Source organism: Heterodontus francisci, chromosome 26 (genome assembly GCF_036365525.1).
Source record: "Heterodontus francisci isolate sHetFra1 chromosome 26, sHetFra1.hap1, whole genome shotgun sequence".
In the NCBI taxonomy this organism is placed as follows: Eukaryota; Metazoa; Chordata; class Chondrichthyes; order Heterodontiformes; family Heterodontidae; genus Heterodontus; species Heterodontus francisci.
Window position 1 is genome coordinate 25760089 of NC_090396.1, and position 288358 is coordinate 26048446.

Genomic DNA, 288358 nt, shown 5'->3' on the forward strand with positions numbered 1-288358 from the left:
TATTTTACCTGTGGCAAGCGGGTGTGCTGGAGATGTGAAAGGCTGCCCAACGATAGCTGCTGGCCTTATCGCGCCCCGGGGTGGGGGGCCATGGCAGTCGGGCACAGGGTGCCCGATTGAGGGCCACCCCCGCCTCCCAACCCACTCCTGAGACCGAAGATGCCCCCTTTTCCCCCCCCCAAACGATCACTCCAGCCTCACCAGAGAAGGACCAAGCTCCCTAGTGAGCCATGCCCAACTTACCTTCCCTCATGGATCCGTCGGGTCGACTGGGCTGCAGTCCCAGCAGTGGCTACCGCTCTCAGTGGCGCTGCTGGCAAGAGCTGCTGGCCCGCTGATTGGCCAGCAGCTCACTGAGGCGGGACCTCCTCCCTCAAGTGGGTGGAAGTCCTGCCTCGGGACAATTAAAGCCTGGGGACCCATAAAATGCAGGACAGATCCCCAGGCTAGGCGGAAGCCGGTTCACCACCGACTTTTACGTTGGTGGCGAATTCCCGTCTGCCCAAGGTAAAATCCAGCCCACCAGGTGTGCCTTAATGTTCAAATAGAGAATGAGACATGAACTGGGGAATTACAGACAGATTTCTCTAAAGTGTGTGGAAAATAAACAGCACAAACACCATACAATGGATCTGTGTTTATATGATGAGTTGTCAATCTTGGACACTCCATTGGGATAGGTGTTGAGTAGAGTCTTAATGCTTCCTTAGAGCAAGAGAGCTGAGATCAAAGATCATTCACTTAATGGTCAGTGACAAAAGAAATAAGGCAGAGGCTTGTGGATGCTAGGTCACACCAGCCTGTTTTAGATGAGGAAAGGTTGGGGTGTGGGTGAAAGAATAGGTTAACAAAAAAATGACTCACCAAAACTAAAGGAATCTCCCAAAGCATAAAACATGATAGCCCAGAGATTTTATTATTTCATTATTTTAATGCTATTACAATACTCATAAGATTAATTAGATGTGCTGATAGTCGAGTCAGAAAATACACATTCTCATAAACATTGGGCCTAATCCTTGCAAGTTATCCAAAATAAACTCAATAATAAATTTGGGAGTTGCCATGGAAACTATTAACTACCTAATTGCTATCTCAAATTCCATGAAGATTGCTTTGATAAAAGACAATTGTGTGAAGGTTTGATTGACAAAAATAATTATAAATCATTGTAGTCACAGATGGAGTTCAGCTGCTAATTACACACATGCATGTTCAGTAATGCCTGGCCTAGGAGCATTAATTTTGGTGTCAGAGAAAAATACACATTAAAAAATTATAATATCCCCATTTTCACAGGAAATTACATTTCTGGTGTGATGGAGAATCTGACCCAGATGTGTTACATATTTTAATGAGTATTAGCTTTGCATTGATACAAAATGCACCATAACTTGTGCATGGATCAAATATAGATAGGCAGTTGTAAGATCACCTCAAGGACAAAGCAGCCATTCCCTGACATTCAACCCACAATGGACTTTTGATCACCAGATGTTGAAGGTGGGGGAGCTTGCATTCCAGGTTGACTGCTAAGATGGCTGAATACACAAACGGACATGGTCAAACCAGCTAGTCACATGACTAACCTACTTGGCAACCTGGGCTTTTCTGAATTGTACAAACAGTTTGATCTCAGAGTGTCTGTTTGCTCCTGGACTGAGAAGATCTCTCCTGTCTGCTCCCGTCTCTTTCTCACAAGCCTCTGAATCCACTGAAGACACGCGAACCCCAAGAGAGAAAAGTCTCTTACAGCGAACAAGGTTTAAGAAGAATACTGGGCTCCAACGAAAAGCAAGATCTAATAAAATCAAGGGCTCGACAGTGAACTCGAAGAACAATAACAAAAAGTCTTCAGATATTGCCTGAAACCTTTCCACTTTATATTTCTCCTGCTGTTTTCTGTCTCTATTTGCATGTGTGTATCGCGTATGCATGCTAGCGTGGGGCGCGGTGTGTATCCATAGGTGTTAACCAAATTAGAGATTAAGTTTAAGTTTAATAAATTTCAACTTTTCTTCTTTAAACCTAAAAAGACCTGTTTGTGCTGGTTTCTTTGCCTTATAGTTGGAAAGTGGTGAACACAGCTTCACCAAGGGGGAGCTAAAACACGGTGCATTTACAATTAAACCCTGTTACAGTAAGACCAGGTGAAGGCTGAAAGGGAACCCTAGACCTCTTTCTCACCTGGTCGTAACAGTACTTATTAAAAAAACACTTTTTAATGACACCTAGTCTGTTATGATCCAAATACTGACCATTATGGTTCAAAGCTACAGTATCCATTGCTCCAGTACGAACCACCTGGTAACATTTACTTCTTTCAATTGTCATCTATGACGGAGGTATTGAAACTTATACAGAAGAGGTTAATTTTGTTGATGCCTGATCTTTGAGTGGGTCAGTGCAGGATAGGACACAGACAGCGAAGTTGCAATGATCTGAAGTTTACAGAAGATGGACAATGGAAGACCAGCCAGGAGAGCATTGCGATAGTTGAATCCGAATGGTGGCAAATGTTACGCTTGAGGTTATCAGCAACAGATGAGCTGAGGTAGGGGCAAAGGTTGCTGATGTTATGGGTGTGGAAGTAGGAAGTATTGGAGAGGATATAGGGTTGGAATCTTACCTCTGGGTGGAATATGAAGCCAATGTTGCGAACAGCTTTGTTCAACTCAAACCAATGGTGACAAGTGTACAGAGAGCGTGGTGAGAGTGAAACAAAATGATAACTTGGCAGCATTTAGTGGAGAGGATTACTGCCTATCAGCTGTTGAACAAGCAACATTGAAGTAATGTATGGATTGAGCGAGATGGTAGAGAGGTGGGCTTGGTATTGTCAGCGTACATATGGAAGCTGACCCAATGTCTAGGAATCATGTCGCCCAGGGACATCATGTCGATGAGGAACAGGAAGGGGCCAAGGATAGACCTTTGAGGGAATTCAAAGATAAAATTGCAGGGCAAATAGAAACGCAACTGCTGGAGATGCTCTGGCTAAAATTGAGCAGTTGAGTAGAACCAGGTAAAAGTAATTCTTCTGAGCTGGTCAGCAGAGGATGGTGTGGCAAATGTGTCAAAAGCTGCAAAGTGCTTGAGTAGGATGAGGATCTATAATGCATCATATCACTATCATAGAGATGACATTGCCACTCTGGTTTGGACCATTTATGTGGATTAGAAAGATTCAAACAGGGAGTTATGGGAAAGACGGGCATGGATTTGGGAGGTGACAACACATTTGAGGACTTTGAAGAGGAAAGGGAGATTGGGAGGTAATTTACAAAGACAGAAAGGCCATGCATGAATTCTTTGAGGATAATGGCAGTTTTAAAAGGGAGGGGCACAGTACCTGAGGAGAGGTAACAATTAACAATGTCAGCTAACAATTGGGGCTAGGATGGGAAGCTTAGTCATCAGCTGTATCATGTGAATGTGGGAAAGGAAGCAGGAAATATGTCAAGTGGACAAGATGTTTGGAGTAGGTATGAGGGGATATAGGAGAAAAACTAAAATAACCTGAGAAGTTTGCCTTGGTGGGAAAGGTGGTAGGAAGCAGCAGAGGCAGCTGAATGAACTGTCACGACATTGGTAGCTGAGGTCCATGAGTTCTGTGCACTTGTACTTAGAGATGAGGGTGGAAAGGGGAAGGACTTAAGGAGACCAGTGGTAATACAGAAAATGAGCCAGGACGCGATCTTTCATCTACTGGTGATGGTTTTGGTAGAGGAGATTGAGGACTGATTGTGCTTGATGTGGTCCAGCTTAAAGGCCTCCTCAGGTCAGAAAAAAAAACCCGGCCCGAACCCGACAGAACCACATCGGACCCGAGCCCGACCCGGCCCAAGTCCCTCCAATTTTTTCCAGGCCCGACCTGATCCGAGCCCAACCTGAGCCCAACCCGACCACTGGAATGTTCACTATACCTACCTTGCGATTCCGAATCTGCAGGAAGCTGCAGCTTGAGCACCATGATGTCATAGAGACGCTCATTCGCTCACTGCGCAAGCTCAGAGTTTCGCTCCTTGACGTCTCGGACTCCCAGCTCAGGCAGGCTTTTCAACCTTTGACACTTACCAGCAGAGCAAAATGTAATACTTACTGTGTGTGTCCGACCCGGACCTGGCTGGACCCGACCCAAGCCCGAAAGCTGGACCCGGAAGAAGTACCCGACCCGACCCGAACCCAACACATGTTGTCGGGTCCCATCGGGTTCGTGTTGGGTAGCAGACCTTTAGTCCAGCTAGTACTGGTGCTGGTTGGCTAAATGTTGCATAGTATGTTACATAAACTCAAGTTTATGGATTTGAGGGATCAACAATGGGAGCATACAAGGGGAAACAACTAGGATGAAAGGGATTAAAGGTTTTGTTAGGTACAAGGTCATCAGAGGTGGAGGTGAGAAAGTGGTTCAGCAAATCACCTGCAGAAGCAAATGGAAAGCCAAAGACTGGTCATTTGATAGATTGAAAGCACAATTGTAAATGACTCGAGGAAGTTTTTTTTCCCAAAAGAAATGGGGTTGAAAGGGGATATGGGGGACATGGGTGATGATAGACATGAGGAATTGGTCCAAGATGGTCTTGTCAATGATCAATAGCATTGGAGTAGTGATTGCAAGACAGAGGGATGGCTGTAATTTTGGGTAAAAAAAATTATATGGAGGAAGAAGTTTGGGGAGGACAAGAGTAGTAAATTCAGGGGAGAAGGCAAGAGTAGTCAACATGGCGATCAAAATCACTGGGGTGAGGAGTTGTTCAGTGCAGAGTGTGAGGGAGGATATCGTAGGGAGAAACTCAGGGTGGGGCTTGGGGGGTGTCAGTAGACAATGAGGGTTTGAAAACAGATGAGAGTGAAGGAACAAGGTGAGATGCTCAAAGGAAGAACAGGTGACTGAGGATAAAGGGAGAGGCCAAGGTGTGATTTGATAATGAGAGCCATGCCACCCCTGTACCAGCTTGGCCAAGGGTACAGCTAGGCAGGAAAGCTTCAGTAAAGGGCAAAATGTTGCCAATCGTGAGCCAAGCTTCAGTCAAAGCTACAATATCAATATAATCAATCACAATAAGGTTGTACAAGGCAAGGGCCTTATTCATATTCTGGAACTGACATTCTGGAGAGAAATATGAGATGGTGATTGATCCTTTGGCAGAGGCCAGGGGAGTAATGGTAAATGGGGTGAGTGGGATGGGAAGCAGGTTGATGAAGTTAGTCTCCTCCAGCGGGCACACTGGGTGCATAGATCAGGAAGGGAGGATGAGTCAATTGGGGTTACTGTTTGTAAAAAGGCCACGACAGGCCATTGGGAGAATGCAGTGGACAGTTGTAACTTATTCTAGGGGGATGCAAACCTGGAATGGTAGCAGGAAAAGGAAGGCAGAGGAGTGGAGATGAGTTGGGTAATGATTTGAGGAGAGGCAAATTACCCAAGATGAGAGAAATAAAAGATGGCATGGCTGGGTGTTAGGAAGGGGAGGAGACAGGAAAGAAGGAGACAAGAGAGAAAATGAAGGGAGATAGAAGTAAGGAGCTTGAGTTAGGAGCAGCAACCTAAATGCCCATGTGATTGGGCACACAGGGAAGTCTGGTTGTGTAGGCCTGGAAGAGATTAAAGAGACATGTCCTGGTTGCTGTATAGGCAACTGCTAAAGAAGATGATCCACCACTTGAGTGCACATCTGAGAACAAATGTAAGAAACAATGTGCAAAATACTTCATTCTCTGCTCTCCTGCCTAGACCTCAGAGGAAATCATTAATGACAGAATAACTATACAGCTGAAACTATGAAGGTAGAAGATGGCAGATGGTGATCCAAATAAAGACATGGTGGCAATGCAATGCTAAACTTGGGTTTTGAGATGCTGCGGATGTTAGGAGAAATGGAAGACCCAGGGAAGTTCCATATATTTGAATGAGCATAGGATTATACCATAACAAGGTATTTTTTTTTGGTGCAGCAGCTTTGACAGAAGCGGAGGTGCGGGAGCGAACTTGCAGCTGGGAGGTCAGTTTCAGTGTAAGTTAAAGTTAATTCCCTTTTGTTTTCGGAGGACCAGGGGACTGCTGGGTAAGTAAAAACTATATATTTGGGCGGTGGCTGACTGTATCTGCGGGAAGTGCACCCAACTCCAGCTCCTCGAGAACCGCGTTGGGGAACTGGAGCTGGATGAACTTCGGATCATTTGGGAGGCGGAGTGGGTTATTGAGAGGAGTTATGGGGAGGTAGTCACACCTCAGGTAAAAGAAGTAGGTAGATGGGTTACCGTCAGGGGAAGGAGAGGGAACCAGCAGGCAGTGCAGGGATCCCCTGTGGCCGTTTCCCTCAACAACAGGTATACCGTTTTGGATACTGTTGCGGGGGACTACTTACCAGGGGTAAGCAATGGGGTACAGGTCTCTGGCACAGAGTCTGTCCCTGTTGCTCAGAAGGGAAGGGGGAAGAGGAGCAGAGCATTAGTCATTGGGGACTCCATAGTTAGGGGAACAGATAGGAGGTTCTGTGGGAACGAGAGAGACTCACGGTTGGTGTGTTGCCTCCCAGGTGCCAGGGTTCGTGATGTCTCGGATCGTGTTTTTGGGATCCTTAAGTAGGAGGGGGAGCAGCCCCAAGTCGTGGTCCACATAGGCACCAACGACATAGGTAGAAAGAGAGATGGGGATTTAAGGCAGAAATTCAGGGAGCTAGGGTGGAAGCTTAGAGCGAGAACAAACAGAGTTGTTATCTCTGGGTTGTTGCCCGTGCCACGTGATAGCGAAGCGAGGAATAGGGAGAGAGAGGAGTTGAACACGTGGCTGCAGGGATGGTGTAGGAGGGAGGGTTTTGGTTTCCTGGATAATTGGGGCTCTTTCTGGGGTAGGTGGGACCTCTACAAACAGGATGGTCTTCACCTGAACCAGAGGGGTACCAGTATCCTGGGGGGAAGATTTGCTAGTGCTCTTCGGGGGGGTTTAAACTAATTCAGCAGGGGAATGGGAACCTAAATTGTAGTTCCAGTGTACAGGGTGTTGAGAGTAGTGAGGTCAGGGATAAGGTTACAAGGACGCAAGAGGGCACTGGCAAGCAAGAACTTGGTTTAAAGTGTGTCTACTTCAACGCCAGGAGCATCCGGAATAAGGTGGGTGAGCTTGCAGCATGGGTTGGTACCTGGGATCTCGATGTAGTGGCCATTTCAGAGACATGGGTAGAGCAGGGGCAGGAATGGATGTTGCAGGTTCCGGGATTTAGATGTTTCAGTAAGAACAGAGAAGATGGTAAAAGAGGGGGGGGGGGTGTGGCATTGTTATTCAAGGAGAGTATTACGGCGGCAGAAAGGACGTTTGAGGACTCGTCTACTGAGGTAGTATGGGCCGAGGTTAGAAACAGAAGAGGAGAGGTCACCCTGTTGGGAGTTTTCTATAGACCTCCGAATAGTTCCAGAGATGTAGAGGAAAGTATAGCGAAGATGATTCTCGACAGGAGCGAGAGTAACAGGGTAGTTGTTATGGGGGACTTTAACTTTCCAAATATTGACTGGAAATACTATAGTTCGAGTACTTTAGATGGGTCAGTTTTTGTCCAGTGTGTGCAGGAGGGTTTTCTGACACAGTATGTAGACAGGCCAACCAGGGGCGATGCCACATTGGATTTGGTACTGGGTAATGAACCCGGCCAGGTGTTACATTTAGATGTAGGTGAGCACTTTGGTGATAGTGATCACAATTCGGTTAGGTTTACCTTAGCGATGGGCAGGGACAGGGATATACCGCAGGGCAAGAATTATAGCCGGGGGAAAGGAAATTATGATGCGATTAGGCAAGATTTAGGATGCGTAGGATGGGGAAGGAAACTGCAGGGGATGGGCAAAATCGAAATGTGGAGCTTATTCAAGGAGCAGCTACTGCGTGTCCTTGATAAGTATGTACCTGTCAGGCAGGGAGGAAGTTGTCGAGCGAGGGAGCCGTGGTTTACTAAAGAAGTTGAAGCGCTTGTCAAGAGGAAGAAGAAGGCTTATGTTAGGATGAGACGTGAAGGCTCAGTTAGGGCGCTTGAGAGTTACATGCTAGCCAGGAAAGATCTAAAGGGAGAGCTAAGAAGAGCAAGGAGAGGACACGAGAAGTCATTGGCGGATAGGATCAAGGAAAACCCTAAGGCTTTCTATAGGTATATCAGGAATAAAAGAATGACTAGAGTTAGATTAGGGCCAATCAAGGATAGTAGTGGGAAGTTGTGTGTGGAATCAGAGGAGATAGGGGAAGCGTTAAATGAATGTTTTTCGTCAGTATTTACAGTAGAGAAAGAAAATGTTGTCGAGGAGAATACTGAGATTCAGACTACTAGGCTAGATGGGATTGAGGTTCACAAGGAGGAGGTGTTAGCAATTTTTGGAAAGTGTGAAAATAGATAAGTCCCCTGGGCCAGATGGGATTTATCCTAGGATTCTCTGGGAAGCCAGGGAGGAGATTGCAGAGCCTTTGTCCTTGATCTTTATGTCGTCATTGTCGACAGGAATAGTGCCGGAAGACTGGAGGATAGCAAATGTTGTCCCCTTGTTCAAGAAGGGGAGTAGAGACAGCCCTGGTAATTCTAGACCTGTGAGCCTTACTTGGGTTGTGGTTAAAATGTTGGAAAAGGTTATAAGAGATAGGATTTATAATCATCTTGAAAAGAATAAGTTCATTAGCGATAGTCAGCACGGTTTTGTGAAGGGTAGGTCGTGCCTCACAAACCTTATTGAGTTTTTCGAGAAGGTGACCAAACAGGTGGATGAGGGTAAAGCAGTGGCTGTGGTGTATATGGATTTCAGTAAGGCGTTTGATAAGGTTCCCCACGGTAGTCTATTGCAGAAAATACGGAAGTATGGGGTTGAAGGTGATTTAGAGCTTTGGATCAGAAATTGGCTAGCTGAAAGAAGACAGAGGGTGGTGGTTGATGGCAAATGTTCATCCTGGAGTTTAGTTACTAGTGGTGTACCACAGGGATCTGTTTTGGGGCCACTGCTGTTTGTCATTTTTATAAATGACCTGGATGAGGGTGTAGAAGGGTGGGTTAGTACATTTGCGGATGACACGAAGGTCGGTGGAGTTGTGGATAGTGCCGAAGGATGTTGTAGGGTACAGAGGGACATAGATAGGCTGCAGAGCTGGGCTGAGAGATGGCAAATGGAGTTTAATGCGGAAAAGTGTGAGGTGATTCACTTTGGAAGGAGTAACAGGAATGCAGAGTACTGGGCTAATGGGAAGATTCTTGGTAGTGTAGATGAGCAGAGAGATCTTGGTGTCCAGGTACATAAATCCCTGAAAGTTGCTACCCAGGTTAATAGGGCTGTTAAGAAGGCATATGGTGTGTTAGCTTTTATTAGTAGGGGGATAGAGTTTCGGAGCCACGAGGTCATGCTGCAGCTGTACAAAACTCTGGTGAGGCCGCACCTGGAGTATTGCGTGCAGTTCTGGTCACCGCATTATCGGAAGGATGTGGAAGCTTTGGAAAGGGTGCAGAGGAGATTTACTCGGATGTTGCCTGGTATGGAGGGAAGGTCTTACGAGGAAAGGCTGAGGGACTTGAGGTTGTTTTCGTTGGAGAGAAGGAGGAGGAGAGGTGACTTAATAGAGACATATAAGATAATCAGAGGGTTAGATAGGGTGGATAGTGAGAGTCTTTTTCCTCGGATGATGATGGCAAACACGAGGGGACATAGCTTTAAGTTGAGGGGTGATAGATATAGGACAGATGTTAGAGGTAGTTTCTTTACTCAGAGAGTAGTAGGGGCGTGGAACGCCCTGCCTGCAACAGTAGTAGACTCGCCAACTTTAAGGGCATTTAAGTGGTCATTGGATAGACATATGGATGAAAATGGAATAGTGTAGGTCAGATGGTTTCACAGATCGGCGCAACATCGAGGGCCGAAGGGCCTGTACTGCGCTGTAATGTTCTATGTTCTAAAAAAAAAAGGGTGCAGAGAGGAAGATGAGCATGCCAGACATCAATAGACTTTGCCACAATGAATTACACTTTGAGCTTTTCTTTTTCAAGGTGAAATCAATGGTTAATCAACTTTTGTATATTAAAAGGTGAAAACGGAATATTTTAATCACAGTCTGTGGGATTACCCATTAGCCCCCCAAAAGGAGATTTAATTCATGTCAATAATCGTTTTCATCCTGTTCACTAAAGAGAGTATGGGATGAATCAATAGCCTAGGTTGTCCCTGATGCAAGGTTTTATTACAATCTGTGCTAAGGCCTTCCCTAAACCTGTATTTTTAAAACTGCTGGAGACTGTCGAATTCAGCCTCACTTACTGACACAGTCACACTGTTGCCCTTTTCAATTCCATGAACATTGTGTTACTACCGAGGTTGAAGGAGTGCACGGTCTTTCTCTAGTCCCACTACTCCACTGGTCTCAATGTATATTTAAATGTTTTACCCTGTTACCGATAAGGCTAATTATATACTTTATCTATATTAGTTTCAGAATTTAAAAAAGTTCGTCAACCAGGTTTCTTGAATAAACAACAGAATTATTGAGTTATTACAATACAAGTGTTATTCAATGGAGATGCAAAGCTTATTAACACAGTTTGAAACATAAAAGTATCAATATATACCCTTCTAAAATAACCACACACACACACACACACACACACACACACACACACACACACACACACACACACACACACACACACACACACACACACAACTTTTAAAACAATACTTCGTTCAAGTTATTGTCAGTTGTTGAAGAAAAAAGGATAAGATATGGAATGTTCCAGATGGTCTTTGGTCTGACATCTAGGTACATGTAGACAGCTGTCATGGGGATCTTTCTGGAGCAGTTCTGTTCAGGAGATGTAGCGGAGTAGTCTTGCAGGCTTTTCGGGAGAATTATTGCACCAGTGGTTTCAGCTATCACACTGGATTCTCAGAAGATTTTCCAAAACAGGTGGAAAAGAATGAGTTGGGAGGCTTCTCTCTTAGCAGGCTACACAGTCCAAGCCAAATCAAAAAGCCAAACCTCCTGATAACCATAAACCAAGACATGTGGCTTCTCTGTAAACTACTCCAATAGCCAGCAAGGGTCCTTATGTTTATTTTCGCACTTAAATGTTGTTTAAACAAAAAATCCCAAGTGTCCTTCCAATAACCCTTTTAAAAAAAAAAATCCAGGCATCTCCTCGGTCTTTCAAATGAACCAATTTTCACAATCTTTTTAAACATGAGTCCTCAAAAAATAATAATAATGGAAGCAACTTCATGACATGCCCACCCTTGGAGGAATGAAATGCCATTTTTGAATGCATTTCATGATAAAGAGTGGACAAAAAACAAAATAGAAAAAATTAAAACACATTTACACACTCGGTGCTGAATTTTATTTGGGCGCCGTGCTGTGCAGAGGCACCCTTTCAACTCAACGGGGTGCCTGCATTTAATCGCAGGGCCTCATTTCAATTTGATGCCGTGTGCCGCCACCCCCCCCCCCCCCACCCCGTTCCCCCCCACCCTCCGATATTACGTGGGCTGAGGCGGGACATTCGGCGCAGTGAGAGTTTTTGACGGTTGTGCAGCAGGTGCTGGGCCCTATTTTAAGTGTCCCAGCACCTGCTTCCTGACAGCTGTCAAAGAAATACTAACCTGACTACTGAAGAGTGGGGCTGCTGTCAATCTGGCAGCAAAGCAGAAAGTGCTGGGGTCACTCAGCAGGTCAGGCAGCATCTGTGGAGAGAGAAGCAGAGTTAACTTCGCCAAGCTCATAGACCTGAAAGTTAACTCTGCTTCTCTCTTCACAGATGCTGCCTGACCTGCTGAGTGACCCCAGCACTTTCCGCTTTGCTGGCACATACTTACCCTGCTGTGTCCCAGTGTCCTGTGAAGTTGCGATCCTCTTCTTCCAATCAAGTGCAACATTCCTTCTTGTAGGCGTGCCGCACCTGGGTGAATAATCGTACATTTGCACATTCCAGGACGTGAGACTTAATTAGACCATAAAAGGTATTACAGAGGTTTGCAGAGGACACACTGACACAAATGGGAATGCACAGGTGTCACAGCAATGTAAATACATCTTTCACTAAATGTTCCTCACCAACATGTGTGTCCTTTTCTCTGTGTGAATGATGTGTGCCAGCATGTAGCACCAATGTCACATTCCTTTGCACTGTTGGTCCTTCAGGAGAGCCATGCATGCAATAACATCATTGCCATGTCATCATTACTCATGAGCGTCTCCACGGATGCAGTGACATGGACATTGGTTCAGTCAGCTGCTGCCTCTAGTGGTTTACACAGGGATGCTGCAGATATGGACTGGTGCACAGCAGGTGAGCAAGGGTGATGTGTGGCTTGCAGAGCTCATGTCAGTTCCTATGGTGCAGACAGCCTTTGTCTGATAGGCCACTTCCGTACATCCTTAGCTCACTGCTAGCCCTGCGTGCAGAGCCTGGGTGCCATCTGCCCTGCCATGCATCTTTCATGTTGTAGGTCGTCAGCGTCCTCATAGACAGCGGAGGAATCCTGTTGACGTCTCTCCTCATCATGCCAGGCCTGGCCCCTATTGGATACGTAGTTGTGCAGAGCAGCAAAGAAAGGAGCTGGCCTTTTCGGCCCGCAGTACAGGGCATCACCCTATCCATGCAGGCATCTTTCAGCATGCCAATCTCCTGCTCAATGGTGGCTCATGTAGCTCAGTGGCTGGTGTTGTATCTCTCCGCTGCAGCAGTGGTGGAGTCTCTCACTGGTGTCGGGAGCCACGTCTGCAAAGGATAGCCCTTATCTCCAAGAAGCCACCCCTCCATCTGAGCCAGTTCAGTGAACAGCAGTGGCAGCCAGGACTGGCGCAAGACCCGGGTGTCATGGCAGCTTCCTGAGAAGTGGTCACACATTCACAGCAAGCATCTGCGGTGTTCATATACCAACTTCACCTAGATTGAGAAGGCTCCTTTAATGGTGACGTCTGCAGGTGGTAGCCTGGCAGGAGACCTGATAGTCACATACGTGCAGTCTATGAACATTACAACCTATGGATCTCTGGCAATGGTGCCAGAACCAATGGCCCTCTGGGCCTGGCTGTGAGAGTCTGTCCTGAAGCGGACATCCTCGCTGGCCCTCCGGTGCAGGGTATTTGTGACCTCCCTGATGCAGTGCTGCACTGCTGACTGTGTGAACCGACAAGGGTCTCTGGTGGGCCCGTAAAAAGGTGCAGAGGTGTTAGGTTTGAGACCGTTGTCACTATGTGGAACAGAGGCATGGGATGTCCACTGGAGCCCATGGGCTGCAGATCATCTTTGAGCAGGGCACAGAGACGTGTCAGCACCCTCTTATACATGTGCAATCGTCTCTGACACTGGTGCTATCTCATCCAGTGGCATGTCATGTGGGGTCTGTAGATGCAGGGGCAATCATAATGTCAAGCTCCCCTTGTGGGCTTCTGCTCATGACCGGGGGCCTCTAAATGAATCACACCTACCTGTTGATTTTGCCTCTGGTGCATACCAATTCTCACGAGCAGAGGATCACACAATGTAGGATGAACCATACCTATTTCCATGTGATAAATAAAGTTGACCCATGCATGTATTCGAAGGTTCCTATCAGGGCATGGATTGGTGTTGACTGGTACATCAGCTGCTTTTCTGGATCAACTATGTGGCATGCCATGACATTGCCCAGCTTGGCCAACACTCAGTGGCACAGTATGACCACATCAAGATCCTACCAGCTGAATTGATTGCCCCCACCATCCATACAATCTTAATGCTACTGCCCTTTCTGGCACCCTCCCCACCCACAGGGTGCCTGGAGTGCCATTGCCCCCTCACAAACATGAACAAACACAGAGCGTACACTGTTAACGGAGGGATGGTACACAGTACCTCCCTTCATGCCAGCAGAGCTTTCCTTCCAGTAATCCCAGACCCCTTCCCTTTAAGAATGCAGAGTTAGACCCCTGAATAACAGAACTTACCTTCGCTGGCAACAACCTCTGCCTCTGAGGACCTGCCGGCTTTTCAAATCGTGAACAGGACGGCACATGACACCCATTCAGCGAAAAATCAGGAATTGTCAGTGGAGGGGCAGCGGGCTGCATAATCAGCAAAGGTAAGTACCGTTTACCATATGTTAATTGTGGTGCCTCCACCGTGCGGCGGGGGGGTGGGGGGGGGGGGGGCCGCACTGAGATCCCGCCGCCACCAGTAATATGCGGCAGGCCCTTCTCGACGTCGCGGTTTGAGACAGGCCTCTGCCCGCAGCATTTTACCGGCCCCCGTGCATCAAGGGGCCGGTAAAATTCAGCCCTCATTTTTATTCACTCTTTACCTGTAACTAATACAGTTATGTCCTGTACAATCTTTGTGCTCAGATAACTCAAAGCAAAATTAAATTCTAGACAGAGCATCAGCAATTATATTGTTTTTCCCCACAATGTGGATAATCTTTAAGTGATAGGGCTACAATAGTAAACTCCATTGAAATAATCTGGCATTCTGGTTTTTCAATTTTTCCATAAAGGAGAGCAGGTTATGGTCAGTATATACCAGTATCTCCCTGTAGCCGATATGGCAGACATATACCTCAAAATGTTTAAGAGCTAGTAGTAAGCAGGGTTTCTTTTTGCATTGTAGAATATCTCTTTTGGTGTCGATTTTAACTTTTTGGAAAAGCATCCCACTGGCCTTTCTGTGCCCAATTCATCATCTTGTAACAGGACTGCACCTATCCCCAAGTCAGTAGCATCAACAGTAGCACCTTTAAGGGTGTAGTGAAATTTGGGGCAGCCAACACTGGTTCATTAATCAAAATGGCTTTCAGCCTCTCAAAAGATGCTTGGCACTCCTCTGACCACACTACCTTGGCTTTCTTTTGCAGCAAATCCATCAGTGGAGCAGCTATAGTGCTGAAATTTGGTACAAACTTGTGGTAGAAACCACACATCCCCAAAAACCTCATGATTTCTTGTTTAGTCTTGGGGCAAGGAACTCCACCAATGCTTGTACTTTTGCTGTTCTTGGCAACACTTGTCCTTGCCCTAATATATGCCCTGGGTAGGGTACCAACGCTTTTGCAAATTCACTTTTGGCAAGGTTTATCATCACATCATCCAACTGTAATTTTATAAACAGAGCTTCTCGTTGTTCTAAATAGTCCTTCCAAGTGTCACCGTATACCAGCACATCAAGGTAAATCACACATTTGGAACACTGGCTACCACTTGGTTAAGTAGTCTCTGAAAAGTTGCTGGGACATATTTTAGCCCGAATGGCATCACTCGGCATTGAAAAAGACCATCTGGTATGACAAAGGCCAATATTTATTTAGCTCAGTGTGTTAAAGAAATCTGCCAGTATTCCTTTAACAAATCTATTTTGGTAAGAAATGTGGCACTGCCAACTCTGTCAATACAATCTTCCAAACGAGGAATTGAGTAGGAGTCTGTCTTTGTTATTGCGTTAACCTTTCTATAGTCTATGCAAAATCTAGTTTAACATTCAGGCTTAGTTGCGAACACAACAGGGGAACTCTAGCTGCTTTGACTGTGTTCAATTAGGTGGTTTTCCAACAAGTATTGGATTTCAGATTTCACCTGGGCCTGTTTGTCTAGACATAAGCAATAAGGATGCTATTTTATAGGAAAGCATTCTCCTACATCCACATCATGTATGGTTAAGATTGTACATCCTAGTTTGTCCCTACAGACTCCTTTTAAATACTTGTTAGGTCTCCTCATTGATCTGCATCTAAATATGAAAACATAATGTCTAATCTCCCTAACAATTCAATGTTAGCTAACTGGATAGTAGGAGGTTCAATTTGGGAATTGTCTAGGCCTTCTTCTGCATCATCCTCACTATCTCTTTCATTCTTCACTGTCCCTACTACCTTGCATACCTGTGCTTGCTTATCCTCCTCCCGGCTGTGATTTTGTTTCAACATATTGATGTGACACAGCTGATTCCTTTTCTGACTATCTGGGGTGTCAATCAAATAATTTACTTTACCAATCCTTTTGACTACTCTATATGGACCACTGAACCGTGCTTTCAGCGGTTCACCCTGTAAAGACAATAATACTAACACATCATCCCCTGGTTGAAATGCTCGGGTCTTGGCAAGCTTATCTGCCCATTTCTTCATGGTTGTTTAGGAAGCTTTAAGGTGTTCCTGTGCCATATTGCAGGCTCTCATGAGCTGCTCCTGGAACACGGATACATAATCAAATATGGAAGATTCATCCCCCTGTTCTAAAAACCGTTCTTTGATTAGTTTCAGAGGACCTCTTACCGCATGTTCATAAACTAATTCAAAAGGACTAAAACCGGTGGACTCATTAGGTGAATCCATGGTGGCAAACAAAAGAAATTCCAGCCCTTTATCCCAACCATGGGGATATTCATGACATTATGCCCTGATCACTGTTTTGAGGGTCTGATGATACTGTTCTAAAGACCCTTGTGTCTCTGGGTGGTATGCTGAAGACTTTAACTGTGTTACACCCAGAATACTCATAACTTCTGATTGGATCTCAATTGGTAATCCACATCTAGTGAAGAATTGGGTTAACTTCTCTACCACTACCTTAGCAGAAATTGATTTCAAAGGAATGGCCTCTGGGAACCGAGTAGCCATATCCATAATAGTGAGTATATATTGGTGTCCCACTTTAGTTTTTGGTAAACATCCTACTAAATGGTTCTCCAAAAACTGGTATGGGAATTAGAGGTGCCGGTTTTATTTCAGGTTACGGCTTTCCTACTGCACCACCTCCTTGTGAAGACTGGCCAGTACAAATGTCGACTTATATGTGCTTGGTCTTCCAGATCCCTACATGTCCCGCTGTTGAAGTGTATTCCCAGGGCAGAGGCACCTGCAATAAATACTATGTGAATAATCAATAACATATAATTCTAGCTAGCAATGAAATGTTTGCAAGGCATCATGGGACTCAGCTAACTTGACCACATTCCTTACAAGGGATGATTCACATAAATTCAGCAGACTCTAATTAAGTGGCCTCTAGCCAATGCCCTTATGAAATGTCGACAAAGATGGAATGCTGACAAAGTCACCCGCCTGTAACAAGGTTAAGATAAGATGTTATGTATACATAATGCCCAAGGATGGTGAAGCAGGGGATCTGGCAGACATCATGCACGCATGAGTAACCCCTAGCTGTCCAAGAGCATGAGCTGACCACGCAGTCCCCCAATGTCTGGTAACCCATTTCATTGGTTCTACTAATCAATGTATATAATTTATAATCACTATGATTGGACCGTGTCCAGCCGGGATGGGCTGAGTAACTGTTTGAAACTGTATAAGTATTGATGATTTTCCTTTATTCGGCGGAGAGGAATCTGGATTGTCCAGTGACCTGCTCCCCGCCGGTGTAACCCAATAAACTGTTTGATGTTTGGAGCAGACCTGAGTGTCAAGTGATTCTTTCAGATTCATTCCCACTAACAATTGGTGTAGTCGGCAGGATCAAGTGTAAGTCAGCTCTTCTGTAACCCCGATATCCCAATCACCCAGCCTGAGCCTGAATTAAGAGGACTTAGTCCCACGTGACGGCCAGGATCAAGTGGGCGAAGGGAACTAAGGGGCCAAGGGGGAGTTGGCTGGAGCCTGATTCCAAACTTGAGACGAACAGGATTCGGCGGTCGTTTGATACCATCAGAAGTAACGGGTGAGTATATTTACTCATAATAAGTACTGCTAAAAGCTTATCCTGGGACCGGCCAACGAATTTCAAACCTGTGAACAGGGTCTGACCAATAGTCAAATGGTGGTAGGTAGTTCGTTAAGATACGTAGAGCGCTATCAGGAATTGCTTAAAGTGTTTAAGAATTAAATCATAAGCTTGTTGTACGAAATACAGACAGACTTGTGACCCGACAGTTAGCCAGGAGACGGTCTACTACAAGTTGCGCTAGATCGAAAGTGGACCTCTGAGAGTAGATTTCTAACGGTTCTAATCCTATCCAAAAATGGCCAGTGAAAAGATAGAGCTTGAGTGGGGACCAGAGGGTTCCCTTACGTGTTATTTGGCAGTTCAGAACAAGAAACTTATCGATAAGATGATTAAATCTAATTGGAATCCCCACGACCCTGCCGCAAAACAAAGGGAGTGGTGACAAAAAGAAGAAAAGCATTCACTAAGTTTATGGCAGAGTGACATAAAACATGTTTTAGAGTAAAAACGAGTTAGTGTGTCTTTGATTCGAATGTGTGAATGTTGGAAGCGTCCACGAATGAATTGAATGTCTGGGATGTACAGCTTGTGTTCTGTACAACTGACTGTTGTTAACTCTTTGTTGCCTGGCTTTAATGTTGAAAGTATGAGTCTATTAAGTTGTTTGGAATTGAATGAGTGTGAAAAGTGATTGTTGAGTGTGTTCATTTCAATTTAAGATTGTGCACCCAGGAATGGGATATAAACTTGAATTATATTTTAAGTTAAAGTTTTATTTTTTAAAGTTGGTTTTGCAACTGTGAAAAAGCCATGAACAATTTTCTAAGAGATAAGCTTCAGCCTTGAAGGTCTGAACATATCTGGCAGAAATCCAATTTGAAGTTTAAAACACTGCTTTAATTGGAAACTCTACTATCGCTTTATTTTGCAGTCGAAACTTGAAGACATGTTTTACTGACTGTTTTTAAGTAGCAAATATCAAAAAATTGGATATTGTTTTCAGGGAGAGGAGGATAAGCAAAGGAGATATGAGAAAGATTAAAGTTTGTGTAAGGAGCTGGTGTTAAGTCTTTTGTTGTAAGAATGTTAAATAACTTTTTCTTTAGTTTTTGGTTTTATTACAGTCATTTGAAAAGGCACCCGAAGAAGAAAAATGACGTAATCTACCTATCTTTTTTTAAAAAAAGCACGTGCTATTCTGTTCTGTGTGTAGTTAATAAGTATTATAAGTTAATAAGTCTGAATTAAATTAATACTGTTAAGGTTAACTAACCTGTTAAGTTGAGGAAAACTTTTACATTGACGTGAACCGGAATTTGGAATCATCTTGGTCGTATAAAATCCTTGGACTAGAAATCTCTTACAAAAGATGCTAAAAGTTTGGAAACAATTGGAGTTTAATATAAAATGCTGTCTTTCCTGATGGAGATGGTTTCCTTTGGAGTTGATAATGTTACTAAAGATTTTGTCGTTTTAAAATCCTAAGGATACCAAAAAAATGTTTAAAATGGAGTTTAGTTCTTTTTGATAAGGAAAAAAGAGGGTTACGTAATGCGACGCAGCTGAGAATGCTTTGCTCCGCCCCCTTGGAGACAAGCAAAGAAATTAACCTTGCTGCAGCTATCTTTATCAATGAGACAAAGTGTTTGAGAAGGAGAGATAGTTGCAAGCACTTCTGTCTTTATTGTAAAAAAAAAATGCAATATCACCAAGTCTGGGCATAAGAAATTGGAATCGATAAACAAAATTAAATTGATTATGAGTGGTTATTTAAAGCATTCAAAGGGAAATTTACTGTTTGAATTTGGAATAATCTGAGATGTCGAAAATCCAGTTTAATTTGGCACGTTATTCAAGGAATTAAAATGTCATCTAAGGTTAAAAAAAAACCACAAACAATATACAGTAATGCCTGGAATCAAATGGAAATGTTTGATTTCTGTTTTAAGGAATTATGAATATTAATTGTAAAGGTTCTCCAGGGCTCAAAATAAAATAGAATTATAATTAATGGGAATTGGCAATCAGATCTGGCTGATGCAAGAGCTAATAAAGGAATTCTGGGGATAAACAATTGTGAAATTAGAATTCAAACAGCTAAATTAATATAGTGTAAAATTTCCAAGAAGCCTAGAATTTTCCAGTGAAAGTCAAGAAAGTGTAGATAAGACTGGCAATTGATAGTTTTCTCTTGGAGATATGAGTTTTTAAGAGAGCTACATTTGAAAGTCTGACCATTTTTGATCTTTTGATAAGATCACCTGAGAGTTCAGAATGTTTGGCATGATCTTGTGATACCAATGTAAGTGTGCAGATGTGATTTGTTACATGTAGAGCAACTGAACTAATGACAGGAAGGGTGATGAGACTGCCAAGGTATGTCATAGCAGGTAGTGAGGAAGTAGGACCCGCGAGAGAAAGGGTTAAAAGATTTGTGAAGGAGCTGTGCAGACAACTGCATGAGCTGAGGCAGGAGATTCTATAGAAACAGACATAAAAGAGGAACAGACAAAGGTGCTTGTTGTGGGAGACAAAATAATGGTAATTGGAAGGGCCGATGGAAACACTGGTCCCAACTGAAGGTATATAAAGACAACAGCAAATGACAGATTCTGAAATAAACAACACCTGGTACGCAAAGAGATACCGGGAATGGAAGAAAACACGTTAGAGAATGGAATGTTCGGGGGACTGGGAGTGGTGATGATATTAACCGGAGTCTGGGTGGTATTCAAATGGATCACTACTCAGGCACGAGCGCAGCGTGCTCAGATGCAAATCCGACGGCAGTACAGACACGGACTTGACGAAATAGAAATGGTACGATTATAAAAGACACAGCTATTAGCCCATAAACAATAGAACGATTTTGGCCCACACAGGTGAGGAAATGAGTAGACCAGGAACTAACACAATCTTTTAAATACGAGCCTTAAAAAATATTAATAATGGAAGCACCTTCATGACAATTTTAATAGAAAATCATTATCATCTTTCAAGGCAAATAATAGTGCACAACTTCACGATGCTGTAATTTTGCTCAGTATTAAATATAGTGTAAAGCAATGTTTCTTGATATGACTTTTGGAGTGGGATATTGTCATTCTGTCAGAGTTTATACACACACACATGCTTTCATGCTAATTACTTACCATTACAGTAACTGATGTATTTGAGTGTATCACAAGGTTCATCATTGATCCTGTCACGAGTACAAGGTTATTGCTGAATTTAAGATTCCCACAGACCATTATAAGTTTGCATTGAAACATCAATTATCACCAGCAGGATCCCTGTTTACAAGTGTTAATTGAAAGTTACCTTCATTGACCTCATGATGATTTTTCTTTATTTGGATTATTTTAAAAATTATTTTGATGCTTTGGGTATGCTGTGGCAAGAAGCTGATTTAGAATATGCAATATTCTCAGATAATGATTTTATAGAGACTAAACATGGCGAGATTCAATGGTTTCTGAAAATTGTGGAGATGTTGAGCTTATAAAGCTCAGTGAAACCACTGTCCCAATGATTCAGTGGTGATATATTTTTCCATAACCCAATGTAAGTAGTTGCTGTCTCACCTCTGAAGGTTCAAGTCATGTTACAAACCTGCGTATGTATCTAAGCTGATGCTTAATTACATTACTGAGGAATTCTGCATTGTCAGAGGTGCCGGAGTAAGGGGGAGACATTAAACTGAGGCCTTATTTTCATACTTGGGTAAGTGTGAAATATTCAATATTCAAGTAAGAGCAGGAATTTTTCAGGATGACTAGGCCAACATTTCTCTCAACCAACAGCACTAAAAAATAGATGATTTGTCCATTCATTTATTTGCTTTTATGGACCCTGTCTGCATGTGAATTGGCTGCTGCATTTACTTATATGACAACCTTAACTGCACTTCAAAAGCAATCCATTCACTGCAAAGTGTTTTGAGATGTCCCAAGAATATTATCAGGTCCTATGTAAATGCAAATTCATTCAGTCATAATGCCATCCGACCTGACTGCGTTTCATATTTACTATACATTTCGTGACTTTAGTGCTTATGTTTGAATGAATTGTGGATGATGTCATGATTTGCTCTGGAATGAAATAGATTATAGTGAGGGAGAGTTGTGCTGCGTTAATCCCACTCTTTTGTCCAGGCACATCTGAATCCAGTGGCACGACAAAGTCGAGAGCGCTGGAGATGATTCTGGATACAGTGGATGACCGTGGTACCTTGAGTGCATGACCACACTCTCAGCGCACAACACTTTGCTTAATCAGAATTTTGGCTGTTGAATTTGTATTGAACTCTTACACCACTCTGCCAAGTAAGACTTCGCAAATACACCTCACCACTGGGGAGACACATCAGCTACCCTCACCTGGTTTTACCCGCAGGTTTGCCGGGGTGCAGCTGCTGTCACATGCAAGCAATTACTTGGAGCCACAGATGAGAGCTGGGTGCCAGTGAGGACCAACAAAAGGTGCGGCACGTTCCCCTCTTTTCAGAGGTACTACCACTACCAGACACACCCCATACACCGGATGCAACAACAACTTGTATTTATAAAGCACCTTTAGTGCAATAAAACATCCCAAGGCACTTCACCAACCATTATAAAACAAAGTGTGACACCGAGCAACAAAAGGAGATATGAGGTAGATTTTGAGGAGTGTCTTAAGGAGGAAAGTGAAGTGGAGAGGCAGAGAGCTGTAGGGAGGGTATTCCAGAGCTTGGGACCAAGGCAACTGAAGGCGCAGCCACCAATGGTGGAGCGATTAAAATTAGGGATGCACAAGAAGCCATAATTAGAGGAGTGCAGATACCTTGGAGGGCTGTGGAGCTGGAGGAGATCACAGAGATAAGGAGGGGTGAAGGCCATGGAGGGATTTGAAAACAAGGTTGAGAATTTTAAAATCAAGACGTTGCTTTACCAGGAGCCGATGTAGGTCGGCAAGCACAGGGGTGATAGGAGAATAGGAGTGGGTGCGAGTTACGACACAGGCAACAGAGCTTTGGATGACCTCAGGTTTACGGAGAATGTGGGAGACCAGCCGGGAGTGCATTGGAATAGTCAAGTCTAGAGGTAACAAAGGCATAAATGAGGCTTTCAGCAGCAGATGAGCTGAGAGAGGCGAAGTCGGGTGATGTTACGGAGGTTGAAATAGGCAGTCTTTGTGATGGCACGAATATGAGGTCGGAAGCTCATCTCAGGATCAAATGTGACACCAAGGTTGTGAACAGACTGGCTTAATCTTGCCAAGGAAAGAGGTGAAGTCAGTGGCTAGGGAACAGAGTTTGGAGTGGGGACCAAAAACAATGGCTTCAGTCTTCCTACTATTTAATTGGAGGAAATTTCTGTTCATCCAGTACTGGATGTCGAATAAGCAGTCTGATGTCTGATAATTTAGCAACAAGAGAATTGGTGGTAAGGCAGAGCTGAATATCATCAGCATGCATGTGAAAACTGTACTATAAGGACCTGAAAGGGTTAATGTTGGAGACAGTGAGAGCAACACCTCCCACTGTAGTGATGATGATGTAACAGTCACATGGTAATGGGCTTTGGAAGAGGAGAGTAACAGAACAAAGGATGAGAGCGAGAGAGGCTTGAGGAGAGTGTAAACAGAGATGTGTAAATAGTAATTTATCCAGACTCAGACTTATCAAGAATGTCCTAACTATGCTACTACTACAACAGCAACACAACAAAAACAAATGCTGTTTTTTCAGATGATGTGGTTAGGGGGCAAAATGTAGATGAGAAATAGGAGGGGGCCAAGTATAGATCCTTTGGGGACACCAGAGGTAACTGTGCGGGAGCAGAAAGAGAAGCCATCGCAGGTAATTCTCTGGCTACAATTTGATAGATAAGAATGGAACCAGGTGAGAGCAGTCCTACCCAGCTGGATGATAGTGGAGAAGCATTGGAGGAGGATGGTTTCGTCAACTGTGTCAAAGGCTGCAGACAGGTTGAGAAGGACAAGGAGGGAAAGTTTACCTTTGTTACAGTCACATGGGATATCATTTGAGACTTTGAAAAGAGCTATTTTGGTACTGTGGCAGGGGCAGAAATCTGATTGGAGGGATTCAAACATAGAGTTGTGGAGTAGATGGGAATGGATTTGGAAGGTGACGACATGTTCAAGGACTTCGGAGAGGAAAGGGAGTTTGGCAATGAGATGCTAGTTTGCAAGGACAATGGGGTCAAGGGTTGTTTTTTTTTTGAGGAGAGGGGTGACGATGGCAGACTTAAAGTAAAGCGGGACAACACCTGAAGAGAGAGAACCATTTACAATATCATGGGGACCAGGAGGGGAAATTGGGTGATCAGTTTAATGGGAATTGATTGTGGGAACAGGAGGTGGGTCTCATGAACAAGATGAGCTCAGAGACGGTGTGATGGGAGATAGGAGAGAAACTAGAGAAAGATACTGGTCCAGGGCTAGAGCAGGGGGAAGCATTATAGGAGGTTTGGCCAGGTGGGCTAGTGGAAGGGAGGGACGCGAAAGAGATAGCTGATTGGATGATCGCGATCTTAGTGACAAAGAAGTCAATGAGCTCCTTGCACTTATTGTTGAAGGTGAGGGTGGAGGGGACAGAGGAGAGGGGTTTAAGAAGATGGTTTGCAGTAGAGAAAAGAAGCTGAGATTATCTTTTCATCCCATGATGGCCCCAGAATAGTGAGCATTTTAGCAGACGAGAGCAGGACCCGATTGTGTTTTAAGTGTTCCAGTCATATTTGGCAGTGGATGGCCAACCCGAATGGTGGGGCAAAGGCTAGATAGTTGAGATTTTGAAAGTGTAGTTGTAAGTGAATAGAGGGATGGTTTTTTTCCAGATGAAATGTACAAGGCAGGAGGCACAATATTCACTGACAAACTCACCAAACAATTCCAGATAATGTGGAACTCGAAGGCATTCCTCAGGAATTTAGAGATGTATTAATTGTCCACCTTTACCAAAGGAAGGGAAATCGTCCAGCTTGTGACTGCCATCAAGGGATCTCCCTACTGTGCATTGCTGGGAAAATACTTACAAGAGTCCTGCTAAACCGCTTGACACTGCATCTCAAACATAACCTTCTACCAGAGAGTCAATGCTGCTGCTGAAAAGGTCGTGGTACAGTTGATGTGGTGTTTGCTGTACATCAGCTCCAGGAGAAATGCCAAAAGCAGCATTGCAACTTGTACTCACCATTTATTGATGCGAGTAAGGCCTTTGGCAGGGCCTATGGAAGATCATGGCAAAATTTGTCTGTCTAGAAAGATTTATCATGATAGCACAGCGATTCCACGATGACATTCTTGTTTGTGTACTGGATGGTAGAGAGACTACTGACTCCTTCCCTGTCACAAATGGGGTGAAGCAGGGTTGTGTGTTGGCTCCTGCCCTGTTCTGCATGATATTCTCTGTCATGCTTTCTGAAGCATTCTGTGTTAGTGAAAATGATATCCACATTAGATAGCACACAGACAGCAAAGTCTTCAATTTGAGGAGACTACAAGTCAAAACCAAAGTACATGAAGCTATGGTTCATGACTTTCTTTTTGCTGATGAGTATGTCCTCAATGCTTGTTCAGAAGAAGAAATGTAACATAGCATGGACCACTTCACATCTGCATGTGATAACTTGGAGGTCAGCACTAAAAAAACTGAAGTCATGCACCACCCTGCCTCACAAAATCAGTAAGTGAAGCCAACTATTATAGTCAAAGGTCAAAAGCTTGAAGCAGATTATTTCATCTTGATGTTGTTTCTGGTTCCCAGATATTGGAAAGAATCGCACTTTAATCTTGGAAAAGGCTGGAGTCAGTCTTGTTTATTACAGCACCATGTTTTGTACTGAAAAACCTGATTCCACTGATTCTTGTGTTACACATAACATGACTCCCCAGTGCAACTGTGAAAGAGGCCCCTCACTGGAACACTTATACATAACAACTAGTTCCTAGCTAATTAGTTCCTAACACTTTACAGATAGTATAACAATATATACATATATAACATCCCTCTTTCTCCTTTTTAGAGTCTTTTATAGAGTGTATTTTTTTTTAAAGTATTATTCACGGTATCACTGGGGTAGTAAGATGTTGTGCCTCCACCTTGTAGATTTGGCATTTATTGCTCTCAGTGCTGAGTTGGCATGCTGTACAGGTGTCACTTGCTGGTAATGTTGTTAATTGTCTCGCTGGATAGTAATGTTTCCGGTGTTGTTGATGGTCTTTTCTGTTGTTCCAGCTCAGGTGTAGGTCGAATATGGATTCTGTTCCTTCTCATTTGGTTACCGGTTTCGGTCTCAATGATATATCACCTTGGAGTCTCAGCTTCATTAACAACTTTTGCTGGGCTCCAGGTTTTCATGATTGGATCCTGTACGTATACAGATGTTCCTTTCAACAGCTCGGGTAGGGATTTAGCATATTTGTTGAAGTGTTGCTCTCCTCTTACCTGTGCTTCAGTGAGTTGTTGTCTCACTTCCTCCTGGTCACTTGACGGATGTATTTTGCTTGGCACAGTTGTCTTATATCTTCTTCCATTTAACAGCTTTGCAGGTGATTTCATGTCAGCCTTGAGAGGTATGGATTGGAGTGACAATAAGGCCAGGTTTGGGTCTTCCTTCATCTCTTGGCATTTCACAAGTGCTCTTTTGACTGTTTGAATGTATCTTTCTATAAATCTGTGTCCCTGTGGACAGTGTGGTGATGAGGTGATGTTGAATCCATACTGGTTAGTGAATTCCTTTAATTCTCTGGATGTAAATTGGTTGCCATTGTCACATATTAATCTTTCAGGAATCCCTTGCTCAGTGAACAGAACTCGTACTGCTGAGATTATTGTTGTGGCTCTCAAGTCTTTCATCTTCTGGATAAAAGGGAATTTTGAGTAGTAGTCTGCGACTATGAGATACCATTCTTGATTATGTGTGAATAAATTGATTCCTACAGTATGCCATGGTCTGGGGGATACTTCAGTAGCTGTCATCTCCTCTTCCTGTTGTGAATTTCTGTACTTCTGGCATACATTGCATGTAGACACCATATTTTCAATATCTTTGTATATGCCTATCAGGTACGCAGCTGATTTGGCTCTGAGCTTACACTTCTCTATTCCCATATGGCCTTCGCGTATCTTTTGGAGAAGTTCTTCCTGCATTGTTTTGGGTATGATTATCCTGTATCCAGCTAGTAGAACACCATCTTCGAGGGAGATGTCATCTCTGATAGACCAGTACTGCCGTATTGCTGGCTGTGCGTGCTGTATCCTATCAGGCCATCTCTGGATCACTTGCTGAGAAAGCATCTGTAACTCATCACCTTTGCTGGTCTCATCTCTAATTTGACTTTGTTTCGGTGGTGTTACGTTCACTAGGTGATGAATCTTTATGCCTAGATCTTCTATCTCATGTTTCTCCTGTGGTGACAACTGAGATAGGATGTCTGCCAGCACCATTTCCCTTTCTGGCTTATATTTCTGAGTGAAATCATAACTCTGAAGCCTCATGAGTAACCTCTGCATCCTTGTTGGTGCTTTACATAGATTCTTCTTGTAGATCTGCTCCAGTGGACAATGATCACTCTCCACTGTGAACTTCCTCCCATAGAGATATGTGTGGAACTTCTCACATCCATACACAACTGCCAAAAGCTCTCTCTCTGTGTTGGCATATCTTGACTCGGCTGATGTCAGAGCTTTGGACGCAAATGCTATTGGCTTTCCCTCTTGTACCAGGGCTGCTCCCAGTCCTTTTGTGGAAGCATCTACTTGTAGAGTGACAGGTTTCTTTCTGTTGTAGTACGACAGACTTGTCTCCTTGCATACTACCTTTTTGATTTGGTTGATACTCCTGTCATGTGACTCTGATCACTGGTACTCTACATCATCTTTCATCAGCTCCCGTAGGTTTGCGTTTGTGTTCCGACATGTGCGGAATAAAGGAGCTCATGTATTGTATCAAACCAAGAAAACTTCTCAACTCTCTCTTATCTCTTGGGGGCCTCCATCCCTGAGATGGCTGAGATTCTTTCAGGGCTCTGCTTAACTCCGTCAGGTGTGTACACCATTCCGAAGATCTGACATTCTGTCACTTTCGCGATGCATTTGTCTGCGTTTAGCTTAATCCCAGCTTTCCTGGTTCTCTCCATGGCTTCATGTAGATGGTTGTCATGATCTTTTCCACCTACACATATATCTGGACATCATCAGCTATGCCGACTGCTCCTTTGCATCCCCTCTATGTTTCGTCTACTTTCTTTGGAACACATTCTGGCTCACTTTGAGGCCAAAGGGTAGACGCAGGAATTTGTACCGTCCAAAGGATGTGTTGAATGTTGTCAACAGTGAAGATTCTGAATCTAGCTTCACATTCCAGTAGCCATTTCTGGCATCAAGCTTGCTGAAAATGTTTGCCCCTGCCAGTGCTGGTGTGATTTCTTCCAGTGTTGGAATAGGGTAGTGATCCCTCTTTATTGCTTGGTTAAGATCTTTGGGATCTAGGCAAATTCTTAGCAGTCCATTTGGGTTCCTTCTCACCACAATGGAATTTACCAAAATGTAGGCTCTGTGACTCTGGTAATCACCTTCTTTTCCATTTCTCGGAGCTCTCTTTCAAGCTTTCCTTTTAGTTCTGCTGGTACTTTAGGTGGGGATGAATCAATGGTTTCATCGCTGGGTCAATAGTGATGTGATACTCAAAATCTTCAAACCGTCTCATCAAAACACTCTGAGTACATTTGTACCAGATCTTTTCTGCTTCTTATCGGAGGGCGCTTTTCAACGGGTGTATTATCTTCAACCCTCAGTGTCACCTCCTTCACCTCAGTTTACTGAGATAATCTGCAGCTCTTCACAACTGCTCAAACCCAGGATAGCTGGACCATGAGTTTGTGATGTAGAGTATACAGTTAACATCTTTTCGTTTGTGCGTCCCTCTGATTTGGGTTGTTCTTAGCTGTCGAATCTCAGTTCCCCCGCATGCTGTTAACATGATGTTGTTTGGTTTCCGAGCACCTTCCCTTGCATAACCATTTTTTCCCCAATTTTCAGGAAAGATCTGCTGGTATATTCTGAGCTGGATGATGTTACTCTGCGTTGCAGTATCAATCTTCACCTTTAGATTTATTGTTGTGGGATATTTCTCCGCCTCTTCCTGATCTGAAAGGTTGTGTGAATTTCTTTTCTCTGGGAACTGTCACATCCAGACATTTTGTGCAATTCTATGGTTCCTAAGTATATCATGTTCTCAAACCCATCGCCATCTTCCAGGGTATGGATGTTTTGATTTCTTTCACTATTGCTTCGCCCTGTTACTCTGGCTCTGATGACTCGTCTACCACCTTCTTGCCTTGTTCTGCACATTTTTTCCCAGTGATTAGTCTTTCCACAAGCTCTGCAGATTGATCCTTATGCGGGACATTTTCTTCTATCTGTCAATTCATATGGTCGTCCACAGCTCCTGCAGGTCTTTCTCTATGTTTTGGTTTACATTCTTTAGTTGTTGTTTCACTGCATCAACTTTGCTGCCTGTCTCTTGGCTTAACTGAAGGCTAGCCATTTGGGAGGTCAGAATCTTCATCTATCTCCTTGTGGCTTCATGTGCTCTGGCAATGTCTACAGCCTGCGATATTGTGAGCTTGTCCTGCCCCTTTAGAGTTTTCTGTACTTCAGGATGTGCTGATGATGCCATAGAGGCATTTGAGAAGTTTAAACAAAAGTGCAATTTGGCATCCACAACCCTCTGGGGTACAGAATTCCAAAGATTCACAGCCCTTTGTGTGAAGAAATTTCTCCTAATCTCAGTGCTAAATGATCAGCCCCTTATCCTGAGACTGTGCCTCCGTGTTCTAGATTCCACAGCCAGGGGAATCAAACTCTCAGTGTCTACCCTGTCAAGCCCCTTCAGAATCTTGTATGTTTCAATGAGATCACCTCTCATTCTTCTAAACCCCTGATAATATAGGCCCAATTTACTCAGCTTCTCATTAGATTACAACCCTCTCATCCCAGGGACCAATTTGGTGAACCTTCGCTGCACCACTTCCAATACAAGTATATCCTTTCTTAAATATGGAAGCCAAAACTGTGCACAGTACTCCAGTTGTGGTCTCACCAAAGCCCTTTACAAGTGTAGCAAGACCTATTTATTCTTGTACTCCAATTCCCTTGCAATAAAGGCAGACATGCCATTTGTCCTCCTACTTGTTTGCTGTACCTGCATGCTAACTTTCTGTGTTCCATGTACAAGTACACCCAAGTCCCTCTGAACATCAACATTTACAAGTTTCAGGCCTGTTTAAAAAAAATTCTGCTTTTCTATTTTTACTACTGTTATAAGAGTCCATTTTTTGTTAGAAGTTGGAATTTATATTCGTAAAAACTAAAAAAAAATTCATGCACATTGTAACATCTGGAGATAGCTGAACTTTATGGATGCATTTTTTTAAAAAAAAAGGTAAACAAGAGGTTCCTGGTTTTGACCAGTAAACAAATACTGGAAACCAGGTGATTTGAATGAAACCAGCAGGGGGTGTTGACCTAAGAGCTACCCTTTGTTGTGACAAGAGAGAATTTATGATTTAGCATGAGATTTGCTTGGAAAAGTAGTTTCATTTCGAACTTTAAAAACCAGTGTGTTTGGATTAAAGCAGGCAATTGGAATTTGAGATGGACATGCCAGGAGTTGAGAAGAAAAACCAGAAAGCTATTATTATCTCTCTTTAAAGAATCCCTGTTCTGGAAAAGCAAAAGCTTATCTGAAGTGATACTATTGCCTCCTGTAATTTTGAAGATATCCTGAATGCTTGCAGAAACCTTGCATCTTTTAAAAAAAGGACTTCTGCATCGAATATGTGTGAGAACTGACACCTGTTGCTGCCCACCCTATGTGAAGCCTTCTATAATTGAATTTATTTGAACGCCTACTCAAACAGACTGTTCAACAACCTCGCCTGGAAAACTTCCTAGTGGTAGCCAACTATTCAACTGTTGGACACCTCACTAAACCAAAGAACTTCCTTCCAGATCATTGCAGTCTAGGTTTTTTTTATTCCTTTTATTAATTTGAAACAGCTGTAAACAAAAATCCCTTTTTTCCCAGTTAACCAGTCTTTGAATGTATGTGCGTGTGTGTGAGAGGGCTAGGGTATTGTTACGACCAGGTGAGAAAGGTGTCTAAGGGTCCCTTTCAGCCTTCATCTGTTCTTAATGCAACAGGAATTAATTCTAAACACACCGTGTTTTGAGCTCCCCCTTGGTGAATCCTTGTTCCCCGCTTTCCAATTATAAGGCAAAGAAATGAGCACAAACGGGCTTTCTTATGTTTAAAGGAGAAAAGTGAAATTTATTAAAACTTAAACTTATACTCTAATTCGGTTAACGCTGCGCACCATGCTAACACACATATGCAATATGCACATGCAAATAGAGACAGAAAAGAGCAGAAGAAAAATAAAGTGGAGAGGGTTTTTTGTTACAGTGCTTTGAGCGCTCTGTAATCCTTGCTTGTAGGTAGACCTTGCATTTTGTTGGGGCCCAGTATTCTTAAACCTTATTCACTGTAGGAGACTTTTCTCTCTTGGAGTTCCTGTGTCTTCAATGGAATTTCAGTTCCATGAGAAAGAGATGCAAGCAGACAGGAGAGGCTATGGCGAGCCAGCCATGAGAGGTCTTTTCAGTCCAGGAGCAAACAGCTTTCTGCCAGTTCAAAACTCTGTGGCAAGCTCAAATTTAAAAAAAACTCAGGTGGCCCAGCAGGTTAGTCATGTGACTAGCTGGTGTGACCATGTCCATTTGTGTATTTGGCCATCTTAGCAGTTAACCTGGAACGTGAGCTCCTCCACCCTCAATGTCTGGTAATCAAAAATTATTGTGGATTAAATTGGAGCAGGGAGGAGCCCCTTTGTCCTTTTCAAGTACTGTCTTTTAATATGCTAAATGTCTCTCCAGCCAAGGACCATTGTGGGTTTTTAACCAGTTCTTTCCTCACTCCACTAACAGTTTAAAATTAATGTTCACGAGGCGAAATTAATATTCCTCATTCTTGGCCGGTGGGGCCTGTATGACAATATATATAAAAATACAAGGTTTTACTGTTTTGATTCGTGTATATATTTACTTCATAATTGGTTAAGACTTGGTTTTATAATAAACGGATAATTTTGTTGTTTATTAAAGAAATCTGGTTTGTGTGCTTTATTCTGTGGACAAATAAAGTATCCAATTGACTCTTTCGGTAAGTGGGGAAATTTATTGATATGTTTTGACCTGTGGAGAAGTGGGACTGAATTAACAGTGCACTCCTCCCACCTCAGTTGTAACGCTATCAGCGTGATAATCTCATACATATCTGGTTTCTGACACCATAATGACCTCTCAAAGTGAACTTAATAAAGACTCACCTCACAGTATTCCGCCTGTCGCCTCCTTCCGATTGCACTCCTGTGCCTAGTTCCCAGGTTCACCACGTGCTCTGCCACATCTGAGATGCTGACCAAACCCAGCCTGTGCCTACACTGGCTGCCCATTGAGGGAGAAAGGATAAAAGTTGCAACTGACAAGGCAACAACGAAAGCATGAGCCATTTAAAACAATAATTTTGACCTCCATTTATTCACACCTTGGTGCAACCAATGACAAGACCATAGTTAATACACCTGTGAAAACCAAAGTGCATCTAGGTGCTTTTTTTAAATACACTTTCATGTACTTCTACATAGTGCGACCCCTGCGCTGGCAGCTGAGGTGGAGGCAGGCTGTTGATTGGACTGTCCCTTGGCCTGGGATGATTTTGGTGGGCATCCTCTCGCTGCTTGATGCCTGGAGGGCCCTGGCTACCTGAGGGGCTCCTGCACAGGTTCAGGACCCTCCTCAATTATCATGCCTATGGGACTGGGGTCACTGGCGTAGCACCCTGAGGGGAGCCCTCAGATCTGGAGGGCAACGTCTCCTCCTTCCAGGGGGATGGGCACCAGCATATAGAAGTAGAAAAAGAGGAATAAGATGCATAATATGAGTGTGTTGGACAGTACTAGAGAAGGGAGTGGTTCCATATTAGATTGGAGCAGACCCAGAAGGACTAAGAGGGATGTAAAGAGAGGATTACAATGTATGTATGTAAACGCACAAAATGTAATGAATAAGGTTGGTGAGCTACAAGCACAAATAGCACTAAGGGAATATGATGTAGTGGCAATAACAGAAATGTGGCTTAAAAATGTTGAGGACTGGACGCTTAATATACAAGGATATAAAGTGTTCAGAAAAGATAGAGAAGGAAGAAGGGGAGGTGGGGTGGCAGTCCTGATTCAGGGAAGACATTGTAGTGTTGGAAAGAGAGAATGTCCTCGACGGGACAAAAACAGAATCCATTTGGATACAGTTGAGAAGCAAAAAGAGTATGATCACGCTACTGGGGGTATGCTATCAACCTCCAAATAGTGAGAGAGATGGTGGAGCAAATCTGCAGGGAAATCACAGGGATGTGCAAGAACTATAGAGCAGTGATATGGGGGACTTTAATTACTGAAACATCGATTGGCATAATGTTAAAGTAAAAGGGTAAGGAGAAGGAGGAATTTCTGAAATATGTTTCAAAAGGAGAACTTCCTTGATCAGTATGTTCCCAGCCCAACTGGAAAGCAGATATTGCTGGATCTGGTGCTAGGAAATGAGGTGGACCAAGTGTCTGTGGGGGAGCACTTAGGTAAGAGTAATTATCGTATCATAAGGTTTAGATGAATGTAGAAAAGCAAGGAACAATACAAGGGAGAACATCTAGATCGGAAGAGGGCTAATTTCGAAGTGATGAGAAGGAATCTAGCCAAAGTAAAATAGAACCAAAGACTGATAGGAAAAATGGTAACAGAACAATGGGTTTTCTTTAAGGAAGAGTCAATTCAGGTACAGGCTAGGTACATTCCAACAAGGGAGAAACATAGGGGAACAAAAAACAGGGCTCCTTGGATGACGATGGAGATAGGGACTATGATGAAACAAAAAAAGAGTGTGTATAATGCATGTCAGGTGAATTCTTCAAGTGAGAACCAGATCAAATACAATAAGTTGAGAGGGGAGGTGAAGAGGAAAGTAAGACTGGCAAAGAGTGAACATGAGAACAGAATGACAGTCAACATAAAAGGGAACCCAAAAATCTTCTACTGGCATGTAAATAGTAAGTGGGTAGTAAGTGGCGGAGTGGGGCCTATTCGTGACAAATATCTGCTTAGAGGCCCAGGGCAAGGCTAGAATACTTAATGAGTACTTTGCATCGGTGTTTACTAAGGAAGCAAAATCTGACAAAGTATCGATAGAAGCGGAGAGAGTAGAAGCAATGGATAGGGTAAAAATTGAGATGGAGGAGGAATGGGAAAGGCTGGCTATGTTTAGGGTCGATAAGTCACTTGGTCCAGATGGCTTGAAATCCAGATTGCTAAAGGAAACGGGGGTGGAGATAACAGAAGGGCTTGCCATAATCTTCCAATCTAGATACTGTGGAGCTGCTACAGGATTGGAGCGTGGCAAATGTGACACTCTTATTCAAGAAAGGGTGTAAGGACAGTCTTAGCAACTACAGGTTGCTGTAGTAGTTAGTTTAACATCAGCGGTGGGTAAGGTTTTAAAAATAATAATCGGGGGAAAAAATCAGTAGGAACGTGGAGAGGTTTGAGTTAATTAAGGATAGCCATCACAGATTTGTGAAAAGCAGATTACACTTGACTAATCTAATTTAATTTTTGCTGAAGTAACAGAGGAGGTTGATGAAAGGAATGCAGTGGATGTTGTCTATATGGATTTTCAGAAAGTGTTTGATAAAGTACCACATAAAAGGCTGGTTAACTAAATTGAGGCTCATGGAATAGGAGGGTCAGTGTCCAACTGGATATAAAATTGGCTTAAGCTCAGAAAACAGCAAGTCCTAGTAAAAGGTTGTTTATCAGACTGGAGAATGGTGGACAGTGGTGTTCCCCAAGGTTCAGTACTGGGACCATTTTTTTTTTTGCTATACATAAATGACTTGGATCTTGAAATGCAGAGTAGAATCTCAAAATTTGCCAATGATACCAAACTTGGAGGACTGGCAAACAGTGAGGATGATACAAATTGCCAGCAAGAGGATATAGATAGGCGAGCAGAATGGGCAGACAGGTGGCAGGTGGAATTTAATACAGACAAGTGTGAGGTGACGCATTTTGGCAGAAGTAATAGGGTGATGCAATATAGACTTAATGGTGCAGTTCTAAAGAATGTACATGAACAGAGGGACCTGGGGGTGCATGTGCATCGATCTTTGAAAGTGGTAGGACATATTGAGAGAGTGGTCAGCAAAGCATATGTGATCTTAGGCTTCATAAGTAGAGGAAATGAGTACAAAAGCAGGGAAGTTATGCTGATCCTTTATAAAGCTCTTACAGACCCCAACTACAGTATTGCGTCCAGTTCTGGTCACCACACTCTTTAGGAAGGATGTGAGGGTCCTTGAGAGGGTGCAGAGGAGATTTACCAGAATGGTTCCAGGGATAGGGAATCTTAGTTACAAAGTTAGGTCAGAGAAGCTGGGGTTGTTCTCCTTGGAGCAAAGGAGATTGAGGGGAGATTTGATAGAGCTGTGTAAGATTATGACAGGCTTAGGCAAGGTAGACAAGGAAAAACTGTTCCCATTAACCGATGGTACAAGGACTAGGGAATGTAGGGGGAATGCGAGGAAGAACTTTTTTATGCAGTGAATGGTAATGACCTGGAACTTGCTGCCCATGAGGGTAGTGGAAGCGGAAACTATCAATGATTTCAAAAGGAAATTGGATGGGCACTTGAAAAAAGTAAGCTTTACAGCTACAGGAATCGAGCTGGGGAGTGGGACTAACTGGATTGCTTCCTGGAAAGCCGGCATGGATGCAATGGGTTGAATGGCCTCCTTGTCTGTAATTAATGACTCTATAACTCTCAAGGCTCACTTGCGCCTCCCTGCTAAACTGAGACGGACGAGGACCTGGCGGACACTCCAGGTGCCTCATCCCTCTCTCACTTTGCCACTCCTGCGTTGAGCTCATAGCCAAGCCGATGGTGTACAGGTCTGATTATGTCTGTGGGATCTGGCTCTCTGTGAATCTCGCCAGCCTCTCAATGGCGTAAGTTATGCACACATACGCCTGAGACATGGCAGCACTCATGGCATGGATGGACTCTGCCATCATCTACTCATGACCGCACTTGTGGCAGCTCCACCAGATGTTCCCTTACCTCTCCCCACAACTCCGGCATGTTCTGTGCTGTTGACACCAGAAGCTTGCCATCATCCTGGGGACAACATGGGTCTGGCCATCCATAGTCTTCTGACTGTTAAAGGCCTCATCTGTCACAGTCTCTGTCAGCTGCTCGGGCGTGTGTGTGGTGCTCTCACCAGTTTGTGGCCCTGAATTTAAGCCCGAGCGCATACCTACTGATGTCTGAGTATCTGTGCTGGTGGTGGGTGCAGGGGAATGATGTGACGGTGCATCCTCTGACTGTTTCTCCTACTCATCAGAGGTCGACAGCAGGTCCCCTGTCCCAGCATCTGAGCTTGTCTCTGAATTGCCACGACCTCCATGAGAGAACACAAACATTTGTGGGTTAGGTTGTTCAGATCTCCTCATGCCAACCATACATGATGGGGATCTCCAGAGGTGTGGTGGAGGAAACATGAATACAATGTCTCCTCACTGTCTCATATGGGCACTCCAGTCTAACCGTCTGCAACTACTCAATCGCCCTGGGTCCGCATTAGCTCCCGAGCCTCCTCCTCTGCTGGCATCCGGGCACAAACATCAGGTAATACTGCCAGTCCTCAATGATTCCCTGGTGTTATGGTCCATTTCTCCTGCAAGCAGGAAGAGGGATCCAGTCAGACCTCGCATTAAATACAACAGGACTCTTATGCTAGAGTCAGCCCCTCGTCCCCTGATGGAGGCTCCATAATGGCTCCTCCTCACGTCCGCAGTCAGGGGACGCAGTGGGAGTGAGCTCTGAAAGAATACGGCCTGTCACTGAATGCAGCCATGCAACTGAAAGGATGTGCTGATGCCTCACCCCCTTACCACATCCTGGTCAGTCACTTCCTGCCCATGTAGCGCTCCATTCCGTGTAACCACATGCAAGCCCCAAAAAGGAAATGGGTATGCAGGACTCACCTTGGTGGAGTGAAGGAGATCACTGACCCTCTTATGGCACTGAACCCAGTTCCGGGGTTGACCCCACAGCTGCTGCCCACCTTTGCGATCTCCATCCAGGATTGCTTGGCCAGGCGGGAGGCTCTCTTCTTACCATCCCTTGGGAAGTGAGCCTCCAGTCTTTCCCTTTGTAGCTGAGAGGAAAATCTCCAGGGAGGCCTTGCTAAACCATGGTGTCTTGCCTCAGACATGGTGCCAGTCGGTTCCCGGTCTGTCCGTTGGATTCTCAGTCCTCGTGCAGGAAGGTCCAGCAGCAGGAGCAGCAGTAGCATTGGGAGGGGAGTGGGGTCCTGCAGTAACAGCAGCAGTGGGGGATGGGGGAGGGTTCCTGCAGTAACAGCAGCAGTGGGGGATGGGGGAGGGTTCCTGCAGTAACAGCAGCAGTGGGGGATGTGGCGGGGGGTCCAGCAGCACTCCAGAGCCATTCTAGCGCTTTTAAAGATGGCGCCAGCACCTACATTTTCTTCAGCTGACACTGCCGTCAACACCTCCTAGCTCACCCCCACCCTCTATAGGGCGGGCCCGGCACTTCAGTTATGGTAATTGGTCAGTGCCACCACTGGGAACCGCAACACGCTGACAAAATGCACCCCAATGTGTGCACATGACAAGGTTTGGAATTCATGAATAATTTATCACCTTTAAATCATTGATATTCAATCCAGAAGTTGAACTCCCTTCTTCTGATTCAATAAAATGCAATGGAATAGTCGCAACAAAATTAATTAATTTAAATGTTAGTTCCTCACGAAAGACATGGCATGGTTAAGAAGTTTGATTTGTAAATAACAAGATTCATTATTACTTAATAGATCGTGCCGGTTTACCGTTGCTAAAGAGGAATGGATGGTATATATTTAACAAGGCCCCTTAGTTTCAGCAAATGAGGGTGGATTTCACATATAGCAGGGCATGTACCAAAGGCTTTAATATACGCAAGGAATCAATGATGCTCTCCCCAATGATTATCTACCTCCTTGTACTCACAGATGCCAAGCTGGGTGAGACTCCACAGCAGTTTCACCACAAGATCTTCACTGGGCAGGATTTTATCGGGGCCTCGACGTCTGGATCCGTGGTGGTGGGGCCATGAAGATTACTCGGGCTGAGGCCCTCCACTGACCTCGATGCCAGCAGGGCCCATCCCGAGATCTTGACAGTGGTAGCGAGGCCTCGTGACATTTCCCCCTGCTGCTCGGCAATGGGAATGTATTTTAAATATTCAGATTAATTTACTTACCTGAATTAATGACTTTCCTGTCACCTCCTGAAGTGCCGCCTCGATCTTCATCCCGGTGGCTGGCACGGCCGCGCCTTCGAATCCCCGTCCGGGGAAATGAGGCACAACACCTGTGGGGAGGGGGGAGGAGGGAATTTTATCAGTGTGGGAGTGGGGGAGCGGGGTCAAACACTTGATTGGTGAAGGGGGTGATGGAGAGGGGTAAAGGTAAAAGGTTCTGAACTTTGTGGAGGGGTTGCGGGAAGGTCATATATTCAAGCTAAGTATTTTGGGGCGGAAGGGCAGGAATGGCCTAATGCTATTCGGGGGGGGGGTGGTGGGAGAGGGGTTGGCAGATTTTTTAAATTATTTTTAATAATTTTAAATTCACTGTTCCTTTAAAAATTTAAATTGTTATTTAGGGCTCTAAGCCCTTTAAAAATGGCACTGGTGCCTGCGTAGTGGCGCCAGACGCCATTGCCGGGGACAGGTTGCCCGCCCCCTCCACATCATCGGGGGGGCAGTCTGTCCCGGTCATGATAATGAGGCACCGCATATAAGATAGCGGCGCTCCGTAGAGTGAAAGCCACACGAAAGCCACATAAAATCCAGCCCACTATATCCCACCAGCTGACCAAATTTGCTATGGCTGGTTGAAAAGAAGCTGAAGGTTCATTAGCATTTTAGTTGCTGGTGGATGGCTTTGTGTGGTTACATGAGTGTAATAAATGTGGGCTGCGTAACAAAAGCATAGGTGGCAGTGCCCGAGAGGTTTGCTCACATTACTGTGTTCATAGTTTCTTCGGTCATTGAGTGCATCATTTCAGATCAATGTGGTGATTGTAGGCCTTGATATTGGTCCATGTAGTGTGCTTTTTTTCAGATGTTGCATGGCTTACTAAGGCCCCAAAATGGTGGCGGGAAGCATGCACACACGTCTGGTTTTGCCTGCCATATTGGATAAGGGGTGAGGCCCTTTGTGTGTGCAAATATGTGGCATTACACCTGCTTGAGGTTTCTGCTGCAACATAGGTTTGCCCTGAAGCAGCCATCATGGACTGCACTAGGGGAAACAAGTCCTACAAAATATCTACCAACCAATAGGTTAAGTAGCTTACCTGAATATGGAGCTGGATAGAGCAGGATTGCTTCTCCTGACCCCACATTAATTGAACCACTCCCGCCACAACCCCAGATTGTTGAATCTGAGCTTCCCGAATGCCAGTCTGGAGCTTTGACCCAATGTGACCCGCATACCCACTTACCTGAGGGCCCTGCCACGCGAGCAGGAGCCCAATTTTTTCTTCTCACTTCCTCCAATATTCACTGGTATGATACTGTGCTGCAATAACTTTATAACAATAAAGTCCAAAACCGCAATATCTGGGGAAATGTGGACCTCACCATTTTAAGCTGGGTATTTGCCCAGCGCCTACATCCCCCCACCCCTGAATGCCCAAAAATGGGCACTTCCAAATTTTTAGGCAATTGAATTATACAGCACAGAGGTAGCCTTTTGACCCATTGGGCTGAATTTTATAAGCCAGCCACCGAAATCGGCGGTGGGCAAAAAGAATGGTGGCCTGCACCCAAACAGCCCCTGCGATTCCAAACACAGTGACTCATTTAAATAGCCGGGGTGTGCTGCACCCACCCCCCACCCTGATCACATGGAGGGGGCAGGCTGTGCGTCCCCGGCAATGACGTCAGCTGTCTGTGAGCAGGCACTGACGCCCTTTTTAAAGGGCTGTCAGCCCTACAGGGAAATTTAAATTTTTAAAGGTGAAGTGATTGTAAATAAATAAATACATTTATTTTGCTGCTCTCCCACCCCCCCAGTAACAACTAAAATTAATTAGTTGCCATTCCTGCCCCGAAAAACACTTACCTTTACAATCTGACCTTCCTGCCCACAAACTGCACAAACTTTAAATTCCAAGCCTTCCCACCATCCTGTACACACATGACATTAATTTGACCCCATCATGCCCACCCCCGCACTGAGAAACCTACCTCCTCCCCCCTCCCCACCAGTGTTGTGCCTTGTTTCCCCAGACGGGGATCGAAGGTGCGAGAGTGCCGGCCACTGGGCCGAAGATCTCAGCGGGACATCAGGAGGTGAGGTAAGTTTATTTAAATTAATTATTTTAATTCATTTAAATATTCAAAGTATGGTTCCGTTGCCCAGCGGCAGGGAGGCTGGCACGGTGCCCCACTGCCACCAGGAGGATTGGCCTGGGCCCTGCCAGCATTGAGGTCCATGGCGGGCCTCATCTGGGGCCATCTTCAGGCCTCCCCCCCCACCCCACTCCATGGATCCCAATGTCACGAGCTCCTTAAAATCCAGCCCATTGGGTCAGCTCTTTGAATGAACTATCCAGTTAGTTCCACTCCTCTGCTCTTTCCCCACAGCCCTGCAAATCTTTCCTTTTCAAGTATTTATCCAATTTCCTTTCGATAGCTTCCAACACCCTCTCAGACATTACATTCCAGCTCTTAACATTTCTCCCGATCTCCTTTGGTTCTTTTGCAAATGATCTTAAATTTGTGTCCTCTGACCCTCCTACCAGTGGAAACAGCATCTGCTTATTTACTCTATTAAAACTCCTCATAATTTGAACACCTCAACAGAATCATAGATTGAGAGAATGAAAAATGTTTATTTCAGTACTTGTTTTAAGTTATATGCGTCCTTCCTGTTTATGCATTATATATGGCTCATTCCTTTAGAGTGAAGTGATGCAAAAGTTTGGCAGTAACCTATTTAGTTCCTATTGGAGAGTGAACACTTTCTTTCCAGCGTAGAAAGCTGGCATTATTTTGTAATTCTATTGGTTTCAGCCAGACCCTGTGTAAAACACTGCAATATAGCTCAAGGTAAATTGGTAGCATATAATTTTATTAATGGAGGCAGCTTCAGTTCCTCTTGGAAAATTGGATTAATTTATCTTTTTAAAAACATCACTTCCACAATTTCTAAGTCACAATGACTATTGAGGTACCATCTTTTGTGTAACAAGATTTTCAATTGTGTCCAAACCTTAAGAAAAATCAAGACTACTGAATTCCTCACAGTAAGTGTTCTTATAACTTTTGTCCATTAAGCCTTCTAGATAATTTACAAAGGACAAAGTCACGACTTCATTCTCATCAGGGCCATGACTGGAAATTAAAACCATGTCATAGCAAATCTCAGTTATCCAGTTAATTGGCAGTGGAATAAAAACAAGAAGTGCTGGAAAATACTCAGCAAGTCTGGCAGCATCTGTGGAGAGAGAAGCAAAGTTAACGTTTCAGGTCAATTACCTTAAACGTTAACTTTGCTTCTCTCTCCACAGATGCGGCCGGACTTGCTGAGTAGTTTCCAGCACTTTTTGTTTTTTGTTTCAGATTTCCAGCATCTGCAGTATTTTGCATTTAATTGGCAGTGGAGTTCTCTGTAACTCTGAACTGATCATAACTGAGGTGGATTTGTTCTTGGAAATACATGTAGGATTTGAGGTACTGTGATTTCATTATAGTGAAAAACATATTTCTGCTGAATTAGGGTCGTCATATGTTTTGGGCTAGTTGTGCTATAGATTTTGTATTACATTCTTAAAAAGTCATACTTCTAAAATCTTGGAGCATCGAAGGGGGCCCATCACATCTGTGCCAGCTCTTTGAAAGAACTATCCAATTAGTCCTACTCCTCCGCTTTTTCCCCATGGGGGTACTGTAACATAATAGTGATGTTACTGAAGTAGCAATTTGCACGCCTGGACTAATGATCTGGCAGCATGAGTTCAAATCCCATCATAGCAGCTAGAGAATTTCAATTTAGTTAATTAAATAAATCTGGAATTTAAAAAAACTGGTACCAGTAATGGCGTTTGTGACAAACGTATCTTATTCATAAAGTCCTTTAGGGAAGGAAATCTGCCATCCTTACCTGGTCTGGCCTATAAATGACTCCAGATCCACAGCAATATGATTGACTCTTAATTGCCCTCTGAAATAGCCTAGCGAGCCATTTAGTTGCATTAGGATGGGCCAGTGAATAGGAGAATGAATAGGAAAAAAAGCCCTGCTCATTGTTAATTTTCTTTTTCAAGTATGTATCCAATTCAGCAGCATTTTGGTGCTAATGGCCAGATCTCTGCCTATTTACTTCTTCTGATCAGAGAGCAGTGAAGAACTGCCATTATTACTCAGTGCTCATGGCTTGCATTCCATGTAATAGCCATTGTAGTCCTCTCTCAGTACTATACATTGTCAGGGGGTACCTTCCTATAAAGTAGACGCCAAACCAATGGTTCTATCTGCTGGTTTTAATGGTTCAGATGGATGTTAAAATAAAGGACCCTGTAACACTGTCGTATGATCACTTTAAGAGTGATGTCCCTTTAAGAACACCATATGCTAATGAGCTAAGTACCAGGATGTTGTCATGTGACTAGAAGCCATGGTCACTCTGCGCTGTAACACCCTGGACAAAGGTTCTGTACATAGTTTGCTCTGTATTGTGTGTATTAGTTCAGCTGTTAATAAACCTTCTAGAGATCTTCATGGAACTGGAATCCACATACCTCATTGTATTGCTTAAGATAGTACAAAAAAACTCATGACAACACGATTAATAGAAAAGCAGGGAGTCCTTTCATTGTCTCGGCCAACATACCACCCTTAGCTAACATTCCTCCCTCAACCATCACCACTGACATGAACTTAATTCTGTTGGATGTTGTTGGTATAAAGTAACTGTTTTTGTTAACTCTCTAAATAAAGTGAGCGCAGCTCAAACAATAATACATTGTATAAAACATGTTCTGAAGAAATAAGGTATTATATCAATGCAAGTATTTTTAAATCTATGACTAGATGTTACCATTTGCAGTATTGTCCTAAGTAACAGATCAACCAATTTAAATGATTCTCTTCTTTCAACGTCTTCTTGTTTTTTGGCAGGACTTTTCTTCCTTTTTTTCCACCATTTTGATGTCTACATGCATTGTGAATGATTTCTGGTAGAGAAAGAAAATTGACCCTTGACCTCTGCTGATCCCATTCTTTAGCAATGACAGGGAAGTTAGTTTAACATCAATGGTGGGTAAGGTTTTAGAAATAATAATCAGGGGAAAAAAATCAACAGGCACTTGGAGAGGTTTGAGTTAAATAAGGAAAGCCAGCATGGATTAGTAAAAGGCAGATCATGCTTGACTAATCTAATTGAATATTTTGATGATGAAGGGAATGCAGTGGATGTTGTCTGTATGGATTTTAAGAAAGCATTTGATAAAGTAATACAAAAAACTAGTTAACAAAATTGAAGCTCATGGAGTAGAAGGGTCAGTGTCCAATTGGATAAAAAATTGGCTTAAGGACAGAAAACAGTGAGTCGTGGTAAACGGTTGTTTTTCAGACTGGAGAATGGTAGACAGTGGTGTTCCCCAAGGCTCAGTGCTAGGATCACTGCTTTTTTTTCTTGCTATATATAAATGACTTGGATCTTGGAATAATGAGTAGAATTTCATACTTTGCTGATAATACCAAACTTGGAGGAATGGCAAACAATGAGGATGATACGAACCACCTGCAAGAGGATATAGATCGGCTAACAGAATGGGCAGACAGTGATAGATGGAATTTAATACCAACAAGTGTGAGGTAATGCATTTTGGCAGAAGGAATAGGGTGAGGCAATATAGACTTAATGATACAGTTCTAAAGAGAGTACAGGAACAGAGGGACCTGGGGGTGCACCAAGTAGTAATGACCTGGGACTTGCTGTCCACAAGGGTGATTTGTCCACAAAGTTGAGACAATCAATGATTTCAAAAGGGAAATTGGATGAACACTTGAAGGAAATAAACTTGCAGGGCTGGGAGATTGAGCAGGGGAGTAGGACTGACTGGATTACTCCACAGAGAACTGGTATAACACAATGGGCTGAATGGCCTCCTTCTGTGATGTAAATGACTATGACTGTATGACTCTCTGACTTGGCCACCACTGTTCCCTAGGTGATTCATCTTCCCCTGCTTACCCCTCTCTCTAGGAAAGCACCTGGCTTATACGTGATGGCATGGCTGAGACTGGGAACTTAGTGTGCGAGGAATTGTGGATGTGAATCCTTAATCCACCATCCTAAGTCATGGTGCATTGGGCATTGAATAAAAGGAAAGTCGATGCAAAAGAAAAATACATTGAGGATGCAAATGTGTTGTACGCTGAACAGAGAGTTGCAGCTTCAGTATTGATGATAAAGATTATCAGATTAGCTATGATTCAGCAGGACAGAGGGTCTCAGATCACTTGTATGAAATCAAATAATGCTGAAACCTCTGGTTATATATGCAAAATTTGCTGTAAACATAGTACACAGAACAAGGAGGTCTGACTGGATGGAAACATTAAAATTTTGCTTCTGTACGGAATGAAACAACATATTACAGGCAACAGTGTATTCATAGCAATGTGTTTCTGCACCATGGTTCAGTTACCTTCACAACATTCAGCACAAGAGGGTGGGGTGAGAGAGGTAAAGAAGAGTCTGAGAGGTCAAAGGTTAAACAAAGTACATTTTCCACAGATAGACTAAACCAACCAAAAGTCACTGGCATCACCTATCAGGCTATAAGTTTCATCAAAGACATCTCTTTTCTCCAAAACTTGCTGCTCTGTTTACAATAGTTGTAGTGTCCTGATGGGGTGCATCAGTTTGCCTCAACTGGCTACGCATTTGCCTCGGAGTGAGAAGGTTGTGGGTTCCAGTATTACTCTAGGACTTGGGCATTCTAATATTGAGGAAATTCAGTAATAATACAGCTGGTTCACCTCAAAAAAGTTGTATGTTTATTCTGGTAGTTCAGGTGAATATTAGCAATCCCGTTATTTGTTGTTTTGGCCAACATTCTTCCCTTAACCAATGCCACCAAAAATAAATTAATTAGTCATTCATTACATTTCATCTAACTTTGACTGCCCCAATCTCCCCAGAAATGATCTTCAGCAAAGTTGATCTATGTATGTTGACTATCATGTATATCTGAATAATAGACACTAAAGTTAGTAATGTATTGTATAAGAAGAGCTTTTGAGTCATTTCCTGTCCAGAACATGCAACTTCATTATAACTGACCTGAAATGTTAACTCTGCTTCTCTCTCCACAGATGCTGCCAGACCTGCTGAGTATTTCCAGCATTTCTTGTTTTTATTTCATTATAACTGCCCATTTTACCATCTACTTCCACCAATTGGAATGGTAACAAGAGCTGCCCTCCGCTTTTCAAGCATTTCATATACTTTGATTTGGCCTCTAAATCTCCCGCCATGATGTTAAACCTCTTATATGTCTTAGCTGATGCATATAAGGACATAGCCAAAACTTTAGCAGCATCTCCAGAGGCCACCTTAAACTAAGCCTGGAGGTGCCAAACATAGACATATTCCTTGATCCCTACATCCATTGCATTGTCTAGACAGTTTTCTTGAACCTTTATAAAATGGCTTGCCTCTCCTATGCCATGGTTGAAACCCTAATCTTTGCCTCTGTCATCTTGGGGTTTGGTTTTCTCTATTGCTCTTCCAGAAAACCTCCATGCTCCACCCTTCACATAACTATCACTCTGAGAACACCATGGGGCATGACCTGATCCACTTAAAGTTTCACAATCCCATTACACTCATCCTTGACCAGTTCCATTGGCTCCCTGCAGCCTAGTAGGGTATGCCTGCCTTGGTTTCCAAATCCTTTCAAGACATTGGGCTGAAATTTATACTTCCACCGTCACGGAGCCACCGCGATATTGAACATGACAGCTCATTTAAATAGCTGGGGCAGACTGCCCCCCAATGGCGTGGAGAGGGCAGGCGGACTGTCCCCGGCTATGGTGTCAGCTGCCTTTGCGCAGGTGCTGACAACATTTTCAAAGGGCTTTGAGCCCGAACTTTGAATTTAAATATTTAAAGGTAAGTTAAATGTAAAACTTTAAATCCATTTAAATTGCCTTTTTCCCACCTCCTCAATTACTATGAAATTCATTACTTGCCCTCTCCCCCCAAAACACTTCCCCTGCCTACCTGATCGTCCACCCCCGCCCCCCACAAAGTTCATAAACTGTGCACTGTAACCCTTCCAACCATCCCCTACACCAGTCAGATGAGTTTGACCTTGCTCCCTCCCCTTCTGCACTGGAAAACTTACCTGCTCCCCCCCTCTCCACCAGTGTTCCACCTCGGATCCCTGGATGGGGGTCTGACGACATGGGAATGCCGGCCACCGGCACCAATATCGCTCCGGGACAGATGGCAAGACTGCGACGGTCATTAATTCAGGTATTTAAATTAACTTACATATTGAAATTGGGCTTCCGTCGCTGAGTGGCAGGGGGCTGCCATGAGACCTTGCCACCGCCAGCAATATTGGACCGGGCTTTCCTGGCGGACATATTCCGGCTGCCCTCTGCCACGACCCCCGATTTTGGGGGCTCCGTAAAATTCAGCCTATTGATTTATCCAATCCGCTATCCCTACATCCCTGAAAACATCTTCCAAACCTCCACCAACAGTTTACTTCATCTTGCCCTCTTCCTTTGATTTTGAAATCAGTAGTTGCTGCTTCAGTATTGCCTTCTTGTCTTTTGGACTCCATCCTCAATTCCCTCTGTGGTGCCAGCTCCTTCCCTATTTTTATAGAATTAGAATTAGAACATTACAGCGCAGTACAGGCCCTTCGGCCCTCAATGTTGCGCCGACCTGTGAAACCATCTGATCTACACTATTCCATTTTCATCCATATGTCTATCCAATGACCACTTAAATGCTCTTAAAGTTGGCGAATCTACTACTGCTGCAGGCAGGGCATTCCACGCCCTTACTACTCTCTGAGTAAAGAAACTACCTCTCACATCTGTCCTATATCTATCACCCCTCAACTTGAAGCTATGTCCCCTCGTGTTTGCCATCACCATCCGAGGAAAAAGACGCTCACTATCCACCCTATCTAACCCTCTGATTATCTTATATGTCTCTATTAAGTCACCTCTCCTCCTCCTTCTCTCCAACGAAAACAACCTCAAGTCCCTCAGCCTTTCCTCGTAAGACCTTCCCTCCATACCAGGCAACATCCTAGTAAATCTCCTCTGCACCCTTTCCATAGCTTCCACATCCTTCCTATAATGCGGTGACCAGAACTGCACGCAATACTCCGGGTGCGGTCTCACCAGAGTTTTGTACAGCTGCAGCATGACCTCGTGGCTCCGAAACTCGATCCCCCTACTAATAAAAGCTAACACACCATATGCCTTCTTAACAGCCCTATTAACCTGGGTAGCAACCTTCAGGGATTTATGCACCTGGACACCAAGATCTCTCTACATCTACACTACCAAGAATCTTCCCATTAGCCCAGTACTCTGCATTCCTGTTACTCCTTCCAAAGTGAATCACCTCACTCTTTTCCGCATTAAACTCCATTTGCCATCTCTCAGCCCAGCTCTGCAGCCTATCTATGTCCCTCTGTACCCTACAACATCCTTTGGCACTATCCACAACTCCACCGACCTTAGTGTCATCTGCAAATGTACTAACCCATCCTTCTACACCCTCTTCCAGGTCATTTATAAAAATGACAAACAGCAGTGGCCCCAAAACAGATCCTTGCGGTACACCACTAGTAACTAAACTCCAGGATGAACATTTGCCATCAACCACTACCCTCTGTCTTCTTTCAGCTAGCCAATTTCTGATCCAAAGCTCTAAATCACCTTCAACCCCATACTTCCATATTTTCTGCAATAGCCTACCGTGGGGAACCTTATCAAACGCCTTACTGAAATCCATATACACCACATCCACTGCTTTACCCTCATCCACCTGTTTGGTCACCTTCACCTTTTGAAGAGGCTCCTAAAAATCTTGCAGTTTGGCCTGCCTCCACCTGACATCTTTAGCTTTCAATCCCTCTTGGCATCCATTGTTTTTCATCACCCCTGAGACTTTTTCCTGCACGCAAAGGACATTCGACAAATAGAAGTTGTAATGAGCAACAGAACCCAAACGAACAGTAGCATCCAATTCATTGGCAGAGTAGAGCAGCAGCCATGGCCTTCACCTCTGTGCTAGGGAGGGGGTGGAATTACCTCGGGTTCTGGTCTGTTAACTGGAAAAGACAGACGTGGGCATCAGATGAGAACAGGATTGAGCTTTGTGGCGATGTTATCCAAAGTGGAAAGCCTGCTGTGTGTCAACATGCATCACAGAGATTATAAAATGACTGCTTGGTATTGGTGGCAGCTGGTAGCCTTGCCTCAGCAAGATTGGGAGAAAGTGGGTATGGGGAGGGTTTTGTGAATACGAATAAGTCCAAAAAGCAGTGAAACAAAAGAAAGCCTCCTGACTGGGAATTCATTACAAAAGGAGGTAATAATACAAAAAAACTGCTGGGCAGCTATAAGGTGTAAACTTACAAATAATAATTATAATTTATCACAGTAAGTAACCATGCGGCCTTCATCTGAGTGTAGATCAATTCTAAATCAATTTCGGGCTGCTGTATAATTCTTTGGATGAACAATAACGCATTACAACTTCAATGAATGTGGAAATCTCACAGATCTTGCTAACTAAAGTCCATAAATTATTTGATGAAAAAGTTGCCTTCACTATCAAGAAACAGAGACCTGATTTATGAAAATATATGAAAAATTGATTTTATTTTTAATGTTTCTCTCAATTCAAGTTAAGGCGACAAAAGTCAATGTCCACAATGAACCATACGGATTGGGTCTCTCCCAGGTTCCATTCATGGTTGATGCGGATTAGCAATGCGGACATTACAAATAGCCTCAGTGTCCCTGATTTATGAAAGGGAAAATAATCTGCTCAGCTTCCTGCTCTGTTGTGAACCCAACGCCCCCTCCCCCGCCACCCCAGCTACTGGAAAATATATGGTTGAAGACATAATTTGTCCCCGGCTGTAAGTCTCCCCTGTGCTTTAATATCTAACAGCACTCCATTCAGCCTCGCAACCAAAAGAACTTGCATTTATACACTGCCTTTCACACCCTCCAAAAGTGCTTTATCTCAAATGAATTGCTGTCACTGTTACTTTGTCAGCAAACATTGCAGCCAGTTTGCAGACAGCAAGGAATCTTGAACAGCAAATTAGACGAATGACTGAATAATGTGTTTTCATGTTACTGGATGAGGGCAGAATGTTGGTCAGGACAGTGTGAGAAATGCATTTCTCTTTTTGAACAGTGTTATGAGCGCAGCACTTTGTAACATGATTATGTTTTAAAAATTGTGATTTGTAAATGTTTAAGATGAAATTCGGAAGGTCAGATGACCTCACATCCACTTTACTAAAGGAAAAGACAGAAATCTTGGTTACCAGGACAACAGAGAACATATAAAAGACTTTATTTTAAAAAAAACAGAGACTGCAGTGGCGAGACCTGAAGAACAATGGGTTTTGCCTTCCCAGACTTTCAAGTCGTAAACAAGCAGTCAGTAATTCTGAAGATGCAAATGTGCTAGGCAGCTGTTAACACCCAGGAAAAAGGTGGGTCTGTGAAACCAGACTTCAGGACTTTGTACATTGAAACAGGACAATAAGCTATTGACTTTTGAGTCCAAATAAATTTAACAGATTTTCTGAAGACAGACTAGCTGTAAGAAGGTTGCAGCCTCAATGCAGGTGGAAAGGAAGAAAACCTTGTTGATAGCCTCGAAAGGTAGAGAGGAAACACCTGCTCTTGGAATTCTGAGACAGCAAAAGGCTGCGAAGACTTGAACTTGTTTTGAAAGTTGAGGTTTGCGGAGAAGAAGGAGGCCAACAGGATCACCGGGAATCGCATAATTCATGGACATCCAGGTTGGAAGTGCTCGGAGAAGTGAGCAAAGAGGACATTGATTTTGAAAAGGTTTGCGAGATCCAACCCTTTGCAACTTTGAGGAGTTTGTGACTTTTAACCACAAAAGATTTCACCATCAAAGAGGACTGTGTAACATATACGTGTGGAGTGAGGTTTCCAAGTATTTTAATAAGTAAAGAAAATACCTTTCTTTGTAATTTGCAGTATCAGCTAAACTCAGGAATACTACTTCGAACTGAACAGGCAGACTAAACTCAGCAATAGTATTTTGACCTGAACAGGCAGTCTGAACTCAGTAATAATGCTTTGACCTCAACAGGCAGACTAAACTCTGTAATACTACTTCTAACTGAACAGGTAGACTAACCTCAGTAATAATGCTTTGCCCTGAACAGGCAGACAAAACTCAATAATACTATTTCGAACTGAACCGGCAGACTAGACTCAGTAATAGTACTATGACCTAAACAGGCAGACTAAACTCAGTAATAGTACTCCAATCTGAACAGGCATACAAGACTCAGTAATAGTGCTTCAATCTGAACAGGTAGATTAAATTCAGTCATAGTACTCCAACCTGAACAGGCAGAGTAAACTCAGTAATAGTACTCCAACCTGAACAGGCAGACTAAACTCAGTAATAGTACTATGACATGAATAGGCAGACTAAACTCAGTAACAGTACTATGACAAGAACAGGCAGACCAAACTCAGTAATAGTACTATGACATGAACAGGCAGACTAAACTCAGTAATAGTACTATGACATGAACAGGCAGACTAAACTCAGTAATAGTGCTACGCCATGAACAGGCAGACTAAGCTCAGGAATAATACTTCGACCTCAACAGGCAGACTAAACTCAGTAATAGTACTCCAATCTGAACAGGTGGACTAAACACAGTAATAGTACTACGAAATGAACAGGCAGACTAAACTCAGTAATAGTACTCCAACATGAACAGGCAGACTAAACTCAGTAATAGTACTATGACATCAACAGGCACCCGAAACACAGTAACAATGCTTTGACCTGAACAGGCAGACTAAACGCAGTAATAGTACTACAACCTGAACAGGCAGACTAAACTCAGTAATAGTACTACGACATGAACAGCCAGACTAAACTCAGTAATAGTACTACGACCTGAACAGGCAGACTAAACTCAGCAATAATGCTTTGACCTGAACAGGCAGACTGAACTCAGTAATACTACTTCTAACTGAACAAGCAGACTAAACTCAGTAATACTACTTCTAACTGAATAGGCAGACTAAACTCAGTGATAGTACTTTGATCTGAACAGGCAGACTAAACTCAGTAATACTACTTCAAACTGAGCAGGCAGACTAGACTCAGTAATAGTACTTTGACCTTAACAGGCAGACTAGACTCAGTAATAGTACTTTGACCTGAACAGGCAGACTGAACTCAGTAATACTACTTCTAACTGAACAAGCAGACTAAACTCAGTAATACTACTTCTAACTGAGCAGGCAGACTAGACTCAGTAATAGTACTTTGACCTTAAGAGGCAGACTAAACTCAGTAAGAGTACTTTGACCTGAACAGGCAGTCTAAACTCAGTAATAATACTTTGACCTGAACAGGCAGACTGAACTCAGTAATACTACTTCTAACTGAACAAGCAGACTAAACTCAGTAATAATGCTTTGACCTGAACAGGCAGACTAAACTCAGTAATACTATTTCGAACTAAACAGGCAGACTAGACTCAGTAATAGTACTTTGACCTGAACAGGAAGGCTAGACTCAGGAATAGTACTCCAATCTGTACGGGCATACTAGACTCTGTAATAGTGCTCCAATCTGAACAGGTAGATTAAATTCAGTCATAGTACTCCAACCTGAACAGGCAGAGTAAACTCAGTAATAGTTCTCCAATCTGAAAAGGCAGACAAAGCTCTGTAATAGTACTCCAACCTAAACAGGCAGACAGAGCTCAGTAATCGTACTCCAATCTGAACTGGTAGGCTGAACTCAGTAATATTACGGCAACATTAACAGGCGGACAAAGCTCAGTAATAATACTCGATTCTAAATAGGCAGACTAAACTCAGTAATACTACTTCGAACTGAACAGGCAGACTAAACTCAGTAATAGTATTTTGACCTGAACAGGCAGTCTGAACTCAGTAATAATGCTTTGACCTCAACAGGCAGACTAAACTCTGTAATACTACTTCTAACTGAACAGGCAGACTAACCTCAGTAATAATGCTTTTACCTGAACAGGCAGACTAAACTCAATAATACTATTTCGAACTGAACAGGCAGACTAAACTCAGTAATAGTACTATGACCTGAACAGGCAGACTAAACTCAGTAATAGTACTCCAATCTGAACAGGCATACAAGACTCAGTAATAGTGTTTCAATCTGAACAGGTAGATTAAATTCAGTCATAGTACTCCAACCTGAACAGGCAGAGTAAACTCAGTAATAGTACTCCAACTTGAACAGGCAGAGTAAACTCAGTAATAGTACTCCAACCTGAACAGGCAGACTAAACTCAGTAACAGTACTATGACATGAATAGGCAGACTAAACTCAGTAACAGTACTATGACAAGAACAGGCAGACCAAACTCAGTAACAGTACTATGACATGAACAGGCAGACTAAACTCAGTAATAGTACTATGACATGAACAGGCAGACTAAACTCAGTAATAGTGCTACGCCATGAACAGGCAGACTAAACTCAGGAATAATACTTCGACCTCAACAGGCAGACTAAACTCAGTAATAGTACTCCAATCTGAACAGGTGGACTAAACACAGTAATAGTACTACGAAATGAACAGGCAGACTAAACTCAGTAATAGTACTCCAACATGAACAGGCAGACTAAACTCAGTAATAGTACTATGACATCAACAGGCACCCTAAACACAGTATTAATGCTTTGACCTGAACAGGCAGACTAAACTCAGTAATAGTACTACGACATGAACAGGCAGACTAAACTCAGTAATAGTACTACGACCTGAACAGGCAGACTAAACTCAGCAATAATGCTTTGACCTGAACAGGCAGACTATACTCTGTAATACTACTTCTAACTGAATAGGCAGACTAAACGCAGTGATAGTACTTTGATCTGAACAGGCAGACTAAACTCAGTAATACTACTTCTAACTGAGCAGGCAGACTAGACTCAGTTATAGTACTTTGACCTTAACAGGCAGACTAGACTCAGTAATAGTACTTTGACCTGAACAGGCAGACTGAACTCAGTAATACTACTTCTAACTGAACAAGCAGACTAAACTCAGTAATAATGCTTTGACCTGAACAGGCAGACTAAACTCAGTAATACTATTTCGAACTAAACAGGCAGACTAGACTCAGTAATAGTACTTTGACCTGACCAGGAAGGCTAGACTCAGGAATAGTACTCCAATCTGTACGGGCATACGAGACTCTGTAATAGTGCTCCAATCTGAACAGGTAGATTAAATTCAGTCATAGTACTCCAACCTGAACAGGCAGAGTAAACTCAGTAATAGTACTCCAATCTGAACAGGCTGACTAAACTCTGTAATAGTTCTCCAATCTGAACAGGCAGACAAAGCTCTGTAATAGTACTCCAACCTAAACAGGCAGACAGAGCTCAGTAATCGTACTCCAATCTGAACTGGTAGGCTGAACTCAGTAATATTACGGCAACGTTAACAGGCGGACAAAGCTCAGTAATAATACTCGATTCTAAATAGGCAGACTAAACTCAGTAATAGTACTCCATCCTAAACAGGCAGACAAAGCTCAGTAATCGTACTCCAACCTGAACAGGCAGACTAAACTCAGTAATAGTACTATGACATGAATAGGCAGACTAAACTCAGTAACAGTACTATGACAAGAACAGGCAGACCAAACTCAGTAATAGTACTATGACATGAACAGGCAGACTAAACCCAGTAATAGTACTATGACATGAACAGGCAGACTAAACTCAGTAATAGTGCTACGCCATGAACAGGCAGACTAAACTCAGGAATAATACTTCGACCTCAACAGGCAGACTAAACTCAGTAATAGTACTCCAATCTGAACAGGTGGACTAAACACAGTAATAGTACTATGAAATGAACAGGCAGACTAAACTCAGTAATAGTACTTTGATCTGAACAGGCAGACTGAACTCAGTAATACTACTTCTAACTGAACAAGCAGACTAAACTCAGTAATACTACTTCTAACTGAGCAGGCAGACTAGACTCAGTAATAGTACTTTGACCTTAAGAGGCAGACTAAACTCAGTAAGAGTACTTTGACCTGAACAGGCAGTCTAAACTCAGTAATAATACTTTGACCTGAACAGGCAGACTGAACTCAGTAATACTACTTCTAACTGAACAAGCAGACTAAACTCAGTAATAATGCTTTGACCTGAACAGGCAGACTAAACTCAGTAATACTATTTCGAACTAAACAGGCAGACTAGACTCAGTAATAGTACTTTGACCTGAACAGGAAGGCTAGACTCAGGAATAGTACTCCAATCTGTACGGGCATACTAGACTCTGTAATAGTGCTCCAATCTGAACAGGTAGATTAAATTCAGTCATAGTACTCCAACCTGAACAGGCAGAGTAAACTCAGTAATAGTTCTCCAATCTGAAAAGGCAGACAAAGCTCTGTAATAGTACTCCAACCTAAACAGGCAGACAGAGCTCAGTAATCGTACTCCAATCTGAACTGGTAGGCTGAACTCAGTAATATTACGGCAACATTAACAGGCGGACAAAGCTCAGTAATAATACTCGATTCTAAATAGGCAGACTAAACTCAGTAATACTACTTCGAACTGAACAGGCAGACTAAACTCAGTAATAGTATTTTGACCTGAACAGGCAGTCTGAACTCAGTAATAATGCTTTGACCTCAACAGGCAGACTAAACTCTGTAATACTACTTCTAACTGAACAGGCAGACTAACCTCAGTAATAATGCTTTTACCTGAACAGGCAGACTAAACTCAATAATACTATTTCGAACTGAACAGGCAGACTAAACTCAGTAATAGTACTATGACCTGAACAGGCAGACTAAACTCAGTAATAGTACTCCAATCTGAACAGGCATACAAGACTCAGTAATAGTGTTTCAATCTGAACAGGTAGATTAAATTCAGTCATAGTACTCCAACCTGAACAGGCAGAGTAAACTCAGTAATAGTACTCCAACTTGAACAGGCAGAGTAAACTCAGTAATAGTACTCCAACCTGAACAGGCAGACTAAACTCAGTAACAGTACTATGACATGAATAGGCAGACTAAACTCAGTAACAGTACTATGACAAGAACAGGCAGACCAAACTCAGTAACAGTACTATGACATGAACAGGCAGACTAAACTCAGTAATAGTACTATGACATGAACAGGCAGACTAAACTCAGTAATAGTGCTACGCCATGAACAGGCAGACTAAACTCAGGAATAATACTTCGACCTCAACAGGCAGACTAAACTCAGTAATAGTACTCCAATCTGAACAGGTGGACTAAACACAGTAATAGTACTACGAAATGAACAGGCAGACTAAACTCAGTAATAGTACTCCAACATGAACAGGCAGACTAAACTCAGTAATAGTACTATGACATCAACAGGCACCCTAAACACAGTATTAATGCTTTGACCTGAACAGGCAGACTAAACTCAGTAATAGTACTACGACATGAACAGGCAGACTAAACTCAGTAATAGTACTACGACCTGAACAGGCAGACTAAACTCAGCAATAATGCTTTGACCTGAACAGGCAGACTATACTCTGTAATACTACTTCTAACTGAATAGGCAGACTAAACGCAGTGATAGTACTTTGATCTGAACAGGCAGACTAGACTCAGTAATAGTACTTTGACCTGAACAGGCAGACTGAACTCAGTAATACTACTTCTAACTGAACAAGCAGACTAAACTCAGTAATAATGCTTTGACCTGAACAGGCAGACTAAACTCAGTAATACTATTTCGAACTAAACAGGCAGACTAGACTCAGTAATAGTACTTTGACCTGAACAGGAAGGCTAGACTCAGGAATAGTACTCCAATCTGTACGGGCATACGAGACTCTGTAATAGTGCTCCAATCTGAACAGGTAGATTAAATTCAGTCATAGTACTCCAACCTGAACAGGCAGAGTAAACTCAGTAATAGTACTCCAATCTGAACAGGCTGACTAAACTCTGTAATAGTTCTCCAATCTGAACAGGCAGACAAAGCTCTGTAATAGTACTCCAACCTAAACAGGCAGACAGAGCTCAGTAATCGTACTCCAATCTGAACTGGTAGGCTGAACTCAGTAATATTACGGCAACGTTAACAGGCGGACAAAGCTCAGTAATAATACTCGATTCTAAATAGGCAGACTAAACTCAGTAATAGTACTCCATCCTAAACAGGCAGACAAAGCTCAGTAATCGTACTCCAACCTGAACAGGCAGACTAAACTCAGTAATAGTACTATGACATGAATAGGCAGACTAAACTCAGTAACAGTACTATGACAAGAACAGGCAGACCAAACTCAGTAATAGTACTATGACATGAACAGGCAGACTAAACCCAGTAATAGTACTATGACATGAACAGGCAGACTAAACTCAGTAATAGTGCTACGCCATGAACAGGCAGACTAAACTCAGGAATAATACTTCGACCTCAACAGGCAGACTAAACTCAGTAATAGTACTCCAATCTGAACAGGTGGACTAAACACAGTAATAGTACTATGAAATGAACAGGCAGACTAAACTCAGTAATAGTACTTTGATCTGAACAGGCAGACTAAACTCAGTAATACTACTTCTAACTGAGCAGGCAGACTAGACTCAGTAATAGTACTTTGACCTTAACAGGCAGACTAAACTCAGTAAGAGTACTTTGACCTGAACAGGCAGTCTAAACTCAGTAATAATACTTTGACCTGAACAGGCAGACTGAACTCAGTAATACTACTTCTAACTGAACAAGCAGACTAAACTCAGTAATAATGCTTTGACCTGAACAGGCAGACTAAACTCAGTAATACTATTTCGAACTAAACAGGCAGACTAGACTCAGTGATAGTACTTTGACCTGAACAGGAAGGCTAAACTCAGTAATAGTACTCCATCCTAAACAGGCAGACAAAGCTCAGTAATCGTACTCCAATCTGAACAGTTAGATTAAACTCAGTAATAGTCCTCCAATCTGAACAGACAGACTAAACTCAGTAATAGTACTCCAATCTGAACAGGCAGACTAAACTCTGTAATAGTACTCCAATCTGAACAGGTAGACTAAACTCAGTAATATTACTGCAACATTAACAGGCGGACAAAGCTCAGTAATAGTACTCCAACCTGAACAGTTAGACTAAACTGAGTAATCGTACTCCAATCTGAACAGGCAGACAAACTCTGTAATAGTTATCCAATCTGAACAGGCAGACTAAACTCAGTAAGAATACTCCAATCTGAACAGGCAGACTAAAGTCTGTAATAGTTCTGCAATCTGAACAGGTAGACAAAGCTCTGTAATAGTTCTCCAATCTGAACAGGCAGTCTAAACTCAGTAATAATGCTTTGACCTGAACAGACAGACTAAACTCAGTAATACTACTTCTAACTGAACAGGCAGACTAGACTCAATAATAGTACTCCAATCTGAACAGGCAGATTAAACTCAGTCAGAGTACTTCGGCCTGAACAGGCAGACTAGACTCAGTAATAGTGCTCCAATCTGAACAGGTAGATTAACCTCAGTCATAGTACTCCAATCTGAATAGGCAGACTAAACTCAGTCATAGTACTCCAACCTAAACAGGCAGACAAAGCTCAGTAATCGTACTGCAATCTGAACAGACAGACTAAACTCAGTAATAGTACTACGGCATGAACAGGCAGACTGAACTCAGTAAAAGTACTACGGCATGAACAGGCAGACTAAACTCAGTAATAATACGTCGACCTGAACATGCAGACTAAACTCAGTAATAGTACTATGACCTGAACAGGCAGACTAAACTCAGTAATAGTACTATGACATGAACAGGCAGACTAAACACAGTAATAATACTCCAATCTGAACAGGCAGACTAAACTCAGTAATAATACTCCAATCTGAACAAGCAGACTAAACTCAGTTATAGTACTCCAATCTGAACAGGCAGACAAAGCTCTGGAATAGTTCTCCAATCTGAATAGTCAGACTGAACTCGATAATAGTACTCCAATCTAAACAGGCAGACAAAGCTCTGTAATAGTTCTCCAATCTGAACAGGTAGACTAAACTCTGTAAAAGTTCTCCAATCTGAACAGGCAGACAAAGCACTGTAATAGTTCTCCCATCTGAACAGGCAGACAAAACTCAGTAATACTACTTCTAACTGAACAGGCAGACTAGACTCAGTAATAGTGCTCCAATCTGAACAGGTAGATTAAACTCAGTCATAGTACTGCAATCTGAACTGGCAGACAAAGCTCAGTAATAGTGCTCCAATCTGAATAGGTAGATTAAACTCAGTAATAGTACTCCAACCTAAACAGGCAGACAAAGCTCAGTAATCGTACTGCAATCTGAACAGACAGACTAAACTCAGTCATAGTACTCCAATCTGAACAGGTGGATTAAACTCAGTAATAGTACTCCAATCTGAACAGGTAGATTAAACTCAGTAATAGTACTCCAATCTGAATAGGCAGACTAAACTCAGTCATAGTACTCCAACCTAAACAGGCAGACAAAGCTCAGTAATCGTACTGCAATCTGAACAGACAGACTAAACTCAGTAATAGTACTACGGCATGAACAGGCAGACTGAACTCAGTAAAAGTACTACGGCATGAACAGGCAGACTAAACTCAGTAATAATACGTCGACCTGAACATGCAGACTAAACTCAGGAATAATACTTCAACTTGAACAGGCAGACTAAACTCAGGAATAATACTTCGAACTGAACAGGCAGACTAAACTCAGCAATAGTACTATGACCTGAACAGGCAGACTAAACTCAGTAATAGTACTATGACATGAACAGGCAGACTAAACTCAGTAATAGTACTCCAATCTGAACAGGCAGACTAAACTCAGTAATAATACTCCAATCTGAACAAGCAGACTAAACTCAGTTATAGTACTCCAATCTGAACAGGCAGACAAAGCTCTGTAATAGTTCTCCAATCTGAATAGTCAGACTGAACTCGATAATAGTACTCCAATCTAAACAGGCAGACAAAGCTCTGTAATAGTTCTCCAATCTGAACAGGTAGACTAAACTCTGTAAAAGTTCTCCAATCTGAACAGGCAGACAAAGCACTGTAATAGTTCTCCCATCTGAACAGGCAGACAAAACTCAGTAATACTACTTCTAACTGAACAGGCAGACTAGACTCAGTAATAGTGCTCCAATCTGAACAGGTAGATTAAACTCAGTCATAGTACTGCAATCTGAACTGGCAGACAAAGCTCAGTAATAGTGCTCCAATCTGAATAGGTAGATTAAACTCAGTAATAGTACTCCAACCTAAACAGGCAGACAAAGCTCAGTAATCGTACTCCAATCTGAACAGACAGACTAAACTCAGTAATAGAACTACGGCATGAGCAGGCAGTCTAAACTCAGTAATAGTACTACGGCAGGAACAGGCAGACTAAACTCAGTAATAATACTTCAACCTGAACAGGCAGACTAAACTCAGGAATAATACTTCAACCTGAACAGGCAGACTAAACTCAGGAACAATACTTCGACCTGAACAGGCAGACTAAACTCAGGAACAATACTTCGACATGAACAGGCAGACTAAACTCAGTAACAGTGCTACGACCGGAACAGGCAGATTAAACACGGTAATAATGCTTTGACCTGAACAGGCAGACTATATTCAGTATTACTACTTCGAACTGAACAGGCAGACTAAACTCAGTAATAATGCTTTGACTTGAACAGGCAGACTACACACAGTAATACTACATCTAACTGAACAGGCAGACTAAACTCAGTAATAGTACTATGACATGAACGGGCAGACTAAACTCAGTAATAGTACTCCAATCTGAACAGGCAGTCTAAAATCAGTAATAATGCTTTGACCTGAACAGGCAGACTAAATTCAGTAATAATGCTTTGACCTGAACAGGCCGACTAAACTCAGTAATAGTACTCCAATCTGAACAGGCATACTAGACTCAGTAATAGTGCTTCAATCTGAATAGGCAGATTAAACTCAGTCAGAGTACTTCGACCTGAACAGGCAGACTAGACTCAGTAATAGTACTCCAATCTGAACAGGTAGATTAAACTCAGTCATAGAACTCCAATCTGAACAGACAGACTAAACTCAGTAATAGTACTCCAATCTGAACAGGCAGACTAAACTCTGTAATAGTACTCCAATCTGAACAGGTAGACTAAACTCAGTAATATTACTGCAACATTAACAGGCGGACAAAGCTCAGTAATAGTACTCCAACCTGAACAGTTAGACTAAACTGAGTAATCGTACTCCAATCTGAACAGGCAGACAAACTCTGTAATAGTTATCCAATCTGAACAGGCAGACTAAACTCAGTAAGAATACTCCAATCTGAACAGGCAGACTAAAGTCTGTAATAGTTCTGCAATCTGAACAGGTAGACAAAGCTCTGTAATAGTTCTCCAATCTGAACAGGCAGTCTAAACTCAGTAATAATGCTTTGACCTGAACAGACAGACTAAACTCAGTAATACTACTTCTAACTGAACAGGCAGACTAGACTCAATAATAGTACTCCAATCTGAACAGGCAGATTAAACTCAGTCAGAGTACTTCGGCCTGAACAGGCAGACTAGACTCAGTAATAGTGCTCCAATCTGAACAGGTAGATTAACCTCAGTCATAGTACTCCAATCTGAATAGGCAGACTAAACTCAGTCATAGTACTCCAACCTAAACAGGCAGACAAAGCTCAGTAATCGTACTGCAATCTGAACAGACAGACTAAACTCAGTAATAGTACTACGGCATGAACAGGCAGACTGAACTCAGTAAAAGTACTACGGCATGAACAGGCAGACTAAACTCAGTAATAATACGTCGACCTGAACATGCAGACTAAACTCAGTAATAGTACTATGACCTGAACAGGCAGACTAAACTCAGTAATAGTACTATGACATGAACAGGCAGACTAAACACAGTAATAATACTCCAATCTGAACAGGCAGACTAAACTCAGTAATAATACTCCAATCTGAACAAGCAGACTAAACTCAGTTATAGTACTCCAATCTGAACAGGCAGACAAAGCTCTGGAATAGTTCTCCAATCTGAATAGTCAGACTGAACTCGATAATAGTACTCCAATCTAAACAGGCAGACAAAGCTCTGTAATAGTTCTCCAATCTGAACAGGTAGACTAAACTCTGTAAAAGTTCTCCAATCTGAACAGGCAGACAAAGCACTGTAATAGTTCTCCCATCTGAACAGGCAGACAAAACTCAGTAATACTACTTCTAACTGAACAGGCAGACTAGACTCAGTAATAGTGCTCCAATCTGAACAGGTAGATTAAACTCAGTCATAGTACTGCAATCTGAACTGGCAGACAAAGCTCAGTAATAGTGCTCCAATCTGAATAGGTAGATTAAACTCAGTAATAGTACTCCAACCTAAACAGGCAGACAAAGCTCAGTAATCGTACTGCAATCTGAACAGACAGACTAAACTCAGTCATAGTACTCCAATCTGAACAGGTGGATTTAACTCAGTAATAGTACTCCAATCTGAACAGGTAGATTAAACTCAGTAATAGTACTCCAATCTGAATAGGCAGACTAAACTCAGTCATAGTACTCCAACCTAAACAGGCAGACAAAGCTCAGTAATCGTACTGCAATCTGAACAGACAGACTAAACTCAGTAATAGTACTACGGCATGAACAGGCAGACTGAACTCAGTAAAAGTACTACGGCATGAACAGGCAGACTAAACTCAGTAATAATACGTCGACCTGAACATGCAGACTAAACTCAGGAATAATACTTCAACTTGAACAGGCAGACTAAACTCAGGAATAATACTTCGAACTGAACAGGCAGACTAAACTCAGCAATAGTACTATGACCTGAACAGGCAGACTAAACTCAGTAATAGTACTATGACATGAACAGGCAGACTAAACTCAGTAATAGTACTCCAATCTGAACAGGCAGACTAAACTCAGTAATAATACTCCAATCTGAACAAGCAGACTAAACTCAGTTATAGTACTCCAATCTGAACAGGCAGACAAAGCTCTGTAATAGTTCTCCAATCTGAATAGTCAGACTGAACTCGATAATAGTACTCCAATCTAAACAGGCAGACAAAGCTCTGTAATAGTTCTCCAATCTGAACAGGTAGACTAAACTCTGTAAAAGTTCTCCAATCTGAACAGGCAGACAAAGCACTGTAATAGTTCTCCCATCTGAACAGGCAGACAAAACTCAGTAATACTACTTCTAACTGAACAGGCAGACTAGACTCAGTAATAGTGCTCCAATCTGAACAGGTAGATTAAACTCAGTCATAGTACTGCAATCTGAACTGGCAGACAAAGCTCAGTAATAGTGCTCCAATCTGAATAGGTAGATTAAACTCAGTAATAGTACTCCAACCTAAACAGGCAGACAAAGCTCAGTAATCGTACTCCAATCTGAACAGACAGACTAAACTCAGTAATAGAACTACGGCATGAGCAGGCAGTCTAAACTCAGTAATAGTACTACGGCAGGAACAGGCAGACTAAACTCAGTAATAATACTTCAACCTGAACAGGCAGACTAAACTCAGGAATAATACTTCAACCTGAACAGGCAGACTAAACTCAGGAACAATACTTCGACCTGAACAGGCAGACTAAACTCAGGAACAATACTTCGACATGAACAGGCAGACTAAACTCAGTAACAGTGCTACGACCGGAACAGGCAGATTAAACACGGTAATAATGCTTTGACCTGAACAGGCAGACTATATTCAGTATTACTACTTCGAACTGAACAGGCAGACTAAACTCAGTAATAATGCTTTGACTTGAACAGGCAGACTACACACAGTAATACTACATCTAACTGAACAGGCAGACTAAACTCAGTAATAGTACTATGACATGAACGGGCAGACTAAACTCAGTAATAGTACTCCAATCTGAACAGGCAGTCTAAAATCAGTAATAATGCTTTGACCTGAACAGGCAGACTAAATTCAGTAATAATGCTTTGACCTGAACAGGCCGACTAAACTCAGTAATAGTACTCCAATCTGAACAGGCATACTAGACTCAGTAATAGTGCTTCAATCTGAATAGGCAGATTAAACTCAGTCAGAGTACTTCGACCTGAACAGGCAGACTAGACTCAGTAATAGTACTCCAATCTGAACAGGTAGATTAAACTCAGTCATAGAACTCCAATCTGAACAGGCAGACTAAACTCAGTCACAGTACTCCCATCTGAACTGGCAGACAAAGCTCAGTAATAGTGCTTCAATCTGAACAAGTAGATTAAACTCAGTAATAGTAATCCAATCTGACTAGGCAGACTAAACACAGTAATACTACTACGACATGAACTGGCAGACTAAACTCAGTCATAGTACTCCAACATGAACAGGCAAACTAAACTCAGTAATAGTACTACGACATGAACAGGCAGACTAAAATCAGTAATAGTACTACGACATGAACAGGCAGACTAAACACAGTAATAATACTTTGACCTGAACAGGCAGACTAAACTCAGTAATAGTACCATGACATGAACAGGCAGACTAAACTCAGTAACAGTACTACGACCTGAAAAGGCAGACTAAACTCAGTAATAATGCTTTGACCTGAACAGGCAGACTATACTCAGTAATACTACTTCGAACTGAACAGGCAGACTAAACTCAGGAATAATACTTCGACCTGAACAGGCAGACTAAACTCAGGAATAATGCTTTGACCTGAACAGGCAGACTAAACTCAGTAATACTACTTCGAACTGAACAGGCAGACTAAACTCAGTAATAATGCTTTGACCTAAACAGGCAGACTAAACTCAGTAATAGTATTCCAATCTGAAGAGGCATACTAGACTCAGTAATAGTGCTCCAATCAGAACAGGTTGATTAAAGTCATAGATAGTACTTCAATGTGAATAGGCAGACTAAACTCAGTCATAGTACTCCAATCTGAATAGTCAGACTAAACTCTGTAATAGTACTCCAATCTAAACAGGCAGACAAAGCTCTGTAATAGTTCTCCAATCTGAACACGTAGACTAAACTGTAATAGTTCTCCAATCTGCACAGGCAGACAAAGCACTGTAATAGTTCTCCAATCTGAACAGGCAGACTAAACTCAGTAATACTATTTCGAACTGAACAGGCAGACTAGACTCAGTAATAGTACTTTGACCTGAACAGGCAGACTAAACTCAGTAATAGTACTCCAATCTGAACAGGCATACTAGACTCAGTAATAGTGCTCCAATCTGTACAGGTAGATTAAATTCAGTCATAGTACTCCAACCTGAACAGGCAGAGTAAACTCAGTAATAGTACTCCAACCTGAACAGGCAGACTAAGCTCAGTAATAGTACTCCAACCTGAACAGGCAGACTAAACTCAGTCAGAGTACTTCGACCTGAACAGGCAGACTAAACTCAGTAATAGTACTACGACCTGAAAGGGCAGACTAAACTCAGTAATAATGCTTTGACCTGAACAGGCAGACTATACTCAGTAATACTACTTCGAAGTGAACAGGCAGACTAAACTCAGGAATAATACTTCGACCTGAGCAGGCATACTAAACTCAGGAATAATGCTTTGACCTGAACAGGCAGACTAAACTCAGTAATAGTACTTCGAACTAAACATGCAGACTAGACTCAGTAATAGTACTTTGACCTGAATAGGCAGACTAAACTCAGTAATACTACTTCTAACTGAACAGGCAGACTAAACTCAGTAATAATGCTTTGACCTAAACAGGCAGACTAAACTCAGTAATAGTACTTAAAATCTGAACAGACAGACTAAACTCAGTAATAGAACTACGGAATGAACAGGCAGTCTAAACTCAGTAATAGTACTACGGCAGGAACAGGCAGACTAAACTCAGTAATAATACTTCGACCTGAACAGGCAGACTAAACTCAGGAATAATACTTCGACCTGAACAGGCAGACTAAACTCAGGAACAATACTTCGACATGAACAGGCAGACTAAACTCAGTAACAGTGCTACGACCGGAACAGGCAGACTAAACACGGTAATAATGCTTTGACCTGAACAGGCAGACTATATTCAGTATTACTACTTCGAACTGAACAGGCAGACTAAACTCAGTAATAATGCTTTGACTTGAACAGGCAGACTACACACAGTAATACTACATCTAACTGAACAGGCAGACTAAACTCAGTAATACTATTTCGAACTGAACAGGCAGACTAGACTCAGTAATAGTACTTTGACCTGAACAGGCAGACTAAACTCAGTAATAGTACTCCAATCTGAACAGGCATACTAGACTCAGTAATAGTGCTCCAATCTGTACAGGTAGATTAAATTCAGTCATAGTACTCCAACCTGAACAGGCAGAGTAAACTCAGTAATAGTACTCCAACCTGAACAGGCAGACTAAGCTCAGTAATAGTACTCCAACCTGAACAGGCAGACTAAACTCAGTCAGAGTACTTCGACCTGAACTGGCAGACTAAACTCAGTAATAGTACTACGACCTGAAAGGGCAGACTAAACTCAGTAATAATGCTTTGACCTGAACAGGCAGACTATACTCAGTAATACTACTTCGAAGTGAACAGGCAGACTAAACTCAGGAATAATACTTCGACCTGAGCAGGCATACTAAACTCAGGAATAATGCTTTGACCTGAACAGGCAGACTAAACTCAGTAATAGTACTTCGAACTGAACAGGCAGACTAGACTCAGTAATAGTACTTTGACCTGAATAGGCAGACTAAACTCAGTAATACTACTTCTAACTGAACAGGCAGACTAAACTCAGTAATAATGCTTTGACCTAAACAGGCAGACTAAACTCAGTAATAGTACTCCAATCTGAACAGACAGACTAAACTCAGTAATAGAACTACGGAATGAACAGGCAGTCTAAACTCAGTAATAGTACTACGGCAGGAACAGGCAGACTAAACTCAGTAATAATACTTCGACCTGAACAGGCAGACTAAACTCAGGAATAATACTTCAACCTGAACAGGCAGACTAAACTCAGGAACAATACTTCGACCTGAACAGGCAGACTAAACTCAGGAACAATACTTCGACATGAACAGGCAGACTAAACTCAGTAACAGTGCTACGACCGGAACAGGCAGACTAAACACGGTAATAATGCTTTGACCTGAACAGGCAGACTATATTCAGTATTACTACTTCGAACTGAACAGGCAGACTAAACTCAGTAATAATTCTTTGACCTGAACAGGCAGACTACACACAGTAATACTACATCTAACTGAACAGGCAGACTAAACTCAGTAATAGTACTATGACATGAACAGGCAGACTAAACTCAGTAATAGTACTCCAATCTGAACAGGCAGTCTAAAATCAGTAATAATGCTTTGACCTGAACAGGCAGACTAAATTCAGTAATAATGCTTTGACCTGAACAGGCCGACTAAACTCAGTAATAGTACTCCAATCTGAACAGGCATACTAGACTCAGTAATAGTGCTTCAATCTGAATAGGCAGAATAAACTCAGTCATAGTACTCCAATGTGAACAGGCAGACAAAGCTCAGTAATAGTACTCCAATCTGAACAGGCAGACTAAACTCTGTAATAGTACTCCAATCTGAACAGGCAGACTAAACTCAGTAATAGTATTCCAATCTGAACAGGCAGATTAAACTCAGTAATAGTACTCCAATCTGAACAAGCAGACAAAGCTCAGTAATAGTACTCCAATCTGAACAGGCAGACAAAGCTCAGTAATAGTGCTCCAATCTGAACAGGCAGACTAAACTCAGTAATAGTATTCCAATATAAAAGCAAAATACTGCGGATGCTGGAAATCTGAAACAAAAACAAGAAATGCTGGATTCACTCAGCAGGTCTGGCAGCATCTGTGGAAAGAGAAGCAGAGTTAACGTTTCGGGTCAGTGACCCTTCTTCGGAACTGACAAATATTAGAAAAGTCACAGATTATAAACAAGTGAGGTGGGGGTTGGGCAAGAGATAACAAAGGAGAAGGTGCAGATTGGACCAGGCCACATAGCTGACCAAAAGGTCACGGAGCAAAGGCAAACAATATGTTAATGGTGTGTTGAAAGACAAAGCATTAGTACAGATTAGGTGTGAATATACTGAATATTGAACATCAGCAAGTGCAAACCTGAAGAAAAACAACCTGAAAAAAACAGTGGGTAAGCAAACTGAACAAACTAAGATGAAATGAAATAAATGCAAAAAAAGATTGTAAAAAATGTAAAAAGGAATGCAAAAAAAAAGGAAGAAAAAATAACTAAAAATGACTAAAAATGAAAGTAAAGTGGGGGGCTGTCATGCTCTGAAATTATTGAACTCAATGTTCAGTCCGGCAGGCTGTAGTGTGCCTAATCGGTAGATGAGATGCTGTTCCGCGAGCTTGCGTTGATGTTCACTGGAACACTGCAGAGATGTGAGCATGAGAGCAGGGGGGAGTGTTGAAATGGCAAGCAACCGGAAGCTCAGGGTCCTGCTTGCGGACTGAGCGGAGATGTTCCGCAAAGCGGTCACCCAGTCTGCGCTTGGTCTCCCCAATGTAGAGGAGACCACACTGTGAGCAGCGAATACAGTATACTACATTGAAAGAAGTACAAGTAAATCGCTGCTTCACCTGAAAGGAGTGTTTGGGGCCTGGGATAGTGAGGAGAGAGGAGGTAAATGGGCAGGTACTACACCTCCTGCGATTGCAAGGGAAGGTGCCCTGGGACGGGGACGAGGTGGTGGGGGTAATGGAGGAGTGGACCAGGGTGTCGCGGAGGGAACGATCCCTTCGGAATGCTGACAGGGGAAGGGAGGGGAAGATGCGACTGGTAGTGGCATCACGCTGGAGGTGGCGAAAATGGCAGAGGATGATCCTTTGGATATGGAGGCTGGTGGGATGAAAAGTGAGGACAAGGGGAACCCTGTCACGGTTCTGGGAGGGAGGGGAAGGGGTGAGGGTAGAGGTGCGGGGAATGGGTCGGACACGGTTGAGGGCCCTGTCAACCACAGTGGGGGGAAATCCTCGGTTGAGGAAAAAGGAGGTCATATCAAAAGCACCGTCATGGAAGGTGGCATCATCAGAGCAGATGCGTCGGAGACGGAGAAACTGGGAGAATGGAATGGAGTCCTTACAGGAGGTAGGGTGTGAAGAAGTGTAGTCGAGGTAGCTGTGGGAGTCAGTGGGCTTATAATGGATATTGGTAGACAACCTATCCCCAGAGATGGAGACAGAGAAGTCGAGGAAGGGAAGGGAAGTGTCAGAGATAGTATTCCAATCTGTACAGGCAGACTAAACTCAGTAATAGTACTCCAATCTGAACAGGCAGACAAAGCTCAGTAATAGTACTCCAATCTGAACAGGCAGACAAAGCTCTGTGATAGTACTCCAATCTGAACAGGCAGTCTAAACTCTGTAATAGTACTCCAATCTGAACAGGTAGACTAAACTCAGTAGTATTACTGCAACATTAACAGGTGGACAAAGCTCAGTAATAGTATTCCAATCTGAATAGTTAGATTAAACTCAGTAATCATACTCCAATCTGAGCAGGCAGACTAAACTCTGTAATAGTACTCCAATCTGAACAGGCGGACAAAGCTCAGTAATGGTATTCCAATCTGAACAGGTAGATTAAACTCAGTAACAATACTTTGACCTGAACATGCAGACTAAACTCAGTAATAATACTTTGATCTGAACAGGCAGACTAAACTCAGTAATAATACTTTGACCTGAACAGGCAGACTAAACTCTGTAATAGTACTCCAATCTGAACAGGCAGACTAAACTCTGTAATAGTACTCCAATCTGAACATGTCGACTAAACTCAGTAATATTACTGCAACATTAAAAGGTGGGCAAAGCTCAGTAAAGGTATTCCAATCTGAACAGGTAGATTAATCTTAGTAATAGTCTTCCAATCTGAACAGGCAGACTAAACTCAGTAATAGTATTCCAATCTGAACAGGCAGACAAAGCTCTGTAATAGTACTCCAATCTGAACAGGTAGACTAAACTCAGTAATATTACTGCAACATTAACAGGCGGACAAAGCTCAGTAATAGTACTCCAATCTGAACAGCTAGACTAAACTGAGTAATCGTACTCCAATATGAACGGGCAGACAAAGCTCTGTAATAGTTATCCAATCTGAACAGGCAGACTAAACTCTGTAATAGTACTCCAATCTGAACAGGCGGACAAAGCTCAGTAATGGTATTCCACTCTGAACAGGTCGATTAAATTCAGTAATAATACTTGGACCTGAACAGGCAGACTAAACTCAATAATAATACTTTGACCTGAACAGGCAGACTAAACTAAGTAATAATACTTTGACCTGAACAGGCAGACTAAACTCAGTTATAGTACTCCAATCTGAACAGGTAGACTAAACTCAGTCATAATACTTTGACCTGAACATGCAGGCTAAGCTCAGTTATAGTGATCTGAACAGGTGGACAAAGCTCAGTAATAGTATTCCAATCTGAACAGGTAGATTAAACTCAGTAACAATACTTTGACCTGAACATGCAGACTAAACTCAGTAATAATACTTTGATCTGAACAGGCAGACCATACTCAGTAATAATACTTTGACCTGAACAGGCAGACTAAACTCTGAAATAGTACTCCAATCTGAACAGGCGGACAAAGCTCAGTAATGGTATTGAAACCTGAACAGGCAGCCTAAACTCAATAATAGTACTCCAATCTGAACAGGTAGATTAAACTCAGTCATAGTACTCCAATCTGAATAGGCAGACTAAACTCAGTCATAATACTCCCATCTGAACAGGTAGATTAAACTCAGTCAGAGTACTTCGACATGAACAGGCAGACTAGACTCATTAATAGTGCTCCAATCTGAACAGGTAGATTAAACTCAGTCATAGTACTCCAATCTGAACTGGCAGACAAAGCTCAGTAATAGTGCTCCAATCTGAACAGGTAGATTAAACTCAGTAATAGTACTCCAATCTGAATAGGCAGAGTAAACTCAGTAATAATACTCCAATCTGAACAGGCAGACAAAGCTCAGTAATAGTACTCCAATCTGAACAGGCGGACAAAGCTCTGTAATAGTTCTCCAATCTGAACAGGCAACCTAAACTCTGTAATAGTACTCCAATCTGAACAGGTAGACTAAACTCAGTAATAGTACTCCAATCTGAACAGGCAGACAAAGCTCTGTAATAGTACTCCAATCTGAACAGGCAGACTAAACTCTGTAATAGTACTCCATTCTGAACAGGCGGACAAAGCTCAGTAATGGTATTCCACTCTGAACAGGTCGATTAAATTCAGTAATAATACTTTGACCTGAACAGGCAAACTAAACTCAATGATAATACTTTGACCTGAACAGGCAGACTAAACTCAGTAATAATACTTTGACCTGAACAGGCAGACTAAACTCAGTTATAGTACTCCAAACTGAACAGGTGGACAAAGCTCAGTAATGGTATTCCAATCTGAACAGGTAGATTAAACTCAGTAATAGTATTCCGATCTGAACAGGCAGACAAAGCTCTGTAATAGTACTCCAATCTGAACAGACAGACAAAGCTCTGTAATCGTACTCCAATCTGAACAGGCAGACTAAACTCTGTAATAGTACTCCAATCTGAACAGGTAGACTAAACTCAGTAATATTACTGCAACATTAACAGGCGGACAAAGCTCAGTAATAGTACTCCAATCTGAACAGTTAGACTAAACTGAGTAATTGTACTCCAATCTGAACAAGCGGACAAAGCTCAGTAATGGTATTCCAATCTGAACAGGTAGACTAAATTCAGTAATAATACTTTGACCTGAACAGGCAGACTAAACTCAATAATAATCCTTTGACCTGAACAGGCAGACTAAACTCAGTATTAATACTTTGACCTGAACAGGCAGACTAACCTCAGTTATAGTACTCCAATCTGAACAGGTGGACAAAGCTCAATAATGGTATTCCAATCTGAACAGGCAGACTAAACTCAGTAATAATTCTTTGACCTGAACAGGCAGTTTAAACACAGTTATAGTACTCCAATCTGAACAGGCAGACGAAACTCAGTAATAATACTCCAATCTGAACAGGCAGACTAAACTCTGTAATAGTACTCCAATCTGAACAGGCAGACAAAGCTCAGTAATGGTATTCCAATCTGAACAGGTAGACTAAACTCAGTAATGGTATTCCAATCTGAACAGGCAGACAAAGCTCAGTAATGGTATTCCAATCTGAACAGGCAGACTAAACTCTATAATAGTACTCCAATCTGAACAGGTAGACTAAACTCAGTAATATTACTGCAACATTAACAAGCGGACAAAGCTCAGTAATAGTACTCCAATCTGAACAGTTAGACTAAACTGAGTAATCGTACTCCAATCTGAACAGGCAGACAAAGCTCTGTAATAGTTCTCCAATCTGAATAGGCAGACTAAACTCTGTAATAGTACTCCAATCTGAACAGGCGGACCAAGCTCAGTAATGGTATTCCAATCTGAACAGGTAGATTAACTCAGCAATAATACTTTGACCTGAACAGGCAGACTAAACTCAATAATAATACTTTGACCTGAACAGGCAGACTAAACTCAGTCATAATACTTTGACCAGAACAGGCAGACTAAACTCAGTTATAGTACTCCAATCTGAACAGGTGGACAAAGCTCAGTAATGGTATTCCAATCTGAACAGGTAGACTAAACTCAGTAATGGTATTCCAATCTGAACAGGCAGACAAAGCTCAGTAATAATACTTTGACCTGAACAGGCAGACTTAACTCAGTAATAATACTTTGACCTGAACAGGCAGACTAAATTCAGTAATAATACTTTGACCTGAACAGGCAGGCTAAGCCCAGTTATAGTACTCCAATGTGAACAGGCGGGCTAAACTCAGTTATAGTACTCCAACCTGAGCAGGCAGACTAAACTCAGTAATAGTACTCCAACCTGAACAGGCGGGCTAAACTCAGTAATAGTACTCCAACCTGAACAGGCAGACAAAGCTCTAAAAAAGTACTTCAACCTGAACAGATTGACTAAACTCAGTAATAGTACTTTGACCTGAACTGGCAAGTTAGGAAGTTATGAGTTCAATGCAGGGCTTGAGCATGAAACCTTAATGCAGCACTCTCTCATTACTGCACTATTCCGAGGTGGTATCTTTCAGATGAAATGGTAGGATTGCGCAGTGGCATGGGGCAGTTGTTAGGATAGCAAGGTTCAAAAGCTGAGTGTCCTACAGTAGAAATCTGTGCTCTTGCCATTGTCTCCATCCTGAAACACTCTTTCCTACTTATGCATTAAAGTCAAAATCATGTCTATGAATTTCTCCATGGACTTGCATCACCCTATCTCTGTAAACTTGAGCTACATCTACATCTCTTCACAAGTTCTTAGTCTCTTTTACTCTGGCCTTCTGTGTTCCCCTCACTTTCTCCCTCTAGAACCATCAGCTACCATGGTCCTGCTCTTTGAAACTACATCCCTAAACCTTATCACCTGTTTCTCCGCCTCGAAAGTCATTCAAAACTCATCACTTCAACCAAGCTTTCACTTACATCTCCTAAACTTAACAGTAGTGATGGATTGGACAAGTGCTGAGAAATCTTTTCTAATGTGAGCTTATAGGTGTATATGACTAAAATCCCTCAAGTTTTTGTGTTAAATTCACTGCAACACAGACAAAGCTTTTTTAGATAATTGAGCTGGAATTTTACCTGTTCAAAATGGACAGCAATGGAAGCGGGGAGATGTAAAATAGCGTGCAATGACGTTGGTCATGACACCAGAACACGATTTTACCAACAGCGGAGAGCAAGCAGAGTGAGGACTCCACTCACAATCTGCAAATGAGCAATTAAAGGCCAATTAAGATAGTTAAGGGGGCAGTTGACATGTATTTTATGTGGCCCTTAGAATTTTACAAGTCACATTTGGACCACATGAGGGGGTCAGAGCCTTGGCAGCATTTAAAGGGCGGCAAGGATGCAGCAGCTGAGGGGCCTGTTGCACTAGACAGACATTCACTGAGGCCTTTTGATTTACTAGCAGAGAAGGAGAAGGGCAAATATTTGAATTGGCCTGAGGCCCCCTTGTGCAGTTAGTCCTCCTGGCAGGAAACTCATTGGAGAGGGGCCTATTACAGAGGGAAGGCCTTTCTGCAATGGGAAGGGTGACCCCCTTAAAGCAGCATTGCCCAGATGGCATGGGGATCATGCATTCTGGAGAAGGTTCCTCCAGTGAGGAGGACAACCTAAGAGGGAGGGAGGGGTGTTCTTCAGTGAATGATGAGGGTTCAATGAAGATGAGGGCTTCTATAAGACTCCAGGCTTCCTCCTTGAGACATAAAGGCATCGGGTGCTGAAAGCTGTAGCGAGTCTTTCAGCAAGAACACATTCAACTTAAAGGGAACCAACATTTAAAGATCACATGGCTGTACTGTGAAGACAGTTTGTAAATTGACAATTGTTGGAAAATGGCCAGGTTTCTCATCACAGGATCCATGAGACTTTGGAACTCAACTTTTGAAAAAAAAGCTGGGAATTGAAATGAAACACAGACACAATCGAGTGACTTTATGAATATACTAGTCAAGAGCTAGCTTATACAATCAGACAACACAATGGTATGTGTCTGTCCAGTTTTAAGTGACTTAGATCAACCATTGAACTCCTATAGCCAAACTGTAAATAGCACTTACAAGCTAGTGAGCTGTGGATTCCCGTATGTCTGGGTGGACACCCACATCCCTTGGATATGCCAAACCCAAAAACTGTTTCGTTTGGGTGAAACTCTGATCAGCTAGAATCTTGCCCATCAAAACACTTTCATATGTTAATGGACTATTCATGAACCCAGGATGTGGAATTGTTGCAAGATTTAACAAGTTACAATCAAAAGCAGGAGGGGTTTGTGTCAATCATTGTCACGGGTGTTATTTTTGTACTACAAAAAACGTGTGTTCAGGGATAAAAGCAGCGGCATGCAAGGATAAGCGTAGACGGAATTGATCACCCGCACCGGTAGGAACGTACTCCTCTGAGTGATCGACAGGGTAAGTGCAGTTTGAAAGTTAAGGGGCAGTGATTGAGAGTATTGATTTAACTTGAAAGCAACAGGGTACTGATGTTCATAAGTTATTGCTAGTATAATGAACTGTTAAAAGAATACTAAGTGGACTAAGTTGTGATCCTTGACCATTTTTCCACCCGACTGGATTCAGGTCGGACTTTAGAGTTATGATTATAAGAGGGGAGGTGGAGTTCTCCTACCTGCACAGCCCTTTGAGCATGCTGCCAGCACCTTCTTTTGGGTCATGGGATGTCACAGCCACCAGCTTACCTTCCACCCCTGGTTGTGGATTCGTCGGCAACCCTGCCTGCTGACCGTGAATTGGCTCCCACGACGGGAGCAAAGGTCAGAGCGAGAATGGCCTTCACCACCCACTTCCACCGCTGCCTCCACTATCCTGCACTCATGGTTAAATTCCGGCCTTGTGGCTGAATTTTCCTGACTTAGTTTTTTTCGGATGCCAGAATCATTTTCGGGTCACAACCCTGATCATTTGAGTAACGGGCCTTCCAGTTGCTCTTTGCCAGGACATACCAAGTAAGATCTGGCAAACAGAGTATAATGCGGGAAAATGTGAAGTTGTCCACTTGGACAGGAAGAATAAAAAAGAAGCATATTATCTAAATGGTGAGAGATTGCAGAGCTCTGAGATGCAGAGGGATCTGGATGTCCTAGTGTGTGAATCACAAAAGGTTAGTATATAGGTACAGCACGTAATTAGGAAAGATAATAGAATGTTATTATTTATTGTGAGGGGAATTGAATACAAAAGTAAGGATGTTATGCTTCAGTTATACAGGGAATTGGTGAGACCATGTCTGGAATACTGTGCACAGTATTGGTCTCCTTATTGAAGGAAGGATGTAAATGCATTGGAAGCAGTTCAGAGAAGGTTTACTAGACTAATACATGGAATGGGCTGATTGTATTATGAAGAAAGGTTGGACAGGCGAGGCTCGTATCCACTGGAGTTTAGAACAGTAAGAGTGACTTGAAGACATCCTGAAGGGTCTTGACAAGGAGGATTTGGAAAGGATGTTTCCTCTTGTGGGAGAATCCAGAATTAGGGGTTACTGTTTAAAAATAAGGGGTCGCCTATTTAAGACAGAGAAGAGGAGAAATTTTTTCTCTCAGAGGGTCGTGAGTCTTTGGCACTCTCTTCCTCGAAAGGCGGTGGAGAGTCTTTGAATATTTTTAAAGCAGTGGTAGGTAGATTCTTGATAAGCAAGGGGGTGAAAGGTTATTGGGGGTAGGTGGGAATGTGGAGTTGAGGTTATAATCAGATCAGCCATGATCTTGTTGAATGGTGGAGCAGGATCGAGGGGCTGAGTGGCCTACTCTTGCTCCTAACTCGTTTGTTCGTATGTTTGCATGTAAAAGCGCACCTCCAGGCTTTCAGACCAATTAGAGAGGGTGGGTGGGATTTTTTTTTTTATTCATTCATGGGATGTGGGCGTCACTGGCCAGGCCAGCATTTACTGCCCTTCCCTAATTGCCCTTGAGAAGGTGGTGTTGAGCTGCCTTCTTGAACCACTGCAGTCCATTTGGGGTAGGTATACCCACAGTGCTGTTAGGAAGGGAGTTCCAGGATTTTGACTCAGCGACAGTGAAGGAACGGTGATATAGTTCCAAGTCAGGATGGTGTGTGACTTGGAGGCGAACTTGCAGGTGGTGGTGTTCCCATGTATTTGCTGCCCTTGCCCTCCTAGTTGGTAGAGGTCGCAGGTTTGGAAGGTGCTGTCTAAGGAGCCTTGGTGCATTGCTGCAGTGCATCTTGTAGATGGTACACACTGCTGCCACTGTGCATCGGTGGTGGAGGGAGTGAATGTTTGTAGATGGAGTGGCAATCAAGAGGGCTGCTTTGTCCTGGATGGTGTCGAGCTTCTCGAGTGTTGTTGGAGCTGCACCCATCCAGGCAAGTGGAGAGCATTCCATCACACTCCTGACTTGTGCCTTGTAGATGGTGGACAGGCTTTGGGCAGTCAGGAGGTGAGTTACTCGCCTCAGGATTCCTAGCCTTTGACCTGCTCTTGTAGCCACGGTATTTATATGGCTACTCCAGTTCAGTTTTCTGGTCAATGGTAGCCCCTAGGATGTTGATAGTGGAGGATTCAGTGATGGTAATGCCGTTGAATGTCAAGGGGATATGGTTAGATTCTCTCTTGTTGGAGATGGTCATTGCCTGGCACTTGTGTGGCGCGAATGTTACTTGCCACTCATCAGCCCAAGCCTGGATATTGTCCAGGTCTTGCTGCATTTCTACACGGACTGCTTCAGTATCTAAGGAGTCACGAATGGTGCTGAACATTGTGCAATCATCAGCGAACATCCCCACTTCTGACCTTATGATTGAAGGAAGGTCATTGATGAAGCAGCTGAAGATGGTTGGGCCTAGGACACTATCCTGCAGCGATATCCTAGAGCACAGATGATTGACCTCCAACAACCACAACAATATTCCTTTGCGCTAGGTATCACTCCAGCCAGCGGAGGGCTTTCCCCCTGATTCCCATTGACCTCAGTTTTGCTCGGGCTCCTTGATGCCATACTCGGTCAAATGCTGCCTTGATGTCAAGGGCAGTCACTCTCACCTCACCTCTTGAGTTCAGCTCTTTTGTCCATGTTTGAACCAAGGCTGTGATGAGGTCAGGAGCTGAGTGGCCCTGGCGGAACCCAAACTGCGCCTCACTGAGCAGGTTATTGCTCAGCAAGTGCCGCTTGATGGCACTGTTGATGACACCTTCCATCACTTTACTGTTGATTGAGAGTTGGCTGATGGGGCGCTAATTGGCCAGGTTGGACTTGTCCTGCTTTTTGTGTACGGGACATACCTGGGCAATTTTCCACATTGCAGGGTAGATACCAGTGTTGTCGCTGTACTGGAACAGCTTGGCTAGGGGCGCGGCAAGTTCTAGAGCACAGGTCTTCAGTACTATTGCCGGAATATTGTCAGGACCCATAGCCTTTGCAGTATCCAGTGACTTCAGTTGTTTCTTGATATCACACGGAGTGAATCGAATTGGCTGAAGTCTGGCATCTGTGATGCTGGGGACTTCAGGAGGAGGCCGAGATGGATCATCAACTCGGCACTTTTGGCTGAAGATTGTTGCAAATGCTTCAGCCTTATCTTTCGCACTGATGTGCTGGGCTCCCCCATCATTAAGGATGGGGATATTTGTGGGGCCACCTCCTCCAGTTATTTGTTTTATTGTCCACCACCATTCACGGCTGGATGTGGCAGGACTACACAGCTTAGATCTGATCCGTTGGTTATGGGATTGCTTAGCTCTGTCTATGGCATGCTGCTTATGCAGTTTGGCACGCAGATAGTCCTGTCTTGTAGCTTCACCAGGTTGATACCTCATTTTGTGGTATGCCTGGTGCTGCTCCTGGCATTCCCTCCTGCACTCTTCATTGAACCAGGGTTGGTCTCCTGGCTTGATGGTAATGGTTGAGTGGGGGATATGCCGGGCCATGAGGTTACAGATTGTGGTTGAGTACAATTCTGCTCCTGCTGATGGCCCACAGCGCCTCATGGATGCCCAGTTTTGCATTGCTAGATCTGTTCGAAATCTATCCCATTTAGCACGGTGATAGTGCCACACAACACGATGGACGGTATCCTCAATGTGAAGGCGGGACTTCGTCTCCACAAGGACTGTGCAGTTGTCACTCCTACCAATACAGTCATGGACAGAAGCATCTGTGGCAGGCAGATTGGTGAGGATGAGGTCAAGTATGTTTTTCCCCCGTTTTGGTTCCCCCACCACCTGCCGCAGACCCAGTCTAGCAGCTATGTCCTTTAGGACTCGGCCAGCTCGGTCAGTAGTGGTGCTACTGAGCCACTCTTGGTGATGCATATTGAAGTCCCCCACCCAGAGTACATTTTGTGCCCTTGCTACCCTCAGTGCTTCCTCCATTTGGTGTTCAACATGGAGGAGCATTGAGTCATCAGCTGAGGGAGGGCGGTAGGTGGTAATCAGTAGGAGGTTACCTTGCCCATGTTTGACCTGATGCCATGATACTTCATGGGGTCCGGTGTCGATGTTGAGGACTCCCAGGGCAACTCCATCCCGACTGTATACCACTGTGCCACCACCTCTGCTGGGTCTGTCCTGCCGGTGGGACAGGACATACCCAGTGATAGTGATTGCAGTGTCTGGGATATTGTCTGTAAGGTATGATTCCGTGAGTATGACTATGTCTGGCTGTTGCTTGACTAGTCTGTGGGACAGCTCTCCCAACTTTGGCACAAGCCCCCAGATGTTAGTAAGGAGGACTTTGCAGGGTCGACAGGGCTGGGTTTGCCGTTGTCGTTTCCGGTGCCTAGGTCGATGCCGGGTGGTCCGTCCGGTTTCATTCCTTTTTGTTGACTTCGTAGCAGTTAGGTACAACTGAGTGGCTTGCTAGGCCATTTCAGAGGGCATGTAAGAGTTAACCACATTGCTGTGGGTCTGGAGTCACATGTCGGCTAGACCAGGTAAAGACAGCAGATTTCCTTCCCTAAAGGACATTAGTGAACCAGATGGGTTTTTACAACAATTGACAATGGTTTCATGGCCATCATTAGACTAGTTTTTAATTCCAGATTTATTAATTAAATGCAAATTCCACCTTCTGCTGTGGTGGGATTCGAACCCATGTCCCCAGAGAAATACCCTGGGTCTCTGGGTTACTCGTCCAGTGATAATACCATTAAGCCATCGCCTACCCCGATGTGGCTATTTTGTCAGAGCAAGGATTTCTAATTAAAGGGACCATGGTATGTGTCAGCAAGCTCACCAGGAATTGGATTTTGAGGCTGCAACACCCACAGGAATGGAGATGAGACCTGGGAAGGCTGTTCCCTGGTCACCCACTCATACCTGGAGGCCCATCTGAGGGAGCTGAGGGGCTGCAGTGAGGTGAACTCTCCTAAGGGCAGGAGGCAGAGGGCACCTTCTTCAACCAAGCAGACATGGTTGGAACTGGCCGAGGAAGTAAGCAGCAGCAGTGTGTCCGCTCTAATCTAGACTCAGTGGACAAGGAGGATCCAGGACCTCAGGTGGACATGACAGGTGAGTGGCATGACACTGTCAGGTGCCAATCCCACACTCCGACTTGCCCAGCATTCTCCAGTGCAGCACGTCTCAGGTCAAGACACCTTACAGCTCTATTCATTCTTCTCTCAGCCGGCATCTCACACGCCCATCTGAGTAATCAACACTCACAATGACTCTCAGCCTACTGCCCTCCAGCACTCATGCCTCACAGTCACCATACACAAAAGCCGTCCTTCAACTCTGAACACCAGCTATTCCTAACACTCCCACCTCCTGCTTTCTCTCCTTGCAGGAGAAGAAATCTCACAAGTTGACAAGAGTCAGAGACATAGGGTTGTGGGAGGCCACGGAGGGGGCAGGAATGGGCCTCCAGAGCATGGCACCATGTCAGCCACTGGCAATGCCACCTGGTCTACTAGGAAGATGGTCTTGCACCATGAGGATGCAGATGTCAGCGACAACCTTTTCTGACAGACTGAGCCTCATGTGGCACTGGTCCTCACACATGTCAGAATAGCTGCTCCTCTGCAGGTAGACCCTCTGATGGGGGTCTGGCCTCCTGACACCTGTATCTCGGTAGCCGTCCACTCTGCTCTGTGGCAGGGCATGTGGCTGCAGAAAAGTCAGCGGGTGCTGCTGTTGCCGTTGTTCGAGCTGTAGCTGGAGCATGCTGCAGTGGAAAGCCCCATGCCCTGGATCCCCAGCAGAGGGGATTGGTGGAGCTGCATACGCTGCTGCTGTGCTGCTGTGAAGGCTGGCAGCAGCACAATGCAGCTGAGGATGGGTGAAGTGCTGGTCAGGTAAAGTGCTGCAGCTGGCACTCATCTGTCAAGCAATGATAGTCCTCTCTGACAGAAGGAGCTGTGCCAATACAAAGAGAAAATGTTGGAAACGTTCAACAGGTCTGGCAGCATCTGTGGAGAGAGAAACAGAGTTAACGTTTCAGATCAGTGACCTTCCAGCACAAGGCTCTCACCCTCTCCTCACACAGTGTGAGACTGCAGCACTGTTGGGAAAGATGATTCCAATGGGAAAATCCCTCTGTGAAATCTACTGGGAAAATCCCTCTTAATTGCCTCCTTAATGACTTCAATTGCCTTTCTGCCTCAGCCATGGAGTTCCTGACTTCTCCAACAACCCACGCCTGGGAAAAGCGGCCGGAGGCGGGAGCACACTTGCAAGTCGTCGCGACACATTTTTTCTAACTTTTGCACCCCCTCGCCGGCCCAACCCCTCCACCCCCGCTTCAAACCTGCCTGCAAGAGCGTGGGAAAATTCCTCCCTTGATTTGCGCTTATTTGACCTGAAGAGTATGAAGTGAGGTTGCAGGGTGGGGCTGGGGGTGGGGGTGGAAGTGTGGGGCAGTGTTAGAAAAGGAAGGCTGACAAGCTGAAGCTTACAGGAATTTCACAGTCAACATGCAAGTAACAAACCAAATTGTTTGATTCTCAAATGCATTGGTTTAATTGAAGCAAATCGAAAGTACACGTTGGTGAACAAATGCTGTATGATTTGCTCACAGCAGCTCAGTGAGCTATTAACTATATCCTGTTAATCACTCTGTTTGTACTTTTACCAAAGCTCTGAGTTTTATGTTTCTTCTGTATGTTTTAATTGCAACTATTCATGAAACCATGTTCGGACGTGAGCATGTTAATATTTTCTGTGATATTCAATGACACGCTTTACAGCCTTTTAATGGGCAAATGTCTTTCACATCCATTTGGAATGTTCCTCTTTGATAAACAGTTGTAGTGTGACAAGCACTGTTCCCACGTACAAGGTAAAATGCTTTACCAATTCAGGGCTTGTTACTCATCCACTAAAGTGTTGCGACAAGTAAAATTTGAGTGTTGATGCTGAGTAATTTTTCACATTCCAGCTAACATGGGTTTTAGAGGATACTTGTGCATCACACACAATGATTCTCGGGGTTTACGCACATGTGAATATTAACGTCCAGCTTGTGCAATTTCACACATTCATTTCCTCTCAATTGAAAAAAGAGAAAGAATTTACTTTCACGACCTCAGGCCATCTCAAAGCGATTTACAGTCAATGAAATACTCTTGAAGCGTCGTCACTATAGTAATGTAGGAAACTGGACAGCCAATTTTCACACAGCAAGATTCCACAAGTATCAATGAGGTAATGACCTTTTATTTGTGATTTGGTTGAGGCATAAATATTGGACAAGACACTGGTGAGTACTTCCCTGCTCTTCTTCAAATAATATGATGTGGTCTTCACCTGTGAGGGTAGGTAGGGTCTCCATTCGCCATCTCATCTGAAGGACAACACCTCAACAATGCAGCCCTCCCTCAATGTCACACTAGAGCATCAGCCTGGATTTTGTGTTTAACCCTTTGAAGTGGGGCTTGAACAAACAACTTTATGCCTCAGAGGCAAGAGGACTACCAACTGAGCCACAGCTAAAAGTGCATGTGTGAAGATGTCACGCCCATGAAATCTGCTGTTGAAGTTGGGGTGTGAATTGGCATTCCCCATGGAAGAGGGAATTTCCAGTCAGAGGTCTTATTCTCCTTGTGTGGCAGAAATGCTGGAGAGAATCTAATGAGGCTGAGATAGGTAGAATGAACAGGAGAAACAAAGAAAAGGAGTCTTAGGAGGGGTGTAGGTCAAAGAAGCAAACAAAGAGAAGGCTTTTGATAATCTATGAAGGTTGGCAGCAAGGTTTTAAAGCAAGGAGATTTTCAGGGAGTTGCAACAGGCAGACATTTTGGACAAAATGTTAATTGAATGGACGCATTAACAGAAGGGTGTGGGGTTTGAGGTGGGGGGAGGGGAAACAATTGCAGGTTGGGAACCCATTTGAAATGGATTCTGGCTTTGCCCTGGCCATTTAACTCAGCTATAGCATTTGCATCCTGCTTCAAGGTTTCCTGACCAATCAGAGAGGGTGGGCAGATCACACGCTGGATGTGTCAAAGGAAGGATTTCTAGCTAAAGGGGAACTCCAGTTAGGGGTCAGAGTGGTTGAACTGTAAGTGGATTCCTGAGGCTTCACCAACTACAGGAATGGAGAGGAGACCTGGGAAGGCTGACCCCCTCTGTTCTCAGACTCTTACTTGGAGGTCCTGCTGCAAGATCTGAGGTACTGAAATAAGGTGATGATTGCTCAGGACAGGAGAAAGAGGCCAGTCTCTCAAACCAAGTAGGCGTGGATGGAAGTGACCAAGCAAGTGAGCAGCAGGAGTTTGGTTCCTCGAACCTAGAGACAGTGCATCGAGAGGTTCAAAGACCTTTTGAAGGCAGGAAAGGTGAGTGGCAGAACACTTTCAGGTACCAAGCCTACACTCTGACTTCCACAACTTTCTCCTGTACAGTACTCTTCAGAGTAACACACCTTACAGCTCCACTTGTTCCTCTCCCTTCAGGCATCTTCTCACGTTCCCAGCCAACACTCACATTCACCCTCATCCTTCTACCATCTAACACCCATGCCTCACAGTCACCTTCCACAAATGTTGTCTTTCACTCTTCTCCACACAATCCATTTCACGCACTCCCATCTCTCTGATTTTTCTCCTTGCAGGAGAGGAGAGCGCAGAACTCCAGGAAGAGGCAAAGAACCAGGAGTGGCTCTCCAGGGAGAGCTGCCCCTGTCAGCCACTGGTAATGCATGCCCACCAGGTCAATTGGGAAGGACGCCTTCTTCCAGGGGCTTGCAGTTATCAGCAACAACCTGCCATGAAAACCTGCGTCTCCTGAGGCACTGTCAAGAGAGCTGGAGCTATGTTCGGGTCTCGCCTTCTTCAAGCTGGAGCTCTGTGTCCAACCATCTGCCATGTGAAGTGACATGTGGCTGCAGAGAAGGCAACTGTTGCTGCTGTTAGTGTGGCCCCTGATGCTGTTGGTGCTGGTGTGACTGCCCCTCTTGTTCCTCATTAGAGGTCCATGCTATAGCTGTATAAGTTGCTGCCATGCTGCAGTGAAGGTTGACAGCAGGGTATTCCGATGAAGGTAAGTAAAGCCTAAGGTTGGTGAGATGACTTTCAAAAACTTGGAAGTCACCTGTGAAGCTAGGAAATCAGGGCCCCAGATCAAGTGCTGTGAGCACAAGCCTTTCCCATAGGCAGTGCTGTGGCTATGCAGTTTCACTATTTAAACAATTTCCAGGCTGACAGTGTTATGAAAGTGCATCTATTTTTTTGTATTATTTGAGGACTTGCGGTTGAGATTTGTGGAGATGAATTCATTTGGGACTGAAGTGATTCCATAGATGCTGGACTTTGTTGTTTTTTGAAAAAAAGGACAGTGGAAGGACTTGAACTTTCTGTTTGAAAGTAATATTTACTGGATGTGACATGTCTTCAGCTAAGTATGGGAGTTATTTACAGAGTAGTGACATGTCAAGATTTAATGTTGTCAAGGGTTGGTTTCATTTTGGGATATTGTTTTGAGTCAGTTGGGGTCAGCCTGCTAAGAGAGAAACACCCAACTCATCTTATCTCCATCTCTCTAAGAAACCCAGCGAATCCAGTGTGTGATAGCTGAAACCGCTGATGCTGCATTTCTCCTGGAAAGCCTGCCAGATTAATTCTCGATGTTGCCTGAAAAGAACTGCTCCAGAAAGATCCCAGTGACAGCCGTCTATGTGTATTTGGGACGCCAGAATAAAGGGACAGCTGCTATCATTCCATATCTTCTTTTCTTTCAATGATTAACAAGTATTTGGCCAAAGCATTTTTTTGACTTTTTTTTTGTAAGATGATCTCTGCAGAGAAAACTTTTTTCTCTCTCTGGTGTGTGTGCGTGTGGCTAATTTTAAAAAGAAACTTTCATATATCAATGTGTGTATCAATGCTTTGCATCTTTACTGAATAAGTCTTGTTTTATAATAAATTAATAATTTTGTTGTTTATTAAAGAAGCCTTGTTGGTGGATTTGATTCTGAAATAAAAATAGAATGTATAATTGGCTGTATCAGTAACTGGGTAAACATTTAAATATATGTTGTGACTTGTGGAGAAGTAGAACTAGAGAAAGACAGTGCACGCCTCCCACCTCGCTTGTAACAACAGGTTCAATGAACAATGGCATCCTGTTGTGCGCTCACCTAGTTGAACCTAGCAAATATCACAAGCTTGGAAAACTTGTGCTCTGGCTGTAAAAGCCAAAATTCTGGGTTAATAGCAGAACTAATTGCCTCATTGAATATTTTAATTATGTTCCCCACAGATCCACTGGCGTTTTCCACTCGCTTCCAATCACATTCTAGTGAATTCTGGAAGTGAGCAGGATCATGTTGGGTTCCTGATCTGATGTTACTCTTTGGGGATTTAACTCCAACTCCACCTGCACACAAACCTGCAACCACCCCTGGCAGTTAAAATTCTGTCCAGAGTGATGGAAGGGGCAGCCACCGGTGGTAGAGTGAAGAGAGTGGGGAACCAGCAGCAATACATGTTTCAGGGAGTGGACGGTGCATGTGAGAAAGAATGGTTGGAGAAGATCACTCACAGAAAGGCCTGAGGCTGTGGAGGGATTTTAAAATGGCCCACGGGGCTTGGAGAGGATGGGGTTGCTGGAAGATTAAGACTTCATATGGAAGACTACAAGGTGAAAGGGATTTTGAATGGGATGCTGAGGTTCTGCATGCCCAGGTTTAACTTAAGAGGGCACCAAAGAAGCTGTTAGGTGCCAAAGATGGCAGCTTTGTCCACTATCTCCACTATACTATCTATGGTAATGAAAGTGACCATAGCCTGCTACCTTTTTGTTGCAGCATTATTGTGGGCAACAGAAGGAGCCCCATTTGGGATCAGCTAGATTGCAATGTTCATCAAACAAGTGATTGCATGTCTGGTTTCAGCATGTCGCGTGCTCTATTCATTCAGCACAGTACAGCAAGAACAAATTAAGAGACAAACATATCAGGCTGAATTTTACGCCACCCCAGCAGGTCGGATGGTGGCATGGGGGTGGCGTAAAATTGAACAAGAGGCTCCAGGAGGCCTACCCACCCCACTCCGGCCTCCGGGCAACTTTACGGCGGTAGGGCGGGGGGGGGGGGAGGGAGGCGGGGAGAATGGCTCACCTGCCTGCGGCCAATCAAGGCCCGTAAATGGCCACTTAACAGCCACTTAAGGGCCCTCTCCCGCCTCCATGGGTATTTTACCTGTGGCAAGCGGGCGTGCTGGGGACGTGAAAGGAACCCAAGATGCCCTCCCTCCTCCCAAACGACTACCCTTGCCTCACCGCCACAACTGATCACCCCCCGCGAGGCAAGCCCAACTTACCTGGAGTCCTGGCTCCATGGCCTTGGCTTGGCTGCAGTCCCAGCAGTGGCCACCGCTCCCAGTGGCGCTATTGGGACTAAGAGCTGCTGGCCACTGATTGGTCGGCAGCTCATTGAGGCAGGACCTCCTCCCTTAAGCGGGTGGAAGTCCCACCTCAGGAGAATTAAAGCCCAGGGACCCGTAAAATGCAGGTCGGATCCCCGGGCCAGGCGGAAGCAGGTTCACCACCGACATAAAAGTCAGTGGCAAAGTCCCATCCACCTACAGTAAAATCCAGCCCATCATTTCTAAAATTAAAGTTTATCTGGGTTAGCGGGCAGCATCAACTTGATGACAGTTTTATTCAAGCACAGACATGATGGGCTGAATGGCCTCTTTCTGTGGTTTTTTTTGCTAAGAATGTAGTGCCCCACAATGTCCAATTAGTCTGTGACCAGAATTCAATTCATATATGCCTCATATAAGACTCCAATTTTATCCTTAATTTATGCCCAAAGTCTTCAAACAGGAAGGATGGTTGCAAATTTGATTCCTTAAAATTGATGGATACAAACTGGAAATGGGGGTTACCATTGATCAGAAACTGAACTGGACCAGCTATATAAGTACCAGCCGGTCAGATGCTGGGAATTCTGTCGCAAGTAACTCACCTCCTGTCTCCCCAAGCCTGGCTGCCATCGACAAGGCACAAGTCAAGAGTGTGATGGAATACTCTCCATTTGTCCAGTTGGGTGCAGCTCCAATAACACTCAAGAAAGTCAACACCATCCAGGACAAAGTGGCATACTTAATTGGCATGCGATCCACCATCTCCAACATTCACTCCCTCCACCACTGACATACAGTGGCAGCAGTGTGTACCATCTACAAGATGCACTGCAGCAACTCACCAAGGTTCCTTGGACAGCACCTTCCAAACCCACGACTTCTGACATCTAGAAGGACAAGGGCAGCAGAAACATGAGAACACCACCACCTCTCCAAACCACACACCAACCTGACCTAGAAACCTATAAAATTCTAACAGGACTTGACAGGGTAGATGCAGGAAGGATGTTCCCAATGGTGGTCTAAGGATATGGGGTAAACCTTTCAGGACTGAGATGAGGAGAAATTTCTTCACCTAGAGAGTGGTGAGCTTGTGGAATTCACTACCACAGAAAGCAGTTGAGGCCAAAACATTGTATGTTTTCAAGAAGGAGTTAGATATAGCTCTTGGGGTGAAAGGGATCAAAGGATATGGGGGAATTTTAACACTGTTCCTTCACTGTTGCTATGTCAAAATCCTGGCACTCCCTTCCTAACAGCACTGTGAGTGTACCTACCTCACATGGTTTGCAGCAGTTCAAGAATGTGGTTCACCACCACCTTCTCAAGGGCAATTAGTGATGGGCAACAAATGCTGGCCTCACCAGCGGCACCCGCATCCCATCAAAGAATATTTTTTTAAAATGCCATGGATCTGTGTTTTGAGAGACGTATTTTTGATATTATCTCTAACTTTTTGGGAGAAAAGAGATTAGGCAGTCAGAAGACCTGAGTGACTCTATTTGCAGGGAGTGTGGAAGTTCCACCTTTGGTGAATGTGGAGCAACATAGCACACAGACCCTGGATTAGTTGGGTTGGGGAGAACAGTGAAACAGTTGGTGAGTACATTGGTGGCACCAAAGAAATTATCATAACATTGCGACTTAGGCACATTCTTCTCGACCGTGCATTACGAGACAAATTTGTGTGTGGATTAGTGGGCGAAAGAATCCAATTGAAGCTACTAAAATGCAGAAAAATCTTACAGTAGAGCTAACATGTAAGATTGCTCTTTCTATGGAGATGGTATCAAAGAATGCTCTGGAAATTCGTCCTATAGATTATGCAGGGGAATGTATTGACAGACGGACACCTCCCACTGAGATGCAGCCCTGCCTCAAGTGGTGTTTCTGACTCACTAACCCCATTTTTACAGCTTGGTGGTCACTCCCTCTCCACCAAACGCAGCCTCTCGCTCTGACAAAAGCTAGCCCCAAAAGGTAAGAAGAGCACTCATCTTGGCAGACCACATCAGGTCATTGACCCTTTTCCGGCACTGAATCCAAGTCCTGGGGGTAACTCCACGGCTGCTATCCCCGTCACTATTTCCATCAAGGCTTGCTTGGTCATGGACACTGGTCTCCTCCTCCTGAGGAAGATGATCTCCTGCCTTTCCCTTGCAGCCTGGAGGAGAGTCTGGAGGAAGGCATTACTGAACCATGGCACCACCGGGAGTCTTCCGTCTGCCATTCTTCCTGCAGGCTTCCAATCAGATCCTTGGCAGTACTGTATGTTGGGGCTCTGGAACACCTGACACCAGTCAGGCAGGGGCTCTGGATCACTGGGCAATATTGAGTGCAGGGCTGACAGCCCTTTAAATATGGCGGCTTGAGTTTCTGCAGCGTCACCTGACACCACCTTCACTGCTGCCGCTGCCACTTCTGTCCTCTCCCTGGACGGCCCCTGTGCCTTACGACTCTTAATTGGCTGGCCGCTGCTGAATTGCGTTCGACCAGCGGCTCATTGCCCCAATGGATGCCGCACCAGTTTCCAGACCTGACATCAGAACCTGCAGCCTACAAATAAAATTCAGCCCAGTATCTTTATATTTCTAATTCTATTATCTGTTACAACAATTGATATAACTGCCGATGTTTCATTTCAGCTGTTTACAATGGAGATCTTTGTGGTCCAGGTTATACAATTCCTGGTAGCTTTCAAATAACTATATTTTCTGAGCATCAATTAACATTTTTTAGTATTAACTTCTATTCAGCAAGCTGCTACATCTTGACAACTCTTCGAATATTATCCCATTGATTTCAGAATGTTATTTCCCACATATCTTAACACAATCTACAAATGTAAATTTTCTACATACAATGCCATCATAAAATTATTTATATATGATATGAATGGAAGTGGTGAAGGAGCAATTCCTGACAGAAGTTCATCATTAGAATTACCAGCATGAATAACCAGCAATAAAAACAGAAAATGACGGAAATACTCAGCAGATCTGGCAGCATCTACAGAGAGAGATAGAGGGATGTATTTGTCGAGGAGGCGGGACTCTCAGCACAGGGCTGAAATGGTGAGGGGGAGCCTCACCTTGGCCTTTTTGTGCACCAGCACCCCCCCAGCATCCCCTCACCCCCCGCCCCCAGAGCAAACCATTGTTTTCTCGGCTAGGGATTCCCTGTCCCTTTAAAGACAGGGATTCTCCTCCAGGAGCTGCTGGTCAATCACGAGGCCAGCAGCTCAGCGGTATTGGCAGCGCCACTGGGAACGATGGTCACTGCCGGTACTGCAGAGGCCTTGGATCTAGTCCACGCCGGAAGCCCGCACCTCGGGTAGGTGAGTTGGGATCAACAGGCCCAGTCTGGAAGGCCCCGGCAAGGGGTGGGTCATAAAGCCCAGAGGGAGGTGAGTACTGGGAGGTACATTAATTCCTGGCTGGGGCCATCCATGGGTCACAGATTGCCCATGGAGGAGGGAGCCCCCTCCCAAACCCGCAAGGAGTGTGCCTCATTTTACAAGGTGCCCTTCCCACGTGGTGGAGGCACCCCACTCCCCACCGCTGGTTAGATCACAGCAGCGGTTGGAAAAGGTCCTTAAGTAACTGTCAATTGGCCACTCAAGGACCTCAATTGGCTTCTGGGCAGGAAGGCCGTCGTCGACCTATCCTGCCGCCAGCAAGATCACTTGGTGGCAGGAAGTGACAGGCCCTCTGCCCCCTGCCACCTATCACAATTCTATGGGCCCCTCCTGCCTCTGACCTCACCTCAGGGGGGCCCATAAAATCCAGCTAGAGTTAATGTTGCAGGTCGATAACCTTTCATCAGAATTGTTTTTGCTTTTGTGTTAATAACCAGCACTTGCATTTTGTCCTCAATTATATCTGACTAACTAATTTACAGTGACCTTCAATTTCATCACAAGTCTTTCATGTGGGATCATCGTAAATAGAGTCACTGAAAGGGACCATTCGGCCCATTGAGTCCATTTGAAATCATTTTCAAAGCTCTGAAATTTCCTTTTGAAATCATTCATCATCTACTTCCACCACCCTCGTAGCCAGAGAGTTCCAGGTCATTAGCACTTTCTACGTTGTTACGACCAAGGTGGAAGTAATGCACTGTCAATTGAGTCCCATTACTCCACAGGTCACAGCATATTATTACATTTCCCATCTACCGGAAAATCAGCCAAATCAATCACTAGTAACCTCCAGAATAAAACACACCAAACCAGGTATCTTTAAACAACAACAAATTAACTATTGATTCATAAACTAAGTCTTAAACTACACTGAGATAAATCTATGTCTGAAAATACTTTATAACTTCTTATTCCCCCTAACCCTCATGCACATACGGATAAATTCAAAGCCAACAGTTAACCTTTTTTTTAAATGATGTTTTAAATTAGAGCTGTTTCTTAGGAATAATAAAATAATTGGATTGTAAGTCCTGGTTGGCCACTTTCCTGGATCAGTGAGATGTCCCGGAATCAAATAGTCAGATGGCACTCGAAGTCTCCAGGCAAGTATGATGAACAGTTTGTAATGGATAGGCGTTCACGGCACTTTGGCTGCAGTAGGCATCACGCAGGTCTTTCAACAAGGAGTGTAGCAGCAGGTTTATATAGATTTTGTATTAGCAGTCTATCAGTAGAAACTTTACTGAGAATTCCAGAACTCCCAGAAACACAAAAGGCAACAAAAAGTCACTCCTCAGGTGGAGACCTCTTAGAGACTGGAAGTAAAAAAGAATTTGCTACCTCCAAGAATTCAAAGATTCCTTTCCAGTGGTCTTTTACTCTTTGACTGAAACACAGCCTGTAGGCCAATGTAGATTTTCTGCTGAGAGAGAGAGAAATCCTTCTTTCAAGGAGAGCAAGCTTTGCTGCTCTGCCAGATCAAACAGTTTCTAGCCAGTCTTTACACACAGTCAAACTGATACAATATGGCATGTGACCCCTCTCCCTTTTGCTTTTGCTTAGGAAACAGGTTTGCAGCTCGCACACACTGTCTTCGGAGAGACAAACAACTCTCAGTCTTATAGGCACACAGACCCCCTTTAGTTTTTAAACAACAAAAAAAAAACACTTCCATGACAGCATAAAAATGTTTTTCTTCACAAACCCCTTCAGTTCCGAAGAAGGGTCACTGACCCGAAACATTAACTCTGCTTCTCTTTCCACAGGTGCTGCCAGACCTGCTGAGTGGTTCCAGCATTTCTTGTTTTTATTTCATTTACTATGACTCATTGTTTTACGTCCTTAAGCCAATTTTTTATCCAAGCTGACACTGACCCTTCTATTCCATGAGCCTCAATTTTGTTAACCAGCCTTTTATGTGCTACTTTGTATGCCCAGAAATAGGATACCCATATATTAGCGTCATCCTCCAACTCTTGTTACTGCTTCAGATAATTCCAATCTGCGTGGTTTGCACGTCCTTTGTAATGTCATGCAAAGTGACTTTATAGCTGCAATGTCGAATTGCAGAATAGTGATTTTTATCTTGTTGCATTTAAAACCCAATAACGAGGATGTTACGATCCTGTCGGGGACCGTTAACTTTTAAAAAGAGAAAATCGAATTTTATTACTGAACGAATTACGCACAAAATTTCATGCTTTAAACAAAAAACTTTACTGCACAAGAGACAAACAAAGCAAAATACTACTAATTTAACACTACAACCTGAGACATTTATATTATAAATTTAAAATCTTAAGAGAACATGAAGACGTATACTTTAAACCCTAAATCCTAAATGAACACTCCTATTTGACTGTTACTTGGACCCCAAGAATTCCCGCTATACGTTACAAGATCTTGGCAGATTGATCACTTCTTCTGGGACCAATCCAAAGTGTACTGCAGCTCTTAAGAATTCACTTCAATTTCCTTAGTTTCTCAGCTGTCTTCTGAGGTATGAGATCACATCCCAAATCTGAATTTCCCAACTTGAGCATGGGCCTCCCTCAAAACAGAAACACCCCTGGTTCCTGATGGCCTCTCCGCTCCTGACTTCCAAAAGCCAGCTGCTTGCCTGCAGGCAGCAGTTTGTCCAAAAGCCAACTGACTGACTGTGTCAGCAAGCACATGGATCAAAAACCCAGCAGATACCGCCGCATCATCCATCTCCATAGCACGGTGGTACACGTGGTATGTCCCAGATAGCAGTTTAAACTAATTATTTCCAACTCCAAATCTTCTCTTTGTTCTGGGAAATCATATGAATAAATTAAACCCTTGACAGAGGTAGCTGGAAACACATTGGGTTGGATTTTACAGCCCCCTCCCCCCTGCCAACGTCAGGGGTCGTGGCGGAGGGAGCGGAAAATGCCTCTGGAAGAGGCCTGCCACAGGCCAAGACGCCAGGAAGGCCTGGTCCAATATTGCAGGTGACAGCGAGGCCTTGTGGTGGCCCCTCACCACCACTTAACGACAGAAGGCAAATCTAAATATTTAAATTAATGTATTAAGTACTTAACCGCTCCCGCCATCCAATTCGCTCCAATATTAATATAACGGGTCAGCTCTCCCCATCGTCCTGTTGCTGAATTATACATAATGAGACTTCGATTTACAGTGGGGACACTCGGTCAGCAGGGGTGGAATATAATGTCCAACTACAGTCTTCAAGGCTGCAGCTGTTAATTAGAGGGGCTCCTTCCTTTTTTGCAAAGCACAAATTTGGAAATGGTTGGTCATGGGCATAGGCGCAATGTCAATCACTAACATAACATTCTGGGTACTGTCTGTGTGGAGTTTGCAAGTTCTCCCTGTGACCGCGTGGGTTTTCGTCGGGTGCTCCGGTTTCCTCCCACAGCCAAAGACTTGTAGGTTGATAGGTAAATTGGCCATTGTAAATTGCCCCTAGTATAGGTAGGTGGTAGGGGAATTGAGGGAAGGTGGGGATGCGAGAGGGTAATGGGATTAATGTAGGATAAGTATAAATGGGTGGTTGATGGTTGGCACAGACTCGGTGGGCCGAAGGGCCTGTTTCAGTGCTGTATCTCTAAATAAAAATAAAATAAATAACACACAACACAGTATCATAGCAAGATATATATTGGCAAATCACAATGAGTCATAGATTCACAGTGTAATTTGTGGCCCAGAAGGAGGCCATTCGTCCCCTCGAGTTCATGTCAGCTCTCCGTGGAACAATCCAGTCAGTCCCACTCCCCTGCTAGATCCCCGTAGCCTTCAAGTGCCCATCCAACTTCCTCTTGATTTTCGCCACTTCCACCACCCTCATGGGCAACGAGTTCCAGGTCACTTGCTGCGTAAAAATGTTCTTCCTCACATTCCTCCACATCTCTTGCCCAAACCCTTAGTCTTGTACTGTCAGTTAATCAGAAAAGTTCTTCCTTGTCTAACTTATCTAAGCCTGTCATAATCTTGTATACCTCTGTCAAATCTCTTCTCAATCTCCATTGATCCAGAGAGAACAACCCCAGCTTTTCCAACCTAACCTTGTAACTAAATTCCTTCATCCCTGGAGCCATTCTGGTAAATCTCCTCTGTTAACATCCTTCCTAAAGTGTGGTCAACAGAACTGGACGCAATGCTCCATTTGAGGCCTAACCAGAGATTTATAAAAGTTCAGCATAACTTCCCTGCTTTAACTTCCTCTATTTATGAAGCCCAAGATATCATATGCTTTGTTAACCACACTCTCAATGTCCTGCCACCTTCAAAGATTAATGCACATGTACCCCAGGTCCCTCTGTTCCTGTACATTCTTTAGAACTGTGCCATTACGTCTATAGTGCCTCACCCTATTCCTACTGCCAAAATGCATCACATCATACTTGTCTGCATTAAATTCCATCAGCCACTTGTCTGCCCATTCTCCTAGCCTATCTGTGTCCTGTTGCAGGTGGTTCATATCATCCTCACCATTTGGCACACCTCCAATTTTGTTATCATGGCAAATTTTGAAATTCTACTCTGTATTCCATGATCCAAGTCATTTATATATAGCAAAAAAAAGCAGGACTCCCAGCACTGACCCTTGGGATCACCACTGTCTACAATCCTCCAGTCTGAAAACCAACCATTTACCATGACTCCCTATTTTCTTAAGTCCATTTTTAAAATCAAATTTTATCCCTCCTATTCCATGAGCCTCAATTTTGTTAAACAGTCTTTTATGTGGTACTTTATCAAATGCTTTCTTAAAATCCATATAAACAACATTTCCTTCATCAGCCTTCTCTGTTACTTCATCAAAAATTTCAACTAGTTTAGTCAAGCCTTTTACAAATCTGTGCTGGCTGTCCTGAATTAACTCAAACCTCTCCAAGTGTCTATTGATATTTTCCCCTGATTATTGTTTCTAACACCTTACTCACCACAGATGTTAAAGTAATTGGTCTATAGTTGCTAAGACTGTCCTCACACCCTTTCTTGAATAAGGGTATCAGATTTGTCACACTCCAATCCTCCCCCATATCTAGGAAAGTTTGGAAGATTACGGCAAGTCCTTCTGCTGCACCCCCTCTTCCTTTAGCAATCTGGGACGCAAGCCCTCCGGACCAGGTGATTTATCCACCCTAAGCAAAGCCAGCCTTTCCAGTACCTCCTCCCTTTCAGTTGTTACGGCAATGTGATGAGGGGTGTGGGCGGTCCCCACTATTCAACTCCCACCTGACCACAGCAAGTGTTTTTGTTAATAGGGTTTTAACCCCTTTGTGTTTTATTTATCAAATATACAGACAGCAACAGGTTTTCTTGTAGATTTAAAACAGAAGATTATTTATTGAGCAATATGCCTTATCCTGGAATTGTCACAACTGCACCCACTCATACATTCACTCGTGTACACACACACACACATGCATAAGAGACAAAGAGGAAAATAGGTAAGCAGTTGGAAGTGAGGTAGGGTTTCGGGGTTTATGGTAAACCTGTTGAATCTTCTCAGAGGTCAATTTCTCTTTAAAGTTGCAGGCCTGGGGAGTTTGTAGATCTCTCTGTTAGTTGAAATTTCAGTCTGAAGGCAAGGGATCACTTCCAGTTCCCTACTGTACAAGCTGAAGTGTAGAATTCACAGCAGGGCACCATCCTTTTGGCTTGCTGGATTTAATTCCAGCTCCCAGCTGGACAGGCTTTGATGATGTTTTGCCCTGGGTCTCTCTCTCTCTGTCTCTCCAGAGGTTTCTCACATCTCACCTCTGGTGGAAGACAGATCTTCTTCCCTGTGGTGACCAACAATGGCCTAGGATGTGGCTACTTCACACCTTCTTTGTTTCAGAAGAATGCATTCGATTCAAAAATGTCTCTTGATGGGTTCAGGGTGGGTATAATTGACACCTCTTAGCTTTGGAATGTATCCTTCAGTCCTTGCCAGACAGCACGATAGTTTGAATATACACGTCAGATTTTCTGACCTTCGGTGGCCATATTGAAATACATTGTTCACTTTTTTTTAAAAAGAAAAGTCCATTTTTATAACTCTTCAGGTTGAGTTCTTATATTTTCAATCACGGTACTTTATGTGAGCATAACACAATTTTTACTCTATCCATTGCTTCTACTCTCTTTGCTTCTACTGATATTTTGTTAGATTCCTCATCCTTAGTAAACACCGATACAAAGTACTCATTAAGTATTCTAGCTTTGCCCTGTGCCTCTAAGCCCTTTTTGTCCCTAATAGGCCCCATTCTACCTCTTACTACCCACTGACTATTTGGGTTCCCTTTGATGTTGACTGACATTCTATTCTCATATTCTCTCTTTGCCAGCCTTATTTTCCTCTTCATATCCTCTCTCAACTTATTGTATTAGGCCTGGTTCTCACTTGAAGAATTTACCTGATGTGCATAATACACCCTCTTTTTTTTTGTTACATCATAATCTCTATCTCCCTCATCATCCAAGGAGCCCTGTTTTTGGTTCCCCTACTATTCACCCTTGTTGGAATGTACCTAGCCTGTACCTGAAGCATCTTTTCCTTAAAAATAACCCATTGTTTCTTTAACAATTTTCCTGTCATTTGTTGCAAGGAGTGTATTTGTTGATGTTGTTAAAACACTTGTTCTCCCTGTGTTTCTTCAGGTGCTGTTGAGAAACCACAAGCTGCAGGCCCAAGGATGCTGAGCCGAGCACTTCACTGTACACTGTGGAACAATCTGGAACAATCACTAACACAGGAACATTGTCCCTGAAAATGGCAGATTTACAATGCTATCACAGTGGGCGAAGGTGGATTTTGGAACAGCAAATTGATATTGATTGAAGAGAGCTTCACACTGCAAGTTCAGCAATTGGCGAAGCAAAGTGAGAACTAAAGCATGAGCCTTGCATGAAGGCAAAGACAACAGAACAAGGCGGGCTGGTGAGGGAGGAGGTAACTGCCATCTTTGAAGTCAGAGTATGATGGAAGGCAAAAGGCAAGGAGAGAAAAAAATACAAACTTGCAGAAATGTGCAAACTACTTTTGAATGGATCCTTCTCGTTATCATGGCTCAGACATTTTGTGTGATTACAAGCTAATTAACTTTCTACATTTGTATTCTGTTAGATTCATAAACCGAGTTCTTTTTCAAAGTATATGTTCTGCAGTGTGCTTTGATCCTTTCTTCAGCTGCCTTGAAGAGCCCATCAATATCTTCTTCAGTGATAATTCTGTTGCTGCTTTGCATTGTACATAGCTGAATCACGGTATCTGTTGCCAGCAGCCAATTACAATTTTAGTGCTACACAAGCTGTATTTCTATTCTATTCACTGTTTAATGTTGCACATTTCATTTCAAGGTTCTTTAGTTTCCATTTCACGTCTTTGGAAAACATCCATATTTCAAAGATTACACTTCATACATTATTTTGACAGCACATCATTTCCATTTTGTTATCAAATGGCATTCATTTTCTTTTCCAATGGATTTCTTTTGTTTCCACTCTTGATGCTGACGGGACATGGTCACTTCACCTAACCTCCTCAAACCATGAGAATTCCCAAAGATAGTGACTGTGAGAAGGAGAGGTCATTCCTGAAATGCTGCAGTTCACTTTTCCTCCTATTGTTTCTTCATGGTTCTCCATGGAGACATGCAGACGCTAGGATCTGGGACAACCCTGACTTCTGAGTTTCTTTGGCTGCCCCTCCATTCCACTTGAATGCTTAATCGGCAAAGTGAAAAGGAAAGTGTGGCAGTAAGTTGAGAATGTCCCTTCTGCTTCTTTTGCATTCTTATGGTAGGGGGACATCATCTGCATGCAAAGCCCTGGAAATTCCAAGTCACTAGTAGGGGCAGACACCCGATGTAAGAAGTCACCCTCTCTTCCCCACCCCCATTTCCTCTTTGCTGTATCTGGGATCTGTGTGCTCCCCAGATCCAAAAAAGTGGAAGCGCAGCCCTGTTTACTCCTTACTGGGGTAAAGTCCCACCAGTGTAAGGCACCTTCCAATTCCCCACCCAATTTGTCATTATTCAAGTGTGAGCATTGGCAGTGAGTATTGGAGGGCCGTTTGATTATTGGTGCTATCGTTGATTCTGTCCTCATCCTGCATTCACCAATTACCCTAATTCCTGATGCATACATTGAATGATTCTTCACCCTTCCAATTAACAAGTGCTAATCAGATAACAGATTAATTCATTCCCTTTTCTGAAAGCATGAGTGACTGGTGTTTATTAGTAATGATAATACTTTATTTATCCAGATCACGTTGCCGTACTCTAATATAATGCATTTATTTTCTGCCGAAAATAACTGCTTCTGCAGCTGGTTCATTCTTTTAGTCATTTGGTACATTTTTTCATTCATTCCAATTTAATCATATCTCCAATTCTTCCACGACAATAACTTTCAAATTGGACAATTCATTTGATTATTTTCAATTCAGTAATTCAATGACGTATCTAGACCTGATAGCACTGTCTGTTCTGTTTTTCTCCTGCGAGGTTGTCAGCCGTAGCTCAGTGGTAGCACTCTCGCCTCTGAGTCAGAAGGTTGTGGGAGGTGCTGTCTTTCAGATGAGCTATTAAACCGAGGCTCCGTCTGTCCTCACAGGTGGATGTGAAAGATCCTATGGCACACTTTCAAAGAAGAGCATGGGAGTTCTCCCTGGAACCCTGGACAATATTTATCACTTAACACCAACATTAAAACAGATTATCCAGTCGTTATCTCATTATTGTTTGTGGGATCTTGCTGTGTGAAAATTGGCAGTCATGTTTCCTACATTATAACAGTGACTTCACCTCAAAAAGTACATCATTGGCCCGAAAGTGCTTTGGGACATCCTGAGGTCATGAAAGGCCCTACATAAATGTAAGTTCTTTCTTTCTAAAATCTTTTCTCGATGAGAATAATATTTTTGACTGAATTTCAAAAATTATCTAAGTGTTACACATACAGTGCTGATTACTGCATCCATCTGCATAAACATTTTTATTTGCATTTGTTTATTGTCAATTGCTATTTAGCCCATTGAGCCCATTCAATACGATCATGGCTGTTCAGCCACTTCAATGCCAAATTCCTACACTATCCCCATATTAGAATTAGAATTAGAATATTACAGCGCAGTACAGGCCCTTCGGCCCTCGATGTTGCGCCGATCATCTGACCTACACTATTCCATTTACATCCATATGTCTATCCAATGACCACTTAAATGCCCTTAAAGTTGGCGAGTCTACTACTGTTGCAGGCAGGGCGTTCCACGCCCCTACTACTCTCTGCGTAAAGAAACTACCTCCGACATCTGTCCTATATCTTTCACCCCTCAACTTAAAGCTATGTCCCCATGTCATTGCTATTTAGAAATCTATCAATCTCTGCTTTAAACATACTCAATGACTGAGCTTCCACAGCCCTCTGGGGTGGAAAATTCCAAAGATTCACAACCCTCTGTGTAAAGAAATTTCTCCTCATCTCAGTCCTAAGTGGTTTTCCCCTTATTTTGAAATTGTGTCCCCTGGTTCTAGACTCCTCAAGCAGGGGAAACATCTTACCTGCGTCTACCCTGTCTATCCCTTTAAGTATTTTGTAGGTTTCAATGATATCACCTCTCATTCTTCGAAACTCTATAGAATGCAGGCTCAGTTTTCCCAATCTCTTCATAGGACAGTTCCGCCATCCCGGGAAGAAGTTTGGTGAACCTTTGTTGCACTCCCTCTATGGCAATAATATCCTTTCTAATGTAAGGGGACCAGAACAGCACACAGTAGTCCAGGCGCGGTCACACCAAGGTTCAATAACATTGAAGCAAGACTTTGCTACTCCTCTACTCAAATCCTCTTGTGATAAAGGCTAACATACCACTAGCCTTCCTAATTGCTTGCTGTACCAGCATGTTAGCTTTCAATTTGACAAGGACATCCTTTGTACATCTACACTTTCTAATCTCTTTCCATTTAAGAAATATTCTGCACATCTATTCCTCCTACCAAAGTGGATAATCTCACATTTTTCCACATTATATTCCATCTGCCATGTTCTTGCCCACTCACTTAGCCTGTCCAAAGCCCTTGAAGCTGCTTTGCATCTCATAGAGTCATAGAATCATAGAGTTATACAGCACAGAAATAGGCTCTTCGGCCCATCGTTTCTGAGCTGGCCATCAAGCACCTATCTATTCTAATCCCATTTTCCAGCGCTTGGCCCGTAGTCTTGTATGCTATGGCATTTCAAGTGCTCATCTAAATGCTTCTTAAATGTTGTGAGGGTTCCTGCCTCTACCACCTCTTCAGGCTGTGAGTTCCAGATTCCAACCACTTTCTGGGTGAAAAAATGTTTCCTCAAATCCCCTCTAAACCTCCTGCCCCTTACCTTAAATCTATGCCCCCTGTTATTGACCCCTCTGCTCAGGTAAAAAGCTTCTTCCTATCTAACCTATCAATGCCTCACATAATTTTGTATATCTCAATCATGTCCCCCCTCAGCCTTCTCTGCTCTAAGGAAACCAGCCCTAGCCTTTTCCGTCTCTCTTCATAGCTGAAATGCTCCAGCCCAGGCGACACCCTGTTGAATCTCCGTTGCACCCTCTCCAGTGCAATCACATCCTTCCTATAGTGTGGTGCCCAACTGTACCATCATAACCTCCCTGCTCTTATATTCTATGCCTTGATTAATAAAGGCAAGTATCCCATATGCCTTCCTAACCACCTTATCTACCTGTGCTGCTGCCTTCAGTGATCTATGGACAAGTACACCAAGATCCCTCTGACCTGCTGTACTTCCTAGGGTACTACCATCCATTGTATATTCCCTTCCCTTGCCTAGTCCTCCCAAAATGCATCACCTCACACTTCTCAGGATTAAATTCCATCTTCCTCACAACACACTTTCCCACCTTGTTTTGTGTCATCTGCAAACTTGGAAATATTACATTTGATCCCCACATCCAAATCATTGATATATATTGCGAACAGCTGGAGCCCAAGTACTGATCCTTGCAGTACCCCACTAGTCACAGCCTGGCAATGTTAGTAATATCCTCAAAAAACCCCAACAGGTTATGAAACATGATTTCCCATTCATAAATGCATGTTGACTATGCTAATCAGATCATTATTATCCACATGTCCATTTATTATATCCTTTAAAATAGATTCTAGCATTTTCCCTATGACTGATGTAAGGCTACCAGGTCTATATTTCCAAGTTTTCTCTCTCCCTCCCTTCTTAGATAATGGGGTGACACTTGTTACCTTCCAATCTGCAGGAACCGTTCCAGAATCAATAGAATTGTGGAAGATGATCACCAATGCATCCACTATCTCCATAGCTACTTCTTTCAACACTCTGGGATGTAGAATATCAGGTCCTGGGGACTTACCAATCTTCAGCCCCATTAATTTCTCCATTACAACCTTCTTATTAATACTGATTTCCTTCAATTCGTCATTCTCCCTAGTCCCTTGGGTCCCTAATTCTGGGAGATTTCTTGTACCTTCCTGATTGAAGACAGACACAAAGTAATCATTTAGCTTCTCTGCCATTTCTCTATTCCCCATTATAAATTCTCCTGACCCTGCCTGTAATGGACCCATAGTTCTCTTAGCCAAACGTTTCCTTCTTACGTACCTGTAGAAGCTTTTAGAGTCTGTTTTTATGTTTTTTGCTAGTTTACATTCATATCGTTACGACGGAAGCTGGAGTAATGCACTCTCAATTCAGTCCCATTACTCCACAGGTCACAGCATATTATTAAAGTTTCCCACCTACCGAAAATTAACCAAATTTAACAATTGATTAACCCCCAGAATAAAACACACCAAACCAGGTATCTTTAAACAACAACAAATTAACTATTTATTAATAAACTAAATCTTAAACAATACTGAGATAAATATATGTCAGAAAAAGACTTTATAACTTCTTATTCCTCCTAATCTTCATGCATACACACATGCATTCAAAAACCAATGGTTAACAGGTTCAAAAATTATGTTTTAAATTACAGCTTTTTCTTAGAAATAGTGAAACAACTGGGTTGTAAGTCTTGGTAGGTTACATTCCTGGTTTGATGAGGTGTACCAGAGTCAGATAGTCAGATGCCACTCAAAGCCTCCAGGTAAGTTTGATGACCAGTCTGTAATGGATAGGCATTCACAATACTTCGGCTGCAGTAGGCGTCAGATCTTTCAACAAGGAGTATAACAACAGATCTATTTAGATTTTGAATTAGCAGTCTATCAGTAGAAACTTTACTGAGTTTCCAGAACTCCCAGAAACACGAAAGGCAACGGAAAGTCACTCCTGAGTTAGAGACTTCTTAGAGATGGGAGTAAAAAGGAATTTTCTACCTCCAGTAATGCAAAGATTCCTTCCCAGGGGTCTTTTCCTCTTTAGGCAAAACACAGCCTGTAGGTCAATGTAGATTTTCTGCTGAGAGAGACAAATTCTTCCTTCAAAGGGAACACGCTTCGTCAGTCTGTAGTTCAAACTGGTTCTATCCAGACTTTACACACAGTCAAACTGATACAATACAGCATGTGATCTTTCTCTCTTGCTATTGCTCAGGAAACAGGCTTGCAGCTGACTCACACTGTCTTCAGAGAGACAAACAACTCTCAGTCTTAAAAGCACACAGACACCCCTTTTAGTTTTTAAACAGAGAGAGACAAAAAACACTTCCATGACAATATTCTATTCTCCCTTTCTTTATCAGTTTCTTGGTCCTCCTTTGCTGTATTCTAAAATCCTCCCAATCCTCAGGTTTACTACTATTTGCGGCACAGTGGTGCAGTGGTTAGCACCGTAGCCTCACAGCTCCAGCGACCCGGGTTCAATTCTGGGTACTGCCTGTGTGGAGTTTGCAAGTTCTCCCTGTGTCTGCGTGGGTTTTCGCTGGGTACTCCGGTTTCCTCCCACATGCCAAAGACTTTCAGGTTGATAGGTAAATTGGCCATTATAAATTGCTTCTAGTATAGGTAGGTGGCAGGAGAATATAGGGACAGGTGGGGATGTGGTAGGAATATGGGATTAGTGTAGGATTAGTATAAATGGGTGGTTTATGGTCGGCACAGACTCGGTGGGCCAAAGGGCCTGTATCTCTAAATAAAATAAATATTTCTGGCAACTTTATAGGCCTTTTTAAAAATCTTATACAATCCTTAACTTCCTTTGTTATCTATGGTTGACTGTCTTTACTTTTGGGGGTTTTGTGCCTTGAAGGAATGTATAGTTGCTTGTCAACCATGTAATAATTCTTTAATGACTATCCATTGCCTATGTAGTATCATATCTTTTTAATGTATTTTCCCAATCCACATCAGCCAATTTGTCCCTCCTACCTTCATAATTTCCTCTGTTCAAATTTAACACCCTGGCTTCAGATTGAACTACCTCACTTTCAAACATAATGTAAAATTCTAACATATTATGGTCACTCATCCCTCAAGGTTCTTTTACAACAAGATTATTAATTAACCCTTTCTCATTACATAATACTATATCTAAAACAGCCTGAATTAGTGCTCATTAGGTTTACCCAGTCTATATACAGTTTGAAGGCACCTATCATTGCTGTATTACCCATGCTACATGCTTCTCTAATCTCCTGATAAATACCATGCCTCACACTACCATTACTGTTAGGTAGCCTATAAACAACTCCTACCAATATTTTGCCCCTTGCTGTTTCTTAGCTCCACTCAAAGAGATTCCACATTTTGTTCTTCTGGTCTGAGATGCTCCCTTACTAATGTACTGATCTCATCCCTTATTATCAGTGCAACACCACCTCCTTTTCCTTTTTGCCTGTCCTTCCTAAATGTTGAATATCCTTGAATATTCAATTCCCAATCTTGGTCACCCTGTAGCTACATTTCCATAATGACAATTAGATCATACCCATTTACCTCTTTTTGTCCTCTTAAATCATCTACCTTGTTGGGAATGTTACATGCATTCAGGTAGAGTGCCCTTATCCTTGTGTTCTTGAGATTATTCTGCATTCTAAGCCTAGTTGATGTTCACCTTTGTTTCTCCTGCCTTCTAATGTTGCTTGCTACTTTTCTACCTCCTGTTACCAGCTTTACTCCCCTCCAATTTGAGCTACCCCTCAGGTTCCCATCCCCCTGACAAGTTAGTTTAAACCCTCCCCAACAACACTAGCAAATCTCCCTGCAAGGATGTTAGTTCCAGTCCTGTTAAGGTGTAGCCCATCCATCTTGTATAGGTACCACCTGCCCCAGAACTGGTCCCAATGCCTTGGAAATCTGATGCCCTCCCTCCTACACCAATTCTCCAGCCACGTGTTCAATCGATCAATCTGCCTATTCCTATGCTCACTAGCATGTGGCACTGGGAGTAATCCTGAGATTATTGCTCGAGGTCCTGCTTTTTCTGTGACATCCTTGACCCTGGCACCAGGGAGGCAACACACCATCCTGGAGTCACGTTTACTGCCACAGAAAAGCCTGTCTGATCCCCTGACTATCAACTCCCCTATCACTATTGCTCTTCCACTCTTCTTCCTCCCCTCCTGTGCAGCTGAGTCACCCATGGTGCCACGGACTTTGGTCTGGCTGCAGTCCCCCGAGGAACCATCGCTCTCACCAGTATCCAAAATGGAAAACCGATTAGCAAGCAAGATAGACTCAGGGGACTCCTGCACTGCCTGGCTGGTTCTCAGACCACCTGGCGGTCACCCATTCCTTCTCTGCCTGCATGCTCCTAACCTGTGGTGTGACCGCCTCCTGAAACATGCTATCCACGTAGTCCTTTTCCTCGCGGATACACAACAGTGACTCCAGCCATCGCTCGAGTTCTGAAACTTGGAGCTCAAGTTTTCTGCAGCCGGTGACACTTCCTGCAGATGTGTTCGTCTAGACACATGGTGCGTGCATGACTTCCCACATATCACAGGATGTACATTCCACTTGGTCAAACTGACCTGCCATACTGTAACTTTAAAAACTATTTATTACAATTAGAATAAGTATAATAACTTACCAATTACTCACCATCAGCTTCTTTGCCTGAACCGCAGGAAGAGTCAGCTACTGGAGGCTGAAAAAAGGCAGAAAAAGAAAGGAGCACCTCCCTCACTGAATTCCCTCACTCACCAAACTCCCACTTTACACTCTGTGCACTCAAAGCAGAACTCATTGCACTCAAAGTCACAGTGAGGAAACCCTGCTTTTATACTTTTTGAAAAATAACTGATTCAAGCTTCTGGAAACCTGAATACCAACATTAAACCTACATTAAACTTTTAATGAAAAAATGGAGCTGGGATCCTACAGTTAACTTTGAAAAAGCTGGAAGACAACGTGATCACCAGAATTTGCATCTGAAATACCACACATTCCAGGACATTGAATTGGAGACACATTTCTAACAAGAATTCAGTCCAGGACAATGCTTTGGCTAACTGAGTAGATTATCCAGATCACCCTCGTTAGCGGGACATTCAAAGCCAACTTGAGGCATTCGTGAGTGGAGACGTACCTCCAGGGGATAAGCACTGGCAATACCACCTGAGAGAGGTTTGAGTTTTAAACTTTGGACCTCTTTAAAAACAAAGGGGATTGAGGGAACCATGTGACAGTCTCCCCAGGTTGTGTAAAACAGGGAGTTTTGTTACACATGGCAGACAAGCTCCTGAGACTTTGAAGCAGACAGGCTTCATGTGCTAACCAGGAAGAACCCCAGTAAGGCTGTGTGCATCTCTCTTTCTCCAGATAACATCGCAAGTTTGAAAACCATCTGCAACTGGGGACCATCCAAGCCTACAGATTGTTACAGTCAAGGACTCCAGAAAGCCATCTACAATTCTGCCTCCAAGAAAACCCTGAACCAGGTAGGCCAGGCACAAAGTGGACTTCTACCAGCCAAAGACTTCAAGAGCACAACTTCAGCCAGAAGACAACGGAATTACTTGACCCCCACAGACTATACATTAATTTTTACTTGGTCTGGACTTTAATCGAAACGGAACTATTTTTTAACTCTCTACTCTATTTGCATGTATGATTCTCGTGTGTGTGTGAGTGAAAGTATAGGGTAATTTTATTATTTTATCTAGATAGGGTTTAGATTTTTGTTAAGTACAATAAACTCATCTCTTTCTTGTTTAAACTCGAGAAAACACATTCGATTGGTTCTTTTATGATCACAACAAAGGAAAAAGGTAAAATATTCACTGAGGTGGTAAACACATCCACTGTTTATTAAAAAGAATAAAACCTGTTGTGGTCAAACAAGAGGAAATGCAAGAGGGCAGCCTTGCAACCCCTCCTCACCTGATCATAACCTAACTATCATACCCTACATCTCCATTAAGGGATATCTCCATGTCAACAGTAGGATTCTCATTGGCATTGTGAAATTCTGTTCATTTCCTTGGATTATCCTGCCTTTCTTTCCGTAGCCTTCATTTTAGTTTTTGGTCTCTCATTTCCCATAGCTTGAATCTTCCCTTACTCCTTCTTCCTCTGTAATGTATTCCAAGAATTGGAGTCTTTCATTTATTCATTCACTCCATGACATGACCCCACCTCCATGCGCTTTTCCGGAGGCGGGATCACAACAGCAATGGCTAACTGCCCAGCAGCAGCAGATAGCCAATTAGCACACTTAATGGGGCAATTAGCCCCTATTGTGGAATGGGATTGCCATTTTTCGATGTGGCGCAGGCCTCTTGCTGTGTCAGGAGCCCAGAAATTGAGCAGAGGTTGCTTCACAGTGGGAGGTCTGGGCCGTGAACTGCACAAGCCATTTTATTAAGTTGCCGGCATTAAATCACAGTGCTCAGGTCTCCCCAAGCAGAAGGCATGTCATTGCCGCCACCTCATGGAGACTAATGTCGCCGTTGCTGCAATGGCAGCCACTGCACTCCTACCGAAGGCAACTATATGGCACCGCTGCCATTCCTGCGGCTGGCTCCTGAGCATCGCCCAAACTGCGAGGGTGGCTGGATAACCCTACCACAGGCCATGTTGAATCGCCTGCCCAACGTTAGAACCCAGCCACCGTCCCTAATAGGATTGGGCTCTCAGAGTCTTAATTGGCTGACTGTGGCGAAATCACACCCAACGTCCCGCCACAGCCATTTCCAGGTTCCTGATCTTGAATTCATCATGACATCGTGATCGTGGCCCACCCGGGAAAATTCAGCCCCATGTTTCTGCGACAGTAGTGCATGCCTCTTGATTACTAATCCAGTAACATCACTAGTATGCTACCATACCCCTGTAATTTATAAACAGCTACTGGCTGGACCATGGTTTAGAAAATTCTCTATTTTTTTTACAAGAAATACCTATATCGTTTTAAATCTTGTGCGATTTTATGATTCCCCACAATATAGGGTAGAGTTTCCATTTTGGGTGCCATCTGCAGAACAAGTGCAAATTGCACCCAAAATTGTGCCCCTTTTGAGAGGTGCTTTTTTCTTGAGTTTCCACTCAAACATATTTGCATATCGCAAAACACTAAATCTGCCCTGTACGAGCAATTGATCAGCATTATAAAATGTAAATATCTTTTTTAAATAATTAACTACAATAACTATTCCTTGATATATCTAAGAGTGGTAACTTCATGCAGTTTGATTAATACAGCTGAAAATGGGTTTATCATAAAAATAAGGATTTTAATCAATAAGTGTCAACCACCACCTATGAGTAACCCAATTTTAAATCAGTGAAAAGGAATTTGAAGAAATTTACAGAACTATTTCCTATTTATATTGGGGTCCAAGAGACAGTTTCTTCATAAATTCTAAACCTTTTAAAATGTGCCTGTTAGTGTTCTTGTACTCACTCCATGACAATATGAAAGGCACAATTCAGCATAATGGCGCCTCACCAGACCCCTTTCCAATCCTGAGTGGCGTGAAACAGGGCTGTGTTCTCGCACCTACACTGTTTGGGATCTTCTTCTCCCTGCTGCTCTCACATGCATTCAAGTCCTCAGAAGAAGGAATTGTCCTCCACAGAAGATCAGGTGGCAGGTTGTTCAACCTTGCCTGTATAAAAGCGAAGACCAAAGTACGGAAAGTCCTCATCAGGGAACTTCTCTTTGCTGACGATGCTGCATTAACATCACACACTGAAGAGTGTCTGAAGAGACTCATCGATAGGTTTGCGGTTGCCTGCAATGAATTTGGCCTAACCATCAGCATCAATAAAATGAACATCATGGGACAGGACGTCAGAAATGCCCCATCTATCAATATCGGCGACCACACTCTGGAAGTGGTTCAAGAGTTCACCAACCTAGGCTCAACTATCACCAGCAACCAGTCTCTTGATGCAGAAATCAACAAGCGCATGGGAAAGGCTTCCTCTGCTATGTCCAGACTGGCCAAGAGAGTGTGGGAAAATGGCGCACTGACACAGAATACAAAAGTCCAAGTGTATCAAGTCTGTGTCCTCAGTACCTTGCTCTACGGCAGCGAGGCCTGGACAACGTACATCAGCCAACAGCGACGTCTCAATTCATTCCATCTTCGCTGCCTCCAGAGAATCCTTGGCATCAGGTGGCAGGACCGTATCTCCAACACAGAAGTCCTCGAGGCGGACAACATCCCCAGCATATACACCTTACTAAGCCAGCGAACCCTGAGATGGCTTGGCCATGTGAGCCGCATGGAAGATGGCAGGATCCCCAAGGACACATTGTACAGCGAGCTCGTCACTGGTACCAGACCCACCGGCCGTCCATGTCTCCGCTTTAAAGACGTCTGCAAACGCAACATGAAGTCCTGTGACATTGATCACAAGTCGTGGGAGTCAGTTGCCAGCGTTCGCCAGAGCTGGCGGGCAACCATAAAGGCGGGGCTAAAGCGTGGCGAGTCGAAGAGACTTTGCAGTTGGCAGGAAAAAAGACAGAAGCGCAAGGAGAGGGCCAACTGTGTAACAGCCCCGACAACCGATTTTATCTGCAGCACCTGTGGAAGAGCCTGTCACTCTAGAATTGGCCTTTATAGCCACTCCAGGCGCTGCTTCACAAACCACTGACCACCTCCAGGCGCTTACCCATTGTCTCTCGAGACAAGGAGGCCAAAGAAGAAGAAAGAAGACCCAATAGTACCAACTTAATTTTCAGAGCCTTCTCAAGGTGCGCAAATGAGCACAATTAGCAGATATTTCCAATGGTAATTAATTTGACCTCGCAGCTTGTCCAGTGTTGTGGGTGGAGCTTGCTTCGAGAGTGATGTTTTTAAAATTAGCACAAAAGATCACGGAAACTCGAATGGCACTTAACATTCCACAATGTTTCTGTACCGGTTACAATGATTTCAGGCAAATTGGTCCAAAACAAAAACACCGCAACCTGTCAGAAACTCCAAGCTTTTAAACTTTTTGACAGAAGTGAAATGCTGAATTTGAAATTGCTTGTTTATTTTGTTAGGGAATGTGTCTTTTACTTATGCTCACCTGGGAGAGAATCCAAAAGTGGTAAACAAAGGGTCAATTTCAAGGAGGCAAATCTTAGAAGGACTGCACCATCATTCAAGTATGGAGGAACTGTCAGGACCGGAAGTAACTCATTTAGATATGGGGCAGGAATGGAGGCAGGTGGGTGATGAAAAAACTAGTATTGGTTTGCTGGCATGCCAGTTTCCCATCACCATTCCCAGCACCCGCGAGTTTCACTAGAATAGGGGGAGGGCAGCCATGAGAACCTGTCTGATCTGATGTTAAGTGTAGTTAAGATAGTTAAAGAGCTTGTTGAGGGCAATGTTTAGATTTGGTGGGGGTGCACAGGGTGCGCGCTGAGTCAGGGGCAGAGCAGGTGAATGGAGGTGGACACACAACGGGGAGCCAGTCAAGGCTGCTCCAACAAATTAGGTGACCACATGCAAGGGACAATGGCTCAGAGGGAGACTTGACCATTGGCACACAGGTATCATCAGGTCAGCGCAGTTTGTGGGGAGAGTGGTGATAAATGCTTGCTCAGTGCTGGTACCCTCCTGGCATTGCAGGGTCATAAGAGGAGGGGTCAAGGCTTGCAGACACAATTGAGAGGCCACCTGAGCACAAGGAAAGCAGCAGCTGGTAATGGCAGCACGACTGACAGATTTTGGGGCCTGTGGTCATGAGGAGCAATATCCTCCACAGGAAGGGTGGAGCCCCAGGCATCAGGAGGGCAAAGAAGGATGAAGAAAAGGCAAGGGAGGCCACATTTTCGGCATAGGATCTACTGCCGAAGACGGAGCTACCTTGAGGTGTTGGAGGACCAGTGTTGCAGGAGACTACAACTCTCCAGGCAAATGGTCACAGAGATCTGTGCCCTCTTGGCGGAAGACCTCACATCTCGTTGGGTGGTGCCCTTTAATACACTCCTGCAAGGGTCTTGCTTATTGTGGTGGCCTGCTACACTCTCCATAGCATAGCCCTCCAGAGGGGAGTGAACCTTGAAGAGGATGAGGCGCTGGATGGAGGCAGCTCAATGGAGGAAAAGAAGAAGGAGAAAGAGGTAGTGATGAAGGAAGAAGATGCAGAACACCGAGGTGCCCTGTCTGCAGAGGGAGGTGGCCAGGCCTGGCGCAGGGCTCGACGGTCTCACCAGGATGCTATTAACAGCAGGGATCACCTGATTCAGGCTTGTTTCGACTGAGGCCCTCTGACCCAGGAGGAACGGCATGGTCTGGAACTCACTTTGAGCTGCCTGTGAGAACAGTTTCATTGAAGACGCAGCATGAAACAGATCAACTCTTACTGCCAATGAAGCTTACACGTCTGCCCAGAGGTATCACTGTCACCTTTCATGGACCCTTGCTCCCTTTCATCATTTCATCCCTCTTTTCTTGTCCCATCATTAATGAAAGAATGCTTACATATCTGGCTTCATGTGTTAATATTTACATGGTGCTCGAAAAGACAAAAATGCCTAGTTACGGGTGAAAGGAACTCCGGTGACCCACTCAGTGCTCTGCCCAATATGGTGACCTCCGCTCTCGATCATTTCTGCGTGGTGCTGGCCTTGTGGCCTCGATGAGGTGGAGGCAGCCTGCTCACTTGTCTCTGCCTGCGGCTGGGATGCACGTGATGGTCATCCTCATTTTGCAGGTGCCCGAGGGAGGTACATCAAGAGGCTGCAGCACCTGCGTCAATGCAGGGGCAGCCTCAGTCACTGGGCCCTGCTGCACAGATGGTCCCTCAGTCAGATGGGCCAAGGAGGCCGATGATGATAGTGGTGACCTGGATGGCTGGAAGGGAGCACCAGTTTGGGTGCAACTGGCAGCCCCTCCAAAACTTTCAGCGGCATCAGTGTCACTGCCCCGTCAAGGCTACATAGAGTGGCGGACATTCTGTGAACATCAGTGAGCAGTTCCTGCATGTACTCAGAGTGCTGCCACATATGGCTCTCCATGAAGTTTGCCACTCTCTCAGTGGAGGAGCTCATGTACTCAAAGCCCTGAGTCATGGTGGCTCACGTGTGCTGGATAGACTTCTCCATTCTCAGACCACGACCTCCCCCCACCACCACCCCCCGCCCACTGCCTCAGAGAACTCGGACATGTGGAAACATATCTGTTCTTGCTGATCTAGGTAGAGCCTCCTTTCCTGTGACTCCCAAGGACCTGCATCTGTGCCAACTGAGCAGGGCTGTGGCCACTCCCACCTCTGAGGGAGACTGCCTACAGCTGCCTGACCCTCTGTCACCTCCCCCTGCACACTCCTTATGTGCTCATCATCCAATGCCACCCTTTCTATGTATGCGGGAGAACCCGCCCAGGTGCCTGTATCTGTGCGAGTGGAAGGTGCGACGGTGCTTGCTCTGAGCTCTGCTCTGGCAGTGCTTGGCCTGGTGATGGTGCAGGAATTGGTCTTTGCACTTCCGCGTCAGAATCTGCAGGAGACACAAGAAGAGATCATGAGAATTAGCCTTAGAGAGCAGAAGCCTCTGCAGTGCTGAAGTTTCCCAATGAAGCTCAGTCTTCAGCATGCGGTCGGACAAGCTGGAGTGCAATGCACCCCCTTAATGTACGCATTCAAGTTTCTATTGACCCGCTTCACCAGAGATGCCCATCTTGCCTTCGCTGGCTTACTCATGGTCAACAACCCCAGCAATCTCCATGGCTCCCTCATCCATGGTGATGATGATGTGTAAGAAGGGAACCCCTCTCCTGTCTGGATACTTTTGCAGGCATTATAACCCTGTTTCTCCTACAAGGCTCATTTTTATAAGAAGCTACATACATCAGTGCCGTCATCTCCTCAGCTGCCTTAGAGCTCTGAGTCTTGCTGAGGGGTCAGTAAGTATCCTGTGCTCACATTCCTCCCAGGTTCAGGAGCAGCATGCGCCATCAGGCTCCTTAGCTGGTGTGTCTCCTGGAGTTTGAATACCAGAAGCCTAGCCTGGTAGTCTCGTATGCTACTCAGCTTGACAGAGTGAATAAGGTAATTGAACCTCTTCCTATACTGGCCCCTGTTCCCCTGGACCACACTCTGCCTACTCACATCTTTGTCACCTCGATCCAGGCCTGCGTAGTCTGGGAGGGTGGCCTGCTCCCGCTACCCTCTGGAAAGAGAATCTCTCCCCTCTTCCTCATTGCCTCCAGGAGGACCTCCTGGTCAGCATCTGCAAAGTGAGGGGCAGCCCTGCCCTGGGTTCCAGCCCTCTAACTCTCCTGCTCCATCAGTAACAGTATCATAGAAAATGATTCAGTAAAATGGCAGCCACAGTATTGGCTGCCATGGTGGGTTTAAGTTGGGCCCTCTCACTCTCTCTATCCCACTTCAGTTCCCACCCTTGCAACCCCTAATTGGCCGACCAACCTGCCCTCAAGCCAATTAACAGTCCATTCCCATGAAAATCAGGGCCTGTGACTGCTTCCCTCCAAGGACGGAATCGGGACCCGGAAATAGTCCAGATGTCACTAGTTCGGCCTCAGCTGGAGTATTGCGTCCAGTTCTGGGCGCCACACTTGAGGAAAGGCATGAGGGCATTGGAAACAGTACAGAAAAGATTCACGAGAATGGTTCCAGGGATGAGGAATTTCAGTTGTGAAGATAGATTGGAGAAGTTAGGACTGTTTTCCTTGTAGAAGAGAATGCTACGAGGTGATTTGGTAGAGGTATTCAAAATCATGAGGGGTCTGGACAAAGTAGACAGAGAGAAACTGTTCCCACTTGTAAAAGGATCAAGAACGAGAGGGCACAGATTTAAAGTGTTTGGTAAGAGAAGCAAAAGTGACATGAGGAAAATCTTTTTCACTCAGAGAGTGGGTAAGGTCTGGAACGCACTGCCTGAGAATGTGGTGGAGACAGGTTCAATTGAAGCATTCAAAAGGGAATTAAAGTGTGATGTGAAAAGGAAGAATGTGCAGGGTTATGGGGAGAAGGCAGGGGAATGGAACTGAGGGAGTTTCCTTTCAGAGAGCCAGTGCAGATACAATGGGCGGAATGTAACGATTCTGTGATATGTCAGTTCCCGCTCGCAGAAGGAAAATCCTGTGCATCGTGCGTAAGCAGGAGGACTTGAGTATAGAAACATTGATGAAGAATTATTCTTCACATTAGTTCAATAATTTCTTAAGTTTTCAGTTACTGACTTTCAGGATTTAATCCACCCTCTAGTCCAATGGATTATCTTGCTCATTCGATGTTTTGCAGATTGTTCACTATTTGGAAAATGTATTATAATTCTCATTGTGAAAAATTATACTTTGTATATCTAAGCAGTGTTGGGGAGATTTTCTGCTTGAGCTCAATGGATCATCTGGGCGGAGCGAATGTTGAAAAATTGGGCAGGTTACAGAATGTCCCTGATTTCCCTCCATTAAATTAAAGGCATAGACCCAGGAATATATCCCCATGTGTTGATTTGAATGTGTCTTCTCCTCAATTAGAAAACCAGACAAAGTTTACCCCTCTGTGGGTTCACTCGACCTTGCCTCTGCAACTTGCTCCAGTTCCAACAAGCACCATGTGCTTTTCCAAGTCCAGATGCTTGGCATTCTCCACTCTCCTTTTCCCCTCTATTTACTGCTATCAGTTCTCTGCACTCTGAAATTCTATTTCCAAACACCTCTGCCTTGCTCTAACTCTCCCTGTGTTCAAAAGCCTCTTCAAAACCTACCTTTTTGAACTTTCTGCCACATTTTCCTTTTTCTGTTTGGGTTCCACTCTGCCTTTTTGTGAAATACTTTGGGGCAATCAGGTACATTAAGGCCAAAATATAAAATGTAAGTTGTCATAGAAAAGAAACGAAGCATGTTAATACTTTGTTTCAAGCTAACTCCAGGTGAATTGAAGTGATGTCCAATAGCTCACTTGTAAGTTGCCTGTTTGAGAACATGCCCAGCCTTCACTTATTGCTTCCCTGGTAACCACAGGGACTGCAGCCATTCAAGAAGGCAGCTCACCACCACCTTCTCGAGGGTAATTTGGGATGGGCAATAAATGCTGCCTTTGCTAGCGACACCCACATTCCTTGAACAGATATTTAAAAAAACAAAATTAAAGTCAGGAATCATAAGAATAAATCCAAATCTCATTGCCCCAATCTGGAACAGCAATCTCCTTTATTTTGCTTCATTTCTTCATATTATTTTCCTTTTATTTTTATATTTCCTTTCAGTTTTCTTTTTCATACTTCTTTTCTTTGCTTTGCAATCTTTCTTTATATCCCTCCCCGCTTTCCCAATGTGGTTTGTTTATCCCAGCACGCAGAGCAAATTTAATGGTGTTAACTGAAGTTAAGCACTTTAATCATGCAGCAATCTTATTAAGAATAATAAGAGGTTGGTTCTCAGAAAAATGTTATTACTAATGCCAATAATTTGAATTTTAAATATGCAACATTATTAGTCAGTACATGCAAAACTGTGAACTGAACTAAAACTATACAGCTGCCTTTGGGAGGTAAAAGTAGGCTATCTAGATCAATCCAGTTCATTGCAGGGAAAGAGGCGATTGTATTTTGTAACTTGATGAATAAATTATGTCTGTTCACAAACCAGAAGCCCATATGTTGTGTATTTTTATGGTCAGGAACTATTGACCCAGGTGAGGTCAGTGGACTTTTTGATCGTCGAGCTGTGATAATTGCAATGGAATGTTTTCACAATTCTGTTGCATACAATCTTACAAAAATGAAGGATGGGAAAAGACGCGTCCTGTTATGCAACTTGAACATACTGCGACCCCCACCAACACCCCCACCCTTGCTCAAATAAAACAAGCATACAATCTCCTGGGGCAGACAAAGAAAGGGAGAAAAAATCCAAGGCAAATTTAAGGAAACCCCTATTGGAAATTCCTCTCCGTCCCCTGACAGCCAGGAAGTAAGTTCCAGGAGATCACAGTTACCTGGGGACATGCCCGCCCAGTATCTATCTACTTTCTTGGCATTGTTCTGTCGATCACACTCAGGGCTTCATCCAACACCCTTTTGAATGTTTGCAGTGAGCCTGCACTCACTGCAGGAGCTGGAAATGTCAACAACTCCAAGAAATATCTTCAGACTGCTAACCTTGTTCTATGTTTTTGTAACATATATTCTTGTCCCCAGCCCTTCCTTAGCGATTTAACTCAAACAGCATTTCCACATGGACTCAATCTAATCCTTTCATCATTTTAATGACCTCTGTCATATCTCCTCAAAGTCTATGGTCTTCTAGAGTAAAAGGTCCCAGCACTCTAAGCTTATTGCAATATCTTTAAACTAGGAATGAATCTAGTGGGCCTTCTCTGCATGTTCTATATCATTCACCAGGTGAAGGGATCCAGACAGTACACACAAGGTCTGGCATAAAGGCAGTTTGGCAGTTGTGCTCTGTATTTAATCATTCTGGCAATACATCCTAACACTGTGTTTTCTTTTGTAATAGCCTGGTAACTTCAGAGATTCATGTACTTGATCGCTTAGGTAGAGCTCTTGCCCAATAGCCTTAAGTTCACAACTATGCATGGTGTAGACAACCTTGGCATTGGCCCCACCAACATGCATAACTGTACATTTATCTGTAGTAAACGACATCTGCCTGGTGCAAACCCAACTCCAATTGTATTCACATCTGCCTATAATCTATCTTTCTCATCAAAGATCCTAACTCTTGCAGCAAAATCTTTGTATCGTCCATAAACATGAGGGCAGCTTCACAACTTCTTCTTCCAGATAAAAGCTAAATACTACAGATGCTGGAAATCTGAAATAAAAACAAAAAGTGCTGGAAATACTCAGCAGGTCTGGCAGCATCTGTGGAGAGAGAAACAGAGTTAACATTCCAGGTCAGTGACCTTTAGTCGTTTTGTAGTACAGAACTTGAGTATTACTGAAAATAGAGACATGTTGTCGAAGCTTTTCGTCTTGTACTCATCAGAACAATTGCAAGAATAACCAATGTAAGGGAAAACTGTGATGGAATATAGGTATAATAGGCTTAATTAGGTAGAATTTAGAAATAGTTAAAATATTATACCTTTTAGAATTAAAGATTGAATAAATAGTCAGGTTTGCAAGACTCACTGACATTTCTCTTTAAGAAGGTAGCGTTAAAAAAATTCAAGGTCCCTGTTATAAACCAGAAACAAGTTGGGAAATCCATTTGTGTCTCTGTTGTCAGGGGCTTGGAAGATAAACACACACATTGAAATACCCTGTATGACATCAATAAGAGGTAGCAATAAACATAATTGGATTGTGGGGTTGTTGATGCAGACAAGTTGGCTCCGGAGGTTGCTTTGGGGTGCCATGGAAAGCGCAATTATAGCTAATAAAACAATAAATGGAATGGACTTACAGGAACAAGAAGTGAAGTAAACACAATTATAAGCATTTTGACCAGATAAATGCTCACAACTTCAAGAGCAAGAGAATTTCAGTAAAACACTAAGTGGAGATGGTAGTTAAAGATATGAATTTTAAAAGCAGGATAAACACACAGAGGAAGGTAACATTTATAATCTAAAAGTCAGATGACACTTCAGAAACAATATAAACATGAAAGGTTCTGAAGCAAAAGATTAGAAGTGTTGAATCCTCAACAATGCTTCTCAACTATGCAGAATTTAAGGTAAAAAGTTTACCTTAAATTTTGATGGATATTCTAAGATATTTTTGTTGTAACATTAGCAAGGTTAAACTTTTGGATTCTATATTAGAAATAAGATTATGTGTTACATCCTTTAGTAATATTTGATATTGTGATATACTTATCCACTTAGAAGTGTATTGCATGTTAAATTCTTTAATACATCTATACAAGTTAATAAAAGTTAATAAGTTGATAGGTAAATTGGCCGTTGTAAAAAAAAAATGCCCCTAGTGTAGGTAGGTGGTAGGAGAATTGAGGGAAGGTGGGGATGTGAGAAGGGAAAAATGGGATTAATGTAGGATTAGTATTAATGGGTAGTTGATGGTCGGCGCGGACTCAGTGGGCCGATGGGCCTGTTTCAGTGCTGTATCTCTCTAGGACTCGATGACTCTAAATTGTTTCATGTAGCATTCTGTATACAATTACAACGAACCCCCTCTCTGCGTCTCTTTAAATGGAGAGATACGTATTGAAGAGAGTTCCCAGACCCTTATAATATCTGGGATATTTATGACTTAGCCATAATTATTAAAAATAGGCTATCCAAAAGACGGTAAAATTCTCTGTTGGCTTTCTTTCTTTGAAGAAAAGCTAGTACAATTCTTTGGACCCGAATAAGTGTCTATGAGAATTTGTCTGGTTTGAACTTTATCAAAGGAGATTCACAGGGATGTACTCCTGATTTGATTTAGTCCCTATAAGGGGTTAAAGTCATAAATCACTTCAAAACATAACTTATACTGCATGAGAAGAGAGTGCTGATTGGTTGGCAAGTGAATTCTGATTGGTAGAGGCATTGCCATGGTGAATGCATCAGTTTATGGTGACTGACAGTTAACTGCCAAGCTTTGTTTAAAATTTAAGCCAGGCAGCTTGACTCTGATTGGTCAAGGCATTGCCCCGAGGAATGAACCAGCAAATGGCTGTCACTTATTTTGTTCAGCTGAAACAGGCGCAATGTTTGTACATATTCTTTCTGTCTGCAAAGAACAGGACCCTGTGTATTAATATATGTAGCTTCCAGTACGTGCAAATGCGCCACACTGCCAGCCCTACTGACAATCTTAAATTGGTTGTCAGCATAATTCTTAGCACACTGTGGATTATTTAGCAAATGTTGTCCAATTGCAGAATCACATCTAATGTTGAACACTGTGTTTTGAGTTTTTCAAGAACTGGCTGGTTGGGTACGGCCCGTACCTTGCCCGTTGCGAACAGCAGAAGGGGCATGTTGTTTGATACGATCCGCCAGTCTTTGGGACATAGGGCCAATATACCTAGCATCTCACTGGTATTGAAATTCATATATCGAGCTTGCGTTGATGTTCACTGAAACATTGCAGCAAGCCCAGGACAGAAATATGGGCATGAGATTCTTCATCCAGATCACTGGTTAAGATGATGAAGAATAACATTCCCTCTAATTTTTTTTTTTGGAGTGCGTGGGCAATTTATATGTGTGGCCCCTTTAATTTTTTTGCATAGCTGCACACACACGGTAATTTAAAGGGGCTGACTTGTGCGTGGCCTACACAGGGATTTTCAGGCTTAGAGGGTACATTGGTGAAAAGTAACGTTTAGAAAAACAGCTCAAATGTTATGTAGCCTTTTATTTTCAGTAAATACATAGCATGTATAAAAGATAGAGAAACGATAGATTCTGCAAATATTAAAAATTGGTCTCTTTCTGAATCTCCGTGTTGTATTAATATCCATTCAGATCCTTCTTTCTGTATAACTCAGCTATGCTGTAAATACACCAAATGTAGTATTGTTGTGGCTTCATTGCATTCAGTATAACGGTATATTAAGTTTTAGTACTTTTCAGCCAGCTTTAAGGAAATGCAAAGTACTTTTGCCCCAAATGAATTGTAAAATTGTAAAATCAGGACTTGAATTAAAGTTTTGCAAAAATAATGCAAGGATTGCTCAATTTTTCCAAGACTCTGTCTGACTATAAAATGGAAAAAAAGGTAAAAAGTTAATTGGAATATTCTTCTATTTTACTACACTTTCATGGAATATGTTGTAGTGGATTGTTAATTTGAAATTTTTACCTGACATTGAACTGTTGCATAAACAATGAGAAAGCACAACCCTTGCACCTCCTTAACATAAATTGAACATTTATCAATCGCTGACAGGCTATTGGTGAGGAAAAACTGTTTCTGCTAACAATATTTATTAGTATCTTTTGACCCTTTGCTTGCTCACACAGACTGGGTAATGAGAATCTCCATGGAGTGGCAATATTTTCCCATTGGGCCATAATTTGCTGCAGCAAAGTATCTAACTGTCGTGGGATGACCTTAAGACCAGATCACCTTAAGAAGCTGTAAGTGAAGGTCACTGGAGGAACTGATGTCACATCACACATAACCAGCGAGTTGTGTGCGTAGCCCGACAGAGTGCATTTAGATGTGGCTCGGTGCAGTAACTGTTTGTATATATATGCTCCAGTTTAAAGTATTATAAAAACCCAAGTTTTCTTTGGCTATTACTTGTAGTATTGTGAGTCTTACAATAGTTCACATATCAAAGGAACAAGTTATATTACACCAGCAGCATCTGCCATTAGCTAGACTTGCCACTGCACATCTAGGTTCAAAATGTTTTGCGTGGCAAGTTGCTGACAATGAGCTGACAGCATTGAAGTGAGGGAAACTGGAGATCTGGGATCTGAGGGAACAGGGCAAGCAGCTGTGTAATTCCTTAACCAATTTAATTAAAGGACTGTGAAATCAACAGTGCAAGCACTGAGAAGAAAGTGTTGATTAGAGTGGGTGAATTTAATGTTAAATCAGGCACACAAAGAAAAATAGAGGGAAAGAAAAATTGGATTGAGAGAAAAAAGCAGCTGAATGGAAAAGTAAAACATTTTTAAATTTTGCATTTGATAGTTTTATAATTTCCAACAGTGATTAAAACCTGAATAAATAAAACTCCACATGTGTAATAATTAATTTTCAGTGCCAGAGAGGTTGATTGAAGTAATTAAGACTTATTAGATCATTAAAAGGGCACTTGGACTGAAATGAACAATACTTATCTTTCTGTGGCGAGTTTAGTTTGCAACTCCCACATAAATACAACAACTTCACACCTTTCAATGCATTTCAATGGTGACTCCAATAATGAGATGCCATTTTCACCAAGGTAATGGTGGAGTATTGCAGCTTGGCGAGCAAGTCTCAGATATTTGAATTTAATTGCACATTTGCCCCTCGCCTGGCATTGCTGTACCATATACCCATAAATAACAGTGAATGCTGTTAGTCTCACCATTATTTTGAGAGGAAAATCTGGGCCTCTGTTTTCAGTTCAAATGCTAGCATATGCACTATTTCTGAAATAAACTGTATTACTTCTTATTCTTTGGCCTCCTTGTCTCGAGAGACAATGGGTAAGCGCATAAAGGTGATCAGTGGTTTGTGGAGCAGCACCTGGAGTGGCGGTAAAAGCCAATTCTAGAGTGACAGACTCTTCTACAGGCGCTGCAGATAAATTAGGTTATTGGGGCTGTTACACAGTTGGCTCTCTCCTTGCACTTCTGTCTTTTTCCTGCCGATCCCTAGGTCTCTTCGACTCGCCACTCTTTAGCCCCGCCTTTATGGCTGTCCGCCAGCTCTGGCGATCACTGGCAACTGACTCCCATGACTTATGATCAATGTCACAGGACATCATGTCGCGTTTGCAGATGTCTTTAAAGCGGAGACATGGACGGCCGGTGGGTCTGATACCAGTGACGAGTTCGCTGTACAATGTGTTCTTGGGGATCATGCCATCTTCCATGCGGCTCACATGGCCAAGCCATCTCAGGCGCCGCTGGCTCAGTTGGGTGTATAAGCTGGGGATGTTGGCTGCCTCGAGGACTTCTGCATTGGAGATACGGTCCTGCCACCTGATGCCAAGGATTCTCTGGAGGCAGCGAAGATGGATTGAATTGAGACGTCGCTCTTGGCTGACCTACGTTGTCCAGGCCTCGCTGCCGTAGAGCAAGGTACTGAGGTCGCAGGCTTGATACACTCGGATTTTTGTGTTCCGCGTCAGTGTGCCATTTTCCCACACCCTCTTGGCCAGTCTGAACATAGCAGTGGACGCCTTTCTCATGCGCTTGTTGATTTCTGCATCGGGAGACAGGTTACTGGTGATAGTTGAGCCTAGGTAGGTGAACTCTTGAACCACTTCCAGAGCATGGTCATCGACATTGATGGATGGAGCATTTCTGACGACCTGTCCCATGATGTTCGTTTTCTTGAGGCTGATGGTTAGGCCAAATTCGTTGCAGGCAGCCGCAAACCTGTCGATGAGATTCTGCAGACACTCTTCTGTGTGGGATGTTCCTGCAGCATCGTCGGCAAAGAGGAGTTCCCTGATGAGGACCTTCCGTACTTTGGTCTTCGCTCTAAGACGGGCAAGGTTGAACAACCTGCCATCTGATCTTGTGTGGAGGAAAATTCCTTCTTCTGAAGACTTGAACGCATGTGAGAGCAACAGGGAGAAGAAGGTCCCAAACAGCGTAGGTGTGAGAACACAGCCCTGTTTCACGCCACTCAGGATAGGAAAGTGGTCTGATGAGGCGCCACTATGCTGAATTGTGCCTTTCATATTGTCATGGAATGAGGTGATGATACTTAGTAGCTTTGGTGGACATCCGATCTTTGCTAGCAGTTTGAAGAGACCACGTCTGCTGACGAGGTCAAAGGCTTTGGTGAGATCTATGAAAGCAACGTAGAGGGGCATCTGTTGATCGCGGCATTTCTCCTGTAGCTGGCGAAGGGAGAACAGCATGTCAATGGTGGTTCTCTCTGCTCGAAAGCCGCACAGTGCCTCAGGGTAGACATGCTCACCCAGTTTCTGGAGCCTGTTTAAAACGACTCGAGTGAAGAATTTCCCCACTATGCTGAGCAGGGTGATTCCACGATAGTTGTTGCAGTCACTGTGGTCACCCTTGTTCTTACAGCCTTGTATGCTATGGCATTTCAAGTGCTCATCTAAATACTTCGTAAATGTTGTGAGGGTTCCCGCCTCTACCACCTTTCAAGCAGTGTTCTAGATTCTAACCACCCTCTGGGTGAAAACATTTTTCCTCAAATCTCCTCTAAACTTTCTGCCCCTTACCTTAAATCTATGCCCCCTGGTTATTGACCAGCTCCGCTAAGGGAAAAAGTTTCTTCCTATCTACCCTATCTATGCCCCTCATAATTTTGTATACCTCAATCAGGTCCCCCCCTCAACCTTCTCTGCTCTAAGGAAAACAACCCTCGCCTATCCAGTCTCTCTTCATAGCTGAAATGCTCCAGCCCAGGTAACATCCTGGTGAACCTCCTCTGCACCCTCTGCACTGCAATCACATCCTTCCTATATTGTGGCGACCAGAACTGTACACAGTACTCCAGCTATGGCCTAACTGGCATTTTATACAGCTCCATCATAACCTCCCTGCTGTTATATTCGAGGCTGTGTTTGCTGACAATGCAGCCACTAGGTGGCGTTGCACTGGCACATGCACAAATGCAGCCTGTTCAACTAAAATGTCACAGTCAGCGACGTTCAGGCAGCTGCCAGGACTAAAGATGACAAATAATCACAATGTAAACACATGGCAGCACACAATGGCCGGAGAAATCGGCTGGCTGGGGAATGGGCGGAGAGATTGGCTGGCTGGGGAATGGCAGGAGAGAGCGGGTGGGCAGACTGGCCGGAGAGAGCGGAAGATCTGGGGTGGGGGGGAAATTCTCCCCCCACACCCCGCTCTCTCCCCGCTTCTCCCCTACTCCCCGCTTCTCCCCCACACCCCGCTCTCTCCCCGCTTCTCCCCTACTCCCCGCTTCTCCTCCGGCTTCCCCGCTTGCTCTCTCTCTCCCGTGTTATGTGATGACGTCATTCGCGCATGTGCCAACCAGTCCTGGTAATGCGGAACGCAGCTCACGCGTAGATAGCAGGAGCCCATTTGCGCATGTGCGCAGGTTGGCGCATTCGGATGATGTTCCCACCGGCTGCGTTGTCAAGAATCACTTTGTATATTCTATGCCTCGGCAAATAAAGGCAAGTATCCCTTCCTAAGCACCTTACCTACCTGTGCTGCTGCCTTCCGTGATCTATGGACAAGCACACCAAGGTCCCTATGAGCCTCTGTACTTTCTAGGGTCCTACCATCCATTGTATATTTCCTTGCCTTGTTAGTCCTCCCAAAATGCATCACCTCACACTTCTCAGGATTAAACTCCATTTGCCACTGCTCTGCCCATTTTACCAGCCCATTTATATCATCCTGTAATCTAATGTTGGCATTTATTGCAAGGGAATTGGAGCACAGGAATAAGGAATTATTGCTACAATTATACAGGGTTTTGGTGAGACCATATCTGGATTACTGTGTGCTGTTTTGGTCTCCATATTTAAGAAAGGATATAAAAGCAAAATAATGCAGATGCTGGAAATCTGAAATAAAAACAAGAAATGCTGGAGATACTCAGCAGGTCTGGCAGCATCTGTGGAGAGAGAAGCAGAGTTAATGTTTCAGGTCAGTGACCTTGCATTGGAGACAGTGCAGCAAAGGGTCACTAGATTGATCCCTGGGATGAAGGGGTTGTCCTATGATGAGAGACTAAGTAAATTGGACTTGTATTCTCTGGAGGTTAGAAGAATGAGAGGTGATCTAATTGAAACAGATAAGGTTCTAAAGGGGCTGGATAGGGTAGACACAGAGATTATTTCCGCTGGTCAAGGAATCTAGAACACGGGGTCACAGTCTCAGGATAACGGGGTCAATCATTTAGGACTGAGATGAGGAGAAATTACCACTCAAAGGGTTGTGAACCTTTGGAAATTCTCTATCCCAGAGGATTGTGGATGCTCCATCATTGCATACATTTAAGGCTGGGCTAGATAGATTTTTGGTATCTCAGGGAATCAAGGGATATGACGAGTGAGCAGGAAAGGGGAGTTGAATCCTAAGATCAGCCATGATCATTTTGAATGGCGAGGCAAGCTTGATGGGCTATATAGTCTACTCCTGCTCCTATTTCTTGTGTTCGTATGATCTACAAGAGGCTAAAAGAGCAGGTCGGAGGCTGGGAATTCTGCTGCAAGTAACTCACCTCCTAACCCCCAAAGCCTATCCACCATCCATAAGGCACAAGTCAGGAGTTTGATGGAATACTTTCCATTTGCCTGGATAAGTGCAGCTCTAACAAGAAGCTCAGCACTATCCAGGACGAAGCAGCCCACTTGATTGGCACCCCATCTACAAACATTCACTCTCTCCACCACTGACGCACAATGGCAGCAGTGTGTACCAACTACAAGATGTACTGCAACAACTCACAAAGGCTCCTTCAACAGCACCTTCCAAACTCACAATCCTACCACCTAGAAGGACAGGTCAGCAGATGCCTAGAAACACCACCACCTGCAAGTTCCCCTCCAAGCTATACACCATCTGGACTTGGAACTGTATCGCCATTCCTTCACGGTTGCTGGGTCAAAATCCTGAAACTTCCTCCCTAACGGTACTGTGGGTGTACTTACACCAAATGGACTGCAGAGGTTCCAGAAGGCAGCTCACCACCACCTTCTCAAGGGAAATTAGGGACATGCAACAAATGCTGGCATAGCCAGTGATGGCCACATCCCATGAAAAAATAAAAAAAGTTGGTGAATGCATCTTCACATGACATCTCGTACCTACCTTACCACCAACCTCTCAAAATGTGCACCACAACCCCATCACTTACCCTTCAATAGTTCCTAGTATTCAGGATTCATGTCTAAAGTTCACATGCTGCAACTCAACCTCACACACCTTCCACTGATCCCAATCCCACACCCACCTCTCGCTGCCTCCACATACCTTCAGCTTTCTGTTATGGCAGGAACACCAGCAAACACAGTGCTGAACAATCACTGACATTCTGCCTTCTCACTTGCAGGACAAGTTGCCACAAAATACAAAGCAGAAGCATAGATCTGATGGGGGCCAGACATGCATTCATTCACTAAGCCCGACGGAGGGTCACAGAGTCATACAGCACCGAAACAGGCCCTTCGGCCCACCGAGTCTGTGCCGACCATCAACCACCCATTTATACTAATCCTACATTAATCCCATTTTCCCTCTCACATCCTCACCCCTCAATTCTCCTACCACCTATCTACACCAGGGGCAATTTTTACAATGGCCAATTTACCTATCAACCCACAAGTCTTTGGCATGTGGGAGGAAACCAGAGCACCCGGAGGAAACCCACACGGTCACAGGGAGAACTTGCAAACTCCGCACAGGCAGTACCCAGAACCGAACCCGCGTCACTGGAGCTGTGAGGCTGCGGTGCTAACCACTGCGCCACTGTGGCATTAAAAGGAGAGTGGCAGCATGGATAATGAGAACAACAGTAGTGGGTCATAGGAGTCCTTTTAAGTGTAGGGAATTAAACTGCATGGTTAACTGTGAAGAGGACAGTAAACGACTTCAGGAGTATAGATGGTATGTAGGCTGGTACATAGATGTCAGGTGAAAATTAATGTTGAGAAATATGAGGGGATACATTTTGGGAGGAAGAATATGGAGAAGAAATATAATAAAACTTCAAAAGGAGTAGAGATGCTCAGAAGTTCAGATACACATCTTTAAAAGTGGGTGATGATAAAGCTGTAAAAGAAAATCAAAAAATGCTTTATTAAGAGGGACATAGAGTATGGAAACAAAGAAACCATGCTAAGTCTATGCATATCATTGGTTAGGCCATAGTTAGAATATTGCTCCCAGTTTTGGGTGCCTTCCTTGAGGTAATGATAATAGGGATGAATTATGAGAAAGTCTAGAGAAACTATAAAGATAAGGTGAGAGCTGATAGATATTCAACTTTATGAGGGGTTTGGTAAAGGTAAACGAGGAAAAGTATTTCCACTGGTCAGTCAGTGATTAGGGAGCATAAACTTATCTTGACAATTTATTTTCATTACATATAGGGTTGTTAGGCCAATGAATGCCTTGCCAGAAACAATGATGGAAGTAGAATCCATATTCAGAAGAAATTTTTTTGAAGAGTATGGGACAAAGGCAGAGGATATGGAATAAATGCATAGCTCCTTCAGAGAGAAACATGAACATGAACATGAAGCTACAGTTTCAAAGTAATCACAAGGACAGCCAATGTCAGCAATGGAATTTTGTGTAGGTACACCAGGTGATGCCTTTTTAATTGGACTGAAGGGACATTGCTCGAAATTGCAGAAGATTCTTTATCCTGCATCTAATCTTTCCTCTACGTTACCTGTGTTTGATATATATTGGGTCAAAATAGGTGAAAAAAAGAATGCAAATTAAAATACTTAAAACTGAATAAAGGAACGTGATATATCATGATTGCTTCATGTGTAGGCATCTCAAAGTCCAGCTTGTATCAGTTCAAATTTTAATGACACTCAATTGTTATAATAGCCCTCAATGAAGAAGCAGGATTAATGCTTAATGGTTATAAAAGATAATAGTTTTTGAAACCAAACACGCTATTCCTTTTTTGTTGTCCAACATTAAATATATTTGATTCCCAAAAATATGTTAAATAATCCCACTGTAACATCCTAAGTCTTGACATACTTTTGTAGGATGAAAAACAGCAAAACAAACACAATCCAAACACAGAAATTGAACATATTGTCCTATTTTCTCCTCCATATTATACAGAAATCTGATCTACAATTGTGTATCCTCCCAGTATGTGGACGTGCTGCTCAAATAATATAACGTTCCACTTCCCTTCCTTTAGATTTACAGAAATCTCATCTAAGTTGAGTTGGTAAATTAGTTCTTAGCTGAAATTAGGATTTAACATAATTCTTTCCTAATTACAATGGAGATAGAGGAATTACAGTGATTGAAAAACACAGTAAATGATAGAAAAGCAGATTGGTAATACTATGGAAAATTTAACTAGCTTCTCAGCTAACAGGTGCTATATCTGACTTGCAATCTATGCAAAAACTCAGTAATTAAGCAACTTTATGAGGTCTCTCCAAGCAAGGAATTAAGCCACTCATAACAATCAACAAGTCCTCACACTGCCAAATTACTACAACATTTATATAAATTTCAAAACCCATCAACTGATTTTACATTTCCCTATTTATAAATCTCAAGAGCCTGATAAAATCACTTTCCTTGGCATTACTTCACACTACAGAACTAATTGCCTGTGCAAGCCGGTCTCCCCTGAAATATGACATTAAACAGTAATTCAATACAGAAGAATGTTTGGTATGGTGCTCTGAATCATAGGGCCAGTTGTATTGGAGTCCATAGCATCTGAAATCACGAGACCATTCACAATGATGATTCCTGCCTTATGTTCCTTCTCAACTCCCACCTCACCCTCATCCTGCTATCTGGCATGATAAGCAAACTGAAGATGGTGTGACCAGGGACTTTTTGTCTTAAACCCCACAAGCACCGTCACTGCACCCCCGCCCACCACACCCCGCAACACCACCCCTCACCCCTCCCCTGTCTCACCCCAACCCTCCTCTTCTGATTTTATGCTTTCAGATACCCAACAAATGCCACTTGGCCAGCCACAGCACACCCAGGGGGAAGAGAGAGAGCAGCCTCACACCAGTGATGAGGAGCACTGTCACTTGAACTGACACTAGCAGCCACTAACTCAGATACTGGTACTGCACATACCTTAGGGCCGAGTATAGAGTTGGGATCAGCACATGTTGGGCATGAGTGGGCTACAGCAGAGTACACGGGGATAGGACTGTTCATGTCCCAGCTCCCTGGAGAGCGAGGTCACAGATGAGTTTGACTACAGGGGACTTAGATGCGAACTTCGATGGCGGCAGGCTACAGGGGAATGCTTATGAGCATGCACACCGAGATGCTTGGTGCATTGGCAAACCATCCACACAGCCGTGTGTCACTGTCAAGGAGCATGGAGGAGTCCAGTTCCAGCGTGGCACAGGGCATTGTGCAGAGCTTGGAGCCCATCCTTTCCAGTGTGGAAGTAGTGGCCACTCCCATTACTAGCACTAGCAGACCAAAACGTGATGGGGCATCTGGTGACCGCTGTCTGGTACGCACCCATAATATTCTAACATGGCTCCAGAGGAAGGTCGAGGAGGTCACCAAAGTTATAGGAGCAAAGGAAGGTTTTGAGGAGACCTTCAAAAACAGTGAGAGATGTAACAAGGTGAGGGGCCATGATGGTTTTGTGAGAGAAGGAAAGCACAGGAGTACAGAGTTGGAAGAACAAAAATCGTGAGGTGGGAAGTTGCAGAGGGAGGGTGGAACAAGTTCATGGAAAGATTTCCAAACAAGGACATTGATTTTGAAGTCAGTCCACTGACGGATGGAGAGCTAATGGAGGCTGGTGAGGGCAGGAGTGAGCAGTAAGTATGGGACTTTAGGTGAGGAGGTAGGCAGCAGAGTCAGGGCTGAGCAGGAGTTTGAGATTTTGGAACACTTGATCCTGGATTTGGTCAAGTTGAGCAAATTACATGCCCAGGTACCCCCATAACTTGTGATGCATGAATAGATTGAGGAGTTGAAGGATCCAGTCTGTGGGTCCTATCCTTCAATACTCCAGCCAACCGAAAATTCTGACGTCCGATGGACAGACTGAAACTGTTGGGCTCAAAGGATGAAAACTGGGGGCAGTGCAGCCTGTTGACACCCCGAAGAACTATACCAGGGCGTTGGAGTTATACCCTGCACAGTGATCTCATCTAACACTTGTTAAATGGAAGGTAATGAGTGAAGTTCAAACACTTTCTCCATAAAGAGTGAAGATGCTTGGGAAGAAAAGTGACTGGCCAGTAAATGTAGAAAGGCATGAACTGGGGCAGAGGGTGAGCTGCAAGGAAAGAGAGAGGAATAACATTTTTTCATCACATTTAACACTTTTCTTAAGTACAGATCTGCTTGTACCAAATGTACCTTTCTTATTTAAAACAGAATTATGAATACACAATGTGGGTGAAATGGTTAATAAGAACTGTTATAATTGAGGGGCATATACAAATGTAATTTCATGGTACCATGTACAGAGCCACCTGCAAGAATCTAATATGGCGGAGCTCATACTGAACTCTGCTCAGGTTCCTGGACCTTTGATTATCCTCAATTTACTAAGCAATCAATTATTTACATTACAATAAAGACTGTAATCATAGTTCAGCTTTCCTATTCCAAAGACTAGCAAAATATATAGTACAGTTAAAAGTTCTGAATTTCTGGAAATCAAATCCCTATGTGTAATCATTGAACCTCTCCTGTACAATTACACTCCTGACTTTAATCAGAAAGCTGACAAACGCTGCATCTAAAGAGAACTCAAGTTTGTTCTGCACTTCCATCTTAGATTGACCTCTGCCTGGTGGCTATAAAGATGATAATGGGGTGTGAGGGTATCAATAAAGACAGTTAAAAGGAGACATTATTTGCAAATAAATTGGTTTTGACGTCAAGGTATAAAAACACCAAATCATTGGTTGTGGGCATGTTAACAACTCAACGGCAAGACTAGTGGAATATGATTAATGTTGAGCAGCAGCTCTCTTGGCTGTTCAATTGATAATTAAACTAAATTATTGAATTGACATATATAGACCAGGAAGTCACTGGTGGTAGGAGCACTTAAGAAAGAACTTCCATTTATGTAACACCTTTCACAACCTCAGGACATCCCAATGTGTTTTACAGCCAAGGAAGTACTTTTGAAGTGTTCCAATGTTAGAAATGAGGAGACAATTTGTGCACACAGCAAATTCCCAAAAACAGCAATAAGATAAATAACCAGATAATCTGTCTTTTTTAGTGATGTTGTTTGAGGCATAAATAGTGTCCGGAACATCGTGGAGAACTCCCTTTCTCTTCTTCAAATAGTGCCATGGGATCTCTTACATCCACCTGAGTGGGTTAATGTCTCATCTGAAAGACTGCACCTCCAGCAGTCAGCACTCCATCAGTACTGCATTGGAGTGTTAGCCTAGATTTTATGATCAAGTTCCTGGAGTGGGTCTATGAATCCACAACCTTCTAACCTGGAGGTGAGACCATTCCCAGTGAGCCACGGCTGACATCTCTACTATCAGCTTCCGCACTCCTGGTCCAGTGAGTCCAGTGAATCAGTCAGTCAGGAGAATTATTTCTGTTCATTTTCCAGTGAGTCCTGCTGGAAAATGAACAGGTGTGGATGCTGGCTGAGGATAGCACCAGGGTCAACATGGCTGACAGGAATGATCTGGGCTCTCATATGTACAAATTTAAGAAGCTACGAGAATTTAACCAACAGTTTCCAAAAATCTGACACTTCCCCAATGAAGTTATCACGGTCTTAAAAATAGCCTTGAATGTAGGCCTTATGATGTGTAAAACAATGAGTTAGACTGAAAGCAGGACATGAGCCTTGTCATAACTTAAGCTATCTCCAACATTCTATCAGTTGTGTTGCAGCAGAGAACTTAAAAGTGCAGTTTTTAAATCAGAGGTAGATTTAGAAATTCATGAAGGAGGATGAGAATACTAAAGACATGGGAATTTTTTCTAGAAAAGCTTGGGGACATGCTATATTCCCTTGCAGGAGTGTTGCTTTCTGACAACTCATTCCCTGTCATTCCGTAGCCTACTGTAATTCTGCCTTTCAAACCAATAAATAGTTTCTCCTGGAAGGGTTACAGATATTATAAATTTGAAGATAAAAGTACTTGAACAGACATCAACTTTACCTTGTAAAGTGCCTTTCATTGGTAATGTAACCCCAGATATATCTTTTTGTGCACTGAATCCGTTTACAATTGTTACAGCCAGGTGAGAAAGAGGTCTAGGGGCCTCTTTCAGCCTTCACCTGGTCTTATAGTAACAGGATTTAATTTTTAACACATTGTGTTTTGAACTTCCTGTTGGTGAATCCTTGTTCACCACTTTCCAATTGTAAGGTAAGGAAATGAGCACAACCAGCTTTTCTTCCGTTTAAAGAAGAAAAGTGAAATTTATTAAGCCTTAAACTTAAACTCTAATTTGGTTAATGCCTACGGATATATGCTGTGCCCCACACTAACATGCATACGTGATACGCACATGCAAACAGGGACAGAAAAGAGCAGAAGAAAAATAAAGCAGAGAGGTTTGAGGCAATATCAGAAGATTTTCTTGTTTATTGTGCATCGCGCTCACTGTAGTCCTTTTGTAAGTAGTCTTGCTTTTCGTTGGAGCCCAGTATTCTGCTTAAACCTTGTTCACTGTAGGAGACTTTTCTCTCTTGGGTTTCTTCTGTCTTCAATGGGTCTTCAATGGGTCTTCAGTTCCGTGAGAAAGAGATGGGAGCAGACAGGAGAGAGGTATTCTCAGTCCAGGAGTAAACAGCTTTCTGAGTTTTAAAACACTCTGTGGCAAGTTCAAATTCAAACAGCCAGTTAGTCATGTGGCAAACTGGTCTGACCAGATCTTCTGTGTATTGGAAAAGCAGGGGCTGGGTCTTTTGTTCCAACAGTGTCTGCCAGTATGCAAAAATCGACTTTCCGGCAAGGGGCCTGGCAATTCTTTGTGACAGGCCCTCTTTACTTCCCAGCAAAATTTTAAAGTTTTTAATGTACATGTGACGAAATAATGTGTGCCTCATTCTTGGCAGGCGGGGGCCTACATGACACCTCCACACCCAGGGGCAAGAAAGGGATTTGAAAAAACATGCGCATTTCATTACAAGGTTCGAGAGAAGTAGAAGATACAGAAAGAAAAACCATGCATTTCTCTCATTCATTTCCATTCATTCATCAATCATAAACCTTATTAAAATGGTCTTTTCTGGGTGCCAGTGCTGCTTTAGTTTCCCCCCTTTTTTTAAAGGAGAGTTAGTAGTGGGCAAGTCTAACCTGAATTCTCTCTGTGTCATACAAAGGGGATGGATGGTTCCCTTTTCCTCTGACTGTGGGGGGAGGATTCTTTGTTAATCTCCCCTTTGTTCTCTCGGACCATTCTACCTGCAGGTATTTGTGCAGACTTGACTGCACTTTCCAGTGGAACTTTGTCTAGGTGAGGCATCACTCTCACGGTTTCTGTGCCCCCTAGAGGTTTCCTTTTGGCTCTGCAGGCTCCTGTAATTGCTGTTAGCAGATAGGGTGGCGTGATTTTAGAGTCTGCATTTGTATAGGAGGATGTGGGGACCACTTTTTCACATTTCTCAGGGTTGGGTGACCAGACAATAATGGTTTTCATCCGGGATTCCTCCCCGGCTTCCTTTAACCTGCCCCCTTGGTCACTTTTTCCCCTTCTCTTTCTAAACCTTTGCCAGCCGTGTGCCTGCCTGTCCCCTTTGTTCTCGGCGGGGGTCCCTTCCACTTCACCAGTCCTCTGCTAAAGGGACCTCCTAACACCGGTACAGGACTTAGGGGTGCAGGTTTCACTGTAGGTTGGGGTTTCCCCTCAACCTGGCAGATGTGACAACTCCTGCAGTACTCCACCACATCTTTGTGGAGTTTTGGCCAGTCAAATTGCTGTCTTCTGCAGGCTTTCATCTTTCGTATACCGGCATGTACAGCCACTGAAGTCTTGTGGGCCCTTCTCAATATTTCTCCCCAATACCTCTGCAGCACCACTAACTAGTGAACTACTGTCCACCCCTTGCCCTGTGAGGAGAACTCCAGTTCCTCATCAGTACCATTCTTTAAATAGTAGCAATCAGGGACTCCCTCTGCTTCACTCTCAGACTGGGCAGCCTGTGCTAACTCTTACAATACTGGGTCGGCTTGCTGAGCCTCAGCCAGGGAAAATCCATTTAATTAATTCCCTGGGTCTCCTAACTTTCCAAAGAAAGTCTTGGACAGGCAGACCTCATGTTCATTTGCCTGCAGTTCCAATGCAGCCTCCTCTGGGGGAGCTGGTTCAATCATGGCCTGATCCACTACACATTCAGGGACTCTGCAGGGGACCATCTCCTGCCACTGCCCTGTCTGTCTGACCTCCTGCAGTCTTTCTTTCACTACTGGGGGGGCTACCACCTTCACCCCTGCCAGATCATTACCTAGGAGCAAGTCAACCCAGTCCACAGGCAAACTAGGGACATTCCCTACGGTCACTGGTCCCGAAACTAGATCGCATTCCAGGTGCATCCGGTGTACAGGTACAGGCATACACTGCCCTCCAATACCATTCACCACCATTTTGGTGTTCACTGCACTCTCTGGGGGAAAAGTCAGGCCTTTTCCCAGTAAAAGGCCCCTATGTCTCTAAGAATCACTATGGTTTTGCTTGCCCCACTCGAGGGGTATGGGGTTTTTACCCTTCAAACACCAAACCCTGATAACCTTCAGGAATCCTATTAACGTTTGCCGCACTGACCGTAGTAAGCTTCCTGGGTTGCACTCTTGCTGCAGCTGAAGCCACAGATTGCTGTAGGCTTTCCATCAGGATCCCATCTCCACTGAGTGAGTGTTTTTCCTTTAGTTTCCAGCAGTCAGCTTTTAAATGCCCTGCTTTATTGCAATGGAAGCATACAGGTCTCCAGGTCTCAGTCTTGCACGCAGCGCATTCCTTTTTGGTTGGAGGAGGGCTCCCTGTATCTCCTGCTTTCCTTTCTCTTCCAGGACTGCCTGGTCGGAGATCACCTTACCAACGTTTGTCCTTTTTGGATTTGTGGGAGTGATTAGAAAAGGTTCTCCCCAGCAAAACCAATTTACAAATTAAAGCAAACTCATCGGCCAAAACGGCCGCTTGCCGAGCTCCCTGAACCCGCTGCTCCTCTACATAGGTCTTTATTGAAAGTGGGAGAGAGGTTTTAAATTTCTCTAACAGAATTACTTTTCTGAGAGTCTCATAGCTAACCTATATTTTAAGAGCACTCAGTCACTGCTCAAAAGCCAGCTGCTTACTTCTTTCTAACTCCAGATAAGTTTGATTAGCTTGCTTTTTGAGGGTTCTAAACCTCCGGCAGTAGGCTTCGGGTACTAATTCATATGCCCCGAGGATAGCATTTTTGGTCAGTTTATAATTTGAAGAACTTTCATCTGGCAACAAGGAATAAACCTCATGGGCTTTTCCAGTTAGTTTGCTTTGCAATAAGAGACCGTGTCTCAGCTTCCTTGCCAGTTTCTCAAAAGACACAAAAAATGCTTTCACATCATCCTCATTGAATTTTGGAATTAATTGAGCAAGTTTTAGCAATTTTGCACCCAGCCCTGAATTCTGCACCTCCATATTGACCATGCTTTCACTGGGGCTACTCTGTTGCCATCTAGTTAATTCAAGCCACTTCAACTCTCTCTCTTCAGATTCTTTCTGGAATATTCTTTCTCTCTCTCTCTCATGCCTCCCTCTTTCTTTATCCTGTCTTTCATTTTCTTCACATTCCGTCTGGAAGGCTCTCTCTTTCTCCCTCTCCTGCCTCTCTCTCTCTCTTTCTCTTTCCCTGTCTTCTAATTCATGTTTCCTTTGTCCCAAATGAATCTTTGCTAGCAGTACCCTCTCTGGGTCTGCTTCTAACCCTGCTTCGGCTTCAGATTCAAGAGAAAAATGGTTGGCCACTAGCCTTAGGAGTTCAGACTTCCTAGCCTTGCCACGTACAGTGATCCCACACTGCTCAGCCATTTTTCCCAACTCCTCCATAGACAGTGCTTTTAACTTATCCCAAGTTACTTCACCCTGGTTTGGAGAGCTACTCACTTCCGTTGCAGACGGAAGATGTTAGTATTCAATCACACATAACCACAAGAAAACCTGTATTAATCTTGCTCTTTTTTTGATTGGGAACAATTTGGCTTCTCACTTCCAATTTCTCTCGTTCGTCTGTGAGTAAAATCCCAGAAGAGCCCCCAAATTTTTGTTACTACCAGGTGAGAAAGAGGTGTAGGGGTCTCTTTCAGCTTTCACCTGGTCTTATTGTAACAGGGTTTAATTTTTAACACACTGTGTTTTGAGCTCCCCCTTGCTGAATCCTTGTTCACCACTTTCCAATTATAAGGTAAGGAAATGAGCACAACCAGCTTTTCTTCTGTTTAAAGAAGAAAAGTGAAATTTAATAAACCTTAAACTTAAACTCTAATTCAGTTAACGCCTATGGATACACACCGCGCCCCACGCTATCATGCATACGTGATATGCCCATGCAAATAGAGACAGTAAAGAGCAGAAGAAAAATAAAGGAGAGGTTGGAGGCAATATCAGAAGAGTTTCTTGTTTACTGTGCTTCGAGCTCACTGTAGTAGTTTTGTAAGTAGTCTTGCTTTTCATTGGGGCCAGTATTCTTCTTAAACCTTGTTCATTGTAGGAGACTTTTCTAGGAGACTTTTCTTTCTTGGGGTTCGTGTGTCTTCAATGGGTCTTCAGTTCCGCGAGAAAGAGATGGGAGCAGACAGGAGAGAGGTGTTCTCAGTCCAGGAGCAAACAGCTTTCTGAGTTTTAAAACACTCTGTGGCAAGTTCAAATTCAAACAGCCAGTTAGTCATGTGACTAAACTGGTCTGACCAGGTCTTCTGTTTTTTGGAGAAGCAGGGACTGGGTCCTTTTTTGCAATACTGTCGGCCAGTATGCAAAAGTCGTCTTTCCGGTGAGGAGCCTGGCATTTCCTTGTGTTAGGCCCTCTTTTCTTCCCAGCAAAATTTTTAAAGTTTTTAATGTTCATGTGGTGAAATAATAGAGTCATAAAGTTATACAGCACAAAAACAGGTCCTTGGGCCCATCACGTCCATGCTGGCCATCAAGCACCTATCTATTCTAATCCCATTTTCCAGCACTTGGCCCATAGCCTTGTATGCTATGGCGTTTCAAGTGCTCATCTAAATACTTCTTAAATGTGTGTCTCATTCTTGGCAGGTGGGGGCCTGCATGACACCATAGACAATTACATAAATCCAACAGGCAACTACACCAATCCCAACACAGACATGCAATAATCCCAATTGACAGCGCACTCTACATTCTCAAAACTGGCTCATTATCCCCAGAAGCATCAAGGGATTACTTAGACTGAGGATATGCTGACTTTCCTATTTTAAATTAATTTATATTTTTCAGTAGCTGCAGGAAGGATAAGGGCCAGCAATCAAAACAAACCACGGAGCCAAATCTTGATGCAAGTCACACCCAGAACATGAACCCATCTTTACATGTGTTAGATGCTGATTAGTCCACTGCACTTTTCAAACATGTCCTGTCCATAGTATCTATAAACACAAGGTTAGAGATTACTGCTGGCAATAAAAGATAAACATTTAATGTGTTCATATGACATTCTGCTGCCTGTGTTTTTTTTAATGGAGGTATTAACTGACAAACAGGCCACAATGCCAGTGGTGGTGTGATTCTTCTTGTGAAAAACTAACAAGTTGCCACCTGGCTTGTCACCTGAGGGTTGGGATGTAGAGGATACATACCTGAAGAATGCCCACCTGGGTTCAGGTATCTGGGGAAGCCCTCCATTGAATTAGTGAGGGCAAAGCAGAAGGGAAGGAAATTGGGGGAGAAGAAAGAAAGAAGCGATGAGCTTTCTATTTTGGAAGATTTATTCTGCCTCTTGGCTTTTGTACTATGTAAATCATGTCAGCGATTGTTGGAAACATTCGGTCTCTTTCTTCTTAGTTGCAAGTGCTATTTCAGTGCCTAAGGGAGCTTGGCTGCTAAATTGAATTTTAATGCAAGATTTGTAGAGGCTGGAGACATTGAGCAGGCCAGATTACACCAATGGAACATCAAACTCAACAACCAGGATATATGACCCCCACTAGCTTTATGTGATGAGGAATAAATATGCAGGGAAATATTTCAGTGTTCACAGACTGAGACAGTGCCTGTTGGCTCAAGCTACTACGTCAGAATAAAATATTTAAAAACAGCCACCAGCACTTTTTTACCTGTTCTGTTTCAGTTAAAAAAGGTCTATCTATCTATCTAAACATATATAAAATATGGTCTTTTCCGTGTGAAGTATCATTATCCTATTTCTGTGGGATCTGTGACCACATGTTTTCATATCTTTGTGCTGCAGATGTTTTAGAAACCAGACAATGCTTTTCATCTACTAAAATGCTGCATTTGAGCCTGAAAGCTCTAAGGTACAATTATCATTACAGTCTCCACCAGTGCTCACTTGCCCATAGTGTGAGAGGGCAAATCAGGTGCCATCCCTCCCATTCACGGCAGTTGTCAGCACTAATTTTTGATCTTTTTTAATTCTCTTATCGCGTAAAGCCAGTGGAGGTCATGGCTCCTAAGTACCCTGCTTTGCCACCCTGCTGCTGTCAGCTGGCCAGTTCAGTATCACCAGCATCCACAAGCTGTGCACTGAAATCTTCGCTTTAGCAGCCAAGCTTTCTTTGGTACAATAAGCTGGTCACAGAAGCATTCAGTTTCAGCTGTCACTCTGTATCAGCTGTCTGTTTTGCTCCACTACCCTCGAGTTGTTTGCTTGCTATTGTTATTTGTTGAATCTGAGAGTTTCTATTTTATTCCAAAAGTTACTTTCCTCCCTTCTCCCATTTTTGTGTTTTCGTCATTTCTGGCTGAGCATTGGAAATGGAATTGTGCTTTTTAAAAAATCTAATTTTCCACATCTAGAAGTCACTGAGAAGGCTGGCATTTTATTGTTCATCCCTAGTTGCCCTTGAGAAGGTGGTGGTGAGCCTTCTTCTTGAGCCACTGCAGTCCATGTGGTGAAGGTACTCTCACAATGCTGTAGGGTAGAGAGTTTCTGAATTTTGACCCAGTGACCATGAAGGAACATGTCCAATCCTTCAGCAATGCTGCTTTGCTGTCTGATAACAAAAGATGCCAGATATGGAGAAGGTGATTCTTTCCTCCCTCCATGTCCCTTTTCTCCCTCTCCGATTAGAAATGTTTATCTTCCAAATGGTCAGTTGTGATCACTAACTCAACTCTGGTGTCCACTTTTCTACTAGCTCTCGATGAAGGGACATTTGGGTAAAAATTAGATAAGGCCCATTCGTGGGCACTGGGAGTGTAACGCGCGATGACCCCGTGCCCGATCGAGGTGATACAGACAGCACGCAAACTTTGTGCCGCCTGCTCATCTCCATGATTGTGGCATGCAGCCAAATGCTACATGCGCTGTTAAATGGCTGCATGCTGAGAAGTGGCCCAGCTTTCCATGAGGCTATCACCAATTAAAGCTGGCCTGCACTTCTTAAAGGCTGATGGTATCTCTAAAGGGGGAGATGCATTCTGGCTGCAGAAGGACTGGAAGTGGCTGGGAGAGACTTTGGGCTGGATTTTTTCTCAGCACCGGAAGTCCTGGCAGTGGGCCAGAAGGCAGGGGGTGACAATGCCTCGGTCCTCTGTCGGACACCTGGCTGAATTCCACGATGGTCAGCCAATTAAATGCCCACCACTGGGGATGCTGTCTCTTTAAAGGGACAAACTCCCACCTCCAGAGCTGCCAGCCAATCGGAGGCCTACAGCTATGCAGTACCAGCAGTGGCCACCCAGAATGGTGGCCACTGCCGATACTGCAGGAGGCCTACAGTAGTGAACATGTAGGAGACCCCGGGATCCAGGTAAGTGGGGTTGGGATCGCCATGGCCCGGTGAGGGGGGGCAGGCAGACGGGTTGGTGAGGTGGGTAGGGGGGGGTGGATTCTTTCTGCAGTGGCAGCCATCGCCACCGGGGCCTTTTGTGGGCCATGGATTGCCCCCAGAGGAGGGATCCCACCCCTTGAACCCACGAGGAGGATGTCAGTTCTCACCTGCGGTCTTTCCATGTGGCGGCCAGCCCCTCCGACTTTAATTTAGCAGAGGTGGAAAGCTGCCCTTAAGTGGCCACTTAAGTGGTTGAATTGGCCTTAGATGGGAGGGCCATCTTCCGACATCCCTGCCACAGACAAGATGGCATGGGGGCAGAGTGCCTGACACCATCTCATGCCAGTTTGTGTGCCTCTGTTACCCATCTCCATGGGCAAAATGAAATCCAGCCCTTTGTGAGCAGGAAGAAGGCTGAGAAATTGAGCAGCAGGCTAGAGAGAGGGCTCCTATGTTTTCAGATGCAACTCTGGAGGCCTTAAAAAGCAAAAAGATTGGAGCATGAGTAGGTCATTCGGCCCTTCAAGCCTGCTCCGCCATTCCAAAAAGAACATGGCTGATCATCTAATTCAGTACCCTGTTCCTGCTTTCTCCCCATATCCCTTGATCCCTTTAGCCCTAAGAACTATATCTAACTCTTTCTTGAATATATTTAATGATTTGGCCTCAATTGCTTTCTGTGGTAGAGAATTCCACAGGTTCACCACTCTCTGGGTGAAGAAATCCCTCCTCATCTCAGCCCTAAATGGCTTACCCCTTATCCTTAGACTGTGACCCCTGGTTCTGGATTCCCCTGCCATCGGGAACATCCTCCCTGCATCTAGCTTGTCTAGTCCTGTTAATATTTTATAGATTTATATGACATCCCCTCTCATTCTTCTAAACTCTAGTGAATATAGGCTTAGTGAACCCAATCTCTCCTCATATGTCAATCCTGCCATCCCAGGAATCAGCCAAGTAAATCTTCTTTGCACTCCCTCCATGGCAAGAACATCCTTCTTCAGATAAGGAGACCAAAACTGCACACAATACTCCTGATGTGGTCTGACCAAAGCCCTGTATAACTGCAGTAAGACATCCTTGCTCCAGGCTGAAAGCATCGTGACTGCTGGCGACATAGTGGACGTGACTAACATGATAGTCTGTAGGTGGTAACACATCAACTGCACGTTCAGGGAGTGGAACCCTTTGCGGTTCAAGTACATCTTTCCAGTGAGATGTGGCACCCAAAGACCCAAGTGCATGCAGTCGATGGCTTCCTGTACCATTGGGAAGCACACTATCCTGGCAAAGCCACGTGCCCGCTCCTCCTGCTTAGAGAGAAAGCAATTAAGTCCCCTCCCCTTGTGTATAGGGCCTCAGTGGCCTCTCAGACGCAGTGATGCACAGCAAACTAGGACATGTTGGTTATGTTGCTAACTCCAGCCTGGAAGGATCCACTATCAGAGAAGTTTAGGGTGACAGTGACCTTGACAGACACCATCGCCCTGCTCTGCAGATCCAGTGGAGGAGGCGGCAAAGTTCAGTGATCACTTCCTTGGTGAAGTGTAGTCACCACAGACACTGTTCCTGGCTGAGTTGGTGGTCGGAGAAGTGCTGCAGGAATGGCCCCTCCTCTCTTTGTGAACAGCTTCTCCTCTCTACTACCTCTGAAGCATTTCCCTGTCATGCTGCAGCCCAAAAGGAACTGCAACTATGAATGGTGCAAATGTTCTGCTCAGAGGCCTTTAGATCCACACCGCTCCCTGCTGACTGAAAGAACTTCTGTCAACTCTTTAAACAAAGGAGTGCACAGTACTTCCACTAACTCGAGAGCAACAAAAGATAGTCAAAAGCACCTCACCTGAAAGTTAAGTGGTGATGCCTTTAAATAGCACTGGTGGTGGATGAGGGGTGGGTGAGGGGGTGGGGGGTGGTGTGGTCCCTTATCCAGCTGGATGCATGTGCAGCTGTGCATGTTTACAGCAGAGCATTAACAGGACCTACGAGTTCCAAAATGGCAGGTCGGGTACCAAATTAGTGTTAGATGCTGGCTGATGTCACAATCTGCCCACTCTGCAGGTTTCTAATACATGCAGGGGATGCCCGCGCTACTGCCCTTCCAAGCATGGCAATTGGCCTGGGCCGCACCGGACGTTGTCTGGTGAGGACCCCCTGCCATTTATTTTCATCCGCCAGCTCCCATTGTGTTGCAAACAGCGGCACTTACAGAGCCGAATTTTGCGGCATTTATGTTTAATGCAGTGGTGTGGGGTATGGTGGATGAATGGTCCTGTGATGATGTGAGCTCACGCAAGGAAGCTTCTGGTCTCAGTTGTGGCATGTTCCTGACCAAGAAAGGAGGAAACATCAGATGGTAAGTCAATTCAGGAGCTCCTCTGCATGAGAATGGCAGTGATCTGTAAGAATAGATTGTTAAAGCTCAGTCAGCAAGAAAAATATGCAATTTAGAGAGAGATCAAAGAGGATGCGATTGTGACCAAAAAGAAAGAAATTTCACACTAAGTTGACATACATTGTAATAAAAAAAAAATTTGAGGGAATTTGCAGCATGGCAAATCTGATTTTGAATACAAAGAAACATAATAAAAATCATTGGCTTTTGGTTGCGACGTTAGGTGAATATAAAAGATCCCATGGCACCATTCATAGAACTCCAGGGAGTTCTCCCCAGTGGCCCAGCCAATATTTATCACGGAACCGATATCACTGAAATAAATAATCTGCTCATTATTTCTTTGCTGTTTGTGGAATCACGCTGTTCGCAAGACAATAGCGAAGCACCCAGTGCACGGTCTTGCCTGCCTTGCTATGGGTGTGGAAGTTTTGTGTTATTGTTACGCAGTCCTGGGGGTGACATGTTGGCAGTCAGTGCCAGTGCTGCCACCCTCCAAGAGGCATGAATGATAATTCCACGTGACTTGGTGACACCCACACACAGAAGGATTTGCACTTCCTTCAGTGCCCTCCAGAAAGGTTTGGAGGTCGACATGAATTAACTTGTGTGTTCTTCTCTGGCTTAGTGCCAGGTCCTGCTGCCCGCTTGAGTGTTCATCATTCTGTACAGGTACAATCAGAAATATCGCTAAAGCAAGGCAGTGAAGTTATTAGAGAGTGAAGTGAAAGAACCAAGCTCTGTTCCTTCCTTACCTTCCATTCTCTTAGTCTGCTGCTGGCTGAACTGTCTTTCTAAAGTCTGCACTGGTACTTCAGCTATTTACACCATGTTTGGACACTATTGTGTATACAAATAAGCACAAATAATATACAAATAATTGACTTATTTTCAAGATGGCTCCTGGGCTGGAAGCTCCCTAGGAAGCTCCCTTGCTGTTCAACTCTATCCATGGCCATCTGCTCCCATCCCTAACGTTTTCTCCCCCAATCTGCCCTCTTAAACTGTTTAAATTCCCCTGGCTCTTTAAATCAGTTCATTTTAGCCCTATCTAAAAGTTAACAGTTAGTTTAGTTTATGTTACCTGGGCCCACTGCCCTCCCCCAGCCACACCTGCTCTTTGTTTTCTCAATGAAATTGATCCGGATGAAACTGACAAGCACAGCTGCCGATACTTTAATCTCCGATCCTGCTGTCTTCACAGTCCAGAGTGTCTGCAGCCACGGCATGCGGTAAGTCCATTGAGGTGAAGAAGGAGCTGCGGGACCCGAGAGAAGTCCTGTGAAAAGGTGCCCCGAACACCCAAAAAATCCACGAACGGCGCCCCCCCGGCCGCAACTTCAAAGCGCCCGCGGGAGATGGCTCGGAGAGCGTCTGCAGCGCACTGTCGGCAATGCTGCATGCCTTTATTTAAACCACTGCAAAAAAAAAACCCTTAGCAAATGTAATCACCTCTAAGTCTGCCAAATGATGCTTCACCTCCCGAAGGACGTGGATGAGCTTTCCGGACGTCGATGGTGGGCACTGAGGAAATGGCTTATTACCTGCACCAGATTCCACCCCCCCCTCCCCCCCCCCTTTTACCCCCCTTCCACCCCCCCCACCCCCGTCCCCTTCCCTGCTCCACCCTCTCAGCTCACCCCCTCACAACCCCGTCCCAGCCCGCCCCCCCCCTCGCACCATCTTCACCCCGCACCCCCTTCCCCTGCACCCCCCCCCACCCCCTCCCTCTACCCCTCCCCCTTGCATCCCCTCCTCCCACCGGCACCATCCTACACCTGTGTAGGGGCCCCAACAACCCCACTGCCTTGTGGGCGTCTCGGGAGAGTCCAAGGCTAAGGGAGTAAACCCTAACAGAAAATCCGGAGCGGAACCCCGTAGGCGGTCATGTGTCACCTTTGGCATGTTTCCGGCAGTTCCTGCAGCCATACTGGTGCCAAACGTCGTGTCCTGCACTCCTTTGGACCCCACCAGAAAGGCCGAGAGGGGGGTTTTGACGACTGGGCAACTCTCAACCTCCATAAATTTGCCCAGGCATGCGCCATGGAGAGGTCACTCCATAGTTGCCTCACAGCGACTGAAACAACACGGAAGGCAGCAGTTACGGGTTATAAGTCCAGATAAATTGGCGTAGAAACTGGGCGCCACGGGTTGCCTTTGTCGGTGGGAGAGGTCATTGCACCTCACTGGACAGCTACCGCCCGCCTCAAACCGGGCAGCCCCCGGTCAATAAGGTTCTGTCCCGCCACAGTCTGCCTGCTTCAATGGGTGCTTGGAGCTCAGGGTCATTGCCCGAAAGGTGGACTGATACACCGCACCAAACAACATGAAAAAAGGAAAGAAGGTACCAGCCCTTCGCTTTGCAAGCTGGAACGTCAGAACTATGTGTCCTGGCCTGTCGGAAGACCTTACACAAATCAACGATTCTCGGAAGACCGCCATCATTAACAACGAGCTCAGTAGACTCAATGTGGACATTGCAGCACTTCAGGAGACTCGCCTCCCCGCGAGTGGCTCTCTAGCAGAGCAAGACTACACCTTCTTCTGGCAGGGCAGGGATCCTGAAGAACCAAGACAGCATGGAGTGGGCTTCGCCATCAGAAACTCCTTGCTCAGCATGATAGAGCCTCCCTCAAATGGCTCGGAACGCATACTGTCCATCCGACTGCTCACCACCTCTGGTCCAGTACACCTACTCAGCATCTATGCTCCAACACTCTGTTCCGCACCTGAAGCTAAAGACCAGTTCTATGAACAACTCCATAACATCATTAGCAGCATCCCCAACACCGAACACCTATTCCTGCTGGGGGACTTTAATGTCAGGGTTGGGGCCGACCATGACTCATGGCCCTCCTGCCTTGGGCGCTATGGCGTTGGAAGGATGAATGAGAACGGGCAGAGACTGCTTGAGTTGTGTACCTATCATAACCTCTGCATCACCAACTCGTTCTTTCACACTAAACCCTGTCACCAGGTTTCATGGAGGCACCCAAGATCACGTCGTTGGCACCAGCTAGACCTCATTGTCACAAGGCGAGCCGCCTTAAACAGTGTTCAAATCACACGCAGCTTCCACAGTGCGGACTGCGACACCGACCACTCCCTGGTGTGCAGCAAGGTTAGACTCAGACCAAAGAAGTTGCATCATTCCAAGCAGAAGGGCCACCCGCGCATCAACACGAGCAGAATTTCTCACCCACAGCTGTTACAAAAATTTCTAAATTCACTTGTAACAGCCCTTCAAAACACTCCCACAGGGGATGCTGAGACCAAGTGGGCCCACATCAGAGACGCCATCTATGAGTCAGCTTTGACCACCTACGGCAAAAGTGCAAAGAGAAATGCAGACTGGTTTCAATCTCATAATGAAGAGCTGGAACCTGTCATAGCCGCTAAGCGCATTGCACTTTTGAACTACAAGAAAGCCCCCAGCGATTTAACATCCGCAGCACTTAAAGCAGCCAGAAGTACTGCACAAAGAACAGCTAGGCGTTGCGCAAACGACTACTGGCAACACCTATGCAGTCATATTCAGCTGGCCTCAGACACCGGAAACATCAGAGGAATGTATGATGGCATGAAGAGAGCTCTTGGGCCAACCATCAAGAAGATCACCCCCCTCAAATCTAAATCGGGGGACATAATCACTGACAAACGCAAACAGATGGACCGCTGGGTTGAGCACTACCTAGAACTGTACTCCAGGGAGAATGCTGTCACTGAGACTGCCCTCAATGCAGCCCAGCCTCTACCAGTCATGGATGAGCTGGACATACAGCCAACCAAATCGGAACTCAGTGATGCCATTGATTCCCTAGCCAGCGGAAAAGCCCCTGGGAAGGACAGCATTACCCCTGAAATAATCAAGAGTGCCAAGCCTGCTATACTCTCAGCACTACATGAACTGCTATGCCTGTGCTGGGACGAGGGAGCAGTACCCCAGGACATGCGCGATGCCAACATCATCACCCTCTATAAAAACAAAGGTGACCGCGGTGACTGCAACAACTACCGTGGAATCTCCCTGCTCAGCATAGTGGGGAAAGTCTTTGCTCGAGTCGCTCTGAACAGGCTCCAGAAGCTGGCCGAGCGCGTCTACCCTGAGGCACAGTGTGGCTTTCGTGCAGAGAGATCGACTATTGACATGCTGTTCTCCCTTCGTCAGATACAGGAGAAATGCCGTGAACAACAGATGCCCCTCTACATTGCTTTCATTGATCTCACCAAAGCCTTTGACCTCGTCAGCAGACGTGGTCTCTTCAGACTACTAGAAAAGATCGGATGTCCACCAAAGCTACTAAGTATCATCACCTCATTCCATGACAATATGAAAGGCACAATTCAACATGGTGGCTCCTCATCAGAGCCCTTTCCTATCCTGAGTGGTGTGAAACAGGGCTGTGTTCTCGCACCCACACTTTTTGGGATTTTCTTCTCCCTGCTGCTTTCACATGCGTTCAAATCCTCTGAAGAAGGAATTTTCCTCCACACAAGATCAGGGGGCAGGTTGTTCAACCTTGCCCGTCTAAGAGCGAAGTCCAAAGTACGGAAAGTCCTCATCAGAGAACTCCTCTTTGCTGACGATGCTGCTTTAACATCTCACACTGAAGAATGCCTGCAGAGTCTCATCGACAGGTTTGCGTCTGCCTGCAATGAATTTGGCCTAACCATCAGCCTCAAGAAAACGAACATCATGGGGCAGGATGTCAGAAATGCTCCATCCATCAATATTGGCGACCACGCTCTGGAAGTGGTTCAAGAGTTCACCTACCTAGGCTCAACTATCACCAGTAACCTGTCTCTAGATGCAGAAATCAACAAGCGCATGGGTAAGGCTTCCACTGCTATGTTCAGACTGGCCAAGAGAGTGTGGGAAAATGGCGCACTGACACGGAACACAAAAGTCCGAGTGTATCAGGCCTGTGTCCTCAGTACCTTGCTCTACGGCAGCGAGGCCTGGACAACGTATGCCAGCCAAGAGCGACGTCTCAATTCATTCCATCTTCGCTGCCTTCGGAGAATACTTGGCATCAGGTGGCAGGACTATATCTCCAACACAGAAGTCCTTGAAGCGGCCAACATCCCCAGCTTATACACACTACTGAGTCAGCGGCGCTTGAGATGGCTTGGCCATGTGAGCCGCATGGAAGATGGCAGGATCCCCAAAGACACATTGTACAGCGAGCTCGCCACTGGTATCAGACCCACCGGCCGTCCATGTCTCCGTTATAAAGACGTCTGCAAACGCGACATGAAATCGTGTGACATTGATCACAAGTCGTGGGAGTCAGTTGCCAGCATTCGCCAGAGCTGGCGGGCAGCCATAAAGACAGGGCTAAATTGTGGCGAGTCGAAGAGACTTAGTAGTTGGCAGGAAAAAAGACAGAGGCGCAAGGGGAGAGCCAACTGTGCAACAGCCCCAACAAACAAATTTCTCTGCAGCACCTGTGGAAGAGCCTGTCACTCCAGAATTGGCCTTTATAGCCACTCCAGGCGCTGCTTCACAAACCACTGACCACCTCCAGGCGCGTATCCATTGTCTCTCGAGATAAGGAGGCCCAAAAGAAAAAAAAGAAAGAAATAAGCAGACCCAAGAAACATATGTGTATCTCCCTCTAGAGGCCACCAGTAGATACAACACCTTATTTAAGGGTGCAACTCCAGCCTGAATTATTGAGCAAATTCTCGGTCAATATTCTGATTTGTACAGCTTTAACATAACCTCTTTGATTTTGCACTCTATACCTCTATTTATAAAACCTTTTTGAAGCATCACTAATTTGTCCTCCCACATATAAAGGTCTGATTATCTGAACCCCTAAGTCCCTGTGCTCCTTTTGAACCTTTACCACTTTCTCTCTCGTTTCTCTCTCTCTCTTTCTCTATTCTTCAAAAATGTAACCCCTCACTTTTGGCTGCAGTAAATTTCATCTGATATTGTCACAGAATTGTTTTTTTTCCCTCTGATTAAAACAGTGCGCCTTCAAGACTCTGTTTAAAAACAGTGTGCCTTTAAAACTAAGAGACACAGTGTGCCAGCTGCACCTGCTTCCCAGGCCACAGTAGGAGTGGGAGGTCACATGGTGTGCTCTAACTTTTGATTGTGTGTAAAAACTGGCTAACATCAGTTTGAACTGGGAGACCGGCGACACGTGATTGCCTTGAAGGAAGAGAATTCTCTCAGCAGAAATTCTACAATGAGCTACAGACTATGTTAATTACCTAAGGGAAAAAAAACCCTTGGAAGACAATATTTGTATTGCTGGAGGTAGCAAAATTTCTTTTTCTTTACTTCCAATTGTCATTCGGTTGACGCCTACAGATACATGGCATGCCCGTGCTAGCATGCATATGCGATACACACATGCAAATAGAGACAGAAAAAAGCAGAAGAAGATAATTAAGTCAAAAAGTTTGAGGCAATATCTGAAGAGTTTTTGTTGCGGTTCTTTGAGCTCACTGTAGAGTCCTTGATTATAGGTAGATCTTGCTTTTCATTGGGGCCCAGTATTCTTCTTAAACCTTAAAGTTTTGAGAAACTGGCAAAGCAGCTAAAATGGCCAGCTGAGACCTGGTCTCTTTTAATACAAAGCAAGTTAACTGGAAAAGCCCATGAGATCTATTCCCTGTTGCCAGATGAGAGTTCATCAAATTACGAACTGACGAAAAGTGCTATCGTCGGGGCATATGAATTAGTACCTGAAACCTATCGCCAAAAGTTTAGAACCCTCAAGAAGCAAGCTAATCAAACTTATTTGGAATTTGAAAGAAGTAAGCAGCTGACTTTTGACCAGTGGCTGAGGGCTCTTAAAGTACGGCTCAGCGATGAGAATCTGAGAGAGTAATTCTGCGAGTCAAAGAGACTTAGTAGTTGGCAGGAAAAAAGACAGAGGCGCAAGGGGAGAGCCAACTGTGTAACAGCCCCGACAAACAAATTTCTCTGCAGCACCTGTGGAAGAGCCTGTCACTCTAGAATTGGCCTTTATAGCCAATCCAGGCGCTGCTTCACAAACCACTGACCACCTCCAGGCACGTATCCATTGTCTCTCAAGATAAGGAGGCCAAAGAGAATTCTGTTAGAGGAATTTAAACATTCTCTCCCACTCTCCATAAAGACCCATGTAGAGGAGCAGCAGGTCCAGAGAGCCTGGCAAGCGGCCGTTCTGGCCAATGAGTTTGCTTTAATTTATAAGTCAGTTTCCCAGGGGAGAACGTTCCCTAGTCACCCCCACAAATCTGAAAAGGACAAAGGATGGGAAGATGATTTCCACCCAGGCAGTCCTGGGAGAGAAAGGAAAGCAGGAGACACAGGGAGCCCTCCTCCAACCAAACAGGAAGGTGCTGTGAGCAAGACTGAGACCCGTAGACCTGTGTACTTCCATTGTAATAAAGTAAGGCATTTAAAAGCTGACTGCTGGAAACTAAAGGGAATACCTGTAGGATTAATCAGGACACACCTGCTCAGTGAAGAAGGAAACCTGATGGAAAGCACAGCAGAACAAGCTGTGGCTTTAACTGCAGTAAGAGTGAGACCCAGGAAGCTTGCGGCTACAAGTGCAGGAAAATGTAATAGGATTCCTGATGGTTATCAAGGTTTTGTGTTTGAAGGGAAAGTAACCCCATACCCCTCGAGTGGGGCAAGCAAACCCATAGTAATTCTCAGGGACACAAGGGCCACTAGATCCCTTTTACTGGGAAAAGGGCTGACCTTTCCACCAGAGAGTGCAGTGAACATCAGAATGGTGGTGAATGGTATTGGAGGGCAGTATATGCCTGTACCTATACACTGGGTGCACCTGGAGTGCGCTCTAGTTTTGGGACCGGTGACCGTAGGGATTGTCCCTGGTTTGCCTGTGGATGGGGTTGACCTGCTCCGAGGTAATGATCTGGCAGGGGTGAAGGTGGTAGCCTCCCTCCAGTAGTGAAAAAAAGACCACATGAGGTCAGAGAGACAGGGCAGTGGCAGGAGGTGGACCCCTGCAGTTTTCCTGAATGTGTAATGGATCAGGCCATGATCAAAGCAGCTCCCCCAGAGGAGACTGCATTGGCACTGCAGGGAGCTGACCATGAGGTCTGCCTGTCCAAGACTTTCTTTGGAAAGTTAGGAGACCCAGGGAATGAATTAAATGGATTTTCCCTAGCTGAGGCTCAGCGAGCTGTCCCAGTATTGCAAGAGTTAGCACAGGCTGCCCCGTCTGAAAGTAAAGCACAGGGCGTTCCTGATTGCTACTATTAATGGGCGTTCAAAGCCTATGTATCTGCGTGAATGGAGTTCTCCTCACAGAGCAAGGAGTGGACAGTAGTTCACCATTTGTGGTGCCGGAGAGAAATATTAAGAAGGGCCCACGAGACTACAGTGGCTGTACATGCCAGTATATGAAAGACCAAAGCCCACATAAGACAGCAGTTTAACTGGCCAAAACTCCGCAAAGATGTGGTGGAGAACTGCAGGAGTTGCCACATGTGCCAGGTTGAGGGGCTACCCCAACCTACAGTGAAACCTGCACCTTAAGTCCCATACCCGGTGTTAGGAGAACCCTGCAGCAGAGAACTGGTGAACTGTAAGGGACCCCCACTGAGAACAGAAGGGGACAGGCAGGCACAACACTGGCAAAAGTTTAGAAAGAGAAGGGGAAAAAGTGACCAAGAGGGCAGGTTAAAGGAAGTCCGGGAGGAATCCTGGATGAAAACCCATATTGTCCGGCTAGCCAACCCCAAAAACATGAAAAGTTAGACCCCACATCCTCCTACGTAAGTGCAGACACTAGAAACACCCCACCAGAGTTGCTAACAGCATTTACAGGAACCTGCAGAGACAAAGGAAGAGCTCTAGGGGGCAGAGAAACCATGAGGGTGATGCCTCACCTAGTCGAAGTTCCACAGGGGAGTGCAATAGAGTGTGCACAATTACTTGCAGACAGGAGTGTCCACTGGGACAAAGGGGATCTTAGCAAAGAACCCTCCCAACAGTCATAAAAAAGCAAACCATCCATCCTCTGAAGTCAAAAGCACTGATTCAGCAAAGCACTGAAAGAGAGTTCAGGATAGACCCGCCCACTACTGACTCTCCTGAAAAAAAATTACCTCAGCAGGTAATTACCCGATGCAGCCATGGAAATGGGCAAATGGAAGAGAAACTTCCCCAAAAAAGGCCACATGTTTGCTGGGATGCCAAAATAGTGGTGATTTTAATAAGTTTTAGGGTGTGTGAATGAATGAGAGAAATGCATGTTTTTTTTTCCATATCTTATATTTTCTCATGACCCTTTTAATGAAATGCACTTTTCTCAAATTGCATTTAATTCCACTGGGTGCGGAGGTGTCATGCAGACCCCCACCATGCAGATATGAGGCATATTAATTTCACCACATGGACATTAAATTTCAAACTGTTGTTGAAGTGAAAAAAGGACTTGCTTTCAAAAAAATTGCCAGATCTTGGCTGGAAAGACATTTGCATATTAACAGATAGCGTTTGGAAGGACAAAGCAGCCATTCCTTGACACAATCAACCCACAATGGATTAATGGGCTGGAAAGAAATTTGCATATTAACAGACAGTGCTTGGAAAGGACAAAGGACCATTCCCTGACACATTCAACCCACAGTGGACCTTTGATCACCAGATGTTGAAGGTGGGGGAGCTCACATTCCAGGTTGACTGCTAAGATGGCCGAATACACAAACGGGCATGGTCAAACCAGCTAGTCATATGACTAACCTGCTGGGCAACCTGAGTTTTTTGAATTTGTACAAACAGTTTGGGCAGAAAGCAGAATGCTCCTGGACTGAGAAGATCTCTCCAGGCTGGCTCACCACAGCCTCTTCTGTCTGCCTGCTCCCATCTCTTTCTCACGGAACTCCAAATCCACTGAAAGATTACCAATTTTAGAATCCAAACATAGACCTGTTTATACTCCGTGTTAAACGAACTGCGTGACGCCTGCTGAAACCAAAGTACTTTGAACGCCTATCAAGTAAAGACTGTTCATCAAATTCGCCTGGAGACTTCAAGTAGCATCTCATTATTCTACACTAGGATACCTCACCCATTGGGAACATAACCCACAAAGACTTACAACCCAGTTATTTATTTATTCTTAAGAAACAGCTAATTTTTAAAACACAATTTTTAAAGCTGGTTAATTGTTAGTTTTTGAATGTATGTGTGTGAATGGGCGAGTTAGGATAAATAAGAAGTTATGAGGTCTTTAGACATAAATTTATCTTAATAGTGTTTAAGATTTAGTTTATTAATAAATAGTTTAATTTGTTGTTGTTTAAAGATACCTGGTTTGGTCTGTTTTATTCTGGGGGTTTTAATTTGGCTAATTTCTGGTAGGTGGGAAAACTTTAATAATATGCTTCGATCTGTAGAGTTTTGGGACCGATTTGACAGTGCATTACTCCCGCCTCAGTCGTAACAGCATCTATCTGCCCAAAGTGCCTATGTCCTCCTGAAGTCACTTACAATCCTCTATGCAATTGTCCACACTCCTGATTTTGACTTCATCTGCAAATTTTGATATTGCAACCCAAGTCCAGTAAAGTTATATTTATGTTAGTGGAGGACTTCATCTCCATTCAGAATAACAGCTGACAGAGTAATGTTGTGCATATGTTAGGCATTTGTCTATTCGCAGCAAAAGTCATTAACAGGTCCAATTGCAATATCAAACACAACATAGAATGTGATACTTTTCATACAATGATGAAACACCACCGTCCTCTGACCTATATCTGTCAGATACAACTGCTATAATGTTGAGTTAATAAGAAGTGGCAGCTGTGACTCAGTGGCTGCACTCTTGCCTCTGAGTTACAAGGTTGTGGGTATATATCCCACTCCAGACACTTGAGCACAAAATCTAGGCAGAAACTCCAGTATAGTACATTGGGAGTGCTGCACTATTGGAGATGCTGCCTTTCAGATAAGTTGTTAAACTAAGGCCCTGTCTGATCTCTCAGATGGTTGTAAAAAACCCAAGACATTATTTCAAACAAGAGTTGGGGAGTTCTCCCAGTCAATACTTATCACTCAACTAATGCCACTAACACAGACTATCTGGTCATTATCGCATTGCTATTTGTGGGAGCTTGCTGTGTGCAAATTGGCTGCTCTATTTCCTACATAACAGCAGTGACTACACTTCAAAAATGCTTAATTGGCTGTAAATGCTTTATGACTTCCTGATGTCATGAAAAGCACAACACAAATGAAAACTTTACTTTTATTTCTCGAATGTCATACTTGTATCAGATGAACATTTCTGCTGTGATTCACAATAAATCTCAGCTCATATAGGGAGTCTCCTGTGTCTGTACTGAGGGGGAGGCTGGTAAAGCATTAATTTGTAATGTCTTATACAGCTTTAAAAATACTTAAGTATATGTTTGAAGACATAAAGACTGAGAACTAAGATGAGAGAACTGGAACGGTTAAATTCAATAAGGCCAAGAGGGTTGGTCATTAATTCTCACAGGGATATAATCCCTCAACCTGTTGTGTCTGGTGATGTCCTAAATACGTAGAGATTCCTACATCCACTATTTCTAGTGAAAATTTAAAATATACTTGTTCATCTTACAAAATATTACTAATATATTGATAATATAGTCATTTTTTAACCTCATGATTAGGTCTCCATTGAAGTGCATTATTCCCAAAACACTGAATGGCTATTATCAAGAACCAATGTTTTATGAGTGGATACTCAAATCTGGAAAATTTAACTGCTTGGTTAAAACAATGCAATTCCAGTTAAGAGCTTGGGAAAATGTCTTTCCATGTTGTTATTGCAGGATGGTTTTTATTTAAAATGTTGTGGCTCTCAGTTAAAGCATTGTGAAGGAGAAGTGCATTAATATCTGGATTCAGTCCAACTCACTCAGTGACTTTGATCTTCTCTCTTCATCTTACAAAACCATAGCTGGGAACAGCAGTCACTCTTCTGCAAAGTGGTAAAGCCCCTGATTTGGTCAGGAGTCCACTAATTTTATGAAAAGTGTTACCCTATTTTTTGTTGGGTTGAAACGGAGCAACTGTTTCCACTGGCAGAAGGTTGACGACCAGTGAACCCAGATTTAAGATAATTGGCAAAAGGACCAGAGAGGACATGAGGGGAATTATTTTTATGCGGCAAGTTGTTAAGATTGGGACTGGACGACTTGAAAGGGTGGTGGAAAAAAGATTCAATAGTAACATTAAAAAGTGAATTTGATATATACTTGCAAAGGAAAAATTGCAGGGCTGTGGGGAAAGAGCAGGGAAGTGGGACTGATTGGGTAGCTCACTCTAAGACATAATACAGCCACGATGGACAGAATGGCTGCCTCCTGTACTGTATGGTTGCATGATATTATGATTATGTATCATCAGGCATCAGAGGATCGCACCTACCAGAGACTGTCTACACAGGGAAACCAAATTATTGTAAGATAATGACTTCAAAATGTTGACAAAAATGCTGGGCTTTGAATTCCTCTTCAGTCTTAGAATTAGTTCACCTGAGCTGAAATTGGTTCATTTAATAGATGAATCATTTGAACCACAATCAATGCTTTTTTTTAAGAATTGAAGCTGCAACATTGCATAAATCATAACTGGGAGATTTTCAGTTGCGAGCCCCATGCCTACAATTGAGATCATCTGTTCAGCTTCTTCTGCTCCATCTTCCACTTGCACTCTCACCCTGAACCCATGTCTTTCTCCATTTTCTCTCCTATCTCTCCTCATGCCCTCTCTCAGCTCATCTTGTCCATGAGACCAATTGCCTGCTTCCTTGGCCCCCATTCCCACTCAATTGCTCACCACCCAACTTCCCCTCTGGTGCACATGCTAGCTGGCATTGTAAGTGGTTCCCTCTCTTCAGCTACTGCTATTCTTGCTTAAAATCTCAATCCCTCTTTGCTTGCAAACAACTGCCTCATATCCAGTCTCCTTTTCATCTCAAGTCTTTGAATGTGTTGTTGCTTCTCAAATCCATTCCCAGCTATCCTGCAACTCCAGGTTAAAGGTTTCCTTCAGGTGTCCACCTCAGTTACAGCACTGAAATACCCTAACCAAAGTTACAAATGACACCCTCTGTGACAGTGACCATGGGGCATGAAGCCTCCTTGTACTCCTTAACCTTCCTGCACCCTTTGATACAATCAACCACTTGATCTTCCACGAGGATTATTCCTCCATTTCCAGCTCAGTAGGATTACCCCCATTTGATTCCCCATTTGCCCATCCAAACATAGGCAAAGCATCTCCAGCAATGGCTTGTCTTGCACCACACATTCTACCCTCCAGAGTCTCCTGAGGATGTGTCCTTGATATTCACCTTTTCTCCACCTATATGTTGTTCTTGGTGTCATCATTGTAAACATGGGGTCAGCTTGACAACATTCAGCTCTATCTCCCCACCATGTCTCTCAAACCAGCCATTTTCTCAGTGTTGCCAGACTGTTTGTCCAATATCCAGTTCTGGATGAGTTGCAATTTCCTCCAGTTAAACATTGGGAAGTTCGAAGTCAACATCTGAGGCACCTGCCACAAACTGCATACCAAAGCCACTGATTCAATTGTCCTCCCTGGCCATTGTCTCAGACTAAACCAGACTGTTTGCAAACCCAGCATCCTACACAACCCCATAAGCACCCTATTACAAACAGCATCCACTTCTACCTCCACATCGTTGCCCACCTCTGCCTTGTCTCAGCTCATCTGCTGCTGAAACCTTTATCCACATCTTTGTCACCTCCCAAACTCAAATATTCCAATGCCCACCTAGCCAAACTCCCATTCTCCACCTTTCATAAACTTCAACATATTCTCAACTCCCGCCTCACTCACTCATCCTTTCCTTTCTGATCTTCAGTGGCTCCAGGTTCCTCAATACCTCAAATTTAAGATTCTCATTCTTGTGGTTAAAACCTTTCATAGTCTTGTCTCTCCCTATTTCCAATTGTAAGATGATTAGGTTGCTAAAAGTTACTAACCAGCATACCAATTGTTAAAATCCAGCTATTATAAACTAACAACTAACTAATTATCATAAATTAACATTTAGCTTTATTAGAACCCTTCTTTGTAGCATGGTTAAAGTGGAAAAACTTCGGAAATATGGACAAGATGTCAAGGCAGTGGGATTCTGGGAGATGATGTCAAATTTTTTAAACGCTAACTTGCAGCAAAAGGGTGAGACCTTGAGAGCAGACAGTGAAAACAGCTTCTGCGTAGATTTGCCTTGTAATAAGATAAGGAACCTCGAAATGTAAAAGCATTGAGATAAAGTAGTCAACACAAAGGGTACTACTTGCGCAAATCCAAAAGGTTAGCAACCATCACAAAACGATCCTTGGTTGGTTAAGAAAGGCATCCTTTAATACAAGACAACTCACTAATTGGGAGCGGGGAGGGTTAACTGGAAAGCTGTCAGGATAAAAAAAGGCTTGTCTCTGACACTGTACGGCAGAGAATTTTGAACAAGAGACAAGAGAGAGAGAGACCAAAAACTTGAAGGCCAAAAGCTGCAAGAGAAGGAGTTGTGCGCTTTGCTGTCCAGTCTCTAATATGGGTAGTATCTGTGTTAGACTGTTGCTTACTGCCTGAGTTTTTGCCTGATAATCTGAAAACTTAACAAATTTATCCTTAGCTTTATCTCAATAAAGTTGATTCATAATCTGCCAAGTCTGTTGCCACTTTAGAAGGGGGTATAAAACACCCCTATCTTATCAAATCTTACACAATCTACTCCAGACCTAAAATCCAGCCCCACTGAACTCTGTTCCTCTGATCCTGGCCCCTTTGTGTATCCCCCTTTCCCTTCACTTCACCATTGACAGCCGTGCATTCAGTCATCTAGGCACCAAGCTCTGAAATTTGCCCCCTCTCCCCAATCCCCTATGCCTCTCCATCCCCCTCTCCTCCTATAAAAATCCTCCTTAAAACTCAACTTTTTCTCTCAGTTTTTGGACATTCCTTCCAAATATCTCCTTTGTCGTCTTGCTGTCCATTTTTGCCTGATTACAGCTCTGTGAAGCACCTTGGGATGGTTTTCTATGTTAAAGGTGCTATATAAATGTAACTTTTCCAACACTGTAAAAGCATGTGCAGGAGTAAAAGTGCAAGTGGCATCCATCACATTCACATATTCCTCTTTTTATTATGTTTTCAATGCATGGCCATAGAATTTTAGACATGTTTTGTATTACTGATTCCTCAATGAAAAAGGAGAGAAAGTAGGTGACAATTGTTGATTTTTTACATAGGAACAGAAGTAGACCCTTCCAAGTCCGCCATTTCAATTATATCAGAGCTGATCTGTATCTTAACTCCATCTCCCCACCTTGGTTCCATAACCTTTAATTCCTTGGTAAATAAAAATCAATTAGTTTTGACATTTTCAATTGACCTCCAGCCTCACCAGCTTTTTGCGGGAGAGAGTTCCAGATTTCCACTACTCTTGGTGTGAAGAAGTGTTTCCTGACATCATCCCTGAACAGCCTTCTCTAATATTAAGGTCACGCACTCTTGTTCAGGACTTCCAAACCAGAGGAAATAGTTACTCTCTATCTACCCTATTAAATCCTTTAATCATCTTAAACACCTCAATTAGATCACCCTTTAATCTTCTATACTCAAGGGAATACAAGCTTAATCTATGCAACCTATCCTCATAATATAACCCTTTCAACCATGGTATCATTCTGGTGAATCTGCATTACACCCTCTCCAAGGTCATTATATCCTTCCTGTGGTGCCGTACACAGAGCTGAACTCAGTGTAGGAGTCTAACTGGAGTTTTATATAACTGTAACATAACTTACACCGATTTTGTATTCCAGTCTTACTGTACCTGTCCACTAGCTTTCAGTGATTCCTGTTCTTGGATACTTAAATCTCGCTGTTCCTCCAAAGTTCCTGGCTTCTTGCTATTTAGAAAATATTCTGCTTTGCCTTTCTTAGGTTCAAAATGGATGTCTTTACATTTACTCATATTGAATTGCATCTGCCACAGTTTTGCCCACTCACTTAATCTATCAATTCCCCTTTACAACCTTCTGCTCCTATCTACACTATTAACTATGCATTGTCAAGAAATGCTGAGGCCCTAATACAAATCCCTGGTGGACACCACTAGTCACATCCTTCCAAAAGGAGTATATACCCATTATACTTACTCTCTAGCTCCCACCTCCTACCCAATTCCCTACTCGTGTCAATAGGTTACCTCCAATTCCATGTGCTCTTATTGTTGCTCTTATATGGAACTTTCTGGAAGTCCAAAGAAATAACATTCATAGTCTCTCCATTCTCTACCACATTAGTTACCTCCTCAAAAATTTCAACTAGGTTCATTAGACATCACTTACCCTTTACAAACTCATGCTGGATCTCTGCTCAGTGCATGTTTGTTCAATTTCTCAGTCATTCTGTCCCAAATAATAGATTCTAGTAACTTCCCCACAATGGCTGTTGGATTAATAGTCTTATAATTTCTTTTGCCTCTCATCCTTCTTAATATACTCACTTTCCTAGTCATGACCATCTCTCCTGGGGAGAGAAAGAGCAGAGGAACTACCCTCGGGCAGACCACCACGACAGCATGGCACCCTTCTTAAATAGCGGAGTGACATTGTCAATTTCCAATCGAGGGGCCAATTCCTGAATTGAGGGAGCTTTGGAAGATTGTTAAAGAAGATTACACTTTCCTCACCCACTTTTTTAACCCTTTGTAGAACCCTTCCAATTTTTGAAGTCAATGGAATAGAAATCCAGCAGGTTTTATTATGGACTACTATCGAATGGTGAAGTTCTCTCACAGAGTTGACCAGAATGGGTGGAGTGAGAAGCAGAAACATGATATGCGTACAGTCTGTTTTGTTCATGTTTCGGCAGAATAACATGCACAGCTTCTCTTTACTTAATTTGTATAGTGCCTGATTTGGAATGCTGAAAGCGAACATTCGATGTAAGAAGTGGGTGATTATCAAAAGGGCATTTGACTTCCCTATCTCTGTAACATCCTCCGGTCCTACAACCCTCCAAGGTTTCTGAGCTCCTTCAATTCTGTCTTCTTACACATCCCTGATTGTCATTGCCTCACCACTGCTGGCCATGCCTTCAGCTGCCTAGGCCTTAAGCACAGGAATTTCCTCCATGAACGTCTACAGCTCTTTAACTCCCTATTCTCCTTAAAACCCATCTCTTTGACCAAGCTTTGCTCCCCTGTCCTAGTATTGCCTGTGTGCCTTATAGTCAAATTTTGTTTGATAATGCTCCTGTGAAGTGCCTAGGGACATTTTACTATGTAAAAGGCGCTATGTAAATGCAAGTTTTTTTGGAGTTCCCAGGTGTTTGGAGACTGCTGAGCATGTGATGCTATTCTGTGTTAGACACAGATCCAGGAAAAAATATGATATAACTGACCATTATGACCATTCTTTAAAAATACATGTATTATTCTAAGATGTGTAGCACTTTATAAAACATGCTGGCCGGAATTTTATGGCCCCCCCCCCCACCCAACCCCACATGAGCAGGCTGGTGGCGGTGAAGAAGGAGGGCTCAAAATTGAGTGGGAGGTGAGGGGTTCCGTTCCAGACACCTTCCCGCCCCCGCTATTACAGAGGGCGGCAGTGAGAAATGGCCCGCCCACCCCAGGTCAAGTGGGCTTTTCAGTGGCCAATTAACTGCCACTTAAGGGCCTCCTCCCACTGCCACTGGTATTTTACCAGCAGTGCCAGGCAGTAAAGACCCCCAGAACGCCACCTGGTAAAACCTGGTGGCCTTCTTGTGGGCTGGGGGGTCCCTGATGATCAGGCACCCTGTGCCGCATAGCTCCACTTCACAACACTTCCTTTCCCCACCCCCCCAATGCAACCAACCCCCCTTGCCTCACCAGGGCCCAGCCGATTGTCCGCGGCGAGGGCCTAAAAACATACCTTGGTTCCGGAGCCATTGTCCCTCATGCTTCTGTCACTGGGTGCAGTCCCGGCAGTGACCACCGTTCCCAGTGGCGCTGCTGGCACTAACAGCTCCTGGCCCGCTGATTGGTCGACAGTTCCAAAAGAGCGTGAGCTTCTGCCTCAAGGAAGTGGAAGTCGTCCCCAAGGCCAATTAAGGGCCAGAGGAGCAGAAAATCCCTGCATGGCTCCCCAGGCCTGGCAGAGGCGGGCTCACCACTGACTTTTCAGCCGGTACGCGGGCCCTCCCACCCAATGTAAAATGCCGGCCGCTGTTTCAGGCTTGCATGATAAATTAGATCAGGGAAACAGTGCGAGATTTGAAAAATGGAGGAGATTCAATTATATGTATTTCTTGGCAATGAAATAAAATGGAAAACTGTTTCATGTAACATGCCTCTTACCAATGAAAAATGGCTATACATTTACTGTACGACAGCTGGCAACTCCAAATAATGAAAAGAACATTTTAATGGATTGTCTAACTATTAGCAAGTCTCTCTCTTTCCTGAACAAAACCATTCATTCCCACGTTCAACACAAAGCTACTGACTGACCCAGAGCTAAGTTGGATTGAAGTGCGATTACTTCGGAGAGGTTATGCTCTTTCTGATAGCAATGAAATTCCCAAGGGATGGACAACATTCTTATATTTTAAGGGTCGAAGGAAGCACGGCCTGGGTATATCTCCAGGCAGTAGATGTGTAAAGACGTAGCACAACTGAATTCTTTTTAGCTCTTCTTGCTTTCTTGCCTCCTCCTGAGAGTTTTTGCCTCCCTCCCGAGTGAATGTTGGCAGGCTATTCAGCAGTGAGAGGTATCACAGCTGAGTCTGATCCTGTCCTTACCCAATTCCGTACATGCTGGATGAAAGTCAGGAGCTGAAACACTCTCCAATTTGTGAAAAGAAAATCCTTCACTAAGCCAGGTACACTGAGGTGAACTCTAGCAATCCGTTGGTGCTCTCAGTTGAGATTAGCTAATTTAATTGGACCAAGGATGTTCCTGCTCCTTGTGTTTCAAATACTTAATACCTTAACTGGGAAACTCAACACATTTCCTCAAACATGTTATTCAGGTTCCTATGGTGCTTAAAATGGAGCCAGCTGTTGGATACTAATTTGTGTTTAAATTGGCAATTTGCTTTTGGTTCTTTGTATATTGGTACAATGAGATGAAAGCTGTGAAGCACAGCTTTGCCAATTCTGGATGGCACCTGTCTGCCAACAGTCTTGCAGGAGATTACACTTGTGAAGAAGCTGAATAAAGAATCATTCTCATCTCATGCCAGGCTATCAACCCACTTTGGTGAGTCACACCCACCAGTTAGAACATTAGAACATTACAGCGCAGTACAGGCCCTTCGGCCCTCGATGTTGCGCCGACCTGTGAAACCATCTGACCTACACTATTCCATTTTCATCCATATGTCTATCCAATGACCACTTAAATGCCCTTAAAGTTGGCGAGTCTACTACTGTTGCAGGCAGGGTGTTCCACGCCCCGACTACTCTCTGAGTAAAGAAGCTACCTCTAACATCTGTCCTATATCTATCACCCCTCAACTTAAAGCTATGTCCCCTCGTGTTTGCCATCACCATCCGAGGAAAAAGACTCTCACTATCCACCCTATCCAACCCTCTGATTATCTTATATGTCTCTATTAAGTCACCTCTCCTCCTCCTTCTCTCCAACGAAAACAACCTCAAGTCCCTCAGCCTTTCCTCGTAAGACCTTCCCTCCATACCAGGCAACATCCTAGTAAATCTCCTCTGCACCCTTTCCAAAGCTTCCACATCCTTCCTATAATGCGGTGACCACAACTGCACGCAATACTCCAGGTGCGGCCTCGCCAGAGTTCTGTACAGCTGCAGCATGACCTCGTGGCTCCGAAACTCGATCCCCCTACTAATAAAAGCTAACACACCATATACCTTCTTAACAGCCCTATTAACCTGGGTAGCAACTTTCAGGGATTTATGTACCTGGACACCAAGATCTCTCTGCTCATCTACACTACCAAGAATCTTCCCATTAGCCCAGTACTCTGCATTCCTGTTACTCCTTCCAAAGTGAATCACCTCACACTTTTCCGCATTAAACTCCATTTGCCATCTCTCAGCCCAGCTCTGCAGCCTATCTATGTCCCTCTGTATCCACAACTCCACCGACCTTCGTGTCATCCGCAAATTTATTAACCCACCCTTCTACACCCTCTTCCAGGTCATTTATAAAAATGACAAACAGCAGTGGCCCCAAAACAGATCCTTGCGGTACACCACTAGTAACTAAACTCCAGGATGAACATTTGCCATCAACCACCACCCTCTGTCTTCTTTCAGCTAGCCAATTTCTGATCCAAAGCTCTAAATCACCTTCAACCCCATACTTCCGTATTTTCTGCAATAGCCTACCGTGGGGAACCTTATCAAACGCCTTACTGAAATCCATATACACCACATCCACTGCTTTACCCTCATCCACCTGTTTGGTCACCTTCTCGAAAAACTCAATCAGGTTTGTGAGGCACGACCTCCCCTTCACAAAACCGTGCTGACTATCGCTAATGAACTTATTCCTTTCAAGATGATTATAAATCCTATCTCTTATAACCTTTTCCAACATTTTACCCACAACTGAAGTAAGGCTCACAGGTCTATAATTACCAGGGCTGTCTCTTGTCCTCGTTATGTCCTCTTGTCCTAGATTCCCCATCATCAGGAAAATTTTTCTCTTATCTCTATCAATTCCTTTCAAAATCCTAAAATATCAAACAAATCACGACTTAACTATTTGTATTCCAGGGAACAGAAACAGTTTATGTAATGTTTTGAGAGTGGCCATAAATAGACTGTAAAATTTGGTGAGAGTGGGAGTTCTCTGGTAACTAGTGGGTGAGTAGTCTCTAACTGAAATTTAGTTTAACTTTTTGAATTCAAAAACTTGAAATCAAACTGCAAGGTTGTCAACACTGAACAGAGAATGCTTGTCAGTGCCAATTAACAATTAACAATAAATCAGGTGGATGCGATTGCCGCAATAGGAGCCAATGACTGTGAGCACTGGGTGTGGCTTGAAAAGATGTAAACAATACCTGCAAATGTATAGAGAGGTTATAAATGGAGGGCATTATAAACAGAATGTAAAGGTTGGAGATGTGATAAGGGTGGACATTTGTTGCAGAGAGGGAAGGAGGTGCTTCCTTTTTGCCCCCAATTCTTGTAGTGGTTCATATTCCAGGTACATATTGAATTGAATCTACCTATTGCTTAACTTTGATCAAGTAATTTGTTTAAAAAAAAACTAAAAACATAAACTGAGTTGATGAAAGATAAACTTTAATTAAACAAATAAAACAAGGTTAGATAGGTATGGTAGTGCAGGTGGTGTACTGTAACTGCAGCATATGGGTATTTGTGGAGACCATTGCAATCCTGGATAACCATATCTGTGGGAAGTGTCTGCATCTTGAGCTTCAGCTCAAAGTTATTGAATTGAAGTCTGAGATGCAGATGTTGTAGGGTATCAGGGAATGGGAGAGTTACCTAGATACTTTGATCCAGAAGCCAGTCATACTTAAGTTAGGTAGTGGTATAGGTCTGGTTAGTGATCATGGACAGGAGGGTGTGACTGAGATTCAGACAGATAAGAGGATCTCAGGTGCAGTTCTAGAAGAGCCTCGGTCTTTGTCCTGATGCAACAGGTGTGAGGTTGTTAAGGCCTGTGTGGATGAGGGCAAGGTCTGGAGAGTTGATGAGCAAGCTAACCATGGCACTGTGGTATAGGAGGCTGTTGAAGTAGTGGAAGCAAAAGAAATGTGGTCGTGGAAGTGAACAGCATAGTTAGGGTTCTAGATACTGTTCTCTGCAACTGTTACTGGGAGTTCTGAAAGTTGTGATGCCTCCTGGTGTCAGGATTAAGGACATCTCATGGCTGGAGAACAACTTGAAATTGGGGAAGGAGCATCAAGTTGTTGTGGACCATGTAGAAACCAAGGACATAGGGAAAACAAGGAATGATCTGCTGAGGGAGTTTGAGGAGCTAGGATCCAAATTAATAGGTGGACCCTGAGAGGTAATAACCTCTGGAATACAACCTGAGCTGTATGCAAGTTTGTTAGGGTCAAACAAATCAGAGGGTTGAATGTTTGGCTCAGAGTAGTGAAACAGCTTCAATTCATGGGTCACTGGTACCCGTACTGGTGAAAGAGGAAGCTGCACCAGTGGGACATGCTCCACTTAAACTAGGCTACAAGCAATGTCCTGCCAAATTGAATAACTGGGGTTGTAGATACTCCAAGAAAAAAGGAGTGAGGAAGGTTCAGGTGAGGGGAAATTTATAAATCTCAAGAGAAAAATCAAGGCCATGCAGCAGTGTAGTGACTTAAGTAAAGATAAGTAGAGTGTAACAGGAAGGGGCAAAGAGTTTAATAGTACTAGGGCATCAGTGAATAAGGTCAATCAGGGAAAAATTATAAAGCTAAAATTAAAGGCACTTTATCTGAATGCACGAAGCATTTATAACAAAATAGGCAAATTAATAGCTCAGTTAGAGAGAAACTGGTTTGATTGTAGTTGCACAGTGACCAAAATTAGGACTTAAATATTCCAGGAATCTTGATGTTTTGAAAAAGCAGACAAATGGAAAAGGTGGGGGAGTAGCCCTCATAAAGGATGATATAAAGACAGTAGTGAGGAAGGATCTTGGTCGTAACAGCAGAAAGTAGAATCAGCATAGGTGGAGATAAGAAATAAAAGCATTGAACATAATCGGAGCTGGAATAGGCCATTTGGCCTTTCGAGCCTGCTCTGCCATTCAACAAGATCGTTGGTGATCTATCACAATTCCACCTGCCTGCACTATCCTTGTATCTCTTAATTCCCTTGGTACCCAAAAAATCTATCAACCTCTGTCTTAAATATACTCAATGACTGAGCATCACAGCTCTCTGGGGTAGAGAATTCCAAAGATTCACAACCCTTTTCAATGAAGAAATTTCTCCTCAATTCATGCCTAAATGTCAACCCCTTATCTGTGATCCCATGTTCTAGATTTCCCCAAGTAGGGGAAATGTTTTTCTCAGTATCTACCTTGTCAAGACCCTTAAGAATTTTATGTTTTAATTATTCTCCTAAATTCCAGGGACTATCGGCTGCTTAGTTTGGTTAACACAAAGACAGAATGTTGAATCATGTGTTAACATGTCCTTCTCACTGTAAGTTTCCATCTTTATTCTGTCTATGTGGGTGTGTGGCCCTAGCCACTAGAGGGAGCTAATATACATAGACACATTAAGTCACACACAGGGTCCTAAAGGTACAGAATAGCAAACAAGTACCATAAGATCTCCCTTATTTTCTTTCTTAATTACTTGTCCAAAGGAATAAAAATTGTATAGTGATCCCGATCACACCACAATAACACAACAAATGTATGTTTTTTTTCAACTAAGTCCTTAAGTGTTTATAGTGTTCATTTCAGTTCCATGAGTCAATAAAGTTGCGTCTTTGTGCATCAATAACTCTGTATCCAGTGTTTTCTTTAGCGATTGACTAACGTGCTCTGAAACCTGAATAGACTATTTCCAAAAAAAAACTTCAGCTTTATAAAAGAATTCCCTCTACTCTAGGAGGCACGCTCAGCTCACTTGCTGACAAACTGCTCATACTTGCCTGGCATCTTGATATTCTGGCTTGATCTAGTAGACCTAGTGGACCAGCTCTGCTGTATCACCTACGAGGAGGGTGTGACTGTTGATTTCTCTGTTCTAGGTCACGCAGATGCAGATGTTCCTTCATGTTTCTGAAGCTGGTGTTTGTCAGTCTCAGTTTTGACTAGTGTGCTAGCAGTTGCTGCTGTACAGGAAGGGTTTTCCTTACTCTCTCCACTCTGAGCCACATCAGATCTGCTTCTAGCTGACTCACTGGCTCAGGTTGATCTGGAGGTTGGATCATTTCAACCGTCAGTTTCAGTAATTTACGATTTCTCCTATAGACTTGTCCTGTCTCTGTCTGAACTAGGTAAGATCTGGGTTCTACTTTGTCTTTACACCAGCCTAGCCTCCATTACAGGCCTTGCCTAGCTGGATTCTGACTGACTGTCCACTTTCCAGCACTGGAAGGAGAGGGATGGGGGCTGCACGTTTGTCATACTGCTTCTTTGCTTATTATTTTCTGTGTTCAATATTCTCAGCTACCCCTTCTGCTAAGTGTGGTTTCAGTAGTCCCTCAGATGCAGGTCGCAGTGTGCTGGCGTGACGAGTCATCAATCTCTATGCTGTGCTGCTTCCACTCTGATAGGGGGTGTTGTGCCAATCCCAGACTGCTAGGTAGATGTCTTGCCCTTTTGAAGTCTTGTGAGTATTCTTTCTAATCTTCACTGCTGATTCAGCCTTCCCATGGCTCTGGCTGTGTAGTGGAAATATTGTGATATGCTCAAACTCCCAGTTTCTGCAAATTCTCTATACTCTATAGCTGCAAATTGGGGCCCATTGTCAGTTATCACCTTTAACTGACCTACCATATCTTGCAAACAAGATCTATGTATAGTTGACTGCAGCTGCAGCTGTGCCTATCCACCTCCCAGTAATCACTGTAGTTATATACTGTAATTAGATGATCCTCACTCTAGTAGCTAAAAAGATCTTGTGATGCAACAGGGATGTGATGGTATGTCATCTGACATTGTTGGCCCTTTCTGCTGCTTTGCTTGAAATGCATTGCACATGTTACATTGTATCACTTTGTCTTTCAGTTGTGCCACCATTCCTGGCAGAAAAGAATATTTCTGGTTCGTATGACACAAGTGTCTGCTCCAAGGTTACTATTGTGGATTCTGTCCAACATTAGTGGCAGCATTTTTTTTGGCACAATAACTTTCATGCCTTTGTAGAGAGTTTCATTCTGCATTGTTATTTCCTCTCTGAAATTGAAGTACTCTCAAACTAAGACTGGCACTTCTTCTCTGTCATCTGGCCATCCATTCATCACCATGGACGTTTGTAGCGTCTGATCCCTCAAAGATTCTTTCTGGAGCTGGATGGATGTCCTGTCTCTCAGTCTCTGTGTAGTCTCTCGATTTCATCATAGATTGGATCAGCCTTTCTGTTATGGGGTTCATGTATGTAGTCTCTATTCAACCAGCAAGCTATGTACATCTCCTTCCCATGACAGTACTTGACATCTAGCGGGTAGTTCTGTAATCTCAGCATCATTCTTTGAAGCCTCTTTGGTGCACTGTGAATGGCTTTGCTGAAGATTGGAACTAGTGGTTTGTGATCAGTGTGCATCATGTCCTTCCTCCCTTGTATGTACTGATTAAACCTCTCACAGCTGAAGACTTTGCCAAACATTCCTTCTCTATTTGAGCGGTATTGCATTCTGTTTTGATGAGGCAAAGGTAACTGGTTGGCCATTCTGAAGAAGGGTAGCTCCAAGTCCTTTCTCTAATGCATCACATTGGATCGTGACCTCTGTACAAACTGTAGTACTTCAACGCTGGAGCTTGTTTGAGCTCATGTTTGAGTGTGATGTTCTAGCCACTCAAAGTGAACATCTTTGACAATCAATCTTAATGGCTCTGCAACATGAGACAATCTGGGTAGGAACTTTGCTAGATATGTAACACACCCTAGAAGATGCCGGACTGCTGCCTTTTCTTTAGATGATGGAATCTCCATGATGGCCTTTATTTTGTCTGGATCTGTGCATGGGCCATCCTGTCAATAGGTGTCCCATATAAGGCACTGATGAGAGACAAGAGTCAAAGCTTCTTCCTGTTCAACTTCAAATTGCTCTCTTGCTCTCTGCAGGAACTTGGTTAAGTTCCTGTCATGGTCTCTTACTGCTTCCTGTTGGGTGTCACCACTGCTGAATGCCAGAAAGTCATCAGCTATGGCATCTACACCATCTAAGCCTTCAATAATTTTATGCTGGTGTCATTGTTGTTGACATCTCAAGCGGCGTACATGTCCATCTGTAGCAGCAGTAGGGTGTAACAAACATTGTGAGAAGACTGCTCTCCTCATCTAGTTTGAATTGCCAAAACCCATCTTGAGCATCAGGAACTGAGAAGACACAAGCTTTAGGTAGCCACGGTAAGATGTCATCCACAGTATGAATAGGGTAGTGTGGGCATTTCAGAGCTTCATGCAAGTTCCTGAGGTCAACGCAGATTTGAAATTTGTTAGGCTTCTTTAGAATGACTGCACTGCTAACCCATTCTGTTGGTTGAGTAACTTTGACAAGGATTCCCTACTCCTTTGAGTTCAGAGTTTCTATTTCAGTTCCTGCTTCAAGGGAATAGCTACTTTACGAGCTGCATGCTTCATTGGAGGTATTGTGACATCTACGTTGCGATGATGCTTTCCTGGAAGGCAGCCCAAACCCTCAAACATTGGCATGCTCGTTTACTTCATTTGTAGTCTTTCTACTCCCATCTGGTTAACTTTGGTCAAGATCTGTGGGGTGTTTATTGTAATCAATCCATTTGGAGTTATGTTCTGCCTGGCAGAAGAGTTGCACATCCACTACCTTGAAAGTGAACTTGTGCACACAACCCTCATGTTGGCAGGAAAGATCATGCTCTCCTCTTGCAGGAATACTGGTTCCATCATAAAATCTAATCTTTGTCTTGATAGGTCTAAGCGTTGGGTGTCTTGTCTTGTCAATCTCACACAACTGCCTGAATGAAATGACATTACATGCTGCTCCTGTATCAACTTGACACTCGATCACTTGATTGCCGCAAAATTATGGTACGATCAATTTCTTTCCTTTATCATGAATGCGGAGAGCTCGGACTTCCTCCATAGTATATATCTCATCCTCTGAGTCTGGCATGTCATTATCATCCTGTACTTGCTGTTGTGCAAGAGTTTTCCTTTTGCAGGCAGCCTGGAAATGGGTTTGCCTTGTCACATTTCCAGCAGACCCTTCCATATGCTGGACATTTTTCTCATCTTTTTCCATGACTTCCTCCACAGTAAGGACACATGTTAGAAAACTTATGGCTTTTTTATGTGGGCCTTTGGCTGTGTGATGTCTTTTGCTGAAATTTCTTCTTGCTTTGAGGAGCCTGCTGACCTCATCTTGGGTTTGGAAGGTAACCTGACATCTTGCGTTCCAGCAACTTTGAGTTGCTGATGAGCAGCCCCACTAATTTCAGGGACTGCAATTGCTGCTTGAGATCACACACTGTATCCTGCTCTCTAAACAATCAGGCTTGAGCCTGTTTAGTTCGACAGCCTAGCACCAGCCTAACTCTCAACATCTCATCAAGTAGAGTACCAAAGTTGCGGGGCTCAGCTCTCTCAACTGGACTACAAACTGGTCAACACTCTCATTTGGCAGCTGGCTGGCACTATGAAAAATACATCTGCCATACAAAACTTTCCTTGCAGGTGCAAAATGTTTAGAAAGTTTGTCAATTATCTTTCTTGGTTCTTTTGCATCGTCCTCAGTCAAGTGTGCTCAACCTCTTCTTTGCACTCCTGACCCATTACAGCTGTCAGGGTAGCTATCTGGTCTGTCTTTGTCTTTCTATCCAGTTCTGTAGCTACTAAATAATCTTGCTAGGATTCTTTAAAAACTTTCCAGTTTGCTTCTAAATTCCCCTTGCAGCATATCGGCTGCGGTGCCTAAATCCGGCAATATGCCATTTCATAGTCACCACTCTGAAGAACTTCATGTAAAGAAAAAAAGAGGCAAATTTCTCAGGCTGGTAAACCTCTGCTCCCAATATGTCAGCAACATCCTAAACTTTCATATTTTAAAACTGCAGGAGTGGCCTCAGCAATGCCTTGTATGATTATAGTAAGATTTCTTTACTCTTATATTTCAATGCCTTTGGAACAAAAGCTAACATACTTTTTGCCTTCTGAATTCCTTGCTGTACGTGTATCCTGTAACTTTCTGTGATTCATGTACAAGGACATCCAGGTCCCACTGCATGTAAATGTTTCCCAGTCTCTCGCCATTCAAAAAATATTCTGCCTTTTTTTCTTTTTCTTACCAAAGTACACATCACCACATTGCATTCCATCTGCAAAAGGGCCATAAATCACTGGTAGGAGTAGTTTATAGCCCCCTAACAGTAGTTACACTGTTAGATCGCATATTAAACAAGAAATAAGAGGAATGTGTAACAAAGGCAATGCAATAGTTGTGGGGGACTTTAATCAATTTGGCAAAAGTTCCTCCTCCTCAAGTCCCCAGCATCACAGATGCCAGTCTTCAGCCAATTCAATTCGCTCTGCGTGATATCAAGAAACAACTTTTTTTTAATATTCTTTCATGGATGTGGGCGTCGCAGGCCAGGCCAGCATTTATTGCCCATCCCTAATTGCCCTTGAACTGAGTGGCTTGCTAGGCCATTTCAAGGGCATGTAAGAGTCAACCACATTGCTGTGGATCTGGAGTCACATGTAGGCCAGACCAGGTAAGGACAGCAGATTTCCTTCCCTAAAGGACATTAGTGAACCAGATGGTTTTTTACAACAATCGACAATGGTTTCATGGCTATCATTAGACTAGCTTGAAATTACAACTGAAGGCACTGGATACTGCAAAGATTATGGGCCCTGACAACATTCCAGCAATAGTACCGAAGACCTGTGCTCCAGAACTAGCCACGCCCTTAGCCAAACTGTTCCAGTACAGCTACAACACTGGCATCTACCTGGCAGTGTGAAAAATTGCCCAGGTATGTCCTGTAAACAAAAAACAGAACAAATCCAACGGGGCCAATTACCACCCAATCATCAGTAAAGTGATGGAAGGTGTCGTCGACAGTGCTATCAAGTGGCACTGGCTTAGCAATAACCTGCTCAGTGATGCTCAGTTTGGGTTCTGCTAGGGCCACTCAGCTCCTGACCTCATTACAGCCATGGTCCAAACATGGACAAAAGAGCTGAATTCAAGAGGTGAGGTGAGAGTGACTGCCCTTGACATCAAGGCAGCATTTGACTGAAATAAAAGCAAGAAATGCTGAAAAAACTCAGCAGGTCTGGCAGCATCTGTGGAGAGAGAAGCAGAGTTAACGTTTCAGGCCAGTGATCCTTCTTCTTGTTGGAGACAAGCATCTCTCCACAGATGCTGCCAGAGCTGCTGAGTGTTTCCAGCATTTCTTGTTTTTATTTCAGATTTCCAACATCCGCAGTATTTTGCTTTTAATTTAGCATTTGACTGAGTATGGCAACAAGGAGTCTGAGCAAAACGGAGTCAATGGGAATAGGGGGAAACTCTCCATTGGTTGGAGTCATACCTGTCACAAAGGAAGATTGTTGTGGTTGTTGGAGGTCAATCATCTCAGCTGCAGGACATCACTGCAGGAGTTCCTCAGGGTAGTGTCCTAGGCCCAACCATCTTCAGCTGCTTCATCAATGACCTTCCTTCAATCATGTCAGAAGTGGGGATGTTTGCTGATGATTGCACAATGTTCAGCACCATTCATGACTCCTCAGATACTAAAGCAAGACCTGCACAATATCCAGGCTTGGGCTGATAAGTGGCAAGTAACATTCGCACCACACAAGTGCCAGGCAATGACCATCTCCAACAAGAGAGAATCTAACCATCTCCCCTTGACATTCAACAGCATTACCATCGCTGAATCCCCCATTATCGATATCTTGGGGGTTACTATTGACCAGAAACTGAACTGGAGTAGCCATATAAATACAGTGGCTGCAAGAGCAGGTCAGAGGCTGGGAATTCTGTGGTGAGTAACTCACCTCCTGACTCCCCAAAGCCTGTCCACTATCTACAAGGCACAAGTCAGGAGTGTGATGGAATACTCTCCACTTGCCCGGATGGCTGCAGCTCCAACAACACTCAAGAAGCTCGACACCATCAGGACAAAGCAGCCCGCTTGATTGGCATCCCATCCACAAACATTCACCCCCGTCACCTCCAACACACAGTATCAGCAGTGTGCACCATCTACAAGATGCACTGCAGCAATGCACCAACGCTTCTTACAAACCCATGATCTCTACCAACTAGAAGGACAAGGGCAGCAGTTGCATGGGTCACCACCACCTCCAAGTTCCCGTCCAAGCCACACACCATCCTGACTTGGAACTATGTTGCCATTCCTTCACTGTCACTGGGTCAAAATCCTGGAACTCCCTTCCTAACAGCACTGTGGGTGTACCTACCCCACATAGACTGCAGCGGTTCAAAAAGGTAGCTCACCGCCATCTTCTCAAGGAAAATTAGGGATTAAATGCAGTCCTTGTTAGTGACGCCCACATCCTACGAACAAATAAACAAAAAGGTTTGGAAGGTAAGTCCATGCAATGCATTCAAGACAGTTTCCCAGAACAATACACCATGGAATCAATCAGGGAACAGGCTATTTTAGATCTTGTCTTGTGTAATGAAACAGGGTTAATGAGTAATCCAATATTAAAGGAATCCTCTTGGGAAGAGTGATCATAATATGATAGAATTTCACATTGACTTCAAGAGTGACATACATAAGTCTGAAATTAGAATATCAAACTTAAAGCCAACTACATAGGTATGACTGGCAAGTTGGCTAAGGTAGATAAGGACTTTAGATTAAAAGGTATGATCGTAGATAAACAATGACAAGTATTTAAATACCTCTGGTTATAACAGTCCATTAGCTTTTTTGATTGTTTTGTATCTGACAACTACATTTTAGTGATTTGTGTAGCTGGAACCCTAAATCTCTCTGAATTTCCCTGTTCCAACTTTTTACTATTTAAATAATACTTGGATTTATCCTTATTTGGTGCAGAATGGATGACCTCACAATGTACGTGCATTGAAACCCATCTTCCAAAGTTTCACCCATTCACTTAATCTATCAATGTCTCTTTGTAATTTTTAGCTCTGCCTACAGTACTTAGCTTTGCCTACACTACTTACTATTGCACCAATCCTTCTATCCTTGGGTAGACTTGGAGATATGGCTTTCTATTTTGTTTTCCATGTCATTATTAAATATAGTGAATAATTGAGGCCCTAGCACATATTTTTGTTGGATATCACTATTCACTTCCTTTAAATTCGAGTATATACTTATTTTCTTTACTGCGCAACTAATCTCTTAACCAGGTCAATAATTTGCCTTCAATTCCATGGACTTTAATTTTAGTTAGCAGTCTCTTTTATGTGAAATCTTATCAAATGCCTTCTGGAAGTCCATATAAACTACATTCATAGACATTCCCCTTTCTAGTACTTTCGTTAATTCTTCACAAAATTCAATTCGGTCCATTAGACACGACCTATCCTTTACAAATCCATGTTCACTCTAATCAGCTTAAATGTTTCAAAGTGCTCAGTTATTCTGTCCTTTATTATAGATTCCAATAACTTCTCCACAATAGATATGAAATTAACAGGTCTATAATTTATTTCTTTATCTTACCTTTCCTAAATAATGCAGCTACATTTGCAATTTTCCAATCTAAAGGAAAAATTCCTGAATTGAGAGAGCTTCGGAAGATTGTGGCTAAGGCATCTGCTGTTTCGCCACTTCGTTTCCATTCCAGAGTTTTAAAGGAACTATCGGGTCTTGGAGATTTGCCAGTCTTTAGTGCCATTATATTTTCTAATACTGTTTTCTTGCTTGCTTTAATTTTAGTGTGTTCCAGTCCTTCATCCATTATTAATTTTCTTAGAATTTCAGGTTATAATATCCTCTTCCTCTACTGAGAAGGCTGACACAAAGCAATTATTCAACAAGTCTGCCATTTCCTTATTTTTATTTCCAATATTAACACTATTTGTTTTTAAAGGGATTACTTTACCCTTGGCTATCCTTTTTTTTCTAAAATAATTGTAAAAACTTTGTGTTGATCTTGATATCCCTCGCAAGTTTCTTTTTGTATGTCCTTTTTGCAGCTCCTACTCTCTTTTTTGTTTTCCTTTGCTGTTCTTTCTATCTCTCCCAATCCCCTGGATTTACACGATTCTTTGCACGTTTACCTCTCACTACTTTTGTCAAGCATGGCTGTTTTATTTGGTCAGTAGCGCTCTTTTTCCCTCGAGGTTTATGTAGGTCTTATATTAAGCTAAATCATTTTTGGAACACCTCTCACTGTTCATCTTTAGTTTTACCTGATCACCCTTTTGACCAGTTTGCTGTTGTCAGTCTTTGTTTCATCTTGTTAAAGTTAGCCTTACCAAAACTTAGAGTCATAGTAACTGTGTAAAGTTTCTCCTTTTCAAGCAAAATATTGAATTCAATTATATTATTGGCATTGTTAAATAAATGTCCCTTACTGTTAGATTATTAATTCAGTCTTGCTCATTTATGCGTTACTAAATCTCATATGGCCTTCCCATTTGGTGACTGGTCGATGTACCTGACTCACAGTGGTTAGGGATGGAAGTTCCGACCTCTTCCCCAAACTATCAGGCATTGATAGCCTGTAATCCCTCATCACTTGACTGTCAACAATGTTCTGAGGGATCAGGAAAAAATCTGAAAAGAGATTTAAAATTCATTGAACTTTCTCTTGCATGTCAGCAAACTGGAAGTTTGTGAAGAAACTGTGAAGTTTCTCAATCAATGCCAAATCCAGGATTCAGGTGCAGGTATCAGTTAGGATTGACTAGGATTAATTTGTTATATCACAAAAAGGCACTTGAATACTGTTCTCAGATGAATTAATAATTTGGCTTGATCAGAACCAACTATATATATTTTTGAGATGGCAGTGATGCAAGGGTTCAGCATGCATTAGCTGTTTAAAATTCCTCTCATACGGATTTTTTGATGAATAATAAGTGCTCTGTAATAAATTTAAAAATATCATTTGTTCTTAATCCCTGAAATCCCTCCAACCTTCCAAAAACCACTTTACCTTACTGCATCACTTCCAAAGTCTCCTTTTAAACCTACCTGTTCAGTTGCATATTAAGTCATCTCCCCTAATTTCCCTCAGGTCTACCACTGAACTGCAGAGCACCGTGTGACATTTCTGTCCATTAAAATTATATGCATATAAGTTGTCCTTGCTGTAGGAATATCGAGGCAAATTGTGTGAACAGTGTGGAGGGAGTTTGCTTCTCTGTCTTGTTCATTTCTTAATTGATCTCTGGATGTGTGATAGTGACATCTGGGTGGTCAAAAGTGGAAAAGCTTTTTTTTTCAAAGCCTTTGCTTTGGTGAATGCAATTACCCAATACCCCACCAAAAAACTGTTTTAACTCTTAGCCTGAGAGCAGTTTCAGGGAAACTCCTGTCTCCCTGGGGCGACCAGTTATATATGTTTCTAATTAATACTGTATGATGCTGAAGAACAAACTCTAATATTACAGTACAAAATCTACTTCAAATAAGGAATAGTCTAAAGGACAAATTGACAAAAGTTAATTGATCTCATGGTGCAAATAGTCAAAAATGTTCTTCCTATAATTGACTCTACTCTCTAATACTTGTCTTCTACTCTATCTTTCCATTTGCCTTCCTACCTCCCTATAGCCCTTACAAAATGTCTCTGATTATTATATCTGTATCTCTGTGTCACGTTATCTTTCTTCCTCCAGCTATGTTTCTGTAAATCTTTTGTCCCTTCTGTATGTCTCTTTTTTTGTTCTATATGCCTCTGATGCACTTTTTCGCTTTTCATACTTACGAGGATGTACTGGGTTTTTGTTGACTCCCAAAACAAAACTGAGCAGCTGTGCATTGTGCAAGGTAGGCATGTTATGGAGGAGAAGGGAGTTGTTGAATTTTGCAAGAAAAGCCTAAGGCTATTCAAGTGGAAATCCTCAAAAGACAGCTGCTCTCTAAAGACGTTTTGTCATCTATTGAGCTTTAGTATCCAGAAAAAAAGTTGTTCTTTTAACCATCAGTTTTGATTGACAAATTCATGAATCCTTCCTTTTGAATACAGTCAGCTAGAGTACAGTGACAAAAGCATGTAATAAATAAACCAAGAGAAACTTGGAATAAATCAGAAGTATAAACCAGAACTTCTGAGAAGTATTGAAAGACACAAATGAAATTATCAGAGCCTTTTTTTTATTCATTCATGGGATGTGGGCATTGCTGGCCAGGCCAGCATTTATTGCCCATCCCTAATTGCCCTTGAGAAGGTGGTGGTGAGCTGCCTTCTTGAACCGCTGCAGTCCTTGGGGCGAAGGTACACCAAAAATGCTCTTAGGAAGGGAGTTTCAGGATTTTGACCCAGCAATAGTAAAGGAATGGCATTATAGTTCCAGGTCAGGATGGTGTGTGGCTTGGAGGGGAACTTGCAGGCGGTGGTGTTCCCATGCATCTGCTGCCCTTATCTTCAGAGGTAGAGTCGCGCGTTTGGAAGGTGCTATTTAAGGTGCTGCCTGAGTTGCTGCAGTGAATCTTGTAGATGGTACATACTGCTGCCACTGTGCATCAGTGGTGAAGGGAGTGAGTGTTTAAGGTGATGGATGGAGTGCCAATCAAGTGGGTTGCTTTGTCCAGGATGGTGCCGAGATTCTTGAGTGTTGTTGGAGCTGCACCCATCCAGGCAAATGGAGACTAATCCATCACACTTTTGACTTGTGCCTTGTAGATGGTGGACAGGCTTTGGTGAGTCAGGAGGTGAGTTACTCACTGCAGAATCCCCAGCCTCTGACCTGCAATTGTAGCCATGGTATTTACGTGCCCAGTCCATTTCAGTTTCTGGTCAATAGTCACCCCCAGGATGTTGATAGCGGGGGATTCAGCAATTGTAATGCCATTGAATGTCAAGGGGAGATGGTTAGATTCTCTCTTGTTTGAGATGATAATTGCCTGGCATTTCTGTGGCATGAATGTTACTTGCTACTTATCAGCCCAAGCCTGGATGTTGTCCAGGTCTTGCTGCATCTAGACACGGGCTGCTTCAGATCTGAGGTGTTGCAAATGGTGCTGAACATTGTGCAATCATCAGCGAATATCCCCACTTCTGATCTGATGATGGAGGGAAGGTCATTGATGAAGCAGCTGAAGATGATTGGGCCTAGGACACTACCCTGAGGAACTCCTATCGTGATGTCCTGGGACTGAGATGATTGACCACCAACAACCACAACCATCTTCCTTTGTGCTAGGTACGACTTCAACCAGCGAAGAGTTTGCCTCCTGATTCCCATTGACTTCTCTTTTGCTAGGGCTCCTTGATGCCATACTCAGTCAAATGCTGCCTTTGATGTCAAGGGCAGTCAATCTCTCCTCACCTCTTGAGTTCAGTTCCTTTGTCCATGTTTGGACCAAGGCTGTAATCAGGTCAGGAGCTGCGTGACCTTGGCAGAACCCAAACTGAGCGTCAGTGAGCAAGCTTTTGCTGAGCAAGTGCCACTTGATAGCACTGTTGACAATCCCTTCAATCACTTTGATGATTGGGAATAAACTGATAGGGCAGTAATTGGCCAGGTTGGATTTGTCCTGCTTTTCCTGCAGAGGACATACCTGAGCGATATTCCACATTGCAGGCTAAATGCCAGTGTTGAGCTATACTCGAACAGCTTTGCTAGGAGCGCAGCTAATTCTGGAGCACCTGTTCTCTATCCTATTGCCAGAATGTTGTCGTGATCCATTGCCTATGTGGTATCCAGTGCCTTCTGCCATTTCTTGATATCACATGGAGTGAATTGGACTGGCTGAAAACTGGCATCTGTGATGCTGGGGACCTCAGGAGGATGGATCATCCACTCGGCACTTCTGGCTGAGGATGGATGTAAATGCTTCAGCCTTGTTTTTGCACTGATGTGCTGGGCTCCCCCATCGGAGAGGATGGGGATGTTATGCAGCCTCCCCCTCCCATCAGTTGTTTATTTGTCCACCACCCCACATGACTAGATGTGGCAGGACTGCAGAGCTTAGATCTGATCTATTGGTTGTGGGATCACTTAGCCCTGTCTATTGCATGCTGCTTCTGCTGTTTGGCATGCAAGTAGTCCTGTGTTGTAGCTTTAGCAGGCTGATACCTCATTTTTAGGTATGCATGGTGTTGCACCTGGCATGCCCTCCTGCATTCTACATTGAACCAGGGTTGGGCCCCCGGCTTGATGGTAATGGAAGAGTGGAGAATATGCTGGGGCCATGAGGTTACAGATTGTGGTTGAATACAATTCTGCTGCTCCTGATGGCTCACAGCGCTTCATGGATGCCCAGTTTTGAGTTGCTGGATCTGTTTGAAAACAATCCCATTTAGCATGGTGGTGGTGCCACACAACACGATGGTGGGTACTCTCAGTGTGAAGGTGTGACTTCGTCTCGACAAGGACAATGCGATGGTCACTCTTACCAATACTGTCATGGACAGATGCATCTGCGACAGGTAGATTGGTGAGGATGAGGTCAAGTAAATTTTTCCCTCTTGTTGGTTCCCTCACCACCTGCCACAGGCCCAGTCTACCTGCTATGTACTTTAGGACTCTGCCGGCTCAGTCAGTAGTGGTGCTACTGAAGTACTCTTGGTGATGGACATTGAAGTCCCTCACCTAGAGTACATTTTGTGCCCTTGCTACCCTCAGTGCTTCTTCCAATTGGTGTTCAACGTGAAGAAGCACTGATTCATGAACTGAGGGTAGGGGGCGGGGTGAGAGCAGTAGGTGGTAATCAGCAGGTTTCCTTGCCTATGTTTGACCTGATGCCATGAGATTTCATGGAGTCCAGAGTCAATGTTAAGGACTCCCAGGGCAACTCCCTCCTGACTGTATACCACTTTGCGGCCACCTCTGGTGGGTCTGTCCTGCTGGTGGGACAGGACATAACCAGAGATGGTGATGATGGTGTCTGGGACATTGTCTGCAAGCTATGGTTCCATGTGTATGACTATGACAGGCTGTTGCTTAACTAATCTTTGGGACTGTTCTCCCAATTTTGGCACAAGCCCCCAGATATTAGTAAGGAGGACTTTGCAGGGTCAACAGGGCTGGGTTTGCCGTTATCAGTTCCAGTGCCTAGGTCGATGCCAGGTGGTCCTTCCAGTTTCATTCCTTTTCTTAGACTTTGTATTGGTTTGATACAACTGAATCTCAGAGGGCATTTAAGAGTCAACCACATTGCTGTGGTCTGGAGTCACATGTAGGCCAGACCAGGTAAGGACTGCAAATTTCCTTCCCTAAAGGGCATTAGTGAACCAGATGGGTTTTTACAACGATCGACAATGGTTTCATGATCATCACTAGACTAGCTTTTTAATTTTTAAAAAATGCATTAATTGAATTCAAATTCCACCAAATGCCATGGTAGGATTTTAACACATGTCCCCAGAGGATTAGCCTGGGGCTCTGAATTACTAGCCTAGTAACATTACCACTACGCCACTGCCTCTGGAGAGGTCAGCAAGGAAAAACAAGAGAGGGGTGGCAGTATGATGTGATCAAGGATGATATTACAGTTCTAGAGAGGGGCAATATACCAGAGGGCTCGATGAATGAATCAATTTGGTTAGAGTTAAGGAACAGAAAAGAAGTTGTTATATTGGTGGGTGTTTACTGTAGAACCCTAATTGGTGAGATTGAGATTGTGGAGCAAACTTCAGAGAAATGTAAAGCAAATAAAGCAGTGAAAGTATGGGGCTTCAGTTACCCTAATATAGACTGAGGAAAAAAAAGCAGTGGAAAGGGTAAAGTAGGAAAGTATTCCTAAAATGTGTACTGGAAAACATTCTTAATCAGTATCTTTCTAACCTAATGAGAAAGGAAGTACTGCTGTATTTAGTTCTAGGGAATGAATTAGGGTAAGTGTTGTGTGTTATATAGGGAGAAAATCTGGGTAATAGTGATTATAATATAACTATATTTAACATCGTTTTGGGAAGTGATGAAGAAAAAGCAACAGTGAAAATACACAGATGGAATCTGATATGAGAAGGGATCTAGCACAGAGGAACTGGAACCAATGTTTGGCCACGAAAACAGTAAATGAACAGTAAAATAAAAGCAAAATACTGCAGATGTTGGAAATCTGAAATAAAAACAGAAAGTGCTGGAAATATTCAGCAGGTCAGGCAGCATCTGGGAGAGAGAAGCAGAGTTAATGTTTCAGGTCTGTTACCTTTCATCAGAACTGCCAGAACTGCCAATTGTGTGTGGCAATAGTTCAGGTATAAATAGTCTTTTAAAATTTACACAGTAAATTTACCTCATAACAGACTTATTTGGAAAATAGAAGCACCTGGTATTAAAGTGATGGTGTTAACTTGAGCATGTAATTGTCTAAGGGATAAGAGATAGACAACAGAAATGAGCAGATGATTGTCTGACTGGAGAGAAGTATACAGTGGGGTCCCACAAGTGTCGCTAGTAGGACCAATGCTTAAATTTCTGATGACCTGGACTTGGGTCTAGGGAGTACAATTTCAAGGTTTGCAGATCATACAAAGAATGACAATGTAATAAATAGTAAGCAGGTTGGTAGCAGACAGATTGGTAAAATGGGCAGACGCATGGCAGATGCAATTTAATATGGATAAGTGTGAGTGATGCACTTTGAGATGAACAATATGGAGAGGTAGTATAATCCAAATGGTACTGTTTTGAGGGGGAACAGAAGGACCTGGAGGTGCATATTTATATATCTTTGAAGGTGGCAGTGTGAGCTGATAAGGTGGTTAAGAAAGCCTCAATTTAAAAATTCTTATCCTTGTTTTCAATTCCCTCCCTGGCCTCGCCCCTCCCTACCTCGGTGGCCTCCAGTCGTACAACCCTCCAAGATCTCTGCACTCCTCCAGTTTTGATCTCTTGTGCATTCCCCCAATTCAGTGGTTTTCAAACTCTTTTGGTTGAAGGGCCCCTTTTTCAAATGGCTTAATAATCATGGATTCTTCCACCCCCTTCATCTAAATTATAGTACTGTACAATACTCATAATATTAAAGCGTTGCATGTAAAGAGTGTTTTCATAATGCTTTTAAGAAAACAGGTATTTGTTTACAGATATATGTAAGATGGTTGTGCCTGCTTCTCCCTGAAGAGTCTGTTTATTCTTGGTATGATGTTTAACAATGACACTCGTAATCATTCTTCATTTCCAGATGAGAACTGAACTTTGTCTTCATTGCTGCCATAGCAGAAAATGATGTTTTACAAATCTATGTTGTTGGGAAAGGTAGCAACACTTGCGTTTCTTCCTTTACCAATTTTCGATACTCCACAGCTACAGATAGCCAAAACTGTGAAAGTGTATGTTCCTGAAACTTAATTCTCAGTGAGCAGTCATAGGACAGTTCCTCCAGCTCCACATAAGCTACAAGATGACATAGCATATGTTAAAAATGGATCCCGGACCAAATCATACTGATCTGTGTTTAATAGTTTCAAATTAAACACTGAAGTATTCTGCCAAAGTTTCAAGATGAGCAATGACCCTTTCTTTCACACACTCAACTATCATTGTGATTATATCCAGAAACTCAGTCAATAATGGGGACATTTCTGAAACTCCATTGATCAGCCTTCTTTTCCAAATCTCAGTTTTCCTCCTAAATGTTGCAATCTTATCACTCACTTTCAGTATGGTTGTATTGCCCCCTTACATTGATAGATGCAGAGTATTTAACAGGTTAAAAATGTCTGCAAGGTACACAAGTTTCCTTGTCCATAATTGGTCAGAAACAGAACAGATAGAAAAGCCAGCAGCTCTTTACAAAGCTCAAAGACTCTGCCATAGATAATCCTGTACTTCAGTGTGAAACAATATTTTTTCATGTCCTGCGCTCATCTGAACACTGTTTTCAAACAGATGTGACTTCACAAGACTTACTGCTACATTATTTATGTATTTAACCCCTTATAGGGACTAAATCAAATCAAGCGTACATCCTTATAAGTCTCTTTTTAATTAAGTTCAGACGAGACAGATTCTTACAGATACTTGTTTGGGTCTGAAGAGCTGAACTAGTCTTTCCTCAAAGAAAGAAAACTAACTGAGAATATTACTATCTTTCAGATAGCCTATTTTAAAAATTATTATAGTTAAGTCATAAATATCCCAGATATTATAAGGATCTGGGAAACTCTTTTCAATAAATATCTCCCCACTTAAGGAGACACAGAGAGGGGGTTCTTGTAGCTGTATAGAATGCCACTTGAGATGATTTATTAACTTTTATATATTTATTAAAAAATGAACATGAAATACAGTTTAACCTTGACAATGTTACAGAAAAATATCTTAGGATATCCATCAAAATTTAAAATAAACTTTTACCTTAAATTCCCCAAATAAGCCTCCCTGCTCAACAAGACAAAACACTCTGAGTTAAGAGCAGAATTTTCTTGTTATGCATTCAGCCATAGATTGAGAAGCATTGGTGAGGAATTCAATACTTCTGTTTTTTTTTATTTAAAACTCTCATGTTTATACTGTTTCTAATCTTTCATCTCATCTTTTAGAATGTAGGTGTTACCTTTCTGTGTGTGTTTTTCCTGCTTTTGAGATCCATATATGGTAATATCATTAGTTACCATCCCCACTTAACGTATTTGCTGGAAATTCCCTTCTCTTGAAGTTGTGAGCTTTTATCTGGTCAAAATGTTTGTGATTAGATTTACTTGACATCTGTTTTTGTAAGTAGCATTTCATGTTGTAATTTGGCATCTGTAATTGTCTTTTTATGGTACCTTGTCCTATCCTTTTGAGTCAGGCTGTCTTTATCACTAACACTATCAACTAATTAAGTTTATAGTTATCAGTACTGACCTCACATAGGATGTTTCAGTGTGTCATCTTCTAATTCCATTGTAGCAGAGACCTTGGAATGGGTTTTTTTTTAACTCTATCCTAAAAGAGGAATTTCAGTGAGTCTTGAAAATGAACCGTTTCTTCAATCTTTAATTCTAAAAGGTATAATGCATTAATTATATCTAATTTCTACCTAATTAAACCTATTATACCCATGTTTCATTACACACTTAAATCAACAGGTAACTTAGCATCCATTCATTTTGAAGGAAGGGCTTGGTATGCAGCATACAATATGTCATGGTTACCTATGGGTTTACAGTTCTTATTCTTGCTACCTCTTCAATTGCTTGTTATAGCAGAAGCACTGTTTGTAAACAGCTCTTGCACTTTTGTGATTCTGTTTCCAGGAAAGTATCCAATAACCTGAATAACTCCTCAATCGTTCATTCTGGTAATGCCTGACAAAAAGGAAAATCTACTAAAATATCCCTCAGCCAAACATAAGCTAATAATTGTGCTGCACTACCAACATCAGTTGTCTCATTAAGCTAAATTGCAAACTACTCACATTGACAAAGTCTTCCTGTCAATTGGCATTTTATAGCTCTTGAAAGTTCCTCGATTCTTTGATGAACTGGTATGGCTTTGTAATTTTGTGCTGTTCTTCACTCACCATCACTTTGTACAATTCTACAGTAGCTCGACAAATCAACTCCTCTCTGGTGGTATGGACCTTTTTGCTGGGGGTCCTCCCATGCCCTAGGAGTGATGGATTTTGGGGTTCAACACTTACTTGCTTGCTATAAGGATGGACAGTCTGAATGTAGCAGCGATCCACAAGAAAGCGATACTTGTACATTGTCTCGGAGCAGAAGGCCAGCAAATATTCGAGCAGCTCACAGAAAATACGTCTACATTTTCTATGGCAGTAAGTGGTCTCAAAAAATACTTCATGCTAAAGAAAAGTGTGATGATCGAATGATATACATTCCTCCAGAGATCACAGGGACATGGTGAGCCCATTAAACAATACGTGGCAGCATTGCAGCAATTGGCTTCTGCATGTAAATTTGGCACACTAACCAATATATTTTTTGTAAAAAACTTGGAATCTGTATTTTTTTTTAAATTGAAGAGGCTGACCTTTTGGGTGTTTTTTTTTAAAGGAAATTCAACAAAAGCTGAACTTGTAAACAAGGACTGGCAAGCGTGTGATTTCAAGAAAACCACAGTGAGGGTGACGGGGGAGTTGACCTAAAAGCTACGCTTTGTGTGATGAGAGAATTTATGACTTAGTATTTGACTTGTTTCTGGGAAATTTTAGTTTCATTTTTGGACTTTAAAAGAGCCAGTGGGTTTGGACAAAAGCAAGCAATTGGAATTTGAGATGGACCTGCCAGGAGATCAGAAGAAAACCAGACAAGTATTACCTCTCTGTAAAGAATCTTTGCTCTTGAAAAGGAAGATCTTATGTGAAGTGATACTGTTGCCTTCAGCATGTTTGAAGAAACCCTGAATATTTACAGAAAACTTGCATCTTTATAAAAAAGGACTTTTGCATTGAATGTGAGAACTGACCCCTGATGGAAGACCTATGTGAAGCCTTTTACAGTTGAATTTCATTGAATGCCTACCCAACACAGACTGTTCATCAACCTCGCCTGGAAAGGCTCTGAATGGCATCCAACTATTTGACTTTGGGACACCTCGCCAAAACAAAGAATTTCCTTCCAGATCTTTACAGTCTGTCATTTTTTAAAAAACTTCCTTTTATTCACTTGAAACAGCTGTAAACAAAAATCCTTTTTTTCTCGGTTAACTGGTTTTCGGATGTAAGTGTGTGTGCATGAGGGTTAGGGAAAAAATAAGGTGCTTTAATATCTCAATTCATGTATATTTACTTCATTATTGGTTAAGACTAGGTTTTATAATAAATGGATAATTTTGTTCTTTATTAAAGAAACCTGGTTGGTGTGTTTTATTCTGGGGACAAATAGAGTATCTAATTGGCTGTTTTGGTAAGTGGGAAAATTTATTGATCTGCTGTGACCTGTGGAGATGTGGGACTGAATTAACAGTGCACTCCTCTCGCCTTGGTTGTAACACCAATGAACTAATTTGTGACTAATTATTTGAAAAAACTTCAATTCTACGAATTAGGGAAGATCTCCTCATGGAGGATGATTATTTAACCTTGGGAAAAGCCATAACCTGGACAGTCCAGATTGAATCTGCCATGTTAGATTCAAAAAGGTTACACACATATGCACCTTTCGACTCAGGGGCTGGAATTTTATGCCCCCCCCCCACTCCAAAGAGCGGGATGGTGGCAGGGGATGGTGTATAATGGAGTGGGAGGCTCATGGGGCCCTTCCCAACCCGCTCCTGCCTCTGCCGCCATTTTACACGGGGCAGCGGCAGCGAAAAATGGCCCGCCCGCCCCAGGCCAATCAAGGCCCTTATGTGGCCAGTAAAGTGAAAATCTGCCTGTTAAAAGGAGATGGCTTTCTAATGGCCTGTGTGGGGCCCTCCTGATCAGGCACCCTTGCCCGATGGAGGGCCACCCATGATGCTCCAACCACTCCCAATGCCCAACACGACCCTGTCGCCCCAATCAACCATCCCCTGACTCACCAGGGCCCAACTGATCATCCCCAGTGAAGCCCTAAAAACTTACCCTTTTCCGGGGGCTGTCCTTCCTCTCCTTCTTGAAGCTGGGTGTAGCCCCAGCAGTGGCCACCACTTCCAGTGGCGATGCTGGGACCAAGAGCTGCCAGCCCACTGATTGGCCGGCAGCTCCATTAGGCAGGACATCCTAATAGAGATATTCAAAATTATGAGGAATTTTTATATAGCAAGTAAGTAGAAACTATTTCCTCTCGCAAGTGGGTCATAGATTTAAAATAATTGGCAAAAGAACTAGAGGGGAAAAGTGAAATATTTTTACACAGTGGGCTGATAAGATCTGGAATGCACTATCTGAAAAGGTGCTGGTATCAGATTCGATGGGAACTTTCAAAAGGCAATTTGATATCAACTTGAAAAGGACTAATTTGCAAGGTTATGGGTAAAAAGCTAGTATGTGGGACTAACTTGGACAGCTCTTTTTAAAGAGCCAGCATGGGTGTGACAGGCTGAGTGGCCTCATTCTGTGCTGTAAGTTTCTATGATCCTAGCTGCTCTTTCAAAACCCCTAACTATTTCAAACCATTTTCTTAAACCTCCCTTAAGCTGCTTTAGATTCAAAATGGAATCGACAAAATTGTTTGTAGATTTGTTCCTAGATAAGTTAGCACTGTAGTGCAGAGTTAAGATCCAAATGGGCAGTATATTTAAAGTCCATAGTGGATGAGAAAGATTCTCTGAGAAGTCAGGCCATTCAGTCTTGTCAGTGTTATTTGCTTAATATTGCCATGATGACCGTATTGTTAACATGTTAACAGTAATTGCTACCCAATATGACACAGATCAAGAAAAAGACAACTTGAGTCATCCTGTGTAACCTGTTACTTGCTAACCCTGACACATTTTTTCCCTGCTTCTTTTCTCAGGAAAGTGAGGACTCGCATTGGGACATAATCCCAAAGGTGCCGAGTGCATTCTGGTAACTAAGGGCACATTTGAGGGATAGAGGAGTGCACAGTTTCATAGGATGGCTAAAGTTGTACTATTCTTAATCAACATTATGTTAGGTAGTAATTATTGTTAATAGATGTACAGTTGTGTTGACATTATTAAGCAATTAATACTCCAACCCGCTCTCCCCAGCAATCTTACTTGCCTTAATTGAGACACGGTAGTGTCACCCATCCTGGCAGGTGGGGGCCTAATTGAAATTGAATAATAGTGGGTGTTATATATGTATATATTGTTATACAATCTATAAAGTGTAAGGAACTAATTAGCTAGGAGCTAGTTGTTATGTGTAAGTGTTTCAGTGGGGGGCCTTATTCACGGCTGCACTGGAGAGTCATGTTATATGTAACACAAGAACCAGTTCAATCAGGTTCTACAGCACAAAGCATGGTGCTATAATAAACAAGACTGACTCCAGCCTTTTCTAAGTTTAAAGTGTAATTCTTTCCAACATCTTGGAACCAGAAACAACATAAAGATGAAACAGTGAGCCTATGTTGTCATTGGCGGCTCAACAGATGCAGGAAGCCCGTGCACAGGACCACCTACAACAGCCAAGCTATGACAGGAGTGGCCAGAAAGGCCAAGGTAAGCCAGGTGCTGCCAAGAGGCCTTGGCACCTCTTCGGCTCTGGTCTTGCCTTTCTCTACCTTTGCAGCACCAGCATCAGCTGCTAAAGCCCTTGCCTGGTACTAATGTTATGCTAGGGACATTCCCTTCTGTTCCAGCTTCCTTGAGCTCCCAAAACAATTTTTACTCCTGCCAGTCAGGCCAGGTATTGCTCCCCCTGATTTGGGGCAGGAGACTCTCCTGTATTTATTGAAACAAGGTCTTGCAGTAAAAAATGGTCCCCGGGCCTCATGTTGAGCTTCCTGCAGGGTTTCTCTCCTACTTTGCAACTCTGTCCACCTTCAGGAGTCTGTCCAACCTCCATGCTCAGTGTACTTGGCAGGATGACAAGACTTCACAGCTACCAGAAGATGAGTCAGGAGGTGAAATACATCCTCCAGAAATAAATTACCCTGAGCCTAGAGGTCAGACAGATTCCTGATTTAATAGTTTATCCTTATTCTACTGATGGTCCATTGCAGAGTTAGCAAGACACTGCAAAGACCATTATTGCCAATGTTCAGTCATTTAATTTAATAGTGCAGCCTATATGTGCATTTTTTTTATTGCAAAACTGTAGAAATATTTTTGAAATGTTTTATAGTTATCAGGTCTAGTGTAATGAGATTAGAAAAGAATGAGTCTTTGTGTGAATTGAACTGTTTGTTTCTATTGTCAACTCTGTCTGGATTCCTTTTGGGGGTTTAAGATTAACAAGTATTTAGTGGTTTACAGTGACATGCCGACTCTTGCAAATTTATCATGAGAGATGCGACTTCTTGATAAAATTATGCCTTTCTCGTGGTCTCTCAAGAGGGCTCCAAAATCTTGGGATTTTTCACAATGTTGGGGGAAGAACAAGGATAAGAACATACGAACTAGGAGCCGGAGTAGGCCATTTGACCCTTTGAACCTGCTCTGCCATTTAACAAGATCATGGCTGATCTTTTACCTCAACTTCACCTACCCGTACTATCCCCAAATTCCTTATCCCCTAGTACCCAAAAATCTATCGCCCTGTCTTGAATACTCAATGACTGAGCATCCTCAGCCCGCTGGGGTGCAGAATTACAAAGATTCACAGCATTTTGTGTGAAAAAATTTCTCCTCATCTCAGTCCTAAATGGCCGACCCCATATTCTGAGACTGAGACACAGTATTCTCGATTCACCATCCGGGGAAAAGATTTTCCTCAGCATTTACCATGTCAAGCCCCTTAAGAAATTTATATGTTTCATATAAGAAAGTGAACATGCTAAATTGCTAAAGGAGCAATTTACCGAGTGCCACTCCCTCACCTTCTCCCCATAGCTCTGCCCATTCTTCCTTTTCAGATAACAATCCAATTCCCTCCTGAATGCCTTGATTAAACCTGCCTTCGCCACACTCTCAGGCAGTGCATCCAGATCGTAACCACTTGCTGCGTGAACACGTTTTTCCTCATGTCGCCATTGCTTCTTTTGACAAGCACCTTAAACCTGTGCCCTCTGGTTCTCAATCCTTCCACCAATGTGAACAGTGGGCTGAAATTTATACCAGCGGCGGACGTATGTGTGGCAGCTCATTTGAACAGCCGGGGCGGACCGCCCACCCCGATGACGTGGAGGGGCCAGGCTGTCAGTCTCCGGCAATGGCGTCAGCAGCCTTTGCGCAGACGCTCATGCCATTATTAAAGGGCTTTGAGCTCAACATTTCAATTTAAAGATTTAAAGCATTGCTGTAAAGTTGATTTGAAAAAATTAAATAAATTTATCTTGCCCCTCTCCCAACCCCCCAATAACCGTAGAATTAATTACCTGCCCTCCCCCCACAAAAAATATTTACCTTGTGCACATGACCTTCCCCCACAAAGTTCATGCACTTTACATTCTAACCCTTCCCACCATCCCCTACACCAATGACATGACTCTAACACCGCTCCCCCCCTATCCCACCGCACTGAAAAACTTACCTGCTCCCCCCCCCACTCCCCACCAGTTTTCTTCCTCGGATCCCCGGATGGCGATCCGAAGGCACAGGAGTGCTGGCCACCGGCACGAATATCGCACCGGGATGGACAGCAGGAGCATGAAAGTACTTAATTCGTTCATTTGCATTAATCTTCATATTTAAATTTGGCTCCCATCGCCGAGCGACAGGGGGCCGCCACGAGGCCTTGCCACCGGCACTATCTGGCTGGGCCTTCCTGGCGTCGAGACCCGCGGCAGGCCTCTGGCAGAGGCATTTTCCGGCCCCCCCACCTGCCATGACCCCCGACGTCTGGGGGTGGGGGTCTGTAAAATTCGCCCCAGTTTTTCCCTATCTACTCAGTCCAGCCCCCTTTATGATTTTTAATACCTTTATCAAATCTCTTCTCAACCTTCTCTTCTCCAGAGGAAACAGTGCCACCTTCTCCAAACTATCTACATAACTGAATTTCCTCATCCCTGGAACTATTCTTGTGAATGCTCCAGTTGAGGCCAAGCCAATGTTTTATACAAGTTTAACATAATTTCCTTGGTTTTGTACTCTATGCCCCTATTAATAAAGCCAAGGAGAATGTATGCTTTATTAACTGCTCTCTCAATCTTTCTTCCCATCTTCAATGATTTATGGACATATACACAAGGTCCCTCTGCTCCTGAACCCACTTTAGAATTGTATTCTTTATTTTATATTGCCTCTCCACATTCTTCCCACCAAAATTAATCACTTCACACTTATCTGTATTAAATTTCATCTGCCACTTGTCTGCCCATTACACTAACCTATCTATGTCCTTTTGAAAGTTAATACTATCCTCACAGTTCACAATGCTTCCAAGTTTCCTAGGTTCCGCAAATTTTGAGATTGTGCCCTGTATACCAGAGTCGAGGTAATTAATATATATCAGGAAAAGTAAGAGTCCTCTCTGGGAAACTCCATTATAAGCTTTCCTCCAGTCCAAAAAATATCCATTAACCACTACTTTCTGTTTCCTGTCCTTCAGCCAGTTCCGTATCCATGTCGCTACTGTCCCTTTTATTCCATAAGCTATAACTTTGCTCACAAGTCAGCTGTGTGGCACTTCATCAAATGCCTTTGTCCAATGAGCTACAGCGAGGAAATGGAGTTGCTGCTCCTGAATTGCAGCCCAGTGATCTCTACCTAGGAAGAGCATACAGGAATGAATTTGTTTGTATGCACATGTGTGTGAGTTTGTGTGAGTATGGCTATTGGGTGAAACAAAATTGTGCTCATCTCTGATATCTTTCATGGATGAATAGCTGACTGAAGGGCTACTTGGTTGAGATACCAGTTGAACTGCTACCCTAGCAAGAGGCAGTGTCTAAAATTGGAGGCAGATGGGAGGGGTGGGAGGGTGATGGGAAATGGGGAATTGGAAAAACACTTGAAGGAAAATTTACAAGGCTATGGAAAAAAAGAAGGGGCATGCAACTAATTGGATAGTTCTAACAAAAAGCTGGCACAGGAACAATAGACCGAATGTCCGCCTCCTGTGCTGCATCATTCTATTTTGATAAAAGTGTGGATCCTTCTTCAACACATGCTGTTTTGTAAATATTTTTGTTAAGCATTTCCACATGCAGTAATATAGTTTTTGTAAAGAGCTATGTCCTTAGAGATTAAGCCACTAATGAGGTTTATAAACCAACTATCAATCTATATTGGTTTGTAAAACATAGGAACTCATGATTTTTTCTATCAAATCTCTTGAATTTTTTTAATTGCCACTTAAGGGCCTCCTCCCTCTGCCACTGGTAAAGGGCACTTCAGCACCTGAGGAGCCCACCCAGTAATACTTGCCGACCTCCTTGCGGGTTGGGGGGCCCTCCTGATCGGACACCTTGTGCCCATTTAGGGGATTCCCCCCCCCAGCAACACAGGCCTCCCCGCTAAAACTGTCCCCCTTGCCCTGCACTCCGAACTCACCACCTCGCGGGGGCCTAGCTGATTGTCCCTGGCGAGGCCCGACCCCCACTCACTTTTACCGGGGTCTCCTGCATTGTAGCTGGTCCTGGCTGGGTGCAGTTTCAGCAGTGGCCACCGCTCCTGAGTGAGGAACTGCTGGCCCTCTGGTTGGTCGGCAGCTCTTGGAGGTAGAACTTCCTGCCTCAGATGGGCGGAAGTCGCGACCGAGGCCAATTAAGGGCCTGGGTCACGCAAAATTGCTGCTGGCTTCCTGGCCTGGCGGAGACGGGCCCAACCCCAATTTATAAGGCGGGAGGGCGGGGTCACAACTGCAACGTAAAATTCCAGCGTTTGTCTCATGATTTATGAGATGGTGGGTCGACAGTCCTGTTTACACCAGCACTAACATATACAAACAATCAAAAATAGTTCCTTTTGCACAAAACCATTATTAGGAGGACTGAAGGTTTGTTGCTAAGAAAGAGGAATTATGGGCAGTCTGCCCTCTCAGGTGGAGGTTAAAGATCCCACAGCACTATTTAAAAAAGAACAGGGGAGTTCTTGCACTCTCCTGGCCAACATTTAACCCCAACAGCAACGAAAGCCGATGATCTAGTCTTTTATTTCATTGCTTGTGCACAAATTGTCAGCTGTGTTTCCTATATTACAACAATGACTACATTTTAAAAGTACTTCATTGGCATTTTGGGATGTTCGAAGATTGTGAAAGGTGCTCAATAAACCCAAGTCTTTTTTTTTAGTCGCACCATTAACACCTCTGCTTGACTCTTGAGCAGCTGTTGCCTTTTTTAAGCAGTCAACTGGTTCAGTTTTAAATTCTGCAGATACAAGAGTGTGAGAGGGACTCATTGAGCAAGCCCTTTGCACCTAATGTGGAAGGACTGACAAGATTGCTCGGTGCTGATTAGTGGTGTTGCCAGCAGCTGCTTAATGCTGCTTTTTATTAATTATTCTGTCAGACAGTTACAGCTACAGAAAAACTATCAGCAAAAGCATTTCTGTACTCATCTAGATGAAATGTCAGCATCCGGCAACAGGGTACTTTCAATTTTGAGTATCCAATACCAGCAGCGAGCTCTCCCATGTCCCCTATAGGCTCAACAATGTGCTTCAGCCCAAAACAGTAGCCCCCTATTGCCACAGTGTGACATTCTCCATTCCCCACACTAGCCATCCTGTGAGAGTTTGGAGCCAGATAACCAACAAACAGGTAAATTCTGCACTCCCAGCCAGGAAGTAGACTGAAAGGAAACGTGAGACTGAAAGGAAACGTGTCATAGAGAGGGCATTGTGACCCTGATTCTGCAGCCTGCACTCCCTGTTAGAGTGGCTGTCCACTGGGAGCATAGGAGCATTCTATATTGCTTAATTAAGGACTGTTTTTTGAAATGAGTCCATGATCGCTAGTAACTGGGCTGAGTCAACTAACCAAATTGAATTCCATAGAGAACTCCAAGAGCCAGCACAGAGTGGAAGTTTCCATCCTAGTCATCTAGGCTACTGATTTTTTTGAAAAGGACAGGCAGGCTACCTCTGCACCTGTATTGCTCTCCTCACCCTCTTCCCACCCCACCTCCCAACCCCTCAGATTTCCTTTAAATTTTTGTCTCAACCCTGAGCTGAATTTTCCCAGTCCTGGGTAGATGGTTTTGGAGGTGGGATCGGAAACAAAATTAGAAAATCTTGCGTCAGGGCACCTCACTGACACAATCGCGCCTCCAAGCATTCTTGCCAGAAGTGGGGTCTATCTGGCACTAGCTAACAGCCTGGGAGCAGTGGGTAGCTAACCAAGCTCAATTAAATCCCCACTAGAGGCCCAATTGGTGATGATACTGGGATCTTCTCAATGGCGGACAGGCCCCCCCCCGCTGATGCTGAAGACCAGCTGTTGCCTGGAGGCAGCCTCCCGGCCAGTCCAGGAGGGCCTGCGAGGCTTTCTTTAAATCCCACTCCCTCCCAGAGCCACGTGTGACAGAAGACCACAGCTGGATCCTGTGGAGAGGTTTCCCCTCCACAATGTTGACCTGGCAGTTGTGGCAACACTTATTTTTACATTTTTATAATTCTTCAGAGGGCACCTCCATCTTGAGGCTTCCTCATGTTCTCCTACCTGTCCCAGTAGGGCTGTTGACTGAACATCACTGTAGGCCTTACCAATGGGCCTGCTGGTTCCCTGGTCCACCCACCATCCTTAATTGGATGGGGCTGCTAGAGGCGGCTTCTTAATTGGCCGTTTCTGGAAAGATCGCAACCAACATCTACCCCCACCCTCCCGGCCATTTCTGGGGCCCCAACCCAGAATTGAGCCCAATGTCGGAGTCCGGACAATCTTGGCAAAACGAATAGAAATAATGATCGTGTGGTGATTAGCTATGATTTAGTGTTGAAGTAATGTCACTATATCCTATTACCCTATGAACTGCTGTAAGTTGAAAAAAATTAAATGAAATCATAGGGGAATGGGGGCGCAAAGAAAGCTCGTGGTCTGTTTGTAAAACAATTGGAAGTAATGTGTCAGCTGTGCAATCAGTGGGAGGAGCAGGCTTGATGGGCTAGGATTCATTTCAAATCCGATCCATTCTTTTTGCAGTTATTCTTCCCCCTGTTTTTCACCCTTTATCCTGCTCCTCTGCAAAAGAGAATTACCTGGCTTCTATTACTCATTCCATGGGGCATTTACCAATTGAGTCACATGGAATAAATCCCAGATCTGACTCAGTAGAAAATTTCTGCTGTGGATGAAATTGTTATCGTTAATTGCTACATCTCTGTTTGGCAAACGTTATCAGCAATATTACTTCTCTTCATAATAGAAAGACACATCACCAGGAAAAGCACATATAATTAGGTACATGGCATAAATGTACACTATACACCAAAGCTGTCATAAGTAATTGCAGTGTGGGTTATAAATAACAGTCTGATACATTTAAATTTGTTGGGCATGAAATTGGGTTCTGTAGTGCCCGTGTTTAAAGTACATTGCCTCGTAATGCCCAAAAATGGGGTCTGAGATGCATGAGCACCCTTCCAATAGGAAGTGCACAGGATGCCATTTTGGTAAAGAGTTGGCACGTGGGCTCCTAATGAGCGCTGGCAGTATACAGAGCAGCAAGATTATGATGTTAAACAATGTACAAAGCTGATTTGATGCTAGCACTGCCATTTCCAAACCCCATGGTCCATGGCTACACCCGGACTTGACCTCGCAGAGCAGAACACGGGCTAAACAAAATGAAGGACCCTACACCAGTGCTACTTAAAGGAATCATACATGGCTTCAGATTAGTTGCTGGATTAGTTCTTTGGCTGCAGGTGCAATTGCAAGTATTTCTGGAGCTTTCCTATCCTTGACTAAAGTTTGAATGGTCCATAGGGAGTGATCTGGCTGGTACTGATTTTTTTTTTGTTGGTTTAGAAGCTTGTGCTGAAACAAGTTGCTTCCAGATATGGCTGTCCTGGTAAGGCTTCCTCAAGAAATTGAACATGACTGGAAAATGAAGAGAGGCCACATGGAGCAGGACAAGCTGCTGGAAGAGGAGGATGGAGAGAAGTGCATTTGGGAAGAGGCCATTTCTGCCGAGGGTACATGGGGAGCAATTCTCAACTTCATCAAGCACCGATACATGATTTGACTTCGCTTCACGAAAGAAATCATGGTTGAAACCTGCTAAATTGCTGTTCCACACTGCAACCTCAAAGTAGAGTAAGGACAGCATTGCATGTGGCTGTCATGATGACCATGGCTCTTAACTTTCATGTATCTGGCTCCTTCCAGGCTGCTGCTGGAGATGCAAGCAATGTCTGGCAGTTTGCAGTACAGTGTTGCATCAGGAAGGTCACTGAGACTCTCTACTCACAGAGATACAGCTTCATCTTATTCCCTCTCACCAGAGACAAGCAGGTGGAGCAAACATGAGGGTTTGTAACAAATGGAGGTGAACCCATGATGCAGGGTACCATTGACAGCACATACATTGCCTTGCCTGCATCTCAAGTGAACTCGACCATTTTTCAGAACCAAAAGGAGCAGCTCATCATGCAGGTGAATGTCCATTATTCTGGTCGTAGTCACAATTCCTTCACTCTGTGGCAGTCCTCTGTGTCGCTTGTATTTGATCCACCACAGCAAGTCACAGGCTGGCTCCTGGGCAACAAGGATTATCCACTCATGGCATGACTCATGACTCAGGCTAGAATCCAGAAAAGCATGTACAGCAGGCCTACAATGAGAGCCATGTTGCCACAAGGAACAATATAGAGCACACCATTGTTATTCTCAAGCAATGTGTTTGCTGCATGGACAACTCTAGAGGGGCCCTGCAGTAGTCAGCTGAGTGGCTATCAAGGTTTGTAGTAGAATGCTGCATAACTTTACTATTATAAAGGAATGTCCCTTGCCATTACCTAGCAGAACTAGTATGTGACCCACCCTCTAGTGAGTTGGCACCGGCACTATTCTTTCCCCCGCCCTAGTTCCTGCACACTTGGGCCAGTGTCTCACCAAATGCAGATCCCTCCTTATCCTAAACTCCAATATATGTTCAATTTCAATCTCTGAGCAGCTGGCTGTGTGTAAAATTGAGTGATGGTGTCTCTTGATCTTCACTGTCTTCTTCCTCCACTGATGGAGAAGATTCCAGTTCTTATCTGAACTGAAAAAGGTAAAAGGGAAAAGGGCTGGGCTGTAGTGAGGGAGAGGAGAATGTAAGAGCTGCCTGCTTACACCATCTGCAACTTGTGAGTCAGAAGAGATTGTGGATGAGGGAGAAGTGGCATGAGAGGAGGAGGATTAGGTATGCAAATACCCTCCATCAATCCCTCCAACCTTGCCAGTGGCCATAACCTCAGCAATGCCCCCTCCAATAATGACCTTCACTGTCTTCTCCATGGGGATTAAGACATGCAGGTGTGTGCTTGTCCTCCGGCTCTTCTCTATTGTCTGCTGTTATGTGACAGCTTCTCCCACAGGAGAGAGGGAGGTGTGTCGGTGAGTGTCCTGCAGTATGTTTGGGTGATGTGGTGGACCTGATTAAATAGCTGCCAGTGTGTGAAAGCTGTGTGCTGTGGGTGTGAGGCTTGCAACAGTGCTAAGTGTGTGAGGGTGAGGTAAATTGTGTGAACTTTAGGGTTGAGTACTGATTGCAGGTAGGTGGGTGCTGGGGATATAGTGAATTGAGCAGTGGATGATGCTAGTGGTGCAGTTAGTGGGATATGCCTTTTGAAGATAAAGTTACTTAACTTGACAACTTGTATCATATTGTTGAACCTTTGCCTGAACTACATCCATGTTCTTGGAACTACCTTCCTGGCATTGACCTTCACCACTATTTGTTCCAACTGCTTCCTGAGCATCGCTCTGGAGGGCCTCCTGCCCGCCACCCCCTCTGCCGCACCCCCACCCCCCCACGCCAATGGGGATACAGCATGTCTCTCCATCTTTCCACTTCTTCCCCCAAGGCCTCTAGTGCATTATCTGAAACCCTTGGTGCTTGCTTTCTCACATGTTCAGCATTGCTCAAAGTATCACGGCCTCAATTGACTGGTTGCATGCCAATGTAATAAAGGGATGTATGTTAATTGCATACCATGATCGCCATGCCTGTTTTTGGGGTTCTCCAATTTAATACTGGTATGTTTTGATGAGTGGATTTTACTTTAGGATGTTGTTCCATTTATTAAATGATGGAAATTTATGTTTCCAGTGCTATCACAATAAAAGAAGCCTCATTAAAAAAGACCAAATTCTTTCAACACGAAGATAGATGCAAACATCGATAGACACAAGATCGCATTTCTATCACCAAGCCACCTGCTGCCCAGCCATCACACTGATAGCTTCATAGCATAAGCACATTCTTCATCATCATCATTACATTGCACCCTGTCAAGGATATTGATACCTGATCAATAAGCACATACTCTATACAGCATACATTTACTATCGCTGAAACAAGCTGAAATTTCTTTCCCTGTTCTCTAACTATTTAACCATATGAATTATTGAATAACCAAGCATCTCATCTCAAAAACTAATACAACATCACTCTTCTTCAGCTAAATGAGTAACATCCATTTTCTTGGGACTTTCTTGAAGGTTATAAAGATGGAGTTATTGATCTTATTCCACAAAGAGCAGAAACTAGGTCTCAGAATTACTATTGCAGAATTTAAAATAAAACAAAAAGTAGATGAAATAGTCAGTTGCTTCGCATCCGATGAAATAAGTAAACACTTTGGTGGGATTTAGGAAACTGCCTGGAGAAGAAATTTGATTGGATTAAAAAATCCCCAAAAGACATGTGTTTATATAGCGCCTTTCACAAATTCAGAACATTGTGATGTTCTCAGGACTGAACTAATTTTAGTAAGAGATATGAGACAGAGACAGCATGCTGTTGAAACAATGGATTCTTCTTTATTCTCTTTTTACTTTTACTTTCCCTTTGCTGGCTCATGTGTGCATGGTAGCCTGAAGTGAACAAAATGTACAATACAAATCTCAAAACACTACATACATCTCAAAGTGCTTTACAACTATTGAAGTATTATGAAGTGTAGTCACTGCTGTAATGTAGGAAACACAACAGCCAAGTCGCATACAGTAAACTCCCACAAACAGCGATGTGAATCTCACCAGATAATCTGTTTTAATGATTTTGGCTGAGGGCTAAGTATCAGCCAGGATGTCAGGGACAATTTCATTGCCCTTCTTTGATCTTTTGACGGCCTCAGTTTAATGTCTCATCTGAAAGATGGCACATTCAACAGTACATCTCTCCCTCAACTCTGCACTGGAATGTCAACCTGGATTGCATACTCAATTCTGTAGAGTAGGATTTGACCCAACAACCCTCTGACTCAAGAGAAAGAATGCTACCCATTGAGCCACAAGTGTCACAGGAAGCATAGCTAACCTATCTCCAGCCCTGTGGGTGCTGCAGTTTGCTAGGAGCAGGAGATTACCCTTTAGATATTCCCAGCAAATCCTGATGGATTTCTTTGCCAGATCCACTGTAGTGTAGTTGGGATAATAAGACAAAGAACTGCAGATTACAAATTCTCACTCAGTGTATTCTTCAGTACAAATTCAGCTGACAGGATAGAGTAGTGTAATGTTTTTGATGTACCGTAACTTCAGCACTAGAGCCTGGATGCAACCCAGATTCGTTTTCCCTCAGCACGTCAGTTAATTTAACCAACAGAGTTAATACCTCTTAATGCAACATTCTAGCAGAACTAAATCTTCTCCATTTAGCAGAACATTCATATTAGGTAAAGCATTGACTTAAGTGTAGAGGAAAGCAGTTATCGCAGGAAAAGGGAATCAAGAAATGTTCACCCATCAACTCAGATTTCCCCATAATGCCAAAATAGGAACATTGATAGGCAAGAGAAGACCAGCTGATCCATCGAGCTTTCCCTGCACAACAATGGCTGAAGCATTGTGACTAAACACTTTGCCCCCTCCCTGCATTCCCAGCTATAAAATGGATACCTTAAACCATGGCTTCCAATTCCCCACTTTGCAAAGCTATCAGATTTCTTTCTTTTCAGGCTGAGGATATCTCAGAGATGGGCAATACACTATTCTGTGTTATTTCCGTATTTTTTGATGCTCCAAATTACAAAGAAAGGTATTTTCTTTACTTATTAAAACACTTGAAAATCTCACACCACGCTTACCCGTTGCATTGTCCTCTTTGATGGCGAAATCTTGTTGCTGTACATCGGTAAAAATGATTTTCTGCAATGGTAGTACAGTGTTCCTTTGGGTAACTCAAATGGGCATTCACAAATGGAAATGGGGATGGAGAATCCCAAGCATAGAAAGTTTGAAAATCACTGATGAAGATTGGAGGAATAGTTAATATCCCTCCTACTGCTCCATTACTTTACATCTAGTGTCATGCTTTTAATACATCAAAGTTTTCTCAGTGACCTGAATGCATATTCCAGGAGAACAGTTTAGTGAAGTACTGAGGGAGTGTTGCACTGTCGGAGGTGCTGTCTTTCAGATGAAACATTAAAACAAGGACCTCGTCTGCCCTCTCAGATGGATGTAAATTATACCACTATTTCAAAGAAAAGCAGAGGAGCTCTCCTCAGTGTCCTGATCAATATTTATCCCTCAACCAACATCACTGAAAACAGATTTTCTGATCATTATCATAATGTTATTTTCTGTGTGCCATGTTTCCTTACATTACAACAGTGAGTACCCTTCAAATTGACAATTGCTGGGTACAATGACTGCACTGTAAGAGGTAAAGTCAAACTCTTTGTAGCTTCTTTTTGTGTTATGACCTCAGTGAGACTGTTAATGTTAAAATATGAGATATGGACCCCCCACCCCCAGACCAATTTAAAGAATTACACAAGATTTCACATTTTCAGACTTTTAGTATAACAACTAAACCAAAAGAAATCCCTATTAACTAAATAGTACTTTGAAAATAGCTGATGCCCCAAATTACAAAGAAAGGTATTTCTTATTGAAACACTTGCAAATTTCACACCATGCGTATACGTTGCACAGTCCTCTTTAATGGCGAAATCGTTGTGGTTATAAGTCCAAACTCCTCCCAGTTACAATGGGTTGGATCTTCCAGACTTTTCTCAAAGTCAATGTCCTCTTTGCTTACTTCTCCGAGAAGTTTTGACGTGGACGGCCATGAATAAGTTGATGTCTGGTGATCCAGTTTGTCTTTTACTTCTCTGCAAACTTTTACTTTCGAAAGAGGTCAAGTCTTTGCAGCGTTTCATTGTATCAGTTTTTCTGAGAGCAGGGGTTCCCTCTCTCTGTCCCTTGAGGCCACAACTACTGGTTGTTTTCCTCTTTTAAAGCCCGCTCTGAGGCTCCAACTGCTGGTTTGTTTTCTTAAAACCTGCCTGCCTTCAGAAAATGTGTTAAATGTATCTTAAATCAAATGTCAATAGCTCATTGTCCTTTTCCAACATAAGAAGTCCACAAGTCTGGTTTCAGCAGTGCCACCCAGGCTTTCCATTGTTTCCAGGTGTTCGCAGCTACCATGCTCATTTGCATTCTCAGAATCACTGACTCCTGGTTTACGATCCGAAAGTCTGGGAGGGTGAAACCCATTTTTCTTCAGGCGCTATATCGCTGCAGTCTCTGATTTTTCAAACAAAAAGTCTTTGATCTGTGTTCTGTGTTGCCCTGATAACAGAGATTTTTGTCTTGTCGTTAAGCAGAGTTGATGTGAGGGCACCTGACTTCTCTGAGTCCATCTTAAACTTTTAAAAATCAGTTTTCAAAACATAACCATGTCACAAAGTCCAGTATTCATAACACTTGTGAAATAAACCTTTGTTTGAAAGTTAAGGTTAGGCTTGGCCTGGACATGTGGTAGTCGCATCTGGCAGAGGCACATGCACATATCAAGATTTGAAAAGGGCATCAAAGGTAAATCAGAGCAGGAGAAACAGAGGGCATAACTCATGCCCAAAAAAATTCCAAGAAGCTTTGTTACTCCTAGTATTGTGCTTATGGTCTCTGTGGGGAGAAAGTAGTCAGATGACTCCACATCTTAGATTTTGTCCTTTTACAGAAAGTGCTTGCACTAGGAAATTCATGTCCTTGGTTGCAGCATCACCTATGAAGATAAGAATAGTTTGGAACACTTGGACTCAAACTCGACTTACAAACGTAAGTGATTTTCATCTCAAGTACAGTTAAATATAGGTTTAATTGACCATTGCTATTTTAAGCCTGAAAAACTATTATTGAAGTGAGTCATTCTGTCAGTTGTGAATGACAATAAAGTTACAGATTGACATAGTGCAGTTCCACACCCACAATTCCTCCCGCTGGAAGAGTCCAATCTCAGATGGACTTTGGGTAGGAAGGGCAAATCAACCTGGACCAGACTGTGAAGCTCTTAGAGAATACAAAAATGAGGGGAAATGAATTGAAAATTGTGATAACTAAAATAAAGGCTACGTTTGATAAATTTTAATGTAATCTTGCTATCTCAACTTGAACATGAGTGTTATTGTTTACTTGTCTCGAAACAGTTTGATTTATGGTGTCAGCTGAAGCCCCTTTTTGCTGTGGAGTGACATCAATCTGGACCTAATCCAAACATTGTGACTTGTGCAAATGAGTGATATTGATGAAGGCGTTTGATGATCAGGGTATTGCAAGATGCTTGTTTTTCATATTAAAACAGAGGCAATTGTTAGCTTTTCTCAAATGGGTTTTGACTGTAACTTCACCAAGCAAGAGTGCTTAGTGTTAATAAGGATAATGGGCATTCGTCTTGACAGCTTTGACATACAGCCAATGTGGGTTGGCATAAATATGCATTGAGGCATCTGTGGGTGACCTGGTATAATTTCTGTTTAAATGTTGCTGAAGACATCCATCCATCTAGAAAGGCATTTATGAGCAACCTCTTAGTAATCTAGTATTGAATCAGTGCCTTTGGTTGTTTGTAGCATGCCAACTATTGCAGCTTACTAATGCAGTGAAATGTTTATTACAAATGGCTCATGGAAACCACAGAATGCATACAGATTATAGGAGGGTGAAGTTTTGTGTTCTTCATTGGAAATATCTTAGATTATGTGAGGTCCTACCCAACAAAAATCATGTCCTGTTACCTTCCAGGTTCATTTCACTGCTCAATGAAGGCACCTCCAGCATGGAAGGAATTGGCTGCGGTCAGTATTGCTGATTAAAATGCCATCAGTGAATTTAAAGCAATCTTGGCATTCAGATAATGTGTAAGCATCAAAGCTAACTGGCCACAAAACTGATGGTGTTGAGAAAAATGGCAATGTGATCTATTTCCTTTTTAGTTCAGCAATTAGATGTGGTGGCTTTAATTTGGGCATTGGAAGACTGTGCCCAAGATACATAGATTATAACATCCAGGCCAAATACTGTTGATCATTGTCTGTGGCCAATGTGCTCCATCATGGCCCCACTGCCAATGTTTGGGAGTTTACTTTGATTCTGGCATCATTTCACCTCAAATAAGCAGCTTATTTTGCAATCTTCTTGGACCTAATATAACTGGTCTTTATTGTTACCTTCACTACTGTCAGTTGGAGGACATATAATGACTGACAGATGCCTATGATACTGTCAAAAACTCACCATGAAAAGCAGAACAACCTTCAGTCATTGGATGTTCACTGGCTCATGCCACTTTTTATGATCCCTGTGGAGATCATAAGGCAAAAGAATCCAATTCACTGACAGACCCCAATTTAGGACGCAAGAAAAACCCAAACGGACAAGATTTCACTTTTATAAATTTTACTTTAACATTCTAACCAAAACCAACAAAACTTAAACATGAACTAACAGTTAAATCATGGTGGATATATATATAGATTAAAGATTACATGTTAATTATCAGATGCAACAAAGATAGTTCTCACAATTCTTCTGGATAGTCCTCTCAGCAAAGGTAGCACCAATTACAGCCTCAAGGACCTTTGAGTCTTTGAACTTTTCAAGTAGATCTCCAAATCCCATCTTCCAAGATGCAAACGCCGATTTCCATTTGATAGCAGGTCCTTTACAATTTGAATCCCACCGAAAAGGTCTCTGCCAAAACTGCGCAGCTTTCCAGAACGTCCATGGTATCTCACAACAGTCCGGATGGCGTAGCTCCACCAGTATTGATTAAGTAACTCTTTAAGTCACCGAAAACAGCTGTAGCAATTTGTATTCACTGAGGGCCAGCTCCCAGAATCAAGTCTTTGTTTTTAAAAGCAAAAGCTCCCAGTTTGTTTCTTTAAAACAACAGTTGGCTGTTTTTGCTTCCAGTTTTGAAATGTGAGCCTTGAATAGCCCTGGTCACACCTCACTAACATAACTTTGTAACCTGCGTTTTAAGCTGGTTAGGGCTAGTTTTGTCTTCCAAGAACTTTGGAGCTTTCAGTTGCTCTTTCCAGTAAATGACTGTCTCAGAAAAAATACAAGCTTTGAATCCCAAAGTCAGAGCACCTCGCAGTACATTCAACAAGTCATCTGTTCAGATAATCGTCAGCAGACGCTCCTCCACAGGTCTCGCACCATGGACTTCATCACACACCTTACTGGAATTAAGTTGGGGGTGCTGGGAAGCTCATCATCTAAGAATCTAACCTCCCACAGAACAAATGTCAATCCACTGCAAAGGGAAATAATGATTGCGTCACCTAGCAGAATATTAAAGATTGCTTAGTATTGTACAACAAATCAGATGATCCCAGTTATATCAACTGTTTATCAATATACCAGAGAGATCAGACAAGCCTAAAGTATTCATGAATACTTGCTTTTGGAGCTTAACTATGCTAAACTATTTAACCAACCTTACCTAACTGGCAATGGATTTTTGATGACACAAACTCTCAAATATGTAGTTCTGTAAAACATTGTGGCTTGTTATATGATATGCACACATGAGAGTTGTACCTTTTATAAAACGCTTTATTATATAAATATATACATTGTTAGAGTGTCAACTTGGCTCAGATAATAGCACTCTCACCTTCCACTGCAAAAGTTAATGTAATTAAATTTAACAGTTTCAAAGTTGAGATGGTCTCAGGTGTCAAATGGCAGGGCTCGTGTCTCTAAGTTGGAAGGTTATGGGTTTAAGTCTCACTCCAGGGAGTACATAATGTAGTCTACATGCCAGTACTGAAGGAGTGCTGCACTGTCATAGATGCTGTTCTCAAGATAAAACATTAGACTGAGACTACATCTGCCAATTCACAATGACAAAAAAAAATCGTTGAAGAACAGGGAGTTCTTTTGGCCAGCATTACTCCCTCAATCAAAAACAAATTGACTACTCATTTGGAATTTGTGGGGAAATGGTGTTGGGTTTTCTGACTAGCAACAATTAGACTTCACAGCAACTAATTGAATGTCAAGTGCTCTGTGATGTTCTCAAAAATGTGTTAAAGCACTATAAACGCAAGTTAATTTTAAAAAGTTCTTCTCTGTAAAACACACTGTAATTAATTACATAACAGCCTACATAGCATAAACAACAAAGAAACAGACTTTTCAGCTCAAATGGTCTGTACCGGCATTTGTGCTCTGCACGAACTTTCTCCCACCTATTTCGTCTAGATACTTCATCTATCAACATAACCCCTATAACTTTCTCCATGTGTTATCTAGCGTTCCCTTAAATGCATCTATGTAATCACCACAGTTACTCTTTCTTGTCGCAAGTTCCACATTCTAACCACTTTATTGGTAATTAGGTTTTTTTCTGAATTCCTTATTGGATTTATTAGTGACTATTTTACATGTATGACCTGTAGTTTTGGATACCCGCAAAAACGGAAACATTGGGGGGAATTTTATGCTCTCCCCCATGGTGACTTTACAGGCAGGGAGAGCATATAATTGGGCGGGATGATGTGGGCGGTGACCCCGCCACCTTCTCATCTCCACCCAAATTAAGTCTGGGGCATGAACGGCCTTCCCACTCCACTGCCAATTGAGGCCGTTAAATGGGCAATTAATGCCCAATTAAGGGCCTTATCCCACCTCCACTGGTATTAGCCTAGTGGCGGGCAGGCCTGTCATCGCACAGGGAGCACGCCCATCAAACCCGTGCGGGTTGCTTGCTGGCTCCAGAGAGGGGTCTTTTGTTCAAAAGCACTTAGTGCCTAATCGAGGGACCCAGCATCGGGAAGGGGGTAGCCTGTTGAGAGCCACCCTCCTGCCCTTGCTGCTGACCCCCCTATGCCCCCATGACCTCCATCCCATGAAACCCCTCTCCCCAACTTAAGTGTAACCTGGGTCCCTTAGCGACCATGGCTGTTGTTGGGTGTATTACTGGCAGCAGCCACTGCCTCCACTGTGGCGCTGCTCAGTAAAAGAGCTGCCAGCCAGAAGGTGGGTCTTCTGTCGTCAGGGTCCTTGACCTGTGTAGGCCCACTGCTTTCCGCTTAAGTGCCTAATTGACACTTTATTTGGTGGGCCTTTTCCAAAGGAGGTGACTCGGTTTCCTCGCTGGTGCTTTAGCCGGTGGTCGAGACCCCCCTCACCTAGATAAAATCCAGGCCACTCTCTCCATGTTTACCTTATCAAACCTCTTCATAATTTTAAATACCTCTATCAGGTCAGCCCTTAGCCTTCTAGAGAAAAGAACCCCAACCTATTCAGTCTTTCCTGCTAGTTATAATCTCACAATTCTGGTATCATCTAAAGAAAAAGATTATATCTGCATACAAAAGTCTATATTTTGTAATGTGAAGAAAGCAGCATATTGGTTACAGAGCTATATTCTGCTGTGTTAGAGAGTCTGGAGCCATGCCAATGAAACAAGACAGCTGGTCACAGCAAGAGTTAGCAGGGCTACCAAAATCAGCCTAATGTGTGAAAGACAGACTTATTATAGAACAAAAGATAAAACGAGGGTAACAGCAACAAATAAGGAAGGACTTAAAATCAACATTTAGGAATAGAATGATACAGAAGATTTCCTCTAAACAGATGGAAAATCTTCAGTGGGATACAATTAGCAACAGGTTGGAGACTGAATAATTTCAAGGATAGTTGCAACAAATCGTTAAATGTTTTTTTTATAGAGAGATGCAGCACTGAAACAGGCCCTTCGGCCCACTGCGTCTGTGCCGACCAACAACCACCCATTTCTACTAATCCTACATTAATCCCATATTTCCTACCACATCCCCACCATTCTCCTACCACCTACCTACACTAGGGGCAATTTACAATGGCCAATTTACCTATCAACCTGCAAGTCTTTGGCTGTGGGAGGATTGTGAACAAGTGTTTTGCCCCTGTCACCTCAATGCAATTTTAATGTAGCTTCATCTCCCCTTAGGTACTTTTTCTAGCAGTGAGTTTTACTTTAAAAGCCAAGTGCTTGGCTCTTCTGAAGTGGAGTTTTAACACCATACATCAGGAGTTAAATTGGATAACCTACGAAAACGGGCGCAGGGGTCACGGTATATGATCAGCCCATGCCCGTTTATTGAAACAAAGGCATTTTTCTTATCTTTTTGACCAATTTGATTTTCTCCACCATCTGAATACAATTTTGTATGGGAGTAATACTGAATGTCTTTATGGACAAATAGTAAAATGCAATAAGGTAAAGCTAGCCCATTATCCACTGTTGTTGTTACAGAAGTTACCAGTTACTGCTGAGAATTTTTCAAAAATTTCAAGACTTTTTAGCTCTGTGACCTTTCATCTGTTAACTGTTTCTCTCTCCACGGATGCCGCCAGACCTGCTGAATATTTCCAGCACTTTCTGTTTACATTTCAGATTTCCAGCATCCGCCGTATTCTGCTCTTGTAACTAGGTAGCCTTGGCCATAGGACTGACACTGATTTTGAACAAATTGATATAAGCAGGATGAAAGGTTATTGATAATTATCTCAATTCATTGTAACACATGCTATTTTCCTTCTATTTCTCTATTCATGTGTTGAAGATGCTGACACTTGTCTCAGAAAACTTAGACAATAAGTGCTCACAAACTATTTTGGGGGCTACAACCACAGAAATTGGTGCATATTTCCCAGCAGAAGTCACTGAGACACTCAGGCATTAGGGATTCTGGCTGACATTTTCCCTCTATTCACAGGAGTACTGAGCCCAATCATAGTCAGATCAGATCAATTAACACTGCATAGACTGTGAATACGGCCTGGAGCCGTCGAATCTGTATGCCTCTGCTTGACAAGACTGTGAACACCTTTAGGGAACACACCTTATACTTCAAATGGGAACTAATATGTCAGGACCAATAATAACAATGGTCTTCCAGACACAGAGGGTGGAATCATCTCACCTGCCAGAACAGTGGGACCATTTTCAGGTCGGGAAGCTGACTCCCAGATTTGCGCACCGAGCATTTGCTCTTTCTCAGAGCAAACTCATTATCATCCTGCCTCTGGGTTCCCTGGCCAATTAGGCAGGACGGCCGAGATGATGTGTCCATTCTTTCAAAGGAAAGATTTCTCACTAAAGGGACCATGGCATGGGTTACAAGAGTTCACCAGCACTTGGATCTTTGAGGCTGCAACAAGCACAGGAATGGAGAGGAGACCTGGGAAGGCTGCTCGTTGGGTCTGTCATTCTTACTGGAGGTCCTGCTGAGGAAGCTGAGGACAGGAGGAAGAGAACAACCTCTCTAACCAAGCAGGTGTGGATGGAAGTGGCTGAGGAAGTCAGCAGTAGCAGTGTGGTCCCTCTAACCTCGAGACAGTGCACCAAAAGGATCCAGGAGCTCGTGAGGGCGTGTCCGATGGCATAACACTTTCAGGTGCTAATCCCCACACTTTGACTTGCGTGAGACCGCACGCCTCAGGTCAACACACCTTGCAGTTCCACTCATTCCTCTCTCTGCAGGCACTTCACCTCCCCATTTGAAGTGTCAACACTCACACTCGCCTTCATCCTATTGTCCTCTCTCACCTCACAGTCACCCTCCACAAATGGTGTCCTTCCCTTCTCTCCACACAAGCCATTTCGAACATTCATACCTCTCTGCTTTCGCTCCTTGCAGGAGAACAGAGCACGCTACTTGGTGACAGGCAGAAACCTAGGGGGTATGGTGGCCCTCCAGCAATAGGCACCTTGTCAGGCATTGACAATGCATGCCCGCCTGGTCCACTGGGAAAGAGGTCTTGTTCCAGGATGCTGCTGATTTCAGCAGTGACCTGCCATGACAGCCTCAACCTCTTGAGGCACTAGTGCTTTGACATGTTGAGAGAGCTGATTCTCCGCCTTTAGACACAGTGTTAGGTGTCTCTCCTCCTTCTAGCTGAGATCTCAATGTCCATCCCATTTGCCCTGGGGACGGGCATGTGTCTGAGGAGAAGGCAGCTGATGCTGCTGCTGGTGTTTCTTCTACTACTGCTGGTGCTGTTGGTGGTGGTGCGGCCTCTGCTCTTGTACTTCAACAGAGATGGAAGGTGGGGCTGCATAAGCTGTTCCCATGCCATGGTGAAGGCTGGTAGCTAAGAGTTACGCTGACAACCAATTTAAGATTGTTAGTAGGGCACGCAGTGTGGTGAATTTGCACATATTGGAAGCTACATATATTAATACATAGGGCCATGTTTTTTGCAGACTGAAAGAATATATACAGACATTGCGCCTATTTCAGCTGAACAAAATAAGTGACAGCCATTTGCTGGTTCACTCCACAGGACAATGCCTTGACCAACCAGAGTTAAGCTGCCTGCTTTAAATTTCAAACAAAGCTTGGCAGTTAACTGTCAGTCAATGTAAACTGGTGCATTCTCCATGGCAATGCCTCTACCAATCAGAGTTCACTTGCCAACCAATCAGCACTCTCTTCTCATACAGTATAAGCTGTTGTTTTCCTTTACATTGGTTATTGCGGATTGTCCTGATGAGTACAAGACGAAAAGCTTCAACAATATGTCTCTATTTTCAGCAATACTCAATTTCTGTACTACTTAATTACTTCTATCTTCAACCCTATCAGAAGCCTTGTCTTTTCTCCATCCCCATGGACCCCATCACCACGACCAACCGCCACCCACCGCCAACCTTTCCCTGCCTCTGAACTTGCTTAAAACTTGTTAATTTCTATTTCCAGTTCTGACAAAAGGTGTAAAAGAAGGAATTCATGGTTTAAAAAGGCTCTTAATTGCCTTCTTGACAAAAGGTCATTGACTTGAAACATTAATTCTGTCTCTCCCTCCAGATTTGCTGCCAGGCTTGCTGAGTATTTCCAGCATTTTTCTTTCATTCCAGATTACCACTACCAATTTTTTTTTAAATTGACTGATTACACTTCTAAATAGCATAGCTCTAGTGTTATGATTATGCTGTCCTGTTCTGGATTCCCCACCAGAGAAAATAGCTTCTGTCTACCCTATTGAACCCCATAACCATTTTAAATATCTTAATTAAATCACTTCTTACCCTTCTAAACACACAGGGAATATAAACCACATTTCTGCAACCTTTCCTCATAATTTAGCCCTTTCAGCCTTGTTACCATTCTAGTGAATCTGCACTGTACCCCTGCCAAAGTCCCTGAAATGTAGTGCCCAATACTGAATGCACACTCCAGATGGAGTCTGACCAAGGCTCTGTAAAACTGATGCCTCACCTCCTTACTTGTGAATTCCAAGATGAGATGAAGGCCAGCATTCCGTTCACCTTTTTGATATTTTTAATACCGGGGCACTATCTTATAGTGATTTGTATATCTGGTCACCTAAATCTATTCGCTCCGCCACTGCTACTGGTCCCCTCACCATTAAGAAAATATTCCAATTTGTCTTTCTCAGATCCAAAGTGATAACCTTGCTCCTTCCCAAGTTTTGCCTGCCATAGTTTTGCCCAATAGGAATCAGTGCCTCGCCCACCATCCGCGGATATGAGGAAATTGCTGGCACACCCTCTCGATACTCCATCTATTCACTTCAATGGCAACAACAATTAAGGATGGCTTTTCCATGTTTACCGCTACATGGGTGGTAGGCAAAGCCCAAAATCAGCAGTGTGAGCTCAGAAAACACTTTAATATCCAGAATGCATTGCTCAGCCACAAATCGTTGGAGAAACGCAAGAAATTCAGCTGCACTAGAATGTGCATTTAAAATAAATAAAACAGAAAAAAAAATCAGGTTTGAGACAGAGCACAATGGTACTGAATGTGACTGACTGACTGACTCGTCTCGCCTACATCTGTGCCCACATCATATCTTTATTTAGAACCGCAGCAGATCAGGCTTAATAGGAGGCTCTGCCTCACCACACTACTAAGCAATCTATGACCTTAAATATGTGACCTGGATGTAAATTCCTGGTTCTCTGCATTATTTTAAATAAATTACTAGTGATAACTATTTCGAACCGGAGATCAAAACAATTCTTCAGTACAGCAAATGAACATAACCACACCTGCCTGTATGTTACTTTTATTAAAAATAAAGGAATAGGCATAGGGTGGAATATTAAATAATTCCATACATGTTTGGATACTCAACACTCATTGAAATGAACATCTTGTATAGTCTTGCCCCATGCGTATTCATTTTTGCATTTGTTAAAGCTTTCAGTAAGGTAAACAACATTTTCCTGAAATACTGGCGATTACCACAGTGCAATTTGCAGTGAGCAAAGTCTGGGCCTGTCAAGCCTTTTGGCTGTTTCCCTAGCACTGGATAAATTAGATAAATTGCAGGAGCAATAGAATCTTCAGGTTTTCCATCCCTTCTGCTTTTTATTTACAATCGACTTCAATGGAAGTAATGTCACAAGAGTTTTGTTTCTTTATTTGAAAGCTTGGAATTCTATGTGTTTTGAAAAAGACTTAGAAAAATAATTTTCTGTGAATACTGAATGTTGAAACTTCATGTTTGAACTGAATGGGACAGACTGCAAGACACCTGTTCCAAACAACAGCAAGGGAAATGACAGGTCACATGACTTATTGGTTAGCGTTTCAGTTTCTTTTTTGCATTGTGGAGACCAGTGCTGGACAGGCAGGAGGCAGAACAAACTGTTTTTTGCAGTCCTGAGAAAAAGACCTCTCCCTGCAAAAGAAGGATTGCCCCTCTTGTAAAAAAAAAATTCTGCATTTGAGGTGGTGGCTGTGGTCTACCTGGAGAGAGGAAAAGACTCCTGGAGAGAGAAAAGACCCAGGAAAAGAGGAATTACTGCCCTCTGTGGAGGAAGGCTGCTTTGCTGAGAGGACGTCCTGCATTTTTGAAGGTGGCAGATTCCTATTGCCTTCAGCCTCTGAGGAATCCCTGCCTCTGGAGTGATTCCTGTTGCCTCTTTAGGAGATCCTGAAAGCTCAAGAAAGCTGCCATTGCTAGACTGCTATTTCAAAACCCAAGTAGACCTGTTGTTACATTCTTTGCTGAAAGATCTGTGTGACACCTGCTGCCGACATAGTGCTGTGAAGCCTACCCATCACAGGCTGTTCATCAACCTGGCCTGGAGAGACTTCGAGTGGCATCTGACTACTCGACTCTAGGGCATCTCACCATCCCGGAAATATCCTACCAGACCGTGACAATCTAATTATTGTATAATGCCAGTTGTAAACCAAAACATCCTTTTAAAACCAGTTAACCTTTTTTTTTAATGTACGTGTGTGTGCATGAGGGTTAGGAAGAATAAGAAGTTTGAAAAGAATCTTTTCACATATAGAGTTATCTCATTATTGTTTAAGACTTAGGTTATTAATAAATTGTTAATTTTTGTGCTGTTTAAAGAAACCTGGTTTGGTATGCTTTATTCAGGGGGGCAAATATTAATTTGGCTATTTTCCAGTCGGTGGAAAACTTTTCTATGGCCTGTGGAGTAGTGGGACTAAATTAATCGTGCATTACTCCTGTCTTGGTCGTAACAATAAGAATTGGAAGAGATGTAAAACAGACTGTCCACTCGCTATCACCCATTTGATACTGTCATGCCAACTTGCTTTGTTGAATTATAATTTTCTTTAATTCACTGGCTGGAGTTCTGAATTTATATTTTTTAAAGAAATTTAAGTGCGACCAGATGAAATTTGACTTTGTTGGCAGCTGAGAATGACTATCTAATTTACAACACTCTATCCTACTTTGCAAGGCCTGTGAGGAGGGAGACAAAATGTCGCTCATATTCCAGCAAGATCTAAGACCCAGGATATTTAAAGGAACTACCTGTTCTTTTTACTGACTGTCATGTGACCAGCTCCTCCACATCTGTGGTTTTAAGGTTGTGTTTCTCTGCAGCAGAAAGGAGAAGCTTCTGGACTCTGAAACCTGCAGACCCAAGTGGGGGTCTCTCTCTTTCTCTCCATTTCAGCTGACAGGCTTCAAACCCTGTCTATCGACTGACTACCTTTGCATACTCCGGCTACAATCAGAAACCCCATTGGAGGAAATCATCCGCATCACTATCTCCAAGAGACTCACTGAACCAGTCATCTACCTTTTCAAACTAAAAACCTCAGGATCACTGAATTCAGCTAGAAGCCAGCCAAATCACTGAACGCCATAGATTGTATACCCTTTTTCTCTAGGGACTCTAACTCAACCAATCTATCTTTCCCCACTCTGTAATCTATTTGTGTCTGTGTCTGTGTATAAACCTTTAGTGTGTGTATGAGAGTGAAAGTTGGCCCGTAGTTTATTATTTTCATTTGTTTGGTATAGGTACAATAAAACTAACCTCTTTCTTTGTTAAACTCAAGAAAATCTGTCCGATTGGTTTTTGTTATGATCATAGCAAGTAAATAATCAAACACCTCTACTGAATTGGCCAGTACATCCACTTTAAGACAGAATCAAACCTCTTGTGGTTAAACAAGGAGAGGGAAAAGAGGGAAGCCCTTCAACCCTTCCTCACTCGACCATAACAATACTATCACACCTCGTGAAAATCCACCTCAGTGTGTATGAGTACACAGTTGAAAAGGGCACATGAAAAGCTTCCATGGGTGCATCAATGTTTCTCGGATGGGGAGATAGATCACAGCTGTAATGGAAATTTATTTGTCCTCCCCATAGACACTGCCTGACCTGCTGAGTGCTTCTTCCAACATTTCTGTTTTTGTTACCTCACACAATGGGCTTGGTTTTAAAAACCCACTGCCGATCTTGGCGGCGAGCTCAAAACATGGCAGCACGGCGGCTCATTTAAATAGCCAGGGCGGCCCACCCCCAATCACGTGGAGGGGGCGGGTTGTCCATCCTTGGCAATGGCATCAGCTGCCTGTGCACAGGCACTGGCGCCATTTTTAAAGGGCTGCCAGCCCTGCTAGTCAATTTGAATTTGTAAAGAAAGCCCCAAAATTTATTAAATACATTTCTAACGCCCTTTCCCACCCGCCAATAACAATGACATGAACTATTTGCCCTTTGCCTGCCCCCCCAAAACACGTACCTTTCAAATCTGACCTTCCCCCTCCCCAACCCCAGACTTTGAAGTTCACCCCTTCCCACCATCCCCCTCACCGATTACATTCATTTGACACCGAACCCCACCCCTGCACTGAAAATCCTAACTCCTCCCCCCTCCCTACCAGTGTCATGGCGGCTTTCCCTGGATGGAGAATTGAAGGGCAGGAGTACCGGCCGCCACGCTGAAGATTACGGCGAGCCGGGAAGATTGAAGGTAAGTCCATTTAAATGTATGCATGTAACTAATTTAAATATTGAAATCCAGGTCCTGTTGCCAGTGGCAGGGGAGGGGATGGGGGTGCCACAGAGCCTTGCCACCGCTGGGAGTATTGGGCCGGGCCCCCTCGACGTCGGGCTCTGTGGTGGACTGCTGCCAGCCACATCTTTCGGCCACCCCTGCCACAGAGACCGAGGTCGAGGGCTTGGTAAAATCCAGCCCAGTGTTTTGGCTGCCATCAATACCGTATGTTGAGTGTTTACAAACCATATCATTTCTACCTTCGAATTTCAGCACATGTCTGTCTGCATTTCCTTTGCTTCAGTGCAGGCGCATTGACCGCACTATGCCAGCTGCTTCAGGCTGAGTTACAGATGGCCTCAAGGACTGGGGCACCTCTTCCCACAGCAGTTTCAAGCTTCTATGTAACAGAGTCCTTCCAGACCACGGCAGGGAATATCTGGCAGATAAACCACTCTGTAGCTCATAACTGTGTTTTATCATTTTCCCAGTGAAAAAGAGACAGTAACTGAAGAGAATACAAAACATTCATTGCTTAGCTGGTTTTCCAAGAGTCTAGAGTATTATAGATAGACTGCTGATAAAGGCGCCACAGATCAATTGAACTGCATACCATTGAGCCAGTGAGTAACAGGCAGCTTGCAGGCCAAGTGTGATTGAAGATTGGGCTATTACTGGCTTGAGAAGAAGCCCCTTCTACAATGATGCTGAATCACCATTCATCCGCCTGACAGTACTTCATATGGTGTCCAATGTGGGAGTTAAATCCCTCAGCTGATGAATCAGTACTTCTTCATGTTAAGCAGCACTTGGAGGAAGCATTGAGGATAGCAAGGGCACAGAATATAATCTGGATTGGGCCTTCGATATCCATCAACAAGAGTGGCTTGGTAGTACCACGGCTGACTGAGCTGGATGAGTCATCAAGCACATAGCTGCCAGACTTGGTTTGCAACGGATGGTGAGAGAAGCAAGACAAGGTAATCACCTATTTGGCTTCACCTTCACCAACCTACCTGTTGTAGATGCATTTATCCATGATTGTGTTGGTAGGAATGTAGTCCTCATAAAAAGCAAGTCTCTTCTTCATCATGTTACTTGGCACTACCACCATGCTAAGTGGAATAGATTAAGAACAGATTGAACAGCTCAAAACTGGGCATACATGAGGTGCTGTTGCTCAGTGATGGTTGCAAAATTGTATTTCACCATAATTTCACCTGATAACCTGGCATAGACTTCACACTCCTCCATCATCACTCCAACCCCCTCAGCTGATCAAAAGTAATCCAGGAAATCAAATGAAAGAAAGTCTTGCATTTATATAGTGTCTTTCACAGTCAATGAGGTACTTTTGAAGTGTAGTCACTGTTGTAATGTAGGAAACACAGCAGCCCATTTGCACACATCAAACTCCCACAAGCAGTGATGTGATCATGACCAGATAATTTATTTTGTGATGGGTGATAAATATTGGCCAGAACATCAGGAATAACTCTCCAGCTCTTCCTCAAAATGGTGCCACAGGATCTTTTAGGTTTACCTGAAAAGGCAGGCCAGGCCTTGGTTGAATGACCCTTTTGTGTTTCAAAAGGCCTTGGTTGAATGACCCTTTTGAAACACAGCAGCTGTGACAGTGGAGCACTCCCTTAGTACTACACTGGAGTATCAGCCTAGTTTTTTCACACTCAGGTTCTGGAGTGAGAATGGAACCTGGAACCTGGAACTGAGAATGCTATCAACTAAGCCACAGCTGACACCTTGCCATGGGTCATGTATTATCTATAAAGATGTTTATCTTTTATATGATGCCATTTTGTCCCAGCCAAGAACAAGTCCAGCTTCATCTTGAAGGTAATACCTCGAGTCATTGTCCACCACACCAGCTGGCAAAGCTTTCCAGAGGCTCGCTACTCCCTGAGAAAAGGATTGTTTAATGTCAAGCCTATTCCTATTCTTCCAAAGTTTAATTAATAAAAGGGTTTATTAATGAAAGTTATTCACCAGACATTTCTCTGCTTCTTGTTCCTTTAACCTACATTGAAAGGAAGGAAGGAACACAGACTGACCTGCATTTATATAGCAACTTTCACATCTTCAGGACATCCCAAAGCACTTCCCAGCCAACGACCTACCCAAACAGCTGTTGCAGCTAGGCCAATTAAAAATGTCAGAATTTGGATTGATAGTTTTTCTTGGGCAAGGGTATTAAGGATTACGGAACAGAGATGGGTAGATGGAGTTAGCCATGGTGGGACAGCAGAACAGGATCAAGGGGCTGAATGGTCTACTACTGTTCACTAATTGAAAAACTAGCCATGGTGTTTTAGCAGAACAGGCTCAAGGGGCTGAATGGCCAACTACTGTTCACTAATTGAAAAATTAAACATTGATTTTGCCATAAATGCAACAAATATGCAAGATGCTGGATTGTTTTAACTATAATAAACCTTCACAGGGGCCAAAATTGTGGAAAAACTGAGAATATGTTGAAGTTTTAATTTTACGCTTTACCAGGCACATTCTTGCATCAGGTGTTCTTATAACCCAGCTGTCGATATGTTTCCACCAGCTCCTGTGCTCCAAAGGTTGGGATAATACAGTACTGGTTTTCATTTTTCCTTCATAAAGATCTCAGTAACTTGGATAAGCTTGATGAAGCTGTCCTGCCAAGGTTCAATTCTCATTGGGTGAATGATGCGCCATCTTGGATCAGGGCCAGTACAGAGAGAAGTGTCTGTCTGCCTCTCCCCCTTGCTCCACATCCTAGTAGCTTGCAGTCAGGCACAGACACAATAAGCTCATCATCATGTCTGCCCTTGTCCCTGACCCTTGTGAAGTAGCGAGAGGGTATAGTAGGTTGGATATTTCAGGCTCCTGTTCTCCCATAATTAGATTAGTTTTACATTTTAAACAGCTGCAGGACGAAACACAAATAGAAACAGAAAGCTTGTGAGAAAATGTTTAAGGGTTTTTGTAATTAAATTAGAAAATAGGTTAGTAAAGCCAGAAAGACATAAGACTGCCCTTATAAATAAATAAAGGCTGGATATGACAATCTATTAGGTATCTTATTAGTGGCATTTTTCGTCCCTTTTGGAAACTTGATTGTATTCCAGGAGAGATGATACATCACTAATGAGGTCCCTGATAATGCATTGTGTGCGTGCAGTTGCTGTTTGCACTGTTGGATCAGTGCCACACCAGTGGCCATGGTCTGTGTCTCATATACTGTTAATTTATGAATACCTGCAGTTCAAGTGATCCAGCTTCCTGAAACTTGCAGGAATTGGTCAGCAATATTGTGGAGATCTGCTTACACTAAATTCCTCTCAAAGCTGCAGTTGCTCTGTAACATCTTTCTGTGTTTAGGTGGAAGCCACCTGTTGCAGGGTTAAACATTTTCCCGAGAGGAGGCCAAGGTTCTCTTGTGGTCTTGTTAATCTGCTTTGCTTTTTTGTCTGAGTTCAGGTTCTTTGATAGGAACCCGATGGTGAAGATAGTTGTCTTGAGTTGGAAAGAGTGAAAGTCACTGATGCTCCTCCAGATATATCAGGTAACTTAATGTAAAAATGTAACTGAACCCACTGGATGTCTTATAATCAGGTAATTTGCTCCTCGAACTGATTTGCACTTTTAAAAATAAAATCCTTCTATCTTCGCAATTGACGCTGAGAATTCTGTTTTCTCTCTTGATCTCCTACATTGCATGTTAGTTGCCTGGGCTGGTGAAGGTAATGACTATCTGAGCCATGGAGACCAAGAATGTCCCACTTACAATCTCCAGTCCCAGCAGGAGATTGGTAGGTGAGCTATCATTTCCCTCAGTTCGCCTTGGGTCAGGGTTGTTGCTCCTGATAATTTTTCCAGAGCTGGTAGAGTGTGTTTCTGTAGTTGTCAGATACAGATTGGGTGTCATTCTCTTCCCACCACTGGTCACTGATGCTCACTGCTGTGTTTAGTGATGTTTATCTATTTTTCTGTGGAACGAACAATATTTTACACTGTAACTCCTGTCGCCGATCGGCTAGGCAACTCTATGCATGCGCATAGTTGTGCACGTGCACTCAGCTCACTGCGTCTGCCGGTGCATGCCAGTTTCTCCCACCGCTGACATCATTGATGTGCGCCCATCAGGCAGTGCCAGTACTAATTTGCTTCTGTGCATGGTGACATCATAGCACACTGGCAATTGCTGGCTGCTCACTCAGGTGGTCTCTCCAGCTCTGGATAACAGTGTGCTGGTCACTCCTCCTCCTCCTCTCACTGCCTTCAGCTCAGGAGCTGTCATGTCTGCCGTGGCCCTGCTCCCTCCACCACCTTTTGCTTGCCCGCTCACCTGAGCCTTCGCTGCCCCTCTCCCGCACTCTGTGCCATGCTGTGGTCCAGTCCCGCTCTCACCAGGTCTCAGCACTTCACTCTCTAACCTGGCAAACCCTCTAAGTCCCTCCTTCACTCTTTGTTTTTCTTAGATAGAGTGATGAATCAAACCCCTGCCCATTCATGTCCATCGTACACAATCCCAATGGAACCAAGCCCCTTCCCATTCACACCCACTGTACACATTCCCAGTGGACCAAACCCCTTCCTATTCCGAGATCTGCACCATCTTTGATGCAGGCAACTGCCTATGACATCACTGGCTTTGACATCACAGGCACTGCAACTACATGTGCGGGAAATGAACCTTCTGCAGTTGCGGCATCAAAAACTCAGCCATTTTATTAATGTTCAAGTATTGATTTAAATGAAAGCAAGTTAACAAAATTTTAAAAACCACCTTACAGCCACATTCTGGATCCAGTGGGGCCAAGAGATGAATGGTATGTCAATGAACTCACCTAAGGTTCAATGGGCTGAATTTTCCAGTGGGCATTGGGACCCCAAAATCAGACCCATATGAGGGCCCTGAGCCCACCCATGTCATCAGTACTTCCAAGGCTGGAGGCCCAATCGGAGCAATGTTAGACTGGCAGACCCACTAGGAAAGGAGGAAACTGCCAAGGCAGGCAGGTGAGTGCAAAAGCGCCTCAACCTGGAGGCGCCCTTGGTTGCCTACATTGCAGTCAGCAAATAAAGAGGCCCAAAGCTGCTATAGGGCCATCGGGTTGGAGGTGAAACCTCCCCTCAAGAGTAGTGATGGACGCAGTTGCAGCCTTTCATCCCTGCGGCCGTGTCACTGGGTCATGGAGTCTCCTGCTCCGGTGGCCACCCAGCCTGCTGCCGGGTGGCCGCCTCAACCGAGCTCCTCAAATGGCGGGGGGCTGCTCCAACAACAATAAAATACCAACACTATCGCAAAATGGCCACTGAGTGGGGCCTTAATTGGCTGCCCACTTCTGTGGAGTGGACAGCCCACTGATTCCCAGACTGCCCCTGGGAACGTCCTTCAGAAGTGGGAATGCATCAAGGAACTATTCCCACTATTTTTCCAGTGCTCTCCCCCACCCCCACCCCCACCTCCAACCCGATCTCCAAAGGGCTGGGAAAATGTAGCCCAATGAATTGCCACTGGAACTGTTACTCAGGGTAACCTCGTCCTATAGAACGGTGGTTCTCAAACTTTTTGGTTGAAGAATCCCTTTTCAAATGGATTAGTAACCTTGTGTAATACTGTATAAACTGATAATACAAAAATGCTGCATGGAATGAGTGTTTTAATAATGCCTTTAAGAAAACAGATTTTTATGTGCAGATATCAATGAGGTGGGTGTGTCCACTTCTCACTACAGGGTCTGTCTGTCCTTGGCAGGAACATGGAGAAAGCAGAGCAGGTAGAGAGCAGGAACACAGGATGAGGGAGTAGGAACACAGGATGAGGGAGTAGGAACACAGGGTGGGGGGAGCAGGAGACCAGGGTTGGGAGGGGTAAGCAGGGTGGGGGCCTGGGGGACAGTAGAGTGAGCAGGAGCCAAGGGGGCGGGTGGGGGGGCAGGAGCCTGATGGTGAGGGGGAAAGCAGAAGTCGAGAGAGGGGGATCGAGCAGGAGCCTGGGGTGGTAGGGCAAACAGGAGCCTAGAGAGAGCATGAGGTCAGACTGGTGTCACGGACCCCAGTTTAAGAGCCACTGCTATAGTGAAGTCATTAATTTATGTGAGGCATTTCCAGTATACAGTCACATTTTTGGGTGTTAGAATGATCCTTCCTGTTGAACTTTGCTGGAAGTTTGTTTCCAAATGTGGGTCGACACGGTAACAGTCTTGATTGGCAGCTCTACTGACCAACTCCTGGGCAGGGGGGAAAAAATAAGAATCGAGACCTCCAACTTCCTGTGCAACAAAAAAAAAACAAGAAGGCAAAGAAAGATCCAAGCAGATTACCTGACAAATAAAGTTGACCAGGACTAGTGTATACAGTGATCTGGTTCAATTCTAAGGCAGACCAAACGAAAGTATCTGTATCCTCCTAACTGGGAGAGGGCGCTGTAGTTTATTACTTATTTATGATTAAGGATCAAGGTTAAGATGCAGTGTCAGATTTGTGCTATTAACTCACTTGGTAACTGTAAAAAAAGAGCAGCTTAATCCAGCCTCATCTCACTACAGTGTTAATCAGTCCACCTACTGGAAGGTTGGAGAAGTGCATGTGAGAGTATATGGGAAGGTACATGCTATCTCGTTCAGATAATGCAGAGGTCCCATTGGTACACCATTGCCTCCATCACACTATCATATAACTAGATACTGAGCAATATGGCTGACTGTAAGAGATGTGGAGTAAACACTAAAATAAAAGCAAAATACTGCAGATGCTGGAAATCTGAAATAAAAACAAGAAATTCTGGAACTACTCGGCAGGTCTGGCAGCATCTGTGGAGAGAGAAGCAGAGTTAACATTTCAGGTCAGTGACCTTTCATCAGAACACCATAAGACATGTGGGCTCAATTTACAGAAGCAACTGGCACAACTGAATCTGACAGGATCTCGAAGGCAAACATAAAACTTGTAATAATCCCTCGCTGGTTCAACAATCCAGCTAACAATCACTGTCTCATCTCACACACCAACCTGGATTTTTTTATATTAGATAAAAATGAAAGCTGTATGCAAGACTAATGTCAAGGAAAACAGAAATATGAGGGCATTATAGGATGTTTATGAAACCCTAGTGTGGTTAGAAGGTTAAAGCTTTCGAAGGAATTGAAGGTAGAGAAATAGCATTGTAAGGAAGTAGGGACAAAGCCATAAATTGACCTCAAAGAAAAGAATTGAAGTTAAATTGCAGGAGACAGTGGGGCATTACATCTCTGAAGGTTATGTGTCAACTGGGATTGCATCCTTGCAAGTTAAACATTCTCTTGCTCACCAAGAAAGTGAGTATTTTAGAATATCAAAATTCTGATTAGATTAGGAGTCTTCTATAGTTAAAAAGCCTGGACTTGAACAAGAGGGCCATCAGAGGGTGAACAAGGGCAGTGCAAGTATACAAAGTTGTAAGATTTGATAAGGTAGGGGTGTTTTATACCCCCTTCTAAGGTAGGAACAGACCTGGCAGCACAACAGCTTGCTGCGAATTGACTTTATTGAGATAAAGGTAAGGACAAGTTTGTTAAGTTCTCAGAGAAACCCTAGTCACAAATTCAGGCAGTAATTAACAGTCTAACACAGATACTACCCGTATTAGTGACTGGACGGCAGAGTGCATAACTCTGTCTCTTGCAGCTTTGGGTCCTCAAGCTTTTGGCTCTCTCTCTCGTAGTTTCTCTTGTCTCTTGTTGTTGTTGTTCTCTGCCGTGCAGTAGCAAGGACAGGACTCATTTTATCCTGGCAGCTTTCCAGTTAACGCTCCCCTCTCCCACTCAGTGATGAGTCTTGTATTAAAGGGTGCTTTTCTTAACCAACCAAGGACCATTTTTGTGATGGTTGCTAACCTTTCGGATTTGCACAAGCAGCACACAAAGGGGTCTTTGTGTTGATTATCCTATCTAATGCTTTGACTTCTTGAAGATGCCTTATCTCACTATGAGACAAACCTACACAGAAGCAGTTCTCACTGTCTGCTCCCACAGTCTCACCCTTTTGCTGCAAGTAAGCATTTTAAAACTTGACATAATCTCCCAGAATCCCTCTGCCTTGACATCTTGTCTATACTGTGCCCTATTTCCTAAGTGTTTCCACTTTATCACACTACAAAGAAGGGTTCTGATAAAGCTAAATGTTAGTTTATGATAATAAATTAGTAGTTTATAATAGCTGGCTTTTAACAATTGGTATGCCGATTAATAACTTTTAACAACCTAATAATCTTACATTTATGGAGGAAAGCACTGGCACAGTCATGAAAGGTCTGTGGCCATGCTGTAACATTCTGTGATTCAAAAATGTTTTAAAAGTGCAATTAGCATGTGCAGAGAATCTGGGCATAGTAAGGGAGAGTTCACATGATGCCAAAATGATAACAACAAAGAATGAGCATTTTACAGCTGTTCATAAAGCTTACAGGTCACATCGGAGTATCACTGATCAATTGTACTGGTCCGAGGCCCATCCTTGTAGTTAAAGTACCCGACTGCACTAGACCAGGCAATAAGGCACTGCAGTCAAGAGCTTTGCATACAACCCCGGGGGCCTGGAATTGAACAGGTAATTGTTGATCCTCCCACATAAATCAAGAGACATGTAAAGAGTTATCTGACCCTCAGGAAAAATACCTTAGCATCACTTCTGGGCACGTTGCCATTTCTGCAGTAGGATTGCTGCTACCTTCTTATCCATCCACCAGTAGCATGGATTAGGCTGGCATTTTAGCCCAGCATATTGGCATGGTTGCACAATGTGTTGCCATTCTGACATGTTGTACCACAAAATGGTTTAGGTGATGTTCAAAATCAGGCCTCCCACACACCAAGTTGCCAATCATTATTTCCAATATATGTATCACAGATATTACAGGGTGACATTGTTCCATTTTTCTCCTTTATCGTGCCAGTGACTAGTATTGCAGTGCATTCAGGAAAGAAAAACTGCACACATTGGGGTGAATCTTGACTTTATGCGATAGTGTAAAAAAGGTTAGTGAGTCGGCAGCTCGTTTTATATCTGTTCCATTGACCTTAATGGAAATAAGATTGGGGAGAGATGCAAATGTGCTGTGGATTCAATATCATCCATTTTACATTATAACACTAATAATAATATCTACCTCAATGTGTCTGATTCAGGATGGTAGCTACACTGAGGTGTCACAGCACTAATATTAACCATGGGTACTTCTACTGGAAGTTGTTGGGGGTTGGGGTGTGAGTGGTGGGGGGAAAGACATTACTGCCACTAGTTTTGCTTTTGGTTAATTTATAGTTGCTTTTTACTGAACCTGTTCTAAGCAGTTACCAAAATTTTGCATCCGCCGCTTGTGAGTTCTAATCCAATCCTCTACAACTAATATTCAGAGTGTTTCTGATTGTCCCATTACTTCACTGTAGAAATTGGACATCATGCATATATCAACACTTGATAGGTTGTCCTATCTTCCTGTTGATCACAGTGCTGTGCATGTAATTTAGTTATGTACATAACTTACATGTTTCCTGATCCAATCAACTAGGTAACTGACACAGTAAATGTTATGAGAGGGTCTGAGATGGAAGAACATAACTGAGAAAGATGGTGCAGTGAATGTCATTTACAATATATATTGCGATATTTTATTCAGAATGATGTGCCATGTATTCTATGAATTACAGTATTACTAAGAATGCTGAGCCTGTCAATAATCTAAGGCACAGAAAATTCCAGAAACATTCTATGTAGTGGTACTATAATAAAAACCGAGAAGGATATAGTACAAGGACTTTGATCATTTCCAGAGTTTGACAAAGGTACTGGCCCATATTCATTTGGAGTTAGATAGAAACATTAGACTCAATATGAGTTGGAACATGAGCGTAATGGAACTAATTGTTCTGGAAAACCCTCCTATCATCTTCCTATTATAGGACTGCTTGCAACCTCAATTTCCTATTTGGCCCTGAGGTGAGCTTCTGACCCCATAACATCTCCATCACCAAGAGCACCTACTTCCACCTCTGCAATATCACATGTCTCTATCCCTTCCTCAGCTCATTGGCTACTGAAACCCTTAGCCATGTCTCCAGACTTAACTATTCCATTCCTCTCTTGGCTGGCTTCCATCCTTCCACACGAAGATAAACCCATCCAAAGCCCTGCTACCCATATCCTAATTCGCACCAAATCCTGTTCAGCCATAATCCCTGTGTTCACTGACCTATTGGCTCCCCATCCTTGAGTTCAAATCCCTCCATGATTCCATCCCTCTCCCCATATCTGCATCCTTCTCCAGCCCTAGAACCCTTCGAGAACTCTGCTCTCCTCCAATTCTAGTTTCTTGCCTTCAGCCACCTGGGACCTAAGCTCTGGAATTCCCTCGCTAAACCTCTCAGACTTTCCTCCTCTATCTTGTCCTTTAAGTTGCTTCTTAAAACCTCCCTCTTTGACCAAGGTTTTGGCCCACTACCCTAATACCATCTTAAGTGGCTTGGGTCAAATTTTGTCTGTTAACGCCTTCTTGAAGCACCTTGGAATGGTTTTACTACATTTTTTTTTAAAGGGTACAGTGTCTTTTACCTCAATCACTATGGTTCATCTTCTGATTCACCAAAACATCTCCATCCCCTATCGTAGTGAATTATAATCCTAGCCCCTTTTTGAGACTATCCCAGATCAGGTGCACTTATCAGATGATCACTCTCACTTAAGCTTGAGAAAGATAATCCCAAAGATACTTGAATAGGTCTGAAAGGCTAATCTAACTCTCCCTAAAGGAAGGGAACCATTTGAGAATATTACTGTCCTCCAGATAGTCTTTTTAACAAGTTTTAGCCAGATTATAACAATACAGATATTATGAAGGTCGGGAATCTCTCCTCAGTAACCTACCTCCCCACAAAAGAGTGTACGGAGACAGGTTCACAAGTGATACAGAAGTCTATGTGAGACAATATAATTACTAAATTATATAAAAGTTTATTAAAGAACTGAACATGCAATTCACAATTGGTGAAATGATCAATTGCAACGTTAATATTTCTGGGAAAAGAAAATATCATCTTTTTTCTAGTAGAGAATTCATTTTTTAAATCTAAATATTGTTATAGTAAAATATTTAAGATATTTTTAAAGTAACATTTACCTTAAATCCCTGAGTAGAAGGCTACAGAGTTGAGCAAGATACATCTGTCCCAGTTAAGGGGATAACTGTCCCCAATAGCCGAACCTTTACCATGAAACACATTGGAGCGAGTCCAACAAATCTAAAAATCCACTGTGTGGTTCCAATATTTATACTGTTTCTAAATTGCATAACTAATTTTTTTACATATGGGGATCTTACCTATTTTGCAAGTAAGTTCATCCCCCTTTGTTTCCCAAATAGGGCTATACAACTGTCAATTTCTAGTTAAGATCCATCTTCTTTGATTTCTAAGAAGGGCGAGGCCAGCAGCAAGCTGGGAGTCTCTTGTGTTGGTCAATTTCCATTTGTCATTTAACCGTGTTTCAAAATTATAATTCATTTTTTGGGTTTGGTCAGTTTTGTAAAAAATTCAATTGACTGTGGTTTAGGGTGGTCCACATAAGACCATCTTATCAACTATTATACTGTGGAAGCTTATGTGATTGTTTGTAAAACTGTGTTATCATGACTTTACGTGTGATAAGGCTCATGACTTTAGGAGTGAATCCTTCTTATCAGAAGCTACCTCTCTGTTCTAAGATGAGGCAAGCCTTTTAGCACAGAGGCAAGTCCAGAGTAATGCCTATGAATTTTTTAACCTTTTGGGAAGATGAACTCTGCTTTTAATTTTTCAATCCCTAATTCATAGGAAAATAACTCGTATGACCCCTCATTATGGCCAGATTCCTTCACACTATAAGGCAGAAGGAGTATAATGGAAATTTTCTCCACTTGCCTGGATGGGTGCAGCTGCAACACTTGATAATCTTGACCTTGACAAAGCAGCCTGCTTGTTTGGCAGCTGATCCACTACCTTAAACAACTACTCCCTTCACCACCAGTGCATCCTGACTGCAGTGCATACCATCTATAAGATGCACTGCAGCAACTTGCCATGGCTTCTCTTATAGTTTTTACCATCATGGCATCCTGGCTCGAAAGGCCTTAGAGTGTAGCAGCAAGACCATAACTTGTGACTCTAATCCATGACCTCTACCATCTAGAAGGACAAGGGCAACAGATCCATGGGAACACCATGACTTCCAAGTTCCCCTCCATGTCACACAACATCCTGACTTGGACATGTATCACCGTTCCTTCATTTTCATTGGGTCAAAATCTTGTAACTCCCTACCTACCAGCACTATGGGAGCATCTTCATCACACCAACTGCAGTGGTTCAAGAAGGCAGCTCACAAGCACCTTCTCAAGAGTAACTCAGGATGAGCAATGCATATTGGCCTTGCCAGCAATGCTCACATCGAGAGAATGAATATTTTTTTTATTTTCTAACTGTTGATCACCATCTGTGAATGTAGAAACAAGCATAAGACATTCAGTTATTTCATGGCTGTATCTCAACTCCATTTTCCCAACTTTGGTCCATATCCTGTGATACCATTACCTAACCAAAATTCAACATAATAACACATCAACATTTTTGAGTAAAATATGAATTTAAAACTGGAGGGGAGAGTAAATAATAGATTTCTCTGTGGAAATGGCATTATTCCTCTGTTATGAAGAGGACTGCCATACAGGCCCCACCTGCCAAGAATGAGATATTAATTCCACCACATGAACATTGATTTTTAAACTGTTACTGGAGTAAAGAAAGAAATTGTTTCAAAAAAACCAGACCCTTGACTGAAAGACATTTGCATAGTAACAGACAGTACTTGGAAAGGACAAAGGGTCCACTCCCTGCTCCAATTTAATCCACAATGGACTTTTGATTACCAGACGTTGAAGGTAGAGAGGCTAGCATTCCAGGTTAACTGCTAAATGGCCGAATACACAAACAGACATGGTCAGACTAGTTTAGTCACATAACTAACTGGCTGTTGGACTTTTTTGAATTTGAACTTGCCACAGAGAATTTGATCTGAGAAGGCTGTTTGCTCCTGGATTGGAAAAGACTTCTCCTGGCTGGCTTGCTGCCGCCTCTTTCCTGCCTGCTCCCATCTGTTTCTCACCACCCTCATAATCCATTGAAGACAAAGGAACCCCAAGACAGAAAAGTCTCCTACAGTGAACAAGGTTTAAGAAGAATACTGGGCCCCAACGAAAAGCAAGAAATACCTACAAGCAAGAACTACCTACAAAAGGACTACAGTGAGCTTGAAGCACAGTAACAAGAAACTCTTCTGATATTGCCGCAAACCTCTCTATTTTTTCTTCTGCTCCTTTCTGTCTGTATTTGTATGTGCATATCGCATATGCATGCTAGTGTGGGGCGCGCCGTGTATCCGTAGGCGTTACCTGGATTAGAGTTTAAGTTTAATAAATGTCAACTTTTAGAGCCATGGAATTATACAGCACAAAATCAGGTCCTTCAACCCATCATGTCTGTGCCGACCATCAAGCATTTAACCATTCTAATCCCATTTTCCAGCACTTCACCTGTAACCTTGTATGCTATGGCGTTTCAAGAGCTCATCTAAATACTTCTTAAATGTTGTGAGGGTTCCTGCCTGTACCACCTCTTCAGGCACTGCGTTCCAGATTCCAACCACCCTCTGCGTGAAACTCTTTTTCCTCAAATTCCCTCTAAACCTCCTGCCCTTTACCTTAAATCTATGTCCCCTGGTTATTGACCGCTCTGCTAAGGGAAAACGTTTCTTCCTATCAAACCTATCAATGCCCCTCATAATTTTGTATACCTCAATCAGGTCCCCCCTCAGCCTTCTCTGCTCTAAGGAAAACAACCCCAGCCTTTTCAGTCTCTCTTCTTGGCTGAAATGCTCCAGCCCAGGCAACATCCTGGTGAATCTCCTCTGCACCCTCTCCAGTGCAATCACATCCTTCCGCTAGTGTGGTGCCCAGAACTGTACATTGTACTCCAGCTGTGGCCTAACTAGCATTTCATACAGCTCCATCATAACCTCCCTGCTCTTATATTCCATGACTTGGCTAATAAAGACAAGTATCCCATATGCCTTCCTAACCACCTTATCTACCTGTGCCTCTGCCTTCAATGATCTATGGACAAGTACACCAAGGTCCCTCTGACCCTTTGTACTTCCTAGGGTCCTACCATCCAATGTCTATTCCCGTGCCTTGTTAGTCCTCCCAAAATGCATTACCTCACACTTCTCAGGATTAAATTCCATTTGCCACTGCTCCGCCCATCTTACCAGCCCATCTATATTGTCCTGGAATCTAAGGCTTTCCTCCTCACTATTTACGACACCACCAATTTTCATGTCATCTGCAAACTTACTGATCATACCTCCTATATTCACGTCTAAATCATTAATGTACACTACAAACAGCAAGGGTCCCAGCACCGATCCCTGCGGTACACCACTGGTCACAGGCTTCCACTTGCAAAAACAACTCTTGACCATTACCCTCTACCTCCCGCCACTAAGCCAATTTTGGATCCAATTTGCCAAATTGCCCTGGATCCCATGGGCTCTCACCTTCTTAACCTTCTTTAAACCTAAGAAAGCCTGTTCCTTGCCTTATAATTGGAAAGCAGTGAACAAGGATTCACCAAGGGGGAGCTCATAACACAGTGTGTTTAAAAATTAAACCCTGTTACAATAAGACCAGGTGAAGGATAAAAGGGACCCGTGGACATCTTTCTCACCTGGTCGTAACGAGGACGGTGAGGAGATAAGGAAGAACAAACACAGCACATTTCCAGCAGGGAAGGGCTTCTAATTTTCCACATCCGTTTGCTGCAATACTGCCTGAAAACTAAACATGCAAAAAGTCTATGCTTGAACATTCCAGAGATTCAGAAAGCAGCATAGGGTGAACAAAGTTCAGAAGGAGAACAATTCTGATCAGTCAAACCATAATGATCCAAATTTATCCTGCACAGCTGATCGATACATGTCAACTGAAAGACGCAGGCAATGCAATATCTGTACGAGCAAAGCTTAAGTGTCTTACACCCATCATTTGAACAGCCTGGATGAGATCATAGCCTTCTATGTAGGAACATACAGTGGCTAAAAAGGTTAAGGTATGAGGACAGGTTGCATAGAATAGGCTTAATTCCCTTAAATAAATGTCATGCAGGCCCCCACCTGCCAAGAATGAGGCATATTAATTTTGCCACATAGACATTAAATTTCAAATTGTTGCTGGGAAGAAGAGAAGGCTTGTTACAAGGGGTTACCAGGCCCCTGGCTGGAAAGACATTTTTGCATATTAACAGATAGTATTTGTAGACAAAGGACCATTCCCTGACCCACCCATTATACAAAACTAGGAGTGGTTATACCAGTCACGTGACTACCTTGCTGGCCAACTTGGGGAGTTTTAAATTGTAGAGACAGTGTTTGAACTGGCAGAAAGCTCTTTGCTCCTGGACTGAAGAAGATCTCCTGTCTGCCTGTTTGCTCCCATCTTTTTTTCACAGAACTGAAACACACTGAAGACACATGAACCCCAAAAGAGAAAAGTCTCCTACAGTGAACAAGGTTTAAGAAGAATACTGGGCCCCAACAAAAAGCAAGAACTACCTACAATCAAGGACTATTCAGTGAGCTCGAAGACCCGGAACAAAAAACTCTTCAGATATTGCTTCAAACATTTCCACTTCATTTTTCTTCTGCTCTTTTCTGTCTCTATTTCCATGTGTGTATCACGTATGCACGCTAGCGTGGGTGTCAACCGAATTAGAGTTTAAGTTTAATAAAATTTCATCTATCTTCTTTAAACCTAGGAAAGCCTGTTTGTACTCATTTCTTTGCCTTAAAATTGGAAAGCGGTGAACAAGGATTCACCAAGGGGGAGCTCATAATACAGTGTATTTAAAAATTAAACCCTGTTACAGTAAGACCAGGTGAAGACTGAAAGGGACCCCAGACCTCTTTCTCACCTGGTCAGAGCATATAGAAGATTAAGGGGCGATATAATTGAGGTATTAAAGGTGATTAAAGAAATTGATATGATGTTTAGAACGAAACCATTTCCTCGAGTGAGGTAGTCCAGAATAAAGGGGAAATAGCCTTAAAATTAGAGCTCAGCATTCAGGGGTGATGTCAGGAAGCATTTCTTCACACAAGGGATAGTGGAAATCTGGAAAACTGTCCCCAAAAAGCTGTTGCGGCTCAATGAATTGAAATGTCAGAACTCAGATTGATAGATTTTTTTTGCAGGGTTATTAAAGGATATGGAACTAAGGAGGGTAAATGGAATTAACATACCAATCAGCTATGATCTAACTGAATGACAGAACAGACTCAAGGGGCTGAATGGGCTACTTCTGGCAGAGAGCCAGCATGGACTCAGTTGGCTGAATGGCTCTATGGGCTGGATTTTACCAAGCCCATGACATCGGGCTCTGTGGCGGGGAGGGGAGGGGGGCTCGAAGATTGTTGCGTTCGAGGCCCGCCGTGGAGCTTGACGGCAGGAGGGCCCGGGCTGATCCTCCCGGTGGTGGCAAGGCAGAAACACCCTCCCCCCCACCCCACACGCTGCTGGGCGACAGGACCTCAATTTCAATACTTAAATTAGTGAGATGAATAAATTTAAATGAACTTACCTTGAATCTTTCAGGCCCGCCGCGATCCTCAGTGCAGTGGCCGGCACTCCTGCGCCTTCAATTCCCCGTCTGTGGAAAGCCGGGATGACACTGGTGGGGAGGGAGGAGGAAGTATTTTTTCCAGTGCAGTGGGGAGGGGTGGGGGGTGCGGGGAATGGGGTCAAATAAACAAAATGAGTGTAGGGCATGTTGGGAAGGGATGAACTTTAAACTTTGTGCACCCAGGGGAGGGGGAAGGGGAAGGTCTAATTTAAAAGGTAAGTATTTTGGGGGGAGGAGGGCAAATACCTAATGTAATTTTTATTGGGGGAGTTGGAAAGGGATGTTACAATTTTATTTTATAAATTTTGGGGGGGGTGGTGGCGGGTGTTCACTTTAAAAATTCAAATTTGTCGGCAGGGCTGGTTGCCCTTTAAAAATGGTTCCAGTGCCTGCGGACAGGCAGCTGACGCCATTGCCGGTGATGGACAGCCAGCTCCCTCCAAGTGATTGGGGTGGGCTGGCACGGCCATTTAACTGAGCTGCCACACGGGAGATCGCGGTGGCTCTTCGGCATGCGAGCTTACCGCCAGAAGCGACGGTGGGCTCTTAAAATGCAGCCCAATGACTCTATGTCCTGCAGTCATTCTACAGACGCTTTTACAGAAGCAGCACATAAATGAACGATAGGTTTATTAGCAACAGCTGTAGATGCACAGTGATGGGACAGAGGGTGATTGAGAGAGGTGATAACAAGTTTTAAAAATCAAAAGTATCTTTCACTTTGCTTGATTCTTGCCAATGTTTTCTCCCTGAAGAAACCACCCCGCCCCCCAACCCATGTGTGATTTCTGTATTCTGAAAAAGAGTACAGAGATGGAACGACCGTATTCAAACCCATTAAAATTCAAATGTGGAAGAGAGAGAGTCAGTGTTATGATTATATTCTCTGCACAACTGACATGCCCACTGAAAACAGCTGACTTCTTTCCAGAATGTTCTGTGTTCCCATTTCAATTCTATTTTGTTTCTATTAAGTACCCCCAGCACTATTCTCAACATTATACAAACAAGCTGACTGCAAATATTTTATGGGGAATATGAACCACTGATGAGCATGAATTGTTGCTGAAGAGATGGGTTTTTGTGATGGTTCGATTGAATGTTTGGTGCAGAGTGTTGCACATAGGTATAAAATAAAACAATTGATCATAGAACTAATGAAGTGTAATGTTTTTACATTAGAAGATGCATCATCGTAGAGGTAGAGATGTTTGCACTTGTGAGGGAGACCGAAACTAGGATTCATAAATATAAGATAGTTTCTAATATATCGAATAAGGAATTCAGGGAAAACTATTTTACCCAGAGACTGGTTAGAATGTGAAAACTTACTAGCACATGGAGTAGTTTAGGTGACTAGCATAGATTATTTTAGGGGAAGCTAGGTAAATACATGAGGGAGAAAGGAATAGAAGGATGTGCTGATAGGGTTACGTATCGAGATTTTACAGCACAGAAACAGGCAATTCAGCCCAACTGATCTTTGCCAGCTACACAAGCAGAATACTGCAGATGCTGGAAATTTGAAACAAAAACAGAAAGTGCTAGAAATACTCAGCAGGTCAGGCAGCATCTGTGGAGAGAAAAACAGAGTTAACGTTTCAGCTTGTGACCTTTCATCAGAACTGGCAAAAGATAGTAATGTAATAGGTTTTAAGCAAGTGAAAAGGGGGAGGTGGGGTGAGAAGAGCAAACGGGAATGTCAGTGATAGGGTGGAGGGCAGGACAGATTAAATGACAAAAGGTTTCATGGTACAAAGCCAAGTAAAGAAGCAAAAGATGTGTCTGGATGAAGTGTTAATGGAAGAATAGCAGCCATCCAAACACAAAGAAAGAAATAAGGCTGTGTGTTTAGGCGGAGGGGGGAGGGGTGCGGGGGTTTGAGTGAACCAAAAAAAATGAAATAAGAAAAAAAGGAGGCGGAGGTTATGATCCAAAATTATTGAAGTCAATGTTGAGTCCCGAAGGCTGTAAAGTGCCCAGTCAAAAGTTGAGGTGCTGTTCCTCGAGCTTACATTGAACTTCATTGGAACACTGTAGCAGGCCAAGGACAGAAAGGTCAGAATGGGAGCAAGGTAGAGAATTGAAATGACAGGTGACAGGAAGCTCAGGGTTGCGCCTGCAGACTGAGCGGAAGCGTTCCACAAAGCGGTCACCCAGTCTGCGTTCAGTCTCCCTAGTGTAGAGGAGACCACATTGTGAGCAGCAAATACAGTATACTAAATTGAAAGAAGTAATAGTTAATCGCTGTTTCACTTGGAAGGAGTGCTTGTGGCCTTGGGCGGTGAGAAAGAAGGAGGTAAAAGGGCAGGTGTTGCATCTCCATTGCTTACATGGAAAGATGCGGTTCAAAAGGGGGGAGGTGTTGCAGTGAATAAGGAGTGGACCAGGGTATCGAGGAGGAAACAGTCCCTTTGGAATGACGGCTTTGCGGAACACCTCCATTCAGTCTGCAAGCGTGACTCCAAGCTTCCTGTCACCTGTCATTTCAATTCCCTACTATGCTCCCATTCTGACCTTTCTGTCCTTGGCCTGCTACAGTGTTCCAATGAAGCTCAATGCAAGCTCAAGGAACAGCAGCTCATTTTTCAACTGGCCACCTTCCGGCCTTCAGGACTCATACCCTCTGCCCCCTTTTTTTTCATGTTATTTTGCTGGTTTGTTCCCTCCCAACCTGCTTCTTTCTTAATCCCTTTACTTTATGTTTGGATGGCTGCTATTCTGCTATTTACACCTCATCCTGACGCATCTTTTGTTTCTTAACTTTTCTTTGTACTATGAAACCTTTTGTCATTTAATCTCTCCTGCCCTCCACCCTATCACAGACCTTCCCTTTTGTTCTTCTTCCCCCCACCCTACTTTCACTTGCTTAACACCTATTACATTTCTAACTTTTGTCAGTTCTGATGATAGGTCACGAACTGAAACATTAACTCTGTTTCTTTCTCCACTGATGCCGCCTGATGCCTGAGTATTTCCTGCATTTTCTGTTTTGGCTTTTGGCAGTGTTCGTGCTGCACATGAGCCTCCTTCCATCCTTCTTCAACTATAGGGAAGGTACTTACCAGACACAAAATGCATCAGGATGGAGCATAAACATAGGATTTGAAACAGTGGTGAATTAATGGTGAGCATGAACTTCTCTGCATTATGCAACATTCTGTTGTGGAAGGCCATTGGAATGAAGCACTGCTGTGTAAATGTACCATTCAATGCATTATGTATAGCTTCTTCCTCATTGTCAGAATCTAAGAGGCACATTCTCCCATTTACTGCATTATGATAATGCAGAAATACTGTATCTCAATAACACTGTTTTCTCCTTTCCCAGTGAAAGTTATTTTCAATTTCAGAAGTTTGCATCCTCCCTTTGGCCTAGTATTGTAGGCTGGAGAGTACACCATGTGATACTGTAGAATAATGCATTGTTGTCAAAGTCCTTTCTCCACTATTTTAACTCATGTTAAAATGGTTGACCACCTTTGTTAAAATAAGTAGACAGAGGAAAAGGATTTGTGTGATATTACATCGTGTAATTTTCAGACCTGTAATGTTATCAGATCCATTTACTCATCCAGTGATGTAGAAAGGTTAATTCCCAATCCCATAGTCCCAGTTGGAAACTGTGCTGACAGAAAGAATACAGCAGAGAAGGAAGGCTACACCCTTGAATACCTATCTCCTACCGATGCTTCCCATAAGTACAACTCCTCGCTGAGAGCATAGCATTACAAAAATTTACCCTTGGAGAAAATGTATTTACTATAATATTGCCATTTAGGTAATATATGGATTTAAATTGGAAATCTTCTAAAGATCGGTAGATTACCCATGATCAGGTTGCATGCCAGAACAGGCTTGAGGGGCTGAATGGCCTCCTCCTGTTCCTATGTTCCTTAGGAGTGGAACAAAATGAAATCAGTCCCATTGAGCTGAGCAATGGAGGTGAGGAGAAGGAGACGTTTTGGAGGAGGATGATGTGGTCAACAATGTCAAAGGCTATAGTTAATGCAACACAATCACACTGAATGTTGTTCATGACTTGGGTTAAGGCAGGTTCAGTGCTGTGGTCAAAAAAAAAAACTCAGAAGGTTTCCAGTGGAGAGCTGTGGGGGATGTGGGTGCTGATTTGCAAGGTAACAACATGTTGAACTTTGGAGAGGAAAAGAAAGTTGGAGATAGTTTAGTAACTTGCAAGGACAGAGGCGTCATCGTTGGGTTGTGGAGGAGTGAGTGATGCATTTTTGAAAGGGAGAGGGACAGTGGTTGAGAGGCAACAATTTGAATTATTAAGTAGCACTGTGGTCAGAATGGTAAGTTGGGTGGTCAGAATTCAGTCAACAATGTGGGAATGCATTGAAATGGGACTGGGCGGATAACAAGGAAGAGAGAGAGACAGGTTCAGGGCTCGGGGTTTCATGGAGCTTTTTGGTGTTAGAGGAAAGGAATCTGGAATTATCTTTACCCTTCAGAATGAACCTAGAATTGGGGGAGATTGTTGCAGAGGAACATGAAGTCTGGTAGAGTTTATTGTGGTTCAGCCTAATTAAACCATGAATGGCTAAGCTAGGTGCCAATTTGGCTCACCAATCAGACATATTTCCACACGTGGAATGATGTTCATTGGCACAGAGAAGGTTAAGAGAAGTAAAAACAAGAAATGCTGGAATCACTCAGCAGGTCTGGCAGCATCTGTGGAAAGAGAAGCAGAGTTAACGTTTCGGGTCAGTGACCCTTCATCGGTTAAGAGAAGATTTAATAGATCTGACTGGGGTATTATGGACAAGAGGTCATCAATTCAAAATGGTCAGTGAGAGTGAGAGGCTAGAAGAAATTGTTGAAGCACAAAGTACTTCGCCATAGAAAGTGATTGAGCCAAAGACCATTGCATTGTTTAAGGTTAAGGTGCATAAATATTTGAAGCACAAATCTTTGGGGAGAGAATGCAGAGCAGTAGGAGTAGGTCTGGCTTGCTCTAGTAACAAGCCAGTACAGGCAATATTTGCAAGTGGCCTCTTTTTTTTGCTGTCGACTTCTATGATCCTAAGTCCTGAATTGAGGAAAACAAGGGTCACTTCTGAGATAAAAGCAAAATACTGCAGATGCTGGAAATCTGAAATAAAAATAAGAAATGCTGGAAATATTCAGCAGGTCTGGCATCATCTGCGGAGAGAGAAGCAGAGTTAACATTTCAGGTCAGTGGCCCCTCATCAGAACTGGCAGACATTAGAAATGTGAAAGGTTTTAAGCAAGTAAAGCGGGGGTGGGGCAAGAGAGGTCGCTCCTGAGGCTTTGATGATTGCCCAGTTGTCCAGCAAAAGAATCAGCCGATTTGAAGTAGTGAGAAGGTGTGACCCATACATTGGATTTGTTGGCTAATGCAAACTGTGACTAGATTATAGTAACAGGAAGTCTCTTGGTAGCACCTTTGAGCACAGGCCACATGATGATGGAGACCATTTATTGGGTTAGAAAGAGGCAGAGAGAGAGGAGCAGGAAAGTTTGGCAAGTGCTTGAGGTTACTCAAGAAAATGAGACCAGGGCATTAGCATGTATGGTTCAACATGATTAAGTCCAGCATGTGACACGGGAGAAGAAAGGAAGACAAAATCTTGTCCCAACAGGCTGAGGCAGAAGTGGCAGCTATTATAAAAATATATTTTTTAAACTTGGATTGAATGGAACTGCGACATTTAAAATCATAAACAAAACTATGAATTTGGTCAAAGTAAACATGAGAAAGCGAAGGTTGCAGCAGAAGTGTCACAAATTGCAAATCAAAATTGGGAAGGGTTTTGTTAATTCGACTCTGAACTTGATAGATTCATTTGTTTAATTCAACGATTTATTTATTTTTGTTGGGTATACAGTTCCTTTGCAAATTGTGATTAAAAAGAGAAGCAATTAATGGCTTCATACAATTGGAACGCGTAGCAATTATCTAGCTGGGGAAGTACTCGGGCTCTGTAGAAAAATGCCAACTCCAAACAAAGCAGGCAGTGCATGACTGAGAATAGATGTGGATACTTACTTTACTAAGGCACAAAACCAATCTATTCAAGTGACTGACTTCCATCAGAATTTTTAACCCCAAGAACCAGTGAAGAATTTAGAAATATTATGACAACACAGAACCCATTATTTTTATGCCAACTATCCAAGCACTTTTCATTTCACAGTTTTTCAATCATCCACTTCTTTCCTAAATTACATACTAACTGCCAATTTGCCTCAGCTGAATGAAGGCAACGCTTTGCTACACAGAGCACAGTTGAAACCAATCAAAACAACCTGTGTAAATATCGGAAGCTTTTTTTGAGAATCACGAAAACTATCAGTATGTTTAAGCATTCTCAAACCAAGTTACCCAGGAATCTACACTAATAGAATTTCCATTTGCTGTAAATGAACGCCTGCTATCTCTCCATAGGAAAACTTCCCACTTACTCAAAATGAAAGAGATTAGGTGCAAGTTTCCAGAGCCAAGTCTTAAGGTCCCCGAATGTGCGGAGGAGCACTGATGAACTGTCATCTATGAGGGCTATCCGTTAGGGCACTGTGGGATTAGTGCGTATTTATGTCCTGATATCATCTAGTAGATATTGGTCTCTTGGGACAGCCATTCTAGAAGAATAGGTGGTCTTGTCTGTTTAGCTCGTTGCTATACTTTCCTCGATTCAAATGTATTGCTGTTATTGGCTTATTTCTCCACTGGTACTGGCCTGATTTTGTTTAAAAGTTTGAATGAGCATTCATGAAGGAGTTTCATATTATTTTGTAATTCCTCAGTTCCAGGCTGAGTTTGAACATTATTCATCCCAATTAAAATATGTCCCGTAGATGTTTCAGCTACTTATTAGTTATAGAAAGAAAGAACATCCATTTATTGGCACATTTCATGACCTCAGGATGTTCTAACGAGCTTTGTAGTCAATGAAATCCTTTTGATGTGGATTCATTGTTGTAATGGAAGATGTAATCTAGTATGGCAACAATTGTGCTGAATCATTGCTTTGTGAACACATTCTAAATTGATATTAACATGTACATTTAATACAAGCCAGCAGGCAGGAAAGCAAAAAAATTGCTAAAGTATGTGGTCAAAATAGTAGAGTAGATTGTCAAGGAAATAACACTCAAACTGTACACTGTTTCAGGCAGCAAACAATTGGTGTACTGTGTGATGGAGATCACACATGCCAAATGGAAAAATATTAATTTCATTGTATGAAACTCTGCTTGAGAACTTTTTACTGGACATTGCAAATAACTTTTAAAAAGCAGAACTGAACAGCTAAACATGGCCACACACATTTGCATATGAGAAGACAAAGGTTGGCTGAGAGACAGAGGTAAATTACCCAGTCTAGCTGGAACAACGGGGGTGCTCCCTGATTCAATTAGCAAGATTGGTTTTGTCAATAGTGGTGATCAAAAGCCATCGACACCCTTTTACTGTGAAAGAGCCAACACCTGCCCTCCCCCCCAAGCCAAGTATGCCTGATGAACTCCGAAGTTCAAACAACCCTCCAGGAACTTCTGTTTTCAAACAAAGAGGTGGTCACATGACATACCTGCTGGCATAGCACTGAATTTGTGATTTGTGCCTGAGAGTGAAATAGAGACTGCAACTGAAACTCCAAGAAGAAAGCATCTCTCTCTCTCGCTCTCTCTCTCTCCAGCAAAGTCCCAGGGAAACCTACTAAGCCTCAAGACTACAGTACTTTACAGGTGACCACCAAGAAGATGGATAAATCTCTCTTCGGCCTTCTGCATTCAGAAACGCAAGCCTGGATTGTGCACGTGGCCCCAGCAACGACTCCAAGACTTTAACTTCAATTTTCAACATTGCAGCTCAGTATTTGAATTCCATTTATTACAGACTTTACTTCAACTTCCCAACTCTTTCTTCCCCTCTGTATCCATTTGTATGTGCGTGTGCCTCTTGTATGCCTGTGAGCGTGCATGCGTCACATATTTTAGTAATTTTAACCGGTTTAGAGTGATAAGATTAATAAACTTACAGCTTTCTTGTTTAAACCCAATAAAACCTGTCTGATTGGTTCATTTGTAATTATATTCAAGGAACAGTGAGCAAGGGCTCATTGAGGTGGTAATCTCTGTTATGGCCAAACTCTGTTATGGCCAAACCAGAGAAGGGGCGAAAGGGGGAGCCTGAGACCCCTTCCTCATCTGGTTGTAACAACAGTTACCAGTTCTGGTCACTGAGATACAAGAAAGCAATTCAAACCCTGGAGTTAGTTCAGAGAAGAAACACAAGAATCATCTTCGGCATCTAAGGATTCAGGTGTAATGAAAGACTACAGAAACCTGGGACTTTTTAACATTGAAATAAGTGACTAGAATGATACGGTCACGTGGTGAGGGGTGTGGGTGGTTCCCACTGTTCAACTCCCACCTGACTGCAGCAAGTGTTTTTTGTTATTAGGGTTTAACCCCCTTGTGTTTTATCTGTCAAATAAACAGACAGCGACAAGTTTTTTTGTAGATTTTAAACAGAACATTAATTATTTATGAGCATCATGCCTTATCCTGAAATTGTCACAACTGCACCCACTCTTACATTCAATCGCACACACACTCTCGAGATAGATAGAAAAGTACAGGGTAAGAGGTGCACAGAGTTCAGGTTGTAAAAGTCTGTTGTTTCAGAAATAACCTGTGGGATCCTCCTCGGAAGGTGAATTTTTGAAGTTGCAGGCCTGCTTGCTGGTTGTCTGGTATTTGTTGGGCTGTTGCAGTCCCCTGGCGGTTCACTTTGGGTTGAAGACGGTGCTGATGTCTTAGGTCCATTCTCACCGGTAGAAAAGTCGGTTTTGCAAAGGCACTCTCTTGTTTCTGCTGTAGCTAGCTTCTAACTTGTCTCAGCAGGGTTTAACTGTATTGACTGGAAATGATCTCTCTCTCTCTCCCTCAGCCTTGCTGGAATTCAAGATGGCTTTTGTTGTACTGTGTGGCTGAGGAGAGACCAGACTGATGTTGTTGTCTCTAGTCCTGTCCTGAAAAGACTCCCCCTTTGTTCCTCAAAACTATTATCTTTTAAGGTGAATATTTTTACAAGGGTTGGCTTCACCACGTGACTTCAGGTTTCAGTCCTACCTGGCCTGAGTAATAGAGTCATTGAGTCATAATGGCCTTGATAATGGCCCCATTCTGAGGAGATAAGGGTGGTTCTCACTCCATTGTAATGGAGGTTATTCGGAGATGGGAAGTTTGAGAAAGATCTTGCCTTATTGTGCTTCAGTATAGCTCACATCCAAGTGTGATTATCTGATGCATTTCCATGCAGACGCAACTTAATTGGTTTTCAGTCTTAGTAGACATGGATGTGGATTTGAGGACAAGAGACGCTGAGGGTCTTGTGTTTTGTCCTCCATTTTGTTGACAGCACATTGTCCACTTTTTAAAAATAGAAGTCCATTTTATAACTCTTCAGTTTGAGTTCTGTATTTTCAATCACTGCACTTTGCATGAACATAAAAATGACCTTACACAGTTATATAAGCTTGTGAATGCTTTGGAAAAAGTAGATCGAGGCCATTACTTTACATAAAACTATAATACTAGGACAAGGGAACACTGACTCAAAGTAGGAAAAGGCAGACCTGGACCCGATGTCAGAAAGCTCTTCGTCCAGAGTGGAGCAGACTCCAGACTGGGTAGTGGTCAGGATTCATTTAAGGAGAATTTAGATTGGAGATCACTGGGGTAATTCTGGATGAATGCACAAAATATTAAAAGCAACCTCTTGTGAAGTGGTTCATTTAATATTTCACTGCATAAAACTTTGTGTACTAGGCAACTGGTTGCAGAAATAGACCTCATCATGTTTCAAACCATAAAATTTATATTATCTTTCTTTGACATGAAGTTTTAGATTTGATTTGATTTAGAGATACAGCACTGAAACAGGCCCTTCGGCCCACCGAGTCTGTGCCGAACATTAACCACCCATTTATATTAATCCTACACTAATCCCATATTCCTACCACATCCTCACCTGTCCCTATATTCCCCTACCACCTACCTATACTAGGGACAATTTATAATGGCCAATTTACCTATCAACCTGCAAGTCTTTTGGCTGTGGGAGGAAACCGGAGCACCCGGAGGAAACCCACGCAGACACAGGGAGAACTTGCAAACTCCACACAGGCAGTTCCCAGAATTGAACCCGGGTCACTGGAGCTGTGAGGCTGCGGTGCTAACCACTGCGCCACTGTGCCGCCCGATATAGATATTGCAAATTTAAAATTAAACAGCTGATTTCTAAAACAATTTTTTTGTCTTTGTTAGGAGTTAAAACAATGCAGATAGGGCTAAACATTTATGTTAGGCTATCAAACCAGATGATTTTCTGAACTGAAATCATTATGTATTAATTGCACCAAGAATTCTCTCTCAGCCTTCAAAAGATAGATGAAAGTGAAGCCTACAGACTAAGTATTCCTCTGGAAACCCAGCCATTTGATATACAATCTGTGTCAAAACTAAATGTGAAAACAAAGTTGGGAGGTTCCAATTCACACTCTTTGACCTCAAAAGGAAATTGATAATAATACATTGTCTGGAGTGAAGAACTCCTTTGTTCTGGAGTGGTAAAAGCTACAAGTTTAGCTCTGTTTTTGTCTTCTGTGTTTTCCTTTGGTTCCTTTGAGATCAACAGATTTTTGAATACTGTGGGAAGGAAGGGGTATGTGTCAGCTATGGCTCAGTGATAGCACTCTTGCCTCTGTGTCAGAAGGTTTTGGATTCAAGTTTTATTCCAGGATTTAAGCACAAAAATAAAGGCTAATATTCCAGTGAAGTAATGAGGGAGTGCTGTGCTGCTGCTGGTCCTGCCTTTTGGATGAGATATTAAACTGAGGCTGTATTAGGTGGACATAAAAGATCCCGTGCCTCTATTTCAAAGAAGAGCAGGGCTGATATCCCCGGTGTCCTGGCCAATGCTTGTCCCTCAAGCAACATCACAAAAACAGATTAGATGGTCATTATCACATTGCTGTTTGTGGGAGGTTGTTGTGTGCAAAATTGCTGCTGTATTTCCGACAACAGTAAGTACTTCATTGGCTGTAACATGCCTTGAGACATTCATGGTTGTAAAAGGCACTATATAATACAAATCTTTTTTCTTTTATACTGGAGGAAGGTGAAGTTGAGGTAGAAGATCAGCTATGGGAGACTTGATGGGCTGAATAGCCTACTCCTGCTCCTATTTCTTATGTTATGTTCTTATGTTTCAACCATTTTTTCATGTCATAGCAGTGAGTGGGCCCATCGTGGGACATGATGTTATTGCTCGTATATAGCAATAAGGAACCAAACAATCTCAAGTTGCATGGGTATAAACTGTCGGTTCTTTATTTGTAGAGTAATACATTTAAAAGAGTTCTGTCTTACACATGTGACTAGGTGTCTTTCTCAACTCTAATCGATCACATGCTGAATAACATCACTTCCTGTGATGTTGTGTGAAATACTTACATTGTTAAAGTGATATCACAACATCTTCTTTCCTAAAATGGAAAAACACAATACACAAAAACAAACACAAAAGATAAACTATGTACAAATGACATGAAACAACTCTGAAAAATATTTACAAATACACTGACTTTAATGTTCTTTAGTCAAGTGTCTCTGAACAGTACAGGCAGTCTACTGACTCGACCTGATCTTGCCACAGTGTAGCTTGATAGAGACCTAGCCTTGTTAGCTTTTTAGCTTGACGTTTATGTGTGTTCTGACAGTCATTCCGTGCTCAATTGTTACGCTTATTATTTTCCCTTGCTACACTCTGCAGATCTGAGTGTGACTGTGTTCACGATGCAATTGGGTTGTCAGGCACAGCGTTGTTAGCTGGTTCTCTTAGCTGACTTCAATTTCTTCTTAGCACTGCTCTATTGGGGGTGGTTACTTGGTAAGATCTTGGTGCGGTGCAGATTTTGGACACTTTTGCAGGGAACAACATTTTTCTTGTGGATGAATTACCCTGACTTTCTGCCCTATCTGTAACAGTGGTAATTGCACATCCATGTGCTTATCGTGCACCGTCTTCATCTTATCTTGTTTATCTAGGAGCCTGTGTTGTATTGAGGTGGATTTCAAGAGATGGTGACTTGGAAGCATTGCCATAACCTGTCTTCCAAATATAATTTCCGCAGAGGGTGGCAGCCCTGTGTCGATTGTTGACACCCTCTGGTGTAACATCGCCATACGCTGATCCTGTTTTGTTTCGCAACACTTTACGATCAATGATTTGACTGTACATACCATTCTGTCTGCTGGGCCATTTACCTAGGGTAATGTGGTGAAGAAGTGATATGGTTTTGATCCCAACTCCTGCATGTCTTGTAATGGTTTGGTAACGTATGGGTGACCATTGCCTGACACTATCTCTTCCGGGGGATCAAACAAGCTGAAGATTGCACAGATGGTATTGGTAACTGAAGTGCTCGAAGTGTCCCTTAAATGACATATCACTGGAAATTTAGAGCAGCAATCGGTGACCAATCAGCTTTGATTGTGAAGAGATCGGTGACTATCCTTGACCAAGGATGCGCTGGGATATCATGAGAAAGAAGTGACACTTTATGCTGGCATGGTTGGTGCTGTTGACAAGCATCACATGACTTTACCACTTGCTCAATGTCACTGTCCATACCTGGCCAGTAGACAGTTTTGCACACAAGTCTTCTAGATTTCTCAATACTCGAAAGGCCGATATGAAACTGTGAGAGGACGTCAGGGCAAAGTGTCTGCAGAATTGTTACCTGCCTGCCTTTGAAGATAACACCATTAGAAATGCCCAACTCAACCTGGTATGGCTAGAAAGTTCTGAGCTCCACAGGAGCCTCTTGTATGCAGTCAGGCCATCCTTTAATAATGATTGCCATAACGACTTCAAGACTAGGTCTTTTGAGGTTTCTTCCTGTAATTATTCATGCTTTTTCTGCCCAAAACGCATCAAATTAATATGGTGATCATCCTCTAGCTCGATGTCAACCGAGTCAACCTGGACGCCTAGTGGAACATCGTCACACTTTCTGGGATCAGGTATTCTCTTAAAGCATCAGAGGTCACCATGAGATTCCCTGGCTTATATTTGACTTCACAGTCATATCATTGCACTTTATCAACAGCCTTTGCAGCTTGTAAACGGCTTCTTCCAGATCATTGCTAATGGCTTATTATCTGTTTCGACTACAAAGCGCTTTCCGAAGAGATAATTGTGGAATCTTGTGAGTCCAAACTCCAGTGCTAGTGTTTCCCTTTCCAGGTTGGAATAGTTGGCCTGGGGGGGTGCGGGCAATAAACTTTTTGAACCAAAAGCTATTGGATGTCCGTCCTGTAACAAGCATGTTCCCAGGCCTTTTTGTGAGGCATCTACTTCGAGAATGGTATCCTTATTGGGATCACAGTTATGCAAACATGCATCCATTGATAATGGCAGCTTCAGCAAACCGAGTGCTTGCTGGTGATCCTCATGCCGCAGAAATGGTGTTTCCTTTCTGTGGAGTTCCCTCAGAATTGAAAATTTCTCAGAGAAATTTGAAATGTAAGGAGCTAAGAAATTGAAGAGCCCAAGACATCTTTGCAAGCTTTCTTTGTCTTGTGGACTTGGACTGGATATCCTCTACCTTGCTGGGATCCAGTCTTTTGCCTGTGTGTGAATAAATGGAACCATGGAAGTTAATGTGTCTCGTGTTAAACATTTCTTACTGTTAAATATAAGGCCCTCTTTCCTGGTTCTTTCCATCATAATATGTAAATTCCTGTCATGTTCTTCTTTTGTAGTGCCCACAACTGCAATATCATCAGCAATACATACACACCCTGGCACAGTTTCTGTAATATGAACCATTCTTCCATGCTGAAGTAAATCCTGGTTTACTGATAAGCCAAATGGTAGACATCAGAAGCAATAGCACCCAAACAGAGTCCTGAAAGTCATCAATTCTTGTGAACTTTTGGAGAGATGGACTGACCCGTACCCATGCTTTGCATCTATTTTCGGAAAAAACTTGGCCCTTGCAAATTTCAGATTCAGTCCTTCTCATGTGGGGATTTTGTGAGGAAAGTATTTCAGTGCCTTGTTTAGCCTTCTGGGGTCCAAATAAACCCAGCTGGTGCCATCCTTTTTGACGACAGCCATTATTGAGCTGCACCAATCTGTGTGTGCTGTTGAACATGCCTGATAATTCCTTGCCTCTCCGTAGTATCCAACTCTGCTTTCAACTTCTTCATGACATGGATGCTACATTTCTTTGGTGGATCTATAGAAGGAACCACATTGTCCAACACATGTAGGACAGTTTCTGCTTTGAAATTTCCCACTCTGTTGAAATGGTCTGGGTACATTCTTTGTAACTCTTGGATGGCCTCAATAGGGTCAAACCTGTTCTGGCCATGTGTCTTTGGCACGCAGCTGATCCCATGGATCACTACAATTTGAAGCTTGCTACATGCTGTTAGGCCTGCAGCTGCTGGACCACCTGTGTCAACAATGTAGAAAACCAGCTATGAACAGCAAGGTTCCATACCTGTGCTTCAACTCTAGAGTACCTATACAGTTGAAGGGTGTACCATTGTACGCAGTGAGTCTTGTCTTCGTCGGTTGTATTATGGCTTTCCATCTCGCCAGGTACATGTCCTTCACTATTCGCAGCAGCAAAGTGTTTGCACTTGGCCCTGTATTGCTCTTGAGTGGCAATGCATATTGTCCACTTTTCTCTGGGCATGCAATGTCAATGGTTGTGAAGGCTTCCCTCTGCGTAACCACATCATTTGGTGTGTAAGGGTTACTGTGTGGAAGGCTTGCTCACCTTCAGTGCCCTGTATGTTATTCACATCACTGCCAATCTCATGGACATGTCTGCATTGATTTAACTTTTGGTGGATGTATTCCTGTTTCTTCCACTAGGTGGTCTCTGCTTATCATGCCACTGTAAGTTATCAGGTAGATGTTACCTGAATAGAGGTGAGACAGAGAATACCCAATATTCTTGACCAAGTAGACCTACAAAGTACAGACTCAAGTTCTGCGATCAAGTCCGAGTTTATTAGGCTTAACTAAGATATACAAAGTTAATACTTAACAATGGCAATGGATATACAGCTGCAACTCAGCACCGGTTCTTGCTTCTGAGCTCGCTGGGGCATGGACCTCTCTCTTTCTTCTTCTCTTGCTGTGTTCTGTTGACCATAGTCCATCTTCTTCTTCTAAGTGTGTCAATGGTGTTCTGTTAACTCCTGTTAACTCAGTGTACCACTGAGGTCCCCAACTCTCCTCCTGTTATTCCTCTTAGGGGTCTCTGTCTTGCCATATTAGGCCATGATCTAATTCAGCCATTATGATTGGGTTAAGGCTATATCATTGTTTGCTCCAAGTCTCATGATGGCTTAGCACATAGACCCTCACAGATGGTTCCTGTTTTAAACCTTGACAGATACCTAAAGTTCCCATTTTCCTGAGATAGCTCTATTTCTGCAACGTTGTGGTTTTACCAACCAGACTCTTTGACCTTTTTTTATGCTTGTTCTTACATAACTGCAGAAAAACATGTTTTCCAGACTCTACAAATGTCAATTCAGTATTAAACAGCTATACATTGACCTATTTCAGTTAAGCCTCTCCATCATGCCTTGCAGTCAAGCCTTGACACTAGTTACTTGCAGAAAGAGTAATACAAAGTTATTCATCACGGTAAGTGATGAAAATGCTATAAACCTTACACCAAGGTCTGCTGTGACTCCTGGCCAGTTTTCCATAATTAGGGCTCTTGTGCAGCCTTGCCCAGTGCCCTTGTGTGCCACAAACTTTGCAGTTGTCCTTGAAGGTGGGACAATTACTTGGTTGGCATTAAGGCCGCAGTTGCCACATATCTTGCCTGGCTGAGGTGTCCTGGTTACTTCACCCATAGCTGTAGTACCAAGCACCTGTATGCACTGCCTACTTGCAGCAATTGTTTCCAGAATACAAGAACACAGAAAGATGAGAAGAAATAGACCATTGGCTCATATATGATCATGGCTGATCTTGGGCTTCAATTCCACTTTCCTGCCTGCTCCCCATATCCCATGATTCCTTGCAAGGCCAAAAATCTATTTATCCCAAGCTTAAATATATTCAACGATGGTGCATCCACAACCCTCTGGGGTAGAGAATTCCAGAGATTCACAATACTTTGAGTGTAGTAATTTCTCCTTATCTCAGTCCTGAATGATCGTGAGATTGTGTCCTCGTGTTCTAGATTCCCCAACCAGCAGAAACAATCTCTCAGCTTCGACCCTATCAAGCCCTTTCAGAAGCTTGTATGTCTCAATTAGATCGCCGGTCATTCTTGTAACTCCAGAGAATATAGGCCCAATTTACTCAGCCTCTCATCATAGCACAACCCCCTCATCCCAGGACTCTATTTAGTAAATCTTCGCTGTACCACCTCTAGTGCAAGTATATCCTTTCTTAAATGTGGAGACCAAAACTGCACACAGTATTCCAGGTGCAGTCTCACCGAAGTCCTGTACAATTTTAGTAAGACTTCTTTATTCCTGTACTCCAATCCCCTTGCAATAAAGGCTAACACGCCATTTCCCTTCCTAATAGCCTGCTGCACCTGCATGTTAACTTCGTGCGTTCCTTGTACGAGTACACCCAAATCTCTCTGAACATCAACACTTACCAGTTTCGCACCTTTTCAAAATATTCTGTTTTTCTATTTTTACGACCAAAGTGAACAACTTCACACTTTCCTACATTATACTCCATTTGCCATCTTGTTGCCCACTGCTTAGCCTGTCTAAATCTCTTTGCCGCCTCTCTATGTTCTTCCCGCAGCTTATCTTTCCACCAAGCTTTGTATCATCAGCAAACTTAGGTATATTACGCTCCGTCTCTTCATCCAAGTCATTAATTTAGAGTGTAAATAGTTGAGGCCCCAGCACTGATCCTTGCGGCACCCCACTATTCACTGCCTGCCAACTTGAAAATGCCCATTTATGCCCTCTCTCTGCTTCCTGTCTGTTAAGCAAACCTCTATCCATGATAATATCATACCCCCAACACCATGAGCCCTTATCTTGCCTATTAATCTTTTCTGTGGCACCTTGTCTTTGGCAGGAAGAATAAAAAAGCAGAGTATTACTTAAATGGAAAACAACAGCAGAATACTGAGGTGCAGAGGGAGCTCGGTGTTCTCGTGCATGAGTCACAAAAGGTTAGTATGCAGGTACATCAGGTAATAAAGAAGGCTAATGGAATGCTATCATTTATTATGAGAGAAATTGAAAATAAAAATAAGGATGTTATGCTTCAGTTATACAGGGCATTGGTGAGACCACATCGCGAATATGTGTGCAATTCTGGTCTCCTTATTTAAGGAAGGATGTAAATGCATTGGAGGTGGATCAGAGGAGATTTACTAAATTGATACCTAGAATGAGAAGGTTGTCTTATAAGGAAAGATTGGAGAGACTGGGCTTGTTTTCACTGAAGTTTCAGAGTGAGGGGAGACTTGCTTGAAGTTTATACGATCCTGAACGGTCTTGACAAGGTAGATGTGGAGAGGATGTTTCCTCTTGTGGGGGAGTCCAGAACTAGGGAGCACTGTTTTAAAATTAGGGGTCGCCCTTTTAGGACAGAGATGTGAAGAATTTTTTTCTCTCAGAGGGTTGTGTGACTTTGGAACTCTCTGCCTCAGAAGTGGTGGAAGTGGGGTCATTGAATATTTTTAAGGCGGAGGTAGATAGATTCTTGTTAGGCAATGGAATCAAGGTTTATCAGGGGGTAGATGGGAGTGCGAAATTCAAAATGCAAACAGATCAGCCATGATCTTATTGGATGACGGAGCAGGCTCGACAGGCCGAATGGCCTACATCTGCTCCTAATTCATATGTTCGTATGTTATCAAATGCCTTTTGGAAATCCTGTTATAATACATCTACTGGTCTGCCTTTATCCTACTACTTACATCCCCAAAAAATTCTAATAAATTTGTCAAACAGGATTTCCCTTTAGTAAAACCATGCTGACTTGTTATAATCATGCTATGCTTTTCCAAGTGCATTGTTAAGACTTCTTTAATAATTAAGGGCGGCACAGTGGCGCAGTGGTTATCACCGCAGCCTCACAGCTCCAGGGACCCGGGTTCGATTCTGGGTACTGCCTGTGTGGAGTTTGCAAGTTCTCCCTGTGACCGTGTGGGTTTTCGCCGGGTGCTCCGGTTTCCTCCCACTGCCAAAGACTTACAGGTGATAGGTAAATTGGCCATTATAAATTGCCCATAGTGTAGGTAGGGAATATGGGATTACTGTAGGGTTAGTATAAATGGGTGGTTCTTGGTCAGCACAGACTTGGTGGGCTGAAGGGCCTGTTTCAGTGCTGTATCTCTAAATAAATAAATACATTTCCAGCATCTTTCTAATGACTGATGTTAGGCGAACTGGCCTGTAGTTCCTTGTTTTCTCTCTGCTTCCTTTCATGAAAAGCGGTGTAACATTTGCCAACTTCCAATCTATGGGACTAATCCTGAATCTAAGGAATTCTGGAAAATCATAACTAGCACATCCATTATCTCTGCAGCTATCTCTTTTAGAACCCTAGGGTGTAGGCCATCAAACTTCCTGCCTTCTCTTAGGAGATTTTTTAACATTGTACCCTTTTTCCTTATCTAATAACTTTTTCTGAAAAGGTTCTATCATGGTAGACGCAATCACCAATTCCACAATGCGTTCTGATAATTCCACCATGAGAAGTCAGAGTTTGCCTTTTTCGCTGCACCTACCCAATTGATCTCGATTGCTACCTGTATGTCATGAGCTCTAGGCTGTGAATTCTGAAATTAATCCTGACCTTGAGATGGTCCTCTAATGTAGATCATAGTCTTGCTGGGTCCTTCTGTTCTGCTGCAGAAAGTCCCGAGGCATTAATCCGGTGTAGCCCAGCATTACTGATTGATATTTTTATCTTGACTGCTTGTTTTTCCAGCTCCGTGATGGCCAGATCCAAGGAACATAACTCCATATGTTGTTTAAAAAGTTGAAGCTCGTGGAGGAATTCTTGAGCTTTCCTTGGAAGGATATTTAGTGGACGGTGCCATATTCCCAGCATCAAAAATACAGCTGGAGCTATACCCTTTAAATTGTAGCCTCTTTCTCTTTTTTTCTTGGGTTTTTCCCTGGAGGGAAAAAAAGACTTGCAGATTTATGGTGTCTGTAGTGCCAAGCTTTGGCCACACCCAGAACCTGTGTCTGTAGCGTGGGCTTTCTACCTGCGATTGGAGAGGCCCCAATCATGAAGCACGAACAGCAGAGAAATACCCAGCACATAATGGTGATGCCAATCAGCAACCTCGACAAGAACCGAACTTTCTCGCTGTTTCTGAGCATGATTCTGCTCGATTTCTGGTGTTTTTTTCCAGCCACCATCAATCTGAATGACCCCTTCATGTACTCACTGTGGAAGGCCATTTATGGAAGGCCATTGCACTTTTCCGTGCCGAATTGCCGACGGGAAAGATCGCTGGTCTCGATGTCCTGCCCACGATCACTCGCCCTATGAGTACCATTCCTGAGCCTCTCTGCAATAGTGCTACAGTCTCATGCCCCTCTCCAGATTCCTGCTACTCACCACTGAGAAAAGCGAGTCTAACAGTTGCAGCAATGGCTAATCTGTGGCACTTTTGAAGCAGCTGAGCTTTACTTTGGGCCTCTGCAATATTTTAATTAGCCCTTCCCACAGCAACCCCCCACCCCATCCCACAATGTTCACAACTTGAACCCCCTGCCATGTTCCCCACATGGTGTCCTCCAAGCTTGCAGCCATTGAAAATTAAAAACTGCTGCTGACAAGCCCATTAATGAGGTCTTCAATGAGCTGGACAGGTGATTAACTGGTGGGGGCGCCTGACCAATTCCCTCCCTCCTCGCGCCCCATTACAAATTTCATCGTGTTCCAGAGGCGACAGGTCCCAGTGCCAACCTCCGAGAATGCAATCTTATATTTACTATCTTCAGCTGCTTCATCAATGACCTTCCTTCAATCATAAGGTCAGAAGTGGGGATGTTCGCTGCTGATTGCACAATGTTCAGCACCATTTGCAACTCCTCAGATACTGAAGCAGCCCTTGTCCAGATACAGCAAGACCTGGCCAACATCCGGGCTTGGGCTGATAAGTGGCAAGTAACATTCGAGCCTCACAAGTGCCAGGCAATTAATGTCTCAAACAAGAGAGAATCTAACCATCTCCCCCTTGACATTCAATGGCATTACCATCGCCCAATCCTCCACTATCAACATCCTGGGGGTTACCATTGTCCAGAAACTGAACTAGAGCAGCCACGTAAATGCTGTGGCTACAACAGCAGGTCAGAGGCTGGGAATTCTGTGGCGAGTAACTCACTTCCGGACTTCTGAAAGCCTGTCCACCATCTACAAGGCACAAGTCAGGAGTGTGATGGAATACTCTCCACTTGCCTGGATGGGTGCAGCTGCAACAACACTCAAGAAGCTCAGCATCCAGGACAAAACAGCCCACTTGATTGGCACCCCATCCACTGCCTTCAACATTCACTCCCTTCACTGCCAATGCACTGCAGCAACTCACTAAGGCTCTTTCGACAGCACCTTCCAAGCCACAGCCTCTACCACCTAGAAGGACAATGGCAGCAGTTGCATGGGAACACCAACACCTGCAAGTTCCCCTCCAAGTCACACACCATCCTGACCTGGAACTATATCGCCTCGCCGTTCCTTCATTGTCATTGGGTCAAACTCCTGCAACTCCATTCTGAACAGCACAATGGGTGTACCTATACACCAAGGACTGCAGCGGTTCGAGAAGGCAGCTCACCACCATCCTCTCAAGGGCAGTTAGGGATGGGCAATAAATGCTGGTCACAGACCTGAAACGTTAACTTTGGGCTGAATTTTACCAGTCCTTCGACGCCATGGGTCATGGTAGGGGGGCCCATAAAAATCTGCGGGGAAGAGGCCCGTCTCGCACCCCGACGTCAAGAAGGGCCCACTGCATATCACTGATGGCGGGGGGGGGACCTCAGTGCGGCCACCCCACACCCCCCCCCCACTGCCAAGCAGCGGGGCCTTCATCTAAATGTTTAAATTAACAAAAATTAGCTGTAAATGAACTTGCCTGTTGGCAGCAGCCATTGCGCACCAATTTTACGGCCGCCGATTGCACATGGAGTTCCGAGGCGTGAACCTCGTGGGGAGGGGGGAAGAATAACATTTTCAGGGCGGGAGGGGTGGGGGAGCGGGGAAAGCCATTTTTATTGGCTGTGGGGATGGTGGGAAGGGGTTGAGGGTCAAAGGGAACAGATTTTGGGGGGGAAGGTTTGGGATATCAATAAAAGTTTATTATGGAGGGAGAGGGCAATTTATTTATAAATTGCCCATTGTTGCGGGGGGGGGGGCGGCGGGGAAGATGGGATTTAGAGTTGAAATAAAATTTTATTTTTATTTCCCGGAGATCGGGATTTTAAAATATTAAAATGTTACTGAAGGGCTTAAAGCCCTTTACAAATGGCGTCAGCACCTGCATGGTTGCCCTGGACGCCGTTGCTGGGGACACGGTGGCCGCCCCGTCTAATAAAATTCAGGCTTCTGTCTCTAATTTAATGAATCATAGAAATTTACAGCACAGAAGGAGGCCATTTGGTCCATTGTGCTTGCGCTGGCTGACAAGGAGCCTTCCCACCTTATCCCCCATTCCAGCTCTTGATCTGTAACCTCGTATGTTACAGTATTTAAGTGCATATCCAAGTACTTTTTAAATGTTATGAGGGTTTCTGCCTCTACCAGCCTTTCAGGCAGTGAGTTCCAGATCCCCACCACCCTCTGGGTGAAAAAACTTTCCCCTCGAATCCTCCTATCTTTTACCCTAAGTTTCTGCCCCTGGTTATGGACTCCTCAACCAAGGGGAATTGGGCCTTCCTACCCACCAATTTTATACATCCCAATTAAATCTCCCCTCAGCCTCCTCTTTTCCATAGGAAACAACCCCAGCCTATCAAATCTTTCCTCATATTCTCCAGTGCAGGCAACATCTTTGTAAATCTCTCTGTACCCTCTCTCGTGTGATCACATGTTTTCTCTAATACGGTGACCAGGACTGCACACAGTACTCCAGCTGTGGCCTAACTGGTGCTTAATACCTTAAGGACTGCAGCAGTTCAAGAAAGCAGGTCACCATCACCTTCTCAAGGGCAATTAGGGAGGGGCAATAAATGCTGGCCTAGTCTGCGACGTCCATGTCCCATGAATGTAAAAAAAAAGTTCCAGCATAACCTCACAGCTCTTGCATTCTATGGCTTGGCTAATATAGGCAAGTATCTCGTTATGCCTTCTTGACCATCTTATCTCCCTATCCAGCCACCTACAAGGATCTGTGGACATACACTTCAAGTTCCTTCTGTTCCTCTACACTTCTCAGTATCCTACCATTTGTTGTATGTTCTCTTGCCTTGTTAACCTTTCCCAATGTATTACCTCACACTTCTCCAGGTAGAATTTCATTCGCCACTGTTCTGTCCACCTGAGTAGTCTATTGATATGGTTCTGCAGTCTGCAGCTTTCTTCTTCATTATAAACCACATGGCCAATTTTTGTATCATCTGCAAACTTCTTAATCATATCCCCTAAATTCAAATGCAAATCAGTGATACATTCCACAAAAGGCAAAGAACCTTGCACTGAGCCCTGCGGAAATGATAATACTTTTCCTCTCTTCAGCTTTATTGTGTAAAAATATAGAAACATGCGGCAGGGATGACTTTTCAATGGTGGATCCCGCCATCTTTCTACAAAGAACCATTAATGGCACGGTTATAAATCATTCTCCACTTCAATCATGGAGGATCAGCAGCTTGACGGAGTTTCCCATGACAGAGAGCTTTCTATGTTATCTCCCTTTAAGCCTTATAATCTCTCTCCATAGATGCTGCCAGACCTGATGAGTATTTCCAGCATTTTCTGTCTTGATTACAGATGTCCAGCGTCTGTAATATTTTGCCTTTGTGTATATGTTGCCCCATTTAATGCTGTTGGTTTCATGGTGGAGTGGATGAGGCTCTCACCAAACTCTGGTGAGAATCTAATTCATAATTGCAAATCTGGGTCCCATGATGTACTTGAATTTTAACTGGCTGCCATGTTGGTCACCCACAGTGCCTGCTACATCAGGCAAAAATGCCAGGATGCCAGTGAGGCCCTCTAACATCATTAGAAAACCTTCCTTAGTAAATCCAAGTGGAACAGGCATGCTCCTCTGGGCCCCACAAGGCAAGTCTGGGCATGTTTCTCCCCAAGCTCCCCCTCACAACACCCCTCTCCCTAAACTTACCTTGTTGATGGTAACCTTCTCTTGGTGTTGATGGAGGATTCCTGGGTGGCCCAATCTTCGCCCTCCCTCTAGTAGCCAACTGCCACTCTCCACCCGAAACTGGCAATCAGCTGACCTGTGGAGGCCTGACAGATACAATCTACTGGGCCTCCACCAAAGGGCCAACTCACACACAATACTAAGAGTGTTGGATCATAGTCTGTCTTTAGAAACTAAACTTTGCTGTGAACGTGAATTTATAGAGATTGAATGGAACCTGAAATGCATCCTATTCATCAAATAAGCCACATACATCTCTATTTGGAATCCGGATGTCTCAACTCCCAGGGTGTTTCTCAGTAATTTGAGTGCTACTTGTATCAATGTGGTAATTGGCAACTTCATCCACAAATAAATGAAAAGATTTTTGTGAGACAGCTGGTAGCATTGATGAAGCCCACTGCACCTTGACTCAAACATTCAGCATGATGCTTTTTGGGCACTTTCTGTTTTCAGTGGCAGAAACCAATTATTCAGAACCTTGAAGATGTGGCCCCATGGCATTCAATCATGCTCACTCATTCATGTTAGTGTAAGTCTATTCACGGTGATATGATGCCATCACAGTATATAGAAGTGACCAGGGAATTGCTGGCTTATTGTGTGAAGATTGCTGCAATTTATTTTACTGGCAACGGCAAGCCAAAACAAGGTGGGAATGTGTTCAAAACATTTAAATTTAATTCTGAAAGGAAAAATTGGCAGGGCCATGGGGAAAGAGCAGGGATGTGAGACTAGTTGATAGCTCTTTCAGAGTGATAGGAACAGGCATGATGGGCCAAATAGCCTCCATTTGACGCTGTTTACAAGCTATCTCATCTACAAAACTTTTCATCACTTGTCCCATTATCTCCTTATGTGGCTTGATGTCAAATTTTGTTTGATAAAGCTCCTGTAAAACTCCTAGGGATGTTTCACTAAGTCAATGGTGCATGGGAAAGACCTGTGCCTGTGGGGCAATTGACAATTAACAACTGAGGGAAATTTCAGCAGGTTTCTTCTCTTTAGGCACAGTGTACCTCCACAACTATGCATCTGTGGAGGACCCAGAGGGGTAAAGCACTATTTTTTCTTATTCTTTGCTATAGAAGTATACTAATTATAGAACGATTCTAAAACCCAACACTGCTTTATTAACACTTGTATTTAAATGAATAAATTGTTCTATTCCATCCAAAAGATTTGATGATGCTGTCCCTGTGTTAGTTGATTGAAGTTTGCATACTTGGTGCCAGAACACAACTAGTGAGGATTTCATAATGCATAAACTTCGTTGTGTGAACCAAATCTTTTTCTTTATTACACATTTGGGCCTAATATTCCACTGTTGCACAGGGAGGGGAAGGCAAGGAAGGATTTTGTCGTTAAGATTATGTTATCTTTCCTGATAATCAGCCTTCAGGAAGATGAAACATGAAGAGGAGGGAATGGCTGATAAAAACAGGATGTGTGGATTCTATGAGCAGGAGGCCAATTTTTCCCTTTGTTGGGCATGTGGCCTTATGTTACAATCATGGCATTTGTTGTCAAACAAAAGCCACTTCAGAGTCAGGAGTGAACTGAACTCAGAAAGATCTTTATTTCCCACATGTAGGGGAGAGCCTTTAGCATGCCAAAATCTCTCAAACAAGTCATGGTTACAACAGAGAAATTTATACAATAACTTTATGTGAAATGAATACTGCTGGTCCCTCATATATCCATATTTAGTTATCTTACTATTGCTTATGCACTTCTTTTCAACACTTTATAATACTAGCTTACTTCTAATTCTATCTCTTACAACAGATAAACAAACCAAGGCCTTATGATGGAAAAGGTTCAGTGAAAGAAAAACAGCTTCAGCTGTGCGAACCTTAGTATCCCTATTAACCCTTCATTTTCCACATCAGCATTCATTTTAGAATAGATCATTTTTAACCGAACATCGCTCCCTAACTGCAATCTCCACGTTACTTGTTATTTTCTCTGTCAATGTTCCCTTATAATTGTCTTCCATTATTTCTACCTCCTGAAGGTAGTAACTCATGCTGAAATACATTTCTATGTTGCTAATGGCTCTCTGCTGCCGAAACTCAACCAACAATGTCGATTGGTTCATGAGCTGTTAAAAGGTTTCTAAAATAGCTGTACGTACTTCTCCTGTCTGTTGTCCCTCCCTCTCTCATACACACACACACACACACACTCACACAATGTCCCTCAAGTAAAGCTATGTGGATGCAAGCACTAACAGGAGCCTCAGCTGCCCAGGCTAAGACTAGTTAATTCAGCAGACATGAAACATTAAACTTGCATCTTTTTGGTCTATAAACTTCAATAACAAGTTGGTAGTGCAGTTACCCACTGAAACACTGGAAGCCTTCTCTGTATTCTTGAGTATAAGGAAGAGTATTGTAGATTGGCACATTAAAGGGCTTCTCACCGAAGTTAATTATGTGGAGATTGCAGATATTAAAGTCGGATTTGCAATTCCGCAAATTCCATTCAAGTGAATGGAGAATTAATCTCTCATTGCAGTTCCTTAGCTGTGGGTTCTGAGCAATGTCAGGTGGACTGATCTAGAGTGGAGAAGGAGCTCAGATGTTTGGCTGTCAAATGATTCTACTGTTTTGTGATGGTTTCCTGATTTGATATCTCACTGTGCAATCTGTCAAATTAATGAAGATTTTGATTGTTGCTGAATGGACCAAGAGACCAAATTGTGATGATGAATCTTTTTTTTTAAAGAAAGCAAGTTGGAATTAATGTGAAGAACAACCTTCTGCACAAATAATATGTACAAGCATAACGTTATATTTCCCTAAAAATTAAACTGAATTTAAACTAAAAAAAAATCGATGAGTTGAGCATTCAGCCTATTATAGAAGCAGTTATATAAATGAAAAGTCCTGTCTCATTTCTGCGTTGATTGTTGTTTGACCTCTATTTTCTTCCATTCTTTACATGTCTCCATACAATGCACCATTTTCAGGCCAAGGCAATGGGCATTTTAGCTTTTGCCAACAAGAGAATGCCACCCAAGTGCCTTAAGGGTAACCTCTGACCCCTTCCCTGGTCTGAGTCCCACAAAATGCCATGAATTAGAAATATTAAATATTAAACCTGTCCCAATGGTTTAATGAATAACTGCACTGCCTAGTGTGAAACTAAGCTTGCAGAGAAAGAAGGACCCAGGTCTCATCCCACGTCTCCGATGAATTAGTTGAGAGGGGTATCACAATTGGCTTCCAGACTAGCGCAAAGAAAATCAAAGCAGGGCTCACTGTAACGTGCTCTCCATGATTAACACCTTCCTAATACAAAGCGATGAAGGCTGGCAGCTGAAGGATAGCCACTTGGCTGAGTTATCAGGTATCAGAGGGCAGCTGGCAGCTGTAGAAGTATAGCTGGACTAAGGCAAAGAGACAGCTTTCAATGAGGGGCTTCGAGAAGAGGAGGGGGTTACTGCACTTCAGCTGCTTGAGACTTGCAACTTTCGATCAAGCAACCAGATTCTTAAATCATCTGGATCTATTTACAAAAGTCTTAATATTAAAAGGCAATCTTACCCCTTCTCTGTCCATATTTGTCACATGCTTTTGAGCTCAATAAGCATTTCTCTGTGAGTACTTTTATTTATTTGTTCAGGGGATGTGGGTGTCGCTGACTAGACCAGCATTTGTTGACCATCCCTAATTTCCCTTGAGAAAGTAGTGGTGAGCTGCCTTCTTGCACCGTTGCAGTCTTTGGGGTGTAGATACACCAATGGTGCTGTCAGGAAGGGAGTTCCAGGACCTTGACACAGTGGCAGTGAAGGAATAGCGATATAGTTCCAAGTCAGGATGTGTGTGGCCTGGAGGGGAACTTGCAGATGGTGATGTTCCCATGCATCTGCTGCCCTTGTCCTTTTATGTGGTAGGTGTCGCCTATTTGGAAGGTACTGTCAAAGGAGGCTTGGCGAGTTGCTGCAGCGCATCTTGTGGATGGTACACACGGCTGCCACTGTGCGTCAGCGGTGAAGTGGGTGAATGTTGAAAGTGGTGGATGAGGTGCCAAAAAAGTGGGCTGCTTTGTCCTGGATGGTATCGAGCTTCTTGAATGTTGTTGGAGCTGCACCCATCCAGGCAAGTGCAAAGTATTCCACCACACTCCTGACTTGTGCCCTGTAGATGGTGGACAGACATTCGGGAGACAGGAGGTGAATTATTTGCCGCAGAATTCCCAGCCCCTGACCTGCTCTTGTATTTATATGGCTGGTCCAATTCAATTTCTGGTCAACGGTAACCCCCTGGATGTTGATAGTGGGGGATTCAGCGACGATAATGCCATTGAACATCAAGGGCAGATGGTTAGATTCTCTCATGTTTGAGATGGTCATTGCCTGGCATCCGTATGGCACGAATGTTACTTGCCACTTATCAGCCCAAGCCTGGATGTTGTCCAGGACTTGCTGCATCTGGACACGGGCTGCTTCAGTACCTGAGGAGTTGCAAATCGTGCTGAACATTGTGCAATCATCAGTAAATATTCCAACTTCTGACCTTATGATGGATGGAAGGTCATTGATGAAGCAGTTGAAGATGGTTGCGCTTAGGATACTACCCTGAGGAACTGCTGCAGTGATGTCCTGGGACTGAGATGATTGACCTCCAACAACCACAACCATATTCCTTTTGTGCTAGGTACGACTCCAACCAACGGAGAGCTTTCCCCCTAATTGCCATTGACTCGAGTTTGGCTCGGGCTCCTAGATGCCATACTCGGTCAAATGCTGCCTTGATGTCAAGAGCAGTCACTCTCACCTCACCTCAGTTTCTTCATTTCTAGTTTCAGGGATTCAATGGTAAACCCTAAAACTAGCAGAATTGTTATAAGAAAGCACAAATGCTTTTCCACTTAGTGACATTATGAGTCGGCTGGCCTATTCATTTACAATCCCACATAGGGTGACCATTCAAATCCCTTTTGAAAATGTTGGAACAGATTCCACTTAATAGAGTGGCAGGGCCTGTATGTCACCTTCCTTGCAGACTTCCTGTTGATGCATGTTTCTCTGCTCATTGAACAGCATTGAAATGCTCTTTTGCCTTTTCATTGGCCTTATGCCGATGCTACCTTTCCTTATCCTGGTTCTGTTACTCCTTCTCCATCTCAAATTTCTCATCTATCCCTCTCTTTTTGCAGGCTGCATTGCTCTTCATCTGATTTCATTTTCTCATGCTTGCGCTTCTTCAGCCTCAATTTGCAACTTTTCGATTTAGAATGCCCTTCCTCGTCCTTATCCTTCCTTCGTGCTGACACATTGCTTCATTTCAGCTGCCAGTCAAGGAAATTCAAGTTTTGCTTCTTTTCTATCTGCTTGATATTTTTATGTATCACTGTTCATTTGCTGACAAATATTTAATATTTTCAGTCACTCTTGTCACCAGCTGCCATCAGTGGCTACAAATATTCGGTCTACCTTAGCTATTGTCTTGGATTCATTTGGTGCTCGTCACGCCCATAAGCGGTCCCAGCAACCTATGTTCAGGATTGGGCTCATGTTACCCAATACCTCATCGTGTGATAGCATAACCTGGGGTCATAATGTTAGTGCCCATTTATGATTTGAACCAGTTTATGATTTGAACCAGATACCATGTCTTTCATATTTGCCTCTATGTGTGCCAATTTAAATTTTGTTAGTCAGACTAATATTTAATGAAATGAGCCATGTCTGATTCATTGAGCTGTTTTATTTTGCAGACAGAAAGTGCATGCTCAAGGCTATCAGTTACAATAAAATCTCACATCAATTCAGCTACTTAAGTGCACAAGACAAATAATAAAAAAATGCACCATTCTATCCCTATTAGTAGCTTCCTCTGGGTCTAACGAGTTCTTTCTTAACTAGCGAAATCTGTTCACACCCCGTCTCCTTTACCAGAACTTACACCAAACAGGCTTGCACATGCTCTTCTGTGTTGTCTCTCCATCTGGACAGGAAGTAGCAACTGACCTCTCACTCTCTCCCCATCCAGGGATTGGCTATCTTAGCTCCCAACTTAGCTGGCTACAAGCCACTCACTCTGCTTGTAGATCCCTACCAAATGTTGGGAATAACTGAATGGGAACATCTTGACATAATGAGACCAGGATGAGTCAATTAACTCTTATTTTGTTAGTTCAAAATGATATGTGAGGTGTTAAATTCCTCATAGCTGTTAGTCCTGCTTTAACATCCAACTCAGCATCATTTGGCCGTGGTGGTAATATTAATCCCTTGAGAGCTGAATTCAATTTGACGCAATCATTTTGTTATAAATCATACCAAAATAATTTTCATGGAAGAATAGTAAAAATTCCTGAAATGTGTCAGCCATGAAGAGGAATTAAGATCAGGGTGAGAATTTTAGATTGGTGATGTTGGTGAATCAGGAGCTAAGGTAGATCTGCAAGGGAGGGGTTGATTGGCCTGTGGGAATTGGTGTCAGATAGGATACAAGCAGCAAAGTTTGAATGAGTTGCATTTTATGGAAGGAAGGAAGACGGGACAATGGCTAGGCGAGCACTGGAGTCATAGTTTGGAGGTGACGGGGATGAATGAAGATCTTATTGTTGGAGGGGCTTTAGTAGGAAGAGAGGCAGACCTTGTTAGGGAGCAGGAATCAAGTCAGCATTGTGATCGGGAACACAGAGATGGAAGCACAGTTTGGAGTTGAACAGAATGCTGAGGTTGTTTAAGGCTGAGACAGCATGAGTGGGATTTTTGAGTGAGAGGGTGAGATCAGGGGTGGATGGGAGCTTAAACCACCCCACCCCCCACCCCCCCCCCCAACCCCGCATCGGCATGCCGGTTTCCCAGCATGGAACTGGCACATTCCAAGTTTAAAAGGTTCTGCCAAGAGCCAGAAGAGCTAACCTGGCTGACGTCGCTAAATAGCCAGTTAAGCCACTTCACAAGCTTGTTATCAGCTCGTTAAGGGCCATCTTGAATTTTTGTTTAGGATCCACGCAGGGTCTGAACTACGACAGAGTGAAGGAGGTGCAAACAAAGCAAGAAGCCATTCTGAGTGACAGGAAAGCAGCAAAAGGCTCCATCAAAGAGGGAAGGCTTAGAAAAGGCCATCATCAAAGGCAAGCAGTTGCACATCGTATGATGGTCAGGATCTCAATCATGCATCAGGAGCTTGGTATCCTGCAGAGATTGCGAGACTGTGCAACCAGCCCAGATCGTACGAGGTCCAGACACCTAATGGTACTATCCTCAGATGGAACTGCAGTCAACTCAGAGAATCTAGAAAATTATCTATCATCTCTCCTCACTGTTGACAAGGGCATTTTGGGGAGGGCCTCTTTGGGATTGGGGGTGCAGTTGACAGGTCCTCCTGCAGAGAGAACATCTGCAGGACAGGATGGCAAATGCAACAAGAGGTATGCCAGCACACAGCATAAGCCCAAGCAGGAACATCAGGTTGGCAGAGTGGCTCATTGTCAGGAGGACACAGATGAAGAATGCATTTGTGTGAACAGTAAGCAAACATTTAACATAGTTAATTTGGATCAACACACCAATGCTATCAAGCAATCTGAGGCATTTTGCTATGATCAGGATTATATGTCCACAGAAGAGTGGCAAGCATAAGCTCAAAGTAAAAATCGATACTGGAGCATGTACAAATATCCTGCCCATCTGTATACTGAAGGGCAAGAATCTAGAGAAATGAAACTCTATGGTATGACCCAGCACAGAAAGGCTGACTGCCTACAATGGTTTTCCAATCAAGTGCATTGGAACAATAACCCTACACAGTGCAGTTGTGGGAGCTCTGAATGGCTACCACAAAGTTTTATATTGTAAACACAACTGGACCAGCTGTGACAGGACTTCCAGCATGCCAAGGTCTACAAAGTGTCACAATACATGAATTTATTAATGCATAGACAGTGGTAGAAAATATCCAGGTCAAGTGTATCGGGTCAGTCCATGTAAGGGACGACCCAAAGACTGAGAGTCTTGACATGAAGAGGCAAAATGACCGGGAGTCTCTCCTCAGGCTTCAGTTCATTGCAGTAAATACATGGAAGCCAGAGGGATTTCCGATGATTGGTGATGTTGCCGGTCATCATTTTTCTAATCTTTCTGAACAAGCGAAGATGAAGGCATCGTATGATGGGCAAGCTGAACCAGAACTAGCTCAATTGTGAGTAGGACAGAAGGTCAGGATCGCAAACATACATCAGGAGCTTGGTATCCTGCAGAGGTTGCGAGACTATGCAACCAGCCTAGATCGTACGAGGTCCAGACACCTAAAGGTACTATCCTCAGATGGAACTGCAGTCAACTCATAGAGCTGTATGACAACACTACATGTGACAACCCCATAGCATCGCAGACATGTTCAAAGACAAAGTCTGAAGATGAACGTACAGAGGCCACGAGCACAGAGGAAGAACATACTAACCAGAGTTCTGAGCCACCAGAGTCTCAGAGGAGTCATCAAGATGAGCTCAACTCTGGGAAGAGGTTTACGATAACAAGATTGGGATGAATAAGCAAACCTCCTCCATGTTTTAGAGAGTGTTAAACTTGTGTATATGTAAATAACATTTTTTTTTAATCATGTATGGTTAGTCCGAACTGCAACATCATTGTATATTATACATATGTTTTTCCCTTTGGAAAAAAGGTGGATGTTGTGGGACGACCTTAAGAGCGGACCGCCTTAAGAAGCTGTAAGTGAAGATCACAAGAGAAAGTGATGTCATGTCACACATGACTAGGGAGTTGTGGGCATGTCCTGACAGAGTGAGATGTGTTTAGGTATGGCTCGTGCTGTAACTGTTTCTCGATATATATGTATATATATATACATGTTCTAGTTACGTTTGAATAAAACCCCAAATTTTCTTTGGATATTACTTGTTGTCTTGTGTGTCTTACAATAGTTCACATATCAAAGGAACAAGCAACATTACAGAGGGCGCACAGGAAAGATGTGACAGTGCAGGCTCCGAGTTGTCTTCCTCCTTTGTCTCCTTGGGAACAAGTTGTTTGCATTGTGTGGTCTCCTGCCCCTCTATGGCAGGTCCTGTGGGAGACATAAAACTAGGGATGGTGATGAGAGATCGGAACAGTCAAGAGATGCTCACACTGTTAAAAATAATGACAACTCATGCTTTCACAGCTCTGTGCATGGGAGCATTGCCATGCATCCCCTGAACCTGGAGATGTTGAGATGCTTTCTCTCTGTCTATGGTGGACCCCTGTTTCTCCACCCCAGCATTCCTGTGGCTTTATTCTGTGGTGAAATTAAGGGGCGGCTCCTCAAAGTGTGTCAATGATGCGAGCTGTGGAACTCTGCTATTCAGGCTTGTGCTCTCCTTTTCTGTGGCGTTCAACTCCTGTTTGTCCTGAAAGGTGAATAAAGATGCAGTTCAGACAATGTTTCTCTCCTTCACCACTTACAGCTTTTCATTCACATACACTGCTGCTTCTATACTCCAGCCTCGTGACTAACAGCAGTAGGGTTCTGACCTCCGCTTATGGATCATCAGGCTCCTGAGCACGTATCTCTATGGTCAGGAGAACCCTATGCGCCCATGGGATGTGCATCTCTTTTGCATTCTGGTGACTGGTGACTAGTAAGCATGCCACCTGCATCTATCTTTGGACTATCTTACAAGGTCATTGAAATGTTTCTGGCACTGAACCCAGTTTTTCCTCACCACTCCTCTGCTGCTGGCCTCGTCAACCACCTCTAGCCATGCCCTCTTGGTAAGCCTTGCAGGCTTTTTGTTTCCACTGGCAGGCAGGGAACAGGATGTTTCTGCACTCAGTTACCGCCTCCAACAGCACCTTTACTGAAGCATCAGAAAAATAAGGGATAGGGCTGCCCGAGTGTGGGAGGCCTTCTCTCTGGCTGGCCTTTGGTCTGCTCCTTTCTCCATCCGTTAGGTAAACGGCCACCTCAGCAATTGCTGCTGCCCACCCTTTAAATCTGGCCCATGGATGCTTAAGTCCTGCCCTCTTCCTGCGTTTGTTAATTGGGCAGCGAACATAACAATAGCTTATTTCCCTATCGAAATTGCAACGCATGTGTGTTGCCGGCGCGGTGTGGGGTCAGGACCTGGAAGTGATCGCAACGTCGAGATCCAACCCTGGAATGGAAATACTGTCTCATGAGTCTACTCCTTTGGAAAGGAAAAGGTAGGTGGACATAAAAAAAGAAATCCTTAAAACTTTAGAGTACTTAGTACTAAAATATAGAAGTTGAAGCTTAGGAGTTTTGTTGAAAACTGTCGATTATTTCAGCTGTTCACTAGTGGAACCAGAAAGAAGAGATAAATAATAAACAATGAAATCCAACTAAGAAGCAAACTTCTGAAGTCTAAGAGCATAAAAACAAATATTACAAAGTTAGGCAGATCTGATTGATTGTAAGGATGAAATATTGTATTTTAGAGTATTACATTTTTATAACTTGTTTCAGTGCCTCAAGCTATATAAGGATTTGAAACATAGAACTGAGAAATACAAAGGCACAGAGTAGGTTTTCCAGTATTGTTTGTTTTTATCATTGCATTCAAACTTCAATGTATTGATGCAGACTAAATTATATTGGGAAAAATGATACTTCTTTATCACAAGAATATTCAGTCACAATTGAACTAAACTTGAGATTGAGATATTATATTAAAACTGATATTATTATACAGTCAAATGTCAATGGATCACAAGGTAATTCAGCTTTTTCTCCTTTATTTCTTCTTTCAAAAAATTATGAACAATCTGAGCCTTAAAAATTCTGACGATGAAGGCTTATTGTGGATAGCCTTGTAGTAATTCATTACTCAACATGTATTAGGCTGGATTAAAATCTACCTTTTGTATTGTTGATGAAAATGTTATTCGTTTTTTTGTAACAAATCCCTGCCAGAGCTTCGACAGTGGAAATTTCCCATTGGTTTATTTGTAATAAAATGGCACTGAAAGGGAACTATATATGGATGGCAACATTAATCCATAAATTATATTGCCAATTCATCATTTGAAGACCAGAGGCCATTTTGTTCACTTGGCAGCAAACATTTCTTGCACCACCATTTGGCCTCCTTGTCTCGAGAGACAATGGGTAAGCATCTAACGGTGGTCAGTGGTTTGTGAAGCAGCGCCTGGAGTAGCTATAAAGGCCAATTCTAGAGTGGCAGACTCTTCCACGGGCGCTGTAGATAAAATTGGTTGTCGGGGCTGTAACACAGTTGGCTCTCCCCTTGCACTTCTGTCTTTTTTCCTGCCAACTGCTAAGTCTCTTCGACTCGCTACTCTTTTGCCCCGCCTTTATGGCTGTCCGCCAGCTCTGGTGATCACTGGCAACTGACTCCCACGACTTGTGGTCAATGTCACAGGGTGTCATGTCATGTTTGCAGACATCTTTGAAGCGGAGACATGGACAGCCAGTGGGTCTGATACCAGTGACGAGCTCACTGTACAATGCATTCTTGGGGATCCAGACACCTTCCATGCGGCTCACATGGCCAAGGCATCTCAAGTGCCGCTGACTCAGTAGGGTGTATATGCTGGGGGTGTTGGCTGCCTCGAGGACTTCTGCGTTGGAGATACGGTCCTGCCACCTGATGCCAAGGATTCTCTGGAGGCAGCGAAGTTGGAATGCATTGAGACGTTGCTCTTGGCTGACATTCGTTCTCACTGCCGTAGAGCAAGGTACTGAGGACATAGGCTTGAAATACTCGGACGTTTGTGTTCCGTCTCAGTGCGCCATTTTCCCACACTCTCTTGGCCAGTCTGGACATAGCAGCAAACGTCGTTCCCACGCGCTTGTTGATTTCTGAATCGAGAGACAGGTTACTGGTGATAGTTGAGCCTAGGTAGGTGAACTCTTAAACCACTCCAGAGCGTGGTTGCCGATATTAATGGATGGAGCATTTCTGACGTCCTGTCCCATGATGTTCATTTTCTTGAGGCTGATGGTTAGGCCAAATTCGTTGTAGGCAACCGCAATCCTGTTGATGAGTCTCTGCAGACACTCATCTGTGTGGGATGTTAATGCAAAGAGGAGTTCCCTGATGAGGACTTTCTGTACTTTGGTCTTCGCTCTAAGACAGGCAAGGTTGAATAACCTGCTATCTGATCTTGTGTGGAGGAAAATTCCTTCTTCTGAAGACTTGAATGCATGTGAGAGCAGCAGTGAGAAGAAGATCCCAAACAGAGTAGGTGCGAGAACACAGCCCAGTTTTACGCCACTCAGGATAGGAAAGGGGTCTGATGAGGCACCGCTATGCTGAATTGTGCCTTTCATATTGTCATGGAATGAGGTGATGATACTTAGTAGCTTTGGTGGAGAAACGATCTTTGCCAGCAGTCCGAAGAGACCACGTCTGCTGACGAGGTCAAAGGCTTGCACCACACACCTTTATAAATGGTGTTGTGCACATTTATGATACTCCATCGTAAAATTGCCTGGCTCCACACTTGTTCCCACCCTCAAATAAACACTAGACAGCCCCCTCTCTGGAAGTGGTAATTTTGACTCTAACCCATAGAACACATACAAAATCCCATCCTGTGCAATTCACCTTACATTCTCATTATTATATTGAGTTCTAAGGCTACTTATTTTTGTGACTGCTATTGATTGGAACAAAACAATTTGTTGTCACGTAAGTTTGAAGGTTTCTATTACAATTGTGCATTTACCTTATAACTCCCAAGTTTAATAAGATGTATGTTAATTTATTTTATCCTTGTGTCTCTGCCTTTCTTACCTTCTTGAACTCCAATTGGGAGCATGGGTAAGCAAAGCAATGATTGAGATCTTTCAAGAGGCAGTTACGAGGAGATTGTAGTCTTCAGCTCGATGGGCCAAACGCTGTCCCTCATCTTTACTGACCTGTGATTTCTTTTGGATCTTTGTGATCAAGGATACCTCCATAATGAACAATGTCAAATCTACAGGAAAACAAGTCACATTTAGGCACTGACAGGGGAACCTGATCTATCGGTAGGGTTTCAGATGGTTGTTTTTGATCCACCTTCAAAATTGATTGCTCGTGTTGTCAGAACCAAATGTATACCTGCCATTCACATGACAACATGATTTGATTCGAAGTCTGGGTATAGTTTTAATGTTTATCAATGGTTCATTACAGCAGTTGTGTTGCTTTTCTTGATGCGCTGCCTGTTAGAGGGAGAGCCAGGGGGGAAAAAAAACAGACAGTGAAAGAATTGCAGGAAAATTTCAAGGAAAGTTCAGGTCTGATCTAAGAAAAGACTAATTCCACCCTATACTATCTTGGTAGTAGATGGACAAGTATAACATTCCTTAATTGAGCGATTCCCCTGACTGGTTAGAATCCTTCCTCCACCAGATGCCGTGGCTCACAACACTGTACTGCTGGGTTGTTGTATTTGGCTGTGGATAGATGGAGTCAAGGAAGGGGTTCATGTTGTGAGATCTAATGTTTTCACTGACGATGCTGAACATTCATTGCAAACCAGTTAATCTCTTGACACCATAAACTGCATAAAAAAGATGAAATTCTTTACTCAAAAGATGATCAAAGGGATTGAAGTAAAACCATTATGGAAGTACAAAATACTGTCTGAAAGTGGCTGCTTACTAGAAGGAGCTCTGAGGGGTGAAAGGCCTTCCACATACTAACATATGAAATTGATGGGCAGGAAACACCAGCTAATCCATCAAGCCTGCCCCAAGTAATTGTGATGCCTTGAGATTTGTCATTACGTACCCATACCCACATCTCCTCTATGGTCAGGAGAACCCTATGCGCCCATGGGATGTGCATCTCTTTTGCATTCTGGTGACTGGTGACTAGTAGGCATGCCACCTGCATCTATCTTTGGACTATCTTACAAGGTCATTGAAACGTTTCCGGCACTGAACCCAGTTTTTCCTCACCACTCCTCTGCTGCTGGCCTCGACAACCACCTCTAGCCATGCCCTCTTGGTAAGCCTTGCAGGCTTTTTGTTTCCACTGGCAGGGTACAGGATGTTTCTGCACTCAGTTACCGCCTCCAAAAGCACCTTCAATGAAGCATCAGAAAAATAAGGGATGGGGCTGCCCGAGTGTGGGAGGCCTTCTCTCTGGCTGGCCTTTGGTCTGCTCCTTTCTCCATCCCTTCGTTAAAAGGCACCTCAGCAATTGCTGCTACCTGCCCTTTAAATCTGGCCCATGGATGCTAAAGTCCTGCCCTCTTCCTGCGTTTGTTAATTGGGCAGCGATCACAACAATAGCTTATTTCCCTATCGAAATTGCAACGCATGTGTGTTGCCACATTTGGGGTCAGGACCTGGAAGTGATCGCAACGTCGAGATCCCGACCCTGGAATGGAAATACTGTCTCATGAGTCTACTCCTTTGGAAAGGAAGAGGATAGGTGGAAATAAAAAAATAAATCCTTAAAACTTTAGAGCACTTAGCACTAAAATATAGAAGTTGAAGCTTAGGAGTTTTGTTGAAAACTGTCGATTATTTCAACTGTTCACTAGTGGAACCAGAAAGAAGAGATAAATAATAAACAATGAAATCCAACTAAGAAGCAAACTTCTGAAGTCTAAGAGCATAAAAACAAATATTACAAAGTTAGGCAGATCTGATTGATTGTAAGGATGAAATATATTTTCGGGTATTACATTTTTATAACTTGTTTCAGTGCCTCAAGCTATATATGGATTTGAAACATAGAACTGAGAAATACAAAGGCACAGAGTAGGTTTTCCAGTATTGTTTGTTTTTATCATTGCATTCAAACTTCAATGCATTGATGCAGACTAAATTATATTGGAAAAAATGATACTTCTTTATCCCAAGAATATTTAGTCACAATTGAACTAAACTTGAGATTGAGATATTATATTAAAACTGATATTATTATACAGTCAAATGTCAATGGATCACAAGGTAATTCAGCTTTTTCTCCTTTATTTCTTCTTTCAATAAATTATGAACAATCTGAGCCTTAAACATTCTGACGATGAAGGCTTATTGTGGATAGCCTTGTAGTAATTCATTACTCGACATGTATTAGGCTGGATTAAAATCCACCTTTTGCATTGTTGATGAAAATGTTATTCCTTTTTTTTGTAACAAATCCCTGCCAGCGCTTCGACAGTGGAAATCCCCCATTAGTTTATTTGTAATAAAATAGCACTGAAAGGGAACTATATATGGATGGCAACATTAATCCATAAATTATATTGCCAATTCACCTTTTGAAGACCAGAGGCCATTTTGTTCACTTGGCAGCAGACATGCCTTGCACCTTTATAAATGGTGCTGTGCACATTTATGATACTCCATCATAAAATTGCCTGGTTCCACATTTGTTCCCATCCTCAAATAAACACTCGACAGCCCCCTCTCTTGAGGTGGTAATTTCGACAGTAACCCATAGAACACATACAAAATCCCATCCTGTGCAATTCACCTTACATTCTCATTATTATATTGAGTTCTAAGGCTACTTGTTTTTGTGACTGCCATTGATCGGAACAAAACAATTTGTTATCACGTAAGTTTGAAGGTTTCTATTACAATTGTGCATTTACCTTATAACTCCCAGGCTTAATAAGATGTATGTTAATTTATTTTATCCTTGTGTCTCTGCCTTTCTTACCTTCTTGAACTCCAATTGGGAGCATGGGTAAGCAAAGCAATGATTGAGATCTTTCAAGAGGCAGTTACGAGGAGATTGTAGTCTTCAGCTCAATGGGTCAAACGCTGTCCCTCATCTTTACTGATCTGTGATTTTTTTTTGGATCTTTGTGATCAAGGATACCTCCATAATGAACAATGTCAAATCTACAGGAAAACAAGTCACATTTAGGCACTGACAGGGGAACCTGATCTATCGGTAGGGTTTCAGATGGTTGTTTTTGATCCACCTTCAAAATTGATTGCTCGTGTTGTCAGAACCAAATGTATACCTGCCATTCACATGACAACATGATTTGATTCGAAGTCTGGGTATAGTTTTAATGTTTATCAATGGTTCATTACAGCAGTTGTGTTGCTTTTCTTGATGCGCTGCCTGTTAGAGGGAGAGCCAGGGGGGAAAAATAACCGACAGTGAAAGAATTGCAGGAAAATTTCAAGGAAAGTTCAGGTCTGATCTAAGAAAAGACTAATTCCACCCTATACTATCTTGGTAGTAGATGGACAAGTATAACATTCCTTAATTGAGCGATTCCCCTGACTGGTTAGAATCCTTCCTCCATCTGATGCCGTGGCTCACAACACTGTACTGCTGGGTTGTTGTATTTGGCTGTGGATAGATGGAGTCAAGGAAGGGGTTCATGTTGTGAGATCTAATGTTTTCACTGATGATGCTGAACATTCATTGCAAACCAGTTAATCCCTTGACATCATAAACTGCATAAAAAAGATGAAATTCTTTACTCAAAAGATGATCAAAGAGATTGAAGTAAAACCATTATGGAAGTACAAAATACTGTCTGAAAGCGGCTGCTTACTAGAAGGAGCTCTGAGGGGTGAAAGGCCTTCCACATACTAACATATGAAATTGATGGGCCGGAAACACCAGCTAATCCATCAAGCCTGCCCTAAATAATTGCGATGCCTTGAGCATCGTGGTTACGTGTCCACACCGACCAGCACGCAGATACTTGCCAGCACACACCCACGCCCATCAGCACAAACACACACACACACACACACACACACTCCCAGCAGCATGCGCAGACACACACACGTGCAGACACACACCTGACCGCCCGACCTGTAATCTCCTTGGTCAAGGTAAAAAAAAGGAAAAAGTCCATGCCCAATCCGGGGAAAAATCTGGACCAATTCTCTCGTATCCCTAAATGATCAAAAGATCAAAAAAATTCCAGAAGGCCACCTCGACCAAACACATAACATGGGTATTTTACCTGCCTTTTATACGATCATGTCTTTGTGGGGCAGGCTCAGTGGACCAGCTGGTGCTTTCCGGCCTATTGATTTTGTATGTTCGTATGTAAAAGGCCCTACAGCCATTCATGATTCATCCTGATGTAAAGAATATCAGATTCTCTTTAAGTTTGGGCACACTGCCTTTACCTACATTGAAGCAATATTCTTGTTTGCTTTATTTATGCTGTGTAATATTTTATGTAGCTTGGCAAAGTCTTCCCTTAACCACTTACTCCCCAGACCGCAGGCATTTGCTTCATCTAATCTTTCTTCATTGTCCATCCCCATTACTCTTGGAATCACTCTTATTGCTTTTCTCTGCACTGTGGCATGGTGACCAGAATTTAAACAATGCACTTCAGATTTAAAAAACAGAAATTGTCATCTGGCACTACACATTTAGCCCACTGCCTAATTCAAAACTGAATGGGTGGCAACCTGATTTTGTTGAGGGAAGGGAGGGGAGGACAGTGATGAAGCAGCTTTAATTCAAATATGAGTCATGGCCCTGATTCAACACCCTCTGCACCCATTGCATGATCCTTTTTGTTTTTATACATTTTTATACAGTTATCTCTTATACCTGTGCAGTGTTAAATCCATGTATTAAAAACAAATGCTTGTATTTATTTAGTACCGTCCATAATCCCAGGATGTCGCAACGTGCTTTACAGCCAATGAATTACTTTTGAAGTGTATCCATTGTTGCAATGTAGGAAACGAGGCAGCCAATTTGCGCACTGTAAGGTCCCACAAATATCAATGAAATAATTGACCATATCATCCGTTTTAGATATTGGTTGAGGGATAAATATTGACCAGGACGTCGGAAGACCTTTTCTTTGAATAGTGCCGTGGGATCTTTTACACCCACCAGAAAAGTCAGGTGGGGATTTGGTTTAGAATCTCATTGATATACTGTGCACTGAATGTGGGTGTGCTTATCAATAGCTCAGCATATTGTATGTAGATAACCTTGGATCCAGTAGTATTGTTCAGTATAATTGTGCCCTTTTCTTCACTCTCCTACTAAAGTTAGTAACCGAGGCTCACATGCAGATCCATGGGCACTGCCTGTCCTGCAGTACCTTGCCCAGGTGGTGACTTTCGAATGTGAGCCCAGCCAACAAGTATGAGGGGGCCATTTAAAAGGGGGATGGGGGTGCAGGAGGATGAACCACCCTCACCTGGAACCCATCTTTTCCTGTGGGGGTCACAATGATGGTGTTATTAGGAATCATGCTTGAATTCTTCCCCCTCCCTCACCCAAAGCTGCTGGGGCCAATTTTGGCGTCCCTCCATTATTCTGGCTTCATGCTCCAAATAGGATATGGAAACACTGGAGAAAGTGCAGCAAAGATTTACATGGACATCACCAGAAATGAGAGGATGCAATTTATCAGGAGAGATTGAGAAGGCGAGGGCTCTTTACTCTAGAAAACAAGAAGGTTCAAAAAGGGGGGATGTGGAGAAAATGTTTCCACTTGTGAGTAAGTCCAGAATAATAGGGCATAAGTATAAGTTATTGTGTGGCTCTCAATGAATTCTCACTTGAAAAAAAGACTTCCAATGAAAGTTATTTAAAAATATTGCAGGCATCAATTCAGTTTATTGCATGCCATCAAGCGACCTGCTCAGTTCACAAATTACCTGCCCAACTTAAACTGCAATTATATGGTTCAAGATGGAATGATCAGTCCAGGCACCGCCAATTAATTATGATTGATACATGAGAAAATTCACAGCACCTCATTTCCGCATGCAGCAATGGTCGGCTGCTGCAAACGGATTTACATTAAGATAGATTGTGAAGCTTTTGAAGTTAATAGGAACTTAGGGGCATCGAGGACTGTCGAGTGCATGCACTCACTATAACTAACCCTAAAGATTTACAGAAAACACAACACTGTCTCTTGAATCATCAATCATTTCTATTGTGCCCCACCTCACCAAAAAATAAATGATTCTGTTTTCTTTTAATTTTTCTGGCAATTGAGAAAATTTCAAATTTTTTCATATCTGAAATTCAGGGGTGCACTGCTCACAATTTACTGTCTATTCAATTTAATCCACCCCCCAACCCTGGGAATGCATATAACTCCAGACCTCTGCGTAGATTTTTGAACAGGTTTTCGAGATTTATACCTATGCAAGTCCAATTGAGAAAGGATGAAAGGAATCATTTTGGGAGGGTACCTGACTTGTGGTAATGCCAAATTACAGTGGATCTACTGACTAAAAAAAAAATCAATGTATCACAGGAGTACATGGGTCACATCCATCTCCCTCCCCTGCAAATGAGGGGCAGAATAATTAAATGCATCCTGTGGCAAAATACAAATGCATTAAATATGCTCAAATGTAATTTTTACATCAAGATGTTTGTGATATTCTTTAACTTTATAATGAAGTATTACTTATTTTTAAAAACAAGTGTGATGATGTAAAACTTGCATTCTGTAGCTTTGTATAATTCCAGTCCATTTTTTAACTATGCGGTTAAAGCTACCAGGACATGGGAGCAATGTTGAACCATTCTGCACAACATAAAATATGTCCCCAAGAATATCATAGAAACTGAACAGCAAAAAAGCCAAATCCTTTTGCTTTCCAAAAAGCTGAAAAACACTTGCTTCGGTTTCAAGCCCTAACTGCAAGTTACTCTTATGTTTAGTACCAAGGGTCCACTGACATCTTCAGCTTTCACTCTCTGTGAACTGTAAGTTACTCATTTCCCAGGTTGAGGAAACGGATGCAAGAGGTGTGCTGCTGAAGCAGGTGGGAGTGTCATTATATTTAAATGAGGGTGGCAATATCCTATATGTAATTTACCAATGCCAATGATATTTATGGCTGTGTGATGGATATGCAATGTTGCTAGGCAACCGGCTGTGTTGCAAAATTAATTTAATGAGCCTATTTAGCTAATTCATTAAAAGTTTTCAGATTACTTCTACACTGGTTTCCTTTTTTTTAAATTTTGTTGCTACTTAGATTTCGAATCTTTATGGCAATTACTCAGCTGTCTTTTCTATTTTCCCGATAGCTTCAATCCTGTTGTCAGTGTGTTTCCCAATAGGAATCCCCTAAATGTGAGCTGAGAACCAGTGAAAGGATGCCAGTTTACACTTGAGATGCTGTGTCCCCACATCTGCCAGCAGAGGTGGTGTACCTCAGTTTGACAAAGCATTGGTGTCAGCCATGGCTTAGTAGTAAGAAGGTTGTGGGTTCATAGTCCCACTCCAGGTGCTCAGTGCAAAGTTTAAGCTGATGCTCCAGTTCACTACTGAGTGTGTATTTTTGGAGGAGATATTAAACTTTCTCAGGTGGATTTAAACACTGTCACAGCACTATCTTGAGGAAGCATGGGAGAGGGATGGAGATTTACTCTTGTGATTTATTTTGGAGTTCTCCCTGTTGTCCTGGCCAATACTTATCCCTCAACACTGTCACTTAAACAAATTATCTTGTCATTGTTACATTTGTGGGAGCTTGAGCATTTTCTACATTACAACAGTGACTGCACTTCAAGATCACGTCATTGGCTGGGAGGTACTTTGGGACATCCTGAGGTCATGAAAGGTGCTATAGAAATGCAAGTCTTTCTTTCTGTCCTTCACCTCAATACAGATTAAAGGAAGAAGAAATTTCAAGATGTCTGACAAGCCTTTTTTTTGTAGTATTTTCCATCAGGAGATTAAGTGGATTGGACAGTTTCCATGGTAACAAAAATTGCATATCACCTCTGTACCTTTTGGGCCTTTTGTTGTATCAAGCTCTTCTTGCTTTTATAATTTCTAACTTGATTCCCCAGCAATGGGGTTGTATAGTGGTTGATGGAATTATTTTCCTGTTGAAAGGTGGAAGTTGTTTTGCAAAAGGACATAAAAACACCACGGCCAGAATTTTATGAGCCCTATAGAGACGGAAACAGAAGCGGAGGGTGAGGGAGGCAAAAAATTGTGAGGGGAGGCAAGGGTGGAGTGGCCGTTGTCTTTTCAATGTCATGGAATTTAGTCTGGGATAGGGAAGGCCAAGGACGGCCTTCCCCTCCAGAGGTCAATTAAGGCCCTTAATGGGCCAATTATTGGTCACTTGAGGGCCTCTTCCCACCACCGCTGGCATTTTACCCATGGCAGGGAGTGCCGCTAATATTTAGGAGGCCAACCAGTAACTCCAGGTGGCCTCTGTGTGGGCTTGTGGTGGGGAGGGCCCTCCTCCGTGAGCAATCAGTGGCCCACGGCCTGCACTACTGGCAATGGTCATTGCTCCTAGTGGCACTGCTGGTACTGCGAAGCTGCCAGCCCTCTGATTGGCCAGCAGTTCTTGGGGAGGAATCCCTGTCCTTAAAGAGACGGGGACCCTGCCGGCAGACAGTTAATTGGCTGTCTGCTGTGGAATTCAGCCAGGGCGCCTGCTGTCAGGGTAAAATCCAGCCCCACATGTTAGCCATCTAATTTTTCTAATACCCTCAAGTATGATCTAAATAGAACAGTTGATTAAAACACAGTGTCATGCAGGCCCCCACCTGCCAAGAATGAGGCAGATTAATTTTGCCACATGGACATTAAACTTCAAATTGTTGCTGGGAAGAAGAGAAGGCCTGTTGCAAGGAATTGCCAGGCCCCTGGCTGGAAAGACATTTTTGCATATTAGCAGACAGTGTTGGAACAAAGGAGCTATCCCCTGCTCCAAATACACAGCACAGACCTGGTCAAACCAGTCAGTCCCGTGACCACCCTGCTGGCCAACTTGGGGAGTTTTAAATTGTAGAGACAGTGTTTGAGCTGGCAAAAAGCTCTTTGCTCCTGGACTGAAAAAGACCTCCTCTCCTCCTGTCTGCTCCCATCTCTTTCTCGCGGAACTCCAAAACCCACTGAAGACACATGAACCCCAAGAGGGAGAAAAGTCTCCTACAGTGAACAAGGTTTAAAAAGAATACTGGGCTTCAACGCAATGCAAGACCGTATCTTCAATCAAGGTCTCTACAGCAAGCTCGAAGCACAGTAACAAAAAACCCTCCTCAGAGATTGCCTCAAACTTTTCCACTTTATTTTTTCTTCTCTTTTCTGTCCCTATCTGCATGTGTGTATCACGTGTGCATACTAGCATGGGCATGTCGTGTATCTGTAGGCATTAACTGAATTAGAGTTTAAGTTTAAGTTTTAATAAATTTCACTTTTCTTCTTTAAACCTAAGAAAGCCTGTTTGTGCTTGTTTATTTAGATTCACCAAGGGGGAGCTCAAAACACGGTGTGTTTAAAATTAAACCCTGTTACAGTAAGACCAGGTGAAGGCTGAGAGGGACCCCTAGACACCTTTCTCACCTGGTCGTAACAAGAGTGAGCATCTAGTATCTCCACTCATGAATGGAATCTACACGATCGACAATTGGCTGTAACATGAATGATCTTGGTCCTCCTTATTTGTGGACCTTTTCACATTCAACGATTCTTTATCAAGTTTCCTCAGTTGACAACCCTGATTCAAAGTACAATCAACGAGTCATAAAATTTCATAGTTTGCCATTAAACCACAAACCTCTTTGTAATTACACAAAATGTTGATAGCAAAGGTTAATGAATTTAGTGGATTAGTGGAATTGAGTTAATGTAGACAAAAATAGCAGCTTTGAAATTTCTGTTTCATCACTGCCTCGGAAACTGAGGCCAGGAGAGTGGTTCCAGCCTGTTTAGAGCTACACCTCAGAGCTACAGCAAGGAACTGAGCTGCTTATCACTGTACAACCAGGCTGCTCAGTAAGGGATTGTTTGAATCAGGGCCAGCTCAGATACTTGCTTTGGTGCAAAGCAATGAGAAAAGCATATGTAATTTAATAGATACCTGAAGCAACTTTTGTTTTTTAGCACTAGTCATATATGTGTAGTAGCTGACTATGTATTATAGGGTGGTTACCATATTATGAAGTATTTTTCGCAGCTCTTAAACTTTGAGTGGTTGAGATGATGATGATATAATTGGTGAGTGAGGTTTCGTCCCAGTGGGTTGGCTGAGATGCCAAGGACAGGATGGGATATTCCCGACAGCTGACATACATTCTCACATGTGGGATATCCTCTTGAGTGACATACCAGAGGGTGGATGCAGAGCTGTACCCCAGCATCAGTCAGAACATTCAGGGAGGGGTGTGGGGGGCAGATGGTCAAGGTGGAAGTGGGGTGCGGTAAAGCCTGGCTACACGACCCAATTAGACCTGACTGCATGTGTCGGGTTCGGGTTCGGGTCAGATCGGGTCTATATCCCAAGTCCAATATTCGGGCTCGGGTCAGGCTGGACACTGCTGCTTCCAGAAAGTCACGGGATCAGGCTTACCTATGATTCCCCACAACTCCATCTGCATGAATAGCCTGCTGCCGGGAACAGATGAAGGATATTCGTGTTGGGTCAGGTTGGGTGCGAAAAAAAATTAAAGGACTCTGGCTCGGGTCAGGTTCGGGTAGGCTGTGGTCAGGTCGGGCCTGGGTCGGGTTTTAATTTTATACCCGAGCCAGGATTTTGGGTGGGGGGACCGCAAAGCTTGTGTGCATTATCTTGTACTACAAAGACAGTCTGTGTTACAGCTATGGAATGTGTTTCAGACTTCTGTCACTATATGGTGCATAGAATATTTTATATATAATGTGGTAAAAATTAAAGTGTCATCAATAGAGGCCAGCTGGTTAAGGTCAAAAGGTGCAGATACGGGGATTGTTGGAGATTCTGGATTTTTTTTGCTTTATTGCTTAGGGAAGCAGGGAGTATTTATACAGAACTGTTTCCCAGATGATTAGATGAATAGTATAGAGTTTATAATTGGGCAGATTGCACATGGTCTGTGGAGGAGTCAAATAATTAAAGTTTTTAGTTTGTTTGGAAAAATTTGGTCAATGGGATTAAATTAAGTTGTTTTGGCCAACACGGACATGATTGGCTGAATGGCCTCCTTCTGTGCCGTAATTTTTCTATGGTTCTATGGGAACTTCACTGTAGAGGTAATTATTAACAATGACTGAGAGGTAAGACTTGTCTCTGGAGGAGTGTCAGTTACAGCAAACAGTCGTAAACACACTGATACTAATTAAAGAAATGGATGACTCCAAGCAGAATCCCTCAACCTACAACAGTGTCCTGTTTAGCAGTTGCAATGCGGGACATTTAAAAGAAAGAAAGCTTTGCACCTATATAGCACCTTTCACGACCACCAGACATCCTAAAGCCCTTCAAAGTCAATGAAGTGCTTTTGAAGTGTAGTCACTGTTGTAGGAAACATGGCAGTTAATTTGCGCACATCAAACTCCCATAAAAAGCAATGTGATAATGATCAAATAATCTGTTTTTGTGATGTTGATTGAAGGATAAATATTAGGTAGGGTACTGGGGATAACTTCCCTGCACCTCTTCAAATAGTGCCATAGGATCCTTCATATCCATTTATGAGAGCAGAGAGAGTCTCGGTTTAATGTATCACCTGAAAGGCATAAGTCCCTCAGTACTGCACTGGCGCATCAGCCTTGATTTTTCTGCTTGCACCCGAGAGTGGGACTTGAACCTACAATTTTCCTTACTCCGTGCTATCAGCTGAGCCACAACTGTTGCATACATTGCCATCTGCACATCACATTTTTATGCATTTTATTTGTCAACTGCAAATCTCGGCGTGTGTTTTGTGAGATTTTCCAGATGTAAATATCATGACTAGGGCTTTGACACTAATAAGAACAATATACCTGACTTTTTGTTGAGTACCTGGAACCCATCTTGGGCTGTGTATTTCAAATTGAGGCCTTCTGCTCAACACTAATGTCTATGTGACAGAATCAGTTCCAATTCAATCGTGGAGTTTCCTCTTGCAGTGTTACTGTTTATGGAATTGTAGTACATGAGATTTATTCAGTAAATCTTGCAATTTTGGTTGAGGTCGAAGACTGGATAGTTCCAATTCTGGCTTACGTAAACGTTGGTGCTTTTAGCCTAACAAAGCAGCTGAGGGAGTCGCTGAATGGATTCAAACTTTAAGTATTTGCAGTTCCATAGTGAAGAAACTTCTGGCCCTGACATCCCGTGTTGCTGATCGATTCTGAGAATCCACAGGAAACAATGCTGTAGATTGAACCAGGATCAAAGCTGGTTGGCCTCTTCTGGAGCTGACACCCAGTGGAGTTTATTGGGTTAGCAGGAGGGTATCTCATTTAAATGGAGCCAAAAGGGGTACCTGCCCCATTGTGGGCATGTCTCTGGTGCACGCCTGCACTGTGCATCAAGGCAAACCACTATTGAAGTGGGGGGGGGGGGACGTTATGCAGTCACTTCCTGTACCTCTCCCCAACAATCCCATGCAGTCATCCAGAGTCCTTCTGTAATGGGATTCTTTTCTTACATACTTGTCATTCTTCAGGGAAGCAGACTGCTTGCCTGGCCTGACCATCTGGAGGGTGGGGGGGATGGGCGGGTGGCGCAGAGGGGATTCACTACACCCCATCTGGAGGGCATTCTGCCTCATCTCCATCAGCATCCTGGCCTCCAGTACACAGCTAAATCCCGAATGAGCCATGGAAGCAAGATCTCCCAGTGTCAGCTATGGCTTAATGTTAGAGGATTGGGGATTTAGTCCCACTCCAGAGACTTGAGCATGTCATCTAAGCTGACACTTTAGTGCAGTGCTGCATTGTTGGAGGTCCTGTCTTTTGGATGAGGTGTTAATCTGAGGTCCTGTCTTCCCTTTCAGGTGTAGGGAATTTTTGTTATCTCTTGGTAAAAGGTCCAATGACACTATTTGAGCAGCAGGTTGTTATCCCTGGTGTCCTTGCCAATATTTATTCTTCACCAAACGGCAATATGATGGATTATGTGGTCATTATCTCATTGCTGCTTGTGGGACCTTGCTGTGTGAAAATTAACTGCTATGTGTCCTACATTCCAACAGTGGCTACAATAACAGAACAATACACCACATAAAGAGGCCCATCAAATCGGCACTGACTCTTTTCAAAAACCTTTTTTTATTCATTCGAGGGATGTGGGCGTCGCTGGCTAGGACAACATTTATTACCCATCCCTAATTACCCTTGAGAAGGTGGTCATGAACTGCCTTCTTGAATTGCTGCAGTCCTTGGGGTGTAGGTACACCCACAGTGCTGTTAGGAAGGGAGTTCCAGGAATTTAACTCAGTGACTGTGAAGGAACAGCGATATTGTTCGAAGTCAGGATGGTGTGTGACTTGGAGGGGAACTTTCAGGTGGTGGTGCTGCCCTTGTCCTTCTGGGTGGTAGAGGCTGCAGTTTTGGAAGGTGCTGTTAAAGGAGCCTTGGTGCATTGCTGACGTGCATCATGTAGATTGTACACACTGCTGCCACTGTGCGTCGGTGATGGAGGTGATGAGGTGCCAATCAAGTAGCTGTTTTGTCCTGGATGGTGTTGAGCTTCTTGAGTGTTGTTGGAGCTGCACCCATCCAGGCAAGTGGAGAGTATTCCATCACACTCCTGACTTGTGCCTTGTAGATGGTGGACAGGCTTTTAGGATTCAGGAGGGGAGTTACTCGTCACAGAATTCCCAGCCTCTGACCTGCTCCACAAACCACTGACCACCTGCAGGCACTTACCCATTGTCTCCCGAGACAAGGAGGCCAAATAAGAAGACCTGCTCTTGTAGCCACAGTATTTAAATGGCTACTCCAGTTCAATTTCACCCTCCATTCTTTCCCAAACCTTTTCTCCTTCAAGTATTTATCCAACTGCCTTTTGAAAGCTACTATTGAATCTATATCCAGCACCCTATCAGGCTGTACACTCCAACCACTTGTTGTGTGAAGAAGTTTGTCCTCATGTAGCTGCAAGTTCTTTCGCCAATCATTTCAAATCTGTGCTGTTTGCTTATCGACCCTTCACCCATTGGAAACAGTTTCTCTTTATTTACTCCATCTAAGCCCTTCATGATTTTAAAAAGACCCTTTTATATTTATTTACATTAAGTACAACTACACTTCACAAAGTACTTCGTTGACTGTAAAATGCTTTGGGATGTCTTGATGTCAGAAATGGTGCTATATAAATACAATGCTTTCTTTCCTGGTGTAGGGAATTCTTGGTCTAGGCTCCAACCTCCGACAGTAGCCTTGTAAATTGATTGCACCCCTTTCAAGGCAGGCTGGAAATCCCAGGGAACAGTGGAGACCAAGCACAGCCAGTTTCCTGTTGGTTCTCAGCACGGTAATGCTGGGACTCTGGAGGACTCCCTGAGGAAATTTAGGGTCATCAATTTTATCCCTGAATCAAATCCTTAAATCTTTCAATATATACTGCCAGCACTAATGCTTTCATTATTGTTAATAGGCTCTGCTACTAAACTTAATAGCATAGGCCATTGATTTCTGTGTCTCAAAGACACAAGGGCTCCACTTAATCCACTTTTAATTTATTGTCTGTTCTGGAAAAATGGGGCTATTCACTTTGTCACAATTAGCAGCAACATCCTGGAACTGCATTCTATTTTTCTTTTCTAATTGAGAAAGGGAAATATCATTTTCAACCTTTAAAAAATGAAAATAACCCAAGTATTAGCAGCTTTAAGTATCCTTGTGCCTATGGCATATGCTGTAGTTACTGAGCAGAAGGGACACTGGAACTGACGTTCCCAACATGCTGAAATCATGTTTGGCTAAAAGCTAGCATTGATGAGCTGGGTGGGTATTTCATGTGTTACTTATAAGTGGGCATCCACTATGGCTTGAAAAGGCTAGTATGGCAATATTAGTCATGGCAGAGTCCTGTCAGTAGTGGAACAGCTCTAGCTCAAGAATATTTTTATTCCTACGCGTGAATTGCATTTTGGGGAAATTATTTGCATTTCACAAGACAGTTGAAATCCTGGAAAGGACTGATTTTGTTATATATTAAGCCTTCCATAGCCTCAGCATGTTCCAAAACCCTTTACAGTCAATAAAGTACTTTTGACTTGTGCACAGCAAGCTCCCACAAACAGCATTGTAATAATGACCAGATAACCTGTTTTAGTGATGTGGTTTGACGGATAAACATTGGCCAAGACACTGGGAAGAATTCTTAGTTCTCCTTCGAAATAATGCCATGGAATCTTTTACTTCCACCTACTGCACTGGAGTACCAGCCTAAATTATGGGCTCATGTCCTGGAAGGGGACTTACACAAATACGTGAACCAATTTTTAAATTATATATGTGTCTGGCAATAGGTTGATGGGGAAAAATTGAAGCCACAACTCTTTGTGAATATCAGAAAGTCTAAAGTCTGGGTATTTATGGGTCTCAAGTTGAAACCCAGACAATAGAGACCAAACCAGATGTGTTTCAAATCTTGCCATTAAAATCAGCAGGAACATATTGTATGCATTCCCTTTATGGTGCTATGGCAAATATGGTCTCTCCACTGCTGCAATTCCTGCATTCCTTCCACTAGCTTGGCAGGGCCCAACGTTTCCTGTTATAACTATAATCAGGCTTGTGTTAATCTGGTCATTTATATAACTTTTCGAATCCAGTCATATAGTCAGAAACAAAAAGCCAAGCAGCTGCCTGAATATTTGCACTTTGGGGACAGTGTCGCAGTCCCAGGTTAAGGTGCAGGATGTAGCCCAGTTGGATTAACGTATGTCTACTGTCTTCTCTTCCTGCTCCCGCATCATTACCTCTGGACTCACCAAGGGTCTATCCTTGGCCCCTCCTATTTGTCATCTAAATGCTGCCCCTCAGCAACATCATCTGAAAACACAATGTCAAGTTCCAAATGCACGCTGATGACACCCAGCCCTACCTCTGATTTGTCTTGCTGGCTGTCCGAAATCCAGTATTGGATGAGCACAATTTTCTATCAACTAAATGTTGGGAATACCAAAGCCATTGATTTTGGTCCCTACCACAAACTCCTTTCCCTAGTCCCCAACTCCATCCCTCTCCCAGGCCACTATCTAAGGCTGATCTTGATCATTCACAACCTTGGCATCCAACTTGGTCTGAGATGAGTTTCTGTCTTTATATCTGCCCCTTCACCAAGATCACCAACTTCCACCTCTATAACATTGCCTGCCTCTGTCCCTGCCTCATCACATCTGCTGCTGAAACCCTCATTCATGTCTTTGTTATCTCTAGACCTGACTATTCTAATGTTCTCGTCATTGGTCTCTCACCTTGCACTCTCCATAAACTTGAGCTCATCCAAGACTCTGCTGCCTGTATCCCAACTCACACCAAGTCAAGTTCACCCATTACCCCTGTGCTCATTGACCTACATTTGCACCTGATCTGGCAATGATATGATTGTAAAATGCTCATCCGTGTTTTCAAATCCTTCCATGCCTTTGCCCCTCCCTCTCTCTGTAAACTTCTCCTTCTCTAGAACCCTCCAAGATCCCTGCACTCCTCCAATTCTGGCCACTTGCACATCCCTGATATTCATCCCTCCACCATTGGAAGCCATGCCTTCAACTGCCTTGACCCTCAGTTCTGGACTTCCCTCCCTAAACCTCTCCACTTCTCTGCCTCTCTACCTCTCTCTCCTCTTTTAAGATGCTTCTTAAAACCTCCCTCCTTGATCAAGCTTTTGCTCACCTGTCCTAATATCTCCTTATGTCGTTTAGTGTAAAATTGCATTTGATGATGCTGCTGTGAAGCACCTTGAGATGTTTTATTGTGGTAAAGCCACTATATAAATGCAAGTTGTTATTGCTATGCTGGCATTCAGTATTTGGGCTTTGAAACTAAACCGCTCCAAATTGGGTAATGCCGAGAACTTAACTGGAAAATCTAATGGAGACAGATACGCTGAACAAACAGTGGGAATCCAAACAATATATTGCGAATATTAGAGCCTCCTGCTGCTAGTTGCCAGTGCTTTCTTGCTCCATTACTGCAGGGACGTATCACAGGGAAGAACAAACCCATCATTGGTCAGTGTATGTGCGCAAAGAACACTTTTCTACAGTTTTACTATAAACAGCAAGTAACAAAAATGTGCCCCTCTCCAAAATCCATCTGATGTGATGGGAAAGCCAGGTGGCATCAAGATTCCACCCCCCCCCCCCCCCACCCCCCCCACCCACCCTCTGGCTTTAAACATCCTGTTATTTTTCCTGAATGATGGGATTCCACAGAATAGATCTGAGAATTAAATCACATTCCTTGGTGGGGGAGAAGCAGATGCAGATTAAAGCAGATCAAGCCTGTACTTGCAGCTGAGACTGCGTTCAAAAAGTAGAAAAATATTCTCTTCTCCAGCTCGCACTTTAATTAGCTGAAAGTTCACCCCAAATATTTTATTGAAGTCTTGTTAGTATTTAGTGCATTCTGTATCTTTTTATACTATTCTCATATAATTTATATATTGGTTCTGGTGTTTAGACAATTTCATCAGGTGTTGACGAAGAATCTGACTGTGCAAAAATTCATCTTATACACAAATTTTGTAATCTATTGTCTGAGGACTCCTGTTTCAATATTTAAACAATGTGAAGCTACTGAGTGTAGTCTAATCTCCCACAGTCCGCCTCAATAGAAATAGAGGAGCTGCAGTATTTAATGATCACTGTTGATTTATTTTGGGCTCTCTGGAGAGCATAGTTACAAAATTCACTTTCTTTACAAATGGGCATAAACTCCACATGTAATATAAACAATATAAATATTTTAAAGCCTGAGTTTCATTGGTTCATTTTAATTTAAAAATACTACTTACATCATGTATTAAAGCAATTAGAGCTTTCAATCCACTTCCAAACATGAACGATGCTCGGTTTTGTAGTATAAGGAGATAAAGGGTTAATACTGTAGACAGTGAGAGTGACCCCGCCCACTGTAAGAGTGATGATGTAACAGTCACATGGTATGGACTTGAGGAGAAGAAGACATAACAGCACAGAGGATGCTTGTGGAGACTGTATACAGTAAATGCAAATAATAGAGTTGTTAGTTGACTTTATCCAGTGTCTTAAGACTTTCTCCAGAATGCCCTAACAATGCTACAAATACAACAACACACAACAGGGTTTCAGACAGAGATATCTTTCTGGTGATCAAAATTCCCAGGACAGAGGATGTAATCTGTTCTTTCCTTCTTGAATTTGTTTTTGAATTGTATTTATTATGTTTGTTTTTTTGGCTAACAATGCAATTGTTGCAAGGCGATTCAATTCATTTGTTCCAACGATCGCCATTCCTACAATTGGAATGACCTGGCTGGATGTCTTCAGAAGTTTGGCAATTTCTGGCCAGAGTGAACTCAATATAGAATCAACAAGCTCAGACTGAAGCTACTGTTATTAGCCTAACTGTTGTTGTACAGAGACCAAATACCCACCACTAGATACCCACCCGAACATGAAAGCAATGTGGTGGTGTTTCTATCCTGTTAGGAGTTTGGCTCTTTATGTGGTTGAGGAAGGTAGCACTTCAGAGATTCCTGATGGTATCTTTTTTTGTGCCTGCGGTTAGGGTTATTCTGCAGCGAGAAGCATATTCTTGTGTTTTAACGTGAGTTGTGCTGTCTTTTATACTGAGGCCTGGTTCCTCAATGTAACCTTCGAGGTACTATCCACTTAGGATAGATTCAGTGCAGCCGCCTGTTTACACTGACATCTCTCATGAAAGCATCTCTGAAAATACTGTTAGAAGACCTCAAAAAGAAATGCTATCCTTCTACTATTCACATGAGCAGTATCTCAAACTTGCTTATCTCAGACTTGTAACTGCACTTGTGGTTGTCATTCTGCAGCTATATAATTTCATTTAAATATTAAGTGACCAGAAATTAAGAACCCTATGAATGCAAATTATGTAGTTTGCGTTAAAAAAAATCCACTTAATCAATGGCTGAATGACGAGATGTATAGTATGGTTTCTGATGGAATCAGGAGGGACCTGGACGTTCCTACATTTGATTTCTGGTCTTTGCTGAATTAACTGGAGTTAGTTAGAATGACAGTAGAGGAAAAACAATGAAAAAAGAAGAAAAGAGGAGCAGGGCCTCTACATTTTATTACAATCCTGTGACTTCCGCTGTAAAGTGTGCAGATGTCGGATGAGAACAGGAACAGGCTCAGTATTAAACTCGCTGGCAAAAGAACCAGAGTTAAGGAGAAATCATTTTTATCCCGTGAGTTGTGACCTGGAATGTACTGACTACAGGGATGGTGGAAGCAGATTCAATTGTACCTTTCAAAAAGGAATCAGATATATACTTGAAAAGGAAACTTATTCAGGGCTATCTCAAAAGAGTGGGGGAGGGGGTGGGATTAATTGGTAGCTGTTTCAAAGAATCAGCACAGTAAGATTCTATGTCCTTACCACATTTCACCTGGGCTAACTAACAAGAATTGGCTGCTTAGGAGAGTTGATACCTTCAGGCGCGAGATGGGAAAAGAGGAGGGAAAATTCATCAGTGAGGTGGAGCTAAAAAGAGTAACATAAGTGAAAGCATTCAGCAAATATGTAGAAATAAGTTTCTGAAGACTCACAACCCCAATTCTGTCAATACTTTTGTACAGGCCTGTTAACTCTCATTTACTCTCAGTGACATGCACTGGTTTTGTGGAAGAAAAATAATATATTTTGTCAGCGTCTCACTGTTGTTTCTGTAAAGATTTCAGTGAGTTTGCAAGCTTCCCTCATTGTGCTTCACATTGAATGTCCCTGACGACAACAGACGATGTGCGTGTGCCTCCCTCCAACCTATTCTGCACCCATGATGACCTGAAAAGGTTAACAAAAGATAAGTGCTCAAAACAGCCCTGAATATTGCCTTGTGACTTATAGTTGCACTGCAGAGAGCACAAGCTTATTGTCACTTAAATTGTAGATATACCCAGGTGTTTGTCATCTGTAGAGAGAAGAAACAGAAAGTTTTCACTCAGATGGAGAGTCTGTCACATGATGGCCCAGTGTATTTTCTCTTTTGCACTTTAATTATATCAAGTCTAAGAATTCTAATCTCTCTTGGGTCCCATTGTTTCAGTGTTTACCCTTTGAGTGCTTCATCTCCTCAAGTGTTAATGTTCCAAAATGGCCTTGAATGTCTTGATAATGAAGGCAAGGCAGGTAGCTCATTCAAACTGCTCAAGCATTGTTCTGGTTGGAGATTTTACCAAACTTACGTCTCCACTGCCATACATTGGTATGCAAGGTATTTAGATGCAAATTGTGGTGGCCATTTTAGCTGCTAGCAGTGATCTTTTATCAGTTTGTCTCTGGCTTTCTTTTTAAAGTTTAATTCAGGTTTCCAACCGATGGATTAAAAAAAAATCATCATTCGGCATAGCACGTGTTCATGACACTTTTTAAAACACCTGATCAACTTGCCTTGCCACTTTTAAGGATTTGTGTAGATGGACTCCAATGTCTGTCTGCTCATCTACTCTTTTCAAAATCGTGTCATTTATAGTTTACTGTCTTTCCATTTTCGCCCTCTCAAAGTGCATCACTTCACACTTCTCCATATTGAACTTCTTATGCCATGTTTCTGCCCATTTCACAATCCTGTCTATGTCATCCTGAAGACGGTAACTGTCCTCATTTGATCAGCTACTTTGCCAAGTTTCATATCATTGGCAAACTTTATAACCTATACTCAACCTGAAGTTGTTTATAAAAATTGAAATGACAAATGGACTCAAATCTGATCTTTGGAGAGCAGTACGGCAAAACACCCTCAGTCTGAAAAACACCAATTCACCACCACAATTTGCTTCCTGTCGCTGAGCCAATTCTGTATCCATACCACCACTTTCCCCTTAATTCCACTGGTTTCCAAATGAAATCTTGCTTTGTCCCTGATAATAGTTTCCAATTGCTTTTTCACACAAATGTTAGGCTGACTGGCCAGTAGTCTCCTAGTTTATCCCTTCTCCCCTTTCTTGAATAGTGTTATAACATTAGCAACTGTCCAGTCTTCTGGCACTACTCCTGTATCCAATGAGGATTGAAAGATTGTGACCAATCCTTCAATCAACATAAATAAAATAAGTGCTCTACTTATTTTAAGTTTTAAAGTTATTTTAAAGTTTTTATTCTGGACTTGTTTTAGAATTCACTGTAATCCATTATTGAATGAAAAACGTTATTACAATTTTAAACAACTTAATTCGAAACAGATAGCCTCTGTTTACAACAACTCGCATTTGTGTGGCACCTTTAGCATAGTAAGCTGCCCCAAGGCGCTTTGGAGGAGTATTATCAAACAACATTTGACATTGAGCCACACAAAGACATATTGGAACAAGAGGCCAAAAGCTTGGTCCAAGAGGTAGGTTTTAAGGAGCATCTTAAAGGAGGCAAGAAAGATTTAGGGAGGGAATTGGAGAGCTTAGAGCCTAGACAGCTGAAGGCACAAGCACCAATTTTAAAATGAAGGAAATCAGGGATGCACAAGAGGCCAGAATCAGAGTAGCTCAGAGATCTCGGCAGGTTGAAGGGCTGGTGTGGGTGACAGAGGTGGAGTGGGGCAAGGCCCTGAAGGGATTTGAAAGAAAGGATGAGAATTTTTAAATCCATCTTGCATACTTTCGTGTCTGTGCAATCTGGTTTTGCCTAATATGCATTGTTACGTATCTGTTCTTAAGGGGGTGTCTCTAATTTATATACTCAAACTGATTTGAAATAGTTGCACTTAAAAAAGTGAGAAAATGTCTTCAGATGTTCATTCTATATTACAAGCTACAATTCCAGGTATAGGCCTGAGTTCCTACATTTCAATGTGAAGAGCATTTTTAATTTTTGCTTACAATTCACAGCTTGAATTTCCACCATTTAGGAACTTTCATCTCCCCCCAAAACTCCCCCACACCCCTCTTTCTGGCAATCACTGGAAAAGCACCATTCCAGTAAGTGTTGTGATTTGGCCATCCGTGTTTAGTTTGGCTACCAGGAAAATACTCAAAGGCAGGGAGTCACACTGGTATCTCAACCTTCAGTTACTCACCACAAAGTCAATCTGGGATGAAATTACTCTCAATAAATAATGAGTTCCAGATCTCTCCACAATTAATGTTCCCCTATTGTAAAATGGGAGAGTGCCTATTCTCCTGAATTAATGATCCGCTATCGAAATCTTATTCTCAGGAGAAGATTCCTTTCACCCTTGTTGTTAAATGTTAAGTCCTCTGCAGTGTGTAAAATCACATTGATAAAGTCAGCCAGTGGGACCCTAATTATTTGTTAATTCATCTCCTATTAGCTCCATTAAATGGGGTGTAATATAGTGCAGTGCATTCCTGCTACTGTCATCGATTTGGCTGGTAACACAATGATTATTGTAACTAATTGCTTATTATATCAGAGTAGCAATCTCTGATCTGTACTTCACTCTGAGCACTGCTTGGCACTTTAAAAAGGTTAATTAATAGCTGCTCTTCCATTGTGCTTTTATTGTGTTTTGTTTATTGCTTTCGACCTAATATCAGCATTCTGGGTGGAGTAGTGTTCATCTGTTTACAGTGCTGCACAGCAATAAGCAGTGCTTTACTGGGTCCATTTCAGTTAAATAAGGACAATTAGCATCCAATTATTTATGCCAGTATTGTTCTTATTTTGGATGGTGCAGATTAACAATGTTTTAATTGATTCAAATGTCTTTCTAAAGAAATCCTGACAAATGACCAGCACTGACCAATATAAATAAAGACAGTAAGATTGTTTGATTTTTGTTTAATAAGACTCCTGTGAAATACATGTTAAAGGCACTATATAAATGCAAATTGTTGTTTTACCAGTTGGGTTGTGGCTTTTGATCATTACAAGTGACTGATCATTGCCAAGAGTAATGACTATGTCAGGATTTCACCATTGTATGCATCAAGTGAACGGGAGGAGGCTATTCAGCCCCTTGAGCCTGCTTCATCATAGAAACATAGAAAATAGGAACAGGATTAGGCCATTCGGCCCTTCGGGCCTGCTCCGCCATTCAGAAAAGATCACGGTTGACCTGTACCCCAATTCCATTTACTTGCCTTAGCCCCATATCCTTTGATACCATAATAATTGCACCATAAAGGGAGGAGGGAGGCGATAATCCAGAGCCCAAGCTAATGCTGTGGGGACATGGGTTCAAATCCCACCACAGCAGATGGTGAAATTTGAATTCAATTAATAAATCTGGAATTAAAAGCTAGTCTAATGGTGACCATGAAACCATTATCAATTGTTGCAAAAACACATCAGGTTCGCTAATGTCCTTTAGGGAAGGAAATCTGTTGTCCTTATCTGGTCTGGCCTACATGTGGCTCCAGACCCACAACAATGTGGTTGACTCTTAAATACCCTCTGAAATGGCTCAGCAAGCCATTCAGTTCAGGGGCAATTAGCGATGAGCAATAAATGCTGGCCTAGCCAGCGATCCTCACATCGCACAAACAAATAAAAACGTTGCATGTGTTTCTCAAATCAACAGATTTTCAATGAAGGAAGGTGGGACTAACAAAGGTCATTGACCTGAAACATTAACCCAACGTTCCTCTTTCTGCAGATGCTGCTTGAACTGCTGACTGTTTTTAGCATTTTCCGTTTATATTTCAGATTTCCAGCAAATGTGGTATTTTGCTTTCTGTTACCAAATTATCAAAAGCAGCTATCAAGAACAATGGGACATAGCCTTAAAATTATAGCTAGGCTATTTAGGAGGGGAATCAGCAAATACATCTTCACTGTTACGACCGAGGGGGGTGGAGTGCATCGTTTATTCTAGTCCCATTTCTCCACAGGTCACAGCATATATTTAAATTTTCCCGCTTACTGATACGGGCAATCATATACTCTATTTTTCACAGAATAAAACGCACCAATCAGTTTTCTTTAGTTAACAACAAAATTATTAGTTTATTATAAAACAAGTCTTAACCAATAATGAAGTAAAACATACACACACAAATTTAAATATCAAAGCTCCTTCTTTACCTTACCCCCCTCACACACACACACACACATAGACACACACACACACATATATATATATACAATGGTTAACCAGAAAAACAAAAGGGATTTTTGTTTAGCGCTGTTACAAAGAAAACAGAAAAGAAAAACACTTAGGCAGATATGGAAAGATGTATTTGTTTTGGTTTGGCATCCCAAATGTGTATAGACACTGGGATCTTCCTAGAACAGTTCTTTCCAGGCAATGTTGGAGATCAGTTTGGGTAGGCTTTCCAAGAAATACAGCTACAGAGGCTTCGGATAGGTCTTACAGCAGAAATGCAGAAACAAGGGTTTCAGTTCCCACACATTTGATACACAGAGTTTCTTCCAAACAGGAGGAAATAGGAATAGGACACACTGTATTCAGGATTTCTTTTCAACAGGGAGACATGAGCTGGGTCTTCTTTGGCAGGCAAAAACCAACTGTCTTTTGCAATAATTCAAATTGA